Genomic DNA, 270,713 nt, shown 5'->3' on the forward strand with positions numbered 1-270,713 from the left:
CTAGATTTTACTAGATTTTTTTTCCATATGATTTTCATTCAGTACCAACCTTCAAACGATACGTGTCAAAATTTGACAGCAATCGGACAATTAGTTCGGGAGTTATATCGATTTGAGTGAAGCTACTTTTGTTATTGTTGAAAAGATGGAAAAAAAAGAATTTCGTGTGTTAATAAAGTATTGCTTTTTGAAAGGAAAAAATACAGTTGAAGCCAAAGTGTGGCTTGATAAAGAGTTTCCGGGGTCTGCACCAGGAAAATCAACCATCATTGATTGGTATGCTAAGTTTAAACGTGGTGAAATGAGCACTGAAGACGGTGAACGCAGTGGACGCCCAAAAGAGGCTGTTACCGACGAAAACATCAAAAAAATCCATAGAATGATTTTGAATGACCGTAAAATGAAGTTGAGCGAGATAGCAGACATTGTAAAGATATCAAAGGAACGTGTACATCATATCATTCGCGAATATTTGGGCATGCGAAAGCTCTGTGCAAAGTGGGTGCCGCGCGAGCTCACAATCGATCAAAAACAACAACGAGTTGATGATTCGGAGCAGTGTTTGGAGATGTTTAAGCGCAATAAAGCCGAATTTTTCCGTCGATATGTGACAATGGATGAAACATGGCTCCATCACTACACTCCAGAGTCCAATCGTCAATCATCTGAATGGACAGCAAGCGACGAACCCAATCCAAAGCGTGGAAAAACGCAACAGTCGGCTGGAAAGGTTATGGCGTCTGTTTTTTGGGATGCGCATGGAATAATATTCATCGACTATCTCCAGAAGGGACAGACAATCAACAGCGACTATTACATTGCTTTATTGGAGCGGTTGAAAGCCGAAATCGCAAAGAAACGGCCGCATTTGAAGAGGAAAAAAGTGCTGTTCCACCAAGACAATGCACCATGTCACAAGTCTGGAAAAACGATGGCTAAAATTTATGAATTGGGCTACGAATTGCTTCCTCATCCACCGTATTCTCCAGATCTGGCCCCCAGCGACTATTTCCTGTTTGCGGACCTTAAAAGAATGCTCGCTGGCAAGAAATTTAAGACCGATGATGAAGTGATTGCTGAAACTGAGGCCTATTTTGAGGATAAACCGAAAGAGTACTACAAAAGTGGCATCGAAAAGTTGGAAAATCGCTATAATCGCTGTATCGCCCTCGAAGGCAACTATGTTGAATAATAAAATTGAATTTTGCAAAAAAAAAATTTTTTACTATGGTAAACCGGGGACTTTTCATCCGACCTGTTATCACGAGGGACCGCACAACTTGTTGATGGAGCCACGAAAATTCGGAATTCTTCCAGTCTTTGGGATCTTTGCTCTTCTTTCGTTTGTAGACGTGTCCATTGATGGACATTCTCAAGAACTCGCCCATCAGCAAACGATGTCATTGATGTGTCCCAATCGCAGAACGATTTCGGTACTTCTTCCTCGAAAATCCCATCAGAATATTTTGCAATCGCAAGTGCAAATGAGACTGTCTGTTAACGCAGCGATATGGTCAGAATAAGTTAAGGGATTCCCTGGAAAAAAAATCCCTTCATCTTGCACCGCTAAAATTCCCCTGAAGAAAAACTATGAAAAGCTTTTTTGCGTGGGTGATTAATCATACAACTGCCACACAAGGGATATATTGTAGGTAGTTTTTTCTTAATTTTAAGATGCTATTATATTAAAGCCCTTTTCAGCCCAAGTATGATATTTCTTAATGATATAACTGTTTAATAAAATGTCTGTAATGTTATGGCCAAATAAAACGGAATTAAAATTTCATTGTTAGCGAAAAACCTAAGGGAGAGACTTATAATTCGCTTGGTCAATAAACTAAGAATACGAGCAAATGGTAATATAGTCAAATCCCATACACAAAACCCGTATAACCGCCATATGTTTACGAGAAAGTCCCGCAACGGGGGGAGAACACCCTTACGTAGTGCTTACGTTTTTGAACGTACGAGAGGAGCGGCACCAGTGCCGCTTAACATTTACGATATGGGGATAACAGACCGATGTTATGTTAAGGAGAGAGCTCTGAAGTTGGAGAGCTGTAGTACCAACACCAACACCACCACCACCATCACCACCACCCCACACCGAAGCACCAACACACACCCCACTTCGTGTCCATTTCACCTCGTATATCGCAACGGTGAACCGTTACACCGTTATATTATGCTGGTGGTGGCTGCTCACACACACACACCCTCGCAGCGCTCTCTCGCTCTCTCCGGCTAGCTGCGTCCTCTTCGCTCTCCGTAGACCCGTAGAGCCCGTAGAACCCCGTGGAACCCGAAATGCTCAGTTCGCATCCGACGGATACGAGGACGTCGGACGATGCTGCGAAAGTCGGAACGCTGAGTTCTGGCTCTAGATTCTGAATTCAGTTGCGTTATACGTCGCGACGGCAGCACACGCGTCGCTCCCCCACAGAGAAAGTCTGGGAAGTGTTCAGTCGAGTCCCGCAGAGAACGCATATAGCACAGAGATCTGAGGCATCAGCCGAGCCGAGGAATAAAAACAAACGCGACACTCGCAGCGCTAAACAGAAAAAGTGTTACCCATGTTCCAAAGATAAAAACCCAAGGCCCTTGCCCAAATGGCCGTCACACGTGTGTGCTCTATAAGAAATACGTAGCTAAACCCAGAAGAACCCACGCAAGTCCAAGCCAAAACCCAAAACCTCACAGAAAACTATCCGAAAGGCGAGGCAAAGTGTTACAACAAGCATTCCAAATGTTGTCCTGTCTGGCGCCGTCGTCTTCACGTTTCGGCCAAGAGGATACCATCATTCAGCAGAGCATGCCATCCACCGCCTTCACCATGCAGTGTAAGTGATCCCCGGTCGACCCGACCAGACCAGACAGATCTTCCCGTGACTCACCGGAACCACTCGGTTCATTATCAGCTAGGCGGATGCAATTGAACTCGGTTCAGTCTGGGTGGTGGTGTGTGTGTGTGAGTGCCCCATTGATTTGCGCGCCAAGACGCGGGAACCCCGATTCAAGATCCCAGATTCGAGATCCAAGTGCAAGCTTAGCAGTTTCCCAGAAAGTCGGCCATCTTGAGCGCGTTCGGTATGTGTGGTCCTACCTCAGGGGAACAAAAAGAAAAGAAACTGTAGAAAAACAAAAACGTAAAAAACGAGTAAGGATCGCAGCAGGTCTCGAATTACAAACTCCTACGCGGTGAACGAGCTCCGATTCTCGAAAGGAGAGCGGACCCAACAAAGTTTGCCCGATCAGCACTCCGAAAAAATGTGACCACCTCGGTAGTAACTGATATTAAATGTCAACTGTTTACTCAGATTTAGATTGAATACAATATATTAGGGTCTTTAAAATAAAAATACACCCCTAGAGTCATTTGTTTATTTGCATTAAAAAAACTGATACAGGTTATTCCCAACCTTATTACGTTCTACAGACTTATAAGTCAACCAATCGATCTTGGGTAATAGCGCAGTATTTTCCCTGCATTCTATACGTGGCCACCTCTCCTTTCCTCCTATTTGCCAACCAATTGCAGCCACATCTCAATTTGATTTGTTGGCACCGCCGAAACAGCACCGCCGCCTTGGCCGTAATCTCCACCCACTCGAGCAGACAGGTAGCTACCCCTAACGCGTAAAACCGCATGCGCAGGCGAGCAGGTAGCAGGTATTCTAGCCACCTTCGGGGGTCTCACCTCCATTGAGGAACCTGTTTGTGGCCATATTGCTGGTCAGCACTCAAAACAGTGTTTATCGAGTGTAAACAAAGCATAAAACTGTCAGTGGGCAGAGCTCATCGGTTTAAATGGAAGGTGCGAAAGACTAGAAATTAATTGAAAGTGGAAAGTGGGGAAAAATACTGGGGGATTGGGGATTGGGATGGCGCAAGATTTTGGAGGGGGGAACGCCCACGTCTGCCGCGGAACGCTCCACTCTCCGACTGACAATTGATAAGCCAGCTAAAGAGACGGATTAATTGCACATGTTCGGCAGGAGCGGAGGCAACACCGCAGCCATAAATTATAATTTATGGCTATTTAAGCAGCTCTGCCGCTGCCGCTGCCTCTGTGGGCGGAACTAAAAGCCCTCGAACAAGATAGTTCGGCTAATCGATCAGACGCTCGAGGAGCACAGGTTGGCCCACATACTTCGCAGATACAAATGTATCTATATAGCCCGGGTTGTGCTTCTTTTCCCTGGCCAACTTTTGATGGCGCTGGGCAGCTGCGACTGCGATGGATATTAATCGCCGGCTACATACGAAATTCTGTTCTCTCGGCTTTTTGGAAAAGCAGGGAAAACGCCGGGCAACTTGTACCAATTTCCCGGCTGCTCGGCGTGTGTTGTGTCGCGTTTCGAAACGGCTCCAAAACGCCATAAATCAAACATTTCGCCCTGGCGAAAACCTGTCGCCCGTTATCACCTACGGTTACGCCCCCTTATAGTCGTATGTGTTTCGGATGTATTTATCTTTAGACTCGCGGCCACTAAATCAGCGCTAATTTCCACCCATCAGAGCTGTTTAGAATTTAATTTCGCCTGGCACTATCTATCTATCTATCTGACTTTCGCATCTTGATTGGAGTCCTTGGGATGTGTGCTATTCCCCTGGAACAGGAACAGGATTTCCCCTGGCTAATTAATCATTTTGGGCCCTGTCAGTGGATGTCAGTTTTATATGCTGGTGCTGTCGGTGCTGCCATTTATAACTCCTGGCTCATCCTGCACCTCTCACCGCCGACAGGACTTTCCCTGCGCCAGCTGGTAATCGAAATTAAACAAACTTGGCCCCAAACTATCTGGCAACTGGCATGCAAAGATGATTAATTTCGGCCGATGCCTATCTCAAGTGGAGTTGCCTGGTTTTCCCCAAAAATAAACACGTTTCGCTCGGACTTCGCCTTTAAATTGCAATCGAGAAACCGGGGAAAAAAAAGATTTGCCTCGGCAAACACAAAAAGACAATAAATCAATGAGGGGAAAGTCCTCTTTGATATCCTGCTGCAGATTCCCTTTATTCCATGTTCAACCTGCCGCAGCTTTGGGCAAATTATTTGCCACATTCTACTTTTATTTCGCATTTTGCCCAAAAAGTAAATTGTTTGCCAATATTTTTTGCTGCTCGCTTTTTGCTGCTGCTGCTGGTGCTGTGTGCACACAATTGAAACAAAGATAACTTTGAAACAGTTGTAAAGTGAAAATTGCACGGAATGCGCCCGCCTCCTTGTGAATATTTTTTATTTTCTTATTTATTTAATGCCCGCCGCGCACCACGAGACAACAATTCCCGTGCTACCCCCGAAAAAAGTGCCAAAAAATCGGCGCAAACAAAGGGGTGCAGCCAGCCCCCTAAACCCCCCTCCATTGCCAGAAAAAAGGTGTTGCCAAAGGGCAGGCAAATGCAGCGCCAAAAAGGAGGCTCTAAAAAGCGGACTGGGCCTCAGCAGGCACAATTTAACATGTAAACGATTTTGGTTAACGGGTAACGAAAAGCGGCATTGGGAAAAACTGGAAGCTGGAGTGAAAAGCCAGGGAAAAGGGCCAACGAGGCACTGCCACTTCCCCTCTGATTGGCGTTCAATTGCAATAAATTTCGCACAATTGCACAATAATTGTTAAAAGTTTTAAATAAACAAAAATAGTCAACAGCTCTATTGTGGTGGCGGCAGCAGAAAAAGTTTCAATTGCATTCGATGGGCTTTATTTCGGACTTTTTCACCGAGCCCTTCGACGATGGAGTGCAAAATTTATACCGAACACAGGGCGAAGTGAATATCAATTAGCCGAGTTAAGCTTAACTTTGGTTATATATTCTGAATTAATGAAGTAGTTTCGGTTGAAATTGTAACTGTAATATTTGGATTTTTTAAAACTAAGGTATTAATTACGAGCATTGCTGATTAAAATTCCACGAAAATAATAAAAACACTTCCGCAGAAAAAGTTTTCAAAATTGTTCCATCAGTGAGACATTTTTTATGGTTTTTGGAAAATTACGCTATTAAATTAATTTGTTTCCAAATAAGTTTCTTAAACTGTTTGTTGTAAAAGCATTTAAATAACGCCAAAGAAATAGAACGAAATTTAAATATCCATGGCTTTTTCCAAGAAAACAAATCGAAAATTTAATTGCAAGTATCGTGCGGATTGCTGGGCGTCTTTTCCGCATTTTCCCCACTTTGAACACCTCTCGGCATCGCGGCACCTCGGCATATTTCCCTAATTGCATTCTGCTCGCCAACGCATCGCATCGCAACTCCAATTTGAAACCGAAGAACGCCCACGAACCCGACATCACACGCGTTTCTGCATATTTTTTCAAGGTAAATTGCAGAAATAGTTTGCCGTTCCCCGGGACACATATGTTTTCCCTGCCCTCCAGATACACCTCCTATAGGCATATATGTATGTATATTGGGTAGGGAACAAAAGGACAGGGACAGGGACACGAACACGGACACGGCTCGCTTGGCTATTAAAATTTCACACTCAGCAAAGCAAAATGCTACAAATAAAATAAACGTGGCAGCAGCTTCAACTAGCAACTAGCAACCAGCAACCAGAAAGCAGCAACGTGCAGCATGCAACATGCAGCAGGCAGCACGCAGCATCAGCTTGCTGAACAAACAAATAAAGAAAAGGGCAGAAAGGAGAAGTCTATTTATAGGAAATCGTCTGGCTCCGAATCTGCACCTTTGCAGTTGCCACTTGAAGGGGCACCTTTGTGCCTATTCGGAAAGTGGAGAGTAGACCAGGGCAAAGGTGCTGCACAGCGAGAAACGGGGGATACCCTTCTTATTTATTTCCCTGTCATAACTCCTCTTTTGATTTGTATTCTAATTTTCAAAGTAGTTGTTTTACTAATTGTCCGCAGTGCAGGAGTCTCTAGGTAGGAAAGACCCCTGAAGAGCATTCCAAATTTAGAGCGATTATCGGGACAACTCCATATGCGGCTCATATGGAAACCGATTGCCACTTGAGATCGGACCCTGCGTAGAATTCCGAACTCCGAATGCCGAATTCGAGCGCGGCTTTCCAAAACATTTGCACGTCTGTAATGCGAGCGGTTGAAAACAATCGAGCCGAGCCCCAAGCCCAAAGCCCCAAGCCTTCCCACAGGTTTTCGCTTACAAATTAATTGCGACCGTCTGATAGTGTCGTTTTTCGTTTTCAACTGGCAATTAGCTAGCTCGCTACTAAGTGTTTTTGCACTCGCTCATTTGCAGCCAGTTCTCGATGGGAATTTACACCATAAATATGCTAACCACGTTCATTGACTGCAAATGAGTGCAGGCCCCGGAGGTCTGTTTATAATTAAGTGCTAAAATTTATGTTTATTTGCATTAAATATCATCGAGCGGACCCCACTCCCCCTCCCCCTCCCCCACCCCCTCGAATCGCCAGCAGGCGCCACCTGTCGTCCATTTGTCTGCAACTGCGTCAGCAATCGGCAAACAATTTTTCCGGCCCGAGGAATTTTCCTCACCTGACGGGCAGCGGCGAAAATTGTCGTGACAATCGGCTGTCAGTGAAATATTAAAAAACACTTTGGCCGCTGACAGGGGGAAAAACTGAGGAAAGTCAGGTGGAAAACATACGAAAGGCGCATAAATTATACGCTGAAAATGTAGAATTCTCGAGAGCGGGAAAGCGGCCAAAGATAAATAAATAAATTTGCATTAGCCGGGCTTAGTCGAAATATGTCTGGCCAATAAAAGTTGGCAATAAAAAAAGCACATAAAATTAGTGGGTGTATCTTGGTATTCTACTCTATGCTGCAGATACAAATGTATCTTTTCTCGGTTATTTTGCCATTGATTTACGCCGCCTGCCCATCCGCGTATTATTTATAATATTCGCCCCGCCCCTCCCCGCCGCCCACATCCGCCCTATTTCGAATTATTTTTTGGGTGCGCGTGTTTTCCACCGCACAGGTGAACCGAAGGCAGAAACAACAGCAAACACTTGACATCGTTCCAGAAGATTTCCCCCGGCAGCTGGCTGCAATTCCAACTAGTCGAGATTTTGATCGCTGGCAGTTGGTTTGTTTTTAGCGAACGTGTGGTCATCCATAAATCCGAAAATTATAGTGGCCCAATCAACATTTTGGCAACTGAGTAGGAGATTTCATAAGGTCTATATTTTTTAACTTTCAGGGAACATTTCAATTTGTATTTATTGTGTGCTTAGAGGAGAACTTCATTTTACGTCTTTCAGATCAGTATTTCTCGTGAAATTTTCAAGGCTTTCAAGCCAATATTTGCAGCTCCTAGCCAATTTATTTCATAGATTAAAAATACCTTCTCCTTTGAACAATTCAAGTGTGTCCCCCGATTCTTGCGCCCCACACCTAACACACTATCAATCAACTTCAATTGGTTCGCGTTAAGCGCAAAATAGTTGAAAGCCCGCGGGAGAACTGAAATGGACAGAACCGAACTGAACCGAACTGAAAGATGAGACCAAACCTATAAAAACACACAAAAAACGCTCGAGTTGCGCCGAACCAAATACAAGAAATTCCTTTTCATTTCATTTGGTTTCGTTTCGTTTCGGCTGCGCATAAATTGAAATTAATTTGCGGGACACTTTCAATATTTCAATACCGTTACGGCGGCCGAATGAAATAAAAGTGTAAAAGCGATTGCGTTAATAATTCCTCACTCGAGTCGAGTCCACTCGAGTCGGCTATGAAGAATTGATTGGGCTAAATGAGCTGGTGACACACTTGTTGCGCTTCACGTTTTTCCCCACGAGCGGAGCGTTTTCCTTTGGAGCACATTATGTTGATGAAACAAAACGAAGGGCTATAAAAAAGTGTTGTCGTTTTACAACTTTCAATAAAAACGTCATTAGGCAGGCCGGGCGAAATAAATTCTCGGACTCGAAATTATGAACTCTGCGAGCTGTTAACCGAACATATAACATATAGATATAGATATAGCCACGTATCTACGTGTGCCAGCTGTCGTCCTATAATGGCTTTTAATGGCTTCTTAAGTGATAAGGTGGGAGGAATCGCCTTCGCCTTCGCCTGTAATTCCCTTCTGATCGGAGCCCGCATCGAAATCAATTAAGATTGCAACTATCGAAAGTGAAAACGTGCAATGAACTTTCGTAGATTGCGCTTGATTGAACCGACAGCCCTCAGATACAGTTACAGATACAGATACAAATACTTGTGGCAGAAAGGTGGCAGTGAAACAGGGTTCATTCATTCCACGCCCGTATGCGAGTATCTAAGTATCTGGGTATCTGGGCATCTGAGTATCTTCTGTCTTCGTCTGCCGCCAGTTAATTGGCTTAAATTAAGGTAGCGATCGAATGGCAGCGAGAACAAAGACTCGCTTTGTTGGGCACTCGGCAAGAAAAACAAGCAGAAAGCCGCGAACAGAAACTCCATTTTGTGAGTGGTCGAGTTCCACCTTCTCAGATACAGATACAAAGTTTCAGAGCAGAAGCGAGAGCGAGAGGGCAGTCGAGTGACCCTCGGGGAACAAAGCAATCTTCTGGGGCCTCTTCCCTCTCTCTCTTCTCTCCATCGTCCGTCTCTTTCTTCCCCGCCATGGTTGAACGCTTTTTCCAACTGATTAAGTCAACTCTTCTCCCTCAAGTGTGCGTGTGTTCTTTAATTCTTCCACTTCTCCACTTCTGGTTCTCCAGTCTTCTGCGGGTTCTTCTTCTGTTCTTCTGTTTTCTTTTCCCCCAGATTCTCTGGCGGATCGAAAGAAACCATGAGATCATCGCCTCTCCGAATTTCAGCCTTGCGTGAAGGCCTGCGAAGTTGATTTGCCACGAAATTAAGTCGATCCACCAGTTCTTTCCAACAGAGAGCCCAAAATTCCAATCACAATTTTAAAGATGTCGTTTAGTTTTATCAGCTTCATTTCAAAATGAAAAGAAGGCACCCTAAAACAGAATTTCCTTCTGTTAGATCACATTTTAGATCTGATCAATATTATCTAAATCTATATTTGAATTTCATCATAAAACCCCAATGTTTCTCTGAGTGTTCTCGGCACCACACTCCATATTCCTCATTCGGCTTTCGAGTTCCCTTCCATATTTTATGGTTCTTAAACGATCTGGCAGTTAATTTGTTTTCTTTCCCCTCTTCTCCTCTCGCTCCACAGTTCCCTCGCTGGCCTCCACTTTGCTCCACCACAACCAGTCCCCGAAGCACAGCAATCCGGGATCCAGCGGGATCCAGGATGCCCACCCCAACCAGCCAGGTGCCGCCGCAGATGCCTTCCTGGTCAAGTGCACCCAGTGCCACAAGCGATTCCCGGAGTTTCAGGTGAGTGTATGGGTATTTACCACAAATCAAATTAGAAAAACCCCATAACTAAAAAACAATGCAATAAAATTGAAAGAATAACCTTTGAAAGACCCCTTATCAGTAGAAGTTCTTAAATGATTCTCCATTCCGGAATTTCAGAAACTTTTGTCGCTTTGTAAGAACGTGTTATTCCTAATGTTCTTCTTTAATTTATCAGTAAAATAAATGTTCCAAATTTTATGACACTTCATTCAGGAATTTCCATTTTTTTGGCTGATTACATAGCTCACACATTTTGCAACGCCTAAAAACATACATATTATACTTTGTGCGAAAGATAAGTGAGTTTTTGTTAATAAAGCTGAAATTACTCATCAATTTAAGTACAGTGTTTTGAGATTAGGAATACAAATAACCTTCATTTCATTTCAAAGATAATTCAAACTATAAATTCAAATAATAAATGTAATGGGTTTTCCTGATTTAATTCCAATTTAGTCCTTGAGCGAGCACGTCGCCAGTGAGCATCCCCACGACAAGCTGAACTGTGGAGCTGCCCAGCCGGAAAGCGACGCCGAGGACGAGCAGAGCAACCTGAGCGGCAGCAGCAGGCGGTACTCCAAGTCGCCGGGCACCACCTCCACCAACAACAACAACAACAGCAGCAGCAACACGAATGCCAGCCAGTCGAACAACAACAACAACAACAGCGAACTGGCCAAGAACCACAACAACACGAACGCGAACAAAATGTCGCCGCTGTGCTCGCCGGGATCGCTGACCCCCGGCGACCTGTTCGCCCAGCTGCCACACCCACCGCACCCGATGCCCGCCCACCTGCACGCCCAGCTGATGGCCGCCGCCGCCGCCTCGCTGGCCATGCAGTCCGCCCGGTCCGCCGGCTCGCCGAGCCAGCAGCAGCAGCTGCAGCAGCAACAACTGCAGCAGCAGCACCAGCAACTGCAGCAGCAGCAGCAGCAAATGCAGCAGCAGCAGATGGCGCTGCAGCTGCTGCCGCCGCAACTGCCAGGCAGCAACAGCAGCGTGGGCAGCAACTCCGCCTACGACCTCGACCTGAGTGCCCCGCGCTCCACCTCGAGTCCGGGCTCCACCACCGGGGAGCTGAGTGGCGCCTACCCCTGCATGCAGTGCACCGCCTCCTTCGCCTCCCGCGAGCAGCTCGAGCAGCACGAGCAGCTCCACTCGCCCTGCGGCCAGGCAGCGGTGCCCAACGTCTCCCAGGTGAGTTTACTGTACCTAATACCTATTTAAGAACTCCAAAAATCATTTCCCTTATTTGGTTTCCAAAGATTAAGGGGTATTTGTGGAAAAACCAACACGAACTTGTTTTTACAAAAGTGGATATCAACACTTGTTATTAATGTTTCCCAGAAATACTTTAAATATAACATTTTCGAGGGAGATAATACAATCCAAAACAGTCACCGCTTCCTAAAATAATCCAATCCACTTTGGGACCCCTGGCATCAATGACTAAACCTGAATAATTCCCAGATAGGACTCGCATTCCTGGAAGCGCTGATAAGCAGAGTTGCTGGTTCTCCTCGCTCGCTTCTCTCGGATTCTTACGTGTCGCGGTTCGTGGCTCGTTACTCATGCATAATCAGAGTCCCAACTCGGGATTCTGAGGAGGGGGGATCGGTGGTTTACCAAGGGGGCACTTGATCTTTGAGCACCCTACGGCGCACAATGCGTGGGCTTTGTTCACTGCTAACGGGAAATGAGCCAAGCGATAACGGGAGTGCGGTGCCAAGCACAGCATCCAATCCAATCCGATTCCGAACCATCCGATCCCCACCGACAAACCGACAAACCTTATTTCCTGTTAACAAACCGTGCAAAAGCACGCAAGCTAAGCCACCAAGTAGATACATTTCCAATTGAGATTTAGATTTAGCTACCAAAGTTTTCAAGATCCCGTCGATCAAAGAGTTACATGATTTATTTCCGTACTTCTACTGTACTTCCAAGGAAACCTTGTAAGAAACGAGTCTTGTTATTATCGCCCACCGCCTGCCTGCATCCGACTCTGTTTTATCGGTCTGTGGCAACAGCAAAAACAACAGCAGCAAACTACGATAAGAGGCATAAAAATAAAACGTAGGCGTTCCCAGAACTAAAGGAAAAAATAGTAAAACGAAAATTCCCCAATGACGCGACGGAGAAAAACAATTGGGGGTGTTATCAGGAGGGGCACATAAAAAATAAAAAGTGAGCCGAGGAATATGGGGGAGCCTGTCAGTCACACGCTCATAACTCCCAATTGTGCAGTTGTTGTTGTTGTCGTTTCTCCTTTTCTAAGGCCTGCCCCGTGATAAGGCATTAAAATGGATGTTGCTACAGGCAAGTAGACCTGATAACACCTAACCACACCACCCCGCCCACTTGTTTTTCTTCTGGCCTCCGCTTTCCTTGTCCTTCGTCGCCATCTTTGCCACACACACATATACTCGAATGAGCTGTAAAAAGAAAACCAGGCCTGTTTCATACGTCACACACGCGATAAGGAGAAAGTAGAGGAGGATCAGGGGTCACAGGAACGAGGGGGGAAGAGCAATCCAGCCCAGGTTCACCTTGGAGCTACCCAGCGGCTATTAAAGCCACATAAATTATAATTTTGTTGCACTCCCCCAATACAGGGAACTCTCCCCATCCGAAACTTTTCCCCTACCCCAATGGTCATAAATTCATATGGCTAGTTTGTTGTTGTTTTTCGTGTATGGTGTTGTGTTTTTTCTCTGTTTTTTTGGGGCGCATCTTTTACCTTCCCTTTATGAGAGCACAAGTGAAATGAAAAAGTTTGACACCACCCCGAAAAAACGAGATGAGATTTCTGATATTTTGATGGAACAGTGAAACAAAATTATCTGAGAAAATATATATTTTATTTTGTAGAAATGTGTAAATTTTAGTAAATATTTTTATACTTTTCTAGCTGAATTATATAGGTTTATGTAGAATTTGCTTGTCTATATTAAGCACTTATTTTTTCCCGCGCTTTTGGCCACTGTAGTTTTCCGCTTTCCCAACTTGTTTTCCACTTTTTCTGGACTACTGCGAGTTATTAATATTTACCTAAGCTGCGATGATTGCCTGCCCGGCAAAAAGCTAATAAAGTTGGCAGAGTCTACAGCTGAAGAGCAGGTTTATGAGTTGCAACTCCGGTTTATACCTTTTCCCACCCCAGCCACTTTAGTTGGATATAATTTACGGCTCCGTTAATGACATTTAAACATTTAAACACATGCGAAAAGGCCAAAACGGCTACAGCCACATTGACACATGGCCAAAATGCAAACTACACGAACAAACCAATTATAATTGATGTGGCACATTGCATTTATTTAATATTGTTGGCCATTGGCTTTTACACGTGTTCGCCGTATTAAATTATTATGTGTGAAAACAATTAATTATGCGGCAAACAAAAACGGTGCCAGAAATAACAATAATGCCGCCGTTCAGTGAGACAAATGGCTCATTATGGAAATCAGGCTGTCGACTCACAAAAGTAGGCAACCGAACGCTTTTCCCCGCCTTTTATTGGAAAGGCATTCAATTGGCGGGCAGCGGGGTAGGTGGGGGTATCAATCCAACATTGTTGATGCAACACTTTTAACATTTGTTGTTAAGGTCAACATCATTAACCGGGGAACGAGTCAAAAGGGGCAGACGGTCGAGCAAATGGCAGGCCATAAATTATGGGAAAAAAACGCACAGAGGTCCTGGCCAACTTTCAGCAGAAAAAGTGCAGCAATTAAATATTTGCTTAACTGCAAACGCACATGGCTGCAACTTTTTGGCCACAACTCATTTGGTGGGTTGGCTTTCGGCTTTTCCGCTTTTCCGCTTCCGGTTTGCCACCTTTTTGGCCGCCGCAAAATGGGGCAGGGAGCAGACAATTCAAATTGAAAAATTATATGCACTTTAGGTGTAGTCCTGCGAGTCCTGCGAGTCCACATATCCACATTGGGTCGTCGTCTTTTCGGCGCCGCTTGACGAACCGAGCGAGTGAAAAATTAATAGCAATTTATTTATCCCAACCCCTTCGTGTGTCTGTCTGCCCTCTTTTAAACGTATTTTTATGTTTTTCTGCGGACACTATAAGGTCAAAGGTGACGGGTTGCGGGTCTTTACGGCTGTTAAAAGTTTCAAAATTATTCGCAATTAAAGCAAACAAATTGAAAAACTTTTTCAACCCAACAATTTATAGCCAGCGTGTAAATATTTTTTAAATATTGTAATCAGTTGAACAAAGAGCGATTATTGGATTACAGAAGTAGACACCGTAATTAAAAGTTATTGTCGGTGACAGAGAAATAGTTCTCTTAATGACTATAATTAGGCTCAATATTGGGACTGCTGCTTATCCACTTCAGAATTTGAAAAGAAAACCGCTGTCCCAAGATCATTTTTTATGGTGCCCATTATCTTTCCCCTAAAAACATCATCAGCATCATCATCATTGGGAGTTCCTGTTTCCTTCAGGATATTCCCTTCTAGATTTCCCCCAGCTTTACACCTGCGTTTTTCCACATGTCAGACGCTCGACTACAATTTAAACTTCTCGTTCATGTTCTTTCCTTTCTTTCATTTTTAAGTTACTCCTGAGATTTATATCAACTTTCACCGTGAGGGCCATAAATTATGTGGCTCCGCTTGTGGCGCAGTTTCTCACATGGAAATTCCTCAGACGAATTTCCCCCACGACTTTTCAGTTTTCCTCGCTGCAAGTCCCGTGGGTTTTTTCACTTGTGACGTTTATTGTGCGGTTGTTACTTGATACGTTTAATGAGAAATGCTCTCCTCCGAAGGGAGAAAGGGAATTGGAAAGTTGGGGAAAGCGGAGGGGGAATGCAAGGTATCATCGCTCTGGAGCACTTGACATTTCACTGGCCAGTCTGATTGTGAGAAGAGATTGCACTTGAAGATGACTCCTGAGAAAAGTTGCCACGGAAGTTTAAGATTGCAGTTGTAAATGGTTCAAATGGAAATTCTCAAGCAGGAATGAACAACTAAGGAGACTGCCAATAGAAGTGTTTTAAGTCGAATAAAACTATCGCTAGTTGAAATTCTCAGAACGAAATAGATTGCAAGCTTGTTAGCTAAAAAGAAGGTAATTCCTGTTAAGAGCAAAACATCATGACATAATGATTATTCCAGCTAAAAGCGAAAAGATCACTTCTTCGAAAATTATAATTGCAAAAAGAACTCCAGGCACACAGAAAAAAAAATTGTAAAATAGAATAAAGCACGACAGCTGGAATGGACAAAAATCATATTTTTCCTCGACACGTTTCTTTAATTTCCCAAGACGCTCTGGCTTTTATCAAAAGTGATAAATTTAATTTATACCGCGGCGTCGCCTAATTTATGTTTTCCTAATACGCAACTAATTTCGCAGGTCTCTCGACGGCGGGAAAATTCAGGGCATCATCATTGAGAAAATCGTTTTATTTATAAACAATTAAATTTGATTTGTCGCTGCGTTGGCGAATGAAAATCGAAAACGAAACAGAAACAGAAACAAGATTCGAGCAAAATTTTTCCCGCGGTCTCCGATGAACTCGCGATGATTTATGGAAAATTAATAATTTTAAATCCCGTAAAATGGTTGTCGTCTGCACAAAGCGAGTGAAACGGGCATAAACCATTGGGAAATGCAGCAGCGAAGTGACCGCAATGGCTAAAAGTATTTCCCTGTTAACGCGCGTGTTAATCAATTTCCCAATGGAATTAATGCAGAGATGATCGCGCCGAGGAAAGTTAATGAACCCGCCCAGCAGTACGTAATACACTCATTGTTCTAGCTCAGAGACATTAATTAACCGATCCGGAGTCCGGGCTCCACCTCCGGATTATCAGGACTTTCGTTCCCGGGCAGATAACCCCGGCACCTTTTCGATTCCACGAGGTACTACAATTAGTTCTCTCTCCGCGTTTCCTCTGAAGTCTGAATTCTGAAATCTGTAATGTGAAATCAGAAATCTGAAATCTGAAAGGTACGTCAATGGCCCGAGTGGGGATTCATTCATTTGAAATCTCTAATCAGCGGTCCGCGTACTTCTCAGTACTATTTTCCTGTGCCCCAGCAGCTGCCCGGCGATAAGCGAAGAATTGGGTCGCGTATTTCGCGGCAAAGCAGTTAGAGATCAGACTTTATTATGTTCGTCGTATTTTCCACTCCCGTGCCCCCCTTTCGTTTCATCTTTTTGCGCTAAACATTTCTTTGTGGCGTCGTTAATATTTTTTTTTTTTTTTCGCCTGACCTCAAAAAGAATCCCATAGAATAAAACAAAAACAGAAGCAGAAACTTTGAGCTTGTCGCTTGTTGTTATTTTTGTTTACGCATTTCGTCAGGCGACAGGTGCGCTTCTATATCTATTGGATACTATATAGACAGTCTGTGTGGACAAACCGCAGACAGTGCCGCTCGAAAGTGTACGCCCCGAAGAAATCTCTACTGTGAAATAGCATAGAAGTATAGAAATCACTATGATCTGCATTTCAAATGACTTTTCTTCGCGATGCATACTTTTTTGAGACCCACTGTACCCATACACAGTATTCCCCCACCTCGACATCGTTTGGTATTTTGTCAACATTGTTTGCTTGCCTTTGGGGTTGACACTTTGAAAGCCCACCGATCTCCCTTTGGTCGATCATCTTTTACGGCCAATTATGCGCGCTATTATGGCCAAATTCCCATGTCACTCACTGCATAAAGCATTTTCGGCCACCAATCCTGAAATACGTTCACAAATTAGCCCGCTGTCTGCGACAAGACATTATCTCGCGGGCTTGTCGTTTGATTTGTCTATTGGTGGGGCGTACCACTTTCCCGGGTCCAAAAGCAGGCGCCCACCTACGTCGCGTTATAATTATAGCCAAAGGCTTGTCGACTGCAATTAACCGGGCTGAAATGCAACCGCTGGACCATCCGCACATGCTGCCCAGTACAATTAGACTTGACGAGCGCTTTGAAGACTTCAAGATTTGCACTGTGTGTGGTCGCTAGTTTCCGGTTCGATTTCGATTTCGGGCGTTTTCCCTGATAAGTCCGCTGATAGGCGGACAGCCTCCCGCTGGCTTTCTGAATATCTGCGGTATTATATTTACTTTAGCACTCACCTGATTGAGGTTATCTCCAAAGGGAAAACAGATAGAGTGGGGTTAGTAATTGTCTTCGCTCGCTAATCCGCATCCCGTTCGAGTTCGCGACCCTGATCTGTTTTGTTTACGAGCACACGCGCCTCTTCTGAATCGATTGAGTAGCAGATAGTGCTTATCAGCTCTCAAATACCCCGAATATTTATGGAACTTCGGAGAATTTGAGGTGAACAATGAAATGGCAGGGATTTTACTGCAGAATAAGTAACTAATCAATAGGTCTTAAGCATTATACTTTATCTGAAATTGAAGTTTGATCTACAATTTTTGTACATATTTACCAAACCAAATGAATTTTTTTGCGTGCACTTTGTTCCTCCTCTTACATTTAGAAATTCAGAAGAAATTTAATTAATTAAGCAACATGTGGTAGCGAAGGGGACGAGCGGGATGGGCGTAGAACGCACGTGTGCGTGGCTTATCGACCATAATGCCACGGAGGTTAGACTGTACCTTGAACACTCGAGTGGTTTTGGCTTCCATTTCCATGTGCGCGGCGATTCGCTTAGTGGAATCAATCAATTTTCAACTTTGGCTCGAGTGGCTCCCCTGAAATACACTTGAGTCATGCACACAGTCCGTCCGTCCGCCACTCCCCCCTCCGTCCGGCCGTCCGCCCCACCGAGCGTCCGTCTGCCGATCCATAAGTCCATCAGTTAACCCCGGGGGCGGGCGTCTTCGTGGGGCTTTGTTAAAGGTAGCTTCAATTGGCATTTCCGCCCATCGCAAATATAATAATAACAAACTGTAACAACAAAGCGCATAAGATGAATCCGGCTGACGCATCGCAAATGGAACTTACCTTTTGTAAACGTGTGCACTCTATACATAAAGTATCTGTGAAAAGTATCTGTGTGAGTGGTGCGGTATCTGGCGAATCTCACGGCTGCCATTTTCATTTCCATTTCGTTTGCGCTGCGCCTCGCTTTACATTTAATTGATAACGCCGACGACAACAAAGCGCGTTCATTGTGAGCTGCGGTTTAATGTCCGCTCTGGGAGGTGTGTACGGTGAAGACTCGAAAGTAGTGACTTGCCGAGATCGTTATCCAAACGGGTGCTTCAGTCATTGAATGTATCGCAGATATTGGGATAAGCACAAGGAAAAGCTGAAAAATACGCAAATAAATAAGCATCTGTAAATCGAGTTATCACTGTACCGTTTCTAGGTTCTGTGGTTCTACGGTTTCTAGGTAGGCGTATTGCGGTTTACAACCGAACAACCTGATTAAGTGAGTGCGTTAGAAAGAGATGGAGATGCCCCGACTCCATGTGGAGATAACGGGTTTTCAATTGCGCCTGTGTGCGGGTGAATGTGTTAGTGTATCTGTGTGAGAGTGAACCAACAGGTGGCCATTATACATTTATCGCACTCATTCACCTGGCAAACAAATGGCCGCTTGAAAATGGTGTTCTCTTGTTTTGGGTACGCGGTTCGGGGAGTGACGTCACAGGTAACGAAACAAACGGAAACGGAAATTGTTATTGATGTCGAAACAAAAAACGAAATGAGGAAAAGCATTTTCCGTTTGTTTTTACCAGCAGCAGACCAAACAAATTAGAAGGCCCAGCGCCATAAATGTATTATTTTTCCCCAACACGCTAAAAACAATAAACACCGTGTCACGTTAACGAAAAAACTAATTACAATACATAATAATAGTTTTTTGAGTGATCTCATCTCGAGTGGGTAAATTGGTTGTGCGTTGATCATACGTAATGACTAATGTTCATGTTAATTGGGGCTCATGAGTAACAGTAACCCCAAATTGTGAGTCAATGTCCAAAGAAGTATTATAAAAGTATCTCAAAGATTCCACCGAACGCAAATATAGCTTTATTAATTGCGATAACGATCTGAAATGTCGTGAACTTTGCAACAATAACAACTGGAAAATGCTGGAAGCGAAGGTGAAACAGCAATAAATGGAAAGTTCAACGGCTGAACAGTAAACAGCAGCACACACACACAGTCGATAGAAAAAGGGGCGGAGGGAAAGCCAATTGTGGGATGGGACGAACAACACGTGTTGCCATCTGTCCGCCAAAGTACCGCAAATCTTTCAACGCAGCCGCTAAGTGGAAAAGTGAAAGACGGGAAAGCGGGAAGACGGGAGGCTGGGAAAAGCGGCGCTGCACTTTCGTTTTCATTTCCATTTCCACCTTTGAACAACAACAATAAAAGCGCCTGCATTTGATGCGTCCAATTTGTTGCCAAACAAATCAAAGCACAAACAAAAACGCCCCCCGAAAATTTGATTAGCATCAGCTGTTGAAACATTTGGATGTGATGCGCCCCGTTGCATTTTGTTGTTTACTTTGGGCCGTTTTTGTTGATTTGGTTTTTGTGTCGCAATTTTCCAATTGAAGTTTAATTTTTTATTGGAAGGCAGCACAGCTGAGCGCAGCTTGCTCTCGCTCTTTCTCTCTCTCTTTTGTCTCCCTGTGAGGTCACTTATTGTCTGCTCCACTCACCTTTTTCGTTGTTGTTTTCGAGTGACAATCCACCTTCACTGGATGTCCCGCCATCTCTTTCGCGCCCTCCGCGTTCTTTTTTCGCCCTCTTTTTCATTTCATTCTTCGCGTTTTATCGTGCTGTGCGCGTTTCGCTCTTTTTTACATTTAATTGTAGTTTTTAATTGAATATTCTGCGTATTTTAGTTTGGAACCGCTTGCACAATTCTTTATATTTTCCAAATATCACAAAATATCACTTTTACGGTTCGGAACACACAACAAAAAAAAGAAACAAAAAATGGCTCATTTGGGGCGGTTGCTTTTGATTTGGCCCGCTTTGTGGCCGCTTTGCTCGCCTTGAAACAAATTAGAAAGCCATTAAATTTAAAACAAATAAATACGCGTGTTGTTTTAAACAGTTTTTATTACCTGTGCGTTGGTGTTTGGTTTTTATTTTTTTTTTTTTCGATTCGCGCGCCCCGAATATCCACAACAACTAAAACAACAATGTCGGCCGCCGCGCTTCTCATCTCTTCTTCTTCCTCATTGGAAAAGGTAACGCGGGAAAGAAAAGATCGTAGAATGAGAAAATCGAAGGAGGGGGCAGCAAAAGCTGTAAAAGTAGAGATGGTTGTGTTAAATTCGATACTATCGTTCTGAGGGATCACAAAACTTCTAGATATAGGAAAAAATCCTTAAAGTACTTTGAAATAGATCCCTTCTTTTTAATCAATCTTTTATTATCATTGTCAGCAATTGCGAATTTACAAAATCCTTCATTATCAATTTCAGACCTGCCGGATTTGCCACAAGGCATTCGCGAATGTCTACCGCCTGCAGAGGCACATGATCAGCCACGACGAGAGCGCGCTCCTGCGGAAGTTCAAGTGCAAGGAGTGCGACAAGGCCTTCAAGTTCAAGCACCACCTCAAGGAGCACGTGAGGATCCATTCCGGCGAGAAACCCTTCGGCTGCGACAACTGCGGCAAGCGGTTCTCGCACTCGGGCAGCTTCTCCTCCCACATGACCTCCAAGAAGTGCATCAGCATGGGCCTCAAGCTGAACAACAACCGCGCTCTGCTGAAGAGGCTGGAGAAGAGTCCCGGCTCCGGGTCGGCGGGATCCCGCCGGTCGCCCTCGGATCTCGGAAAGGGAAAAGGGCTGCCGGTTCAGCCCTCGCTGTCCGGACTGCCCAACCCGATGATCTACTTCGCCAGCGACGCCCAGAACCAAGCTGGAAACGCGGGCCCCGCTCCGTTCCCGCCCTTTAACCCCACGAACTACATGAACGCGGCCCTCCTGGCCTTCCCCAACTCCTTCATGGTCGCAGCTGGCCTCGATCCCCGGGTGCATCCCTACAGCATCCAGCGGCTGCTGCACCTCTCGGCCGCCGGCCAGCAGCAGCGGGAGGAGGAGCGGGAGCGGGAGCAGCAGCAGGAGGACGAGGAGACCCCCGACGAGCCCAAGCTGGTGATGGATATCGACGAGCCCGAGGCCAAGGAGCGGGTTCCCACGCCGCCGCCCGCGGAGGAGGCCACGCCCATCAAGCGGGAGGAGAGCAGGGAGGCCTCGCCTGCCCCAGAGGGCTACCCCGCATCCCCTCCAGCGATCAAGCAGGAGCAGGAACCCCTTCCTGCCGTCGAGGAGCCCGAGATCTCCGTCGAAGAGCCACCGCAGGCGGAGCAGCCCGCCGATCTGCGCTGCAGCCGCTGCTCCAAGCAGTTCAACCACCGCACGGAGCTGGTGCAGCACGAGAAGGTCCTCTGCGGCCTGATCAAGGATGAGCTGGAGCAGTACTTCCAGCACCAGCAGCAGGCGAACTCCTTCGTGCTGCCCTCCGCCAGCGAGGAAGACGAGGAGGACGAGGAGATGGAGGAGGAGCCGCGCCAGGAGAGCGGCGAGCGGAAGGTGCGGGTGCGGACGGCCATCAACGAGGAGCAGCAGCAGCAGCTGAAGCAGCACTACTCCCTCAACTCGCGGCCCAGTCGCGACGAGTTCCGGATGATCGCCACCCGGCTGCAGCTGGACCCGCGGGTCGTCCAGGTCTGGTTCCAGAACAACCGCTCCAGGGAGCGCAAGATGCAGAGCTTCCAGAGCAGCCAGAGCAACCCAGCGATGGGTGCCAACGAAGCAAGCAACACCTCTCTGACCCGCGAGGATCAGCCGCTGGACTTGTCCGTGAAGAGGGATCCCCTGACACCGAAAAGTGAGAGCTCGCCGCCCTACATTGCTCCACCGACGGGCGAGACCCTCAATCCCGAGGCCATCAACCTGAGCAGGAAGTTCTCCACCTCGGCGTCCATGTCCCCAGCCTCGATTTCGCCCTCCTCCGCGGCGGCCTTGTACTTCGGAGCTGCCCCGCCGCCCTCGCCGCCCAACAGCCAGCTGGAGGCCACTCCCCGCGGCGGCCAGGCCTTCCCGGGCATGCCCTACATGCTGCCCATGCCGCTGCCCATGGAGGCGCTGTTCAAGATGCGCCCCGGCGGGGAGTACGCCCCCAACCCGCTGATGAACAGTATTAAGCTGCCCGACTACCGCGGCACCAGCCTGAGCCCCGGCGGCTCCGAGAAGCGCTCCTGGCGGGACGACGACTCGCGCATCTCGCACGAGGACGACTTCGTCGGAGGCGGCGGCCTGATGCCCCCGAAGCCCCGCCGGGGAAAGGCGGAGACCCACGGCCACGCCGGCGATCCCGACCTGCCCTACGTGTGCGACCAGTGCGAAAAGGCGTTCGCCAAGCAGAGTTCGCTGGCGCGCCACAAATACGAGCATTCCGGTGAGTAAACTTAGATTTATAGAGTGGCATAAACCCTTGCTAATCCTTGCATTCCCCCTCTGTCAACAGGTCAGCGACCCTACCAGTGCATGGACTGCCCGAAGGCCTTCAAGCACAAGCACCACCTCACGGAGCACAAGCGGCTGCACAGCGGCGAGAAGCCCTTCCAGTGCTCCAAGTGCCTGAAGCGCTTCTCGCACTCCGGCAGCTACAGCCAGCACATGAACCACCGGTACTCCTACTGCAAGCCCTACAGGGAATAGGTAAGCGACACCTCAGTGCCGCCCACCTGCCAACCGGGAGCCGCCGTTCCCTCCCAGCCGCCGCCGGCGATGGCCAGCAGCCGGGGTCGCCGGCGAGTCCAGGCTCCGGCGGGGAATCCGCCCTATCCGCCGCCGCACCACCAGCATCTCCAGCATCCCCACCACCCGCATCTGGCGGCCATGGCTGCCTTCCAGCAGCAGCAGCACCACAGGCTCTCCTGGAGCGGAGCTGGGGTGATGCTACCGCCACCTCCTAACCAGCAGCCACATCGCCTGCCGGCCCCCCATCCGCCGCCACTGCTCCCCGGATCCGGATTCGGGCAGTTCCACCACCACGCGGGGCTGCTGCCGCCTCCGCCGCCGCCCCCGCCGCAGACCACGCCCACGTCAGCGCCCGCCTTCGACTTCTTCAACGCCAAAATGTTTCCAAACTAAGGAGCAAAGCCAGCACCTACGGGCTGTACTTAAAGAACAGACGAACAGAAAATCTCAATTGTGCAGGAACACACAGACCCCCAGGAAATGCACTTTAGACAGAGTCAGAGAAAGTAGGAGAAAGTCAGAAAGAGAGAGAGAGATATTTTTTATAGCCATATAACCAGGAGACGGAAAGCCGCAGTCGAAAACCTTTCGTTTGAGCGAATTTATTATTTTTACAATGTTGAAACCAAGCACTTTGTTTTAGTATTTTATCATTTACCATTTATTTTACCGCCTAAGTTCGAGCGGAGGCCAAACATTTTAGCTTGGGCCGCCTCGTTGAAGATATCGTTTTATCCATTATCTATTTTTTTATGCATTAATGTTCGGTTTTTAGATTTTAGTTTTTAGTTTTAGGAGCTGGAGATACCAGTACCAAGTGCTGCAGAATACTCAGAACGCGAAACGCTAACGAATCGTTAAGAGCGCCACTCCTAAGCGGAATAAGTGTATATTTTCTACGATTATGTATTGGCCTAAGTTGTACTTTTAGGCTTAGTTCTAGGCTAAGCGATTCGAGCCACGCAGACTCGCTCGAACGGAATTTTCCACCCACAACCTCCGGACCAAAGCAGAAAGGTAACTCCATGAAATCGAATACAGACAATACACCTTACCGAAAACAACCAGATACAAAAGTATTAAGCAGCGAAACTGTATTAAAGCCTCCACATCGTAGAGTCCACGCCCACACCGCCCCCATTTCGTATGTAGTTTATGTTTAAATGGAAAACCCACCGCTTTCCGCGCGTTTCACTCCGAAGCTCAAGCTCTTACTTAAGGAGAAGTCCCCTCGAAAGTCTCCCTCGAACTTCGCTTTAAGTTCCCGATCCGAATTCCCCTTCCCAAAATCGCGAAGTGAGCACAAAACACCTACAAGATCATTCCATTTGGCCAGAGCCGCGCCCAAGGAAGGTGCAACTCATGCATTTAAGGCCTCCGGCTGCCGCTTGCCACTCGACAACCCACTAAATCTAAACTAAATCTAGTGCTAAACTAACCTAAACTAATATCTAATACATACGAAGCGATAACAAACACTTAATTTGGCCTTATTAAAGATTATTTAATGATTAAACACGTTTCAGAATATTCAAAAAGAAAAACTAGCATGTAAAAAGAAAGAAAACCTTTGGAAAAGTCTCGCGAAAAATCCATTAGCAAAATTCCATGTGCGTATTAAATGTAAAAACAAAAAGGAAAACCAAAGCCCTATTAACTATCGAAATGTTTGCCATGACAATAAATTTATGACTAAATAATTGATAATGCTTTCGATTCCTGCGCTATCCCAAGAGAAAAACAAAAAGAACGAAGTAAACTTTCAATTATAATCGTTTTTTACTCAGCCACAAACTATAATTAGTTAAAAAATGAACAAGGTTTCCAGAACAACGAACATTTCTTTTTGATGTTTAACTTGTCCAAGGAATTTTCGCCATGATTTTCTTGCTTTTCCAACACACAAAAAAAGAGCAAAACAACTCACAAAAAAATGCATTTAATACTTAATTAATTTTTTATATATTTGTATTTTTAACGAGGAGGAGGAGAGATCGTCCGGTCGATCACGAGTATATATGTGTAAATACATATATTTTTTGTAAATTATTTCGCAAGAAGAAAAGCTAGAGAATCCAAAACCAAACAAACGCAAACTGTTATACTCGATTTGAAATTCTTCAGATTTCAAGTACAGCCAGCACACGTTAGCATAAATTTAACAATAATTACTATTACAACCGTAAATACTTAGCCTAGTTAAAAGAAAAACCCTTAACAACAACAGAATGTTAACTTAAACACTAAACACACTTATTTTTAAGCGCAAATACTATGTGGTTTGTGATGGATATTTGCACTCTAGGGCCTTATATGAAATACATTACACTACACAACACTCACGTACATAAACATAAACAATTGTTAGTTATTTAAATGCGATGCGATACACACTTAATTGGAGACTCCATCTTTTGTATTGTCCTTAGATCCCCAACTCTCTGTTAAAGTTGTTCACCTCACTCTACTATATGTGTAAATATGCGGAGCAGGAGCAGTATCTCGTATTATTTGTTTTATTTCTTTGTCCAACAATAGCGATCCTTAAGTTAAGTACCTCGTTGAAACGGCATCAAATGTTCATTTATTGCTCGACAAAACACCAAAAATACCGCTAAAAACATCCGAAACAAGTAACCGAAAACATTGGAGATGAATGAGAACGATTCAAGTAACTTATATTTCAAATATTACGCATAAATGTATTTTAATCAAAGTAAGCCAACGATTCAAAGGATAAAAACGCATTCATATAAATGAATAAAACATTTTTGTCTTGATAAATTTACAAAACAATTATTATAATTATTAAATTTACAATGTGAAAATAATAAAAAAAAATTATTAAAATTTAAACGGAAGATATTTTTTATGGGAGGGGAGTAGGGAATCCGATTGAAGTATTTCTAAGATGAAAGTATCAACCTATGGAAGCGGTGTTCAGTTTGCTCAAGTTATGGCCACCGAATCTTAAAAATTTGCAACATGAATTGTTATTCAAAGATTTTAAAAATCTTGCCGTTATAATCAGTGTGGCTGTGCAACAATCTAGTGCGAAGACCACTGGTGGAAAAGTCCTGAAACATCGATATATTGTTATCGAACTCAATTTCCTGTAACGTCGAGGCGCGCTTTTTGAATTCGGAAAAGATTTTCGGCAAGTACGAAGTTTTTAAAAAATATTATTTATAAATTTAAAAAACAATAAGTGGATATATATAGTAGGTAAGCTTAATACCAACAAAAAACCAAATAGGAAAACACGTATATTATTTTTCTTTTTCATTTATTAATTTGCTTTAGTAAACTAATTGGCCAAGGCACACAGAGTTTGTTTGTATTTCCCTTTAATAAGCTCGATCTCTTCTAACATTTAAAATAAGTTCAATTTATATATATGTAGATAGATATATATATTCATAATAAAAACACACGCACATTCAAACTGAAGCTAATTAAATAGAAAAACAAATTGTTTCCTGTTTAGCAATTTCCAACGAACCTACGACAAACAAAAAAATGTATGTACTTTGCTTATTTGTTATTAATTAAACTAGATTACGGTTAGCGGTGTCTATAAACTAAAAAACATCTTAGGGCGCTACACAACTTTAGCATAAATTAAAATTAACGCGTTCTTTACAATATTACATTAAAAGATTACAATTTTCTCAGCTCCTGCTCCTATAGTTTTTGTGTTTTCCGTTCGCTCTCAGAAATAAAAGGACATTCATGTATATCGAAAAGTATTTATAGGCCAGATCGACGCACGGAATAACACAATTTTCAAGAGGGATTTCATCTGTCCAGAAATATCAACAGACACCTGAGACATTGACCCATGGAGTTGCCGTGTCTCGCATTTTCTGTGGGGCTAAACAATTTGATTTGGCGTTCAACAAGTTGGTCTAACATTTATATACTTTTACATCGGTTATGCCTAGGATTTGTTCTTATTTGGGGTGGACACACATTTGGGTAAGGACACCTCGAAGAGCAGTAACAGATGGGTTGGGTGAAGAGACACAGACAGTGGTTTCCGATCTCCTAGATTAGATTTAGATTAGGCTTATAAGACCCGCTTATATCGCTGCCGTGCGACTCTTGGTCTCCGATCCTCCGACCCAGCGCACCTCCCAATCTGAATCTGAGTTCCGAGTGGGAAGTGCTGACATGGCGCGGATTCAACCAGCCTGCTGAATTCGAATCCGGCCGTGGATCGGAGGAGGAAGTGGAAGAGGCAGAGGGCTTGGGTAAATTCGCGTTCTCGTCTCGTTTTCAATGCATTTTGTTCTGCTTTGAGCACCAGAAATGTTCGATTTTCCAGTTGGTCCCCTCGTTTTCTAACGTTTTAAATATTTATGGTTACAGTGTTTGCTTCGGAGTGGTGAGGAAGGCCCTGACTCGCTCTTCTGTTTCATCTAATCCGATTCGCTTTAAATTTATTCAGTTCATGCCCGCGGGCATTTGTATATGTATACTTGTATATTATGTGTAGTTGCCTTCGCTACTTTCTCCTAAAGTGTATATAGTATGTATAGTTTCTATAGTCACGCACTCTTTACAAGACCCACTTGACCGTTCTCTCCCCTTTGTGACTATTTGACTACAATGTTTTGGGGGTGGGATGTTTCGCCGGATACGGATACGGATACGCAGATGCTCCTCAGACGTAAACCGGCGCCTGGTCGTCCGTCATGTCCGGCGGCTGTTTGTCGTCGAAGAATCTCCTGAAGGTAAATTCGAAGAATCCGTGGAAGGGCCGGTCGTTCAGGTCGATGTCGTCGCCGCTGCTCATGTTGGAGTCGTTCGAACGCAGCTTGTCCGGGTCCACGGGGTCGAAGTTGGACGTGTCGGTCGGGTGCTTGATCTCCGGTATGTACGGAGCCTTCTGCTTCCGCATGTCCGCGAAGTCGATGCCCTTGAAGAAGTCGTGGCCCTTCACCTCGTCCACGCTCTTGCCCAGCCGCTTGTCCGCCGCCGCGCAGAGCCTCCTTATCAGATCCGCGGCCTCCCTTGATAACTCCGCCTGCGGCGGTATGTGCAGCGTCTTCTCCCAGTTGATGACCTGCAGGAAGATCGGAATTAGCCCTTCAGCATCGCTTTCGGTTGCACTGCTCACCTTCTGCTGCGTTTCCAGCGGACTGTTGGCGAGGAAGGGCGGCTGCCCCACCAGCATCTCGTAGAGGATGACCCCGACGCTCCAGTAGTCGCACAGCTGCGTGTAGCCACTCCGCTCCAGGACCTCGGGCGCAATGTAGTTCGGGGTGCCCACCAGGGAGTGGGCCAGGACTCTTTGGTGATCGCGCATCCGCCGCCTGCGAGTTCGACATACTTTTATTAATCCCCGCTTCTTGTATTAATTAAGTGTACGAAACTCACCGCTCCAGAACCGTGGGTCTGGGCCCGTTCTCCGAGTATTCCTCCCAGGGCTCCATCGAGTCCTGTCGCGAGTGGTTGCCTGTTAACAAAAGGTTTTAATAGAGCTTATTTAAGTAGGATTATCAGTTGGTCTCACCATTCTCCTGGTAGTACTTCGAGTTGTGGGTCCATCGGAAGCCCGTGCACAGGCCGAAATCGGTGAGTTTGATGTGTCCGTCTCTGTCGATGAGTATGTTGTCAGGCTTGATGTCTCTGCGGAGGAAGTGGATATAGATTAGAAGGGATTACTGATTGTCTTGAGTGCTCCTCGGGATGCTCAAGTACCTGTGAATGAAGCCCATCTTGTGGACGCTGTCCACTGCGCAGGTGACCTCGGCAATGTAGAACCTGGCCAGTTCCTCCTCGAAGATGCCCTGTTTGATGAGCAGCGACATCAGATCGCCACCTGCAGGGAAACGAAACTGGTTAGCAATTCCACTTGGTGGAGATTCTTTGTGGATTACCCACCCGGTATGTAGTCCATCACGAAGTACAGGTTGTCCTTGTCCTGGAAGCTGTAGTAGAGCTTCACCACCCAGTTGTTGTCCGCCTCCGCGAGGATGTCTCGCTCGGCCTTCACGTGCGCCACCTGGTTCCGCTTGAGGACGTCGGCCTTCCGCAGGGTCTTCATCGCGTACAGGTGGTTGGAGGTGTCGATCTTCCGGACGAGGGTCACCTCCCCGAAGGCGCCCACCCCGATGGGCTTCAGCTTGATGAACATGCTCTTGTCCATCTTGGCGCGCTTCAGCCGGATGTAGTTGCTCTCCTTCTGGTTGAGCATCTTGCGCATCTCGATCTGGGTCTGGTCGGGCAGGCCCACCTTCAGCATCTCCTTCTCCAGCTGGTTCTTGCGGTAGGTGCGCTGGCGGTAGGACTTGATCACGTTCTCGATGTGCTGCTCCATGAAGAACTTGAAGGCCTGCGGCGAGTACTGCCGGATGCGGAACTCCTTGCGCTCGTCCTCCTTCTCCTGCGAGATCTTCTTCCGCTCCGGGATCGGCGAGGCGTGCTTGATCTTCTTGCAGCTGGTCGACGAGGAGGCCGTCGTGCTGGTGGACCCGTTGCTGCCCCCGGAGCTGTTCGCTCCCGTGCTGGAGGCGTTGTTGTTGTTGTATTTGGCAGGCGGTATGGGCGGCGTGGTGGCCAGGTTGCTGTTGCTGATCTGAATGTTGTTGTTGTTGCAGCTGCCGGGCGACTTCGCCTCGCTGTTGCCGCTGCTGTTGTTGTTGCTGTTGCTCTGGTAAGGCGGTGGCGGTGGCAGTTGTCTGCTGGGGTTCCCGTTGGTCAGCTTCTGCTGCTCCCGTTCCCGCTGCTCCCTTTCCCGCTGAGCCTGCGCCTGGAGCACCCGCAACGCCTGCAGTTGCTGCTGCTGCTGGAGGTGCTGCTGCTGCTGCTGTTGCTGCTGCGCCGCCGCCGCCGCCTGCTGCTGCTGCACCTGCTGCTGTTGTTGCTGCTGCTGCTGCTGCACCACCGTGGCCGCCTTGGCCTGCATGCTCTTGGCGTAGGAGGGCGGCTCCAGGCAGGTGGCCTTGCTGTTCAGCCCCACCAGTGGCGGCGTCGTGGGCGTCGGCGGCTTGGACTGCTGGTGCTGGTGGTGCTGCTGCTGCTGCGCCGCCGCCTGCTGCTGCTGCTGCACCACCGCCGCGGACTTCTGGGGGTACGAGGGCGGGGCGGCCAGGACGTGGACCGGCGAGTTGCTGGCCGAGGCGCTCGAGGGCGACTGGGGAGCCACCGCGGTCTGGAGCACCGGCTTCTGCACCTGCGTGCTCTTCACGCTCTGCATGATGATGGGCTGCTGGCTCCTGGCCTGGTAGACCCGCGGCTGCGGCTTCGCCAGCGGCGCGGGGGGCAAGGACACGGTGATGGGACTCGGCGACCCCGCCGAGGTGGCCGAGTAGATCCCGCTGCTGGGCGACTTCCGGTATTCCGACTGCTGCGACTGCGTGGGCGACTGCCGCGACTGCATGGAGGCCGTGTAACTGGGCGGTGGCGGGGGCGGGGCTCCTCCGGCGGCCGACGGAATCAGGTAGGGAGGCGGCGGCTCCACCACCGACCCACTGCCCCCGCCGGGGTACAGGTTCAGGGACTTGAGCTGCTGCGTCAGCTGCTGCTGCTGCGTCTTCAGTCCGTTCTGCGATATTACGGGAGAGTTGCCCCGCTGCGTGGGCGGGGCTATCGCCGGCGGGCGGCTGTTCAGGGCCGGCGAGCGGCGCTTCACGTACGCCTGGCTGGTGGGCGGCACGGGCGGCGGGGGCGTGGCCGCGCTGGAGGCGGTGGGGTTGCGAGGCGGTGGCGCGGGGGGCGCCACCTCGCTAAAGCCGCTCGGGGAGGGGGAGAAGCCGCCGTTTCCGCCGGGGTTGCCGCCCGGCCTCGAACTCGGCTGGTGGGTGTGATGGGAGTGGGGGCTGTCCGAGCGGGAGCTCCCGGCCCCGGAGTCCAGGGCCGGACTGCAGCGCAGGTAGTGACTGCTCGCCGTGTCCCGCTCGATGCTCGGCTTCCGCATCAGTTTGTTCGGCATCAGCGCCGTTATCATCTTTGGCACACGTCCCACTCCCACGCCCACTCCAACGCCCACACCCACGCCCACTCCGGGCACGGATATGGACCCGGATCCGGGTTGACCTACGATGGCGGGGGGCGGAGGGATGACCACGTCCGGCGAAGGAGACGCCGAGGGCGGCGGCTCCATCGGAGGCTTTGCATGGTGGTAATCCGGAGTGGGGGCATCGCTGCGTCCATTGGTCGCCGTGTATCGCAGAGGTGTGTAATTCTGCAACGGATTGGGAAGAAAGTTGTTATTGGGTCCCAATTTAATAAACAAATTAAAGTTTATTATGATATACATAAATATTATAGTTTTAAATATATTATAATTCGAATATCATTACATAGCCCCCTTTCAACTGCTTCTATATATGTATGTATGTATTAAGCCGATATGATCGGCATTCCTGCACTGAAAGAAAATGCCAGCTGTTTGCTGCATGTTCCTGTGTTTGTGAAGGTGTGATTGTATCAAGAACTAAACAAAAGACGGACATACAAAAAACAAAAGCAAACCACGACGAAAAGCGAATTCGAGGCTAAAACAAAAGACTGAAGAAATGAGGCGGCCAAAGCAACGAAATAAAATTCTTGCCATCGTCGTGAAATTCCTAAAAGTCAAGCGCAGCCAACAAGAGCGAGCGAGATAGAGCGAGTGAAAGAGTGGGGGCGAATGGGGGGCAGGAACGAAGGGGAAGGGGAAGCAGAAGAGCCGGCTGCCAGATGCGCTCCAAAACACAAAAACAAATACACTTGCACCGAAGGTTGCCCTTGCTTCGCTCTCACTCGCACTCATACGTGTGTCTCCTTGTTCTTTGCGTTTCTCTTTCACTCGATGTCAGCTACCCGTTTTACGCGTTCTTTTGATGCCTCCCCTTCTCCACCGTTACCCCTCCCCCCACCTACAATCTTTTGCCCTTTTGTGACTGATCCTCGATTTTATGACTTTGAATGCCCCACTCTCTTCGCTCTCTTTCCTTTAGAGATGACAACGTGACGGAAATCTGTTAACGATATACATACTACCCAAGATTGATTTGATCAAACTTGAAATTCAACAACCCTTGCAATTCAAAGGCGTTAACCCCAAATTCTGATTAATTATAAAGTGCAATACTTGAGCAATAAAAAACAATTGGTAAATCATTTAGCTTGTAATTCCATGCAATTAAAATATGTAAATTATTTCAGACCTGATTTATTTTTGTTTAACAAGACTTTATGTAATGGATTTACAGTTTCCCCTCTTTCCCTGTTATTAACAAATTAATATAAAAAGGCAAGATAAATCAAAAACAACATTTCGGTTCAATATATTTAGTATGACATGTTTTTTTATTACCATTGTGGGGAATTTCACCCATACAAAATGTCGCGGGCATTTTAATGGGCATCAAATTAAATCCAAGGACGCGAACCAAACGAAACCCGACAAAGACCCCCAGCAGACTGTGCGTCGCTCTTCGAGGGGGTCTTCGAGTCCCCCGGTTCCCGGTCACCATTCTTGCCCCGCAATCTTACACGAAAGCCAATTTACGGCAAATTAGCGAAAGCCAATGGGCCCACTAAATCAGCAAGTGCAGCAAGACCAAGAAAAAAGTGTCGCCCCCGCAAATTGGCATTGCTAAATTTTCAAATAAAATAAATTGGATTTACCGGGGAGCTTACGCCGAATCGGGGGATACGAAATGTAGAATTTCCGAAACACTTTCGCTAATCCACTTAAGCTTCTTTGCTTTGCGGTCGTTAATGCAATTTGCAAAGCGCTTGAGCTGAAGGCAAGGTCAAATAAGTTTGTGGATAAAACAAGAACGGATAATAAAATGTAAGATACTATCTATGTATTTATTCTTTGACCTTGCAACCCTATCACCTGGGATCTTTATATGAGGTAAGGAATTCAAGGTGCAATGAGAGAAATTCAAATGTATCGCAATTGGGTAAGTGACAACTGAATTCATCAAAATGTAAAATTCTTGGCAACAGGCAGATATTGTAAAAATGTGGGTACAAAGAAAACCGTAAGGGGGAAAAACATTATTTATCTATTCATTTTTAAGATGTAACTTTTTAAATGAAAGATGCATAAATAGAGCTAACTAACATAGTATAAATTCGAAATCAATCACTGTATTAATTTGTTCTCTTTTTTTGGGAGGCCGGTATTGGGCTCTGGGGATATCTCGCACCGATCAGACCAAAGAAGCACTATAGCTACATATATAGGCAAACATTCTGCCGCACGCCGACTTCTGTTTGTGTTTGTGCTTGTGCTTGTGGGGCGGTTGTGCGTGTGTCTGTTTGTCTTTTGTTATTATTAGAGGCAACACACATTCTTTTTTCGGCGATTGCTGCTGCTGATATATGTTGGATACGGCCGTACTATATATGATATAGACACACACTCGCATATATTTAGGTAAAAATTCCTCAGAAAAATAGCTAAAGCACTGAGCGCGAGAATAAAGAAAATCGAGCGAAAGCAATCCACTGACAGGTTCAACAAATTTTTCGCACGAAAATCGCGCAAATTAGTTTGAAAATTGCACCCCAAGGAATCCCATTCGCCGAAATGAAATGTGTCCCACAAAAAACTTTTCCCAACAGCATAACAGTTGCAACGAAAAGTGTTTGGAGTAGTTTAAATACTTTTAGAAATCTAAATCTCGAGCTTAAAATCTAAATAGGTTTATCCAATCCATTCGTAATGGATCGTTACTAACTGAAGGCGCACTTTTTGCACCAACTGTGTCCACACTTACTATAAATAGCTGAATTCACACCAGATCTAAAAATGGTATTACATGTGGTCATATGGGGATAGACCCTGAATCGGTATTGTCAAAGCTTGAAACTCCCCTCCTACAAATCGATTGCTTCGTTTTGTTTACTAATTTATTTATGGATTATTTTAATTTTTATTGTAATGGCATTTGGCTCACTGTTAAATGCGTTGGCGTCGCGGCTTGTTTATTCGGCTTTATTTCGGATTTATATTTATTATCAGCGTCTGTTATTTTAATTAATTTCTCTGCATGCCCGAGTCTCGCCATTGGAGGTTATTGATATGGATATTTATAGCAGAAGCAGTATGAATTTTCAATAAGGGGTTTCGATGGTAGCAAACCTGCTAAAACGCCGCCAAAAAAGAAGGTATTACAGTGAATAATAATAGACTTTCAAATACCCATCACGGTACTGTTTTATAATTACGGAGAGATAAGAAAAATTTCATGAACATTTTCACGAAAGATTGTAATAAATATATCCTCTTCTTTAATCTTTTTGTGTGTTTTCCTTTTTTTCTAAAATTCCAATTTTTAGAGGGTATCAAAACGATGGGTATCTGATCCGAAAGGAAATCACTTGTGTGGGCGTGAACATGGCCGCCGAAAGTGTTGATCGGGCCGTGCATAAATTTCGAATTTATTTATCGTCTATCGTTTATCGCTCTGACATGCACTGCCCACAGATTTCGGAGCATATGAGCCATATATGAGCAGATTATGGGTTTCTGGTATTTAGCGCTCGGCATGACCAATTAGCCGGGCCATTGTGCTCCGGGCGTAGGCCGAGGAGCCAGGCGAAAGTTGGCCAAAACCGAAAACCAAAAACCGAATACCGAAAACCGCGACCGAATCCCAAGTCCGAAGTCGAAGTCTCTGTGCCAATGCCAATGGCACAGCAATTGCAGCATTAAATTAGCCTGTCCAAACTGGCCGCAGTCATAACAATTAGCCAGCTCCAAAGCATATATTTTATGGCCAAAACCTGAGCACGCCCATCGCCTGGATTAAGAGAAATCTCCTCCCTCCTCCCAGATCCCTCCTCTCAGATCCCAGATCCCCTGAAGCTGTGGAATTTCTTTTGCTGATCCTCTGAGGAGCCAGGAACATAATTTACAGTCGCAGCAAACAGTAGCTGGCAAGTGGAGGTCGTAAAACTTTGAATTGATGACCCGTCAGATAATATTTAAGAATCTTTATGTCCTCCTCCTCTCTGAAAACTCCTTTCCGCAGCTCTTTCGCATATTTGTTAAGACCCGTCTCGGAACTTTAGGCATTCGAGCGATCAAAATCTTTAATATTGGCTTGCAAAAGAAACGCTGACATGGGAGCAGTCATCGAAATGGGTTAGTCATCAAAAGTTGGCAGTTATAGGATGCGGTGAGTTATTGAAAAGATTCATACTTTCAGAGATCATCTAACTATCCATAAACAAGTCATTTAAGTGAGCACTCTCCTAAGGCGTTCTTACTTTCTTAATGGAGTTGCTTTTTGATGGGCCATTAGGCTCAGAAATAGAGGTATCTTTATACTGCCAGACAACTCTAAAAGTGAACCAATCTAAGACGGGCCTTACACTAATGTTAAGCGCAGTATTCGAACTCCTGTTTGGCTAATTGTGAAGATAGTGCTCAAATCTTTGGCCTTTCGTGCAAGAGCAACTCGACCATTAGTCATTTACCGCTGCTCAGCAATCTTTGGGGAATTTTAGGCATCCATTGAAATCAATAGCAGCCCACTCAACAATTGGGTCGGAATATATATTCCGATCTGATCGGCTGAGTTCAGAGTGTGACGTCAATGCCAAGAATCCAGGGCGATCGCGTGTATACGCACACTTTTGTACTCTTACTTTGCTCTCTGTTCATGCACAGAAAGAAAAAGGTGCACATTTGTCAAAGTTTTCAAAGAACCACAGAGAAATAAGTTTACCAATCTTGACATTTATTTAAACTGAGATTATCAATCTAAAATATGTTGTGTATTTTTTTCTAGCTGTGTAGCCTATTTTCTGTCCCTCTTCCGCTGGACACTCTGTCTGCCAGCCCGTCGCCACCCACCCACCCACTCGGAGGCAGAAGGTCAATTGCATTTCGCTTGCCAGTTCATTAATTTCGCCTCTTCACACACAGTCTCAGTCTCTGGGATAAATATAGCCCACTTTTTGCTCTCTCGCTCTTTTCGGCTCTGCCAGTCTAATTGCAAACTCCTGCTGCTGCGGTTGCCACAGCTGACCAACAAGTGAACCACCACCCACCCACCGAACCACCCACCCCCTGACCTTGTTTAAACTGGCGCGCGCAGGTGAAAAATGTAAGGCTCGTGCCAGTTTCTAAAATAATAAATGACCTTATTCTGGGATCCCCTTTTCCCAGAAAAGTTTGGTCGCTTAGTAAAGTTTGTTAGGTTTTTCTCAACCATTTTTCATGTAATGAAAATCTGAGTATGGTATCAAAAAGGTCCAAATATATACTTATTATATATTTAAATATAACCAAATCAAGAGCATTTACCCATTCAGCTCTTCTGGTTAGCCACACTTTCCATGTCTCCCCTTTAAAATCACCCACGCTCCATAAATATATCGTTTTCGATGTTGGCGCTTTAGTGGCTTGCATTTTATCTGGTTGTTAGTTTTTTATTAGTTGTCGTGTCTTTTCCTTTTGTGTCTTGGTTGTCGCATCATTTGTCGACCGGCTATAAAAACCTGTGATAAGCGCTCTTAATGGCATAACTTCCACGAGAGCCAAGACGATCCTAAACAGAATGAGCCGTGGCTAAGCCCAGCTTAACTAAGACGAGTTGAGTGGCATGGAGCTAAACGGTTTATTGAAATTCTTCAAGCCTGTTCTACAGTCGAATTAACCATTTCGAGTGAGTCAGAGGTGGAAATTCTTCGATCTACGATTTAAGTTACGAGTTTTGGGGAAAACAAAGAGGAGTTGGGACTGATGGGGAAGCAAACCTCTTTCCAAAAACAGGTGGTTCTTAAAAATAACTGCTTAAAGAGAATGTATTTATAGTTTTCAATCGTACCTGATTATTCCTACTGTTATTTTGTACTGTGAATCGGTTTAGGTCCTGCTTGATGCTCTCGAGGGCTTTCTCCGTGTATTTATCATTGGGGCGACCGCCCCTTTTTTCGCCCGCTGGATGCATAATGCTGCTGCTTCGCCCTGTGATATTTAGCACTCATATCACAGAAAGATGCTCGACCGCCACTTCACAGACACACACACGCACGGCGCACACACACGCACACACACTGGGGCACATCGGCGGCCAGGGGTTCGATTTAAATGAATATTTCTGGGGCTTCGCCTTTCTTGTTATTATTATTTAATTTGATGTTTCGTATAAAAAACACGTAAATTGATAGATTATACCGCAGCGATTTGTGATCTGTTGGTTGGTTGGTTTTCTGTTTTGTTGGACTTCGTATTGTCGTATTTCCTCGGCAGGCACTTTTTGCATTTGATTATTTGGGGGGAGACTTTATAATGAACTACTTAGTCGCGGGCATGCGAAGGTTTACGATGCTTTATTATCTCGATCTTGATATTGTTGCTCTCAATAAAGATAAATGTGTTTGCACTGCTCTTTCTCGCTGTGTAGGCTTCTGCTTTTGTTTGTCGTCGGATTATTTATCACTCGCGCCGGGAATTCTTCCACCACTTCACATTTGCATTATAACAAAAACTTCTCTCGCCGCCCAGCATTCAACATTCATTTTGCATGTAAATATTTCTGCTCACATTTTAGTCTTTTTCCGATTTGTTCGTATTCTCCGTACTCCTCTGCTTTATCACAGATTCTGCGCTGGCCGCAGACACAATTCAAATTCGAAAATAGTTGGCAGATCCGAATAAAGTCCCAGGCGATGAATGAATTTCATTTGAATATCTGAATATCAAAATATTAGTTGATTTTTAATTTGATTTGATTCTCGGCCACACGGAATTTTAATTGATCCTACGCACGATTCGAAGGCGGCCAACTCGGAGCTGAAAATATACGGAACGATGGGGAGAATTGGATGAGAAAATTGATCAAACGAAAATTGTCACACGCTATGCGAAAACGAGGTTTCTGTGACCCATTCATTAGGAATCAACTCAGTGGGTTTTAGGTTCATTCGCACTGAATTTAATTGGACTTAACTACACAAGGAGTATCTTAACAGATTAAGTTCTAATTTAATTTAAAGAAACTTTAAACAAATCAATAATAAATATTCCTAGTTACACATGGGAAATTCATCATTATTTTTCCCCCATTTAGTTGCAATCGTGAACGGCGTTACCCAAAAATCACCCGAGAAAGGCGCTAAAGTCATGCAAAAGAAAGCACTTCCTCCACAAGTGGCGATGGTCATTACGAACAATGAGTGTGGATTTTCCGTCAGCCTTAAGACCCCGTAATTCAGTGACTCACGTCGCCGGCATTCAAATGGGCCGACAACCCATCAGATAGTGCTGGAAATTCGGACTTTTGACAGTCGAAATAGCTACGATTTTTACTGGAAAGCAAATAAGGCAAATTTACTCGACAGGGAAGAGTTTTTGAAACACAGCACTGAAGTATTTCAGTTTTCAGTCATATGCATCTTCACTGATATGATAATTATGCTCTTATGTCATGTTTTGGGTTCGGGGGAACTGTTTAAAATAAAAATCCCCGCACCAAAAGGCAGCAATGAAAACACAAACCCATTTTTATGGCCAACCATTAAGTTCACACTATATAGAGGGGATCGGGGGGCGGAGGGAGTGGCGTGCGCACCTGACTATGAAATAGCCATCGATATGTAAACAAACACGGAATTTCGCCGAATTTGTGCCAAGTGCAAATGAGGAAGGAAACGCACGAACACAAAATCACGGGTTGTTGATCGAAGTCGAGAATACCCTGCACTACTGGCGGATGAATAATCACAGTTTGCACTTAAATTAATTTCGAATTTCACTGAGAAACTGTTTGCTAATTGGTGAATAATAGTGCAAAATAATTGTTCATATGGGAGTCATTTGATATAGGAATCAAAACCTTTCCCAGACGGTTGACTATTTATTTGTTTAAATAAAAACCAGCAGATGACGCTCCTTCCGAGGAATTTTTCTTTTCAATTTTGTTGTCATTATATAGCAACACTGCAAGAGTAAAATACATTTATTTGGCAATTTAAGTGACCTTTAGAAGATCATTGCTTCTCTATCAATGACTCCATTAACAACCGATTTCGCCATTTGTTCATAAAGTAGGAACACTAGCGAATTCCAAATAGCGAATTCCAGCTCCCGCCACTCGCATACATATATCCAGAGATAATAAACCATAGACATCTGTCAACATCCAAACACGACTCTGTGCCTTGATCTGCAAACAGCATTTTGATTGCCCTGTAAATTCACTCGAACATAAAGGCAGCAGCAGCGAAACAGCACCGCAAAATATGAGTTTTAATTATTCTGTTGACAAAAGTTGTTTTCTTTACTTTAATTCTATTCGCTTTGCCAAGGAATGTGAATTCTGCTGGCTTTGTGTACACGAGACATAGATGATAACAGGCCGGGGAACATATAGATCTTGGGTGGGTAAACATCTCGGGCCCCACGCGCCAAATCCGAGTGTCAACAGAGATCGGCCCTGGCGGATATGTAGCCTCCCGCAATATTTTTGTTTTGGTGCCAAGTTGGGAAATTTTCGCATTCCACGCATACCTCATGGTATTTTTGCGCAAATAAACACGAGTGTGTTCGTATCCAATAACTAATTAACAATCCAAACAACTAACTCGCTTGCAATCCAATATCTTCTTCCATCCCGCTCCCACTCTCCTGAATTTTTTGATTTTGATGCGTTATTAAGCGGCTACGCTATTGGAATTTTTAATTGTTTAATTGCGACCAAAGTTGTGCCTCCACATAAAAGACAGACTGCCGCCTCATATCTAAAGCCATCTAAATGACTATTATTTTTCTTTATTTTCGCCAGCGCTTAGGCAGAATTTTGTATTTAGCATTAATTGAGACATTTTATTAGCAATTATTCGACTTGGAACATTCGGATTGTACTTTTCCGGGATATAAGGTTGCCTTTGGACAATATACAAGGGAATAGGAAGCTTTCTTTCTCACAATCCCATCTATCTCAGGAATTAGCTTACCTACTTTAAAATATTTATTTTTAAGAACAATTAGTTTCGCAAACTAGCGTTTAGTATTTACTTTGTCATGATTCTGTTGACTTTGACACTTGCAAGGAGGTGTTTACATCCCTGAGACTTACACTGTGTAAGCACAGTCTAACTAAAATACTATCTAGGTTCTAAGAGATTATCCATAAACCAAACACCTCCTTAAACAAATAAATTAAGTATACGTAACACCCTACTTCTCAGATTAAGATGCGAAACGAAAATATTGCAGCGGGCACTTGCTATGTGCAGTATAGTCTTGTTACTCGGTCTTACCCAATATCCGATGTCTAGTTTTCACTAAACAGAGCATGTTACTATATGAAAGACCAGAGATCCAGAAATCCCGAGCCAATTACGAGGTTCCCGAAAGAGAGCGATCGACAGAATGGCAGGGGAGAAAAGGGGGGTCGAGGCGGCGAGAGAGCCGAAACACGCTGCAGGGGGCAAACACTCGCATTCACACACACACACGCAAGCAAAGAAGTGTGCGACGCGTCAGGGCAGAAGATAAAAATAGTATTAGTTGCTGATTATTATTGCAAAAATGCGCATTCCACAGCAAAGGAGGAGAGAGAGGAGCGCAAGAGGCGGGAAAAGGGGGAGGCAGCAGGCGGAAAAAAGGGGGCGGGATGGCGGCTGCTGTGTTGTTGCTTTGCTCTTGCTCTCTCTGTTTTCGTTTCGTTTTCCCTTTTTCATCCACTCTCACACAAACACACACATAGAGGTGTGTTACAAAATGTGTGCGGAAAGGGGGTGGGACAGGGGGCGCAGAGGGGATCGAAGCAAGCAAGAAAAACGAGCTAAATTGCATTTTCGTCGTCGACGTCGCTCGACTTGCATTGCATTGCCCAGTGGCGGAGATGGGGGCGGGGAAAATTCCATGGGGTTACAAGGGTTTTAAGAGGGTCGATCCCTTTAAGTCGGTAATCAAGCCAGCCAGCATCTTTATATGTAACTTGTTACAAATATTTTATTGAGAATCAGAGGGACATAATCGTTAATAATAAAACCCTCTAACCTTTTTCGAATTGTACTGGGAATAATTGGTAAGGATTTGCAAAAGCTCCCAACTCTGTCTATTTAAGCCCTCTTCTTGCAGGGCATCCTTTAATTCGCCCCAATCCTATCTACTAACCTTCCTCTTTCTTTTCTTGTTTTATCGTTCATTTACTTTTAAAAGCGAACAACAACAGCAAAAACGGCCCACTGTATTGGTATTTATTGCCCTGCTCTCTGACTTTTGTGCGTGTATGTGTGTATCTGTGTGTTTTGTGGAATGCACACGATCAACGCCAATGGAACCTCACCTGTTCCATTCTGCCGCAGTCGCAGTCGACGTCGGCAGCGTCAAGAGTACAGAGCAGCAGCAGCAACAAACCCAGCAGAAAAAACAACAACACTCACATAATCCACTGCGAATTGCATGCTGGAATGTGAATGGAATCTCAACAATTTTCCAGCGTCGCTGACGATGACGCCGCTGTTTGCTGGTTTTAACAAAACAGAAAAAAAAACTATTGCAACAACAACAATAGTAGTAGCAGCCACAGCAACAACATTTTGCACGTTTGGGAGGAGTTTTGTGGAGTTTTTTTTTTGCCAGATTGGTCAAGCTTTTTTGCTTGCAACTTGCGGGCTTGCTTGGTTTTTACGACCATTCGATGGAATTAATTCGGTACTTTGAATGGGTTTTAGTTAATATTAAAACAAGGTTTTCCGAATATTACGATTGTACATTGTATCTAAAAACATTTTCAAATTGGGGCACAGACATTTTTTGGGTAAACGACCAGCCAAGTTGCAATTAAGGCTGTGAATTTTGACTGACATGCCGATACGCTGTCTTCACAAAAGGAGGAGGAGTTCATCAAGCCACAGCCGCCCCCTTTTGTTTCTTGCTTTTGTCTTGCGCTTTTGGCGCAGCATAAACAAGCTGCCTGAGAAATTATTGTCGCACTGACATTGAAGTGGCGGCGCTGCCTCTAATTACATATTACAATGGGTTGCACTGCAGTTACTTGTGCCACATTTTGAATCTTTCGTATTTTCATTTACTTTGTTGCTTTACATTCGTATGTAAATCGGAGGCAGCTGCTGCCCACGGTTGCATTAACACTGCGGATATTGTCACATATATTGTCTTGATTTTGGCTCAGCTACAGTGGGTACTACTTGGAGTGAGATTGAAAAGGACTTGTGGGTCTAAGATCTTTTTAGTTGAGTGTATAACCTCTTTTTTTTTGCTATTACTAAACATGACATCAAAAAATACATCAAATTGGAAATATACAAATTCGGAATATGCTTATTATGTGTAGTTCCTATTAGTTGTGATTTGCTGCTGCGGGGCTTGTTGGAAACGTGTAGCAAAAACCCAAAGGAATTTCAATTAACACTGGAATTAAGTTAAATATTATTTGAGATTAATAGTTTTTCACAGACACTCTGCAGGAGAGAGATGGAAGACAGAAGAATTTAATCCGATTTGTGTAGCAATCTCTGGCTCTCTCTTTCTCTCCCCTACATACAAACACACACATGCATCCGAATAGACTCCACGAGAGAGCGAGAGCGAAATATGTAAATACAGCCTGTTGCATTTGTGTGTGTATTTCGCATTTCGTTTTTCAGGCTCTTTTCCGCACATTTTTTGATTGCTTTTTGTGCGTTTTTCCGTGCAGTTTTCCTCGCTTTTCCACACAGACAATTGGAAACGCACACAATCGCATTTAAAGCAACCACACAATCTTATTTTCACACGCACTGGCTCACACACACACACGTTGGAAAGATATTGCATTTTCTTTTCGGACTGGAAGATACGCAAATTCCAGCTGCAAACGTTGCATTTTCACCACGCATTTTCCACATTTACCTTCGATCCTTCGCATTATCCACGCTTTTCACGTTTTCCACCCAATTTTCTTGCTTTTCGCCTCTTTGTTCTCGCCTTTTTCGCGTTTCCCACTCACGGCACTTATTGCTTTTTTCTTTTTCTCCTCCTTTCCTCTTCTTTCTTGTTGACAAATTGGCGATATCTTATTAAAGGTTCACTCGCGTTCTTTGATTTCCACGTTTCCCGACTATTAAATCGCGTTTCCGGGCGTTTTTGATGCGTTTAGCCTGAATTTAGTAAAAATTAATTCGTGGTTTGTTGCTGCCGTCGTGCTAGGTATGTTCAGTTATCGATAGACCGACATCGATAAAGGAGTCAATAGGGATGTGTCCTACACAGTCTGGCAGCACAGTTAATAATCGATATATATCGATGAGAATGTCTTGAAAACAAAAAATAACTCAATCGAACAAACAATAAATTATCTAGTTAAATATTTTTGCTTAATTATAAGTAGAATCATGTAGAACAAAAAATTTTAGTGCGTTGAGAGTCCACCTGTTGGTCCTCAGCGCCGCCTCACACCAGTTCTCTGATTAGCACATATCATAGACTCAAACTAACTTTGAACTGTTTAATTAAATTCAATTTCATTAACAAAAGAGAAAATAGTAACTGTAATAATTTAAAGCTGTATATTTAATTTTAATTTTTCCATTTTATTTTGATATTGTTATATCAAAAATTAATATCGTTTTCCCGCTCTCTTATTCAAAATGTCGATAGCAATTGCTCACGTCTGCGTTTATAGTGAGCACCACCGATACGTTATCGAATCTGCATGATTTTCTTCGGTTTTCCTAAAGTTGTTTCTCGGTCTTTTTGCAATTTTGTAAATATGTCGAAAAGCGCTCTGGTTATTCTGGCTCCCGGGGCCGAGGAAATGGAATTCATCATAGCTGCCGACGTTTTGAGGCGTGCAGGGGTACGTTCTATACTTCAGCCGATAAATCACTCTTCACCCACTATATGCTATATGTTCTGGTAGATCAAGGTCACCGTGGCCGGATTGAACGATGCGGAGCCGGTGAAATGCTCCCGGGACGTGCAAATTCTCCCGGACACCTCGCTCTCCAAAGTATCCTCCGACAAGTTCGATGTGGTGGTTCTGCCTGGCGGACTGGGCGGCTCCAATGCCATGGGAGAGTCCTCGCTGGTGGGGGACATCCTGAAGAGCCAGGAATCCGGCGGCGGACTCATCGCCGCCATTTGCGCGGCTCCCACGGTTTTGGCCAAGCACGGAATCGCCTCTGGAAAGTCCCTTACCTCATATCCCTCAATGAAGCCGCAGCTCGTCGACAAATACAGGTTTTTATTTTGGGATTCCTAATTTAAATTGTACAATTAATTAATTAATGCATTTTCTTTTAGCTATGTGGATGATAAGAACGTGGTTCAGGACGGGAATCTGATCACCAGTCGAGGCCCTGGAACCGCTTACGAGTTTGCCCTCAAGATCGCCGAGGAGTTGGCAGGAAAACCCAAAGTCCAGGAGGTCGCCAAGGGCCTCCTTGTTGCCTATAATTGAATGAAGACAAGGAATCCGAGACTCTCGGTTGTAATTTATTAAAGTTATATTGATCTATACCATTGATGTAATCAAGGACTGCATTAAAATAGTGAAACGCATCATATGGTTTAAAAAGTGGGCAATATGTTAACTACAAAGTTTAGAATGTTTTTAATTATAAACCGTTACCTTTCGTGTTAAAGACGAAATTGAGAGATCTCGTTAGTAGGAATGAGTCCCCGATAAATAAGGACTGCTTTAGGACAAAACGCGTTAGTAAATTATTAGAGCACTGCTTGCCGAATGGCTATGAGCATATAGCTAGCACTGAACGTCAGAACTGATAGTTCTGGCTCAGAAAAATGATATGCATTAATACAAAACATCGATACTATCGTTTGTGAGACCAATGTTTTGGTGTTCTTCAGTCTCAACGTTCGTTGGCTGAGAATTCATCATTTAACTATTAAGAAAACGTACTTCTGTTAAGCATTTTAGTGAAATATCTGTTCCCAGCTTGGAGAAAGCTCTTTTAACGAGCTATTCTCTGGCGGCCTAGCTAAATCTGGCTACCAAATAGCTAGTTGTACATCACCGCATACGATAGTAATACAATACAACAAGCTAAAATGGCAACACTGCCGTGGACAGCCACCGATACAAAACACTCAGCTGAACGTACTCTCGTGGGTCGGCGTTTTCGCGTTTTCGCTCCGCTGCCGATTTGAGTCCGATTTAGGCCCGATTTACTGGCTAAAAACGCATTTAATTAACAAAAATCAAGTAGTTATACGCGCTACGAAAATGTTTTGCTGTCCAAAAGGAAAACCGTTACAAAGTGCCGAAAATCAATAGCAAAGCAAAGTAAATAAAAGTGCATACGAATGAGTGTGGGAAACGAAATGCAAGTGCGTGCCAACAAATAAGAAATAAGAAGCCAAAAGGAAGCGAAGGAAGATAAGAAGTAAAAAGTGCAACGGATAAAGAGAAAAAGAGCTCCAACAAATAAAAAGAAAAATTCGGTGCGGCTTTTCTACGTGACGCGAAATTAAAAGTGCTCTCTCTTTCTCCTTCTTAGTCTCTCCCCCTCTCTTTCCCACTCGCTCTTTGTTGAAATTTAGCTGCGAACAGGGTCAAAATAAAAAAACACGTCGAAGAAATACTTGTGTATATAAATTCTAGGTAATTCCTACCTTCCGTTTTTTGCGGTTAACGCGCGTGATTCATAAACTCGTATTTAAGTAACAAAAAAGATAAAGAAATTCTGCCGTGCATTGAACCTGCTGAAAACGCTGGGCCCAAGTAATCAGCCAACATGGATAACAGTAAGTTTTCGTTCCTGCAGGCTGCAGTTATTATACCCTTAAAAAAGCTACTAGGAATATTGGGTGAATGTTGACAGAGTGGAAAACTTTAACTGTGTGTTCATTTACAAAATACACTTCCTATTTGATGTGGTATTAATTTATAGTGGTCTGATATTTTATCAAATCCAATTAATTTTACAACCAAAAATATTCCCAGAGTATTTTAATATTCTACTTCCCGAACTCCAATTCCTTTCTCGTTTGTTGTTTTTGTATTTTTCCTAGTTTTTCGGGGTGGGTCCGCCTATTTTTGCCGTCTGCCTTTTGCTCACCATTTTCGCATTTTGTGCGCCCGAAAAACTTCTTTTTGTTATTGTTGTTTTTTCGGGGTGGGTGTGTCTTCTTAACCCAAGGACACTCGGGGTTTTCTTTTGTTTTTCTTTCTGACTTGAATAAAATCCTTTGGCTGACTAACGGTTTGGTAAAGCCATGGTTGTTTTTCACACTTAACGTCCACAACTTTTACAGCAATAAACCAAATGTTGGTAACAAACAAATATAGTAAAGGTTAAAAGAAAAAACAAAGGAAACAAGGAAACCGGTTTTAGAGGCAGGCCGATGAAAAGGTCTTTTAAATGAGAATTTTTGCGTTTTGATGATTTCATGTTGCCATCAATTTAACACTCTCTGCCCCTTTGGGTTAACGTCAACCCCCCTCCCTCACCGCCTTAACCCCTTGAAAACTTTTCAAATTCACAATGGGAACTGGAGAACAAACGTTCTGCGATGCAAATTAGTGGAAATTTTCTCTCTTTCTGGTCAGTTAAAAACCTATGGTTCAGCGAGAAGTCCCATAAAATTATTGCGGTTTTTCACATTTTAATTAACTCTTTTGAAAACCCTACTCCATAGAGGAACTCTATGACCTTTTACTTATTATTTTTAGTATCAAAAATTTGTAAAAACATAGAAAAGGCAAACCTTTATTTTGTTACTTTTTTTGTTTTTTAATATATGTATGTTTACATTCCATTTTTGTTCTAATTTTTCCAAGATCAGCTGTTGTGTTCGATTGTTGTTCGATTTTCCCTTTAAACAGTTCAAAGCTGACCCTTTTCTGACCCGTTGGCTACTGTTCAGTGCTCCGTGGAGAGATAATCCGGGATCGATAGGAACTACTACTGAGGAGAGGCTTCTATGGAGGACAATATTAATAAATCTTAATGTGCGTTTCAACCTTGTTATGGCTTCTTTGTGGAGACCCAAGATTGAGCAGCTCTCGTCTTTGTGTCTCGGTTTTTCCCCGATGTTGCCGGCTGATAATGGAAGCTGATTGAAAGACCCGCCCATTATCCCCCTCCCTATCCTTCAAAACTTGCACCGCACCCGCAGCTGTTTTACTGATGATTTCTTTTGATGAACAGTTTCCATGGACAGACAATGGAAAAGGCCAGCTCTCTATATACATTTACTCGTATTCCGAGCTACATTTGCATCCCAAACAAAGCTGCTTTCTTCCGCTTGTTTAAGTGATTTCGACTGGCGTTTATGTAACGCCAACACAAAACAGGCAACAATGGCAATCAATGGTCAACACAAACGATTCGCCAAATGAAAACATTTTATCAGATTTCCCATTCGCCACATTTCGCTTTGGTTTTTATCTTATCATATGCATATCTGAGGGGTTCCAGCACTCCTTGAGCCAAAGCTTTCCTGACAATTTAATAAATTGCTCTTACCACGCCTGGATTTTGCCGGAATTGACTGCGGCGTGGGCTGCGAAAGGGCTAATGAAGAACTTGGGAGCCACGCCCTCAGATGGGCCATTGCCATTAGCCGCTTCTTATAAAACTCTTTCTCTGCCTATTTCCCCATGTTCGCTGAAGTTATGAGAGCTGATGGATCGCTCCATGAGTCACTTTGAATTCGCTGAATTGGCCACGACAGTCGCGAATTGGGGGCATGAGTTCGTCGGAGGGGGAATACTCTATCCACAACAGGAGTGACTCATTGATAAGGTGTACATTTAATACACTTTAATTTTAATAAGAAACGGTGGTCCATAATCTCCGATACACTTTTAGTTCCCAAATAATTTTTGTAAACATACATATCCCTTAAATAACTCCTGAGTTTTAATAGAGATAGCTTCAAAATCTTGTCACTTCCCTTTGAGATGATGATATTTAATACTCAGAAAAATAATTGCCGGATATGCCCTGGCAAGAGTGTGGATGTACAATGTAGAAACGGCAGAAACATTAAATTTTGTTTTCAATTATTCTCCGTTTGCATTTCGTCGCCGGCGAAGCGAACAGACCGCTTTATTGATATGCAAATAATTTACTTTTCGCAGCTTGTTTTTGTTTTTATTTTTCGCTGGTCGAGTGCATTCAACAGTTGTGACTTGGTGATTCAGACTCGAATTCGAATGGCAAATTGTGTTTTAGCTGGCTTTTTGGCCTGTGCGCCTATCTTATCGCAACTCCTCAGACTTGTTCTGCCCTCGCTTATCACAAAAGGGAGGGGAATAAATAGAGAATTAGAGATATGAGCTCTCCCGCTCGTTCTGCGATATATGTTTCCGTCCCTGACTAAGAATTCCTTAAAAATGTATGTCAAGTTTGTCCAGTGTTTGTTCTCCGATCGAGAAATCTGCCTCAATTAGTTTGGGTCTCTTTTCGTTTATCTTTATGATTTTATAGAAATATGCGGGTCCGTCATCGGGTAAACTATATAGCATTCCATATCAATGAACTGATAAGACCCGCATGTACTTCAAGGCCTCGGATCTAATGACACTTCGAGTGGATCAAGTGCAGTGGATTCCCGAGAATTCTGGGGCTCTTATGTTTACTTCTGGCATGCGTAAAGTTTAATTGTTAAGTTGGCTTCGAGTCATGAAGAACCAATGCGTTTCAGTGATGCAATCAGCGGAGAAACAAGTCTTGTTGAATTGTAATGGAAATATAAATAACAGACATTATTCCCAGATATTTAAATGGATTTCTTAGAGTCTTGACCTCCAGCCGCTCAATTTTCCCCTACCACCAACCGTTTAATTTGGCTAATGCACAACTCATCAGCTGCAATTGCTGATGGATGGATGGCTGACTGCTCCTCAACACTTTCCATCGTAAACTCTGCGGAGTAAGCAGCGATCGCTTCAACATATTGCCACACAAATCACATGGGCGGAGGGGGAAAACGCTGAAAAGGAGGAGGAGGCGGAGGGGGGTTCAGGCTTTTCAATTGAAACCTGCGTTTGGTCAGCTTTTCCATGCTTCGCTTGCCCTCGTCTTCACTGCCGCATTTGCAATTGAAATGGAAATACATTCAAGTGATGGTCAAGGGTGAAGTGATTTTTCGCATTAGAAGGTTTACACATGGAACAAAAATTAAAACAAGTTTGAAGGAATGGATTTTAATGTGCTTATCCAAATATGTTCGAACTAGGGTATTCTCCCTAACTACTTCTATAATATATTCCATAAAATCTGTTCTTCTATTCACTGGTTACTTAGCAGTTTTCCTAAACATATCTTGAAATTTTGCCAGTGTTTTCAAATGGTCACGCGTGGCAATGACGACACCCACGGCCATGACTTAATCGAACCCGAATGTTAATGCCACTCTTTGTTTATCGCCCACGGGTCTCCACCCCATCGATAAGGGTCGTCCCCCCTGACTTATCACTACGGTTTATGTCCTCCGATAGCAATGATTCACAAAATGTCAGTTTGAAGGGAGTTAAGTGCATGTGTGCCTCATAATTACCCAGTTGCTCCCGGCTTTCTCTGTGGTTATTTGTCTGCGATTCGGCCCAATTAAATCCAATTGAAGTGCAGCTCATTTGGCGACAAACGAATTAGTTTAGTGCCTGTGTTTTCACACGCAATGTGCGGCCTTGAACTTGAGCAATTGCCTTTACTTGAGGGCCAGCGAAAGCTCATAAGTCAAGGTCACCTGGGTGGGTTTTCCGTTTCATGAAGGATGTGTGTGTTTCCAACCGAAAGCGTAGAGAAGAGAGAAATTGACTTCTGCCTCCTGGGGACAGCATTTTTGTCGCTTTCTCGTGTGCTCTGGAATTGATTTTGAAGCTCAGGGCTGACCTGAATTTAAAGCGATTATAATGAGGGTTGGCAAATAGCCTGATGCCTTTTCAAGTTGGCAGCAGCTGCTGAGAGTTGTGCTTCCTTATGTTCAGTCATGTTCCCAATGAGTTGAATTGAAGAAGTAAATTTAATATTTAAGAAACAACCCTTTTGAAAAGTTTACCAATTCAATAACTATTGATTTTGAACATAAGTATTGACTTTTTCTCTTCTCTTCTGCCCTCATAAAACTATTTTCCAATCAATATCCAGGGCTTCTGTGCCTGCGTTGCAGCACTTAAAAACCCACGTTGCTGGCCCAAATAAAACAAATAAAAGTTTTAACCGGGTCACGCCAGTTTCCAGTTGGAAGCCCGCCCAAAAAAAAAAAGGCAGTCAGACAGGTCAGCTCCATTAACTCACTATATCTGCACCGAACCGACCGACGCAGTACTCACTTATGCATGTGGATAACCCCTTCTTCTTCTTCTCCTTTGGCTTCTCCCCCCAAAACCTCGGGGACTTGCATATTTAAGAGTCGAACTCACGCAAAGGCAATTTACCGTTTACGGTTCATGGCGTCTCCCCCAACGCCAACATCGCACCATTTGGAATCACTACACTGAGAGAAAATGTTTTCTTAAACACGTGGATTTAATGGTACAAACTAAATCTGAACTGTGTCTTAGGGTTCTCTACTTGTTGAAAATAATAAACAAATTGTATAAGCTAACGAAAAGTGTATCTGCCTTCTTCTCTCTGTATCACACCAACTAAAAGCAATGAAAAGTGTAAAAACCAAAAAAAGAGAAGACAAACCAAGCAAAACCGAAATTCAAAGGCAGCCCGAACCGATAGTTAAACCAATTAGCATGTTCTTGTTTGCTCACCCCAAAAGGGGAGGCGCAGGGGTGGTGTTGGCAGGGGGTGGAGGTGTTTCTTGGAGGTGTTTGCTTTGAACGGAACTTGGGAACTCTGGTCGCACCCTTGGCCACCAACACTTGGAGGCAGCTGCTCACCTGGACCGGTTGCAGGTTATATTATGCGGAGCTTGCCCGTTCCGGTAATCTTTCCGATGCATCAGTTGAACTTTATGAAAAGGGGAGAATGTGGATAAGAGGGGAAGAAAATTTACTCAGCTCAAAATGACTTTATTTGTTTACGATGCTAGTTTTGGAGGGTACTCCCGGGTTTGAAAGATGTTTACGCAATTTATAACGCACTTTATTGGAAGGTTTTTAAAGTTGATGGCAACTTAGAAATACCGACCTTAACACATAATTTGTTTTTTCAATAAAAATGTATAGGGTATCTTTATTGTAGTATTTTCATCGGTTTGGAAGACTCCTCACACCTTAACCTGTTTTCGCGCCATATTTTTAACTATCCAGTAACCGATTTGCATATCTTTATGGCGGACATGATGTGCAGTTTGACATTGGGGGAAGCTGACTTCACAACAAAACCCGATATCGCGCTGATCGCAGATGCGACGAGGCTGCAAGGCAAACAGAAATACCCAAACACCCACAAGTCCATAACAACCAACACGCCCTCTGGCGGCGGCGGTTGGCGACTGCGGCTGTCATGCGATTTTCTCCGCTTTTGACACATTTACACATTTGGTTTTCCCATTCGGCGCTCGGCTCTTTCATCAGGCTTTTCACACGAGTCTGCTGCGCGTTTCCTCGCTTTCCACCACTTGGCGCCCGATTTTCACCATTTGCTGTACACAGAAAAACATTTTGTTGGGACTTCTTTGTGTTTTAAAAATAATTTTCATAAAGATTATCTTTTGATATATCAATCATTAAGAATGTGTAATCACATGATTTTCCTTTAGAACTCTGGTGTTTTTTATTCCTCCATGTTTTTCTTCCTGTGTGGCTTTTCCAGACTCCGCTCATTTCGCAGCTGCATTCCGCCCATTCTGGGCCCTCTTTCGACACTCTCCTCCATTCTTTCCACTCATTCAGCGCGCTTTGCGGTCGGCTGTTATTGTTATTCAAGCGTACCCAGCATACGAGTATATGAGCGAAAAACAAAGAGGAAAGCGGCAGCAAATCGCCGAGGAGGAAGATGAAAAAGTTTGAAAACAAAAACCGCATTAAAGGTTCATTTGGCTGTCGCTTTGTTTGCCTTTTTACAGTCGCGTAGGTTAAACAGTGTGGCTGAGGCACTCGGATACTTGGCCATTCAGATACTCAGATACAAAGATACGAGCGGGCCAGTCAGTCGGCTGCCGTTGGCCTAGATACAAATTGGCTCTTGGTGGCGATGCTACCGTGACACGAGATGTTCTCGAAAATATATTAATTAATCCTTTTTGGACAATAAAGTGATTAACTTATATACTTACTTATCCGGTGGAGACATTCTTCAATAAACCTTGTTTGTTGTTAGTAAATTATATTTGTGTTGAAAAGATCCTACCGCCAATTTGATACATATTTCCCGACTGCCATCCGCAGCTGCCTTTTCCAGGTTTTCTTTAAAGACTTTGATGGTTCCGTCCGTCTGTCAGTCTGTTTGTTGCTATTGCGTTGCGTTAGCTCTTGCTGCAGCACTTTTGCCACTTCATCGCCGGATCTCGATCTCAGACGGGCTCTTTGGGAACTGGAACTGAAACTGCCGCAATTGCGAGTTTAACTGGAGCTGCGACCAAAGTGAAATTATTATTATGCGCTCTTGACGAAACATCGTTGCTTTTCGATTGGCAGCCACTTCAACGCCGGTGGCCCCCATTTCCCCCAAGCCTCCTGTCATTAAAAGAAATGTTAAGAGCTAAATCGAAATGAGCGGAAAATGGAAAGCACTTCGTGACGCTTTAATGCCGTCAAGAGATCAGCTTCAATGGCTGATTTTACACCCATTATTTAATGGGTTTGCTAACGAATGACAATTTCAAATTGTTCTTCACACACTCGTTATCCAGTTCTGATGAGTTGGTATTAGAGTTCCCCCCTTAACCGACCTATATAAAACTAAAATCGAACTAAATTTTAACGACATCACGTAGCCTCGGAATTTATTATTTTGTTGTTTGTTTCTGGCCCTCTTTGTTTGCATTGGTTCTTCGCCTAAGCCAATAAGTGTTTCCAATGCATTTACGTTTCCTCAAGAGGCTTCCTCGTTATATTTCTTATTGAACAGAATGCTTCACATACCCGAGTATTTCGGTGTTTGTTAGGGTGTCCATCACTCTCACGAGACATACAAAATTGGACACGCCATCCAAGCACACGAAAAAACAAGAAATAAATAAAACTGAGTCAATAATGCGGGGGCAGCAACCTCCAAAGCCAAATAAGTTGTGGCTATTTAAATTTATAATTTACATTTTTCAAGCAATCACCTTGTGCGACTCGGAAAAATATAGTTTACAATGCCGGTTTTTAATAAAATGTCAGTCAGCCAAGAGTGTGAGTCATGACAAATTGGGTTTTGCTTGGGATGCTAATGGTAAAGTGTGCTTATGGAATCACTATAAATAAAGAAAATTTGATATTTAAGCTAGTGTCGGTGTACTCTCCGTTTCCTCTGTTTATGAGATAAGTAAGGAATTGAATTTGCCTCATGGAGCGACACTAGATGACTCCATTCGAGCTGAGATATTAGTGATGGTCCGGGAACAATCAGATACGCTGTAGTACCAAGTACTTGGTGACCCATATAGTGCGACAGATTGTTTGATTGATGGATAGATTCAGAGGCCCAAGCACGATCCGTGATTTGTCGTCGCCCACGACAGAAATTGTTATTCCCGTTCCGTACATGGAGTGTCATGTAACTTTTACTTTTTCAGCGGCATCGGCGAACCAAAAACCAAAAACGGGAAAAGCAAAAGACAAATGTCACGTTTTAAAGGGGGTTGGACATAAACACATATAGATGGGTATTATAGTAGGTTAAGCGTTGCGCAACTCGATACAATTGTAAATATTTTCACAAACATGTCATGTTTGTATGTCATAATTGGGTAACTCAGTTTGCGATTCACTTTACCCAGGGGAATGATGAATTCTAAGAATTTCTCAACCACAACAACAATATATTGCAGTAGGTTCAGGTTCTTTATTTGTCTTGAGAAACATTTGGATTAATAATATGTATTGTTAGTTTTTGTATTTAACAGACTTTACTTATTTCTTATTTACTTTCAGTCTGTGCAATAGTCGAATACGAGTATGCGGCCAAGGAGCCCGACGAGCTGGATCTCCAGAAAGGTGCCATCATCCATCGGATCAAGCAGATGCCCGGCGGCTGGTGGCAGGGCACCCTGAAGTCCTCCGGAGTCACAGGCATGTTCCCGGACAACTTTGTCCGGGTGCTCGAGTCCGGCATCAGCAGCAATGGAAACGGAACCACAGGCAGTGGGGACCACCTCGACGAGGGAACAGCTGTCCAACTGAGGTTCGTCCACTTGGCCCACTTTAATGACGCAATATCTGAATTTCCATTCTGTCCGCCTTCTCCGGGTTTCAGGGACAAATCCGCGACATCGAACCGCCGCTGCAAAGTCATCTATAGTTACACACAAGTCAACGACGACGAACTTACGCTGGCTGTGGGTGATGTCATTGAATTCCTAGGGGAGGTGCGTATACGCAGGGTCACTTGGGTTGGGGCTGTGGGCTTGCTACCCCCATTTAACCTATTGGGCCAATAGAAATTGAAATTCGCTGTACACTGAGGGAAGTGAAAGAACGCTTTTGTACTGAGTAATAATTTTTAAATGAAGATGCCTCATGAATAACAAAATCCTTTTGAATAACACAATTTTCTTATGATGATTATATTTATTATTCGCTTTAAAACTGTTTAAAGAAATCAACTTCCGCAGAACGTTCTACGTTTCTCTCAGTGTAGAGCACTCGCTTTCAGTCTGTTCATTTCACTCAATGCTCTTCCACTCTGTTTTCTCATTTAGGTCGAGGAAGGCTGGTGGCGCGGTCGTCTGCGCAGCAAAGTCGGCGTCTTCCCATCGAATTTCGTGCAACATATCGAACCGTCGCCCATTTTGGCCTCCAAACGGCCGCCGACAATCGGCGCCACTGTGACCACGTCGTCGCTGACGTCCAAGGCGGCGAATGTGGCCAGTGTGGCCAATGTGGCAGCCACATCCACGTCCACAACATCCGGAGGAGGAAGCACCGCCTCCGCAGCAAAGCAGGCGACCAAGAGCAGAGCGGTTGCAGCAGGAACTGCGGCTCCAGCGGAAACAGCGGCCATAGGATCGGGATTGGGATCGGGATTGGGATTGGGAGCTGGAGCAACGGGATCGGCAGGACCTGCGGGTCCTTCGGCAGTGCCCATGCTGCCACCGAAGCCCCAGCGGGAGTACTGCCGGGTGGAGTTCCCCTACGCCCCGCAGAACGACGACGAGCTGGAGCTCCGGGTGGATGACATAATCACAGTGATCACCACGGAACTGCCCGACAAAGGCTGGTGGAAAGGAGAAATCCGCGGCAAGGTGGGCGTTTTCCCCGACAACTTTGTCAAAATGCTGGCACCCTCGGAAGGTGAGTTTTCTCCCGGCGTTTTCACCCGCCGCTTTTCTCTCCATCATCGCATCTCGCATTTTTGATTTCGGTCTGTCAAGTTTGTTGTCATCCAAAGTCTCCACCTCCCATCAATGCATTTTCCCCCTCTTAATTGGAGGCAATTTTCCAAACGCATCGTCTGCAGAGCTGCAAGTCGTTAGACTTCCAAACGACTGACTGTCGTGATCCAAAGTCAATAAACGTTTGTTTGGTAATTGAATTAATTAAAAGAAAAGACACAAAAGCCACAAAGCCACTCCCTCCCCGTTTCCCCCGTCGCTGCATATCTCTTGGATCGTTAGTTTTCATCGTCTGTGCGAAATTTGTAGATGACTTAATTGCCGCTGGCGCATGTGAATCAGATAACTTTTATCGCCGATGCGTAATGGATTTTTATTTAACTAGGGATTTGTGTACGGGAGATTCATAGGCGGAAAGTGAGTTGACTATTTAATGGTTGATTTTAGAGGGAGTTGACAAGGTTTTTAACGAGCCTTTCAAATTGTAAACAAGGATAGGCATTTTTTATGACGAAGACGTAGTTTAAGATAGGGAAACTACATGAATGTATCTTCCAATAAAATGCTTGAAAAATCTAGCATAGCATAGTATAGTTTATTGCAAATATAAAAAAATAACACAGATATTAGTTAATGGACTTTCTTAAATCAAAAACGGACATGTATGTAGCTTCATACTATGCTTAAATAACAAAAGACAGTAGCTAATGGGATCAAATTAGAGGTAGACAAAGACTTATCAATTTGATGGCTAGTTTTCCCAATTAATCGCTGGCACCTCAGATACTTCACATCCATAACACGCACCTCACGCTCCATGCAGTTTCAATTAAACCATTCAAATATGTTTCGGTTAAACCATGTCTTCATTTCGTTTCCCAGTTTTTTATGACTTGCTTTTTGGTTTCTTGGCTTTTTAGTGGGAAATTATTATTACTTTTCTATCTACCTGTGTCTCTTGTGTTATGAATCCACTCACTATTTTGTATTTTACGACTCCATGTTGTTGCTCTTTCTCTTTGTAATTTTCCTCAACACTTTTCTCTTCCTCTACTTCCCTTTTCTTCTAACTGAACTTCTCTTTCCACTGCGATTTTCTGCGATTTTTCGGTGTTTAATAATGAATACTACTGCCAAACACTACGAACACAAAACACTGCCAATGCACACAAAAACTGTATGAAAACAGTGCGAAACGCAGCAGCTCCACCGCTGCCACGCCCACGAACCCGTGCTAGAAGCGGAATCGGAATCGGTGGCGGAATCGGTGCCGGATCCGGGTCCGGAGTTGAACCCGGAGACGTAGAGGGGGTCCGTATTCCTCGGCGGACGCAGCGCGGCGGCTCTTTCGAGTTCTTGGGCGCGCGTATGGCCAGCTTTATCACCACGATTTGTATGTAAACGAGTTTTTCCAGTGAGCAGCAGCAGCAGCCACAGTGAACCACCCCCTCCCCCCTTTCCCGCTCCCCCTGCCCCTCCTAAATGTTCCTCTGGGCTCTTGACTTTTCTAGTTTTTCTTATGTTTTTTGGCCAATTTTCATTTTCCTTTCTCTGTCGGCTTTGTTGGTGCCTCCTTGAGGCGCTTTGATATGAAATGGAAAATTGTTCAGCTCTGAACGCCCCTCTTCCTGTTGCTGCTCCTCTTTCTTTGCCCATAATTTCTGTGATTTATATTTTGCTTAGTTTGCGCACTCAGTTTAACTAGAAGACAGTATAGTAATGGTAACGGATTTGTTTGAGTTGAAGGAGCTGCTTCCACATAAACAAAAAAGATACAAAACATATAACATGTACTGAATAGTATTCTTATATTTATATAATTTATATATTCCAACTTGTTTGCTAGAGTAACTAATATATTCCGCAATATACTTTTCTTGTTTTGGCCTCTCCTCTGTTAATCACCAGTGCTTTGGTTTATTTATTTGGATTTCCTTGGCACTCGCAATGCCAGAGGGTCTGCGTCCAGACGCGTAGGCGTGGCAGGATGGGCGGTTCTTAAAGGCTGGAGGCGAAGCACATTCAAATAAAACCTCTTTTTTACGATCGCTTTTTTCTTTTCAATTTTCGTTGCATGTATGAATATTTGTTTGAGCGCCAACGAGTTGACATTTGCATGGGTGACCGAAAACTTGTTTGTTTTGTTTGCCCGCTTTGTTTGCGAAAAAAGAGTTTTCTCCGCATTGTTCAAACACTTGGCAATTTGTTGTTTGGAAAAGTTGAAATATTACACCTAATTAACACAAATTATTTCGCAGCATACTTTGCGGTCGCCAGTGGAATTCCATGTGGGGCTGGAATTGCGTTTTGCTAAATTTATGCTTGGCATTTAATTTTGCTTTGGCTTTTTGTTTTTGTCAACGTCGCGTTTTTTCCAACCACCTTCGACACTTGAGCAGCAGCAACATCATTAAAATAAACAACAGTTGGCCGTAACTGGTTTTGTGCTACGTTTTGGTTTTACGTGGCTCTTTTGCGGTCGGCAGCTCTTCCTTCTCTCTTTCGGCCGAAAGTCTCTTTGATCATCAGGGGCGATCATCATGATCATCATGATCATTTTCATTAGCGGCGATTACTCGGGACTCCCCCCTTCTAAGGGGCCAAGCCCCTTTTGTTTTAGTTTATCAACAAAGTTGCCAGAGAGCCGAGAGCCGAACGAAAACATAAACCCATTTCGCTCTCAACATTTCGTTTCGTACCTTTGCCAGCGTTTTTGTTTACCTTTTTAGCCAAGTCAGTTCGCTTTGATTTCTTGACCATTTACGTTATTGAAATATTTTTGTCGGCGCGTCGAAAAAAAAAAAAACCGAAGTAATTTTCTTTGCTTTTTTGTGGTGCGTGTGTTACCGTTCTTGCGGCTTTCTTTATTACTTATTTCTGCCCGACTGTCTGCAATTGCATTCGTCATATTTTTTGTGCCACATGGCAAAATAAGTTTTCTCAGATCGATTCAAAAGGGGAAAAACTGTTTGGGCGCGCTTTTCTAATTATGGTTTGTGTGTCAGTCAGGTGTAAATTAATGATTATAAATTGCTGCGTGTCTCGGATTCAAAGTCATCATTAAGTCGCGTTCGTTGCTTAAGTCTTTCGTTTTTCAGTGCAAAAGTGTGTGTGCTAATGCGTTTGCACTCGTGTGTGTGTGATCTGCCGTTGGCCACAAATCCAAAAGAAAAAACAACGGCCATCATCATAATAATGACAATCACCCAACGCTCAATTACTCAATGCTTAAAAATATCAAATTCGCGCTGCTCTTTTTTATTTTATTACGAATTTCATTTCGGCTTGGCATATTTTCTGCGCGGCTTTGTCATTAAAGCCAGTGAAAGTCGTTGGGCTGAGCGCTTTTCTTTTCAGTCAGCATTATTAGAAATTTGACCATAACAAAGCCAATTCTTTGCTCGCTTACCATTCCTCCTCATCCATTTTTCGGGTAGATCGGTTTGTCCGTGGGAATCGTAAGATTGATGGGGTGTGTCTAAATTTGGGCACACTTGGGGTTTAAATTTAAAATAAATTCGAGCCGCATCGAGAGGCTGATATACTGCAAATGACATCACCAGAACAACTTGGATTATAATTAGACATGATTGCTTCGTTGAGTCTTTATTGGTTATTTGCTTTGACTTCGCACTGCAAAGCAAAATTATTATTATTTTTGAACCTGAAAACCAATTTGTAAATAATATTGTTTGCTTGATATTAGCTTTGATTATTTAAAGTATTTGTTTGTAAACTCTGAAAACATATTAGCTAAACCCACTTTCGTTTGTCTTTATCATAGAGCACCAAAAAACAAGTAGTAAATAAATAAGTAGTTTTGTTAAATATCATTTCAAGTTTTAAAGGGCATTTCCAGTTCGTTGCCTGATCTTAGATTGCTGTTTCCTGTTGGCCATTGCCATTTCTTTGGCTCTGCGCCTGACCTTTACACATTTTAAGTTGGTTACTCAATAGTTTTCGTTGGCTTTTAGTTTTGCTTTGATTTGGCTTTTGTCATCACAGCCATTTATTGGCGTTTATTTATGCCCGTCGCCTGTCGTTTGCAGCTTGCCGTTCAGCGTTCAGCGTTCGCTGTTTGTTATTTTAGCCCGCTTTGATCCGCTCCTACGCCTCAGATTCAGCTACAAACTTGAGTTCGGTTTGTGTTTCTGTTGTTCGAGTATTTCCCTCAGCGTTTCCACATTAGTTTTATTGACATTTGGCAACAAGTTTTCGGCACGAAACCAGTTTCGAGTTGTTTCTGTGCTCAGCTGTTCTGAGCCGGGATGGTTAGTCACGGACTGCCTCATCTTGAATGCGGATTACGGAATTGCAGTGGGTATCGGATAAAAGATACAAATAAATAATAATATACAGCATTTCTCATGAGAAAATCAATAAGTTAACAAACCAGTTAACCAGTTTTTGTTCGATTTGTAGCTTTTAACCGATCTCTACTGTTGGTAAACGGAGCTGAATGTTTGCATGTCAGTTTGCAGGTGCTAATTGTGTCCACCGTCTCTAATATCGGACTCTGTTTACCCATTTTCCAGTTGCCCCGATCAACGAGCCGCCGACCTCCACGCAGACCCAAGCGCAGAGGAAGATCAGCAGCACCGCCAGCACCACCAGCCACATGACCACAACGAACTCGAGCAACTCCAGCACCACCTCGGTGACAACGCAGCAGCAGAAGGAGCAGGTCGGGGGGCGCGGGCGGGGGCAGTTCCTCCACCACCTCGAAGGTGTACATCAAGAAGACCGGCAGCAGCAGCAACAGCACCACCAGCAGCACCACCACAGCCTCCTCCTCGGCGGGTCGCAAGGAGAGCTTCGGGTCGCGCGACTCCCTGAATGACATCCTGAGCGAGACGGGTCTGCCCACCGGCAATGTGGCCGCCCAGCGGAAGTCCCTGGAGAACAAGAACCTCGATCTGACCAAGCCGCCCGGCGTGGGAGCCTCTGTGTCCGTGAGCCAGCAGAGGAGCAGCGCCTCCAGTGCCACCGTCTCCTCGGTCACCACCACATCCACGGGACTGGCCTCCTCGGCGGTGAGCAAGTCCATGGAGAACATGGACGAGAAGGTCAAGTCGCCCCCGCCGCCGGTGCTCAGCAAGAAGCCGAGTGTGCCGCTCAAGAAGACTCCCACAGGCGGAGTGCCAGTAGCTGGTGAGTACTGTACAGCAGAGCAAGGCGATACTGAAGGCTTCTGTGTTCTCAGAAATCGAGTCAAATGGAAGACTAATTCCTCCCTTTTTACCCACAGGTAATCTTCTGGGCGGCAAGAAAAAGAATCCGGAGGGCAAACTCACCACTGCCGTTTCCCACGACCTGGCGGACGGTCTCACCGCCAGTAAGATGCTGACGGGTGCTAATCAGCTGCCAGAATCCGGAGCAGCCGGCAACGTGGTGATCCGAAGAGCGGCCACCATCGCCGTGGAGGACACAGACTTCGACCGCGTGGAGCGGGCCTCGATCCTCACGGACATGCGGCAGGGAAGAGTCAAGGCGCCGAAGAGGCGTCCGCCCTCGGCGGCCATAAACGTGCTGGGAGAGAGCAACAACAACTCCGTGTACGTGAACGGCAGCGGAATGGGCGGAGGAAGCGCCAGTGAACTGAGCGAAGATGGAGGCGCCGGGGGAAAGACTTCCGATGACAACTCGACGGGCGAGGAGCCACAGCTGGCCAAGCCGAAGCCCCGCGAGTGGGAGAAGAAGAAGGCGCCCTGGATGGAGGAGCTGAAGGCCTCGCAGGTCACCCGGAAGAAGACCTCGCCCAGTGTGGAGCCCCGAGGCGCTTCGGTGGCCGAGAGGACCTCCAAGCTGTTCGCCGCGGAGCAGGCAATCAGCAGCAGTAGTAGCAGTACCACAACGAAAGTGCAATCCTCGGCGGTCACTTCGTCCATAATTGTGGACAGCGCGAGCAGCAGTTCGGTGACCACCAGCAGCCGGACCTCAACCACCACCAACGATGCCATCATGTCCCGCAGCCTGACGGCCGCGAAGACCACAGCCGCCAGCAGCGACGAGGAAACGAAGGCCACGCGGCCGAACAGCCTGGCCATTCGAAATCAACGAAGTGTTTCGCCCCTAGTTAAGTCAGCCAATGCCAGCAGTTCGCAGTCGCAGGAGGAGAAGCCCTCGCACCAACTGAACAACCACCAGGACGCCAGCTCCTCGCGGGTGGCCCAACTGGAGCAGCGGGTGGACAAGCTGGAGGGCCTCGTTCTGAACCAACAGCGAACCATCGAGGAGCTGGTAAATGCCCTGAAATCCGAGGCCGAACGCGTCAAGGTTTTAAGAAGCGAACTGGACAAATACGCGCAGTGCGTGACGCAAGTTTGAGCCTAGTTAGAGTCGCCTTTTAGCTAGCTTTTGAGTCCTTGATTTTTAGCGTGTGCTGAACTCTACAATTACAATTGCAATTCCCAGGCCTGAAACGTAGAACGTAGTAGAGTAGACCCAGACCGAACCCAAGACAATCCCAAATATCTGTACTCTGTGTTCTGTACTTATACACCAGAATGATCTTTCCAAACTGCTAGCGATCATCGTTTTTGCATGCCAAAACCGTTTTGCTTTCGCTAATTACTTTGTATCCCCCTGTATATCTGCTAATTTCGATAAGTATTTTTTATACACTCGTACATTCCGAGAAGCTAAGGAGTGATTTCTTTTAGCGGCTTTCGATTGCGATTTGTTTTGTTTATACGATTTACGATTATTTTTTAAAGATGTATTAAAGTTATGAGTAAAGTGTACTATAAACTATATACTAAACGAGAGAGAAACATACAAAAGTTCGATGGAGTTGATGGATGATGCCTAAAACTTAAGCAATACCAATAAATAATGCAAATAAACACTACACTGTTTCTGAATGTTTTTTATTTCCTTGTTTCGATGTGATTTTGTTTTCCTAATTTTCCAAACGACTGATATAGATAGATAGCGAATAGAGAATCCACATATCTTAGCCCGGATAATAAACTAACCTTTTTGATACAATCTCTCTTTCAAAACAGCAAGCAAACGCGTCGCGGGAAGTTCGACAATTGGATGTTCTAATCGATCTGCGGACTTCGCCGTCAGATCAAAAGATTAAGCTTACTCGTAATCTGCTAGAGATTTTGACCCTCACCCGCCTGTACAGAATAATCAATTTTCTTTTGTGATAAGCCTCAGCATTACTCGCTATTTGTAGTCTAATCGAATCAATCTGCGTAGCTAGCGACCCGCCACTCCCGATTGTTAGCAAATATATTGTGGTTTACTTTCCAATATCGCATTTTGTACCGCTTAAAATGTAAATACTATTGTAAATGAATATGGGATATTAAATAAACATTTCATAATTAGTAAAACATGTCGTAAATGCTGTCTGGTTGTTAGACTTTGAAAATGGTTGCCTTGAACATGTTTTCGCTTCATATTTCATAGTTCGATACTTCTTTATTAGCTTTCATCGGTAAAATTATATTTATATTTTTCTTAATTTTTTTAAGGACCAAAACATTTTAAAAATTTTGAAGCATTCGGCGATTTGCATTAAAAAGTTTTGACTTCTTGAACCCATAGCTTGGTAATTTGTGCTCCGATTCTAAAGAATGATACCTCTAAGAGTTCCTAGTCTCATCGTCTAGCTATTTCAATCTTTCCGTTTAACTTCAGTCACTTTTTTGACCCATATACATATATGTTGGATATTTCCAAGTTTTCGGTTTTTTCTATCTTCAAGCCATGGCTTAAGTGGCAGCACTGACTACAATTTTTTTCTTTGGGTGGTTTGTGTATTGACTAACAGCAAACGTTACTTGTGTAAAAAAAATGTAAAAACGAGATAAGCTCTGGACATCTTACATTTTTTAGTAAACAAAATACAACATTAGTTTAATAACTTGAATAAAATAAGAGAAAAAATATACATTTTTTAAAAAAATTTAGGAGACCTAATTATTTTTGAAGAATGAAATATTTGTTTTTGTTGTATAACAACGGAACAAATGGGAACGTTGTTCAAATCTTGTTTAAACGTTTGTTTTGGTGTGTGGCTTTAAAGCTTTTCTCATAACAAGCCACTAGTGCTAATCTTTTAAACGAGAGAACAACTTTCGGGCGCAAATTGTTTGCTGGTTGGTTTTTGTTTGTTGGGAGCTGTGTTTGCCGTTTGTTCTGCAAATCGCGATACTTTTCTGCTAAACCTGGGCTTTTGCTTTTGCCTTTCGTGTTTTCGCCTTGGCACTTGGCTGCGTTCTGTGAATGTGGCTAAGACTTGGGGCTCGAGCCGAGTCGAGTTGGCCGCTCTCGGAGCTTTCAGCCTGGCTTCTGGGGCGACTTATCAGTTTCTGATCGCTGTGGGAATTCAGTTAATTGTGGACGCTGTAGCGAAACGGACGCAAAGCGCGGCGCTCGAGAGACTTTCCGAGGTTTTTCCTATATCTCAGCACTACGTGTTTCTGGTCGTGAAAGTATCTTTTCAGTTAGGCAGTACTGCTGCAGTGGCCCCACCCTTCTTGCCTCCATTCCTCAGGCCCCAGAAAAGAGCCGTTGCCAGTCAAAACTACGAGCAACACAGCTGAAAACCTATTTAAGGACCGTTCCAAAAATCCAGGATTTATCAAAGACCTCTTTCGACCAAGTCAGTTAAATAAAGTGTTTTCAGAGTGTGTGTTTCTGTGGGTGTGCAGTGTGTGTTTCTATCGTGTTCGCTTATCCATTAAAAATAATTGAGCCGAAACAAAAACAAAGTATATAAATATATAAAAAAAAAACTTTTGAAAGAGCCATAAACAAATCGCAGTCTACGAAATCCGTTCAAAGCTCGCGCGCCAATATTGCTCCAATTTAAGAAAACGGCTTAGCAACAATTGCATTGAACAGCTAAAACTGAAACAACAACAAACACGTAAATATAGAAAGCTTAACAATCAAATTCAACAACAACGACAACGAGGGATTAAAAGCCAGTAACAACTATAAATGTGGTGGGTGCATTATTGGTAAGCTCGGCGGGTTAGGTAAAAAAAGTAACGGTTAATAATATGCCACACGGGGAGAAAACTATAAAATCATTTTAAATTATTTGATATTTTGAACTGAAAAACTATTTATTAATTTCTATATGCTTTAAAAATCAATTGTTGAAATGTTGTTGAACTAATTATTCATTAAGTTTGAATGTGTTTTAGTTTTTATTTTAAAAATTTCTGACTGTGCAGGAATATAAACACAAAGTGTATATATAGACTGCTTTGCAGCCAAACGGCTAAAATTGGCCAAAACCAAAGCGTTTTTATACGCAAACGCGTTTCTTATGTTTTTAGCATTTTCCTCCCCCTGTTGAAAATTTTTTGCTGGTCGCTTTCCGTTTGTTTTGCAGTTAAGTCGGCTCGTTGCTGCTGGGTTTTAATTTTGTTACAGTTTTTTCTGCATTTTTGTATGTTTCTTGTGGGCTGCCTTGCTCAACGTGCGGACTCAGTTATTGTTTTTGCTTTTGTTTTCGTTTTGGCCACAAAGTGGATTTGTTTTCGTGGACTGTGGACTGTGGAGTGCAGAGGGCGGAGGGCGGGCCAGATCGGGCGATATGTCGGCCAGGCGCTTCAAGGTCACGGATGAAAGTGTATCGGTGTGAGTCAGTCAATCGGCATTCGAGTGCATTAGTGTTTGCTGGATAGTGAATAGTCCGAATGGGTGAATGAAAAGTAATCGTTTCTTTTGTGCGGATCGTATTCCCGATTTTTGATGGACAGGCGTGGACTAAAGCCATTAATTTGTTTTGCAGGCAGATTCATGCCTCTCGTTCCCGCGATCGACAAACGAGACTTTAATGGCCGGCATATCTCATTATTTTTAGACGCCCTGCTTATTTCGAACCGTAATAATTAACGGTTGCTTGTAATTGAGCGTTGATTTACTGACCCACTGTCCAGCTGGCATTCAAATCCGAAATCCGAATTCCGAAAAAAACCTAAATCGCCGTGGAGTGAATTAATATCAGATTTGTCAGATTGAAAGTCCGTTGCCAGCTGAATGCCAAGGAAAAGCTTCAATATCCATCCAAGGGCAGTAATTGTGTGCAAACGGACTGTGAAGGAAAATTTATGGTAGCAATTTAGCAGCATAAATTACGGTCTTATTTTCAGTGGGCTTAGTACTGAAATAATAAGACAAAGCTTATAATCCAATTAGAATTCAATTAATAGGATCATAATTGGGTGCAGAACACGTTCGATCGCCAACCACGTTGGTAGCCTAACTGATTTAAATTAAAGTGCATTAGATAAATGACTTGTTTAACGGCAGCATGCAGTATAGCGTTTAGTTTTGATTAATTTTATGGCCACATTATCTAAACAGTCACTCAATCTTATAATACGGGTAATTGAAATTAAGTTCAGGTTCCAGCAATATCACTTATATTTTCTAATGTTATGTTATTTTAGAAAATGTGAGATGAGTCTTTAAACATATTGCCTACTTAACATAAATTGCAGGCGACTAGTTAATGACTCAATCAACAGCGGACAAGTATTTATGTTTTATTTGCAATAACCGAACGAAGCAATTTCAGCTCGCCATTATCTAAACACTCCTGTCTTTACTCTTAATCTTTGTAGCCGATGTTCGACCCTTAATCAATCAAAGAGTCGTATCGACGAAGTCTATAATCTCGAGACCCCCACATTCTAAGCCGGATTGCAAAAGTGAGCAGCCACTGGAAGCGTTGCCAAACCGTTCAACATTTTTTAAACAAAATAATTATTAAACGTAATTGCACCGCAAAACTGCCTGAAGTAGCAGTTGCCGAGCTCTGGCCAAAACAATTAAGGCTACAAAAAGTTAAATTAACAAATTATATGCTCGCTAAAAAAACAAAACCAGAGGTAAACGCGCTGACAAAACGCCCCGAAGTCTCGCGACCTGCGAAAGATAAACAAACTGGTTGGGATTGCACTATTTAGCCAGTGTTTCAGTCTTGGCCGCAAAAATGCGATGACAAATGGCCGAAGAGCGGACAGTGCAATAAACTCTTAGAAATTCCATGGAAACATAAACACAAACGAGAAAACGCTCCAATTAGAGCTCACTCGAATGTGTTTTGCGACTTTGACAGAGTTTTGGTTTTGCGCTGGCTTTGTGATTGCTTTTTTTATATCCTTGAAGAGGGAAGTTTCACTGGGGTAAACAGGGTTTTTATTCACAATAAACGTACGTTTCCGTTTTCCTTGCAGAAATATTAATTGAATCTGGGGCTAGATTCGACTCGTATTTCATTCTTCTGTCGTTATTTGGCTGTTGATAACATAACGCATACGACGTGTGGCCTCTCCCTTCTTTTGCCTTCGGCTTTGAGGCTGTCCGTCCCTCAACTCCGCTCAACTGAACTCGAATCAACTCGACCACACTTCGATTGTTAATGAATTGCAGTCGTCGTGCGACATTTTCTGAGACTTGGTATGAGAATGCGAATGTTTGACAATTTGTCACAGGGTCCAACACTTGTCTCGTCCCCGTCTGAATCTGAATCTGAGTCCGAATCGGAATCTGAATCAGAATCTGGCTCTGAATCGGAATCTACTTTGTATCGGAGTGAATTGCGGGTGCGGACCACGTTTGTCCATTTGTTACACATTTTATTTCGCCTTTTTGTTTGTTTTGTGTCATTTGAGTGACCATGCATTGTGTGTGTACTTAGTGGCAATTTATTTGCCATTACCTTTTGCCCGCAGTGTTCACTTCTGGTTTTAAATCAAGTTTATTAACCGGAATCTGTCAGTCGGCCATTGTCCACGGTTCCCTCCTCGCCGATCTGCCAGCTCCCTGGCCGCGTTTTCAGGGCGTATCCATAACTATCGATTAGCATTCTAATTTATATACTAACTGCCGGGAGTGCGAGCGCGGCACAAATTTAGTAACGCCAATGGGCATTCACGAGTTCTGAGTGCGAATGCGAGTGTGATTATTCCATTTCGATTTCAAGACCAAGTTGCGGTTGCTGCACTACCAATAAAGGAGTTCAATAATTGCTAGATGGTCTTGAAGAATTAATCTGTGCAGAATAATAATACGACTCAGAACTTATAAGTAATACAATTTATTTTCTAATAAATCCCACCAAATATGATGAAATTAACTCATATAACCCATAAACTTGTTCTTCTTATTTACAAGAAAATACTTACAAGCGTTTGTTCATTTATATTTTCTGCACATAACTCGAAAGAGTATAAATCGCATAATGGTTTTCCTCGCAGATGTTTTGGCCTTAACCCAAGTAGTCGTCGGAGATATACTTGTTCTCAGCAAAAGCTACAACTAGAGCATGTTCCGATTCCAATTCCTTTGACAATTATGGGTGCAGCTTGGTAGTTATAGACTTACAGTAATTTAGAGACGCTTAACTGCGGATAATAAATGTGTGAACAAAACGGAGGACGTCAGACTTTTACTTTCCTATTGACTTTACAAATATCTGAAAAGGCCAAAGAACTTACAGAAAAACCTAATGATGCTCATCAAGAACCCAACAAGACACCAGAAAAGAGAATAAAAGAAATTGAAATGACGTCAGACGGAGCTAAGAAAAGAGCAGAATAGAATAAAATACAATAAATGCCGGCTTCGAATGGGAGGTTCTGGCATTTCCATATGACTTTGGCTAATTAATGACCCCTCGCTTAGCCAAGAACGAAACTTTCGTTTTTAATGAGATGCCTGCTCGCCTGCTTGCCATAAACATATTTGTTTTCCCCGCAGAATTCCTTAGTAATTAAACGCTGTCTGTTAAAAATACAGAAAACAAATCAAGAGAGGGCCATGAGTAATTATATGGCCGGTGAAGAAGGCTTGATAAGAATTAGAACTGGTTTTCGGCTGCGTCTCTTTCTTTCCCTCGGCTTTTGTCTACTAGATGATGGTTTTTATTGCCGCAAAATATGATTTTTTGCCTGGCTCGCTTTATGGATTTGACTTTGGCTGAAGTTTAATTACATGGTCTCCGAGTGGCGGAAATGCCTGAGAACGGTTAATTAAATTATGCCTGGCCAAATCGAACCCATCATTGTGGATATTCAGCCATCGATTGCTGCAATTCCAGCTAAATCTTCCACCGACTTCAATGGCATGCCAATTGCTAACAACAAAAAGCTATCAAAATACCTTGCCATTAATTATAAATATGTTGAAATTGCAACAGTCGACTGAGCATCTGTCTCGGTTTTGGGCTTGGCTCTTGGCTCTCTGCTTCTTTTGTGGCCAGACTCTGCAACTTGTTGGCCGCTTCTTGAAATGCTGGTTGTTAGTGGCTGTTACCAACCTGTTGCCAATACAAGTTCAATGATTCTTCTACACCCAAAAAAAAACAGAAGCGATAGGCCCTTAACTGAAGTTGAACTTTGTAAACCATTTTTATTATAGTTAAAGGGTCGTAATATTATTCAAACATACTTTTTTATTTCGTTTGATCGTCTTGTAGAATGTTACAAGAAATAAATAAAAAATTAAAAACTTTTTTGGGTGTACTTCGTTAACTGCGGAATCCGTCGAGACTCTTAAAATTTGCTGCTAGTGACTCCGACTCTCAACAATTTCTGGTGTGAAATGCACCTTGACATTTGGCGTGGATTTTTCCCATGGCTTATCGGTCGAACGTAATGAATTTGTTTTCTGATCGCAATTTTGTATGAGCTTGCCAAATATTTATAATGGGAGACAGAGGGTAATATATTTGAAGCACTAATTCCACGTCTTGTATTCCCTAATTGCAGCCATTAACCAAATCCCGAGCGACAGTGGCCAAAATGATCGCAGAGCAGCTGCCAAAATGACCAAGTGAATCACTGAGGAGCCTCAGAGAGCGAACCCCATTAAGCACTGAGAACAAAAGAGCAATAAAACGCTTGATTAACAGGTGGACAGGTGGACTAAATCGAAAGCGGAATGGCACACTTTTGCTGGCTCCTCAAACTCGGATTTCTGCTGCTGGTGAGTGTCGCATTAAGGTGCAGATTGCCCGAAGTTGTATTTAATTTACCAACAGGTGCTCATAGAATTCCAGGGAAATCACGGAGCTTTTGGCCAAAGACAAGCTTAAGTTCAAGGTTTTTGTTTGGCCATTTAAGCCTCCAAACTAAACTAGTTTACAATCTATTTTAAGCACTTCTAAAAGCAATTGAGTTTCCGTTTTGGTTGGAATGTAGTTGTTTAATACTTTGGGCCGCACAATACCTATTCAAACCGAATCAAAGCCTTTCTAGAGCAATATATACATTTTTCTTTCGCAACGGCTGAAAGAAATCAATCAGCGTTCCCTGATCTTCAACCTGGAAAGTTTATGTTTCTTCCATACGGTTTTGAGTTTACAGTCGAACAAAATAGATTTTAATGGCACCGCTCTAGCCGCAATAAAACTTTAAAGCACAATTGAGACTTCATCTTTATGGGCACCATTTCCCAGGCACAAAAATGCAGTTGCCAAATGCATTCACAGGCGGGGTGCTCCATCAACTTGGCCAATGCGTTTTGAAAAATGGTTTAATGGCGCGATCGCACTCCATTTGTTTGCCGACTTCGGCTTTATTGGCCCAAATCATCCATAATTGTGCTGGCTGGCTGGCGAATGCATTTGGAATTAATTTTGCCACACACTCGTGTTTGTGTCTGGCCGGCACTTTATTGACTGCTCATTAGACAGACCGAGTTGATTGTGAGTAATGTGGAGTGCAGTAAGGCAAACTGAAGCCGAGTAAACTAAATAATTGCACGCGATTTAACTTCTGCTGGTTAGCTGCTATACTTAGAAAAACAAACCGCAATTAAACACTGAAGAAATATTAAACAATTTGTATTCCTACGAAATCAAGTTTTATGTATTCTTTAAATACAATTTGTTCTAAGCAAAAACTTTGAATGATATAATATTTTATTATTGATTTTGTATTAATTAGAAACGCTTTTCTGTATCTTTAATTTTTGAAGAGTGTTTATGTGCAACTGACTTTTGGGCTGCCTCTGTTTTTGGCTCTGACTTTTGCTCTGCTCTTGGCTGAAACTCTGACTCTGTCTTTTGGCCATTCAATGGCGATGACGACGGCAATTTGCAAATTATTCGCAGGGGCAGGGAGTGGTTGGCGGGGAGCTCCGCCAGTGGTGCAACTACATTCTAAACTCGGATATTCTCTCGATTATGAGCCATTATTAACCCACCGATGCACATCCGAGGCTTTGCTTTTCGTCAAGTAAACGGTCTAGTTTATGGATTTAGGCAACACCCAAATGTTCTGGGGCCAGCATGGGTTAATTCCCACACGAATCTGCATTCGGCTTATGTCTCTGCCGTGTAATTAATAAATGTGTGCTATTGTGCCGCAGCCCAAGTTGATAGCTGCAATTTGGAGCGACTTGAAAGCGAATTCGAGTCCGATTCTGATTTCGAGCCTGCCCCAAAGTTGTGGCATTGAGCACGGCCCTAATGTGGGCTGCACTTGGCTGGAAGATCGATAGCTCGATAAGTACACTTCTGAAAATGAAGTTGTGGCAGCAATAGAAATTAAATAAGTAATTGCACCGATGTTATTTTAATAGGGAAGGAAAAATCAAACTATGAACTAAGGCTTTCCGAACCTAAATAACTTTTTTTATATGATTTTTCTCCAAGTGTAAAAAGCACCGCTGGCGTTGGCTTGTAATATTGTGCACACAATGTGTTCCACAGCTGACGACAGCGGGTGGTGGCCAGCGAATGTCCGACGTCTGCTACCAGAGATTAGACTTTGGCCGAACAGTTTAGGCTGGGTTTATGGGGAAAATGGACCGCTGACACATTCACTTGGCCACCGACTGTTTCGGCGGTTGCATTAGGTTGCATTGCGGTGGCTGCTCCCTGGCAACCGCCCACTTCTAGCACAAAAAGCCCGCGGACACCACTCGAAATGTGCAGAAATGTGCAGAAATGCCAGAAAGGGGGGTTACATGACTTTTTCCGCATTCGATACCGCGGTTCGTGGCCTGAGTCACTGGCCCCTCTCCATCGCCAAATCCTGTTTACGGAGGCCCCATATCAATCATCGTACTTCCGAAATTTGCATAACGCAAACATGAATTCAATCTGTCAACTCGTGGCGTTTGTTTAGTGTCAAGCGTAAAAACTGAAATCACGATGATTGTGGCTAATTAAAGCATCGGCATCGGGTATCGAGTATCGAGCACTGAGTATCGAGTGGCAGCATCAGCGGCACTTGAAAGCCAATCGAGTGGGCCAGGCGATCTTAATGAAAAGAGAGCTCATTAAGGCGTGATTATTGCTTAATTGTTCGCTGTCTATTCACGCGCACACAAGGCGGATACGTGATATTCTGAAAGTTACCTTTTTTGACACTTCCGCTAAGTTGACAGCCGTGAAAATTGTCGCCAATCGCCAATAGCCAATCGCCAATAGCCACAATCGAATGATAAATCGTCGCGTACACCCCGCAAAGTGCAAAAGAATGTCGGAGCAGGATTAGCCAATTCCAAACGCAGGTAGCCGCTGTCGCCTGATAAATCAATCAAGATTAATTGTTGCTTATCATTTGGGCTGGTTGAAGGAACCCATTACCCGATTCATTCATTAAACTGGAGCACGTCACTGGCCAGGGGTTTTAAATAACCCCACAATGGAAAGGAATGCTCATTGTCTAATCGGACTCGTTATTTTTAGAACGTTTCGCTTTGTCTTAGGCCGAAACCAAATAGTCCAACGGCCCTTCTGTAATTGTCACTCGAATGGCTCGCTGGGCCGCTGATTTGGTGTCAATGCTAACTGTCGCTTTTCCATTCAACGCCTGCGGTCGCCGGTTACTTCTGCAATTTTAGACATAAAAGGCAAGGCGACCCGTTGTTGGATGACTAACCGATCTAGTGATATAGTATAGTAACTGGTTGGTCAGCCACTCCGCTGGGTTGGTAACTTTAGCACATGTGCGAAGGTGTTCGCTCAAATCTGCTCTAGAAAATGCTCGGCGACAGGCGCCCACTGCACTGCCGGATGTTGTTATTGTTCTTGCTCAGGGGGATATAAACACACATTAAATAGATAAAAAAAAAAAAAACAGACTAAAAAAAAACCAACGTGTAGAAACAGCTTGAATAATTATGCTATTATGTTCGCCGCAGCGATCGGTTTCCATTAATATTTGATTCAATTTTCGCCATTTTTCATTGTTTTCAATTTGCGCCTTTCCAATTCGCGTCAATGGATCAAGAGTGTTGGCTAGTAAATTATCTGCCTGGTTGCAATTAGCAATGCTAATGCTAGTGCCGACCGATAAATATCCATAAATATGTTTTATTGGCTCCATTTGATCGGCGGGGCATTTGGCAGGGCAAGTTCGTGCCCTAAGTCTTTTGTTTCTGCGGTGGGTGTGTGGCGCTGATAACTATTTATGACCGATCTCTGGCCATGAATTTGCACTGGGGTGCTATGGACAGTGATATGGACCTAGATTACAAGCTAATAAAACAGTTTAATGGTCGGTTAAATTTGAATTGTTTTGCATTGAAAGGCAATATCCGAAGTGGTGTCCGTTACATAAAATAAATCAAAGTGGCATTATGATATTGCATTTGTAATGACATGCTTGTATCTGGAAAACATTAACCTCAAATTGAGATATATTTTATAAAATTTTCAATTTTCGGATGGTCGCAAGTAACAATATCTGAACTTCTAGAACCAATATTTTTTCAAGTTTTTATATACAAAAATTCTGAAACATTTTCTGTTCTCATAAATTATAAAAGAATGACTGACTAAAGCTCACTCACCGGAATGTGAACATTAGTCACCGAGAAGGACATTCCCAAAATGCAATTTGATACCTACAAAACTTGTCCTTAAGCAGGAAAGTGGCTTCCTGAAAGCAAAACAGGTTGATGGGCCGCGAGATGAGTCGTTGAAAGGCATGCAAAACGGTCGGAACATACATAAATATCCGACTGACGCGGAGTGACAGATTGACCGGCAGCGTTTAAGTAATGTTTCCATTTTCCACTCGAGCGGAGCGGGTTCCACTTGTCCGTTGGGCAATCCATAATCCACGGCTCAAACTGTTTGTTCGATCGGTGTTTTCGCTACCTTACGCCACCCACTTGATCACTTGCAGCGCGGTTAATTATGCCGCATTCGCCACTCGACTAGGGAGCAACATGCACCACTTCAAACGGAGCACCGCAGCATTCCTGCGATGTCTTAATAGACTCGCCGCATTACTATTCAAATGCCATCGAGTCGAGGTCCAGATCGAAGTCGGCCGTTGCATGACATATGCATATTTGCCCGCGACATGAAGACATATCTCGGCCCAAGTGGATCGTCGAATGTCGATCGATCCGAATGATATTTTAATTACGCAAATTTATAAATAGATCGCTGAGATAAGCTCTAAATGCGATCACCCCGATTGCATGTGCTTACAGTCAGAGAAAAACTTCACTGAATCATACCATTCTGCTGTGTATGTTGTTTTGTATTTCCCAGTGCTGATGCTCTCATCTCCGAGGCGGTGCAATAAATCTGACTCAAGGGAAATGTCGAGCATAACTAACACTCCTTCTTCTCTGGCATTTCAGATGTTGGCGGGCTGTCGCACCCGCCCCGCCCCCTTCCCGAGCCGCCCACAGAGTGAGCTCATAGCGGGCAACGAGTTCCTCAAGCTGTTCCTCGACCACGACGACCAGCAGAGGAGCCTCCACAGCGGCGAGCAGGACTTCGAGGGCAGAGCGGGGTCCCCGTCCCCGTCCACGTCCCCCGATCCCCGCCAGCGAGCAGCGGCAGGGAGAAGCCTGGACCTCGGGAGGAACCGCTTCAGGAACTCCCTCAGTTCCGGGAACAGCCAGGATGAGCAGCCATCCGACTCGAAGCAGGTGGCCAAACTGGTGACCTCGGGCAGCAAGATAGTCTTCCTGGAGGATGCCCCCAGTGCAGGAAAGAGGAAGCCCGGCAGCGACGAGGTCAAGGTGGTGGCCGTGAGTGTCAGTTCCTCCAGCAAGCGAGGTCCTCCGCGGATCAGTTCCACGGGTTCCACGGGAGGCGGTTCGGATTTCGTGAACCGTTCCCACAAAAGTGAGCTTTCCATCGAGGAAACGGAGCCCAGATTGGGGGGAGGGGATTCCATGGACGCCGAGGGGGATTCCCTGAACAGTGCCTCCAACATCCAGAGCGTCCTGGCTGCTCCCTCATTGGCCGCCTCCTCCTCCCGTTCCTTCCTGAAAAACCAAAGCGAGGTCGCCGAAGAGGATGGAGTGGGAACTGCAGCTGGAGCAGGCCTGCCCTTCCAAACGGTGATCTACCACGACTCCAAGCAGGGCAGGGGACCCCAGTCGAGGTCCATATCCTACAGCTCCATTTCGCAGAACGTGGACGACCTGCAGGCCTGGCAGCAGTCGAGGAGCGGCATCCTGGCGGAGGCCCAGAGGAACGTGAGCGAGAGCCTGAAGCACGGCCACTCCTCGGAGCCAGCCAAGTTCTACTCAGTGCCCTCCAAGATGTACAGCGTTCCCAGCAAGTTCTACTCGGAGCCTGCGAAGGTCTACTCGGAGCCAGCCAAGATGTACGGCCAGCCGGAGAAGGTCTACTCGGAGCCCTCGAAGGTCTACGGGCAGCCCTCGAAGTTCTACTCGGAGCCCGCCAAGGTCTACTCGCAGCCTTCGAAGGTTTACGGGGAGCCGGCCAAGACCTACTGGCCGCAGACCCTGACCACCACGGCAGCTCCACCGCCGGGAAGCACCAGTGCTCCTGCCGCCACCACCAGCAGCACCACCGAGAAGCCGCTGGCTCCCACCACCTTCACCCCGCTGAGATCGAGACCGCGACCTGCGATCGTCTCTCGCATCGCCTTTGGCGAGGCCCAGAGCACGAGCACCACCACAGCAGCACCACCGAGTGGCACGGCGGCAACGTCGAGCAGCACGGCTGCACCACTGGCCAGCAGGGCCACCACAGTGAAGCCTCCCGGCAGCAGCACCAGGCCGACCACTTGGCAGCACCACTACCACGGCTACAACCACCAGCAACAGCAGCAGCAACAGCAGCAACATCAGCAGCAACAACCAGCTCATCCAACGCGCAGAGTACTCTTTAATTTGGATAAATTGCCCTATGATTTATTGAATGCACCGCAGCCGTATCCACTGGAGCCAATTTTATCGAAGCACTCAAGTCCGAGCCACTACCACCAGCAACATCAGCAGCAGCAACACGAACCGCAGCAGCAGCAACAACATCAAAGTCCGTGCTGGGAGCAACAACGTCAGCATTCATCACCGCCGCATCAACATTCTAATCAAAATGCCAAAGGATTGCCCAACAGAGGTGAGTCCGAGTTGCAGTTCGGATCCGAATCTGGTTAAACAAATTACACTGTGCAGCAGGGCGAGTGTTGCAATTGCATAAATTAAGCAGATCAGTTCGCGAACCTCTCAAGTTTAATCGCATATCATTTATTGCGACCTGTTATGATGGAAGACAATGTTTCAATTCAGCAAAGGTGACTTAGTAATTGCGGCTCTTGTATCGATCAGTTTTGTGAGGCCATCAAACTTAATCATATATCATTTCCTCCCACAGAGAGGAAGGTTCTTGAAGACTCAATTTATTTTTCACACTCTTCTTCGTAGCTGTTGCACAGTGTAGTTATGACAGACAGCGACAACGCACGGGTCCAACCACTTGAACCCCGACCAACTAATCTTGAACTTATCAAACATCATCTCTCGTTGCATCTCCCCTGCAGATCTAGTCAAGTGTGTTTCCAAATTCGCACACCAACATGGAGCGGCGGCATCGGCGGCGGACCCATCAGCGCCGTCATCTTCGGGGTCAGGCGGTGGCTACTCGTACAGCTCCAGCTCGAGCTCCACCAGCTCCTCGTCCTCCTCCTCATCCTCCTCCGCAGGTTCGTCTGTGCCGAAGCAGCCACATCTGCACCAGCAGCAGCATCAGCAAGCCCAAAAGCAGCACTTCACCACCGAGCGCCCCGAGCTCTATACTCCGACCTCAGAGCAGAATTACGAAATTGAGGAGTCCGTTAGTGTTATGACGAACGGACGGGCCCACGGACCGCAGGGCGGTGCAGGTGGTGCCAGTGGGGCGGGGAGTGCAGTGGGGCAGGCCACAACACCAGCCAGTCCAGCTCAAGCACAAGCACAAGCGCAGGCGAGCACCACCGCCAGCGGTCGTGGCATCAACAGAGGACGTGGCTCGGTGGTGTACAATGCAAATGCCAACGATTACTCGGACGACGAGGGGGAAGCGGGGGAGGCGGGGGATGGGGGGTCGGAGGGGCCAGAGTCCCCCGACGACGAAGACAAAGTCGCCTACGTGGTCGAGGGACGCAACTACCGAAAGTACCGGGTCGAGGAGAAGACCGACGACGGCTTCATCGTCGGCGAGTACGGAGTGGTGGACCACAACGATGGGAACCTCTGGGGAGTGCGTTACACCGCCGACTCCACCATCAACCGCAGTCTGATTCAGAAGGCGTTGCTCACGTTTCTCAAGCTCAAGTAGGGGCCAACTGGCCGGCCCCACTCGGAAAAACACTCGAGATGAAGTTGGGAAGCCCGCCAGTGCGCAGGAAAATCATTGGAAAACACAGGGAAACAGAATCAGATTGTAGGCATGTCGATATTACAGATAGAAGAGATTTGGGGAATTGTGAGAAAATAAATTAGAAGATTGAACCCTAAGCTGAAGCTTATACATCAGTTTGGTTAACCTAATCTTTTAGAAAATAACAAAATAAATTTACAAGCTTGATATAAATCATTATAGTAAATCATTGGTCTTTAGTACGAGAAGATCTTGTGATTTCCAACTCAAAGACTTAAAGCAGTTAGAATCTGTTTAAGCATGAACCCAACTGAAATTAGTATTTGCATTAACGAAAATCTGTAAAAGTTAAGAAGCAGACATTTTTTACAGAAAATAGCAAAATATTTGTTAAAAGTAATATAAAAAGCTCCATGATAATATTATCAATCCATATACTTTATAAGGCAGGAGATGAGGTCGAAATCCTGAAGAATACTCAAGAAGGCATCGTTGTTCTTAAGTTCAGATCGATGGTTTTTCCGAGTGTCCAAAGCATCCCGCACTTCCTCACCGAAGAGACAGCTGCAAAGGCATTCACATGTGATCCAAGTCGTATTTTAGTTAGCCTAGATAACCTAAGCCTAAACCTAGATAGACGAACCTAATAGAGGTAGCCCTAGCTTACAGCCACTAGTTGCGTTCCCACGAGATCAGTGTGTGTTAGTCAGTAAACGAATTTTGTTTAATGTTTAGTTAATGTTTTAATTAATTTATTGTAGTTGTTGGTATTGTAATTGTAACTGTAGCCGTAACTCTAACCTGAGCCTAATTTATTCCGAAGACCGACCGACCAGCACACTCGAAATTCCGCAGAACTAGCAACTTGCCATAAAATCCGAGCACCTACCAGCATTAAGAACACGCGAAACTATCCTAATTAGAGCACTAAGTGACTTGCGAAGTGAAATAAACTAAATTACACCGAGAGTAGATCGCAGTTGTGCCTCAATCATTAATCTCGCAGCGGGCGGGGGCGGATGTGATTGGGAACAGGTTGTCCTGGGGCTCTGCTCCTCCGATCCGCAGAGTAAATAGCCACTTAAAATTGATTAAAAACATGCAGCCCGCGGCGCGACGGAGGGAGTCGTTTTCCTGGACAATATCATTAAAATTTAATTGATATGAACAAGTGACAAAGCAGCAGCAGGACAGCTGACGCCAAGGAATCGCAGTTCAGATTGCACTGCCATTCACACTGGAAATAAATACTGGCTTAAGCGGATTATCGAGATGGATAATGTTGAACAATTCTACGCACCTTGAATCATCGATATTTTATTGCCCTTTAATAAAGCTAATTTTAAACACCGCTTAACAAAAATGAAAGTGTTTATTTTCTTAAGAACCCCTTCTTTTTTGCAGTACAGGGATCAGTAAGATAAGCAGTGACAAGAGCTCCTCTGTGTTGGGATAATGATAATGCCCTGGCATCTCGAGCCCGCTCGACTATCACTCTTCCGAGTGAAACGCGGAAGCTGCGAGATCGAGAAGAACTGGAATCGCGGATCCGAGATCGGGGACAAGGAACCTGTGACAAAGTCAAGGCGGCCGTTTAGGGCCTTTATAGAGCCACATTTGGCCAATTAAGAGCATCGTTTCCATAAACGTCCAGCGGTTGTTTACTGATCTGCCCCAAACCAAAAGAGCGCCATAAAAGCGGCACTCAACGGGAAGCCGAGTGGAGCTGCGATCCGATGCGAAGGTCGCTGAACGACCTTGCTTGCGGTCGCCTTCTTTCCACCTGGAATGCCTCCTCAAACGAGGCAGCTTCTTCGGCGTCTGCGTGCCGTCATTTGGCCGGTTTTATTGGCCCTCGGGGACTGGCTTTCCGACTGGAGAGTGGCCGGCAAAATTTCCACTAATGATTGCATGCGCCAGTGCCAGGTTGCAGTTGCAGTTTCGGATTCAGACTCAGTTTCGGATTCTGTTTCAGGCCAAGTCCAAGTCCCCCACCTGGATGCGCAGCTATTTTTAGATATGTAAGACAATCGGAGTTCGGGCTTTGGTATGCGGTCTTATCGCAAACCGGCAATCAGCCAAGTTCGAGTCCCCTGACTGCGATTCTGACCCGGCTGCATCGGCGACGCGATCTGCGTGAAGAAATACAGCACATGACCATAAAGATCTCCTGACCGATCCGAGCATCCGGCACCGGGGCTTAGAATACACTATTAAATCAGTTAACTATATTCTAATACATAAATACAAATGGAGAGCTTATAACTTAAAGTTATACAGGTAAATTAGTATATTCAATGTGAAGAAACATCCAGGGAAATGTATTTTTAGTTTCCTATTTTTAGTTTTAAAGCTTTAAGCAATTACAATACCCCTACCCAAGGGTAAGGAAAAAGAGAATGTGCCTGGCCAGTTGCAGATTTAATGCGAAATGCCAGAGAGGCAGAGACAAAAGTGCTGGGGATGGGGATGGGGATGGGGATTGGGATCGGATCGGATGGGATGGGTCTTGCAGCTATGGACGGGGACCCAGCCGTGCCCTTTCTGCGGTCAGCTGCCTGATGGACATCTTCCAAGGGGAGGACCAGATTGTCGAGGTGAAGAATGCGGTGGGGCAGGAACTGGTTATACCGTTGCGGACCGCTCCGCTTAAGTGCGGCAATTACGGGGCACAACAGTTCTCTTCGCCTTTGCCCGAGTGAAAGAACTTAACTGAAATAAAGCGTGATGAATGCCAAGCAAACACGCTGCCGCTCCATGGATGCACTGAAAAAGCTAGGGTATAAATTACTTATTTTACATTTTTTTTAATATTGTTTTGATATATATTTATTGCCTTTATTTTAAAATGCGGAAATAATTTCAGCAGTACATTTTTCGCAGTGCTTAATCCTCGGCTTCGGGGGCGTCGAATTGCGTGTCGACCATAAATTTGAAAACTACACGATCGCCAATCCTTATGACAGGTTGAACGCTGCCACGCCCCCGCCCCCAAGTCCTGGTTAGTTGCTTTTTAATGCGGAGGGCGTGGCGCCGAAATGGGCATTCTGACAGCTTTCGAGGAGGCTGTCCATTGGCTTCATTAAAGCCCCCAGTTTCGAAGAGCATCCGCGTCCAGCTTCCTTTTACTTTTGCCTTGAGCTGCTGGCAAATTGCTCCCCAATTGATCTTGCTTACAGGAATCCGTACTTTTGTCTAGCCCCAGAAAGTCCTGTTAATTATCTCGATCCCACGGAACCAGAGGATCGCTCCTTAATGAAGTCGCCCCCATGCAGGTGATCGGGTGAACAGGCATGTTTTCACAATTTACGATCCATTTTATTCAATATTCGAGTCGAGCGGGGTTCGCTGATCGATCGTGGTTCGGAAATTTATGACATGGCATTATAATTGACCGATTTGTCATTATAATTAGCGTGTACACGGCCCAGACACTGCAGATCGGGAACACTAATTTATGCATATTGCCGGATTATTTTTAGAGAGGATGTTTTGGTGGTTCAACACGAAACAATGTTGCATCGAACGGAAGGAATATGTAATGACGCGATTCGCAGTTTATCAAGTTGATATTAAAATATAAATATGCCATAAGTATACAAAATGAAATTATTTTAAAATACATTGTAGGAATGTTGTTACCAGTTTTTTACAACCAAATTAGTTTTTAAAGAGTCCTGATCTTAAGAAGCACTTATTTTAGTAACAGCATATTTTATGTGATTTATACACATCAATAACTTAAGTTATATATTATTAAACAATTACAAAAATTTTAAGCTTAAATGATTTTTGTTTATATGTACGTATTTTACATTACATTGACACACTCATACCTTTCTACATATATCTACATCTATCTACACTCTCATACCGTTTCTACATCCATCTACACGGCATGATTAAACACTCGTAGCAGTTCCTTGAATTATTGTGCCTAAAAGTATGCAATGTTTGGTGAGTGTGATTGTACAGTGAAAATGCAATAGGTGAAACCTAGTCAATGTAAGGCCTAAATTGTACTGAGACATACTAAAAGCGGAGATTTCTTAAAACTGAGTTTATAGCATTAATTAAACGCTTCGAAAACCGTTTTAAAAAGTAGAGGAATCTTCAGGTTCCTGGTAGTAACCTTATAAGTTATCAGAGTATTAAGGAATTCTTTTCAAAATAAGTAGTCCCTCCTTCTTTTTAGATCAATTGAATATGTTATGAATCAACGAAAAATACTTAGGCAGAAACAGGGCAAGCAAAACGCCCCCAAAAAAATGCAACACCGGAAAGGCTGATTAAAATTACCAAAAGTCATGAATCAAGCTGAGAAGTTAATTCAAAAACTCGAAAAAATACGGAAAAAGAGTGGCTCAAACACGGGTCAGATGTGCAAACAATGAAGAATGCAAATCATTGCACATGTCCTGCGAGTCCTGCATCCTGCAATCGATTTGGAGCACAACTAATTGTCCGTCGGCAATTAGCAGGAAAAGTATTCTGCACTCAACACTTTACTAATCTGCAAGTGTCAAGCGGCCGCAAATGATGGCGATGACAAAAGGAGTTGACAGGCAGGACATTCTGGGCAGGACAACAGCACGGCTGCGGGCTTGGGAGGGTTGAAGTGTGCGTTTCGGCTAAAAAATATCCGAGCCAGCCGCACCGGCAGCATCGACCTCGAAATTCCCCTGAATTGCAAGGGTTGCTTGTTGCCACACTCGAGAAAATATGGTCATAAATTCGTTTCATTTTGGTTATGTGATGGTTTTTAATTAAAATACGTCAAATTTTTAAGAAATGTTTAAAGTAATAAAAAACTCTCGATCTTTGTAAGGATATTTATCATCTATTGATTACTTTTCTGAAAACAAAAATGTTCTACCTTATTTCTGATTGTTTAGTTTAATGTCAGGTACACTTTTTCTAAGTGCACTGACTCAGACGCAAATTAAATTGTAGTCGTAGACGACAACAGGTCTCGAATGCGGAGCACACAAAAGATGGAACGTCGTGTACCTTTTCGCATAATGAAATTCAAGTACCGCTCGGTGCTCCTTTAACGTTTGATATCAAAGGACATTCGATCGGGCATGCAACATGCGCTCATTGTCCCGCCGTTGTTGTCAGTTCTCTTAAGCGTTTCTCGTATTTATGCCAAAGATTACATGTTGATCTCGCATATCTTTCATCTTGACGGACTGGGTTCCTTTATTCGAGCTCTGATCCTGGAATCCTGTGCGTGCTTCCCACGTCGCTGACATTCGATACTCGTTGGCAGGCGAAATCAAAATGCCGTCAGTCAGAAGCCCAGTCATGATCTTGCATTAATTTGTATACAAATGGAGAAAATTAAATTAAACTATTCTTTTTGACTGGAATATACCTATTATTCGATTTAACGTAGGGTAAAACTTTCATATGATAATAAAAGGACACACTTTGTTCAACTTTCTCAAAACTTTCACATTAATTCATTGACAAGGAGACACTATCTATCTTTCGTGGAAATCTCTTGACGATGACAACTCACCCGCTTCTCTGGTAGTTCATTGTGGCTCATATCAGCAGCTCCAAGTCCACCTCATAAAGATTCCATCCAATCGATAAGCCCTGCCCAGAATTGCCCCTTTTCAGCTACCTCCAGTTAGCGATTTGATGAGGGTTTCCATTGATTTCCCTGCTCCTGGATAGATAATTTCCCGATTGAAACAAAAGCATATTGCGCATGCTAGATTGATCGCCCACTTGTTCGAAACCCTAAAAAAAAGGCCAAAGAAATTGAAATCCTTTCATTCACATTCCGCTGTTTTTTGGCTACCCCTTTTTCAGTTCAATTCGCAGAATAAAGTTGTTGAAGAATCGCTATTTATTCAAACCCTATTCTCCCTTTTATACCCATATTTTTGGGGAAAATATAAAATTTAAAATTTCCCGCATGACTGGTGAGCCATTTTTTCGGTCTTGTTATAAAATCTTAGCGCATCAGGTGCCATCACGTGCATTGTGCGTAATAATAGCTCCTTAATTCTTCATTCAATTTCAATCAGCCATGGATCCTTGAGTGGAAGCTTACATCTCTCTTCCCACGGATAACAAAAAAACGTTTGTTATTTGATGATGACTAAAAGGCCAAAGGTGGAAGGTTAACGATCTTCCAGTTTCAGAGCAACGAACTCGCATAATTACAATGGAATTTATGAACTAGGGGAGATAGTATTAAAATAGAGTTCAAAAAGGGAACCAATAAATTCATAATAATAATAATTAATAAGTGCCTTAAAAATATATTTGCTGCTATTAACATTTTCCTAAATATTTACATGCAGGAAATATATTTAAGGACAACTTTTACTTCAATTTCTTTGCAGTAACCATTTCCTGTTTATTGAAATAGATATTTTTAAGACCTTAGACATAATCTAATCAAAGAGAGTTACCGCTTCAAATGCCACTATCTGCGCATATCTAGGACTCTTGCCGAATACTTTTAGCCGGAAAAGTGGGACAAGTTCGGTAAGACGTCGAAGATTGCTTATCGTGTGCCGGGAAAGTGAAAACATAAACACATTTTGCCGTAGATTTTTGCAGAAAATGTGTAAAATTTCTCAGCATATCGGAAAACGAAATCGGAAACTTTTGCCAACAGTTCTTCGGGCGTGAGAATTGTAACGCAAAGTACAAAGCCCCAGATCCCGAAATCGAATAATCTGCGTATGACATAATCTTCGGGGCTTATAGATGCAAACGAGACGTGGCCTGGTTTTCGGCTCTGAACGTCTTCCCAAAAACAAAAGGCCAGCAGCGAACAGGACATCCTACTTAACAGCAAAGAGCCGGGTTCAATTGTAAAAAAGGCAAACAAAAAGTCCTTAAGTTATGTTGGCTGGCAAATGTTGAGCGCGAAACAAAGAGGCTCCTCTCTCAGAATCACAAAAGGACCTCAAATTCAGTCTCGAACTGAGGCAATGCCACTTATGCAAGGTCCAACTAGTACACGGAGAAAAAAGCTCAAGTATTAAAAGTGACAAGGAAAAGTAAACTATGACTCTAGCTCTTTTCTAAGTTTCGAATGAGGAACATAAGATTATCATATTTAAGAACTAAACTGCGCCACAATTCCATACAAAATTTCTCCCTGTGCAGGACACAACAATCAAAACTGAATTGGAAATGGAAGCAGCGACTTCATCACTTGTTTCCTCTCGCTCTCCTGTTGCATAAATAATCTCGGGGGCATTCAACAGTTTGAAACCGGAGAAGTTGGCGGAGAGCCTCGCATCGAATATCGGGTAGTAGTCGGCCGAATCTTGGAGGTGTGTCCCATTGTCCTGGCCGCGTTTCCGTGGCAGATTCGAATATGAAACCCATCGGGACTCCACCGCTCTGCGCTCTGAAGATTTGATTTTGCACGTGCAGGTCTGGGAACCTCGGAACCCAGGAGATCTGGTTGTCAAACCCGACAAAAGTTGCTCAACTTTCTGCCTGCATCTCCTCCCGACTTGCGCAATTCTTTCCAAGGATATTCGAGCACTTTAATTTCATGTTTGGGATTGTTCGCATGATTTCTCAAGATCAGATTGCTTATCTGTGTCCCTGCCCCTGATTCAATTTGTCGGCCGTGTAATTATTGCGCTTTTCCTAGGCTGTTTGTCCTCTTTAGGGTCTAATAGTCCACTTCCTGCCCTCGGGGATCTTGGGGTTCCATTTGCACTTCAGTTTGACGTGATTTGCGAGTCGCTTCCTGTGGATCTCGTTCCCGGGAAGGGATATTCGGAGTTATCTCCTCCTCCCCTGTCTGTTTGCACTTTTCTCGTTGGGTTTGACATGCTTTTTGCTTTTATGAACTTTGCCGTCTCGCTCCGGCGGATGTTGTTGGCAAAGGATTCCACTTCCGCACTTTCTGGGTGCATTTGCATATTATGAGCGCCAAAACCTCTGATTGTTGTCTTCTTGGCGCCAAAAGGGGTAATTGATGGTTGTCATCCGAGGATTTGGTTACAGTTTAGGGAAGAGCCCGCCAAAAGTGATCGCTATGCGTTGAATTCAATATCCACGGGTACGTGGTTTTCTGTTTACCTATTTTTGAGAAACTTTGCATCCTTTACTTTTTCTGATCAGTTGTAGCAGACATGTGTAAAACTTAACCGACACTTTCGGTGCACCAGATAGCGAGAGGCCATAAAACGGGAACAAAACGCTCGCCTAATGACATTTTGGGTCTTTCCCATCAAAAGTCTGGCGCGATTCATAATGACCAGAGCGCAGGGTCAGATGCAACACGTACATAGAAATAACCGAGGAATATGGTAGGCCATCCCTTCAAGACTTCTCTGCTCAATGAATTCGGAGCGTCGGTGGCAACTTTTGGGCCATAAAACGGAGCGGCGGGAATTTTCCACCTCGGCATGCAAATGAAGCGAATTTCCCAACTCCTCTCAACCCTTTCCCTTGGTTCGAGGAGCCATTAGCCGTGTGGCGTCTCAGCCTATTCTTTCGTCCCGTCGAGCAATTCATAAAACGCAGCGAAAGTGGCATAAAAATCGAAGCCATCCCAAACAGGAGCTACCTGCATTCTTCGAAGACAAAAAGGTGCTAACTCGTCATTAAGGGAATAATCGCTACCTATTCCCTAACTCCGTAAAAACCCTTTCGCTTTCGCTTTCAGTGCCGAAAGAACTTCGCTAAAAAGTCGTAAAATTTCCGCCGATTTTTATTCATTTTTTGTTTATTGGCGACCTTGAATGGCCGAAGGGTTGGCGGTGGGCTGTTACCTGATTTAGGTATGAGCTATGGACGGCAATATCCCGACCTGCCGCTGACTGCTGTTTCAATTCTTGTGGTGGATTTAGCGCTAATCCCCCGGATTAGCGACTCGCCGGCGTCCCGAGTTCATTAAGTAAGGGAGCTAATAGCTGCTCTCAATGGAGGAAAGGGAAATTACTCAGCCACCGAACTTCCTAAAGTCGTATATTCCTCAGCTTCAACTAGATGAATGATTTTTATTGCCTCAATCAAAGAAAGTTAGGCTGCGAATAATTGAATGATTTTGCTTAAACCTAAACTTAAATTTGTATTTTGTAAGCAAAATAAAATATAACTTTGCAGTTTCAGCTTGATTAAGCCTTTTCGAATTATGAAAACCAGTCAAAACGTGGGAAGATCTGACAGATGCAGCCTCTTCATCTGCATATTCATGAGTTCCCACAATTAAGTGTCTCCCACTCATCGAATGGTCAGCCAATGTCAAAGAATTGATATGTCATCGTCATCTGGTTCAGTAGAGCATCCTCCCCCCGAGGTCTGGCTAATGATCGGAATAGCAGGACACGCAAGCGAATTCCCATGCAGCCCACCTGAGCTGCAGGGTTCCAACCAACCACCCCCTACAAAGCAGCATCATCGCGAGGGGTTGACGAGTCCAATTAGAACGCAGTGCAACCCCCGGCGAGTGTTGATATCATGTCAAGCATTTTATTGATCAAGTTACGCATCCGTAATACGAATCGAAATATAATTGCTCTTTTCAAGTGTCTGTCATATATCAAATGAGTTGCATTTGCATCTCCGCCCTTCTGCCCTCTGCCTTCCAGTTCTGCGAGGACTGTTCCCACGTTCGAGCTCCTGGATCAGGATCATATGGCCTCGGGCGATGGTGCGTAATCGCACCAGACTGACGGGATCTTGCTTAACATTATTAAGTACGCGGCTGAGGCCAGGACCTCTGCACAATGTCCTTCTTTCGAACTCGCTGATCCCGAGTGCGAAGTGAAAAGCTTGATCTAGCAGCATCCCGATCTGCGTGCCTATTTCAGGCCAGTAATCCGTAATCTGCTTAAGCGGCGAGCTTAGTCCAGAAATCGGTGGGTCCTTCGGCAGGACTTGGCTGGTCCGCGAAGATTAGAGGCACTGGCCACTTGAATCCTGAAGGCTGAAGGCTCTCAAAAGGCAACCAATAATCTGGCTTACCAGAGGGAGCTGCTCTCTCTATCCGGCGTGCTCCCGCTTTAAGATAGGTCTTAGTGGAACTATCCTTGTAATCGTTTGATTTTTTAATACACACAATACTGCAAAATATTAGTAGTCAGAAATAATTTTCAACTTATTTTATTTCTGTCAAGCTGAACTCACTGTTTCATCATATAAGGAGTTAGAATGTTACAAGACATAATTAATGTAATTTGAAATATGAATTGGATTGTCAAGGGGTTCAGGGTAGTTTATATTACAGAGTCTTATTTTTAACCATAAGTAGCTATGACCTTAAATTTTTTATACAGTTTTGAATAAGTTCAAGAGTACGTTATTATAATAAATGCTGACGAAAGCAGCATACAACTATATTAGTTGTACACTTTAAATATAAAATAATGCGTCTTACAACTGAATACACAAACAATTATAATTTGAAGTTCTTAGCAAGCCATAGAAACCCAATTTGAGATCTGGTTTTTCAATTTGATATCTATCAAATCTGTAATTTTTCGTTCCCCCAAAACATTCATTCGCTTGCATCATAAGAACCTAATTACTGAATGGAAAACAATCAATAGTGCGCGCTGCTCAACCCCTGCTGGCATCGCCACTCGAAGGACTCGCCGTGGAAAACTAGAGGCGAACCCACAGGTACTTCACACAAATCACAAAGCGGCAATAATGGCAGCGCCATAAAACTCGGCCATGGATGCGGAGGGATATGGATGGGATGGAGGTCCCCGCCGCTGTCTTCATTAACAACTGTCGCACAGGACGAGCAGGACTCTCTCCGCGGAGAGAGGGTAGAATGGGACTCCGGAGAGCAGGTAGCGAGTCCTGCGGAAAAGGCAATAAAACCCAGCAGTTGAGAATGAGCGACGGCTGCTGCGCTCCTTGCTCAATGAATTTTTCGCAATGGCAGCCTGCCGCAGGATCGAAGGATTCTGCGGGCGAGAGCGAGAGAGGGCGAGCGGGAGAGCGTTAGAAGCAACCCTCAGCCGAGGTTTCGACCAATGAACGCGGCCTTCCGCTACCTAAGGGTGATCGCCTGCTCGATGAATGGATTTCGGCCGGGAGGACTATTAAAACGCCGCCGGTCCTCAGAGCAGACAACACAACCCATCGTGATCTCAGCGAGTCCACTTCGGAGTAACCAAGGATATATCGAATATATCACAAACGCCGCAGTCGAAACCACAACCGAAACCCGTACAAAACCAGAGACATTCGTGCTTAGTGCCAAGTGCCAAGTGAAACCAAATTTGTGCAAGCCCCAAAGTTTTCAAAAATCGCCAAGATTACGCCCCACATCGGTATGCAGTCTTCGGAGGGTTCGCCAGATATGATGGATCAGAAGTACAACAGCGTGCGCCTCTCGCCAGCGGCATCAAGTAAGTATATCTAAAAAAAGAAAATAAAATGGAGAGAGTAAAGGAAATGATGTTCCTGACTTGAAAACTTTAAGAAACCCTTTACTTACGAAAACTTTTCCCTTGCTTTTCCAGGCCGCATCTTGTACCACGTGCCCTGCAAGGTCTGCAGAGACCACAGCTCCGGCAAACACTACGGCATCTACGCCTGCGACGGCTGCGCCGGATTCTTCAAGCGGAGCATCCGCCGCTCCCGGCAGTACGTGTGCAAGTCCCAGAAGCAGGGCCTCTGCGTGGTGGACAAGACCCACAGGAACCAGTGCCGCGCCTGCAGGCTGAGGAAGTGCTTCGAGGTGGGCATGAACAAGGACGCAGTGCAGCACGAGCGGGGCCCCAGGAACTCCACCCTGCGGCGCCACATGGCCATGTACAAGGACGCCATGATGGGAGCCGGCGAGATGCCGCAGATTCCCGCCGAGATCCTGATGAACACGGCTGCCCTGACAGGCTTTCCCGGAGTGCCGATGCCCATGCCTGGCCTTCCGCAGCGACCCCATCATCCTGGCCACCTGGCCGGCTTCCAGCCTCCGCCTTCAGCCGCCGCCGTGCTGGATCTGTCCGTTCCGAGGGTGCCGCACCACCCGGTGCACCAGGGCCACCACGGCTTCTTCTCGCCCACCGCCGCCTACATGAACGCCCTGGCCACCCGCGCCCTGCCCCCCACTCCCCCGCTGATGGCCGCCGAGCACATCAAGGAGACCGCCGCGGAGCACCTGTTCAAAAACGTGAACTGGATCAAGAGCGTGCGCGCCTTCACCGAGCTGCCGATGCCCGACCAGCTGCTGCTGCTGGAGGAGTCCTGGAAGGAGTTCTTCATCCTGGCCATGGCCCAGTACCTCATGCCCATGAACTTCGCCCAGCTGCTGTTCGTGTACGAGTCGGAGAACGCCAACCGCGAGATCATGGGCATGGTGACCCGCGAGGTGCACGCCTTCCAGGACGTGCTCAACCAGCTGTGCCACCTGAACATCGACAGCACCGAGTACGAGTGCCTGCGGGCCATCTCGCTCTTCCGCAAGTCCCCGCCGGCGGCCAGCTCCACGGAGGACCTGGCCAACAGCTCCATCCTCACGGGCAGCGGCAGCCCCAACTCCTCGGCCTCGGCGGAGTCGAAGGGCCTGCTGGAGTCCGGAAAGGTGGCGGCCATGCACAACGACGCCCGGAGTGCGCTGCACAACTATATCCAGCGGACGCACCCCTCGCAGCCCCTGCGCTTCCAGACGCTCCTGGGCGTGGTGCACCTGATGCACAAGGTGTCCAGCTTCACCATCGAGGAGCTCTTCTTCCGCAAGACCATCGGCGACATCACCATCGTGCGGCTCATCTCGGACATGTACAGCCAGCGCAAGATCTGAGCAGCCGTAGGATATAGCATCGCCGCACTCGAAGTGCCTTCCAAGTGCTGGGAACTGTGATAATCTCGGAAGAAGCGCCTTGGACAATACTCAATCAGTGACCGCTCGCTCATCTCCAGGAGTCGAGCCCTAAAGAACACGAATACCTTATCCGATCCGAAAGCGATCCTCGCTAGAGTCTTCTAGACCATCCAGATGTGTTTCAACTGCATTCGCACAAGTTTCAACTTTGCCTGTTACATTCGTAGCCTAGTTATAAACGATTTAGTCATAAGTGCATATCACTAGCTTTAAGATTAAAAAAATAAACCTAAAGGTTTTTCAAACGAACATTTACTTGATTTTTTTGGGAGTGGGAAAGTTTTGGGATGATTGGATACAACTTATAAATCGACTCTTTATCAACAAAGAGTCATAATGGGACTTCAAAAAATTATTATAAACATGAACTAGAAAATATAGTTTCGTTAAACGTCGAATTAAAAACAAATTTTAATTATGTTTTTAGTTTTGTTATTTTCTGAGTTTGTCTTTCATCAGCAAGGGATCACACCAAAAAGGATTAAATCGGCTGAAAATGAAAGAGCGTCTTAATTTTTTACTCAGACTACGATTTGTTTGCAATTACCGCTCGCAGCTGAAAGTGTTATTCCAAACATGGAATCACGAGATTACAACTGAATTATCATACTTTTTTATGGCCATTTCGTGAGGCTTTTCGTGTCTTTGGAGTCGTCTGAGGAGACCGCACAGCCCGCCCAGTTAATCAGAAATGAATTATGCAAATACGGGAACAAAGAAACGTTGGATCGCAGAAGGAACCGTGAAAAATTAGCATAGTTTTTCCGCATGAGCAGCCCAAAGTCGGGATTATTTTGGGAACCTCGACGGATTGCAATGGCCGCCCCAGATTTGATATCCTTTCTCTCGCCCCGAATTCGAAAAGTTAAAAAGCAAAATTCACTTTTGTGACTTTGTCGAGCGGCGTTGGATCGGTGGACTGCTGCCAGGGACCGGGGATCGTTCTCCCGGAGGGACAATTGAATCCTTTCACAATAGCCAACCGACGTGCAGCCGGAGCCAAATGAGTTTTCGTTGGCGAAGGCTGAACAAACAGTTGCCAAATTGTTCGAATTGCGTTGGCCAAAGTAAACAGAGATGAGTACATTCCACTGACACACATCCTCCTCGACGAGGATGTGCAAAAACCTACCCTAACCTACCCGAGAGTCCGCAGTCCAGAGCCCAGAGCCCAATTCCCAATTCCAGTCCAACCACGGCACCCAGAACATCCTGCGGGGATTGGCATTGGGATTGGGATTGGGAATTAAGCATGCTTCGTTGGTGCTGCCATTTCGACTTTCGGCAAGGACCTTGTGTGCCGGGTTCCCGGTTCACTCGGATGCTGTTGAACCCGGGGTAACAAATTGTGATATTTCTATTTCCCCGCGCCGCTGAGCCCTTTTAAGTCCTAATGGCCCTTTATTATCTGCCTTTAGACTTTTAATAGACTCAGGCACCAGGCACCAGGACAGGAACACATAGCAGCAGCAGCACCCAGGTTCTTTCACTGGATGTGTGCTGGCCTAATCCTCATCATTCTGTCATCAGTGACGTTTTCTGCACATTGTTGTTTCGCCATTGTTCGCTTCTTCATTTGCAGTTTCTCTTGTGTTTTTTGCACTCTCGGCGAGCAAAGGATTTTCGCTTTTTTCACTTCTTGATTTCTATAATGTCCTCGGACGAGGGACCATCTTTGATTTTGCCTCGAAAGTAACTCTTTAAGTTTGTAAAAAAGAAACCATTTATAACCACACTTTATATAGTTTTATTAATAATTTAGTTTTTAAATTACTTTTTAGATAAATGTAAAAATATTTTATTTTACACATGCATCATAAAATAACAGAAATCTTGATCTTTATAGAAACTCTCCAATAGAGTCAAATTGTAATCTGCTTTCGCAGTATTCCCCTCACAGATTTAACTACTTACGATCCATCTGAAGATCGAAACCGACTTGGACTAGGACTTGGACTATCTCAGGGACTAACTTGTGCCTCAGCTGAACTGCTTTAAATCCGCGAGCTTTACCTGGCGAAAAGAGGTGGGAACTGGCTCATCTGGGCCAAATCTCAAGTGGCCGCAGGAGTCTTAATTCCGGGGAAATTCGGAACAAGTAAGCGGGAAGCTGGGGATTTCGTGTGGCCCGTTTAATTCATAGATTTTCGTTGATTAAGTAATCCCGCGAGGGCTCAATGGAGGCGACGGTGTCCCGATCCCGATTAGCGCAGTTCGCGTAAGCGGCTGTCCCGATTCCGCACCCAAGGGCAGGTGTGGGTTAACCGGTAACAGGTTAAGGGTTTCGCAAGCTTAACCAACACAGGACTTCTCCCGCTCTCGCTTTCGCTCCCTTTCCCTCTCGCTCTCACTCTGATCCTTATCCAGGCGCAATTACCTAGCGAAACAAAAATATGAGTATGCAAATAGATTTTAATGGGCAGGATTACCCTTTTGCTAAATGCCCAAATCCTGGCCGGGCGGTCCGCTCGCCGCAGCTCCTTTGTTTTCAAATGTAATGAGAATGTCTCTAAGCCAAAATATTAAACATCCGTTTGAGCCTGGCCAGCAGATACACCTCGCAAATCCGGCTTCCGATTGTCCTGGTTGTGTGTACCTGAAGTCAGGACGTCTCTCATTCCTTCTGCGGCAAGCAAAAGTCAAAGCGGCAGCCCGGGCGGCGTTGTTTTTGTAAATTGAGTAGCTCGATTTATCGCCAGATCAATTTCCTATATCTGCCGCCCAGATAAGCGGGTATGCAGTCGTTTCTGTGGCTTACGCACTGCCAACTAAGCCTGCTTTTGGGCCTGGTTCTGGTCTGAGCCGTACTTAGTTCCCCTAAGTTCTGCTTAACTTACTTTAGTGGGCAAATGGCAAATATTCGGCGGAAAATTCTACGGAATTCTTTGTATTTGCATACACATCCGTGGCGGCATTGTCTTTGACGCTTAGTCGCATAATTTGTCAGACAAAACGGTCAGAGGGAAAAGGGGCAATGCACAGAGAGAAACTAAAATATTACTTATATTATGTACTTTTTTTTATATTGTTATTCCGGTACACTGAAATATCTGCGACTTTTAAGATTCATCGAATTGAATACATAGAGCAAAGCAGCTGCTTTTTAGGGGGAGAGGATGCCTTAGATCAGCAGAGTGATCAATGCTATCCTAAGCGATTAGGACAAGGACATCACGTTGCAGGATCATCGAGGCGTGGCCTCATCCAAGTACTTTTTGCACTGGTCCCTCCATTGTATCTGCCCCTTTTTTATGCCTCTAAGTACTTGATGCCCGAGTCTAAGTCCCTGGAAATCTGTGCACATCCTTTTGATTGTTGCCATCTGAGAGCGGGACAATAGCCGTGGTTTCTGCGACGAGTGGACCTCCTGGAGGTGAGAAAATATTAAGGGCAAATCCGCTGAGCCGCCGAGCCGCCGAGTCGCCGAACAATGTCCTTAAAAAATCTCGAGAGCAACTTGCGTTTAACCTCAAGAAAGTAGCAATTGCCCGCATTATTTCGATGATCGAGGGGTTCTTTTGTTCCGCGATAGAGTTCACTGGAAACTGCGTTTACATCGTACATGTCGACGGACTAACAAGTGTCATACGATCTGCGACAGTTTTTTTTTTATCGATCGGAGGGCCGCAGTTCAAGGACTTGCAATCAAAAGCTGGACCACCGCGAATGCTGCATCTTGTGTGTTCCTTCTGGGTCTTAAATTAATAGGGGTTCGTTCTCTGAGAAACTTTCGCTGCAGCCGAATTGACGGCGGATCTGTCTAAAGTATTTCGAAGTCGGAAGTGGTGGAAGCTGCATCTGCGGACGGAGTTTCGCCTCCGGGCGGAATCATTGCGCAGCCTGCTAATTGAATTTGTTGCCTTTTCATTTAATGTTTTCTTTGCATAACAAAGCAGACCGCTCGATGGCCTCCGGCTCTTCGAAAACCGATTGCGTAGATAGTTTTCGACGGGGTTGTACCTTTCCTGGAAAAATGGCGGCCAACCAGCATTTAAAGGCGTTGCGTATCATTTAATTAAGCTGTCGCACGAAGCTCTCCCACCTTTGTGTTTCCCGGCTGGAAAAGTTCGAAACTTTTCAACTTCCGGTCAAGAAAGCAGGTGGCGGTCATCAGGTGCATCCCCGGAATGAAGCCATTACTGAGGGGTCACGCGATGTCCCCCGGCTAACGGCTAACGGTCCTGGGAACTTATGAACTCTTCGGGCTCGGAGTCGACCAGCCACGGTGAAAAGTGAAAAGCCGTCGCGTCATCCTAGGCGATGGGAGGCCATATGTCATCATAACGAGGCCCGAGTTCCGATCAACCCTGAGTGGGCCACTGAACTAACTAAAACGGTAAGCATGCACCGGAATAAAAATTAATAGTCCTTAATGCAATCAAAAATTAAAGAGAAAACATATAAATGAGTATCCAAATATGTTTACTTAGTTTGAGATAAAAGTAAAACGAATTTTTCAAAAAACCTGACATAAATTTGAGTTATATTTAGGGAACATTGGGCTTTTCTTATAATTTACCTTCTGTCTCGGGTTTTGTAAAAAATCGTTACATTTTTCACCACTTTTCGCTGTTATTGCTCTCAAGAGCACCGCTCGAACCTTCGAGGTTCGATTCGCAGTGTAACCGAGGGTCCAACAACCCTGCCCTCGCATTCCGCAACAGTTCGACGAGAGCTCGGCAAATATTGAAACAGCTCGCAGGAAGGACCTGGGGGAAGGGACGGGGAGAAGGACTTGCCACTTGAGAAATGTAACAAATCGACTTTGACAAAGCTCGGCATCAGCCTCAAAAACTCGACCTCAGCCTCAAAAACTCGACCTCGATCTGGGAAAACGCGAATTCAGCAAACAGAAACTGTCGCTTTCGGTTCTCGATTCGGTTTTGAGTTGTCGGTGGTTCTGGGCCCTTGGAAAGTTGTGAAGTGGCCACTTAACACTCGAAATCGGGAACGAGCTTGCTACACGTCACTCACACCAGCGCCTCATTAGAGTTCGCTCCCAGGATGCGAGGATGTTTGTGCAGGATGCGTGGAGCGCCTAAAACAAAAGGGGTAGTTAACCATTCCGAATCGCCAGCAAACTGCAACAAGGAGCAAGTTCCAGTTCGAAGCTGAATCGGGATATTGGCAAACCAATTTTCGAGGGCTTTTGTTTCGCTGAACGACGCGAGTAAGCCACAAAGGATCAACAATGCTCGAGAATTATTTGTAGGACCAGCAAAGCCACTCGAGTTGGCCGTGGAGTGTTGGACCCGTCGATTGTAAATTAATTTTCTACCAAGCCAACTACTTTGTCGTGTAAAATTTATTCGAAAAAACAATGAAGAGGCGGTGTGGGGAAATTAAGCTTATGATACTCTTTTTTTTTTAGGAAATACAGGGTAACAAAATTATAATTGTAAGGCAAAACTTGAAAGAGGTATGGTTATAGGCTTAAAGTACAGGATAAGGAAGTATAAAAAATCTATACAAAAAATCAGAAAGTAATGAAATATTTTGTCAACTTATGTGCAAATTAATGAAACCCTCAGAAAGGGCATTAATATTTGGGCGACAATGATCGAGTGGCAGCCCAAATATTGTTTTTTTGTCCACATTTTTATCGCCAGCTGTCGACGGCAACAGCAACAGAATCAACTTCAATTTCGCCTCAATCTACTGATTTTTCGCTTTTTATCGAAGCCATTTTGTCAAATAAAGGGGATTTAGCCACTAATCCGAAAATGGGACAAGTCCGGGCCACAAAAAATAGAGGCAGAGGGCGACGCGCTGTATCTGCGGCTGCCTAACGAGCCTGCCGCCCAATTGGTGTCGATCAAAAAACAGAAAGAACCCAAATGAGGCACAAAGCAGGGCGCGTGATTTCTGACATCGCAATTGACAACCGAGCGGAACAACAGCTGCTGAGCGAGGGAGATGCCGCAACGCTTTCGATTTGCTGCAGGATTAGCGAGGAGGAGCGGCCGATGGCACATCCACGTTTAAGCGCTTACATGGGAACTAATTTCTGAAGGGCCCTCGAACACTTCCAGCAATATTTGCATCATCTGCGGCGAGCGGCTGGCGACGGTGACAACCCGCTGCGGGGATTAGCACAAACGCAAACATGGCGACAGTCAAACCAGCCGAGTCCAAAAAAGTATCTGACGGATACGCGAGCTGTGACTGACTCGTCGTGGCTTGTCAGCTTCATATAGTTACATTGGTTTGAGAAGGCCTAAAAATGATAAAAAGAATTTATAAAGGAACAGAGTACTTACTAAAACCTACTAGTTTATCTGAAAGAGATATTAAGGTTAGGTTAAAATAACCTTAAGGTTTTGTTAATAGAAACGACACCACAGGTGGCTTACAAGGAGGTATCTTATATTTTGGGTGTATTTTTCCATCTTCGTCCCACTGTGCGCTGGGTGTTTCTGGGCTGCGCGTGCTGCCTTCTCTGAGCGGCTTAAAAAACGCCGGCCGGACTCTGTTTACCGTGCGGATCACACTTGAGGGCCTTCTCCGCTGATAAAACGGTTAAGTCCGCGTTCTCGAAAGCGCCGGTCCATGACATATTTTCGAGGGGAAACCAGCTCGCGGGGGCTGGCAATTATAATGTGAGAATGTCACGTGAACAGCGGCAATATCCCGATGTCCTACACCAGAGGGTACGGCATATCCTTCATTCCTGTAAATACATAATAAAAGAAGGGTGTCCGATCATTCGGCAGAGCTGGAACCACTTTCTGTGCGCTGGCCTGTTCAATTTTAATGAGACAAGGAGCGAGGATGAGCAATGAACTGTTGGCCAAACTGCAACTGTTTCAACTGGTTGTGTCATAAGACTAGTTTTTCGAGGGGTGGTTCGGCCAACCCCGCCCCATCTGAACCCAAACTCATTTGCACCCCGCGATTTGTTCGCCGGCTATGTAAATTGTCACATTATTGTCATAATTCTCAGCCCTGGGAAATGGAAAAGCCATCAGCAGGAAAACGCCTATGACATAATTTGTGCTTTGTTGTGGTTAATTGTCCTGCTCACATCCACGAGGCGTGAGCGTATGTGTGAGATTAGTCTTGAAAGGACAATAATGAACTAGAGTGGTGCAAAACATTATGGCTACCATGGATTAATATTCATAAAAATTGAGATAGGTTCAAATTAAGTCATAGAGCTTCCTTCCGACATTCGCAAGATACAGATTTCATTTCGACAAGTTTAGAAAACATCTTAATCCAGTTAAACGCACATAAAATGGGATATTTTCTTAGCAAAAACATGGTAGTTTTTAAAGAAAATAAACACAGGCTTATTTGTACTTCAAGTACCGCCTAAAAAATTCGACGAAGAGCACCTTTCATTACACTTCGCCCCTATCGATGTTGAGCATCTTGAGTAACCGTCCGAGCCAATTAACTCGACGCCAATGATCTGTGAAATCGCGCAACGCAGAAGCCGCCGCCCGAAATCCAGATCCCGATGCAGATCCACAGGATCCAGGAGAGCTCCGATCATCTGGGCGGATTCCTCGCTTTGGTCTCTGACCGAGACCCGGAATAATTGAAACCAATTAGCTTGGAAAAACCTTTTAATTGTGTGTTCAATGCCGGGCTTAAGTAAATATTTTCATAGGCGCAGGACAATGCGAGGATGTGAGAACATGGCAATGACCAAAATAATCCCGCTCTGCAGAAGGATATTGTAATGCATTTTACCAGCGAAAGCGGTGAAAGGAAATTGCCAAATAATTGCCAGGAAAAAAGCAAGACAAAGGATCCGGCGAAGAAAAGGAATGGAATCAAGACAAAAAATCAACCGCAGGCATTGTCCGCGGAAGAAAGAAACTGAAATCCTGGTACTCTCTTTCTTTTTGCCAACTGTCGATGGCTGTCAAAACTCGTGGGTTGCTGGATACATTGTTGCAAAATATTGCACAGGCACAGGAAATATTACGGGGGCTCTATTCTCGTTGATTTATTTACTTTTTGATTTTCAGCGTCTTGGACAGCAGTTAATTGGCCCGTTGTTGTGTCAGTCAGGCTAAGGATCAGCGGAAAAATAAACAAATTTACATCGGAGATTTACGGACTCGGAATTGCGACAGTTTCACGTAATCAGGAAATGATTAGCTATGGGAATTTTCCAACTGATAGGCACAGAGTTTCTTATTCTTTGTTGAAGTTTTTTCTGTGTGCAAATAAAATTCCAAATAGTTTGTGTGTAATTAGCCAACTATTCGAAATGTTTCGGTTTCCAAACTCGCTGCTAATTCTACTTTAAACGAACCCAATGAGCTGATCCGCTCTACATGCTACTTAATTTTGTGATTGGCATATCATTACCGCATGCCGATTTCAACTTCGAATTTGGCTTGGTACACTAAGCGAAATGATTGATAAATGATTAAAATACCTTTTAAGACATTTAAGTTAGCATATATTTAAAATCGCAGAAGCAATAAGTTAAATCAATCAAGAATATTAAATCTTTTGAATAATAAATCATTATTAATTATTGATTTATTCTCAAGCTTTTCAAACCTCTTTTTTCAGTGGCCGTGCTTTGGATTGTCTTGAACACTCCGCAACAAAGGGGTAACAAAAACAAAGTATTAACAAAAGGCAGCAACAAACGGTAGGCTAATTAAGCACTTTGAGCCGCCGCCGCAGACGTGGCCAACATCTAATCACCTGTGAAAAGTGGCCGAAACACTCGACTTGAGTGGCTCGGAGTCGAGTTGAGTGGAGGTGAGGTCCAAATATCCAAATATCGAATCGATTACAAGTGAGCCCGTCAAGTGGACGTATTTTCGATAATAATTTAGTGCCGTGTCATGAGAGCGGAACTCGCCTGTTTGCCAGTTTGTTTTTTATTTGAGGCTGTGTTTGTTTATTGGCTGTCAAATTCTTGCACTTTGACGTCTGACATTGTCCCACAAACAGCGCACAATCAACCGGAATTCAGAGCCCCTTTTCCAGGGGATTGTTCGAGCGGTTCCGATTTGTCTATATGTCGCCGCTGCCATTGCAATTAATCGTTCACTTGTTTGCATGTCACACCGAAATACCACTAAAAATAAACCCCATCTGATGTGACATTGAAAACGCGATTATGCATGGAAATCATAAATTGGTTAATAGCGTTTTGTCAGCGCCGGTAATTAATGTGTAATGTGCGTTGAGTCATGAATCATTTTCGCCAATGAATAGATGTCAACATGGCTCTAATTGTCTCGTTTATCGGTTGACCTTCCTTGCAATCAAATCACGTAGCTGCCGTTCGCATGATAATCAAATTTCGCAGATTTTTCTTGGGCTTCAGATAAGTCTGTTTGCAGAGTGGAAACTTTTGAATAATGGTGGTGCTCCCTCTCCCCAAAAAGAGATCAGTAAGCTCTTGCTCTGGTCTCCCAGGCAATTAATATTTTCTGGGTTCAATGCACCGATTCCTTTGACAAGGTCAGCAATTTGGGTGGCTGCGAAACAACTTTCGAAAAACTGCAGTTACTGCAACTGGGCAGTGGCATGCCACACTCCAAGGACAAGGGCACAGGAAGGAGAAAATCACATCTCACGACGTTCGCACAATGGAAACGATCAAGAAGATTTCAGTCAGACAACTTGAAACTGATTTGAGTAGAGTTCATTCATTTAATTAGGCAATATCTATATAAGTTTATTTTATATTGCAACTAAGTTGGCCTGTTCTCTCAGTGCATGGCTTTCCGCTTCCTTTTCCACCTCACAGATCACTGACGTCACTCCCCAGTTGATTTGCATTTTCGCACACTGCGCAGACGCGTGGACCCAAAAGCGGGCCCCCGAAATGCGGAAGTCTGCGGGTGCAGTGCGAAAACCGCTACGCATGCGAAAAACCCGTTTTCCACCGCCCCGCCCCCTTCGTCCCCCACATAAAAAACACGCAATGACCTTGATATTGCCAACGGGCAATGCGTATGTGTGCGTGTGGGGAAACTGGTCCAGTGGCGCTGTAAACGCTATAAACCACGTTAGTTATGCGACACTTAAACGGCTTAAATGGCAACTGACAACTGATTTCTGGGTAAGGCTAAGCCGGAGGAAAAGTCAAACGGTAAGCGAAACCTCGGCCAGGAAAACACGAATGCGATGAGAAATTTCAGCAGATGCGCAATTAGCGAGCACTTACACGGGCGTTGGGAAAATACATATATCGAGTTACACATTCATAAAGGATAGCAGATTGTAAATCGGATTTGGATCGGCAGAACTTAAGCGGAATGCACAGAAAGATATCTGTATAAACTATGTTGAAAATATGATTTTATTTGTTATTGAATGAATTCAAAAAATGTAAAGATGGTGCATCAAAGTTTGAAAATATGAAAGTGCACTAAATTTTGCACATACATACTATAATTTCCCAAAGAATTATCTCGATTTTTGTATTTAATAAAGAGTAGTAAGGATTTCAGATGGATATGATATATTTTTCACTGTGCATTGGGAGTTGTCTTGCTGACTTTTGACGAGTGTGCAGGGTCATCATCCATGAGTCAGCTATCAAATCACCATCTCCTTCTTTCGCTCTCTCTTTGGCTGCAGGAATTAATAGATCGTATTTCCCAACAAGTTTAGCGAGTTTCGGTTTTGACTTCTGATGGAAATGGAGATGTGTAGCTGATGATGGACCGATAAGCATTTAGCATTAAATTTTTGTTAACCTTCCGCGCGGAGTTGACTCGCTCGATTTCGGAAAACGCTCGACTGCATCTTGAATTACAAATAATCGCAATTGTCTGCCCAGATCTCCCTGCCGTTTCGCTTTGTTCGGGTGGTAGTTTCCCAGCCAGGAACTCTGACTCAGACTGATACTCAGACTTTGGGTTCGGAATAGCAGCTGAAATAATTGAGAGACAACGCGGAATTAAGGCAGCAGGGAGTGGAAACGCTCTGCTTTGCATGCATCCCCCTCCCCGAGGGCTCAACCCTCATTATCTGCTCGCCGATTGTGATTAACTCGGCCAAAGTGAAGCCCTGACAAATAAAACGCTGAATGGGACGCTCCCTCTCTCTCTGGCTGAAGGATTCGACGGCGCAATCAAAACAGAATAACAACAAAATCAACCTCCTGGTACAACTCCCTCCCCAATAAATCCTGGGTGGCAGTATCGTCGCATCAGGCAAACGCCTCGGAATCGGAATGGAAATCAAAAAGGCAGCAGCAGAGAGGCCAACGGAAGAAGGACGCTTTCGGAGTACAGTGGAACCAATGCATAGCTTCCGTTTTTGAAGATTATACAATTTATTTTATAGAATATCAAAGATAATTTATCTACCTATTATTGTGTGTAAAAAAACAAAAATATAAACAGAATAACTTGTATGAATTTTGTCTGTAGAAAAGTGGAGGGTGCAACTTATCAGATTAATCACTCATATAACTCAAAAAGTAATAAACTTAAACCGAAGCTATATGAGTTCCTTTCTCCGAGTGATCACTGTATCTGGACCGTTTCAACCCTCCGGTGGGCACACCCTCAAGCTAATCCGGCCATGCGCAACTGCTCAACTGCTCGGCTCGCCTTGGCTCGGCTCGCCTTGGATCGGCTGCTCTTGCCATGGCGTTCAGACGTACGTGGCTATATGGCCGCTGCTCCGTTCCGTTGCTGTTGTTGTTTGTCAACTGATTTAATTTCCGCCTCCCTTTTACCGCTCGCTGATTACCGCCTCCCACTGCGAGAGGGCGTTCCATGTTTTTGGCCACACAAACAAAGCGATGACGATGACGATGGCGACTTGCAAAAGGGCAAGTATGCCGGCGGTGTAAATGAGAGTGTTGCTACTCGAGATCTGCGACCACATGCGGCTGCTTTGTTGCCAGAGTGTGCCGGCGTGTGGAAATGGCTCATTAAAATATGGAAAACCGATTTGCATACCTAAATGCTCTTATTCTGCTTACTGATCTGTGCCTGCTGGGAAAACTCTTGTTGCAAGCGGAGAAAATATATATGAAAGGATCTTCTTCTATTCCCTACCTTTTCTCCCTCACAAACTAAAGGTTTTGGGTTCAGACTTTGATCAAATTTCATAATCTCCAGCAGCTACGTATGCCGATCCGCTTGTATCGTTACCAATCATAAATAATGCCAAAAGTTCTCTGCAAGCATGATGCAAAGGGGCGTGGGAGTGGGCGTGGAGCGTGTGGGTGGCAGCCAACTGCTGGCCATAAACAAGCCCAAACAATGCCAGACATTTCAAACACAATAAATAATTGAAGCCAGCGCGGAGTCAACAAGTCAAACACATTGCAGAAACCCTGGCGATTGTTGCCAAGCGCTGTGCCACACCACAAAGTCCAGCTCTTAGTTCGATCTAGATATAAATCAACTTGGCCATGCACATGCAGAGTGCAGAATGCAAATCCAGCTAAAAGCCACACAACAGATGTATAGTAAAAACTGTTGAAGAGGGGAAGGAAAACCACGCTCATTTGACGAGTTTTCTGAACTCGGTTCGGCTTTCAGTCCGTCACAATCGACAGTTGCCTGGGAAAACGAAACAATAAGCTGCAGCTAAAAGTTAATAAATATTTTAGCCAGCAGTAAATATCTTCCCATTAAAGACGTTTTTATTGCCGCTTTGAACATATTTTAATTAGGACCTACAAACCACCACTTAAGGCAATTGTTGCTTAACTGACTTACCATTTTCCAAATTATTAGCATTGTATAATAAACACTAATCCATTACTAATAAACTCTGGGAGATTAAAAAATATGGGAGTCCTTCGAGAGCGCTATCTGGTTTTGCCTGAAACCAAATTAAACTATTGCCACGAGAATTGCATCATTCACAGCGAAGCCAATTGATAATTCCAGGCTATCTATGCGAGTGTCTCCCCCCGCGGATGAGGATACCTGTGGGCCTGTGGGTCGGAGCTGGAAAACTTTTGAAATAATTAAAAAATAGTTTCGTCTTGGGCTTGGGCCTGCTGCAGCCAGAAACGGGGGAACCGAGTGCATATCGCATATATACGTGTGTATATAGAAAGCAAAAGTTGGCGCTCCAAGCGAAAGAGATCGAAACTGGTAAAACGACTTGGCAACACGACCGCGATACCAATACTCGGCCAAAAGTTGACTTATTGGAGCACTTAGCTCGGTTCTTGTTATTGTTACGCCGTCTTGGCCGACTTGTTGTTGCCGCTAATAGTACCAACACAATTACATGGGCTGGAGTGCCTAGGCGGAGTCGATCGGCGATCCAAGGTTCCCGCTCGGACTATAAAAAGCTTGGGCGGCGCCGTTGCGGAAGGCAGTTGTTAGCGTTAACTCCACAAATCCGTTGCCGTCGGTCCATTTTTTTGAGAAACCGACTTGTAAGCGTAAAGGCGCGTGTGAATCCCCTCGAAAATAAGAGAAAATTGTGTGCAGTTTACGCTTGACAAGGATATTCCAAATTCGCAATACCAAAATGCTCAGATTTGTGAGTTGTGTTCAGTTCGAGGGTGTTCCTTAAAGCTCAAAATAAAATGTTAATGAATGCCATTAAAATATTGATTAATATTAATTAAAAAGAAAAGTGACAGTTAAAAGCTTCTGCATTTTTTGGGTTTTTGCTAAGGACACTTTCTAAGTCGAATCACTAAGCTTGTGGATTGTAATCAGTTGTGAATTCCCAACAGCTTGCCCTGACCACCTTGGTGGCATTGGCCTCCAGCCAGCACTACCACCAGGACCCCAAGACGGCGGCCATTATCAGCGAGCAGCGCTATCTCTCGGGAGACGGCAAGTTCGGGGCTGCCTACGAGCAGGAGGACGGCATCAACTTCAAGGAGGAGACCGATGCGGACGGCACCCGCCACGGCAGCTACAGCTACCTGGATCCCACGGGCCAGAGGCGCACCATCTCCTACACAGCCGGCAAGAACGGGTAAGCCTAGCTGGGGATCCTGCTTGAGTTGGAAGTAACTCTTTTGCTTTGCTCCGAATAGGTTCCAGGCATCCGGAGACCACCTGCCGCAGGCTCCCCCTGCCCCACCGCAGCCCGTGCCCACGGCGGGATACCAGCCGCAGCAGCAGTACCAGCCGCAGCAGTACCAGGCGCCCGCTCCCCAGCCGCAGTCCTCGTTCCGCAGCAACGACTACGGGGACGACGGGTCGTACGACCCCCGCTACAACGACCCCTCCTTCGGCCAGAACCAGCAGAGCTACCAGCAGCCCGCCCCCCAGCCCCAGTACCGCCCCGCCCCGCAGCCCGCCTACAACCCGCAGCCCGTGCAGCCGCAGCCGCAGTACCAGCCGCAGCCGCAGCAGTACCAGCAGCCGCAGCAGGCGTACTACCCCACCACCACCCCCAACCCGCACCGCTTCTCGCCGCCCGGAAAGCTCTCCCTGAACCGCACGCCCGACGGCTTCACCTACTCCTTCAACAAGGTCTAATTCCCATCGCCCCAAGCATCTTCTTCATTGGGGAACCCTCCCCCAACCCAACTTCTCCCCCTGTCACATCTAGATTCTCTTCTCCCCTTGACTCCATCAAAACTCTTGTGTGATATGTTTAAGAGCAAGCTGTAACTTTGTATCGTACTTCCTATATGCGTACTGTTTGTTTGTATTTATAATCCGACACAGAGAAAATTAAGCCGCGTTACCCGATCGGAGTAATGTCAGTTGAAATTTTAAATATAATGAAAAATCAAGGAATGCCTTTGCCTGTTTTCTCTGTGCTTTCCCCGCAAACTCCCATCTTCCATCTAATTTAACGAGAAGCGAAGCGAATAAACTTCGAAGTGTTGACACAGTTTCCAATTCAATTAGAATCTGTTGCAGTTTGGGCCTTGGGACGTGTGAGCAATTTGTAACCTAGATGTGTAAGAGCAATATACGAAGGAATACGAAACCAAGTTTGTGTCCTGCAGTCTTTTGATTTTCGGCCAGTGGCTTTTTTAATTCGATTCCTCGCAGATTTATCTAAACACCTCGGGCGGTGAACGCCCACTAAATGCTGCATTACACAACCGACTTTCATACATGCAAAACGGGTTTCAGTTTCAGTTGGTCTGCGTCCGTTACGATTCTATGTGGCGAACAAGGAAAGACCTCAAACGGGTTTCGCCTATTTGACAGTAATCTTGGCCAATTGTGCAAAAATTCCAATGAAAATGAAATCAGCTCGTGTTGAGCCGGAAAACCATGTGCAGGTGGGGGTGGAGTACTTTCGGGCGGGGATCGCGGATCGGGGGGAGTAAATCAATTGCCAATGCTATTTTAATCCGTCAGGCTCCAGTTAAGTTGGTGCAACTTAATTACATCCAAATATTTTGCTCAGTTTAATGCTCCATCGAACGCAAGACGAGCTAATTGTCCGCTTCCTCTCGACTGCAAGCTTATTCTTTTAATAACAAAGTATTAAAGCATTAATATTTTATTTATTATAATAGTAATTCATTTTAAAATCTCGTAGCCAATGCTTAGTAAATTCATATTTTTACCCTCCGTACTTTTCACATCCACCGGTTGGCATTCTTTTTCACCACCAACAGCGGTTACATTAACAATATTAGCAACACTTTTCAGAGCTTGGCTTTCAAGGTCAGTTTTGTTGTGGACTCGAGGGTCCGGCTCAGAGTTTGGCTTGAGCTTAGCCCGCTTTGGGGTCTGGCTTCTGTTGAAATTGCTCAGTCAATTAAGAAAATCAATTTGGTTGTGTTTCTCGCCGCTTATTGTTTTTATGATTTCTTCTCCGCGTGCCTTTGTGCACCCACTTTTGCGGCAATCGCAATCCGTTTCGATTGGCTTGCTCAATCGCGGATTTTGCGAAATAGGTAAAAGCCAAGAATTCGCCTGGGATCGCAACAGGTGTCATATGGGTGTGTTGGTTCTATTGGCTTTTTATAAGGCTATTTTTATGAATTCACTTCGCTCATGATTGACGGGGTTATTTTTAAAGTGGCAAACGTCGCCAGATTTCGTCGCGAGATCCGAGCTCCATTTACGGTCTGTTTGGATAAGGCGAGCCCAGCTTTCAATTAAATGGATGAGTAATTAATAAATTTAATTAAACGGGCAGATCAGCATTTGAAAACATGATTAAGTTTAAAGGCAGTTGGTAATTGGATAAAGGAATTTAATGTTTATTTGGGAGTCCAAAAATGGGGTACATTGAATCCAGTCGCGTGACGAAATCTCTTCATCAGACAACAAAGTGATTAGCTGATACTCGAACCAGTAGTATCTACACTCTCTACAGAAGCGGTAGAGCGCGCCACTGTGCAATGTATTGAAATACAAGGAAATGAATTTATGTAACGTACTTCTTATAATTTAATTTCAATTCAATTTCAAAACGCTGTTTTGAATATCGTATCTTAGAAGGCACTAAAATATTTCCATGTGGTTGCCATATGCTTCATAAAACTTGCTAGAAAAAATGAAAAGCCAAGCATAAAGTAAATGGTCTTTTATTATTTACAGCTCTACTGTAGAGTACGCCTAACCTACGCACTTAAACTAGTAATAATTAAGGACTAAGTGATCCCGCTCCCCCCTCTCCCCTCACACGTTGATGACCAGTGCTGTGGAGCGGTACTTCCGCTTGGGCTTGATGATGCTCTTGGGCGGCCGGCTGAGATCTCCGCTCGGGGGACGTCGCCTTGAGCGGGATCCCTTCGGGGGCGGCGGAGGCGGGTGCTCGATGTACTTGCTCCGCAGGTGACCCGGGCCGGAGAAGCTGGGCGGGTAGGCCTCGAAGTCCTCGAGCTCGAGGTCCGGCCGCGACTCGCGCTCCTGTTCCTGGGCCTGCGCCTTGAAGAACTTCTGCAGCTTGGGGTTGTTCAGCAGCTGAACCTTGATGGCCTCGTCTAGCAGCTTCTGCTGGTCCTCCAGGTACGCCTCGATCTGCTTCTTGGAGGCCACGTTCTTGTAGCGGTCGTGGCTCTTGGCCCTCGGCACCGGGACCACGTCGTAGTCGTCGTGCTCTGGTTCGTAGACACTATAGGAGTTGCTGCTGGAAGCCACGGTTGCCTTCGGAGGAGGCACCAGGTGGAAGGGATCGGCCTCCGCCTCGTACTGCACCGGATTCCACTTCGAGCGCTTGGGAGGCGGACCTACGTCCTCGGCGGATCCAATGTGAGCATCGGAGGAGCCGTAGCCGGTGGCCTTGTGGAGATCGGACCCGTAGCCCGTGGCCTTGTAGGGAATGGCGGTCACGTACTGCGGCTGCTTCTGGTATCCCGAGTGGCCGGGCTTCTTGGGCACTGTGATCGGGTGCTGGACGCGGATCTGGGTGCCGATGGTGTACTCCCGGCTGTCCTGCACCGAGGACTCCGCGGAGTACTCAGCTGAGTTGTAGCGCTCGCCGGAGTAGTCTTCCTCCTCTTGCTGAAGGCGGAGTTTCACAACAGAGTTTAAATTAGCAACTAATAAATTTATAATCCTCCGTTTTCGGATTGGAAACTCACCGATCCGTAGGGCCTGTAGTGGCTCTTCTTGGGGTACTTCTTGCTCACGTGCCGGTGCTTGCTCTCGTTCGTCTGCAGGTCCGCTCGCAGGTATCCAGCAGGTCCCAGTCTCACGGGTCCTGGCAGGGATCCCGATCCGTGGCCAGATCCCGGAGCCACTGCACTGAAGTAGCTCCTCCGGTAGTAGGACCTCGGAGGTCTCAGTCCAGAAGTGGCCGAAGCCAGCACCATCGCAGCAGCCAAGAACTGTGGGGTTAGTATCCGTGTTAGGCTAATCGAAGGTTTTCAAATCCTCTCGCGTTGCTTACGTTCCAGTAGAGCTTCATCTCGAGTGGGCTGATTCCACGGGGCTTGTGACTTGTGAAAACTCTCTTCGGTATCAACGGTATCAACCACCAGCGTGGCCCCAACGAAACTGAAAGTTCGGCCAACGGACGCAACAGTTTTATGCCAGCTTCCTCGAACCTGCCGCAACATGTTTCGCAATGGCCATCGCAATTGAAACCTGCCAGGTGAGCCAGTTGCTGTTCAGCAGACTGCAGATCGAAATCTCCGCTTCACGCATGGACTTGCTACTCACAGCGTGGAGCAAAAAAGAGTTTGCCGCTCACAAGCTGAGATATCATTTGCATTTCCACTAGGAAATGGAGCGCCAACCCATCCGACGGGCAGGGGGCATAAATAAAATGTTTCTTTATGTCTGCAATTACTCATAACGATGGCCATTTGCTACTTTGAGGTTGTAACTGCGGAGGGGTTTCGATTTGGTCTGTGACTTAATAGGAAAGCAGGCGAATTAGATGCACAAAGTGTACCACAATAACGTTAATAGGCGAAGATTGACGGTACTTATGAGCCGTGTCATTCGACCTGAAACTTATTACTGGGTAGCTGAAAAGGGACTGTAAAATATAACATATTTGCAACTCATTTATAGGGTATACAAATGTGATACGTGATTAATGTCAAACAAACAATAATATTGTACTGAAATACCATTAAGATTATCAGATCTCTTTCCAAAGCATAATATTTATATTATTCTTTGAGAGTTAGTTGCACATATTTTTCCAAGTGCACTTGTGGGTCTGCCGGCACGAGCCACACACCCACTAAAAAAGCAGACGAGCCACCTTATCGACTCATTTGAATCAGTTTTTCTGCAAACGGGTTTCCACGTTTGTTGGCCCGCCGATCGGTTACCCAATAAATGCTGCGATTTTCTTGCCTCCTCTTTTGGCCCGAAGTTCAGGTTCAGCCAGGGCCAAAACGAGCCAGGAAATGTTAGCCAGGTGGCTCGGCTCTGTGGCCTTTTTGCCGGCACGCTTGGACTACTTTCTATCGGCCAGGATGCGCGATCGAAATGCGGAAGATATACTCGAACGCTATGCTCGTATGTTCGAACATGAGCGGAGGCAGTTTGTCTTGTCCCGAAGCTGGTGGAAGTGGAAGTGGACAAGAAATGGCAGTGAATATGGACAGGCACTTGCGTAACATTTCACCGCGCTTCATTTGCACAATTATTTTGCACGCCAATCCTGTCGCTGGATTTTCAAATTGAGTTCCCATGGCAGCCGCAGATTGCCGGCAATCAAAGCGATGCCTTGATTAAATCCCCGGCTAATGCCGCCTTGATTGAAGCCCGGTGTACGATGCATAATTGCTGCTCCGGCGGCAATTTGTCGGCTGGACAATGGGTGGCAATTCCACTCCCCGTTTGCAAGACAAGGTCAAGCTCAAGTTCAACACGCGTGACAATTGCTGCAACAATTGCTTCAGCTTCAGCTTCGCGAACATCCCGCTTCCTTGTGAACAGACTGGAAAAGCCGACCAGCCAACTGGCCAAGCAGAGATTTAAACTTGCACTTGGACTTAAACTTGACTCCGACTGGGAGCTGGTCGAGTTTCCGCTGGCCGGTAACAATGCCGCCAAAATGGTTTTTGCTTTCTGCCCAAGCGGCTGAAAGTTTTGTGAAAGGAGCATGGGGCAGGGACCTGCGAATGGAAATAAAATGGGCATGGCCAGGTGAGCAGCCCAGAGCAATGACTTGATTGCCCAGTCCGGCAAATTGCCGGGAATTCAAATGAACCGATAAAAAGCGCCACGAAAGGGTGCCTCGAATTACATTAGATCGGGTTATTAATGTTCCGATCGGCCGATTCGCCTCGTGATTGCATCTAGCTTGAGTGCACGCCAATTTAATGTTATTCACAACAGTTTCAAATTGATTACGAGCCAATCAATTGAAATGAGGCCTGAAAAGGTGTATACTTAGTGTGCACAGGATTTTTGGCTACATTCGAAAATTTGTTCACTAATGGATAGTTTTGTTGTGAGACAAATGGTGTTACATTCACGTAAAAGTTTATCCCCATAAATACACTTTTGGAGTTCCCCTTCAGGTGAAATGGCTCTGAAGTATATGTTTCAAATCTTTATTAGTTTATCCTCTAGTTTTGTACGTCTATAAGTTTAGGAAATGTAAATGTTAAAAAAACTTCGGCTAGCCGTATAAGTTGATGTGCCTATAATAAGTTTGGGGCTTAATTGAATGCCTCCCAATTTGAAATTCATTTGGTTATGTATCAGTTTATTAGCATATCTCTACTATTATTATTATAGATTATTCTGCGTTGGCTTCAAAAGCTAAATTAATACATGATCGGGGTGCACAACAACAGCAATGCCCACAAATTAGTCAAGATCAAGGTTTGTTTATGTGTGTATATCCAACCGCACGGCAATAACAAAAGCCGACTCATTCAGTCGCATGTGGGTGAAGTCAGAGTTGAGCAGATGATCGTAAAAGTAGTGCCGTGCCTCGAAAAGTGGCTGCTGCCTATCTAAGTTGATGTTATTGCTTCAGTTGCTGTTTTTGTTGCTGCTTCACTGCAGTCGGTGTTTTTTAAGCTGTTGCTTTCAATTAGCATTGCAAGTTGTAACTGTCGACTTTTCTACACAGGGAAAAAAGCTTTACCAAGAGTGATTCACAGAGTCGTCTGAGTATTTTTAACCTTTTCAACAAGTTTTTACTATTTTTGGCCAGGAACTATTTTTAAGGCATCTGCATTTGTGTACTGCAATTTTTGAATGCTACTTTCTTAAACAACCTTTTCCGATATTTAGCCATTATTATTTACAAAGATAGTTGGGCACTAATATTGACTCAATTTCTCCCCGTGTAGCTGCACCAAGAAAGCCCCGCGAACTGGAGCGCTCAGTCCGGCAGACCCACGCTGATTCTCTGCCCGGCGGAGCTGCGCCGCGCCTGCGCAGTCGACTGCGACGCCTGGCCGCCCACCATGAGAGCGTCGCCGCTGAAGCAGAGGCTGCTGCGCAGGTGTTTTCGGGGGTCAGAAGCCACAGGGGCGTCTTCATCGACCATCTGAATGGCTCGAGCCACTGGGCTTTCCGGCAATTTCGGGGAGATTTTCCTAGCGCTGGCGTGGGTCTGATAATTATTGTTATTATTTAATGGCTTGGCCCGACTAGTTTCCATAACTGAATGCTGCTGCTGGCGCTGATGTTGCTGCTGGCTGTGGTGTTGCTGCTGCGGATGTTGTTGCTGTTGCTGCTGGCGACTTCCTGTCGGCATTTTTGGCTGCTGGCGAGGGCGAATCTCGAACTCGGGCTCCTCGCGATCGTCATAGTAGGCGTACTCGTCGGCCTCCTCGTTGTAGGTCACGTGTTTCTTGGGCAAGCCAGGACTTCTGGTAAGCTGCAATCTCCTCACCCGGTTCTCCAGGTAGTCGAAGCTGTCTTGGTCCTGCGGCGTTTGCTTGAGGATCTTTCTGGGCAGCGGCAGTGGGCGGGGTCGTCGCCACTCGGGGCTGTCATTCAGGGGTTTCTTGGTGACCTTGGGTTCCAGTTCCACACTGAAACTGCGCACGTTTCTTTTCACCTGCAACTTTGGACTATTCTTGGTATTCAGCTCCACTTCTCGTTTGTCGTTGAAGTCCATCTGGGGCTTCCTCACATTATTTTGGGGAGCATTATCCGCTTCATTAACATAGTCGTAGAACTGGATTTTGGAGGTGTAAGCCTGCTGGCGACGATTGGAGGTGTCCTCAACCTTGGAGTCCAACTCCTGGGGTCGGACTTCAGTGAGCTTTGGGGTCAGTTCCCTGCGCTGCCCTCTTCCCAGAGGAGGTCTAGTGCTCGGCTTGGACTGCAGATTGTCATAGAACTGAATGGAAGAGCTGGCGAATTCCTTGTGGAACATCCGCCTTGTGTCCACTTCACTGGGGGAATCCGGAACAGATGTAATCCTCTCCACAGGTTTTTCCAGCTGCTGGCTGTTCCTCCTCTTCACTCGGCTCTCCACGGCGGAGTCCGCTCGGGAATCATCCGGCCAGTAGAAGTGGGATTCCTGGCGGTTGCACACCTTCACCGCCTGGCGCTCCACCATTTTGGGCGGCAGACCCGTGTAGAACTTTCCGTTCAGCATGGTCACTCAATCCGCGCAAGATTGGTGGTCAAATCGACTGATCGGCGACTGATCCGAAAACCGACTGACACAAAAAGAATCCGGCGGAGGCTGGGAGCAGTAAAGTGGCAGAGATGTTGGCGTCGCCGTGAGCGTTGTCATTAGTCGTAGGCGTTCGCTTTCGAGTTCGAGTTTGCTCAGGTGAGCCAGACTAATTTGCGATTCTTGCGAAAAACAACATGAAAAGTGGATAAAAACTTCGGGTTTTAGTTTTCCAACTTTTAAATACTCTTTCCTTACTCTTCAACTATTTCGAAAGAACGCTTCAGACGAACGTTGGCTTAATTTAAGTCATTTGAAAACAAATGTTTTTTGGGTACAGATTGGTTTGATTTTAAAACAAAGAAAATAATTTAATTACTTTTTGGAGATAGTGCATCGCAGGACCCCTAAAAAATCCAAATACCCCTTCTTGAGTCTTGTCGAATGCCTTGTATTATTAACAACAAACGCAAACAGCATTCGAGGCAGAAATTTATTTGCTGCCAGTGCAGCGTTGACGTTGGCCGCGACGTCGACTGCGCAGCGACTGCGACGAGTTTCCATCTAAGGTCAAATCGGCGGCATTTTTCACTTTTGGAACGAAAAGTTGATTTTCGTGAGCTCAGCGTTGACCAAATGTTTTGGTTTTTACTTCGCTTTTGGCCCGTCTGTTTGGACCAAAAAGCGAGAATGCCGCCAAAGTTGGCCAACCAAGAATAATAAACGACAACAGCTGCCAATTATTGGGTGCTTTAATGGCTTCAATTCGTAACTTTTGGCCACAAGTGAGTGTCACTTGAATGATGCTCAGTATGGCTGACACTGCGTATACGTAATGTTACAAGGATTTAAATCCGATAGGAGTTCATTATTCAGCTTGAGTCGCAATCAAAGAACATTCTATAACTTGTACAACGCAAAAGTGTATTGTGGGGGAAAATAATTATAAATCTAATTTATAAACCCAAAATACTTTATTCTTTAATCAATACGTCGTATGAAACATTTTACCATCATTTTACCTTCAATCCCCTGATTAAAAGCTCGCTTGATTTTATTTAATTAAATTAAATTTATTTTCGCTTGATCTTTACATGGTTTGCCATTGGAATCGAGTGGGGAGATGTGAGGAGCTTTGCTGATGGGCACTACTACTGCTACTTTTGTTTTTCTTTCGTTTCGTTTTCATTTTCATTTTCATTTGCTTTTCTTTGGTTCGCCACCCAAGTTGCGCTTAGTCGAAGACGTAAGGGGAGTACGTAATTAGCTTAATGTACAAACAACGCCATAGAAACACATACAATATCATACACGCTCGGTCGGAGAACGGGTCTATGGGGATGCTACTGGTGGAGGGCTTGAGAACTGCATCGAAATGGTATATATATATCTCAGTGTGGTGGCTGCCTTACGGTTATGATGGGTACTCTATGCTCTGCGGGGGGATATGTTAGGTCGCTTATCCTACGTTTGATTTCGAGCTGACTGCTGACTGCTGACTGCTGACACGGGGATCTAAGCTGCATTATCTGACATTTACAAACTTGCTTTTCTTTTGCGGGGTAGTGTTTTAAACATATACTTAGGTTCGCTCTTGGCTGCTTAAGACTCTATTTACAATTTGTATTTATAGCTGGCAGGCAGTGGGCCTTTCTCCTCGGCCTGGCTTACTGCTGCTGCTGCTGCGGCGGCTGTTGCTGCTGTTGCGGCTGCTGCTGCTGCGGCTGCTGGGGCAGCAACTGCATCGGCGACATTACTATTATGTTGGTGGCTCCGCCGGCGGAGTGGCCGTACTCCAGAGGCTTCTGCATCGCCTCCACATCCAGATCCGGGGCCCTGGTGATCACGCAGTACTGGTTGCCGTTGTACGTGACGATCGGCATGCCGTGTTGCATGTTGCTGGCGTGCTCGCTCAACTGCGCCTGCATGTAGGTGGCGGCCGTCGGCGAGTTGGCAATGATGTGCGACACCGGCACCGACACCTGCATTTTCGGGGAGAGGGGTAAACGGAAGGGTAACAGAATACAGAATGCGGAATTTGTGAGTTGTCTACGGTTTGGTGTTCAATGTTGCTGTTGGCTGTTGGTGTTGCTGTGGTTTCAGTTCATATTTTGGTCTTGTTAATAGGTAGTTACTTCTTGGCTTTGGTTGTTGCCGTTGTGGTTGTTGCTACTACTATTGTTATTGTACATAGGCGCACTGGTCTGTTGCTGCTGTTGCTGTTGCTGCTGTTGTTGCTGCTGTTGCTGTTGCTGCTGCTGCTGCTGCAGATGTTGCTGGTGTTTTCTGGCTGCCTTCTTTCCGTGGGCCACATGTTGCTGCTGCTGCTGCTGGTGCTGCTGCTGTTGGGGATGTGGCTGCTGCTGGTGGCTGGCATTGAGTATCATCTGGTTTTGAATGATTATCTTCTGCTTGCGTGCGTGGGCCTCCATTTGTATTTGGTTTTGATTGGAATCCATTTGGTAGTTGCGATTGTTGTTGCTGTTGCTGCTGCTGGTCTTAGCAATGACTCCTGCCGCCGCCGCTGCTGCTGGTTTTGTGGTTTCTGCGACTAGCCGTTCCGGCTGTCAATACTATATTCAAAGGAAATGAAAAGAGGAAAGTTAGATCCGTTTCGCAATCAGGTAACTATCTCTCCTGGGCTTCACTGCCGCCAGGAGTGTCTACCGACATCTTCTCACCTCCAGATGACTCTTGGCGTGAATGGACCACTCGTCCCGACTCGAGAACATCCTGCCGCAGAGCTCGCAGGTCCAGGAGAGCTGCTGCTGGTGGTGCGGAATGATGATTCCGGGGATCGCCGCCGGCGCTCCTTGAGCGGATTGCACGATTATGTTTTGGGCGGCCACCTGGACCGCCTGCTGTTGCAGCTGCAGCTCCAGGCTCTGCTTGTTATCCTCCGGCGGCGGGTCGGGCTGCTCCTTCTTCTTTACCATGTTGTTCAGCCGCTTCCCGAGGGGCGCAATGTTCGTGGGGGTCACGTGCTTGAACTTGTTCATGTGGATCACCAGCTTGTCCCGCCTTGCGAACGCCTTGTTGCACACCTGGAAAGGCGATCGGAAAGGGGGGATTAGAGATTGAGGGGGCGAAGGGGTGTCGGGGCTCGAGGGCAGCTTATACTTCACAAATATAGGGCTTCTCGCCGGTGTGGATGCGCATGTGGATGGTCAGCTTGTCCTTGCGGGCGAGTCCTTTGCCACAAACAGTGCACTCGAACGCCTTGTTGGTGGCTGAAACGGAAGGGTTTTCGATTATCAATATACGGTATAGGATATTATCAATATATAGTACGAGGCAGAGCTGCCCAGCAGTACTCACACTTTGAGGGATTCGTCTTGCGCACCCCCGAGGAGGCTTGCTGCACCTGTTGCAGGGCCTTGAGTCGACTGGCGGGGTGCATCGAACCCCCCTCGACGTAGGGCTCTGTGAAGGGGATCAGGTTCGGCTTGGGGATGTTGTAGGTCAGCTGCTCGGCCGCCGACCAGGTGCCCAGGCTCTGGAGCACCCGCACTCCCCCCTCGAAGCCCATCCCGTCGTCCGGAACTGTGAAGGTGCTCTCGCCCGCCGCCGCTGCCGCCACGCTGGAGGAACTGATCTGCGGCACCTTGATGGTCGCCGCGTAGTGCTGCTGCTGCTGTTGCTGCTGCTGCTGCTGTTGCTGCTGTTGCTGCTGCTGCTGCTGCTGCTGCATGTTGCCGTTGTTCTGGCTATTGTTGTTGTTGTTGGTCGTGGGAGAGTTCTGCTGCTGCGACGTCTGCTGCTGCTTGAACTGGATGGCCGCCTGGGCCATCTGCTGCTGCACCGCCATGTGCGCCTCGAGATATGCGTTCTTCTGGGCCACCGTCATCTTGTCCATGTTAACGGCGCCGATCTGGGGGGAGGGTATCACATATTTAAATAAACTATCCAAACGTATCCAAATAAAATATTATTTATAATGAAAATATAAATTAGTATTGAAAGCTTGCTCTCAGTTGTTGAAATTCCTAATGGATTTCCTTTGTTAATAACAATCAAAACACATTCTACGGATCTCATCGGCCTGCAAGGGTATTCCAGTAACCGTTACTTTCTTCGTGGGACTTTCGTCCCAATGCCATTCCGTTCCCGGAACCCCATCAGTGCCACCCCTAACAAACGAACGCTGGAACTGTAAATTGTGGGGGAGTGTGCGACTGTGCGAGTGTTGCGAAATTTTGCCGGCGTCAACGTCGACTGCGGCAGAGGCAGAGGCAGAAGCAGAGGCGCCTGCCACCCCCTCGCGGAAAAGCACTCGACTCCATTCGATTCGACTCGGCCTGCCCTTGCGCAAAAATTTGTGACTTGAGCTTTTCCCAGCCCAACATTTGATTCACCACCCCCTTGTGGTTGTGTGTGTATGCCGGCCGCTTCTTCCTCTTCCGATTCTTCGGGCTTCCTCTTCTGCTTCTTCAGCTTTTTTGCTCCGTGGTTTGAGGCTTTTCCGTGTCTGCCCGGATTTATTTTTAAGCGCGCTATAATTTAGGCACCACTTTTGAGTGTGGCTCTTTCCCACCATATTTTCTGGGCACTGCACTGTATCACTAAGCTATTTTTAGTTGTTTGTACGCCGTTTCTTGCCACTTTTTAGCACTTCCTTAACCCACCACCGCCCCCTTTCTTTTGCTGGCCGTTGACATTTTCGCCCGCAGTTTTCACTGCCAGTTGGTGGGGCTTTTCTTGTGTTTTCCGCGATTTATTCCGTTCTCGCTGCGTTTTCCGCTTACCACACTTGAAAATCAATACGAAAATGGTCTCCGCTTTTCCGATTTTCCGCTTTTCCTCGACGCGAATTCGGTGGAAATGCTGAGCCGCCAAGGATTCGCCGTCGTCTACTTCCCAGCGCCTATTGTTTGTGTATGTATTGCGAAACCGAGACCGATTCACTTCTCTGCCACTTTTTAGACTCGACGTCGACGCAAAAGCTCCGCCGCCCCACACCCCCGAAACGTATTATTATTTTGAGTAATTATTTGTTATTTTTGGAAGGACGCAGGACGCGGCGCAGGATGCGAGCAGAGCAGACAGATACCGACTGTCGATTTGCCTTTGCTTTTTGGCCAGCAAAAAGCGGAAGCGGTACGTACGGACGCAGGCGAAAAGCGTTGCATACCGCACGGCGAGATTTGGGCAGAGCTTTCGCGCTCTTCCACCCGCCACCCATTCCACTCCCGCTGTTCCGGTGGTGGTTGCTGGGCACGGTGGAACGGTCCGGCATTGAAACACACACCCGCAATTACAAAAACAACGGCTTCACCAGCAACTTTTCGCCATCTCAATTGCTGAGGTGGCTAAAAGGACACCGTGGTATGAGTACTAGCTGAAATTTCCCTAGAATTCCAAAAGCCGGATAGACTAAAATGATTGAAGTTCTATCTTATGTTCTGGTTTAGAAACTGATTTTAGTTTTTAGTTACTTATCTTTAGTAAGTGATCAATAGATTTCAAAATATGTATGTTTCTGCAGATTAAAAAAACATTTAAGGAACGATAAATTGATTGTAAATTTTCGAGCTTATGTATGCATAAACATATGTCTTTAATTATTGGCTCCCTGTAGTAGTGCAGGGAGTAATGGATTTCTGAGCCCTGTTTACCCTTCTCAATAAAACTAAATCAAATACGTCGATAAAATTCCAATTTGCCGCAATTAGTGCAAGCAAAGTCCATTGTAATCCCTATAATTGGGTTAATTGCGGCCGTATTGCAACGCACTTTGCATTGCGAAAAAGTATGCCACATGCAACGCACACTCCTGCACCGAAAGTTGGCCCATAAATTAAATTTGGATTCATTGTTGTTCTATTTTCTGCGTTTTTTATCGGACACTTGAAAGGGGCGAAAAACTTTGCCTGCGATTTGCAATGTTGCTGGCGGGAAAAGCTGTTGCTGCTGTGGCTGTTGCTCCCGTGGATGTTGCTGCTGTGTTCGCTGCACTTTCCGGGGGCAACAAAAACTGCAGGACCATCCTCCCGAATTCTGCGAGTGCGCAATTGCCGTGTGAAGGTGTAGGAAAAATTGCGCGCATTTAAGGTCATTTTTTCTATGTTCCGACAAACAAATGAACGGGCAACAGGTGTACTAGAGAGCTGAACTTATTCCTCGGGTTCCGCGGGGGAGCTTCCTCTGCCGCAGGAGCTTCTGGAGCCGAAGGAGGGGCTTCGGCAGCAGGGGGAACCTCATCTGGAGCCGGAGCAGCTTCTCCTGGTTCTCCGTCAGCGGTTTCACCCACATCCGATTCCTCGTCGTGAGCTGCTGGCGGAGGAGCATCGTGGATACTCTTGTCCGACTCCACGTCCGAGCCACCTGCCTCTCCGACGTGCTCCTCCTCCAGGTCGAAGGCGTGGCCCTCCTTGGACTCCTGCTCCTCCTCCTCCGGCTGCACCTCCTCGTAGACCACCACTTCCTTCCACAGGATCTCCTCGTCCACACAAACCTCTTCCGCGTCGTGGGGCTCCACTCGCTTGTTGAGATCCAGTTCCGAGATGCCAGACTCGGTCCTGTCGAATCCTCCGCAGGTGACACACGAGGACGAGGACAGCAGCATCGAGGAGTGGGGCGAGGTGGTGGACAGGGGTGAGCTGGTGCTCTCGGATTTCTTGGTACGCGGCTGCACAGCCCTTGCACTTGGCTTCGGGGCATAGGTCATGGCGGTTTGCTGCGACTTGTCCTGGATGCCCACATCCGGTCGCTGCTGACATTGGTTGCTGACCTGCGGCATCTTCGGGTTGCTGCGCACCAAATAGTCGGACACGCGAACCTTCCAGTTCTCCTGGCTGCAATCAATGTTCTGCATGATATCGTAGATCTCCTCGAGCAGAGGCTTCAGCATGGGACGAGTACAGAAGTTGTTGTGGTCGAACATCTCATGCGGCTCATGGATATCTGGGGGAACCATTTATGGATTACAAAAAGAAACTGCATCATGATTCTGGAAGGGAATATGAGGTCGAAATTTAATTTCTATACTACTCACAATTGGGAAAAATAAAGTTTATCTCACGGGCCACGCTGCGGCTGTTCTTGGTAACATGGATATTGCGCTCCAGGTCCGATGAGCAACCACTGAAAAGCCAATCTTTACTACCAGGAAGACATCGAGCAATCCCAGAGGAGACTTACAAGTAGCAGATCATTACGTTGAGCAGCTCCTGCACGGCGTTCTCTTTGGTGACTATGAATGCCTCCGAGACGCCCTTCGACAGCAGAATGACCTCCAGCATGAAGCCCTTTTCGTCGGCATAGTCAGCATAGAACTCGGCAGCTGACTCCGGGGAAAAGGCGATCCTGCGATTCCCCTGAAGCTGGAACCCCTCAGCCAGCAACTTCAAAAGGATCGGACGTCGATTTTGCAGATAGTCCGGCTTGAGGATCAACAGCGAGTTCTCAAACATATTGGATAACAAAAATGTATTCACGTCCAAGGAGAGTGGAAAATTTCAATAAGGTGCTAGTTTGTTCGTTTATGTTTCTTTATGATTTATAAGATCAATGTTCGTATTTTACACAGTTTTCTTTGACATCTTAAACTACACACACTGCTCAGCTGACTTTGGACTTGGGGATATCGTTACAAAGTTAGAGGCTTGTGGATTTCGCTAATTTGTATACTGAAAGTACTTTTTGTTACTGCTTAGTGTAAGTTTTAGTTAAGTTTTTTTATAAAATCAGTTTCATCACAAATTCTCCTAACAAATTTAGAGCCAAACCGGGGAACGAAAACGAAAGTAAGTAATTGTGTCTCATTTACAGTAAATCGTAATAGAATGTAAACAGATATATGTAAAGGTATATTCATATATAAAGCGTGGGATCGGCTCCCTCCTCCGTCTCCTAATTCTTATCCTTCTGCTAATCCTTCTTCTCCTCGTCGTTTTGCACATCACAACGCTCATCACACAAAGCGGCTGCTTTAGGCTGTTGGAGATAATGCGGCTTAAACGTCTTTTTCTTGATATGTTAGCGGACTTAGTTTACCTGAAATCCTGGCAAAGGCCAGCGAAGACTTCTCGTTATCGAAGCACTTGCCAATTTCGGCGCAGACATGCGACTGATCCACATAGGGTCGCTTGGCCAGGTTCTTAATGCTGTTGCCGTAGATGGAGATCATCTCAGAGCACTACGGATGATAAGAAAGTACTGCTTGAGGTGTTTAGATTAATATAAATCAATCTTACAATTTTGTAGTACTTGGCGGGCAAGTTCTCGCACCCCACGGATGTCATCTGCAAGGCGGTGATGTCCTTTTCCGGGTCCTTTTCTCCGCGCAGGAAGGGCAGCAGAGCCTGCGTCACTCCATGGCACACTCCGCACTCGACAACCTCATCGGTGACGGCCACGCTGAAGCAGAGCTGCAGTTTCTGGCACACCTCCTTGGGCGGCACATCGCTTATCAACTTGAGGACTGCGTCGGCATAGCCTTGTACGAAGGAATCGCACTGTTTGCGGACGGTTTGTGGCAAGCGTTGGCAAATTGACTCAATCGCACGCTTAATATCGTCTTGCTCGGTCTTGTTTTTCAGATCGGCCTCCAGCTTAGTCATAATGAACTCGCAAAGGACGCAGGTTGGCGGCTCCTTAATGCTGGACAGCTTGTTGTTTCCTTGGGGCAGGGCAATCACATCGTACTTCAAAGCCTCGTCCACTTCAACTAGTTTAAAGCAGATGATATTGAGTTATGGTGCATTCTTGAGCTTTTATCACGTGTATACTTACGATCATCCGAATCAACCAGAACACACATTCCCAACTCCACGCAGATCAGCTTGGGATCCATCTCCTTGAGCAGCAGGTCGGCGATCTTGTCGCCGTACTTGTCGATAACCTTGTGACACTTTCCGGCCAGCGGCTTCTTCATCTTGTCGCAGGACTCCTCCAGGATCTGCTTAATGCTGTCCTTGGTGGGGTGCTTGCCCATGCGCTTTTCCAGGGTCTTGACCAGCTCCTCGCAAATCAGGCAGTTGGGGGCGGCACTGAATCCCTCGTCAAAGGCGAGTTGGGGAGGCAGCTCATACAGGGAGTCGATGTCGTTGGAGCTGATCTCCTCGCTGCTCGACTTGTCCTCGCCATCGACATCGTCCTCCAAACTAATGCCCAGGTCTGCGAGAGCATTCGTGGACTTGGGGCAGAGTTTCAGTTGGACGCAGATCTCCTGGGGCTTGAAGTCCGTGATCAGCATGTCGATCAGTTCGTTGGAATAGGTTTTTACGAAGTCCACGCACTCGTCCTTCAGCTTTTCGGGCAGATGGTCGCACAGGCCTTCCAGGACCTTTTTGATGTTGCTCTTGGACTTGTCGTCGCGGATCTTCATCTGGGCCTGCTCGACGGCGAAGAGGCACAGCGGGCAGGTGGGCGAGTCCTGTTCGTCGCTGGATGGCTTGGGGTGGAACACTTCGACGTCGTCCCTCTTGGGCAGATTCTTTGGGCACATCTGCATGATGGGGCACACATCTCGGGGGTTTAGTCCCTGGATAAGCAGAGCGATCACTGCATCGCCATACATTTCCACAAAGTTCCGGCATTGACCGGCGACTCCCGAAGGCAATTTCCCGCAGACGCTCTCCACGGTGTGTTTGATCTGATCATCGGTGGCCGGAGTGGCCAGGGTCTCCTGGATGAAGTGAAGAAGGTACTCGCAGATGGTGCACAGCTCTCCATGCTCCACCAACGCTCCCGGATTGGCTGCACCCATAAGGTGGTCAATGGGCAGCTGCATGTCGAGGATCTCCTGCTGGCTGAACTTGGGCTCACTGGCGCCCAGCTGCTTCCTCTCGTGCTTCTCTAGTTTCTCGATGGTAATCTTCACCTGGGCGGGCTCAATAAGAGGCAGCAGCGGCATGATGGGGGTATCCTTGATCGAGGAGGAGTTCTTCTGGCAGATGCCAATCATGCAGCAGGCTCCATTGGCGTCCAGTTTGTTGACGAGGGTTTCATAGATCACGTGGTAGTACTGGTCCACGATGCTGAGGCACTCGTCCTTGAATCCGCGCGACTGCTTGCAGAATCCCTCCATGACCTGCTTGAACTCGGTTTCCGTGGTGTTGGCCACCAGGACATCGCGCAGGTGCTTCACCAGCTGTTCGCACAGCTCGCAGGGAATATCATCACCAGCGTCCAGGGCGACCAGAGCTTCCTGTGGCTGCTTATCCTCCTCGTGCTGGTGATATCTGGAGGCACACACTCCGGACACATGGCACACGGCGTCTGTGGTCAGGTGCTTGCTCACATGGTCGTAGATGTCATTGAAGTAGGTGAGCACAATGTTGGCGCATGCGTCCGAGAAGCTGGATAGCGATCTGCACATATGGAGCATAGTTTCCACCATGTCGTCGCGATCGGTGGCCGCGAACTTGGAGTGCATCATGCGCGAAAGCAGGTTGCAGTTGCCGCAGGAGAGCTGGTTGGGCTGCAGCGTCAGCTCGGCTTCCTCGGAGCTCTCGTCCTCGTCTGTGGCAGTTCCGTCGAGGGCAGACTGCATTCCCTTCATCATCATTTCGTCGATGCGCGCACTGTTGCAAAGTCCAGCCACGGAACAAACTTGCTGGGGGTTGAGAGAAAAATCAGGTAGAATTATAAAGGGAATCTCCCTCATATATTGTCAAAACTCACGTCCGGGTTCATTTGGGAAGCCAAAGCCTCCACCAACTCGGGCAGGAAGTCATCGGCCACCTTGATGCACTCCTTCTGGACCGACTTAATGGGAATCAGCACCTTGCAGGATCCCTCAAAGACCTCCTTTAACTCTTCCTCGGTCTCGTTGCTCTTCAGTTGATCGCGGGCCTGGGTTACCATATCCTTGCATATCTTGCAAATGGAGTCCGTGTCCACGGGCACCTGTTGGGTCTCCCATACAGTTTGGATGCAATGGCGGGTGGCTCGGCATTCCTTGGAGTTGCTGCGGAGAAGAAAGGTAGTTAGTTTGCTATCGAAGCGTAAGGAATTTCCCCTTAACTATAAACTTATATGTGTAATAATCAAAAGTCATAGAGTAAGCTGATCTTGCAGAATGTCGCCGCTTGGATCGAATGACCCGCATTCATAATCATGTGACGAACTGGAAACCGACGAGTCAGCAACGACCAGAGTCCACTAAAAAGGGAGAAGCCATTGGAAATGATTCCTATTCTTTTCTTTTGGAACGCACCCGCAGCTTACATGATTATGTTGCATCGGATTGGATTTACGAGCAGGAAATGAGTAATCATAAGCAACTTTATCACAGTATAATAAATATTTTGTAAGTTTTTTCGATATTAGTATGTTATTATTATAGAAAAAATTTACCCACTCTTGTGTGCATTAACTAAAAGCTTTTAAAATCGCAAGCAATTTTCGTGCCCTAATGGAGAGAAATCCCTGTATTTATTCAATATTCAACGTGAAAAGTGCTAATTTCTATTAACATCAAAATATGTCTGTGCTGGAATCATTAGGAGTACCAAACAAAGTGTCTAGAAAGCAAAAAACAGCAATGATAAGCACGGAAATATACAATACATATAAACGGTATATCTGAACGTATCCACATACATATATATTTATATTCTTCACTGCGCAGCCAGTCTTATATATTGTTTTTTTAAAATTCAGTAATGGCGACGTTTTTAATTTTTGTGGCTCTGCAATTTTTGCCGTTAATTGACAAACAAAGAAACAGTTAAGAACCAGAACATGCGGATTTTCCTCGGCGTTTAAAAATAAATCAATCAATAAACAAAGGAATTACGACCAGCGATAAGCAGTGCGTGCTTAACAAATGTTTTCTTTGGCCTATGTATTGTTTTTATTTCTCAAGTTGTTTGTTAATTTGTAAGAAACAAATCAGTAGTAAAATAAATGTCATACTGTGATAGCATTTTGGTTTATTTAAATTTAAATTGTAGTATGAGTAAGCGCATTTCAGTTATAAGAAAATAGTTTAGTAATTTTAATTGAGGTTCTTCGTTTTGATTCAGAAGCTCTGCTTTTGGATACTTCCCTGTGGCTATCATATGGCTACGGGATTAGTCAGAATCTGTTGATAAGAAACAATTGTTGCCGCTTACAACACATTTTGCGGTGATATATAAACCAATCATGCGCTCCATTTGGCGCTGAGCGCGGAAAAGGGAAAGGGAGGCGTTTCAGAATGACTGCGAAACGATCTGCAGTTTTAGGATTACTCATGCCCATAACCAGGTTGATTAAGTTTTCCCCCAACGAGCGATTAACTTTGTTCAGCACTCAAAAAGGTTGTCTGCCGTCTGTTAATTTGATTTACAACGAAGCCGAAAACAAAGCGAATTCGGAAATACGAGAAGTGTAAAAAGAGAACATTACGAAAAATACACCCGGAGAGAAATAGTTTTATAATACCGATAAAGAATATTCAAATACGTCAATCTTCTATATTCAAAATGAGATCAGGGTTGTTTTTCTCGCAGTATAGCACTTAAGCAGAGGGCGCAAATAGAGCGTCGCTAGTGTTAAGTTGGCAATAACAGGGGTTATCGGAGAATAGAGCTATGTATATGGAGCACAGTCCGATTCGATTCGCGATTCGAGTGATAGTCTTATCGGCAGAAGAGAAAACAAAGAACACTCAGGGCAAACAATGAACAAATGAGACAGAGAAATAGCGACAGATATCGAGAGGGGTTAAAAGGGGTTAGCGGTTGTTTTGTTGTTGTTGTTTTTCTCAGCCCCTTCGAGAACTTTTCTTTGGGGCGTTCGATGACCAAGCGTTTTATCCGGTTCTCCGCCTTTCCACCCACTTCTTGCACTCACCTAAAGTTTCCGCACCAATACGAAGGTCCCCAGGTGCATTTACTGGATCCCAGCAGTTTTTGATCGCCTCCGATGGGCGTGGCTGCGGCAAAGAAGCCTGCAAAAGCAATGCCAAACAAAGAGCGAAAAGTGAGGACCAGAGTGCACAGTTTGAATACGCAATAAGCTATGACTAAACTATTTAGTGCCTCCACCGAATTCGCACTCACCGAAGGCACAGCAAAGCGCCAGAACGGCCAAAAGGCCAGCTCTCTCCATGTTTCCGGTTTAACTGTTTACTGGTTAAAAGTCGGGGGAGTTAGTTCCTCTATTTGCGATTTGGGTTTGTATCTGGACGTCGATTTGAAATGCAATTTGCAACGAAGTCGAGTAAGTTTTTTATTTGTCTACAGTGTGACCGCAGCGCATATGCGGAATAACACTTATGGCGTGACAATGGCACACCATGTTTGACGCATTGGTGGCTGGTCACACCAAGCTGGCGCAATTTGTAATTCAAAATTTTATAGGTGGACAAAATTTTACATTACCAATAAACTGTTCTAGGTTTGTACTGATATTTCTATGTACTTTTAGACGCAACGTTTGAATTTTACACTGTTAAGCCAAGATAATGTAAAAACTGTATGGAGCTAAACTCTGATAACATTATAGCAAGGAACCAATCCACTGTTGTGTTAGCGTTGACACGAACATGACCTGTTAATAACATAACTACTATCCTACTTATAAATGGTTGCGCTATGAAGTGCAATTGTGGGTCATTAATAAGAAACCAAAAAAATAAACACATATAAAATTTGTCAAAAAAGTGACTGAAGCTAAATGATGAAAAAAATATTTGGAGGATGGGCCAACAAAACTGATAAAAGTATCCACCTTTGGAATCGGAGTTCAGATGGCCAAGTTCAAGTCACTATTCTGCAAGGAACCGAAAGCTTGGAAATATCCAACATTGTAATGGGTTAAAAAAGTACTTGAAGATATGGAAAATGTTGAATGCAAATTGCTAGAGGATTGAGTTATAAACTGTTAGAGTTATTAATCATTGAAATCGGAGTGCAGATGGCCAAGTTATGGGCTCAAGCAGTAATACCTTTGGCCCAAGTTGAGACGATAAGAACGATAAGAACCGCAGATGTATTTTTACTTCAAAAAGTAAAATAGTGTCATTGTAGGCTCAAATTAAATAATTACCATAAATATTTCTCACCCCAAGTAGGTAATGCAGAGGGAAATTACTGCTCTTAGACTCGCAACAATTCATTAAATCACTCATTCGCTGGCCAAGTAAAACCTTCGCAACGCGCAAATGCCTCAAAACGTATTTATAATCGATTGCAATCCGCAGATATAATTACGTATTGCCGCGGCAAAACTATGACAATAACCATCAGCGGTGTTCTTGAACTTAGCGCGGTTATTAATACGCCCCCTTTTGCTCAGCCCCATCGCTTAACCCCCTTTGCCCCACTGCTCGACTCCAACTAGTAGGCACATGATTAAGTCGTCGAGAAGCTGGGCAAGTTCTATTGTAATTGCGGGTTAATTGATGCGAGCCTGCCCAGATGTAAAGTTTGTAAGCGTTAGGGAAATGCATCCCTCTCGTAATTGCTGGCAAACACATTGTTTTTTTATGCCTATCGGCGAGTAAATCTCGGATCGGGGTGCGTATCAAGCTCAGTGTGAGAACCATCTTGAAGATACATTCGAAAAGAATGCCAGACACATTCTCACAGCGATTGAAAGTCGAGGTCACCTGGTGGCCGTAAGTCGGTGGTTTGGAGAACGAAATGCCAAATGCAAGCGCCGATCGGGCCAATACGGCCATAACATAGCTATATCTGTGTCAAAACCAACGATTTGGCTGTTCAGGGGCTTAGAAGGAAACCTGAAACTGGTCGTGTTGACCGTGGATTGCAACGCCTGGCGTGCATTTCGGTTCTTCGACGGAGATTAACCCTCCTCAAGTATCCATCAAAAATATATAAAAAAAACCCCGTGGAACATTTTTCTATTTAAGAAAAACATATTACCTCTGTACAATTTAAAATACTGTTATTCTTACCCGTGGTTTTTTTATTTTTCATTTTAACAAACAGTGGGTTAACTTTAACTAGACACTGCACTTGACCATTGACAGTGAAGTCTGGCAGCGAGACTGATATTAAGGCAATTAAGCAGACCGCCAAAGAACAATCAAGTTCAACTGTGAAGGGGAAATTTTAAGCAATTAACGCGCTTATAAGTAAGAACCGTAAATCATTTGACTAACTTTTAATTTCAGAGTTGTTAAGAGGTTGTTGTTTTGTATTTTATAATTGTTTTAAAGATATATAAATCTCTTTTAATTTGAGGTTGCATAAAGACAGCTAATAATGCTTTTGTAAAGTATAAACTCTTTTGAGAAAACAGCCCGAAAAGAATTAAGTTCATCCATGAAAGTGAAAAGACCGGTATTTCTCACGCTAGTGGATAAAATCAAGGGGCAGAGGCAGGAAATATTGCGTGACCCGCGGAGAGATTGCTTACCAAGTGTTACCTACTGTAATTGCCGCGATTGCAGAGTGCGTCACATAAGGCCCGTCTAATGGCTAATTGTTTTATGGCCCCTCCAGCTGACCTCTTGGGCAATTTCCCTTCCCATGAAATTGGCCGAAACTCCAGTTACTTCGAAGCAGTCTGTCTTAGAGTCTGGCTGCCAACTATCTGCTCACTATCCGGAAATGAACTTGACCTTATCGAGGGACTTAGAGACCGCTAGCCAAAGCTCAATGCGAGTTAATCAATTCAGCAACAACTGCTTGCCATAATTTGTGAGTCAAATGCTGGGGCTAATGGCAATAAACGAACGGAACACCGCACCAATAGCGAAGGCAAGCAGAAAGAGCCGAAGTTATAGTTAAGATCTACAACTCTTTTATTGCTAAGTTTTTGGCGAAGGCTTCTCGACTTCTTCTTCCGCACGTAATCCGTCTAGCACCGCCGGTATCCAGATCAAGTTCAAGTATAGAAGATACACACTGATAGAAGAGGTAACCCGACTAGAAGCATTGAAACTTCAGATATCATGGATGGTGCTAGCTTTGACCCATTGAACTGCTTTGTGAGAAACTAACCGCATGCTTCGCTTATTGGAAGTCAAACACGTTTGGCACGCTTATTTCTATATTAAACGAAGTGAATGAACACTTCGAAAGCAAAAATGTCAACAGCCATTAACCCCCACTTATATGTAAATAAGGAAAAAAATCTTTAAAATTTATAATTTCATGTTATAATTGTTTGTTCCTTATCTTTACGAAAAATATTCTTTTGGCTTTACGTGTTTTCCCAAAAAGGTTTAAAAAAGTATTGTTACATTATTATTACACGATTTACATTTTACAGTAGCAACCAAATCTTTGATAACAGCTTTATTTTCTGGTTTTCCTGCTCCATTTAAAACCCGGCTAAGCAGGAAGATGAATGAACACTCGTCGTCTTGTGCCCTTGATCTTGAAAACGCTCGAGGTAGACGACGGCTGGCCCTCCGCATAAAGTCATTCACGAAGCTCACCGCTTATTAGCACAGACATGCGAGATGCTCGGATATCGGATTTTGATCCACTGCAAATCAGCCATGGATCAACTGCACGTAGGCATATTACCATATACAAGATAAAACTCCACGAGAAAACCGAAGACCAAAACAAAACAAAGAAGACCACCACAACAACTACTGGCCGAAGCAGAAGGGGAAGCCCGGGTACTTCAGATTTTATGAGCGCTGTTCTCTGTGCTCGCTCTAATCTGCTGTGGAATTGCATGTCTATTTAAAGTAAACAGAAATACGCAGAATTAGACGATAAAATTGTTAAATGAAAACAGAAGTGGTTTTGAGCAGTGACTTGGCACTTTGGGCAATCCGCTTTTTCCCCGCGAAGCTGTTAATTCTTCTTTAATTAAAGAGCGAGTCGCTCGGTGGTTTCTTCCACTTCCTAGATTTATTTTCTGGCTCGCAACCACTCGATTTCCTAGATACAAAGAGGCGATTGTAATGATCGATCGATTTGCCATAGATCTTCGTTACAAAAAGGTTTCCATGTGGTCCCTGACCTTTCGGCCGACCTCTTAGGCGTGTGGCTTGTTATGCAAAAGAACTTTCAGAATCCGCAGGTCCGGTTTTATAATTTATTTCACGTGCTAAAATAAACTTTTTGATTTCTGGGATTATGTCACAGATCTCTGGAGTGGCTAGGAGCCCCTATAAAAATTGGTCTTCAGTTATGCATCAGTAATACAAGGTTCTGTGGCTTATAAAAGAACAGGTTCTATGCCTTAATAACAAAAAAAAAAAACAGAAACCCCAAACGCAGACGGAGAAACAATGTTAATTTTGTTAACTAAGAACCCAAAACGAGTTACGCTGGTTCCACTTCGATCCGATCATCATCAATAAGAACGGGCTCGAGTTCGCTTATAAGGTTGACGGGGACGAGAAAACTTCCTCCTAACCTTGAGTTACATTTAACATGCGGCAGACAATTAGATTTAGATCTCAATCTATCGCTAATTGTCCCAGAATCTTCTGACGGAGGCTGCGTTAATGAGTAACTTCGATTTCGATTTCGATTTCTGAACCCCTCGAATTAAACGCTCCCATTGTGAAGTGACTACTAGCGGACATGACAGTGCGGCTTAGCTCGTTTTAATTGCACTCTTATAACTTGCAGTTAATGGCCGATCATAGAATCGAGCGGCGTTATCCCAGTTTCAACCTCACCGCCACATGATAGCCAAGGCCACACGGCTATCTAATCCCATAGTTTTCAATAGACTTAAAAAAGGGTTGACACGTAGACGCCCATCTTAATGGAATTCAGGTGGAGATCTTTTGGCTTGAAGTTTGCCATTCAGGCACAAGGGCACAAGTTATAGCGCTGAATGGAAGTTATGCCGAGTAATAACTGACGAAGTCAAATTACTCTTGAGCAGCTTAAAATATTATTCGAAGAATTATTGAAGACTTGACGATGAGCTACAGGGATCAATGTATATTTTTGTTCTAAAAAGCCTGTACTTATTTTTTAAGCGAAATAAATGGTTCAAGTTCAACCTGATAAGCGTTTAAAGACAGACACTTATTTGCATCGAAACCTGTTAAAAACATTTATACCCAAAAACAGGTACGATAAAATAACACATTTCCCTTGTCGCTTTGAAAAGTGCTTTCTACCGACCTGACAGGCCTTAAATTGGAATTGGAATACCCTCAAATGGATCGAAAAGTACGCAAACGTCACACGTGAAATCGAAATCTCGACTGCAGCTCTGTCGATTTGTAGGTCCCACAAACAGTCGAAAAGCCCAGTCATCTAGGCAACAATGCGACTGCAAGTCGGTTGTTTTGGCCACCTTTTGCCTCGTCTTTGTATCCGTTTCTATCGCTGCTACCAACACCGACACAGCCGGCTAAGAGATCGAGATACTCACGAATACTGGCGCAGATACACAGCTTCAGATACAAATGCGAAACAAAGCTGAGTTCGCGAGACGAGAGCTCGAAACCCGAAACGCTTGGCCCGAAATTTTTAGCACTTCTTTTTAAATTTTTGTGCAATCTCGGATTTTCGGTTAGTTGTCTATTGGAGTTCGCAGCGTTTGAGTCGCCAGTTAGCCGGGTCCGGTTCGAATCTCCGTGCGATCAGGATACTGTATTATAGTATAGAAAGTGAATCGTGCAACATCAAGAACTGAAAGACAAATAGATCTGTGGAGACTCTGTGAAGATGTCCTCGAAAGTGGTTACCTCCCTAATGGCCGAAAGCATTTTGCTTTCCAAAGCGGCCCAAGTGATTTCGGGCTACTCTCCGATTACGGTTTTCCTGGTGGGGTCCATCGTGATATTCCTGGTGGTCTACAACAAGCGGAGAGCCCGGCTGGTGAAGCACATCGAGAAGATCCCGGGACCAGCGGCCATGCCCTTCCTGGGCAACGCCATCGAAATGAACGTGGATCACGACGGTGAGTTCTCGGCCCAAATCGTAGGTCCGAAATTCTCGCCTCTCCCCACCTTGTGGGTGCTCCAGTTAGTGGTATTGACCCTGACTCACTGGCGGCTCTCTGATTGCCAGGGCAAACAGTCGTCGAGCAGGTGCTAATTCCTACGATCAGCTCCCAACGAGGCGTCCATCGAATCCCAGTAGCAATCGCAATACGAGCTCAAGCCCTAGTGTTATTGAACTTTACTTTCCGAACTTCACTTTCGTTGCGGAAGATTGTGGGCCACAGTTTTTGGCCAAGTTCGTGGTCTCATAAAAGCGAACTGCTAATTGATTAATAGAACTGCCTTCGTCAAACTTTTCGAAATGCAAAAACCTGTTCGAAATTAGATTGCAATTCGCAGGTGATTTATGCATTTTCTGTTTGCCTTTTGTTGTCCGTCCGGCGAAACACATAATTTAATTAACAAATTTTGTATTTGTTTGCGATACGCCACATCGTCGGTAAGCAAAACGTGAAAAAGTCGGCGACCAATTGAGCATGCAGCGCTGGCATAATTCTAATGAATTATAATTACGGGAAAGTTCGGAAGGAGGCAACAACCTTTAGAGATTAATTTGGCAGATGATAAAATAACTCAAAATTGCTTTGCTTGATTATAAAACAACCCTAAAACACACAAATTATTGCCTGAATTAGGGCTGATCGCGATGTCAGACCGGATCTGCGGACTTTCACCCGCAAATAGCGATTTGACTCGGTAATTCACACGCAATTTACACGAATTTGTTTTCCGATCTCGCAAACAATTACCGAATATGAAGAACTGGCGCCGAAACAGCAGCCAGAAGCCGCTCACAAATCACTCACATAACAAGCTCGACAAAAACACTCGAAGAGTGATAAAAATAGCCATAAACTGCGAACAGACTTGGCTCAGACCTGAGGCCCAGAAATAAAAGAAAAAAGGCAAGCGGACTTGATCTTGACACTGAATGGCAGAATATCCATCATAATTGGGCCCGGCGTGGCGATTCTCAATCGATCGGGGTCTGATTAATTCGCATTCCGCCGATCCGGCGTTTGGCAACCCTCCTCTCCGAAAACAAAGCAAATTAACATAAATTTAAATGCGGAAGCGCGAGATGCGAGATACCAATTCGGCTTTGGCTCTTGGCCATTGCAGCGGAATCGTGTAGGAAATAGATTTGATAAAACGTAAGAAATATTGCTACTCACTCGATCGATGGGTGCTAAAGCCCAATGGATTCAATTCGTTTCCGTTTCGTGTTCTTTGTCCTCGTCTTTCCGATCAAAAGGCCCAAATCAAGTTTGGAGGTTTATTTCGAGGGTTCTGAAATCACCTCATCTGGTTTAATTATCATTTACACCGGCAGGGGTTTCGTTGGGCAATCAAAACATATACAAGCTGCTTTTAATAGCTCAAGAAGAACCTTTGAAACCAGTTCTATCAGGCAGAGAAATGCCTCGCTAATTCGTAAAAACTCCGTCCGAATTTTACTGTAGCGTTTTAAGGTCGCCGGCTAATCAAAAGACTGGCTCAAGAATATTTCTGCCAAGGCGATCCAGCAACTTGCATATAATTTATGGACCGATTAGCAGCCACTGGCTTTTATTAATTCTTTTTATAATTTAATTTAAGAACGAATCTCGAAATGACTGGATGTTTGCCTGCGCAATTACGAGGCTTTTGTTAAATGCTAAAAACTCAAAATGAAAATGAAATATGATGTTGCAGCAAATGGCTGAAGGTCAGCAGTTCTTAATCGTATATTTTTCCAAGACACTTCGGTCTGTTGAAGAGGCAGCTTGGCAACATTTGGAGTGGAGCGATGTGGAGTGTTGCCAAGGCTCAAACGGGTTTCCAGTTCTGACTATTTAGAGTTCTATTGCCAACCAGCCGGGGTCACGGTTTCTTTTATTGCTTGTGGGTGTTTTTGGGGGTTTCTTAGCTTGATTCGGTGGCACGATATGGTAACTGCTTTTTAATATGCACTACCAATGTCAGACAAATTGTGCCAGGCAGAAATTATTTCGAGTTCCCAACGAAAATTACAAGTGTCTAGGTGTACAAATATGCCTTGCGTAAACAAAGAGGTTTATTTTCAAGAGTGATGCAACCTTTTCAATTTTTAATTACACATTTATTAAATTTAATCTGAAAACTATCTTAAACAGGGAGTCTACCGCTAATCGCGCGTGCACATTTGTTTTTGTAAATACACGTGAAATTCAGGGGTGTGTCGCTTAGACTTAGGTCAGGTTCGCAAACTATTTTTCACTTTCAATATTTGATCAGAGATGAGCTAGGCCGGAATAAATTTCCATGTTTAAAGTAAGCCAACAAATACAATTGTGGAATAATTATTGTACGTACACCTGCCAAAATTACACTTGTTAATAACCTGGCTTTACACCACGCATCACTCGTGACTGACAGGCGACTGCAAAGTGTACGACATACTAGCGAAATGGTTGTGAAGGGACCCATGGACCGGCGAAAGAGACCGCTGAAAACCGCTTTGTTTTGGCCAGTGCGAAATCCGCTGGTCAACCTCCGACTTCCGATGGAAGATGGCAGAGCGGTCCGAAGTGGAACTCGCCCGAAAAATGCCCCACCTGAGAAATGGTCGCGAAACAGCGATTCGCTTTTCGGGTGGTGGGGTTACATAAAATCATTATTAGAGATTGCTGACTGGCCGCGCGTCGCTGTTTGCGTTGTGTGTTTCATCTTTTAATTAATGCAACACATATGAGCCGCGACACATAAACACGGACACCTTATGCGACTGTGTTTACATGGTTTTATCTATGAGTAACGGTCGGCTCTGTTTTGGGTGAGAAAAGCCCCGGCTTATTAACTGGGCCACAAAGAAAGTAATTGCGGCGACCTTCGTGGGATGGAAGAAGGGCAGTAGCAAATCGAAAATGTAATTACAGTGACGATTACAAATCGTACGCATAAAGTTGTAGAAGAAATATAAATTAAATAATATAGGAAGAAGTAACATAATAATTGAAAGCTACATTGCTTTCTATACGAATCAAAATAAACAACATAACTGGTGACGTCAATCGTTCTCCCCCACCATGTTCGATCAAACCGTCTAAACTGGTTTTGGCCAACTCCTATTATCTTTGCAGAGCTCTTTAACCGCGTCATCGGCATGCAAAAGCTGTGGGGCACGCGCATTGGAATCAACCGAGTCTGGCAGGGAACCGCTCCCCGAGTGCTCCTCTTCGAGCCCGAGACTGTGGAGGTGAGTTTATCTTAGGAGGCAGCCCCCCACAAGAACCAACCCCTTTCGAAACTCTCCTTGCAGCCCATACTGAACAGCCAGAAGTTTGTGAACAAGAGCCACGACTACGACTACCTGCATCCCTGGTTGGGCGAGGGTCTGCTAACCAGCACCGACCGCAAGTGGCACTCCCGCAGGAAGGTGAGTTGCACAATAACTGAGAAGGGAAATGACTTAATTCTGGTTATCATTTTGAATGCCAGATCCTGACGCCCGCCTTCCACTTCAAAATCCTGGACGACTTCATCGACGTCTTCAACGAGCAGAGCGCAGTCTTGGCCAGAAAATTGGCCGTCGAGGTGGGCAGCGAGGCGTTCAACCTATTTCCCTACGTCACGCTCTGCACCTTGGACATTGTTTGCGGTGAGTGTCAATGCCTCCCGAGATCGGCTCCGTTGTCCAGATCGGGTGACATTATTCGTGGCTAATTGCGTACGTCACTCTGTTCACAGAAACCGCCATGGGTCGCAGAATTTATGCCCAGAGCAACAGCGAGTCGGAGTACGTGAAGGCGGTCTACGGGTAAGATTGCACCTACTTATTATAGATTAAACTGAGATGCGAAGTTTGCATGTTGAAGATTTATAAATTCAAGAAAAATGGATCGACTCTTACTTTCCGCCACACACAAAATTGAAAGCGGAGAAGTATTGGGTCATTCAATTTCTAATCGCTTATGAGCATTTAAGCAGTTCAATTTTCATCTATTCGGGCACTAAGTGAAAGAGATTTATTGATATGGTTTCAATTACAGTTATAAGTGCCACAAACAATACATATTGAATCGAAATTGGCCAAAATTGTTATTAGCTATTCAAAGTCATTTCCTCTTCTCTTTGTATACAAATAGATTCAATTATAGTTTGATCAAAATTGTGTTGCCAATTCCAATTCGTGCCACGCAAATGATTAAAAACGTTTTTCTAATATTTATTAAACTATTGGTAATCTAGACCAAAGTTTTTCTTTTCTTATTAGCTTGGTACTAATTTATAAAAAACCATTTATGTGTGACTTGGTATAAGTATTATTACAATAGCTAATATAAAGCCTTTGTATCTTGGAGATCAAGCAATCTTAATCGTAAGCTTAGCAAACGTATAGTTGTTGTTGGTTATTCTCGAAAGCCCAAAAATATGTTACCTTTTGTGAGTTAGTTGATTCGGCAAAAGAGTTTTTTCCCAGCATACTTTGAGGAAGTGGTGTAGTTGGTCGACAACCAATAAGTTTTTCTTGCTTTCAATTATGGCTAAAACACTGGCTCGTTTCCGACTGTCTGCACTAATAAAATATATCATAATTCCCGGCGACCACTGGGAATAATAACATCACTAGCACACGCAACTCTTTCTCATTGGCGAAGAGTTATCAGCATTGTGGCAGCAGTTTAATATCGAGAGCTGTCAGAACAGCTGTCAGGGAACGAGACACCCTTTAGATACACATGTCCTTCCACCTCCTGAGCCCATTTCCCCCCGATTACCCTCCCTACGCCCTGTGCGTGAGCCAGTGGGTGGCGGAGTGCATCCAGGCGCAAAATATGCGAGATTAAGATGTCAATGGGATGCTCGAAGTGCTCCCAAGCTGATAACAGACAGCATCGACCCACACTTCCACTCCGCCACGCCTCATAGAACACACCCAGTGAACAGTTGACTAACTTTCAATTTCGGTGCTAATAACTTCATAGATACACAATAAGTTGGACCAAGCGATGAACGTAAATATTACATATTTACGTAGATATTGAGGCAGTGTAAAAACAAATGTGGTTCTACTATTCCTATTTATAAATACTACAATAAAATTTTAAAATTCAGATACTAGATAAAAATGACGAGTTAGTGAAGCGTACTATAACTATTACTTTATTATCCGCAGCATCGGTTCGATTGTGCAGAGTCGCCAGGCGAAAATCTGGCTGCAGAGCGATCTCATTTTCCGCCTGACTGCGGACTACAAGCTCCACCAGAGCTACATAAACACCCTGCATGGCTTCTCCAACATGGTGATCCGGGAGCGCAAGGCCGAGCTGGCCGCTCTCCAGGAGAACAACAACAACAACAACAACAGTGCCCCAGACGCCTACGATGACCTGGGCAAGAAGAAGCGCCTGGCCTTCCTGGACCTGCTGATCGATGCCTCCAAGGAGGGAACTGTTTTGTCAAATGTAGGCTTTGTGCCACTTGGGTTTTCGCTGTGAAACAAAACTAACTTCGTGCTTGCCATTTGCAGGAGGACATCCGCGAGGAGGTGGACACCTTCATGTTCGAGGGCCACGACACCACCTCCGCAGCCATTTCCTGGACCCTCTTCCTGCTGGGCTGCCATCCCGAGTACCAGGAGCAAGTGGTCGAGGAGCTCGACTCGATCTTCGGCGACGACAAGGAGACCCCGGCCACCATGAAGAACCTGCTGGACATGCGATACCTGGAGTGCTGCATCAAGGACTCGCTGCGCCTCTTTCCCAGTGTTCCCATGATGGCGAGGATGGTGGGCGAGGACGTGAACATCGGTGAGTGGTTCTCTCTTCTTTCGGAAAGTTCGTATCTGAGTTTCTTTCCAACTGTTCACTCAGGTGGAAAAATAGTGCCCGCCGGAACCCAGGCAATCATCATGACCTACGCCCTGCACCGCAACCCGCGCGTTTTCCCCAAGCCGGAGCAGTTCAACCCGGACAACTTCCTGCCGGAGAACTGCGCCGGACGCCACCCCTTCGCCTACATCCCCTTCAGTGCCGGACCGCGCAACTGCATCGGCCAGAAGTTCGCCATTCTGGAGGAGAAGGCCGTGATCTCGACCGTGCTGCGGAAGTACAAGATCGAGGCCGTCGATCGCCGGGAAGATCTCACTCTTCTGGGGGAACTTATCCTGCGGCCCAAGGACGGCCTGCGAGTCAAGATCACTCCGCGGGATTGAGGAATACGGAAGTCCCCATTCGCTTCGATCCAAAGTGCACTGTATATAGAACTAGAGTTAACCGGATACCTTAGGACTTAGAATAAGTTAATGTTAGACTTTTTTAACCGAGCTTAAAAATAAAACTCACTGATTAATTCCATATACTCTCAAAGGTGAAAAATATTAGGTTTATCTGCTGGTTTCGACAAATTGGTCGATAAGATCTAACAAATGGTTTAAAAGGTAATTCAGTTTAAAGTTGGCTCATGTTGAAATTACAATTATGGTTCATGTTGGAGAGCTTTTTAGGTATGTATTTACGTATTATTTCTAAATCATAACTCCGTTTGGTTTTATACTTCTCAACGAGAGGGTGTTTAATTTATTTAATATTTTTTGGTACCATAAGTAGATTTCAAGAAAGAGTAATGTAGACGTCTACCTCCGCTCGAAGTATACCGTAAGCCAACCATTTTGAATGGAAAAGGTATTTTCCCTCGGGAAAAGGCAAAACTTTTGTGAACTGGGTGTTGACAATGTCGGCAGTAAGCTTGTCCACAATGATATCGTGCTAAAGTAAATTATTATTTAAAAAAATAATAAGTATTAGTTTATCTCCGATATGAACTCCAAATTGCTTACATCGTATGGGCACGTGTGATTCATATTGGAATGGTCCCGGAAGATGCCATGAAAATATCCAAAAACAGGGTTTATCTTTTGACTTTTAAGAAACTTACAGGCATCGACAGTAATATTGTACAAGAATGGCTTGTACCCATTCAATCTTTTGAGCAACTGAATTTTTACCTAAAAATTAAGATCAGTAAGTGCTTTCAAGTATGTAATTTTTACCCATACCGTAACTTTTGTAACAGGAATCTTATACAGTTTCACCTTAAGAGATAGGTACTTATAAGTCCGATTCACGGATTTCAGTCGACAATACTCAAAGTCGCTAAAATTCTGATCAACGGATGTGCACTTTACGTTTGTAAACTCAACGACAGGAGTGATCTGTAATGATGGTTTGTAATTTTAAAGCTTTCGGTTTGCAACTCTGGCTTACTTTTTCCACTAAACAAAGGGCCGCAGCACACCAAATTATATAGGGGAATGTTGTCAGGGTTGGACCGTTGTCAGGCTTGGGCCATCTCAATATTTCGAATATTCGTTCTAGTACCTTCTGTTTGTGGGTGTGAAGAAACTTCTATCGGTCACTCGAAACTTTCCACGTGACTACTTATTTCGAGATTTCATTTTTCTACGTGTCGTTGTTCTTTGAAAAAAAGTGCTCGAAAAAGTTTTTTTAACCTGGCCGAAAAGGTGGAATAACACAAGATTACAACATGTCATCCGCAAAGTGAACATAAAAATACGTTATATAGTTGTTATATTACAAAATACTAAGATATAGTTTCATTGATAGATATAGGTTGGCTATATCATACCATAATAGATTAATACCGCATGTCGTCAGGGTTGGGCCACTTGTGTAGTCAGGCTTGGCCCATCATAATTTTTACATTTTATTCGTGTATTTTCGATTTTTGTTGTAATATTTAAGTTTTTTGTAGCAAAAATATGCAAAATAAATTAAATAGATATCCTTAAAAAAATATTTCGATGGATTGAAAGAAGATGAATCATTTTTATCTTTTTCTTTAGTGTTTCTCGCTACAAACGAAAAAACAACTCTGAATAATTTGATATTGAATGTAAAATCCCAAATAATTAAATAAATGAACAAAATAATGTCAGATTTACCTAAATTCAATTTTATTCCACCACGTTACGATATTGTCAACGATTTTCTGAAGGTGGCCCAACCCTGACTACATGGCCCAACGCTGACTACATTTTTTTTTTTTTTTCAAACGCCTATAACTTTTTTTGTTTTTGTTTTTTTATTCTCTATTTTTGGTGAACACTTTCTCTTGCTTGTACCTTTCCAAAAATGTATAAACTTATTCTGAATTGTCATTCGTTCAGAACTTATGGACATAGGTCAAAATATGGCCCAACCCTGACAACATTCCCCTACTTCAACGACATTGTAGAAACTTTATTTTATTTGGAATATTTAAGTATTGAATTCGCCGTGTAGACTTAAGTTTGCAGTAGGAGAGGCTAACTTTATTTTAAACTTGTTTCAATCGCATTTCTTTTGCAACTGCCAATAGTTCGTGATACATCCATTAATATTAGCTTTTCAAATAAGCACATAAAATTATCTTTACATTACCAATGATTATTAAGCAATTACGCACATGAATTCATTTTAGGTAAGCAACATTCAGTTTTGGAATAGGCTTTATAAGCAATTAAGTTCAGCGAATGGCAATACATTTTTAAAACTCAGTTTGTCATTAAAACATAATAATTCGATTTGGGAGATAATGTGGTGTTTAAGTAAAATGAATTTGCGTTTTTAAAATGAAATTTTTTAATCGAAATTGTGGACTTACTTTCAAATAAAATATTTTTAACTTGTAATATATATTTTTTATTTATATTAATGTTTAATGTTTCAACGATTGGACAGCCAGGGAATATCAACAAATGGCGCCATTTATCTGTGCCCATTTTCCTACATCCATTTGTGACCATTTATGTGAGTGCCTGTGCTCTTTTTCCTAGTTTCCAACATTTTTGTATCACTTTTTGCAAAACGGAGCGGCGCCAGAGCTTAGAGGTAACTTAAGTGGGCTAACAGTTTGTAATGCACAAATAAATGCGTCGGACAAACAAATGGGTGGTGCGGTGGTCGCCATTGGTAGTATACTCGTATGTATATCTAAATGGATATAACGCGCATATTTCCCGGTTCGCCGTTAGATAACTCGAATCGGAGCAGATAGCTGGCTAGATAGATATACAGATAGCTAGATCGATAACCGGCGGTGATAAGAACTAAGAACTCGGAGAGTGGCGACGGGGCCAATGACGACTCCTCCGCGGAAACGGGCAAACAATCAATTAGAATGGCAAAATCTTCACAAATGCAATAAAAATCCGCGGAGCGCAAAGGGCTTAAAAAGTAATTCCCGAGCTGGAAAGTTGTGGCCAAGAAAGGGTGATCACCGCCAGGCGAAAACGAGCGGAGAAGTGGCCCTGAAATCATGACGATTCCTATCAACGTCTGCTGGAAACTCACCCACTTACGAGTCGTGGCAATAAATCGATTGCCACTGCAACTGCACTTTATATATGGGTTTATGCATTTACAATACCGGCGATTATTGTTTGCTTTAGTTTACGGCCGGACTTTAAAACCAATCGATCACAGCTGGTCGAGTTATGTGTGTCATGTGAACGGAAGTTTCTGCAGCAACTTTCCCGACAACTTTTTGGCGTATCCTTACAAAGCATATGCTTTGCCATTCGGGCCCTCGAGTAATTATGCGTACTCCCCGTGTTCCCCGACTCTCCGGATGTCACTTAACCGGATTGCGCCTGCGACATCAAAACAAATTGCACTCCCTCGTGGATAGCACACAAATCTGATTAGAAAAACATTTACAAACGCAAATCGCAAGTTAGCAACGACGTTATCCCGAAGGGGAAAGGGGGATGGGGAAGGGGGAAGGGGGAAGGGAAAACCCACCCTGACATAATTTGATGTGTGAACTTTGGCCGACGCAGAACGCTCCGGGATGGGTCTAATTTGATTGACGTCAACGCGCCCGGAAATTGTGGGAAAAAGGGAAAACCAATGCACTGACAAAAATGCAAATTACCCTTTGGCTTACCTCTGAATTGATGTTCTAAAATAAAATCATAAACTTGAAAGGAACCGTTTCTTAAAATATTTAAAGAATAAGGTGTAGATTTAGCATGGTTGGATTTGTTTTTGAGGACTAGTATATCTTTCTTTGAGTGTGGGTTAAGATAGAGTTTCCCAACGAACCACAAGTGGCAGAGGACTCTATCCGCTCTGCTGGCAGGTAGTATCCGGGCCGAGTCCTGTTCCTGTTCCTTCTGCGAGTCCGTGTCCTGGCCAATGGAAATGATATCCAAACAAACTCAATTTGGTTTGCTGCCAGGGCCTTTGATAGATTAGCAGACAAAGCGAAAGAGGCGCGACTGCAGCGACACGTGACCACCAGTTTGGGCGGAGGTGGGTGCTCGTGGGATGGGTGGAGGCTGGTGGTGCAAGGACACCGGCAGCCCGAATCCGAGTTCCGTTCGGGAGGGCATACAAAATTGATTTGGTTGTAGCACAAGCAAAATATTTGCCAAGGGCTGGCAGCCATTAAACAGCTGCTGCTGTTGCTGAAATTCGGAAACCCCGGCTCCCTATTTTCCTCCAAGGACACGTGCCGAGTGGTGATGGGCTGTGCACTTGCCAACGCCGCTGTCACGTGCCACAGGCGGCAAATTAAACAAGGCGCAACATGGGAAGCAAAAGTTTAACAATGCAGAAAATTGAAAAACAATCAAAAACCCGGCCGCAGAAAGAGAGGAGGCCAGTGAAAGTTAAGTGCTGGCATGCATCCGAGAATACAGGACACCGGGTTTGGGTTTCCCGGATAGAGGAAGCAGGATCCGGGATACAGTCTCCTGTTTGCTCGGAGCGCGCGTTTCGTTTCGTCTCACTTTATTTGGCCATAATTAGCTTAATGCGCGCAACAAACAAACCGGAAAAGTCCGGGGTGTTTGGAGAGCGGAAGCGGAAGGGGAAGTGTCCGTGTTGCCGTCCAAGGAGAACCGGCATGCATGTCCTTGCCTGGCATTTGGCCAGGCCAACGGCAATGGCAAAGCAAACAAATGTCCCAGCAACGTGAACCGAAAGCAGTCCACAGAGTGCCAAAAAAAGTGAGTATATTTAAGTTGACAGGTCGGATGTCGTAATACTCTATTAAGCTCGAAAAGGTTAGATATTTTTTTAAAATTCCTTAATAAGTTGTTAAGGTAGGCAGTATAAATTCCGCTATAAATTCTTTTTTTTGACATTAGGAATAGTAATTAATATATTTTACTTAGTTTACTTTTGCATACTGGAGTTACAAATTATAATGTTTTATCTTCAAATTCCAGAAGAGTACTCTTTACCCATTGAATTTCTTTTGTTTCTGTGGATCTCGTTCCAAGTCAATCGCTAAGTTGATACGCTTCGAGGGAGAAAAATTGTCGGAAAAACGGAAACAAGGCAAACAGAATGCACGGAAAAAATTAAAATCATTAATCCCCTTAAAAGGTTCTTAATCTGCGGCTGCTGCTGCTGAATTTTGTTGCTTCATTTGCCGTCGCCGTTGAGTTCGCCAGCCATTCAGTTCGTCACTGCTGCATTACTCATTCGCAGCGTTGCCAAGTTGGGTTCCCCGGGTGGTGGCCCATTCTTCCCAATAGTTTCTTCTGGTTTTTTTTTTGCTATAAATATTCCTTCGCTGTCAATGAAGTGTCCGTTGGCTGTCAACGCCCGGCGACACCGTCATATGACTCTGAGTCAGCCGGCAATCAGCTGCCAAAATGATTAGTCCTCCGGTTAGGTGAGATTATGTTCGATCTTCGGCGAACCAATGACCCTGGCCAGTGGGAGCCACATGCAACAGTTGTTGATTGCAACCGCGAGTCGTCGGCCACCGCGATCGTAAATTGAGCAAACATTTGGGGCTGTGCTGCTCTTCTGTTGATTGCGTGCAATTGCATTGCAAGTTTTATGGCGCTCTCCAGGGCCCACTATACTCGAATACGTATATACAGATATTCGCATGTAGTCGGACCATTTCGAGTACGAGACGAGGGCAAACAGTTCGCTTTATGACTGGCAAACCTCCGCCGAGTGGCAATGCAAAAACTGGCGCAATCAGCAAAATGTAAATAATTTCACCGCGACCCGAAACAGCACAGAAAACAGCAGGCAACAGAGCGTCTGAAAGGTGGCAAAACAAAAGGCAAACCTGACGCAAATAAAATAATAAATTTTATACAAAATTGACAAGCCGGCTTAGCCCCAGTCCCAGTAACTGATAGCCGGCCACTTTCGATGGATCGGGTTTCGGGAACCTGGGAGGCAAGGCGATAGGCAATTCACGGACAGCACTGCAACGGTCAATAAAGACCAAACAATTAACAATAAACAGTGCACAGTTCAGAGCCAAAACAGTAGCCGATTGGCTTACTTGGGAGCAGTAAAAGCAAAGCGTTTAATTGCGTAATTAAGGACAGTCGAATGCTGCCTTCCGAATTTGCCGATCAGCTGGAAACGGGTTGTTGCATTAACATAATTTGATCTTCTATTAATATTTTAATTATAATAAATGATCCACAAAATTAGATTTCCTCTCCGGTGCGAAATATTTGATAGAACATACTTTCCACCCGATTCTCATGAAATCTAATTAATTTCCCCACCCGAAATTATGACAAGGGAGGTAAGGCGATGCGGTTTGGGTTTCACCCCAGCCAGTTGGCGAAATCAGAATGAAAACAAAAGGAAAACTTATGTTCCGCTTCAACCTACAATTGCACCTCCCACCCACCACGCAGTCAAAGAAAAACAGAGCTCTAAAAAAAGAAAACAAAAATAAAACAACAGGGAATTTAAATTGAAATTATTTATTTTTGCATTTTGAAAGCGTTTGCGCGTGTCAAGGATTTCTCACGCGCACCAGTCAGCCAACAAAACGATGACAAACCCCTGCCACAGAGTACGAGTACAATTTTGTCATCCGGCAGCCACCCCTCGGTTTCATCTTCCCCATCCTTCGGCAGGAGCACCGCGCGCCTTTGCTTTTATAATTTGAAAATATAAAAATAACAAAGTGCTCGAGCGTATTCAAATGTCAGAGTCTCGCGGAATCCTCCACTCCTTTCTTCGCAGGGAATCGCTAAAAGTTCTATTTGGATTGGGGCCGCGGGGCTTCGCGCAAGTCCTTGTAATCAGTCACCAAATAAAACAAGGATATTATAAGCCCTATATTTTATTTTAAAAGAATACCCATTGCTTATGGACTCATTTTGTAACCCTTTTGGGTCAAGGTCTAACGGTCATTGGCGCCCTGAGAACTTCTTCGAATCTTTTTTCAGTGGGGATTATCACCTCCAATTGTGTAAACAAGATAGCCCACAATCCGACGCAACAGCTGATCCACAATGCCAACACATCGCTGCACATTGAGGTGGGTTCGAAATCGTGGGATACCAACCCCCTGCCTTCCCTGAAACCCCGCCAGGCTCAGTAGTTAACCCAAGACATCATCTTTTAATCCTTGAGCACACACCCAAAAACTCTGGACGAAGCGCTGCCGTGGGAATGCCGAGGGACCCGGCACCTGCCTGTCCAGAAATATGGAATATGCAATATGGTAAATACCTCCCGAGTGTGATGGATAAATCTGTAATCACACATTCTTACCGCCCGCTACATCAACGTCGGAACTTCGTCGGGGAAGCCGCCGTTTTGATCCGCTGGCTTACGCAGTTGAACCACCGGACTAAGGCAGTCCAATAATTTTCACGTTCCCCACGCAGCGGGGAAATGAGTCGGACATATGGCAGCGGAATAAGAATCGACGGAGGTGGAGTGCACTTCGAAAAATATTTGACAGTGTTTATTGTAAAAAATATATCAACTATGTTATTTTAAAACAGATTTCCTGCACAACAACACCAATTTATTATTAAAGCTACTAGCAATTTATTTATCTAATTATTGCACATGCCAAATCATTGTTAATCACTCAAAAATTATAAAGAATACCATCATGTCACTAAGGACCCCAATAAATACCAAGCATACACATCTGATAAATACATTAAATTCCTCAGTGCAGACGTAGGATCGCTAAGACCATGCGACAGTCACATCGAAGTCTACTGGTGAATATGTGGGGAACAGTCAGCCGACCGGTACTCCCACTCTCACTCCCGCTGTCAGCCACTCCCACTGCCACCCACCTACCACCGCCCACCACCCACCGGCCCCGCTTACTGCGAGTGCGGCTGCTGTCTTTCGGCTGCTATAAATCATAAGCAAACATTTTGATATTGTAATCCCCATTTTAATCCGTGCGCATAAAAAGCCAAAAATCAAACTTTTCGACATGGGCGGCGGTGTCTGTGATGTGCCTTCTGCATTTGCTTTGTTAGTTTTTCTCGCTCGTTCGTTTCGTGTTTTTGCTCGTTTCCCCAAAAAAATTGATGGATTACCTTGGCCCCCCGATCCCGCCCCCAGAAGCCAGGTGATAAGAATTCTTCAGCCTCAGCTTGTCGGTTTTGTTTTGCTGCTGATGATGTGGCAACTGTTGCTTTTGTTGGCCGCCTTGATTTATTAATTAATTATGTGCGGACGGAAACTGCGTCATCACGCATTGGGGTATCGATAACATGGCTAATAGGACGCGATAACTTCGATTCGGCGGCAGAGATCATTTATCGTCGGCCCTTTTTATGCGGTGCGGCGGCAACAGTTAAAAGAGCCGTTGGTGGTGCCACCCACCACCCATCTCCCACCACCTGAAAAGCTCAGGGTCCACCATGTTTGATGTGGAATTTCGGGTGGTTGGTTGGTGTTCTATTTCGATGGGAGGCTCCATCGCCGAGGATCCCAGATGTCTTTGAAGTCGTTCCGCCAAAAGGTTGAGCAATGGAAACTAGGTAAAGCACTAGGTTAGTGGATTTTTGGTGTCCAGGACTTAATTTTAATCTACGGTGGTGTAAGGTAAAAAAAAGAATATTAAAAAAAATTTTTTTGATATCTCCCAGGAATAAATCAAAGTAAAAGTTTATTGTTACTTTCGGAAAGCCTATGTTCTTTAATCTCGATGTAAGTCTTAGGTATAATTTTAGCAATTAAATTAATTTCACTAAATACAGCGTGATAAAACCGGCCCAAGTTTAAGCATTCACTATTTCCCATTACAGTTATTGCCATTATCTGATTGATGTCTGTCTATTCGGAGACATTTGCACCCTTAATTGATTCTGTCTAGCTTATTATCTCTCACCCCTCAGCATCTTTCCGGGCCAGTTTGTTCAGCCCAGCAAATAATTACCATTCCGAACAGCTGATTTTCCTTTCAAAGTCCCAATTTTCGTCCCAAAAACCCAAGGAAGTGCAACAGTCCGAAGGGGAAGGCGCTTCACTCTCTTAGTCTCGTCCTGGGGAAATTGCGTAGCCGACCTGTGCGCATGTAACATATAGCGGATGTAGAGGCTACGCCCCCTGACTTTTGGAAGGCCATAAGGAGGCGTGGCCAACGAGCAGCGAGTGCCAAGTGAAACAAACCAATCGAAAGGGAGCGAATAATCAGCGAGTTTTCGACGAGTGGCTGAAGATAAGCGCGCAGGGAGGGAAATGGAAAATAGTCAGGGCAAAATGTGCGTGAGTCTTCCGCTCCTGTTTTCCACTCCTGTTTTCCGTGCTCCGCTTTTCCGCTCCTTTTTCCACGTGCCATGCATAAATCGGCCAGCAATCGATGTACCTTGTGCCCAGGAGGAGTTCGGAACAGATGTCATCATATTTCTACAGGTTCTGAAATTATGCGGCTCCTTCGGCGTCGCTTAATTTGTTTTCCCTTCCCCCGGAAGTTTCCCTGATTTTTTCGCCCAGCTTCCCTCTGCTTTTCCTTTTTTCCGACGTGTGCCTGCGACTTGGTTACAAGTACTTTACGGTAATGGAGGATTTTCGCTTGAGCATCCTCTAACAGAAATTAATTTAAATCGATATGCGACCAGAGTGGCGCTGTCTACGTGGCCATGGGTGTGCGATGGAGGGGAGGGAGGGGGCTGTTCGGTTGTGTGTGGCATCCTGGCCTTTATTAATTAGCATCGTAATTTATTTTGGCGGTTTGATTGAGCTGTAGGTGGCTGCAACCTATCGCATGACGATGGGAGTAGTCCGCGTATCTTTGGCATTTCGAATGACAACAAGGACATGCCACGCAAACTAATACACCAAACAAACATACAACGCACATTTTTTGAGGATGGGATCCCCTGCCAGGAGTGCACAGGAAAAAATCCACTAAATTATGAAATGAAGGTTGAAATGGTTTCAAAAATCACTCTTGACTCCTGAATTCAAAATCTTATAATTCTAGCAACATTAAGTTTGAATTATAAGTGCAGAATATGGGAATGATTGTATAAATGTTTCGAATCAACCCTCTTGCTTCCTAATTTTTCGCTTAGTGTGCGTGTGTTTGTATAGTTTATTGACTGCTTGAAGGGAAGTGCTTTCCATAGAGAAACGGAGAGATTTCTCGCTAAGGAATGTAAGACTGGCCGCAAATCCTGAAAATTGACTTCGTCCTCAAGGACAGCGGGGGGTGGTGGGGGTGAACAGGAAAGGGAAATCAATGCCGCCATTTTGCGAAAGAGTTGCCAGGGAATCCGCTCGCTACCCGCGTGGTTTTCCACCATCATCATAAGGCATACAAAATTAGTTCAGTCGGCTGGGGATTTCGTGAGCTGGGAAATGGGCAGTGAAATGGGATGTGGATGTGGATGTGGATGCGAATGGGGATGTGGAAATGGGAAAGCGACCCGCGTCTTTGTTGCTGCTGGTGTTGCTGTTGTTGTCGCATCTCCCTACGCACCATCGTATTTCATTTCGTCATGTTTCGGGATTAGGCCGGATTAGTTTGGCGACTGAGCAATGGCTCCGAAATGCTCTGAACTTTTCAACTGCGCTGCCTGTGAACTTTTCGGTAGTTGCTTAAAAAAAGAAAAGTGGGGAAGCGGAAAATGTGACGACGCGAATGTGTGTGGATGTAAATGTGAAAGGGGGAGCCGCATTTCTCCGGATCTCTGACACTTTCGCGCGCCCTGGCATTTCAATTTCTTGAGGTGCGTGCGACTGCTCGAATGTTCGGCATTAAGTTTTCCTGTTGCCAGCATCAAAGGATGATGAGATTCCCTCTCCCTGAAATCCGACACTTAAGATCCCCCCAAATGGCAGACACACTCCCCGGCACGTAGTCCCCGTTGGAGAAAAGAATAACGCCATTTTCTTTCGGGTTCGCTAGATAACAGTAGATACCGCGAAAATCCTCCCCCTTTCGATATCGGAAAGTCGAAAGTCTAATTTCGGTTGCCCTTATAATTGAAATACGACCAGGTGAATTCCCACAGCTCTGCGACGGAAATAGCCAGCATGTCATCAATGTAAGGTTGCGGATTATACAGGGTACGAAGGACAGTGTGTAATTACGCCATCGGAAAGCGAAATTCCCAGGGGGCTGAAGAAACCCTTTGAACGGCGGGCAGTGAAAGTCAAAAAGTGCACCAGGTGGGAAACCCTTCAATCATGATATTGGGCTGTATTATCGTCATACAGGTGGGACTTGTGCCCTATTTTGAGTGGGTGGACCGTTGAAGTATCTCCTAACTTTGTGCCACATTTATGTAACTTTGGAAGTATTCGGTGAGTTCAAAGCGCATTCACCGCCGCAGCAACTTGAGGAGGTCTGAGGAACTGAAGTGGCCTTAGTATTTCGAGGGTCTCTGCTAAAGGAGATTACTAGTTGAAGTCCATTGGCAATCTGGGTTATGCCAGTCGCACGTTTTATGAAGCTCTATATAACGTAAGAAAAAATGTATCTAGTGGTTTCATAATAATTTCCTTTTTATTGTCTTCAAATGTTTAAAAATATTGTTTATAATTGATAAATGGCATTCATGTAACATACTTGAGTTGCAAACAAACAGTACTATTGAACCTTGTCTCATCACCTACCCCAATAGTTTATTAAAATTTTGAGGCGTTATTTCGCTCTGTGGCATACAATAAAGTCAGCTTCTTGAGATTTCTGGGGCTTATGAGATACAGCATACATGACCATTGGAAATTACCTCTGATTAGTTTCCTGGCACATCAGTGGCGGAATAAAAGGATATAAAGCTAGCATCATTTACATCCGTTGGCCTGCCTCCTGCAACATCCCCGACCCTCTTTTCCCCCTTTTCCCAGGCAACTCATTCCACCACTCGAGGCAGAAGATAAAGCTGCCGGGGAAGGCAGGCAAATGCGAAATAAAAACGAAAATTATGAACTGCACAAAAGCTGTTGTGAATTTTAATAAATTCTGCCTGCCGCTTGTTGTTTCTGTCTCCTTTGAAAGTATCTCTGTATCTGTGGCTCTGTTTCTGTTTCTGGCAGAGCGAACAAATCAAAAAGGGGGAAGTCCCTGGCAGCAGAAACGAACGCAAGGATACGTCAAAGGAGCAGTTATTTATTTATTTGCGAGGGGTTCGGGGGCGACCAGCAGGAACAACAATGGCGGGCTAACGCAGAATAATGGGATAACAAAACGCCCTTGACACCCAGTAAAAAGACAGCCAGCCCTCAAAAAGTGGGCAAAAGTAGCCTTATTATTATGAACACAGCACGTAGCAATTGTCCAGGGGCGGGGAGGGGACTTCCGAGGGGGGCGCCGCACACAAAGGACCTGGCCCAGAACCCAGTACACAGAACCCCGAATCCCGAAGACCCACAGAGTACAAATCAAACCCTCGAGAGCAGCCAAATAACAATGTACGGCTGAAGAGCGAGAGGGCGCCAGAGGGCGAGAGGGAGAGCACAGCAATGGCGCACTGCACACACTGGGGTGTGAGTGAGAGAGAGAGCGAGCTGCCCGACTTTGGGGGTGTGTCCACAAGACACTCGGGGCTGTCTCTCCTCTCTGTCGCACCGCCAAGAGCCAGCCAGCACTCGCTACTCGCCGCACGGCAGGCCGTCTCCCTCACACCCTCTCGCTTGAGGGAGCAAAAAGAGAGATAAGATAGCGGCCGACGTGCGGGGCTCTTGCGTTCGAATTCCGGGGTATTGCGTTCAGTAGCCGCGAGTTCTCGTCGCCAGCACCACGTTTACCGTTAGCACGGCCCACCCCGGACACCCCGAACAACCCGAACACCCCGAACAGACCGTGCACCTTGTGCACCCCAACCACCCAGGAGCACTCGCTACACACGACTACACGCATCCAACAGATACTTTTCCGAATTCGTTTTCAATCCAGCTACGTCCTGTTACGGATGCAGACGCGTCGCCTCCGTTGTGATACCAGAAGCACCAGGTCCAGAGCTGCCAGCACCAGAGGTCCGAGTGCCAGAGATACTTAGCCTAATTACGCCGCGGATTAAATTATTAAAACAAAAACACTTAGATCCGCCAGGGATTTGCCAATCAAATCGCGACGAATCAAAATCAGATCACGGAAAGTGCTTCGCGAGTGACTGTGCGCGTGTGTGTTTGATTGTGTCGCAGCGGCAGCGAGATTAAAAACATATCCCCGAGTTACTTAAAATTAATCACTAACATAATCACTGTGATTTCACTATTTGATCTGCCGACGTCAACACCGCGTGTGCGAAAACTGTTTACTGCTGCGGCTCCATTAAAAGCCGCTTCGCATTTGATTAGCAATCTGTTGCAACAACAGCATAAACCTATTACGATCCCCGAGATTTATAGCCGCTGCCCACGCGATATATCCGAAAGATTTTCGGAGATTTTCCCAGATCTCCGGCGGATTGAAATGCTAGCAATCTGATTTATTGACGACCCACGACATTTGCTCCCGCAGAAGAGCCATCAAAGTTCGCCTTTGATACTCCGGATCGACGGAGCCAGCGGAACCGACGGAAGTTCGTTCCCACCACCCAGTGGATTAACTTGAATTCCTCTCCCATCATTCAGAGGTGAGTTATAATTACAATTAGTTTGGTCCTATATACAAACTAAATAATGAAAAAGATGTTTGCATAAATTCGTAGTACAAAAAAGAAAAAAAAAAGAATTATGAAAAATATATTCAATCAAATTTGTTCTCAAATGGTATTTTTGGGTTAATCCTTTTAGTATTTGCTATTCGTTTTCAAACAAAGATTATAATAAATAACTTTTGAAAATTTGTGTATAATTTAAAATCTTATCATTTGATTTTTATAAAAATATTTGTTTAATAAACAATAGGGAATTGCAAGGAATTTAAGATATTTCCTTTTCTTAGGGTAAAGAAAAAGTCAGAACAAAGAAATCAAATAAAACAACATTTTAAAATACAGAACTTAGAACATTTTTTGCTGTTTAATTGAATCGGAAACAAACCAGCCGAAATGAAAACTAATCGTTAAGTGTTGGGTCATCGCAAACAGAAGTTTCCCAGTAAACACCTTCCTAGGAACTTAATCACTTCGTAATGACAATGTCAATTCGGCTGATGCTAAGGGAAACAGGCTAGCTTTCCATTTCGAGATCCCGCCAATAAACCGATTGTTGGCCAGCGAATTAAGTTTACTGGGCACTCTCACGCCGCGCATAAATCACGGCGGAGTGAGACCCGGATCCGGGATTGCTGCCATAAAAAGACATCTCGGCCGTTTTGTAAGGGGGGCCTGTGGGCTTCTGGCCCACAATTCTGCCAAAAAGCGGAGGAGACCCCGGCCAAGTGGCTCCGGCTCATTGACGTCACCTAAACAATTAAAATATGGCAAACAAGGCATGGAAAAAACCTAAGTACACAGTGCTGGGATCGCTGGGCAGCCGCTAAACTCGAATTAGAATAAAATAATAAAATTAAATAGAAATGAAAACATGTGGAAAGCCTTGGCAAAACATCGGAATCTTGCCACCTTCGCGACGAAGAGGCCGTAAACCCACGAGATCTGCGCGGCCATAAAGTGGCATAAAATAATTCTGGCATTCTTTGTCTTAGCGAATCATTATGTAAATAAATTCTCACTTTTGAAATAAAATGACGAGGCACAAAAGCAAGCGACGCACACACGAAATAGAGCGGAGAATATTCTTCGGTGGAAGGGAAACAATGGCTGGCACTTTGAACTGGCAACCGAATTATTTATTAGACGCTGCGGCAGATAATTTAGCCAGAAATTGAGACAACTGCGGCAAAGCAGAGCAAATAACAGTGTTATAAATACTCATCACGGCAATAAATGCAGAAACTTTTCATTTCAACGGCGGCTGACCCATCAAAGTGTGGCCCATAAATTGGCTTCAAGTGAAATTATGTTTATCATGACCGGCTGCCTATTATTGTTGTTGAACAACCGCAAATGGATTTAATATTACAGCCGCACTAATCCAGTGGGGATCAAGTGGAGATCAAGCGGCATTATCGGGCATGAATTATCAACGAAATCGAAAGTGACAACTCAAGCCGGAGCCTTCCAATTAAATTTAATTAAATTCACTTCAACTGCGAATTTATGTTGGCCGCTAGATTTATGAAATTCGTTCTCATTTCGCCTTTGAATGCCTTTAGTTTGTTGTGATTGAGATTAGATAACCATTTATTGCAACGTTTCGTTTCGTTTCGTTTCATTACGTTTCGTTAGCTTCGTTTGCTCAGATAGCGGCCCATACACGTATATATATGCCCGACTCTCCCGATATCGGGCCAAGGGGCCTAGGAACCTGGGGAGGTGTTGCCTCCCTTTTCGCTAATTGATTTACGACCGTTTATGGCTATTTTCGTGCTACTGTCACTGGCTGTTTTCGTTATTTTTAACGAATTTATTAGAAGCCCTGACACAGTTTATCGCCTAGTGCCTGTCAGTACTCTTTCCATGCTTTCAGCTTTCCAGCTTTCCCCAATTTCGGCTTGCCAAAATCGCTCAGTGTACGTGCAATAATAACAATAATAGCGGAGAAATGCTCGCAGAAATGTAAATATTTTACATCGATAAGGCCCTTATCACTGGGAGCCCCTCTTTGCCGCTCGGCAGTCTGCTGATAGCGGCGTAGGTGGTTCGGTGGTGCGGTCGTCAGCTCATGTGCCCCACCATCACCCCCCCTCGCACCCACCGGCCCCACAATTTACGACGCTCGGCGAACCAGTCCCGTTTTACCACTCCGATTGCCGGCGGCTCCAGCATCCGTGGTATTAACCCCTTGACGTGTTTGGTGTTAACTTGCCATTCGGCTGGTGTTTGGGTTAAGCTCCCTGTTTGCCTTCGCCGTCGAGGCGATAAAAAGCTCCACCAGTTGATTTGCCTACCAGGTAGCTAAACCGTAATTAAGTCTCGCTGGGAGTGAATTCGATAGGGGTAACTAACATAAAGTGCACTGCGATAAACTAACTTTAAAAGCTTGTGAGGTTTACACATGAAATTATGGGCATTATTTTATACATGTTTATGTTTAAAATATATTTATTTTTACTTTTAAAATAGAACTGAACTATAAATAGTGATACTCTAGACATTAAATATCTCGGTCTGAATTGCTATTTGTACTCGTACAAGTTGTAGGGTTCGTTTCATCTTTATTTCTCTAACAAATTCCCTTTCTGGTGTTCCAGCTTTTCGGGCTCTGGCAACGGCTGCATCTTGGATTTGCTCTCACCGCAGTTGGAAGATACCGGCCTCAAGACGACGACTTTCCTGCAGCACTTCAAGGACGTCGTCACGACGAAGTTCACGGGGAGGGACCACCACCTGCCGCCGCTGCACCCCGCCCACCCTGCGCACCCGGCGCACCAGCAGTCGGCGCTGCACCACCACCACCACCAGCAGCAGAGCTTCTCCACCATTTTTCCCACGTACCTCGGCATGGACCGCTCCTCCGCCGTCGGCGGTTGCGGCGGGGGCGGCGGCCTGGGCGTGGGCGTGGTCACCAGTTCGGCCACGGCCCTCGGACCGGGAGGCCTAACCAACGGTGGCGGGGGCGTGGTCAGCGGGGCGCTGAACGGACTGGAGGCCATGTCGGCCGAGTCCACCGGCCTGTGCCTGCAGGACCTCGTGAGCGCCGGGACGGCGAACGGAGCGGGATCAGCGGGGTCGGCGGAGAGCGCCACCACCACCAGCACGGCGCTCAGCAGCGGCAGCACCGGCAGCTCCACGGTGAACGGGGGCGGGAGCAGCGCCTCCGGAGCGGAGCACCTGCACAGCCACCACAGCCTGCACGACTCCAGCTCGTCGGTCAGCATCTCCCCCGCCATCTCGAGCCTGATGCCCATCAGCAGCCTGAGCCACTTGCACCACTCGGCGGCGGGGCAGGACCTGGTGGGCGGCTACTCGCAGCACCCGCACCACGCGGTGGTGCCGCCGCACACGCCCAAGCACGAGCCGCTCGAGAAACTCAGAAGTAAGTATCGAATAAAGGAGTGCGGGTTACGAAAGCCACCATTTTCGTGGTTTACATTCTTTGGAAAATGTTAAAATATTCATAGGAAGTGATTTGCATTCAGTGTTTAGTATTCGATTTCCATATTCTGAAATAATGCATCCAAAAGAAAACTTTATTTTTAAGACAAAGACTTTGCTTTTCCCGAATTCAGAACGACTGACAATTTCGTGGGCAATTTGTAGTGAAATTTGTGAGGGGCTTCTCACACATTGACAGCTAATTAGTGGGCCCATAACTCAGCCGGAATGATATACTCTGAGGTCCCCCTCCAAAGAGATCCCCTTCGATCGAAGCCATCAACAAGTGTCCACATTCTCATTGCTATTCATGGCGCCTCTGTGGGTCTCCGTTTTTTGTCTTGCCTCTGTCAGCGGCAGCTGTTGTCATTTCAATATGCGATTCGTTTTGGCCATCATTCACGCTCCGTGCCAAAAGCCCACTCCCCTGGCCACTTGTCGCTCCGCCCCTCCCCCTCCAGCCCCTCATGCATATTCATAATCATTGTGCAATCATTAGCGCATAATCGCCACAAAGCGTTTCAAAGGGAGCGGCCCGAAAAGGAGATGGGATGAGATACGAGTACGACTAAACAAATTTCAATTTTGTGCGCATGTCACGGCTAATTGAGCACCCTTCTGGCGTAGTGCCGAAGGCAACACTCCACCCTGCTCACTGTCGACTTCCCTTGGAGTTTCCCTTAGAAATCCGATATGTTCATCGCAGTCAAGTGTTTGTTGTTCCGATTGCTCTAATTGTTATGGGAATTTGGGCTCTTGGGAGGATGTTGTGCAGCCAAGTGAGCAATGCCACAGTTTCAAGTGCGCGATATGACAACCGAATTGGTTCTGGGGAAGATTTCTGGGAGGAGTCAGGGCAGTCCAGATGGACAGGGAACCTGTTGGGCGAAGCTACCACAAAATAACTAATACTTAATATTTTCTAAAATTAAATTTACGCTGCTAGGGAAGTTTTAATATAAATAAAAGCACGTAAGCTTAAAATAACTTTAATAAAAACATTTAATACCACGACAAGTAAAAGTTTAGTTCCTCGACGACGCGCACAAAATTTCCATTTGCATAAGAGATTTGTCTGCACTCGCCCAGAGATTTGTTGGCTGTCGCCCTGTCAACTCAACTCTGCCCCTTCGGGGTTAACAGCCCCGCCAACTTTGCACTTGTCTGCATCCCGGATTGCCGGGAAAGAGCCAACCTAACCGAACCTAGCCGAACCGAACTGAACGGAGGCGAACCCCTGGCCACAGATGTCCTGCCATTTATTTGCGTGCCAAAACAATTTAGCACAAAAATGGTGAGCATTTAAAATATGCACGACTGCAGTTATCCTTTGACACCCGTACAAACACGTAGATATTGGGAGCTGCAGGTGCGGGCCACGTTAACAGCTCGGAGCCACAAATTTCCACTCCTGTCCGCCTGTTTTCCCTCCCGCTTTCCCCCGCTTTCCCGCTTGTTGTCGTTATTGTTTACGCTCTTGTTTAAATAATGGCCACGCAACGTGATTCTGCTCCTGCTGCCGGCAGGATTTTCGTCAGACTCCGGAGCTGCAGTGCTGCAATCGGATTTTCAATTATTGGCCAATTTAATGGTCAGCCCCAAACCAACACAAATACGAACACCAACACCCACTCATACACAAACAATCCTCTCGTTTATAGATATTTATTTGTGTGCATTTATATGTGCGGCGGAGGTAATAATTTTTTACGATTGCACTTTTTTATGGGCCGTGTTCCACCTTTTAGTTTCGACTCTTTCGTTTTATTTTTGGTAGATCATTTTATGGCTTCGGTGCGTGTTTTTATTTCGCTGGCGGTGCTCAAAGGATTTCAAGTTCACGTTTTACACTAATTTAGACGGAGAGGAGACTTTTACTGTTAAACACATAACTCTTTAATATCTCGGGATTGTCGCCTAAATTATGTTGTCAGCAGCTGGGAGAAGCACCGACCTTGTCCCTTCGACTTTGTATTTCATATTTCACCATCGCGGCAATTAGGGAATTATCTCGGCTGTATCAGTGACTGTATCAACATATATCCACTGGCATCTATTTGCCCCGGGCAAACCAAACAACCCGAAACGAAACTGAAACCGAAACCGAAACCGAAACAGAACCAAATCAGAGCAGTTTACATTTCTTTTTTGGTTGCTCGGCAAATAATAGAATGTTGTTCTATTCCTATTTCTTTTTGTTTCTTTTTTTATTGCCAGCTAGTCCTTAGCTTGTTTGCCAAGTTGTTGCCACAGATACTACGAGTAGATGGAGAACTATTTGCCCATGACAATGTTTGTGGCTGATGCCGTTGATAAAATTATGAAATTACCAGCGTTTCAGTTCGGGTTTCTGGTGAAATCGTGCTGTTATCTGTTGTGTCTACACGGAGGTAATGCCCATCTTCCCGCTAAGTGTTAATGGCACGTGCAGCTAGCCCGGCTCTAAAAACACAGCGTAACAACATAAACAAAGGCCCCAGACGAAGTCCCCGTCTTGCCAGAAGTCCCGGGGATACACACCGTGTGGGGGCGGGGTCCTTCAGGACACCCGGCTGTGCTACTTTAAATTCCGCACCAACGCCCGTATTTGTCAGGCCTGCTCTTTATGAATATAAATACCTTTTATCGATTTTTTCTCGGCTGCGTGGCTCGCTCGCTTAAAGCCTTAAAGGATATCCTCCTGCGGGACTCAGCCAGTGCATTGCCCGCAAATCTCTGCGAAATTGCTCACATATGTCATTGGCTACTGGTGGAAACAGGGATCACACTCGAATTGGCCATGCAGGCACCCCGAGCTCCGTATAAATTGCACTTGCTGACCGCTCGGAATAATCAGCTCAGAACAGTGGTTTTTCGGACAACAAAAGAGATTAATTTCATCCAATGACTAGGCACTTTTGGCTGCATAATACATTTAAATTTAGTTATTGGTGTTACCTTTTTGTGTTTTCTTGCAACTCACCCGTGATTTTTTATTTACTTTATCAGAAAGTTTCGCACCACTGTGCGCTACTTACTGTAGATCTGAAACTACCGCAGAAGCTGCCATTTATCAATCCATCTGCACAGCTCTATCTCTGCGTTTCCTCTTCGCTGGCACTGATTTCGTTTATATAAATTATAATGTCATTATGGCAAGCAGCCACAGCCACAATCCAGAATCCACAACCCTCAATCACCATCCCCAATCCTCAACGCTCCCCACTTTCCTTGAAGCAATTACCTCGTTGCAGAAGTTCGTCGGGAAAACTTCATTCTCAGTCCGCTTTTCCGCCTCTTTTCTCATTATCCGGGCATCGTGCAATTTCGTAAAAATGTCGCATTAGAGATTATCTGAGGAAACAAACTTGTCCGGCGGACAGGACTGCTGGGTCCTTCGGTTTCGGTCCTTTGGCCGGTTTTTGTTGGCTGACCCAATGGCAGGAAGGAATTCGAGCTGACAGTCGGGCAAATTACTGGCCAAAGTCATTGCAGTGGAAAACTACAAGCCAAAAAGAAGGGGGAAATCTAGTCTGGACAGAAAAACACAGCCCTGCCCTTTTTTGGGGTCGTCTCCCCTTTGTCTTATCTGCAGTCCGAACTAATGAGTCCGGGTTTTTGGCCAGGACTCTCCGGCCATTTGGCCAGGGTTTCTGCTTTCTCTCTTTGCTCCCGGGACATGTCAATGTGATTTCCGAGATTTTATGCGGCTCTTCTCCGGTTGGTCAAGTGCCCGGAGCTCATTATGGGGCCATAACATATGGTCCGGGCCTTTGTCTCGGCCAAAGGATTAGTGCTGCGAGACATAAAAATTAACTCGCACGACCATTGCCTAATTTTCATGACTCCGAATTAGCCTAATTTGCAGCGAGGGTTGCTCGGGATCTCGGGATTTTTACGGCATATGGCCGCAATTTCCACGGACATCAACACCTCGCCAGCAAATGTGGCATGAAATTGGAAAATATTTCTATTTGCGGTGGAGGGAGCGCCGCAAGTGTTTAACCCTTTGCTGCCCAGCGAGTGGTTTACAATAAAAGCAAGTCCTAGTCCCGTTGCTGTTTCCGTTTCCATTTCCAATTCCAATCTCAATTCCAATCCCGAAACCGAAGCCCGAACCCAATCCCAATCTCAATCGCAATCCCAATCCCCTTTCAACTGTCACATTAATCGTTTGTTTTTGGCCACCAACTAAACGTTGCTTACGCTTGACATTTTCCTTCGCCCGTTTCCTCCCTTTTGCGGGGCATGTCCTTTGTTGGCTCGTCCTTTTATTTTGTTTTTGTTTGTTTTGGTCTGGTGAGGTTTCCTCCCGACTGCGAGGATTCCTCCTGACAGTCTCCGTCTGCGTCTCCGTCCCCGGTAATTTATTGCTCCGGCTGCCGTGTCGTGTGTCAAAAGTTTTTATGTGGAAATCTGTCTATGAATGAGGCGTATGTGTGCAGGATGCTTAGAGCCACACACAAAAAAAAAAATCCGAATCATTTTCGAATTTTTGTGCAGTTTCACCCGGGCAACCCTCGCTTGATTAATTGTGCCCGCCCCTCGGGGAGTGTTTGTCTTTGACTTTTGTTTAGGCCATCACAATAGTCGCCAAGTCAAACAGATTTACCACTGCTCATTTGTTTGCTTAGCGCCTAAATGCCACTGCAAAATGGCTGCGGAAAGTGGAAAGGGGAAAACCGAAATCCGAAGTTGAATTCGAAAAAGCGAAAGTGACGCCGACACTTGTTGTCACAGAACGCAGAACGCAGAGCACATAACACGGAAACTTTGACATGTGCAAAACGCTCTCGACAAACAACGCCCACCTCTATTGACACTTGCCACTCATCCGGATTCGATACCCACTCGAAAACCTTGAAAACAGTGTAAAACTCGGGCGACAACTGGCCGACAAATGTCACCGCCAGCTGACAGACGACGACAATTTTTCCGACCTGTCAGGCGGGAAAACAAAACACCAGCCAATGCGGGAAAATCAAACTCAAATTAGTCGCTGGCCAAAACGCTCGGGAAATATTTACACAGAATAAAATCGCCGTGCTACGTGATTTTTGCTGCGTTTTTTCGAATTCTCCGTGTTTTTTTCTGGGTTTGTGTTTTTAGAGCGTGTCGTTAGAAAAATATTTTTACGATACGAAGAACGGGCGATGACGACCCATTTAGCTCAGGTCGGAAATCAAATTTGGGATGGGAATGGGAATGGGAGCAGCGGCTATCTATTAAGATTCATTCAGCTGTGTCTTCAAAATCAAAGGTTGCAATGAGGCGTTCACTAAAAAATGAAAGTGGAAATTAGGATGCAGTGGAATTGGTGCGAGAAGCAACGTCTCATATAACAAATTCTGGAAGGGAACTATACAAAATTAGCATCTGAAGAACACAGTTTGACTAATAACGATTCAACTTAAATTGATTTAACACTTGTAAATCAGTCTTGACCAAGCAAACGTATTAAAGATAAACACCGAATCATTGTTTGTTTAGAATATGTTCCGCCCAGCCTCCAAGGCGCTCATAATAAAGCAATGAAATTTTAATTACCCCAAAACGCAGTCATTAGAGGCCATAAAAATACTCTTCACGGAGAAATTTGAATTTCGAACGGCATGTGGGGCTGTTGTCGTCGACATAAATTATGCAACTGGCAATAAACTAATTGAGCCATGGGCCACTTCCAAGGGGATGACATTTGTGACTCCTAGGGGTACCGAAGCCCCACTTCCCCTCCCCAAGAAGCAGCAGGCTAATTGTTTCGAATGTCGCCGCGGGGCTCCTTCACTTTAAAACCACATTAAGCGACAGCATGTGAGAAGGCCATAAATCAGCAGCGGTATGCAAAGGAAGTGGCCAGAATATTTAGGAGGAAGTCGGGACCCAGGGACCATATGGGTGCACACCTTGTTCTTCGCAGGAAAACCCCCAGAAATCAATTGCCACGGCCATAAATCTGTGACGAAATCGGCTCCGAGGGGAATCATGTCAATGGCTGACTAATTAATATCAAAATAGGCGTGACTAACTGCGGCAATTATTATGTGGCCGGGCGGCAAATTGCCTGACTCATTTGGCGCCGCAAGATTTATGGGCCAGGAGTCCACGGCGATTCCCGCGATTAACTTTCCCCATGGCAACCCTTTGAGCACGAACCAAGTAACGAGTAATCCTGCCCTTGGAAGCCATTAAGTTGGGCTCCTCCAGGAGCAATTCGCTTTTTAATCGGACTAACTAAGAGCCCATTGCAGGCTGCGGTGTCATAAATCCTTTTATGAGCTCCTTTACGGCTGCTTCTTTCTCGCCTAGCAAAGGCAACTTTCGCGTGGGAAGAATATCCTTAAGTCAAACCCCCTTTAGAATTTACGTACTCTAGTTGAAACATAAATTTTTTTGTAATTTTCTCTTGCCTGCGCTGGCTTGTTCTTTTCAGTTTGGGCCGAAACCGGCGATTTCCGTGATAGTCATAGCTCCATGACCGCCGTAGCAAATAGTTTGGATAGCACCCACCTGAACAACTTTCAGACGTCGTCCACATCCTCGCTGTCGAATCGGAGTCGGGACCGCAAAGATGGTGAGTAGGAGTTCTCCCCGTCCCACCCCAAAAATAGTGCTTCCAGCCGAATCCGTTATCGCCGGGGGCCCATCGATAAGGAACATAATTTATAATAATTTCGGAAAGCGTGGCCAACGATTCCACCTTTGTCGGCGAAATTTACTCGACCGGGTCCGTTTAGTTTTCGATTAGACTGCCTTTGATTTGCGACCTCACGACGACAGCCACGGAAAGCGAGAGAACGGAGCCGAACGCAATGATATTTCACATGGGGCAGTAATTTAGTTTATTTGATTAAGTTTGCGGCAGTTTCGGTTCTCTATTCTGTCTCGCTTTCCGGGCCCCACAGCCCACGGAACACAAAAAGCGCGCCGCATGATCGATGACATTCGGGAACATACATTAACTGGTTATAAATCTGTTTGCCGGCGGTCCGCCTTTGAACTTTTCGGGTGGTGGGTGGGTGGTGTTTGCTGGCGACGCCTGAAGGTTGCATGGCAATTAGTAACGGTGGCCTGATGACGCCGGAAGCCAGAGGCCGCCGAGCAAACTCAGACAGACGCCGCAACCAAACCGCTTAGCGACTGCAACTACTGAACAAACACTCCAGACAAGTTTCGGTTGCAAGGGTCCTTGCTTTCTATATCCAGATCCATACGAAGGAGTAATTAATTAGTTAAACTTATTTGATTTGTTCTCTTTCTCAGGCAACCGCAGTGTGAACGAGACCACGATCAAGACAGAGAACATATCAAGCTCGGGCCACGATGAGCCGATGACCACCAGTGGCGAAGAGCCCAAGAACGACAAAAAGAACAAGAGACAGCGCCGCCAGAGGACCCACTTCACCTCGCAGCAGCTCCAGGAGCTGGAGCACACATTCAGCCGGAACAGATACCCGGACATGTCCACCCGCGAGGAGATCGCTATGTGGACCAATCTTACAGAGGCTCGCGTCAGGGTAAGTTCACTTAATAGGGTATTAAAACTTATAATTAGGTGTAGAAATTAAGTTTTTTTTGTGACATAGCTATTGATATTTACTAAACGTTTGTGCCCCTTTCCCCGACTTTACACCAACATTACCGCGCTGATGCTCGAATTAATTGCCAGCCTCGCCGCAAATGGCAAACAAACGTGGGATCCGAGCGGTCCGGCCACATTATGCGGCCATTATAGTCCGGGCCCCAATTATATTACGGACCGCAGGAGTCGCGACCGCAATGCAGCCGCACGGACTCGTAAATATGTCGCCCGTTTGGCATTGGCTTAAACCCCCTTACGGCCAATACGACCAATAGGGCTCCCAAAAAGAAGGACCGATTTCCCTGCGCCACCCGGGGATTTATGGGCGGCATTCGTGGCAAGGAGGAGGGGGTGTGGCGGGGTGTTGCCATAAATTGGCGCAGCTAAAACTGCAGTTGGCAGCGTTTGCAGCATTTGCGGGCTTATCGAACGGCCGACCTCAACTGAACTGCAGCGAGTGGCGCGGAATCGGAGTGTTTGCTCAATATCCGTTCTATTGACACGGCCGGGGCATTTGTCCGTGTCCGAGATACAATGGGGTACTCTTCTATTTGGCTAGCGAGGTGGATGTGATCGAATGGCACTTGGTAACAGTGCAGCTTCTAGGTGGAACTTACCTACTGTTTATACAAGAGGTGAAAAGATCATGATATCATTTTATAGAACACTTGGCAGTTTCAAAATTTATTAAATTATATAAATATAGTACAACATTTAAATAACTGAGGTACCCATCCGTCTTCTTCGATAAACAATGCGTAATGTGGAAGAAGAACTAACAACGGGGAACGGAGTTGTAGAAGATATCTTGGCCGCACAACAGTTGTAATTGTTTGTAAACACGATAGTTAGTTGGACAAACAATTGGAGTTGTGGCGCCAAGCGGCAAATACTCTCCAGATATCGGAGGTATCTGTATCTGTACGCATATCTGCCTCTATTTCCATTACCATTTCCACTTCCATTTCCATGCGCCGTCAGGACGGAAAGACAGTCAGCAGACAGCGGGAGATATGATAGACAAATGATCGATGATCGCCGATCGCTGATGGTGATGGTGATGGCGATGTGATCGGGTTGGCGATCATTGTCATTGGACGTATGGCGACATCGGCGTGGCATTAATTGTACAGCTAGAAGTGGTTGAGCAGAGCCGATGGGAGCTATCGCCGAGGGCCATTAGCCGGCGAAGGGAGAACATCTGCGAGGAAGGCTTCATGGTGCTTCATGGTATTCCTATGCAAATTCGCCCGGCCTCTCGCATATGCCCGGAAAACCTGGCTATCTGGAACTCCCCCGTGCACTTGACAACATTTATAAAGAAATTAGCTGCGGCCCAGAGCGACGGGGGAGGGGGAAGGGAATGGTGCCAATCTAAACATGTGTTCCTCGCATAAAGCAGCTAAATGCATAAAATATTGATACAGTTTGTTTTATGGTCCATTATATGATATTGACAAAACGGTTGGCTCGGTTTCCGACTTTTCCACCCTCCGAAAATGCAAAACAATGCCCGGACTATTTGTCATCGCTCGCGAGGGTTGTTTAATGAATTAGAAAACCGCACACGAATTAATGATGATCGCGATCATGCCTTTGCGACTGTCTGAGGGGTGGCTCACATTTGACTTTGACTCCGGCTGCCCATTGTAATACGGAGGCAATAAAACTTATCAAATATACAAAAGGATTACTTGCCAGTGCAACTCCGGCCGGGATGGGCCGTATAAATCTGGCCGGGCTTTAAACTGTCAAAAAAGAGCAGCCCCTCTGAAGGGAGAGCTCTTTCTGCTCCTGTCTCCGTTTTTGCTGCTGTTTCTGTTTCTGTTTCTTGGGCCCTGATAGCTACTAATCCGGGGATTTACATGCGCCGGCAATTATGGCAATATGTTCGCCCCGTCTGTCCCATTGTCTCCGATTTCCATTCCCCGGTTTCCGTTCTCCACTCTCTTTCACTTTTTAATGTGTCAAATAGAACTCACTTTTTAATTCAATTACCAGCCAAGGACTGGCAAAAACAAGGCCCATAAAGGCATTTGTCGCTGCCCTCAATCGGGAACGGAACAGAGTTCGGGATTCAGGGGGTTGTATCGAGTATCGAGTGTTTTTTGTGAGCTCGCTTTATGGTCAGGTGTCGCCAATGGCCCGGAAATGGGAACAGCACTTGCCAATCGCTGAAAGTGTATAAAAAAGCCATTGGGAGCGGCCACAAAGGAGCCACAATATGCTGGGATGATTCGAATGGTTCAATGTAGTGGATAAGCTAAGGGGAAGGGTTTATTAACAGGCTGGGAAAACAAAGCAATTGTGACTTTTTTGTAAACTACAGAGTGAAAACTGTAGATAAAATAAATCTAGATTAATAGCTTGATTTTTTAGGGGTTAACTCTTGGATGTTTAAATATTGTGAGCTGGAAAGTAAAGTAAACTTATTTATGGGAAACCCTTGGCAATTAGGCTACCCATGTTTTCCTCAACCGTTTGACTTTATTTGTTTCTGTAGTAGCCGTGATTAGGCTACTTTTTGCTCACATATGTTCGTATATCTGCAGCTGTAGTCGAACATCGGACCATATACTCCGACTGGAGTATCGAAATAACATATATCTGTGTAGTCATTCAGTCAGTTGAGCACACAAAGAGACAGCGCTGCGTGGAGTAGTCCACGTATCGATGTTATCTGGTAATTTTCACTTGGGCACGGCTATCAGTCGCTAGAGAAGAACCCCGGAAATGGAGACCCCGTCCGCTTCTCACATTCGGCAAATAAAAAACGTATTTAGCTGCAATTTGCGGCCATCAATCATGAGAGCCCGCACAAAAAATGAGGCCCTAGCTTCTGCCACATGGCCACTTTTTGGCCACTCATATTTGACTTTGCTGCTTTTTTCGGATTTTTCCCGTCCACAATTTACCTGATGAAGCGTTGCGGGACTTGCCCGTCGAGTGCCATTGATGCTTTCATCAAAACCAATTAGAATTTTCCACAGGACCCTGCGCCGTTGAGTGGAAAATTGCGCTGTTTTTTGCACTCCCTCATATTTCACTTTTTCCCTTTGCGCAGAGTCGCCAGTTTTCACTTTTTTCTGCAGGCACATCAATTGGCCATCAGCGTTTTCCATTTTCCGTCTGCCTGGCTTTTCTTTATTTTTTGCTTTTGCGACTCCGGCAACTTGCTAAATGATACGTGAAAATGACAGCTGACGAGATCGATGACGTTAGTTTTGCATCCTTGATGATGCAGGAGATCCTTGAGCTCCTGATGGGCCCTAGATTGTGCTGTTGATGATGATGATGGTGATGGCGATGGCGATGGGGCTGAGCGATGTACCTTGACAAATTGACACATTGCCTCGGGGTAGGGATTTGATTTAGGTGCGGACTCTCCCTGGGAAACTGAAAAAACTCTCGCTTTCGCTACCAGCTCATGCGATTTCAATTAACTGCCGCGACTAATTAGATTACGGCAATTGCCGCTAAATTAGCTCTGCTGGCACGCGGCCATAGTTTTCCACTTGTTAGCGCAGCTCGGAACGTCTCAATTAGAGTTTTCCCAGGGAAAACCAACACTTTTTGCATAGATCAGCGCGTGTCGCACTTTAGTCACGGCTACTAGGGGAAAGGGGCAGGGGAGTTTCCACAACGCAGGACGCAGGATACATGGGATTTGGGCTCGGACGAGGGGTGCAGACCTGCATCGGCCATAAATCTGCAACCCCGCAAGCCGGAAACCGGCGACCGGCGCGTTGATTTAGGGACAATGTGGCAATGCGGCAACAAGCCATGAAATTCGAATTCGCAGCTTTAATTGCCCCGACTAAATTGCGGCTCTATCTGTGGGAACCTTGGGTGCGTAGGTCTTTCGAGTATCTTAAAGCCCGGCCAGAGAAGTTGAGAGCAAGAAACTCATCAAGATGCTGGCAACGTCTGCGCAGCTCTTTGTCATTTGTATCTGTATCTGGCACGAGTATCTTTGTCTGCCCCCGACATCCGTATCTGTGCAAACTTCAGCCATAAATTACAAAGTTGCCATTTTGTTTTTATCTCCTCGGGAGCGCTGCTCGCCTTTTTCCGTGCACTTTCTGTGCAAAATAATTTTGATTTATTCCTGCGCCCTCGCAACTTTTGCCCCACGCCCCCCACTTTTCGGTGGTGGCAAGCCGAGTTTATTTATATAAAGCTCTCCATTAAAGGCAGGCGGCTGGCTGCCTGGCAGTATTTATGTATATATTTGTATATTTATAATTACTGCACATGCGTATTGCGGGAGCGCTTTTGGGGGAGTTTTGCCGTTCGCCCTCGCAGATACATAAATTTTCGAGTAATAAATTATAAAAGAAAATGGCCGACAGTGCTGAGTAGAAGTTGGGCTTTAAGACTTTGAATCTGGCATTAAGACAATTCCCAGGTTAGAATTAGAATGAAGAGCACTTGTAACAGCTTTCTAAGACATTACATACTTATAAAATTTAATAAGTTTTAATAAGTATTTCTTGAATAACCAATTTACTTATTAACCTGTATTTTTTTTGCTTTTCCAGGTGTGGTTCAAGAACCGACGGGCCAAGTGGCGCAAGCGGGAGCGCAACGCGATGAACGCGGCGGTGGCGGCGGCGGACTTCAAGTCCGGCTTCGGGACGCAGTTCATGCAGCCGTTCGCGGACGACTCGCTGTACAGCTCGTACCCGTACAACAACTGGACGAAGGTGCCCTCGCCGTTGGGCACGAAGCCGTTCCCCTGGCCGGTGAACCCACTGGGCTCGATGGTGGCCGGCAACCACCACCAGAACTCGGTGAACTGCTTCAACACGGGCGCCAGCGGGGTGGCGGTGAGCATGAACAACGCCAGCATGCTGCCGGGCTCGATGGGCTCCTCCCTGAGCAACAGCTCCAACGTGGGCGCCGTGGGCGCCCCCTGTCCGTACACCACCCCCGCCAACCCGTACATGTACCGCTCGGCCGCCGAGCCCTGCATGAGCAGCAGCATGAGCTCGAGCATCGCCACGCTGCGGCTGAAGGCCAAGCAGCACGCCTCCGCCGGCTTCGGCAGCCCCTACTCCGCCCCCCTCGCCCGTCTCGCGATCCAACTCCGCCGGCCTCTCCGCCTGCCAGTACACCGGCGTGGGCGTCACGGACGTGGTCTGAGAAAACGCCCTGGGTGCGCTGCTCAACCAGCACCAGCACCACTTGCAGCACTTCTCGGGCGGATCGGTGGGCTCGGTGGGTTCGGTGGGCGGGGGGTGCCGAGCGGGATGCAGCAGCACGGCGGCAACATGCTGCAGCACAACAGCGGCTCCGGCGGCCTCCTGCTGGACCACTCCGACCTGGGCCTCGTCGGCGGCGGAGGAGGGGCCAACAGCCACCAGGACGAGGGCAACCACAGCCTGGAGGGCGGCAGCAAGTCCCCCCTGGAGGCGCCTCTGGCCAACAGCAGCGGCAACAACAACAACGACAACGACGACGAGGACGTCATCGATTGAAGACGCTGGCCCGAGCCGAACTAAAAGGCAGGCAGCCGCCTAGCCCTAAGCATTCATAATAATTTTAGATGTTTGCCTACTAAGGATAAATACCGTAAAGCTAAGGAGCGGAGATCCCTTCGGAGATGCAATTTTTTGAAGAACAATAACTACATTTACCAGCGGGTCACTCCGATTATTTGCATTGAGGTCACGAGTAGACGCCAACTACGTTCGATCGCCCCAAATCCAGAAATAAGTGTTTTTGTAAATAAAAGCAAATATCTAGTTGTAAGAAGCGGACCCTAACTAATCAAGCCAAATAGCCAGCCCAAAGAACATATAGCCACTCCTAGTTCCACCCTCAGTTCCCTCGTATATCGTATATATAAACCAGAAACGTATCAAGATTGCAGGCAGCGAGGCCGGCACTCTGGAGCCAAGCCAAGTCGAAAACTATATCAGAAGCAGAAGTAGCAGTTTTTAAGGAGTTGTCTAGTCGTATAGAGATCCGCATATGGCATATACTGTCTGTCTGTACGAGTGTGTGTGCAGTGTATATCCCCACTAAAGCGCCCCTATAAATATAAACTATTTAATAATTGTACACTTACATTACTAGTTATAGAAATTGAATCAAAAGAACAATAAAAATATGGAAAAAAACACCCACATGCACGTTGGCGTTGGCGAGTGAATTACGAGGGCAAATTGCGGTCAACCGCTGGGATAACGGATGGCTTTTCCCGCCGGAAGAGCGGAGTGGGAAATGGAAAAATTAAAAAATCAAATTGTAATTTACAGCCGCCGGGGGGTTAAGCGATATATGCCAATCGTTTGTTTTCCGGCGAACTTAATTCGAGGCAGCTTTTCGGGGGAGGAAAGTCGCCGCTTTCTGGGCGATGGGCCAGTGCTTAATTCCAAGGTGGACCTGGTGCAAAAAGATCCATCCATCAATTTATTCATTACAGCGAAATTATGTCGCATTTATATGCACCCCGCCGACCGCCGAAGTGACAACCCCCGGAAAATCACCGCACAATAAAAATAATAATAAAAGGACATCCGCGCGAGGGTTGCTTTCCCGGACCGGGCACCAAATTTGAATTTCATATGCTGCCCGGCTTGATTGAAGCCGGCTAATAAAGTGCCCGAAATGGGAAAACCGGGGGAGTAAGATTTCCCGCTGCGTTAAGCATCCATTTAGGGGGGAGGCGGGGGGCTAAACTGCGACCCGGCGACCGTTTGATTTATTTTATTCCCCTTTGCCCGCTGTTAATGTTTTAATAAGATTGATTTTATTGCCGCCTGTGCGCGTGGGTGGATTTCGCCTGCTGGGGAGTCAAAGGGTTAATAAGTTGCGCTCCAGCTGTTTTACGAACTCAGCGATTGTCTCTGCTAGGATGTCTTCCAAATTTGCTTTAGATCTGAGCATGTTTGCGAATTTAAGAGCGCTGTGTCCTATCTGCTGCATTTGCTGTATCGGCTTCCACACTCGCGTAATTAACTTTTCGGCGTAATTAATGCCGAGCCTAATTATTGTTAATCAAGCTCAGGCCGTCAACCGGCAGAGCAGCCGAAACGGGCCGCATAATGGATGAGCCGCAATTAAAATCAACTTCCTATATAAATGTTCGTGGGTGGGGGAAGCACAGAGATAATATCGTGAGTCACGCAAAACAAAAATTTTGAAATTGGTTAAAAAAAGAAAATTCATATGAACTCCCAATTTAAGAAGTCTTTTGAGTAAATAATAATGAATATGAACAAAAGATAAATATTTTATTGATTTTCTTTTTGGGTTTAATATTAGAAAGAAAATTATTATATTATATTTTCCCATAGTGCATACTCATCTTATATAGTACCATCCCATCTGAAGAGCTCTTTTCAAACTCCTCATCACTTGTTCGATAGCTCGCGCAAAAGAAGCGCCATCTTGGAGCAGTCTTAAGACACGACGCATGCTGTCAGCCATTATTTGCCTGCCCCACCCCCTGGGGTCCCACACCCCGTTTGGAGACCCCCCGCCTCCCTTCCCCGGACCAGTTCACATGTAAAGACAATCAGAGAACCAGTCGAGCAACCCGGCAAGTTGCGCTTCTCTTACTGGGGACCCGGTTCTTGGCTGATTCCCCATCATTTACTTTGTCAGTGTGCGGCAGCTTCATCATTATTATTGCGGCCCGCTTCTTTGTTTGCAACACACAAACCCGTCATCGTGATCATCGTCATCATCATGGTCTCCATCTTGGCTGCTGTATTTTTCCCTTAGGTACTTGTCTTTCTTAACTCATTGCGTTGGCAATAAATCTTCGACGCCTTATCTGCCAGGCACACAGTTTGGGTTCGGATTTACCCAGCCCCCCAGAAATCCCCACTAACTGACTTTCACTTGGCCATATGTCTTTTTGCTCGCACTGGAGGATCTATGGCACCTGCTTAGACAAAGGGTTTTCGGCTTAATGAGTCGCCGACAATTTAAATTTCGATTCTGAGCCGCCTTTACTGCAGCAGCTTTCGGGCCCATTAAAATGAGACTGAAATATTAACTGGGGAAATCTGAATAATTGGCAGCGTCCCTCAGCAAACAAACCCCGAAACGAAGATAATAGCATCGAATGCCCCATCTGCTAGTGGCCCCATTTATGGCCAAAACAAAATGATGCCCATAAAACTCGCTCATATTTGACTGGCCTTTATTTATTTATTTCAAATTTACTTGTTGGCCATTTTATGATGCCAAATTTTGACCTAAAAATCATAAAAATTGTAATCAAAATGTTTGCCCGGTTTATGGCCAACAAAAAGGAGGTCAGGCGAGGGCGGCTCTTGGTCAGGAGGAGAACGACGAATCGGCGAATTCTAATAACGTCTAAACGCGAGTCCGGCCAAGAAGAGGAAAGGCAGAAAGGAAGGGAAAGAGAAAGACAGAAGGCTCAGCGCTTATGGCTTTTTAATGGTGCCGTGTGTCGGTTTTGTGGCAAATAAAATGGCGCACATTAAAAGAGGCCAGAAGGAGCTGCCCCACCAATTGCAGCGAGACCTCTGGCCCTGCTCCATATTGGGGTCATGCATGGCAGCCCCGGGTAAATAAAAAATACATAAAAATATTTTACGAGGCCCCAGGCCCGGGAATAGAAGGAATAGACGGAGCCCGAGGAGCTGGAAATTACAGGATAGTCCACAGTCAACAGAACGGGCAGGATTGCAGTAAAATGGCGGCAAATAAAATTGACAATATTGTCATGCGCGCGATTTGATGCCACTGTGTGGGGCTCGGCAATCCTTGGACTTGGCAACAAAATGAGTAAATTTTAATTTACTAAAAAGGCATAAACAAAAGCAGGGGTTATTTAATGATGTCTTGTCCCTTTCGTTATTACAATTATTACTCAGTTCAATAACTAGTTTCAAATGGAAACAAACAATCATTTATATTCGATAGATTTCTTGCAAATAAAGTTTAATAATATATTTATCACAGCCCATAAATACCAAGTAGTAAACGCCTCTTTGGTTTTCTAAATCCACGCAGTTAATTCCCATTTAGTGTGTTTTGTCGCGAATCTTTATTTCGTTTTATCTGGAACACTAAATTTTTATAGAGTTCTCTTGGTGTTGTTAAATGTGAATAAGTTTGCCGACGGCAAAACGCTAAAAGATTTGCCCTTTATCAGTGTACCCCATTCGGAGTCCCCACCCCCTGGAAAAACCCCTCCCCCCCGCAAATCCTTGAGAGTGTGGAGCCAATGATTATTCCGGGTTTTGTCATTTCAATTCGCATTATCCTTTGCACTTATTTTACTACTTTGTGCGCTACTGCTTCTGTTTTTCCTCCCCGCCTTCCTTTTTCCAACTGTAACTGTAATTGTGGGCTGGTGTGGGTGAAAGGGAAACGGATGAGGGTGTGTTTGTGTAATGGCGGGTTGCGGGTGTCCTTCTCCCTCCCCCTTCCCTCCTCTTCCCCTTCTCCTTTCGCCTGTCGAGTAACTCGTATTGTCATTGTGCAAATAAAATATGTCACGAATCGCCCACTCCGCTCCTTGTGCTTTTGGGTCCACCCCAAAAAAACCGAAACACGCCCCCTGCTATGTGTGTGTATCTAACCTTTTGTGCCCATTGTAGTCCTTTGTACAGGACTCACACATTGAGAGCAAATGTTTTGGTTGCTTACGAGCATCAAGAAATGAGAATCGCTTTTATATAAACTTGCCTGAATGGCGATGGGCGGTTGATGTGGTTAAAAGGAGTCAGCCAGCCAGCCCTGATTCTACTTTCTGCACAATGAGAAAATATTACGAAACTTATTTCAGCTTGAATAGGGTTTTCAAAATATTTAAGTATTTGTTTACCTGAATAATGAAAGGACAGCCTTTTATTTTTGTACTTGGAGATAATTTGTTATTGATTTAAATACTTGTTCTTGATCTTGTAATATTGTATTCGCATAACTTTTACAGGGGATACAGTTTAATTGTCCCTGAATTTTTAGGCAGCCAAACTCTTTCGTTATCCCCTCCCTGAAATCCATTCAAACGCTTTTCACTTGACAAGCCAGCAAAATAAACAAACTACACAGAAAGCCAACGCCAAAGCCAAATCCAAATCCATGATTTCAGCTGCCAAATCCTTTTCAAAGCTGCAGCCAGGTGAAAAATAACGAAATATTGTATTTTTCATACATTTTTATCAAATATAAATACACACTAGTGTGTGTGTGTGGGTGTGCGAGTGGCTGAATCCGTGTTCGTGTGTGTGGGCCACCAACTACACAAGTTTATAAAAGACTCTCGACGGCCCTCTCCTTTTTGTCTTTGCGTTGAGTGCTTTTTGGCTAAATGCGAAATCGATTGGAAAACAATTTCCAATTTTTAAAGAATTATCGCCGCCATATTCGCGCATGCTGCACTAAATCACACATAAGCAACCTCTAAATCTGCTACCCAGGACCCCAGCACTCCCCAACACACACACACACACCCACACTCACACTCACATGTGCGATGAGGGGCAACCTTTTCGCAAAGCTTTTCCTTTTGGCTCGTTTATTTCCTTTTTATTTTCCCTTTCCCGGCTCCGGCAATATTTTCCATTTCATTTTCTGCGCGGTTGGCAGCGCGTTTAGCTTTGGCTGCATGCCTGGCTGACTTTCTGTTATACTAAACATATACATCTGCACATATATACTGAACAGCAGGGGATACAGATATAGTTTTTAACTAAAAATATAATTACTATGTATTGGTTTTATCCTTACTATCACTTCCCAGTATGTAGTTTTAAATTTTCGAAATTCTTTAAAAATATACTTAACTGAGTTGATACAACTTCATTCCCCGCTCCTTCTCACATGTCCTTGAGTGTACCCTTATGGGTGTTATCTCCACCGCAATAGCTACTGAGCTCCAAGAGGGCAGAGGGGCAATTGGGGGAGGCTAGGGGACTGGCAACGCAACCCGCAGCCATTTAGTTTTATGTGCCCCGTCGGTTGGGTTATTGCACCTTTGACTCGACTCCATCGCCATCTGAGTGCGAGCTCCACCTTCGACTGGAGTTGTCACCCCGAAGGGCCACAATGCCACAAAGCATTCCGCATGCCGCATGCGAGCCATTTGTTATTATCCGCTCCCGGCAAGTGTGGGCCCGAATCTCGGCCGCAAGTATTTCCTAATCAGGTTTTAACTACTAATAGGATTTCCGAGGTGGCGAATCGTAATTTACATGGCTTTGGCCGGGATACCCAAAGAATTGAATTGGAATCCAGAGCAAAGCTGCCGCTAATGTATTGCAGATTATGGTAAATCCCTCGGCTACTTCCCTTTCCCCCTTTCCCCCTTCTCCCGCTCCTTGTGCTCAAGGCCCTGGATGCTCACACGTGTCCTAGCACTGAGTGGATCCGATGGAGACTCCGCTCAGGTCCCTGAAGCGCCTGAATCTCTCGATTCTCTGCCGGCGAAGGCAGCGCCGCACCTCGAAGCCCACGTTGCACACCACCAGGCACAGCATCACGACGATGATAATCCCGGCGAAGATCAGCAGGAACCAGTGGAAGTAGCAGCTCATGGTCACGGGCCTCTTGAGCCAGGCGTTCCAGGACGCGGTGCACTCCTCCTGGACGCACCTCCCGCGGAGGTTCCTCACACACCCCTTGGCGCAGCATCCGTTCGGACTGAAGCGGCCACAGGACGTCAAGTCGGTCGAGGGATCGGAGCAGTTGGCCGACTCGTACTCCTCCGAGAATCCCAGGACGGGCGGAAGGATGAGCTGGACCAGAAGGAATCCCAGGGTGAAGAGATTGGCCAACATGTTGCACTCCTCTTTTGCGAGCCAATCACAGTGCGAAAGTCATGTCCTTCACTTTACAGATTTGGAACGTTTTTATTAAATGATATTTATTTATTACTGGCTTACTGGGTTCACAGATCTAGTATAAAGATACATGGAAAATAACTTGTATTAAAGAAATACACAATTCAAAATGTTGAGGAAGATGTCATTAATCAGAACTTTTTATTTTGCTCCCTACTATTCGTTGTTTCTGGCTTCCAGGACCACCTTGGCTCTCTCGGCCTCCTGTTTCTGCTCCTCAGTGTCCTCCTGTTCCTGCTCCTGCGGATCCTGCGGGGGAATATACTCCGGCGGATTGTTCTCCCGGGGATTTGGGATGAACGGAGCATGTGGCCAGACAGAGGGCTTCGCCTGCAGCAGCCAGAGCTCGTCGATCTGGCGTTGGAGGTACTGAGCTGCCTTCTGGTGACGACTGGCCATGAAGTAGGCGCATCCCAGCCAAACACAAGTGATTAGGACGACGCTGCAGAGGATCAGCACTTTGGTGGGAATGGGATCCAGGAAGGAGTTCGAGTGGAGGCTGGTGGGCTTGAATTGCTGGAAAGCCAGCGCTTCGCCGAGCAGCAAAAAGAAGAGAAAATACAAAGGCTGCATTCTCATCGCGCGGAATTTGTTGACTGAAGCTGGTTTTATCGGGGGTGCTGGATATATAGAGCCCCTTATCGCGACTTAAGTACGGGTATTTCCCAGAACATTTCCTTTGGGGCGCATGCCAACAATTTACTTGCTTGTTATCCCTAAAAATATTCAAATTTACATGCAAAACCAACACAAGTTCATGAGTTTTTCTATCTTTACTTAGATTTGTTCATTATTAATATAAAAAAAAACAAATTAAAAACTGAAATATTACAAACAATTTCAAAACATCAAAAGGCAATTGGAAAGTTGCGTTATCAACTAAGGGCAAACCAAAGTCGGCAAGAAATATTTTCAAGAGCCGTCCCATCGTCTTTATTACTTTCAGTTGATGATTGAATTCCGTAGGGCTTAATAATTGTGGCTGCGTTTCTGGGGGGAAGTGGGGGGAGGGCATCTGCGTCTTGATTAGAAGTGCCACATCAGCTCACAACTCACTCGAACTTGTTCAAAGAGACCGTAAACCAAATCGGCATAACAAAGTGATTCTAATGTAATTCGTGATTTTGCATAATTATAAAGTTAATAATTAAAATTGTTGCGTGCACAAAACCAAAATGAAAACATTAAAATTTAATGATGATTTCGGCAGTTCAGGTGCATTGCACAATGCATTCGGCATTACTGGGCGCTCTTCGGGGGGAGGCACATCGGCAAATAACTAATGCGTAAATATTAGCAAACACGCCCCACTCCCCCGTCGATTTCCCCATAAATTTGAGGCACATATGCAGTGCGTTTGTAATAAGCAATCAATTATTATTATTGAATTTCGGGCATGGCCAGGTGCAAAGGGGCGGTGGGCGTGGTTGGTGGGGCTTTCGCCTGGCAGCTGGTCAATGCCACTAATGCGTCTAATGAGAATTTAAGCACACTTCAACCCTCTCGGTCTTTGGCCCACCCCTCGGAATTTCGGAATTTTGCGTGGATTTGCACTGCACACAGAGCCCCAAGTACAGTTGTGCTCAGTCCAAATGCAAATGCAAATACAATTACATTTCGAGCCCATTTAGAGGCATTCTTGTTTGATTCTGATGCATTTTCCCGTTTTCTATTTGTGAATCGAACCTGCGAAAATCTGTGATTTTCTGGCTCCACGGATTGCAACATACATTAAGAGAGATATATTATAAAAAATGCTTTAACCGAAAAGTATTATAATAACACCAAACCAGTATTGTATATATTTTACAGACAAAAGTTCTCGTTAAAAGATTTACGATAGTAAACACATAGAGAACATTAGTTTTTCGCAAGCTTATTAAAAATCCTAACCCAATATTTTACCGAATATCCTTTCCTGTGTGTGGGTTTCCGGACTCCACAATGCCTCCCCGCCTAACTGGTATTCATGTGACCCTGCTAAACCGACATCGTTAATGATAATTTAATTATTGCACGGCATTTCGGGCTTTGCCGACTTACGCACTCCTGCGAACGAGAGCCTGCGGCCTGGCTAATTGCAGCAAATCTGCTTGGGGTCAGTTAGTCGTCCTTATTAACTGATAATTGCAATCACCTGGCTTTCCACCAGGTGGGCAGCGGAGCAGGAGAGCCAGTTGGGTGCATAAAACATAAAGCGGGCAAAGCCGCGAATATCGCCATTTACGAGCATTGCCAAGATACGAGGCACAAACAGTGACAGCTCAGAGTTGAGAGCGCGATAGGAACTTAACGCGCAAATGGATGCGGCACTGTAATAATAAAACAAAAGTGTCAGCCAAAGATATCGCAGGATATGCGCAATCCATATTGAAAATTGATTTCAATTTTTAATAGGCACCAGGCAGCGGCGGCGCTTTGATAAAAATGCCAGCACGCGGCAATCGCACAATCGCGGGCTTACTTTCAGAAAGATATATCCGGATCCGGATCCGGACTCCTGACGGGCGCTCTTGTTAAATATGGAAACAATATCGAAATGCCAACTGAAATCGGCTGAAACTTGCAAGTGAATGCCGAACGCGATATGAATATCTATATGGCTTCGCTGCCGCATTTATATTTGTTTTCGTAGCTGTCAAATCATATTTTAATCTGTTTTGATTGCTGACTTTTGTGCGAGGGATTTGGTACGACTGCAGCTGCCACAGCGGAAATGCAGCGGAAAATATTGCATTTTATTTTATTTATGCAAAAAAAGGCCAGGGAATTTATATGGAAAGCTCGTGCGCCCACCGCCCCCCGCCGCCCGATTTTGTCCGCATTTTCCGCTCGTGACTCCAGTTGCTGTGTGCGTTTTCCATTTGTTTCATTTGATGTGCCAGAGTTAAGCAGTAAAATCCACTTTTTACGAGTTGTCCCCGGATTCCTCTGCCGGCCACGCCCCCTCCAGCACTCCGCCTTTTTGGGAGCTTTGCGTTCTCATATGAGCGTAAGAAAAACCAGCAGCATTCGCTCGCTGAAATTTGTCAATAAAATATTTCGAGCTAGTGGTGGGCTAAGGAATATGTCAGCGCAAAGCAAGCAAGCATAGTTTAAGTCTTCAGATTGAAATTTACCCGACCATTACTCTGGGTCAGTGGATTCAATAAGTGTAACTTACCATCGCCATTCGTTGCTAATGTAAAATAATCAAGAGTATAAGCGAAATTTATTTATAAATTAAGGTGGTAAAGAAATATTTATAATTAGATAGTCAGCTTTAAATAGTTTTGTACTTAGATGGGTTGTATATCGCATCTCTAGCTCCAATTCTTCCCGTCCTGGGCTTTTCCCAACCGCCCTGCTCCGCGTGGCTTTGGCAGTGACTTAAATACACATAACCGTAGATGGCGGCAGTGGTCCTTGTCCTTTCCTCGTCCTTTTCCTTTCGCTCGCCCTTTTCCTGGCTAGATTGTCAACATATTAGCTTCAAATTGCTAAAGTTCTGCGACTTTTGCTGTTGCCTCATTTTCTCACGCACGCACAGCCACTAGTGCCCTCTCTTTCTGTTCCGTGTTGCCTCTCTTTCTGCGGCGCTGGCCCCGTCTCTTTCGCTCCGCCTGCGGGACCTCATTGTTTAATGTGGTGTTGCCAACTATTTTAGCCAAAAGCTCACACGGGTTGCGCGGCCGGGTGATTTGCTTGCTTAGCTTAACGTGGCCCGGAATTCCAGGGGCGAAGGGGGCTTGGGGGGTCTGGGGGGTCCGGCCGGATTCCGAGTCCGGCAGCCAACCATCCGGCTGTCCGCTCCCATCTCCGGCGGAATGCTTTCGCTTTTGGCGCTGAAGCGTTCGGTTGACATTCGTGAAATCTCTTAAAATCCCGAAGGTCGTTGCCAGGGATTTTCTCAGATTTTGCTAGATTTAAATGAATTAGTTGCTTTGGCCGGGCTGGCCGATTGATTTTCTGACCTTTTCGCTTTTTTCTGGCCCGCATAGCGGACTCTTCTCGAGGGTGAGTAGGCCAAACTGCAATTTGGCTTAAGAGCAATTGCAGCCATGACTCACCATTAGCTGCAGCTGACCCCAACCCCATAACTTGGCCCCCAAATGAGTACAAATGTGGTTCCCCGGCTGCAAAATGGTATGGATGAGGCCAAATTAGACGAGCGGGCAATGGAGAAAAATGTCCACTGCATTCCGCAAGTAATTAAAATATGAGAAAACAGCTCCAACTCCGGCTGCCCATAAAATATTCCGGAGTCAACAAAGGATGTGTCGCCTGCCTGCTCCTTGGTGGTCAGGCGGCGGGCTTAAAAAAGCATCAAATTTCATATTCAAAATGGCACTTTACATGTTCAGCATAATTTATAAATGCACGCAGCGCCAGAGGAAAGTATCAGCAGAGCCGGCTACAACAACAAACACGGAATGTGCTGCGGTGGCAATATTTTTGAAGCAACATTGTCGACACACCGAAAGGGGGAGGGGAATGGGAGGGGGAAGAAGAGGAAAGGGGGCGGGTCAGGAGCAGGACATCGATGGCAGCGATGCTGTTGTCACTCGGCGCTTTTCCAGCCGAAAGGTACCATAACTATGAGAAAGAACTTGTGAATGTTCCTTTGGAATAATATGTTCTTTGTTATTCAGTAAACTTTGCAAAAGAACTCAAAGAAAAAATATTTATCTCTAGAAAATATTTTAAAAATATATCTTTGACTCAGAGATACATTCGAGAGTAAAGTATTTCAGTTTCGTGGTCATAGTACTCATGGCCAGGTTATCCTGGTGTGGACGTTGCAAACAGCAAACATGCCGCAGTCCTGTTCCTGCCAACCACTCCTGCCTCTCTCCGCCTCTACCTCCCCCTCCCCCTTTACCCCTCCTCTCCCCCCCGTCTCCCCTGGCGTTCAACCCTTTGTCCAAGGTGTGTGATGATTTTAATGGCCCCGAGGAGGCAGGCGAGCAGCTCGGAGCGAGGCCAGGCCAACATGTTGAAAGGATTGCTGCGAGTTACGCCATGACCAGGCCTACACAGAGTCCTCCCCCCTCCCCTCCCCTCCTCGCTTCTCCTGGCAATCCTGGCCATGCTGGCCGTGTCCTGCCACAGTTGATTGGCTGTTATTTTGGGTGTTGACGCAGGCGGAGGAGGCCACTGTTGAAATTTGCATATCAAAAACGGGCAGGACATCGCCTCTCTCTGCCAGCTTATGTATGTGTATGTGTCTGTGTGTGTGTGTAATGTCCTTTTGCAGGATCTGGCTGTGCCAGCGGCTCTATGAATTTATGAACATAATATAAATTTATTTTTGCAAACTTTTCATGTTTTTGTTTGGGCCACCGAAATCTACATGCCACTCCCCCCGACCACCGACCACCGACTGCCGACCACCGCCCACCAGGACAACAAAGGGATTGTTGTGTCAGCTCGCATGTATGTGTGGGGATGTGCATCCTTTCTGCCTGTGTGTGGGTGTGTGTGTGTGGGCTGCATTCTGCTGTGCGCTTTCGAGCACGTTCCAAGTTTATTTATGCGTATGCAGAATACTTAATGAAAATTTAAATGTAAAAGTTACTCGTAGACTGCAGCCTCCGGGAAATGGAAAATGGGAAATTGGAGGCGTAATCGGTCAAGAGGAGCCACTGCACCTTGGGAGAACCCGAACACCTCGCCCATTCGAAATTCACAAACAGCGAGACATCGCCGTAAGCCCTGCCAGTTATGAATTCCCCAGCTGGAGATGCAGAAAAATATTTGAAATTAAATTGAAGCGAGCGCTATACTCGTACACACCTAAGCCAAAGCTGATCCCCCGAGTCCGGCTTCGAGCTGATTATGCTAATGCAATGCGACCGCAGGCCCTGGGAATTCCCTTACTCCTTTTAATGGAGCCGACCATTCGATTTAGATGCAAATTCATCACAAAGCCGGACCTAGAAAACAATAAAACTGACCAAAGCCGCAGTTAAACTCGGCAGACTCCGTTTAAATTAGATTTTTCCAGCCAAAGTTCCCAAAGCCGCCGCCCACTCCCAGATCCTTGTTCCTCCCGAAAAACATAACTCACAAATCCAATTGCCATAAATAAAAAGCCGGGCCAAAACTTTTGCTTGCACGAGCCGAGTAACTCCATCAAATGATGTACAAGTTAACACATTTGCTGAATAAATCTTGTTCAGAAAGTCTAAACGGCGCACGAACAATTCTCGCAAGTCGAGTTATTCAAAAATCGCTTCTAAATTGGCCACCCGCGTTACCCCCTTCAGTTTTTCCTCCGCTTGTTTTTGTTTGTTGTTCTGGCCGTGCAGCTTTCGATTGTGCACATTTATCTTGGGGCAGCTTATGCGAAAAGTTATGAAATATGTGCACGAGCGTGGCACAAATTGTCGAGGGCGAAAGAGTGGTTGGTCTGGTGTGTGGGACCAAAGGATAGAGGATAACGTGCGGAAATCTGCTCCTGGGTCCGCTCCTCCACTGTCCGCGATTGCACTTGACACTGGTCGCAGGATAATCGGGCTTGTCGAGGATGATTTCCAGATCCAGAGTGCCGAATAGCACAGATCCTTCCCCCAACGAATGTGTTGCCTGCGAAAACCCAATCCACTACCACCCCTGCGCATGTGTGTTGTAAAATTAAATAAAATAAAATTAAATGTATATAAAATTAGGTTAATGCCTTGGCAACAGCATCCGCAGAAGGAGAAGCGCCCGCTTCCTTATTTTATTGCTATGTAGATGAACCGACGCAGGGAGCAGAAGGGGAGCGGCAAGGAGTGGCGTCCCGGGGCAGGATGGACTTCCACGCACCCAGGCACATACGTACACTAACAAAAATACCCTTGAAACTAAATAAAAATGCAGGAAGGAAATGGAATATAATTTAAAAGAGCAAAACAAGAAGATTCTCCACTTTAAAACACATTTTATTTGGCTGCTTCCATCTGATATTAGATTTTGTACTCAATTAACTATACTATTTTTCGAAGTGCACTCTGCAGCGGAACTCCCCTGCCCCAGTGGCCGCAAAACAGGCGACTTAAACAGGACTTATGGTTATCTGCGCATTTTATGGATATTGCGCCCGGCCCGCTTTCCAATGTTTTTCTGCCACGGGGTGGCTGCTGCGAAATAAATGAAGTTGCTCACAGCCATATGTTTGCTAAATGCTGTATGTAAATGTCGCGAAGAAAGCACTTTAATTTCGGCAAACCAAACGGAGAGAGACGGAAGACGTTGCGCAAGGACATTCGAGGCATTAACTTAATGGCGCGAAGGATGGAAAGCGAAAGTTTCGGGGAGAGCGGAAAGTGGAAAATGCCTCGCTGAACTTGAGACAAATTAAGGAAAATCAACTGCAGTCGATGTCGGGAAATTATGAACTGCAGCGGGGGAAATGCCGGACGAAAATAAAACGCGCCCTGCTGCAGCGAGTTAAGCCTACTTAAGCCCGTGCTGCATGCTAGATACTGCATGCTGCATGTTGCACGTTGAATGCAGCACATGCAGCAGTTGCAGCTAAACATAAAACAGCTCCAGGCACGGGACACAAAACTCCGCTGCCGCTGCACATTTGTCGAGCTGGCTAAGCCCACTTAAGCCCTAAAAAACAGAGCGGACAAAGACGGAGACAGCCGGGGAAATCGGAAAAGCGCCCAGCCGACGCCTCTGCGCTTGTGGACTCTCTCCGTTCGATTTGACTTATGGGTTCGTTCGCTCCGATGTCCGCTATTAATAGCAGCGCCCTCGTAATCTGCCCATCATCTCCGGAGATGCTGATCAAGTGGAGTGGATTTCGCCGAGTGGCAGGTTCCGCCGCAAGATGACATGACGCCACTGGAGGAAAATCTGCAAATTAACTATATGTTTCAAATAAAAAATGAAGCTACTTTATTAATAGGTTCTGTCCCTTTGTTTTTCATAAATACCTAAAAACAAACCCATCTAAAATTAAAATACATTTCAAATCATTTTGAGCACACTTCTTTAGTTATTTTTTCCAGTGAAAGCCGCTGGCTCGATGAAAGTTATGAAGATTTCCCCTGTCCGATAATTGGCAGCAATTTCACGCCCCGCCAGCCCACTTGCCCTCGCTCAATTGTTTCATTTGAAATACGATCGCGCTGCCACAAATAGACGGCGGGAAATTCGAATTTCCCCGGCTTGCTCGCTGTTTTCAATTTTTGGGTGAAGTTGAGGCGTGACGTGGAGCAAATCGCGCCACGAGCTGCTTCATTACGTTGCTGAGTTGTTGGGTAATTAGGAGAGCAGGAAGCGATTGCTCGCCAGCCGGGGATTAGGGATATTCAAATGGGTTCTGTGCCGCTGGCAGGGATAACAAACAAACAAGAAATTAAATCGTGTCAATATTTTGTGCGTATTCTAGGCTGGAGACACGCTCCACCGAACGGAACGTGATGGAGAATCACGTCGCATGCCCGGAATATCTAAGTCCAAGTCCTGAGTCCTGTGTCCTGCGTCCTCAGTCCTGAATTCCAGTTAAAGATACTCCTGGAAGTGGAAGTGTATCTTTAAGCGGAGCTCGAGTGCCACCATTAAAATGCCATTGTGTGCGCCATTTTGCCAGAGTTCACCCCCATCGAACAACCCCCCTTTTTGTGGGGGTTGAGTGCCCCCTTTAATTATGATTCAGTGCACACAAAGTTTTGTTGCGTGCCGCTGCTCTGTTGCTGCTTCTGTTGTTGTTGTCGTTGTAGTTGTTGTTGTCGTTGTTGCTGTTGCTGCTTTGTGCTAACTTTTCAATTCCTAATTATAATTAGAGAATCGGTTGTGTTCATAAATATTAAAAAGGGTCCTTACGGCGCTGCTCTCCCTGTCCCTTTTGCTCTGGCTGCCAGCGACATTGCATGAATAATTAACTCAAGTCGTTTTGGGGAGGGGCTTTGGAGGGGTCCCCGAGCCCCATTTGCCGCCCCTGCCAAGCGCCATTTTGTTTTGCCAAGAGGAGTGCCATGTAACAACAGAAGGAGCAACAAAGGAGCGAGCGAACGAAAGGGGGAGAGGGAAGGGGGTTGGGAAGGGGTACAAAGGGAGGGAGGCTGGTGGGCCACGGCGACACGTCATGAATTTATGAATTTTTGCATTTTTAATGTAATTTGTGGGACGCAGCTTCCTTCGACGAGTCAAACAAGTTTCCTCTGTTGCACGGATCGAGGGCGAACACCAAAAATATATCTTACATTTTAAGTCGGGAAGACTATGGGTTTCTTAATTCTGATCTCTTTAAAAGGAATTGGTGAAATTACAGCTTGATTAATAGTTATTTGAATGTCTCCTAAACTATCATTTTGATAGTTTTGATAATGTGATTAAATTTTGATTCTACCAAAAAAAAACAACTAATTGTTATAAGAAAAGACAAATGTTAAAATATATTTAAAGACGTGTTTTATTTATTTACAAATTTAATCTAAGAGTTTTACTTGTTACCATTTTATAAAATATATTTTTTGAATCAGCAGTTAAACACAAAATTGCCAGATGAATGGAAAACAAAACGGTGCTCTACATAGCCAGGTTTTTTCGATGTTTCTCTTTTGGTCGAGGCCCTTGATTAAGGTTCGTGTCTCACATAACAACGCGCAGCGCCATCTATTTGTCGTTTATACACAACAAACTAGTAAAGTGCTCTTACCAAGGACACGAACCGTCTTATGTCTTATCTCTTCCTATCGATAGTTAAATTTTATTTCAAATTTAAATATTGTCTAGCCGTGCCCGTTTTTCCTTTTGAAAAGCATAAACAATTGTTAAGGAAAATTTATCGTGTACAAAATTGAACGACAGCAAGTATTTTCGACCCATAAAACACTATTTTTGGTAAAAAAAAAGTAGAAAAAACTGTCGAAATATGGAATGGTTTACCTTGTTGAGCTCGTTATTAAATTTAAAACAAACTGGCATTCAAAAAAAAAAATTAGATTTTTTGCAAATTTTGATGATGGTACCCCTTATAAAAAATGCAAAATATGAAAAAAAATTTTTTTCTGCAATCAACCGAAAAGTCAATTGGGTCGATAGCTTATGTCAATAGCTGCACAAAACAGTAAATTTCTCATTTATGGGATCATTTTTGGCCAAGATACCCCCTAAAACACTCTGAAAAGTACCGTTTTAGACACTAGATAATTATTTTGATATTCTGCTTATTATTTGGTTTGTTAGTTAAAATCATTTACTGGTGGTAAAAGCCGGATACGCTTCCAATTCAATATTTACCGATGCATTAGAATCCGAATCAGATAAGCTTTGACCAAGCGACTGAAACGTCAAATATGCAAAACGAATCGGATTTGGCATGCAATTGCGACCCCTCCTCTCCGCAGGATCCTTCGGCAGGATATCTGCTCGATGAGGGGATGTGTCTCGAATGCGGGAATGCAAAAACACCGAATTTAATGACACACCGAGCGGACGACCACATGAGACCCATAAACCAATAACCAAGAGCAACCAGAAAGTTAGCAAACACACAGGTGGCGAGGGCATTGAAATGTGGAGAGGGGGAAGAGGGGGTGTCCACTGGGTGGGGCATGCAGCTGGCAAACTGAAACTAAAGCTACACGGTGCAGCACACGCAGCTGCACACTCGACCAGATCAGGGTCATAATCCGGCGGCCAAAAAAAAGGGGCAGCACAATCAACTCCAACTGGGGGCCAGCGTTCCGTGAAACTGCCACTGAGTGGGTAGGATGCCAATTCGGATGTGGAATCGAGACCCGTCCTCGTCCTCGTTCTCGTCCTCGTCCTCGACAGGTGTATAGTTTTGCCGTTCACTGGCTTTGGGCCCTGCTGCTCGTGCCCCGGCCACGACCACAAATCGTACGCTAAAACCCATTTTGGCTTGACTCAGTGCCTTCGGGAGGGAGAGGGGGTCGAAGGGGGTATCTGTGGTATCTGCGGTCAGGAGCAGGGCTACAAATTAGATTTCAACGCAGCTTACAGTCTTCTCAGCTTCCTTTTCGCACTGCGTATGGGGAAACTCAAGGGGTATATTAGATTGGAGCAGAGCATAAAACTTAATTAAGTCAGCAACAATATGGGGGAAATTTTCTTGATTTTTATTGGTATTACATAGGTTTTAGATTTACCATAACCTACCCTATTTAGCAGTGACTTTAGCTCCAGTTTTTAGGCTGTGGAAATTAGAACATAACATAAAGGCTGAAGGGTATATCACTAGTCTGATTCCCCAATCTCCTGTACTCCTCCTGTCCTCCGCATCGTATTGGGCCACTCAAAGGACGAAAGGAAAAGGCAAAGACAGCAGTCCCCAAAAGTCCAGAGTGACACTGGCAGCGCAGCGCAGTTGAAACGTTTTAAAAGCATCTTCATCATAAATCCGTAAAATGAAAAACGATGCATGCCAGTCACATAGCCACACAGCCACACAGCCCTGCAAATGTGGAGCTGGTGGGGCACAAATTTAGTTACACATTTTGCTTGTTTGCTCTCTGCCACTCCGGTGGCAGCGGCAAAGTGATATTGTCCCCTGGTGGCTTAACTTGTCATGTGGCAAGGCAGGCAGGACCCTTCTGCATTTGGGGCAGCTCACTAACACAGTTACTGTGGAGTCCGAAGGAGTCGCAAGAGCCGAAGGAGCAGGCGGCCGCATTTTATGAATTATTCAAAATGATCATAATAAATTGCTGCAGCCTTTTACGGCAGCTGGGAGATGGCGACTCGCAGCTCGGAACTCGGAACTCCGATTGGGGCGCAAAGTGGCCACCCTTATCGGCTGCCTCACTTTTTTGTGGCCTGTGTGCACTTTTGGTTTAATGTTTTACCGTCTTTCGGCTCAGCCTGCTAGCATGCAACACAGTTTGGCCCGGTCAACTTTGGTTACTTTGCACCATGCACCTGGGGAAACACTATGCCAAGTGGTTTAAAATAAGAAAGGCTTCCTGGTACCAGGCCACAGCAAATGCATTATATAGAAAAATTAACAGAGCAATTACACCATTACAAAAGCAAAAGTAATTTATAAAGAGACGGAGCGTATTTGTTCCAGTGTAAAAGTTTTCATCTCGATTGGCGAGCTGGAAAAAACTTTGCTGCGCTGCCTGAAAAACCCTTGCAGTTTGCTTTTGCAACAGCAACTTTGTGTTTCGAGGGCAAGTCGGAAAATCGGACAAGGATCCAAGGGTAGAAGGGTCCAAGGAGAAGGTGAGCATCTTGGCAGGAAGTCAAACAGACACGACCGCTATTTGCGTAGTCCCAGAAGGAGCTGCTCTCGTCTGGCGAAGAGTGCCAAATGAATAATGCCAGTGGCCGGCTGAAATCTGCTAAAAGTTTCACTCATTAAGTCCTTGAACAATGGAAGAGCTCTCAAGTCCTCGTAGTTGTTGCCTGCTCCTTGAGAAAGCCGAACTTTGCCAACAGAATAAATCAATTCCTTAGCCCGCCTCAAAGCAAACCCTTCATCTCGTTGCCTGTTTATTTGCCTGCAAACTTCGGAGCTCGTGGTCGAATCACCTGCAGAAAGACGGAGTCGCTGGTCGGAGTGGCGCAAACGAACATTCGGCTGACGAGCGGAGGGAGGAACATGCACATTGATTGATTATCGACACAGTTTGGCACTCAAAACCGCTTCCAGCTCGAGCGGTGAGTGATGCCCGGACCTGGCCGTCTGGGGCAACTTGGCTAATGCCGTTTCGTCGATTTGGCGGGGGAAACCCGCAGGCAGTTGAGAGCGGCAAGTGCCACGGTTCGGCGAATGCAATCTCGACTCCATCTCCCATTCAGTTCCTGTTTCTGTTTCGCTTTCTGGCGCCCGATTTGGATCAGATTCCTTGCCTGCCGGCCAACTCGCTTCATCGCACTCCACTCAGAAAAAGGAAGTCCTTCCATAATACTTTAAACACTTAACAAGAAAATCATGTTACAGAAGGTAGCGTCGTAGTACCTTATTTCCAGTGGTTGATAGTCTACTGATATTTTCTAACTCATTTAGCTGGAAAGAACTTTCTGTCAGTGTAGGAATTTCCCCTTCCTTCAGTGGCTACGGCACTTGATGGCGGATGTTTGAGCACCGGTTCAATGCGCCATCCATTTGTCGTGGTCGCCAACGGAGCTCGTTGGTAAGCAATCGAAAAAATGAATGCCGACGCGTTGTGGTTTTCGCCCACTGCAGGGTGTGCTGGCCATTTTCGGGCTTGCTGGTCGGGGGTGGAACTCTTGAAAATCACTGCCAATTACTAGGCGAAAACAGCATTAACGGCGCACCGGGCGTATACGCAATGTGGCTTTGCACTTAAAGAGTAGTGCCTGTGGCCCACTGACCAGGTTTTCAATGCGGCTGTTGTCCTGCGGCCGTCTAGATACATGCCAGGATGCCGGATACAGTGGACAGGAAGTCCGGCTTCCTTGGAACGCCTAATTAGAGTCGATTAATGAGCCGGTTGGTTCGGACCATTGTTGCCACACTCACCGCAAGTTTCCATTGTGTACCGATTTCGACTAATTAGTTGCACACTGAGGTTCGCCCTGCGGCATTCAGCGGGAAGAGGGTCGCCCCACATGAAACAAACTGGATGTCCCTGGGCGTCCTTTGTGCGCACCTCCTGCTACCTTTTCCCCGCGGCACATTAAAAAATTAGTGTGTGGGCCTGGTCTTAAGAAATCAGAAGGGATTACATTGCGATTGAAGCCCGAAACCGCCGACAGCAACAGGTAGCCATTGAAATCCACAAAGGCCTGCCCCTTTTTGTTGCCAAACCAAATTAAAAGCAGATGAAATAACCTCCATCTGGTTAATACAGGCCGCAGACCCTTGCGACCGCCATTGTGACCGGCCACAAAGGAAACGACTCTCGGCCCAGGAACTCGATTAATGCAGGCGCCAAAAATTGGAAGCGCCTCCGGGGGCGGATGGCTCGGCAGGATTACGACCACGCCCACTGGGTGTGTGGCCAGTTCTGCAAATTGAAATTGCCAGCACGTCAAACCGAAATTAGATTGTGTCCTGGCCATTGTGAAAGGAATCTGCTTTAGGAGCAGATAATTTGCGGGGGATAATGCAGGCATTCTATCGGAAGGACTAGGCCAAACAAAAAACACTGGACTCGACTCTAAGGATTCTCTTTGTTCTCGATTGCACAGAAAAAAACATAAGCTGTTCAGAAACCTTACTTTTGGTATATGATTAAAGTTCTGCAAAACAAACATACATCTGTACTCTAGAGGCGAGTAAATCATGCTATTTTCCCCCAGAAAGAAAGGAAGTGAGCTCTTTTTTAAAAAGCTATTGCGCAAGTGATACACCCTTTTCGGCAGTGTCCTCTTACCTCGTTAACATGCCGCTCCGCCCGCCCCTTGAGGTGTCATTAGCATCCCTGATGGACGCATTATTCAGCAAACTCTATTAACATTTACGAACACTCGACGGAGGCGACGGTAAATGTTTAACGAAGTTTGCTTCGAAAAACTATAAAGCTCAATTAATAACAATTTGGCGAGCAAACTTTGTCCGATCCCGGGTTCATTGTTGGCGGGGCTGCAGCTGAGACCCGATGATTACGGCCACGTCTTCATCCGATGGAATTTAATGCCGACGTGGAGGTGACCAGCACTCCGCCGCAGCTGGCTCTACTTCGATTTACCTTTGTGTTTTATTAGGCCACTGGGAGCCATACGGCAAAAAAGTAAAAGCCATTTAAAAGCCAAACTTTGCCAGCCACTCCCAACATGTGGGCTCGTCCTTTGTGTCCCCGTCCCGCAAAAGTTTCAAGCGCGGCGCACACTTCCGCATTTATGGCGGATTCCGGGCTGCTGGACTTTTGTTTCGCCGGAGTCCTCGATGCATTAAGCCGCAAACACGGAAGGAGGAGGGTGTGGGGACGGAGCCTTAAGGACGACCATCCACCAGCAGCTCATTTCGGATTCCGCGGGTGTCTGTTCTCCGTTTTGCCGTTTTGCTGTTTTGCTGTTTTGCTGTTTGTTCTGCTCACAGTTTTCTAGTCAGAAGCATAACTCTGCACTCAAGTGCACTCCGGGGCCAGAAACCACGTTCCCCTCCGCCTCTTTTCACAACTTCCCAGGCACGTACTCCTACATTTCAATTACACCAGGCACCACGCCCAACTAAATCAATAATCAATACATTATTCCGCGCAATTAAGGCGCGAGAGTTGTTGTTGATGCATAATTACACAGTGTGCAATTGAAAAATGCATGAGGCTTAATTGATAAACAAATGCATACATAATTCGAGTGGAATAGCTTTTTTTTATTTTATCGGCATGATGGATCAATTAAAGACATTCGATACGTTCGGGGTGTGATGTGCATTTATGTTCAATTTGCGATAAAGTTGATTTGCGGTGTCTTTTACTTTTTCCGATTGAAAATTAGCGGATTTTAAATTATGTTACGGAAATTAAGTTAATTATTTTAATAGACCATGCACATGATTTCCGTGAATTCGAGAACAATAATAAATCACAACAGAATATATAGGATAATTTTATGGAAATGCACAGCTTTGTTTTATCAATTAGGTAATGAGGTAAATTGTTATCCGAGATCATTAAATCATATGAAGTGGTGACAGGATTAGGGTATCAGCCTAATCCACGCGAACTGATCATTTACCCGTCATTGGGGACTCGTACTTGCATTACTCGTAATTGAATTCGGCTTGCTTTGAATGCCCGCTGATGGGTCCAATCTAATTATTTGCCAGTATGTCCCCATCCCGACAACATAATCCGACGGATGGCCCTCTGTTTGCTCCTCCACTCCACTTCCCAAGCGAACCCCCAAATGCGACTAATAATGCAAAGGGCTGAGGGCACATTATACGCTGCGGCACTTTTTAAAATTGACTCGGGAGAAGCTGGAGCTCGCATCCTTTGTTGTTCGACCAGACAAATGCTTTTAGGAGCGGCACGAATTCCGCCCAAGGACATGCGTCCTTTCTTGGCCCAGCTACTTTCGGCCAGAAACCCAACAACAGCAGGGGAAAGTATGTCGCCAGAGGAAAAGTGAAAACTGGGGTGGGGAAAGTGGAAAGTGGAGAGCGGGAAAAACTTGTTTTGCTTGGCCAGAAGAGGGGCGTTCAGCATTCTCGCAAGTTGGCCACTTTCATGTGACAAGACAGACATTTCATTGCGGCAACATTGTTGCTTTTATTGTCCGTGTGCCGGACTGCGGACTACGGACCACGGACTACGGACTACAGAACTCCGGCCGGACACTTGCCAGCTGCGTGCCACAAAAGTTTGCGAGATATATTATTTCTGTGTGTCATTTCGGGCGGCGACAAAAGGCTGAAATAACTTGGAATGCATTAAAATAATTTAAGTACCATTTGGCCGGGGCTAAGTAAACACCTGCCGTTTGCAGGTCGAACAGCGGATACCGTCCACCCACGCCCCACTGACTTGGTGACTTGCCTTCGAGTCCCTCTGGATTCTAGGGCACAGCACTGCAAACATCACGTATACGCAACGTGTGCCAGCCAGGCGTACAAGTGCAGCCCTGTTTGAGTTGTGTGCGTTGTGCTGTAGTGTGTAGTGTGTGTGTGTGGTGTAGTGGGTAGTGGGGGATCCCAAAAGTTGTGCCCTCCGCCATTCAGAGGATGTCACGCCGTTGGACTGTTGACCTTTTTAAAGCAGCGCCGCCGCCTTCGCCTGCAATTTAGCAAACACTTCCGTTCGCCGATGTCCTTGCTGTCGCAGGCTGTCCTCCTGTCCTGCTGTCCTGCTTTTCTACCCACGCACAGTTGGCGGGCGCAATGTTTTCCGTGCCGCCCTCGAAGGCCTTTGCACAGCAGGATAAACTGGGGGAAAATGTGCACTGAACGAAGGAGCTTTGTAGTGGAATTGAAGGGAATCTGGAGGCGAAAGACGTTAGTGGAAAAGCAAGCTTAAACTAGTCAGGACTTTCTTGCTATAAATTTTAAATACGAGCTCGACGGCTTACCGATTGTTTCCCCCTCTGAAACATGTGCCCCCTGACTTCTTCCTGTGTAGTGATTCTGTGTTCAGTGATTCTCGGTCGAACTGCACTTCTCTCTCCATCAGAGGGCGTCACCTTTTCCCCGTCAGCTGCTCATGTGCCGCCGCTCGGAATTCCCGCTTTGTACCGGCACTCTGTTTCTCGGTCCGCCTGAAGTGCCGATTACTCATCAGGGATCGAAAAGCGGAAAGCGGGGTCAGAGGTGCGGGTAACTGAGTGACAAGCTCTCTGAGGCCCTGAACCGAATGGCTTGTCGAAGTCTGCTTCATTTCTAGTCGCATTCTGCGAGTCTGTTGTTCTGTTTCAACGCTTTTCTTACAAAGTAGCGAGGTTGCTGCATGTGCCGTTGCCCAGTTAAGTTGTTTCCGAAGTCCCGTCTGGAATTTGCATGTCTGTTCGTTGACATTTTTTCTTCCGAAGCTGCAGCTGCTGCGGCTCCTTTGTCAGCTCCTTATTTATGCATTTGTGCCTTTGTCCCACAACTGTATCTGTATCTATTGTCCGGTTTTTGCTGCGGTTGGTGGTTGGGGTTGTGGTGGCGCCGGCGAAAAAAGGGAGAGCTTCGGCTCGGATCCCCAGATTGCCAGCTCATTACAATGGAGGGCGACCACAGGAGCGGAATGCCGAAAAACAATTGCAAACGGAGCACATTAAGTGCAGTTCACGCTGGCCGGCTAATGAGCCCCACTTTTCCCACTTCTCCCGCTCTTCCGGCCCCACCTCCCGGCGCTTATCTAACTTTCCACATTTTCGCATTTATAATGCTAATTCAGCAAGTTGATTACATGGCCGTCCACTCGTCCAGGATGCCGGATTATAAAATACAACATTGTGCGGCGGAAATGGAACAAAAAGCTGCAGTCGAAAGTCCCGACCCAGATAGTTGTCCGCCCTCCATGGAAAACACTTTGCTTTAATGTGCATTCGGCGGCAATTATGAGCGCATCAGCAGACCGACGGGAGCACTTTTCGGCCAATCTTCTGCAGCTCGCCAGTGCGCCACTTGTAATTTGCATGGCGGACAGGCGAGTTCTATGTTCTGCGGCGAATGACCCTCGCCGGCTTTTATTTATGCTCTCCAGCGCACTTTTCACTGTTGCCGAGTAAAGTGCTGCACGGTGGCGGTTCTGAAAACCCGCATCGTTTTCTCTTTAAAACTTAATTTGATGTGTTGCAAACGCATAAAAAAATAGTTACTCTCTCTAATAAATTTCCTTTATAATGCGCTGTAAATAATAATTCAGGCATTAACAGCTTAAAAAATTGATATGTTCTTTAAGCTGATTATTCAATAAAAGCTTGCTAAATTGTATCTGGATACAATTTTCCAACTAGTTGAGCATTAGGCGATTAAAGCAGACAAGCTTACTTCATTGTTTCCCAAAATTGTGCGTTGATTTAACGCATGGATTAGTTGAAGCTTTTAAACTTACTTTCGCTGCCACAGTGCTTGAAACCTAAATTGGGGAATGTGATTTCAGGAACTCCTGCCAACTGTCCACTGTGAAATCTATGGCTGCCACATGGGTTTGGTGTGGATGTGGACGCTGTGTTCTTCACCCAGTTTGTTTGCATTTCAAATTTGGCGTGCTGCATAATTTACAATTTTGAATCCATCTGCGCAAACCCAGCTCCACAGGCTGCACACGTATTTAGCCATCGTCTAGTATTTTCGTTGGCCAAAACCAACTGCCAACTGATACATCGGCTGAATGCCACACATGCACAGCGGAAAAGAGCATTCGTTTTGAACTGATAAATTCGCAGCAAAATAGAATATACTACAATTAAAATTAATGGCTCTATAAATATTTACACATATCAAATAAATGGTAGCTGTAGAACGCTGTATAACTTTATTCTAAGCTATTTATGGTAGGACAGTTACAATATTTTGTTAACAATCAGATTCAGCAACACAGTCAAATTGTATAGAAATGAACTAATCTTTTTTTTCAGTGCTCCCACTCTGCTCCCCCTTGAAAACCTGAATTTTTCATGTTTAATTTCAGTTAGTGCCGCCTGTCGAAAACTGGAAACCTTTCGGCGCCGTCCAGAGCGGATGTGGGGGTTTTTGTTTGGCAATTGTTTGGAGTGTGTGTTTGACACACAAGCCGCCACACACGGACCTTTATTTGCCGTGGTCGTGTCAGCCCGACGCTTCTGTCAATTGGCCCGAAACTACTCTCCGTAGTCCCGCATTCGGTATGCCGTTGGTGATTCCGGCCAACTGCGCCTGCAACTGGCTAACTCCTCGCAGGAACATAATGGAAACTCCCCTAATTGGGCTTAAACTTTTCAACACCTCAACACTTTAACTAGTCCAATGTCGGTCCTCCTCGGCTCTTAATGAGAATCCAGCACTTAGCATATCATATTCGCCACACCAAAGTTTCAGGGGCGAAGAGTTTAAAACTTCTGGGCCACCGCATACGAATATTATTTTCTGCCGGTTTTCCCAGCGGAGCAGACACATGCCGAGTAAGAAGGAAACTAAGTCTGGAGTCCCGGCTCGAGTGGCATTGCCCAGCCATACGAGCCGTACGAAGACACCCATCTCACGCCCTCAGACAATATAAATAAGCAAGCATGAGTTGCCTTTAAGTGAAATTCAATAACGCATAAAATTCCAGGGCACAAAGACCTCGCTGCGGGCGAAGAACTCGTGGGAAAGTGGGGGGCTTTGGGGGATAGTTCCCCCAGAACGCCATAAAAATGCAGGGGAATTTTGCATATTACAAATCATTGTTCTCGAGTGCATGCACGATTAAAAAGTACGACGAATCATAAAAAACCGAAACGTTTATGATGTCAATTTGTAGATTTGCCATAAAATACACCACCCAATTTGCATTTAAAATCAATTGCTGATTGAATCTCATGGTGAATCAACTCTGGCGTCTTTTCTTTCTGTGTAGAGCTGACTCTCAAGTTGGCTACAAAACTGTTGAGTCAGCACATTGGAAGCCTTGTTTGAGTGCCAGGACTAACATGGCTAACTCGGTTATGAATTCCCATTTACTTTTGCATTAAATCCTGGCCAAATATGCAAAGCACATTTTCCAGCTGCAAAGTTAAAGGCGGGAAACCGAAGGCAAAATGGAAGCTTCACCCTCGATAAGTCAACAAGTCGTCGCTGTTTTTTGCTAAGACAAATTAAATTTACAAACAAATGGCGCACAGCACACAGAAGTTGTTCTGGCGAAAAAGTTAAGCATCGTGCATTTGCCAAAGCCCCGGGGTTTCCGCAGGAGCGGCAGCTACAACAACCACAGGATCCGAGGATCTGAAGAGGAGTTTCGGGAGCAACAAGCAAATGCCAGTTATTATTCTTGCCCCCGCCGAAATAATGCCGCTTTTTTCGGTTCGGGTTTGAGGTTTTTTTCGCATTATGCGAAAACTGTTGGGGGTGGGCCACTGTTCGGGGCGGTTCGCCTTTAAAAATGTTTCACTTAAGCAGGGAAGCTGCTCTCGAGCCCCAATAAAAACAAAATGTGTACACGACAAACAAACATAAAGTTAGGAGCTCGTTAAATTACGCCAAGGGGTAAAGATATGCGAACATGCTTTCACTTTTACAGCTGCCATCCGAGTCTGTGTGTACATCTGAATAATGTGGAGTTGTCAGAGAGATATATCCCCGCAACAGTTCCTCCGCGGTTCCGATATCCCTCCTAGTTGCGACCTCCTTCCCACTCGCAGATAGCTTGAGTGCGCCGCCAGCTATTCCCAAACATATATTTTATAATCCCGGCTGAAGTCGGCCAGAGCACGTGACGCCATAAAGTCAGTCGAACGCCGGAGCGACTTAGCTTAAGCCTGGCTTGCGGCATTTCCCAGTTCGAAGTCGGCGAGGAGCCCCGCCCCCTCCTGCTCCTATATCTCGGTTTGTGGATCCCCGCATTCGATTGGGTGAAGGGTCTGCCAAGGATTCAGTGGAGCGCAAATTGTTGGGGAAAACAGCGACGCGTTCGGGCGAAAAAGGCGCGAAAATCTGATTTGAGAACGGACCAAGCCGCAAAACCCGAAGCCAAAATTAGATATGTACATATATGTACGTCTGCGGAAGGAAAGGCAAGCTGAGTCGTGTAACCTTCGACCTGTAACCTCTTCGTATCTCAATTTAAGGCTGAAAGCTTCTTTAAAATGTGTAATATCTTGAAAATTAAGAGCAGTATGACTTGGTAATTTATTGAAATCAACGGCAACGAATCGGAGTGTAAGTAAGGAAAGATAATTTATGTGATGAGCAATCATTTACAGCAGCCGATAAATATAGCATATATAGCTCACTACATTTATTTTCCTTAAAGCTGCTTTCACGAAAACCAATTGCGAGCGATGTAGCAACTCGCGATGATTGATTGGACGGAAAAGTTCGGCGAGGGCAACTACATTCTATAAATAAGCGAAAGGGACGGAAAAGAAGCGATTGCAACATTCGTATTAATCGCTTTCCCTGAAAGAGAAAGTTTATCAATTTCGACAGAGACCGACAAAAAATGCTCATGCCAAGCGCGATATTAAAAAGTGCCCCAATTCATTTGTGAGTACATCTTTTTGCGGCGACATCAATAACCGATGAGCTGCCATAAATCCAGGGGCACTCGCTTTATCCGAGTCCTGCGGTAGCACGGCAACTACAACGATTTCAGCAACCCCACTTTCACCTGGTCACGCAATCTGCAAGGGCTGCGAGGAGCGGAAAGGTTGTCAAGGAACCACTTTAATTTCCTTGATATATGCCCGATGCGATAAGTTCCACCTGACAATGCGGGCGTATCTATTATTAAGATCTGCCATTCGGAAAGCCTTCTCAATGAGCAGAAACACATGCCGATGGCCGCAAAAGGAGAAACTAAGCCGCTCGGGGTCATTAACATAAAGAACTCGGCGGGCGGAGGATGCCCAGAACACACATTCCTACACCTACTTGCCCCAAAAAAAAGTAACGAGCCACAACCAGCAGAACCTCTCGAAAACGGAGAACGGAAAACGAAGAACGAAGAACCCGTGTCTGAAAAGATGCATAAATCATGGCGACCTGACTGGAGCCGAAAAAGGAAAGCGGGGATCACGATGTCAGCAAATGGCAAAACTGTCATTTTCTAAAGAATTTAATTGACAGTGGAAAGTCATAAATTATACGGCGTATCAAAGATGGGCCAGCAGCCCAGCAGGAAGCGTATCCTGCGGCATTAGCGCTAATTGTGGGGCGCCCGTGCCACTTGGCAAAACAAAGAAGTCCTGGGGAAACACGTGTGTGCCCGGGCGTGCGTGAAAGCAAAAACATTCCTATTTGGTTTGCTAATAAATTAATGATATACTCGTACTCGTATGGGCTCCGCCCCCGAAAATCTCGGCAGAGGACGATTCTGTGACAAACACTTTGGCGACACTCGCATGCGAGGCGATTTATAGCCCAAAGGACATTAATGGAAGGACCAGCAGCCGTGTGACGAATTCGGGATGTGTGCGCCACGACGAGGCGTCACTCGGACTGGCCCAAATAAAACGGCAGCGCGGCTCTGGCCCAATCATTTATCTTCCGGCCATTGTGGAAGTGCTTAGCCAACACTGCCAGATGTAAACACTCCACTGGATCAGGGGACCAGGCTGGCGAAAACCTTGAGACCGGTTTCCGGAAAAGGTTTAATGGGTAGAAGGCTGGCCGGCGATTAACGACAGCAAATACGGGAAAATGTATTTGCGGCATCATTAAAGCCATTGGTTAAATGATCAGCTCAATAGCACAGTAATGAAATTGTAAGCTCTTTTAACAACATAAATAGCTAAGGGATTATTAACTGCTAGTTATGTTATTTTTGTAAGACCCTTAGCAATGCACGTCAGCTGCCTAAATTGAAATTAAATTCCCTATTTTATCTCTTTTTGTTAGTTAGTTGCTAGTTGCTTCCGCGAAATTAAAGCCGCATGGAGAACCAAGCGAAGGCGGTGGCCCTGCGCACCTGGCGCCGCATCCTGGACCACCTCTCGCGGATCAAGGGATGCGAGATTCCGCAGAGGGAGACCAGCTGGTACCGCGGACTGACCCCGTCCCAGCTGGCGGCTGCGAGCAGCCTGTCCACCATCCTGCCGGACAACATGGACGAGAACACGGCCTCCGGGGTGGCGAAGCTGATCGGGCACATGGGCCTGCACCCGGCGCCCTCGTTGAAAACCCTCTGCCAGGCGATCCAGCTGAGCCGGGGCAACGACCTGGCCTTCCTCTGGTTCCTCATGGAGCTGTGCTACAAGACGCCCAACCACGGAGAGACCTACAGTGCCAACGAGCAGATCATCATGTCGGCCATCTTCCGCCTGGACCTCCTCCCCACTCTGAGGGAGCTGGACCGCTGGCTCCCCCTCCCCCACTCCTCGAAGGCGCACAGGGACAAGGCGGAGGCCCGGAGGAAAAGGAGCCAGGGGCTGAGGAAGGAGAGGGAGCGGGAGCGCCAGAAGGAGCAGGCCAGAAAGGCCAAGGTGTCCTCTCCGCTTTCGCCCTACTTCCAGGAGCACAACATCAGCGGAAGGCTGAGGAGCGAGCGAAGACTGCTCTCCGAGTATCCCAGCACCCCAGCGCTTCTCTTCGGAATGGAGGAGGAGCCCCCGAGTCCCAGTTGTGGACCCGCTGGTTCGGAAGCTATAACCTCAGCGAGGCCCATCGGATCGGAATGTCCATAGTGCTGCGGGAAATAAACAGCATTTTCGAGTCCTTCAAGGCAGCCTGTCTGCCTCCTCGCGAGGTGGAGTCCTTGTGCGCCCACCACCAGCACATCCGCGAGATGGAGAAGTCCTTGAAGGCGCAGATGGAGCTGATAAAGCGGCGGAAGTGCGAGGAGCTCGTCAACGCCAGCAATCGATTGCAGGAAAGAAAGCGGAAGCGAGTGATTCAGGAGCTGGAAGACATGAGTGCCTGCTACTTGAAGCGCTTCCAGGAGATGGCAGCCAGGGCCAGGTTGGCCTCCACCAGGAAACAGCTCTTTGGCGGCAGTTTCGCCAAGGCCTTCCCCCTTCTGCTACTCGAAAATTGGACAGAAGTGCGACGACTTCGAGGAGGAAAGATGTCAGACCTTCGAGGCGGACGCGCCACCAGAAAGGGATTCCGGCCAACATCACAGGAATTCAAGCAGGTGCAGTAGGTCCAGGACAAGGCTGGCCAGTGGAGCCCAGCGGAAGGTTAAGTCGAAGTCCAGGTCGAGATCTCGATCGAGGAGCAGATCCAAAACGAGGAGGAAGATGAAGAGAAGCACCACGGAAAAGTCTAAAGTTGTGGAGGAGAAGCCCCCTCGCAAAAAGGGGAAAGACGAATTCGAGGACATAGAAGTCAGGTTGTTGGAAGGAGACAAGCCCATCCTGCCAGGATGTCCCGACTTCAACCCGGAGATAATAGAGTGCGCCAAGTGTCACACCTTCGATCCCCGAAAGAGTGCGCCCGGAAAACAATCCATGGAGCACCGTCCCAGCAGCCTGATGCAGTTCCTCCGATTGTGCGGCTCTGAGAAGATTGAGATGGAGCGTTCTGTCCTCGAACAGGATACGAATCCCTCCCATTCTGCTCAGAGCCCCAAGCCGAGTGTCCAGCTCTTGGAACTGGGACCTCCGGGAGGCGGGGGCGTGAGGTTCAACTATCGCGAGCTGTTTGGCTCGATGCACAGGACTCATTTGGACGACGAGAGGAGCCGTCTGAAGGAGGCCTTTGTGCGGGCCATCGACGACGATGTCCAGTACCTCAGTGCTGCTTTGAATGGGGAGGAGGAGGGCTCCATAGACGCTCTGGTGGATCGGGCGGCCAAGCGGGTTTTCGCCGAGGATGTGAAGGCTTTTCACAAAGAGCTGCAGAAGTTGCAGAGCAGAAGGGCTGCAAAGGCCAGAACGGAGTCACGGCTAGACTTCGGCCAGGAGTTCTACGATCCCGATAACATCCCTCTGATGAGGGAGATGCTAAGATTGGGCCTCGAAAAGGTGGCTCAGGACAAGAGGTACGTGCTGCCCACCCTGCCCAACGTGCACTCACTTCCCTACCTCATCGAATGGATTCGACTCCGCTACGGAAAGCGGTACTCGCACAGGGAGAAGGAAAGGATCCTGGCTAAGGACAAGCTGGTCATGGACCAGATGACCTGGCTTATGCAGACCAGCCTGGTGAACATCCCGTCGCTCCCCTTTACGGACAACGTGAGGAACCTGGGCAAACTGAGGGAGGTGGCCAATAGACAGAGGGAACGGCACACCAACCACTTCCTGGAAGCCATGATGGAGGTGGAGAGGGTCTTCTACTCCGCCATGAAGCCCCAGTTCTGCCCAATGGGTACGGAGTCCACCTTTCTGGCCTACCTGCCCGCTCACTTCTTTGACCTGGGCTTCACCATCAAAAATCAGGGTGAAGAACAGGGAGTTTTCCATTAACCTCTACCTCTTGTTACTTAAAGAAGACTTCTCGGAATGTAGTTTTAATTAAGATATATGTGGCAGTACTTTTTTCTTTTTCTAGAAGGTATTTTAAGTACTCCAATGCTTGGGAGGATCTATATAAGTTTGGTTTAAATGCTTTAAAGATGTGGAGCGGCTCAACTCTGCCATTTTGCACCTGTACAGTGCACACTTGCTATGCATCGACGCATTTCCTGTTCCGCTGATGGTCGTGCAGTCGGGCAACATGTTTTCCCGGAGGGACTTGCAAATGGGCTGTTCAGAACGCACCTGTCCATAAACGTAAACCTGCATGTTTGCGGGTGAATTATTCAGGCCGCCCTGCCCTTTGGCCAACGGCGAATGACTTCGGGCCGGAATCTCCGCTTGGAACTCGGACTTCGAGCCTCTGAGTGCGACGGAGCGAATTGCGTTATCCTGCGTAAAGTCAGCTTATTAAAATATTAATTGAAAGTGGAAGCGCCGATAACTGACCAACAACAATGGCGGCAGTCCGTCCATTTTCCTGTCGTTTCCATCCCAATTTTCCGTGGCCGAAATGTAAACACGACGCTGCTTTATTGCCCTCATAATTATGGCTTAATGAAAGCGCCAGACACGGCCGAATAAACGGCGGCTGCTTCCTTAGCTCACCTGCTACCGAACGCTAACCAAAACACACAGGACACACGGAATTTGGGACGAGGGTTGTGGGATGTGGGCTCCCTCGTAAATGCGGGTGGTCTTTATAGCGGCAGATACAGAAACATCCGAATAACGCGTTAAAATGCCCGGAATTCTCCTCAGCGACTAGGGAACACACTTGGATACCAGCATATGTTGTTTGAGTGCCTTCGGCAAATTATGGGGGCTTAGATCTACGGAAGATAATCATAACTCTTAACTGCCTACATCAGCTAGCTTATCACAATTCCCCTTCAGTTGAATCACAAAGCACAGCCCATAGTCAGCATACCCTTTCCCCACAATTCCCTTTCCGTAACCATGCTAGATTGCGCATACGCTCAGTTAGCCAAAGGCCCACAAAAGCCACATTCTGCAAATGCCCTTCGTTTCGCCAGCGGAAGATGCTGCGCTCATTGTTTTACGAGCCATAAACATTAACAATTAGGCCGGGTACCCGAGCCGTTATGATTTTTACAGCCTGCTTTAATTAGAAAAACACATTAGCAGCGCTCCTAGACAGCTCGTCTCCGTCTCCGTCCATCCATCCATCAGTTCAGTTGCAGTGCTCGTTAACTCTCGTGCCGAAGGCGCAGAACGCGTAGTACCCGACGCCGGCGCCCAGCAGGACGGCCAGGCAGAGCCACACGTTGAAGGTCATGAAGACGAGCATCAGCAGGAAGGATATGAGGACCTGCAGGACGTGCAGCAAGGTCTGCAGCAGGTGCATCCTGGAGCACCAGGCCTTCAGCCGGATGCGCGGCTCTCCCGCGGTCTGGCCATCCTGCTGGACGTGGTGGTGGGTGGGCGGTGTCAGGATCATCGAGGACTGGTTGGGCGGAGACCCGTGTCCGTGTCCGTGCCCGTGTCCCGAGTGCTGGAGGGGCGGCATCGAGGGCGACCGCGGGCGGTAGGCGTAGATCTGCGTGCCGGACTGCTGGCTGCTCCTCCGGGGATACGTCGGCTGGTTGTAGTCGTAGTTGGCTTCCCTGTACCTCGGCGGGGGGTTGTACTCGCCCCTCCCTCCCTGCAGTCTCCGCCGGTTCCGCGCGAAGAGCCACTCCCTGAAGAACTTGAGGGCCTCGTAGAGCACGGCGACCAGGAAGATCAGCAGACAGGAAAGGGTGAGTGCCAGCACGGACTCGGTGCGCCAGAACTGGAACAGAATGGTCTCCGCATCGCCGGTGTGAAAGAACATGGACATGTGGTGCCCTCCTTCGTCTCCTCCTCCTTCTCCGTGATTTGCATGCTTATCCCCCGCGTGGTGGGAGTGGTGTGCCATCGCAGGGGAGTGGTGTCCCTCGTGGCCGGAGCTCGGAGGATCTGAGCCGGGGGAATCGTGGGAACTGTGGTGAACGTGACCCTCCGAAGCATCAGCTCCATGGTGATCCATGGGAAAACATCGGTGGAGATAAATGTAAGTTGTTAATTGTGTAGACTCGATCGACAATAAGGTAACAGCTTTCTAGGGGATTTCGACAAAGACTACGACCAGAGCAACTACTTCAAGGTAGGAAAGCATTTGTCATATAAAAATAAATTCCTTATTTCATTTTGTCATTTCATTGGTAATACGTAATTTTACATTTAAGATTTTTTTTTCTTTTTCCACAATTTATCAACCTCGTTGCCAGACATGAAACCCATGTCAAACTACCTCCGCTTTTCAGCGATTGTCTGTACATAGTGCCATGTTTGGACCGCGGCCTAATGCCAATTCGTGGATTCATTAGCATAAATGACAGGCGGACAGCACATGCCACGTGCCACGTGAAACGAAATCAATGCAGTTGCTGTCCGCTGTCCGCTGCTCGTTGTTTTCTGGGCAGGACAAGCGGGCAAATTTGCTGGCGCTAATGGAATCCATTTTTCACTCGCCGCGCGGATGAGACGAGCTGCACCGCAGTCCTCCGGCCCAACCGTGCATATTAATAAAGATTTAAGCGAGGCAACCGGCGAAATTAAGATCGTACACTGGGAGCGCGGCTCAAGCACTTGCGATTGCTCACGAGCTGGCCATTAGATGTTGTAATACCGGGTATTAATCATACGCCGCGTTAATTTATGGGCCAGCCGCTGATTGCCGAACAAGATTTTCAGCCAGACGTGCTGCAATCTTGGCCGCCTTTTCGGAGTGTACGTGGCGCTGAAAGGGATCCGAAGCGCCGTTCCTGCTGAAATGAAGCCAGTAGCTGTCGCCGGGAACGCCTCGCTGACCGCCCATTAATGCGGCTCCTTTGTGCAGGACCACATTAATCATTGCGAACGCTGCAGCAGCCATCGCAGCATGGCTCCCGAGTATTTTGGCCGCTTTCTGCTTTGTTTTTTGGCCCGCAAAAAACAAAGAAGCCGACGAGGCCGGCAACAAAGTGAGTCCCGTGGTGAATGCTTTGCTTTCCCATGGCTGCTCAAGCACTTCCGGCCGGCCTCACCAGCCTTAATTGTCGAGGCGGAAGGAAATCGAGAATGGCAAACTAGAATTGCTATACATTAAATACCCTGCAGAGCTGGAAGGGCGAAACCGAAATATTAATGCAATTACTTTGGAACAAGGTGGTTAATTAAAATAAAATGCCAGGCCTTTAAAGGGGGAATTTTTAGGGCTGATTGTGTTTTTATTTACAAAGAACTATCTAGAAAATTCCTAGTGAGACAAAAAGTATTTGAGCAGAGAAAGAATTTACTTTAAGTTCACGAGATGGAGATTATTATTGAGACACGGACGCGAGAAACTAAAATCGGGCTTAGCAAATCCTTTTGCGTTATCCAGTTAGGAGCTAATTCTGTCAGCTACCCTTTGCCCAGGCTGCAATGTCCATTGTGTGCAGTCCTCGGCTCCTCGGGAATGTAATTCCTTTTGATGCCCGACACGGCTTAAAGCTCCTTGAGGTCCTGGATCCTCCATTCCGTTCTTTATCAATTGTCTTGTAGAGCAAAGCGTTAATCATGCGGCATTTAACGAGACTAAAGCCGACTGCTCCCACGGGACCGAGATTTCCACGGTCAAAGTTTTGCTGCCCGTTCTCTACTTTCGATAAAGCGACAGCCATGAATTCCGAGAAGGAATGAAAAATGTTCGCTCGCTTTGTGTTTGTCTGTGTGTGTGGGTGAGTGTGCGTGGGTGCTTGGGAAACCCAAAAGAAAAGCGAGGCATTCCGAGCAGCCTTGCGTGTAATCGCGCTGCTAAGTCCATTTAATCAACTTAATTTTGTACAAATTCTCAGACATTTCGGGTCACTTTTCCCGTGCTTTCATCATTTCGGGCAAGTGACGCAATTCCCGCAGGGCGGCGTTTAATAAAACATTTTCCACAATTATAACAATCCGGGGAGAGCGGATTCCTATCGCGTCATGTTGAAATGGAGTTGTTAGCGCTCGCAATAATTTACATAATTTGTTTCGAATACACTTCGAACGAGTCAAGGGTGTGCGTGTTGCATACTTGTGGGCTGCCCTTGGCTCACCCGGCGGATACGCAATGTATGCCCAACGACGTCGGCAAGTTTTTGTGAAAGCCCGAACACGTGTTCTCAGCTTATTGTCACAGAAGTACGAAGAGTAAATAACGTTTGATTACACTTTGTATTTCGCTCCCCGAGCCATTTAATACCCGCACAAAATATTAAATTCCCATTTCGTCGAGATGCTGCTTTGATATTTATTAAATTTAACTTCCAACATCAGAGGGGCCACACCATCCCTCGAACCTCGAACCTCGAACCTCGACCGAAAGTCATTTGCTGAAACCGGAGCTCATTTCTTTTGGGCAAATACATTTGGAAATTTGTCGTATTACCTTGCAGCGCATTCGACATTTGGCTGCCGGGGAGGGTCATCGATTTTCGATTGCGATATCGAAACAAATCTAGCCACTTTGGCGGCCTTTCAAGCGGCAACCCGAAGCGCAAACTGGAGAGTGCCACTCACAGGAAATTGAGCTGAATTGGGGTTTTTCGCTACGTGCCTCGCTTTTATTGTTCCTCGGGATCGCCCAGAAAAGGGTCCTGTCTGTTGATTTATGTGGCGAGTGCTTGTTAACACTTCACAGCTACGAGCCCGACAACTGCAGGCATTTTCATAAGCGATTCCTCGCAGAGCCCTGCCAGCTCTCAAGGACATCGTGCCGGCCCTCGTGACGTTTCGAGATGTTTCATAAACGTCGCATTAGTGTCACGTAACTGCTAATAGAAAAAGTGCTCGTAAAACTGCAGACTTTACTGCTGCTACACGATAAATATTTCGCTCCCCAACTGCAGCGCAATTCCACTGCACTCGTCAGCACTTTTTTCACTCTGGAATTTTTTGAGTGCCGAACGCAGCTATTTGGATACGGCAATCCGCTTAACCAAAAGGCAAAGCGCACCCAAAACACAATCCCCTTCCACATCCGAGGCGGATGGCGGAAAGCGGAAGGCTGAAGAAGGCGTGGCCTTGTACTCGGCGTGTGTCCTTTTTTCGGCTGGCTCATAAAGTGGCATCCTAGCATGTAGTCTGTGCTCTGTATTCTGTGTGCCGAGGAGCGGGCGAGAATCATCATTTATCAGCAGGCAGCCAGGAGCTCAAAATGCACGGAAAACTAAGTCTGCGATTCAAATTGGAAGGGCTCTTTCTTCCGCACAAGAAGAGAAAAGGTCCAATCATTAAAAAAGAAGAAGTAAAACCAAATTGTTACTATTAATAAAGTTGTATTCCATTTCTTTAACTCTGTGATATGAATTAGTTCCATCTAGTTTTATTTCCACTTCCCCAAGCATTCTGTCTGTTTCTCTCTCTGTGGAATCCCTGAAAACACACCAGGATCTGTCAAATTTGGGCGCAGCTTTTTGCGAGTGTGAAACTGATTCTGCTGGCGCCGTCAGATCCGCTTCACTTTGTCATTGTCATACCCTTTTCGAGCTCCTTTCTACGGTTCTGTTTCCGGAATCTCGACTGCTTAGGATACCCGCCTTGTTTATGGCCAACAAAAAGTGGGGCGAGGAATGCGCAGATATTTGCATACAGCATCGCACTTTTCGAGGGCTTCCGCCGCAGATGTTTGTAGGTTTGGTGGTGTTTCGCCTTTTGGTAGAGCGCCATGTTCCCCTTTCCCCGCCTCGCTTTTCACTTTTCACTTCCGTTTCCGTGCGTTTTGCACGTTCACCCAACTTGTCATTCGCAATGAGCTGAACGCGAATGCACTCGATGGGCGACTGGCTTGCAGCTGCTTTTCTATGTTTTTTGGCCGCCAGTCTGTTAAATTGCGCATTCAGTTGACATTCAGCTGCACGGGCTGCCAGCAGCTGCTGCAACTCGCATTTGTTGGATTTGAATCCAGTTCTGATTTCGCCCGCTTGCGCTGCTTTGAAAAGTTAAACCTGTCGCTTTTCATAAAAAGCATTTCAGCTGCTAAAAAATACAATTCCAGGAAGACTCGTAGCTGAAATGCAAGGAAAAATACTATACATGGAGGCAGTTTCTCGCTTTTTCCGCGAAAAGATGGAAATACTTACTGAGATCCTTTTCCCCAAGCAACACAATACATTAAATGACAAACACCAGTTAATTACATTGATACGGTTGCCTTTTATTTGATGCCTTAATTTCCGCATGCTTTTTCGGGAAAACAGTTGAAATGCAGTTTGCAGTTTTGTAAGCTTCACTTGGAAAGTGTTTTAGTTGTTATTTGTTTGTTTTTCTCAATTACTTGCTTTAGTTTTTAATCATAATATTGATGTTTGTTTTTGTAATGAACTCTAGTTCAGTTTGCGTAAATTATCTGCGCTTAGTTTGTCATGCTCGCTTGCCCTTGTTTGTTTTTCATTTTCAATTTCATTTTAATTTTCATTATCCGCTTTCCATTTTCCATTTACCATTTACCATTTTCGATTTCGATTTCATGGGTGTGGGGTGAATGCGTGTGGGTTATGTAAATAGTTTGATAGCTTATCTCATCAAGTTACGAATAGCTCAGTTTCCATCGTTTGTTGGTTGGTTGGTTGGTTGCGAATATCATAATGCACTTCTCGCAGTGCTACATACATATACAATAAAAACATGCACACTTAGTTGACTATATCTATATGTATAGGTATGTGTGTATTACGTCTGATGCAGCTTCGATCTAAACATAAAAGTAATGCTTAATGTTTGGTATCACAGAGAGGCGTGACTTTTCATACAAAATACAACGAAAGACTAATGCAGAAAGTTACAAAATACAATTTAGTTCTCTTCTCACTTGAGCCGCAGTTTGAGCCGCACAGTGTGTATACATACATATAGGCTACCTTCCCACATATTCATATACATATATAGTATACTCGTATATTATAGACAGAGCCGCAGATGGCTGGGTATTTACAGTGGATAGCTTCTTGCACGAACATAATAAATCTAGGTTAATCAGTAGGCTTAACTTGGCTGCAGTCTGCAGTTTGTAAATTTAATTTTTGGCTTAGTTTGAGTATCGCAAATCAACTAACTACGCTGGCATTTTTCTTTTTTTTTTTTTGGGTGGGTCAGGGAAATGGGATTGGATTGGTGGACTTTTGCGGGGTATCAATAGATTCGATAACGATTGTGTCTCATATCCGGTGCTGATTGTTTTCGAAACATAAAAGGAACCGTAGAAACCTGTCACAGTTACAACCGTGTCTGTGTGTGTGTGTGTTTGGTTTGTGAGTGTGTGTTTGTGTGTGTGTGGGGTGGACCACACCGATTGCTTAGTTCTACATTTAAAATTACAACAACAAGTTACATTTAGAGGAGTCGTCTACACTTCGCACTTTAATGCGAATGTCAGGGGTGCACATATACAGAGATACGCACTACTAACACTACTACATACAAATATCCATGTGTGTGTGTGTGCTGGGGTGGCCGGGGAGCAAGCTTCCTTCTCCGGCAATACAATGTATAAAAGTACTCCCTTGGGAAAACTATCTCAAGTTCTAATGGAGCAAAGAGTTCAACTTATAAAACAATTCTGAAGTTGGGCACTGCCAAAAGTGTTCAGAAAATAACTATCCCCTCGCACAGTGTTTAGATATCTAGACCGCCACCCCAGCACGTATACTTAGGTGAGTGTGTGTCGAGCAGAGAGGTCGCCTCCTTCCCCCGGAAGCCTCGAGGAGATCCTTCGACGGCAGACAGCTCAGATTCGCTTGGCTGGAAAGACTCGCTCGCCCTGGGAGGAGTCCTGCGCCTAGAGGAAGCTCTCCCTGGCGCCGTGCCGCTCGTCGCCCAGCATCACCCGCTGCGAGGGCGGCTCGCCGTACTGGTCCTGGTAGTAGTTCTCCCGCATCATGGTGTTCAGGCTGGAGCAGCGGAAGTAGAGGATCTCCTGGAAGGGCTTGCGGAAGTCCCGGTTGAGGGTGGCGTAGATGATGGGGTTCAGCAGGGAGTTGGCGTAGCCCAGCCAGAGGAAGAGCGAGGAGAGCGAGGCGGGCACGTGCATCGTCTCGAAGGGCCGGATGAGGGCCAGGATGAAGAAGGGCAGCCAGCAGACGGTGAAGGCCGACATGATGATGCCCAGCGTGGTGGAGGCCTTCTTCTCCTTGGCCAGCTGGAAGCGCAGCTTCTTGTGGTGCGGCGAGCCCAGCAGCCCCGTCGATCCGCTCACCCCGCCCCCGCTGCCGTGGCCCGCGAGCACTCCGCCCCCGCTGCTCAGGCCGCCGCAGGTGGAGTAGGTGAGCGAGGTGTTGCCCACGCTGCTGTGCCGCTGGCCGTTCCCCGAGCTGCCCAGCTCCGTGTGCCCGAGGGCGGGCGCCTGCGGGGCGGAGGGGGAGCCGGTGCCGTTGAGCGCCTGCTGGAGGTGCGTCTGCGCCCGCTTCTCCTCCAGGACGATGCGGCGCGCCGCCCGGAAGATTTGGTAGTAGACGAACAGCATCACCGAGAGCGGGATGTAGAAGGAGCCCAGCGTGGCGTAGATCTGATATGCGAAGTTCTGGCACACCGTGCAGATGGGCTGCCCCTCCTCGTCCTCGTGCTCGTTGCCCAGGATCAGCAGCGGCGGCAGTGAGATGCAGGCGGCCGCCAGCCAGACCACGCCCACGCAGAGCATCATGCGGCGCGGCGTCCGCTTGACCCCGTACTCCAGCGGCTTCGTGATGGCCAGGTAGCGGTCCACCGAGATGGCGCACAGGTTCAGGATCGAGGCCGTGCAGCAGAGCACGTCGAAGGAGACCCAGATGTCGCAGAGCAGCGGCCCGAAGTTCCACTTCTCAAGCACCTCGTAGAGCAGGGCCATCGGCATCACCAGCAGGGCCACGCACAGGTCGGAGAGGGCCAGCGAGACGAGCAGGTAGTTGCAGGGCCGCCGCAGCTTGCGCACCATGCAGACCGCGATGCAGACCAGCACGTTGCCCACCACGGTGCCCAGGATCACGATCAGCAGCACGATGCTCACGAAGATCGAGGTCAGCGGCGGCAGCACGAACTCCCCGGCGGCGAGCTCCTCCAGCAGGAGCGGCGTGTCCGAGAGGGGCACCAGCGTCGTGTTCCCGTCCCCCAGGCTGCTGCTCGTGATGCCCTGGTACGAGACGACGGCCACGGGGCTGCTGTTCGCGGAGGAGAGGCCCGCGGAGACGGAGGCCACGGCGCCCAGGAAGGCGCTGCTGCTGTTGAAGTCCTGCGCGGCGGGGGGCTCCGTCCCGCCCTCCTCGGGCGGAGCGGGGAAGGAGGCGGGGGCGGGAGCGGGGCCAGGAGCGGGAGCGGTGGCCCTGCCCGCCGCATAGGCGATCCAGCTGCTGAGGAACAGGACGAACAGGGTCAGCGTGGCGGTGGAGATCAGTTTCTGGTGGCGGTTCCGCTGGAGGCGGTGGCGGTGGCGGGGGCGGGGGCAGTCCTGCCCGGACCCGGCCATCAGTCTTCAGTGGCTGCGGCGGGCTAACGCGGCGTATGAGCAACCCAGTGCCGACCTGCTGCCCAGCATTGCGGCTTCGTAGCCCCGCGGCATCATTGCGAACTCGCCACCGCGCCGAGATTCACTGCGCCGCTCTCGCCATTAATCATAATTTCAATAAAAGCAAGCCTCTTATTAGTTTCGCCCCGGGTCCGCCGCTGATTACTAATTTATGTGGGGCGTATGCTTAATAAAAGCGCTGCCTGCGGCCGCCAGTTGATGTGGTCATTGACTTTTATGCCCTGTACTGCGGGTATCTCTTCCAGCAAATCTCAGCGGCTTGTGGACTGTGTGATTGTCGCCGGGCTGCAAGAAAAGGAAGGAGAAATTCATTACTCAGCTGGTTTATAAAGTGCAAATGGCAGCGACTTAAAGTCTGAATTTAAATTCGCATAAATTCATGGGCCCGGGGCCACCTCTCTTTTCCCTCACGCTTTCTTCATCACTTTCTTCATCGCTTTCTCCGTCGCTTTCTCACAAAGCTCACAAAGAACTCAGCTCACGCACATGTCGCCCTAATGATGGTCCCAGTTGTTACCAGTTCAGGGAAAATTTAAAAGAACGAATCAACGAGGAAAAAAGGAAAATAAAAGAGAAACAACCGCGAACGTTTCTTGCCCCGCCGGCCATCGTCAGATGGTTTGGGTGCTGCTAAGAATTTTCCCCGCTTTCCCAGCCTCGCGGTTAATCATCAGAGCCCGCCGCTCGGCGTCTCTTTGTATTAATTTTCATACTTCCTTTGATTATTGAATCGCTGGCTCGCTGCCTGACCCGAACCGCAGGCCACGCCCCCTTCCCCCCACCGTTTCCGCCCACAAGCACTTGACGCTCTTCGGAAAGCGAAACAAATAAACAAAGGGCAGCTAAAAGGCGGTGGCGCCTACGCCATTGTTGCGGCCTTTTCGTTCGGCAGCTTCCGTTTGGCATTTTTATTTATTTCGCCCTCGTCCTCGGAACTCCTCCGGCTTCCTGCCTTTGTGGTCAGTCGGGGGAAGGGAGGACGAGGTCCAAGAGCCGCGCACAGAAATACAATTTATACATTTCGCCCTAATTGAATTCCATTGCGAAGCGCTTGAAGGTGTCGTCGAACTCGGCTTCGCAGTTGGGAGGCGCTTTAAAAAGGCGTTTGCGAGGCCCGCTCTCATGTGTCTCGCTTAACGATTTATTGAAGGCGGCCAAGTGGCAATTGAGGCTCGAAAATCGGGGAATTGGGGCGGGGCAAGGCGTCTAGACGGCCAGACGATGCCACACCTGTGCGACAGGTGTGAGCCCTCTCGACACTCAAAAATCAGGGAAAACTTAAGCAACATTACGCAGGAGCCCAGCATCATTATGAAACTATTCTCGAAGGAAACGAACTTTAAACCTTTGGGGAGCATGGAATCTTGGCCTGAATAACAAGTAGATGTGGAAGTCAAAAATAATTATCTAAAAATGAACGTCAGAATTCTTTGTTGCTTTTACATTTTGTTCATTATTTGTGATTAAATAAGTTAAATAATATAAAAAGTATCCCTTTTCTTGTGGTCTCAAAAATTCATTAGAAGGGGACTAAAAGTATGCAATCAATGTTTGCCGGAAATGTCCTCTGAAGTTTAAAATTAACAGGAAAAGTCGCTGTTTGAAAAGCAGAGAAGCCCAACAATCTATTCGATTGAATTCATATATAAAAATGGCGGAATCGAAGTCATCATTTTCATAGCAAACTTTTCATAGCCATTCTAATTATGAATCATTGGCAAATATCTCTCTGAATCATTCTGTTATTATTCCCACGAAACTACCCAGTTTATTTTAATCATTGCAAATAGTTGCCAAATTCGAATTGAAAACAAACTTGAATCGGCTCGAACAACAACGAGGAATCATGCACACGAAAAATTGTCAAACCAATCGGTCGGCTATAATAATAAATCACAATGCAAAACGTGGCAGTGTGTGCGACTGAGCCTCGGAAAATTCATTTCTGCTGGGAAATTGTGTGGCAATTTGAATTTGGAAACGCGCACGAGTTCGCTCGGTGATTGCGGGGCTGCCTGTTTGTGCAAATGCACTCGAATTTATTTGTTATTGGCGGGTGGCTGCGCTCGAGCGACTTTCGGTGTTAATTATGCTAATCAAGGGGACAAGATGGCCCCAATTATTTGGTCAGCAAACAGCAAACAGCGAGTCGTAAGCCGCTCTAAGCCCCGGCCGGTCGAAAAGGCGGAGCTGCGACTCCTGTCCGGATGAATTCTCCTGGCAACAGGACATAAATAATGTAATTTAATTATGAATCGTTCGGGGGCGCGATGGCTGCCGATTTGGCAGCTCGGGCTTACAGAAAGCTCCTCCGGGTTGGCAGTGGCCTTATTTGTACTATTGCCAAAGCCGACAGGGGCGTAAATATTCATAGGTTTTAATATTTATGTCCTTCGTCCTGCCCGGCAACTTTCCCCACTTCCAGCTGCCCTTCTGCCCCGTCTCCGGCTTTCCTCCTGCGAGCTGGGAACTTTTCAAATATTTGGCAGTTTCTCTGGCTTCTGCGGCAGCGTCTTGAGGTTTCCCGCAGTCGCTCGACTCTGCTGGCAGGCCCCTCGGCTCCCCAGTCTCAGCTGGCAGCCAGTTGCTAAACAAGTGTAGTTTTAGTTGGCCAACTGCTCCACTCCACTTTGTTGGGGGTGGCAAATAGTTTACTGCGGAGATTCCCATTTAGATTTATGCCAACCCCTTCCGCCTTATTAAGTTCTGCTCGGGATTTGCCGGCTCGCCTTTCAGTTAACACAAAATATATTTTACGGCCGCGCTGACGCTTGCAAATCCTTAGTTTTCACTACCCCAAATAAGCTCATCCAGGGAAAGAGATAAAAGCTGGATGCGCATAAAGTGCTTTTTAAAATCAGCGAGCGTAAACTTAATTTCTGCAGATATCGCAAGCAATTGTTTCAAGCAGCTCGCTCGAGAATCCCCCACAGCGGCCACTCGAGGAGTGGAAAGCCAAAAGCGAATGCGATGCAGTTGATGGTTGCAGTTTATGGTCTGCTGCCCCGCCCCCAGACCCCGTCCTACATCCCCCTGCCCTTGGCCCCTTTGGCCCCCGCTTTTTAAGAACCTCTCTCGGCGGCGGCACTGTGGCGCATTAAGAAATACTTTCGTTCGCTTTTTACCACACAGACAGCATTTTAAAGCCAAGCAGATTTGTGGCTGCACAGCGAAAGTCACGAAAGTGGCTCACTGGTGAATTGAGTCAGCCAAAAGACGCCAAAATAAATCCCCAAAAAGAAAAATACGGAGGAAACCTCAGAAGATAAAATCAGAGGGACTCACAGGCTTACTTGCAGTACATATTCGCAAATTCACTTTAATAAGTATCATGTTATAAGCAATTCACTTACAGATAAGACCCTTTCTGTTAAAAAGCCATTTCAAAAAGGTAAGTCATCAATCCCTATTATTGATTCTGAATCACTTGAAAAGGAGCGTTCGGGTAGAGTGCTGTTTTGTAATTATGTATTCCTCATTTGTAACCTCGGGAGATTAAAATCCGTGCACTTTTCCCACCGTATATGGGCTCATTCCATATGCTCGCCAGTGCTTTTCAATTACAAAGTCATAAAATTTGATTTCTCATGCCGGGGCTTTGGCTCCACATTCAATTTTTGGCTCGTCCCTGCTTATTTATGACCCACTCGCATGCGTTATCCTTGCAGCACTCGCCGTCTCCATCTCCAAGTGGCCGATGTAATTTCAACCTGACACATCACACGAGGGACACGTCTCGAGAGCTCACGAAATTGCTGTAAATGGATGCGAGTTAAAAAGCCGGCAATTTTAAATTGCCTCTGTCGACATCGGCGCCCCTTTTTTGGGGGTCCTTGGCGGGGAGGAAGAAGGGGGCTTCCGGGGGCGAATTCTTGCGCACTTGATGTTTATGTGTCAAGCTGCTGTAGGTTTACATTGCCTTACGCTTTTTTCACCCGGCGTTGGCATGGTTGTAAATAATGAATGCGTTGATTTCGAATCATATATTTATGCTAGCGCGCTTACACCGACCAACAAAGCGCGGGAAACAGTTGGGATGGAAAATCTGTAATAATCCAGACGAGTTTCCCTGAAAACTGTTTCAACCAAAGCTATGCGCCTCTTGAATCGTTTCTGGTTTCTATTTTCATTTTTGTTCTGCTTAAGAGCAGTCTACGAATTTCTGACGAAAAGGCTCCAATCCCTTAAATGTGTGTGTACGGAAAGTCAAGGTCGGAGTCGGAAAATCATGAGAGCGAGTGGAAAGTGCGAGCGGCTCATTGTTTGCCATTAATTTTGTTCGGGAGTGTCGAACAACAGTTCGTGTGAAATGCCTGGCATATGTAGGCATTTGGGGATGTGTGTGTTTATTTATTTGTGTGCATAATAAAATTGTGCACAAAACATGTGTAGAAACGAGAGGGAGAACAAAAACATTTGCTTATCTCCAGGAATTCGCATCATCCCCGTCCTTTTTTTTGTTCCTGCTCTGACATTTTCACTGGTGTTTCATTTTTGATAATGTTTTTGCATTTAAAGTTTACGTGGGCGTATGAGTGATATGATTTGCATACGAGGGAGCGCCGCTGCGTGTGCGATGTAATAAAGCACTGAGTTTTACATAAATTGCGGGTACGGCCTGTCTCGGTTCGTCTTCCTTCCGTTTCCTGTTCGAAAACAACACGAACCATTTCCACACAGGCATTTGCATATTTTCGGTGCTGCGCCTTATAGTCTTTTGTTATTTTCATTTGATTATTTATGGCGGCCATATGAAGCCCCGAAAAAAACATCGATGATTCGCCGCCAAGGAATTTATGCTCCCTACATAAATGCCCGTTTTGTCAAGTCAAACATTTGTTGTTGGCGCTTTATAGCTCATTCTGTTGTTGTCGGTTGTTTTTTCGCACAATTTATTGGTTTTAAAATTATTTCTCCGGCGCGCTGTGACATCATCATAAAAAGTGTCATTTCGCATTTATTTACGGAAATTTTTCCCAGAGAATGTGTCTCCTTTGTCCTTTTCCATTTTCCATTGTCCTTCTGCCCCCTTTTGCACTTTGTAGGCGGGGCTGCCCAGCTGCTAATTGTTGGCAAATTTCCAACCTGTTCACGTGCTTTCAATCAAAGTAATGGCTCACCACCAGGCCAATCGCTATTGATTTGGTTTTTCGCCCGGCTCTCGGAAGAGTCCATTTAATCCCGGGTTTCAGACACAAGGCAAAGGACATCTGATGCTGATGCTGATGCTGATGCTTTTCTCTAACACAATCTAATCCGACTGGGGGAAAGTGCAGCAGCTGCATCGCAACAAAGTGCATCGCTGGCCCAGCAATTTTCCACTCAATATACTTGTGCTGACTTTTATGAGAATGCCGGACAAACGTGGTATGCCTTAGTATCATCCAGGGAGTGAGTCGTAAAATCTTTTTATATGGCTGCCGGATAACTTTGTCTCTTAGCTGCCACTAATTGAATTGTTTTCCAAGGGCCGAGAGCTCTCTTTAGGATGCATTCTCTGCCCTGCAATAATGCCGAAATTAAATTCCTTGCCAGGTTAAGTATATGCAGGGGGCATTAAAGCATAAAACTATGGAAGGCGCTGGAGAAGACCATCGAACAACGTGCTTTGCTTTCTCTCTTCAGATATATTTCTCCTAAGTTGGTACATAAGCTTTAAGACTCACCTATACTCTGACTCCCTTTCCTTGGATTAGAATTCAGCGGACGTCTTCAACACGTTTCTGCAATGAACGAGATAAGTGATGAGGTGTGTGTAAGTAATTAAAGAACCTTAACACATAATGGGAGTTAAGCGTGTATTAAGAGATGGCGTTGGTGGCGCCACCTCAGCGAGGAGGTGTCAGGTGCTCCATCAAATCCCGAGAAACGACGCAGGACTCGCTATAGAACTTCCCGCGACAGCCCCACCAACTCACCCTTTAACCACGCGAGATTTTGTTTTTATGTAAATATAATAAGCCGCTGTCTGCTCGCTCTGCGCTTGTCTGTGTGAGTGCGAGTGTGAGTGTGTGTGCTCGTGTGTGTGCCTTTGCGAGTGTCTGCCAGAGACGGCATCAATCATACGCCATGTTGTGCTGCGCTGAACGGTGGCTAAACAGGCGGAAACGCTAAAGCGCGCTCGCTCACACAAATCCACGCAGGCGGGTAGCGAAATTGAAAATTTATCGTCTAGAACACACGCACACTAAACCACAACATGAACAGCGGGCGCTAACAAGAAATTGTCAGCAACAAATTTAGCCGGCGACAGCAACAGCAACAGCAACATCAACAGCAAAAGCAGGAGCAGCAGCAACATCGCAACAGCAACACTTCGCCGCACAGCAGCAACATCAACCTGCCATTCCATGAACCTTCAACTAAGTTGAGCTGTTGCATGCGCTTCATCAACGTCATGCTTAGCCGCATTTGAGACATTGTAGGCATTGCATTTGCAACACAGTGCAGCAGCGCAGGGCAGATATTGCGATGGAGAGGGGAAAGGGCGCTCCAAGGGACCAGATATGGGTGGTGAGCTTACACCCCATAAAAATTCCAGACATGCAGCCACTGGGACCTCAATCACTTCGTACGCTGCGACTTTGTTTGCTCAACTCTGCATTTAGATGAACTCGCACGGCGAACAAAGTATCTGCATTGCACATGTAGAAAGAAAAAGTGTTTAAACCAAATAGTTTCGATTACACATGTTCAGTAGAAAAATATAAGGAAGTTTTTTAAAGATAATTTAGAAAATGCTGTATGTGGTGTAAATTCAAAACCAGATCTCCACAATGCCAAGTGTGAATGGGAAAAAACATAGTGGAGCTAGGAGAGCCCTACAAAAAAGTGGGGAAAGGAAGGGCCAGTCAGGCAGAGCGACATGTGTGTGTGTTTTTCTGACACTGGATAAAGATAATCAACTTCAGTCATCAGGCGAAATGCGGCGTGGCGGCAACAGCTCGACAGTTTTTAATTGAGTTTACGCTCCGTGAGCTGCGTTATGAAAGTGTGTGTGCTGGCGTTGCATGTGTGTTCTTGCACAGAAAGAAATGAGCAGGAACTACGAGTAAATAATATATTCAAGGAGACTATTAGAGCTTAAAACGAGCTAAGCTTATTACGAATCTCAGAAACTTGGTGCATAATGGAGTGGATTCTTAAAAGATGTTACCTTGCTTTATTTTTTTCAATGTTCTTGTGGGATAGCGCATTATTTGCACTCAGCTGGAAATTACTCGCTTTGCGGTTCTTGCACCTACGCTTGTCGTTCTCTCATGCAGTCATATATAGTACGCTGTTTGCCGAGCTACTGCCAAGATTTTTAATTAAGTTAATGAAGTGCATCGTGTGGTTTTTGGCCACATTCGAAAACACTGCAAAGGAGTCGCGTTTCCGCACGCTTATGCAGACTCCTTTTAATAAGGACATTAGGGGAAATCCGCCCCTCTCAACGCAGTGCATTTATTTACCGTTGGCCACATAAAAGCAATAAAGGATTCGCGGCTACACTGCAAGGATAAAATTGCGCAGATCTCAAGGGCACGAGGGTAAAAAATGAAGCGAAGCTCCAAAACTTCCGGTTGCTGGCGAAAGTAAACATTTAATATTTATGACGCTGCACAAAAAATGCAATCAAAAACGTGAGAAAAGTTTCTATTGCATATTTATGTGCGCAGTGAGCGGAAAGCGCATCAAAGAGGAAAAAAGCTACGAAAATATGACAGAAAATTCTGAGCTGGCTTTTTAATGCTCTTACTGGGAATTAAAACAAGCTTATTATACTACCAGTTGGCTTCTTTACATTCCTCGCTGAGATTTCTCATGAAATATGTTGTTCAATTGAGGAAACAGCTAGACATTTACGTATAGAAATAATGCTCAGGTTATGAAGAGTCCTAAATCATTATGTGGTAGAGAATATTTCCCAATAGTTCTTTTGGTCTTTGTTCGGTTGTTATTCATAAAATGTAATATTTTACAGCCAATTGCACTTCCTTAGAATTCATTTTTTATAAGTTTCTTTGAGAGCTGACCACAAAACCCATTGCAATCAATCCAACTGCACATAATTACAAACCCTTTAATGGAGCGCAGTTTCCCTCTCGAATGCAGGGCACAATAGACCCGAGCTCAGTATGAAATGTAATGAATATAAAAGTGTTGCCAGCAATGGAGGTCGGGTTTTCGGGGTGCGGGGAGGGGCACAAAGCTTTGGAGAACGCTGCACCGAAATGGTTTTCAATTTAGTTAATTTATGGCGCGCATTGTTGGCTCTGGATCGCACTGGCACACAATGGGCATATTTATAGCCGTTTTATTTTCCCATTTCAATGCAATTACCCCGGCCGACTCCCGCCCAACCGAAATATATGCTTATAAATGGTGTGTTTTGAATGCTCCGAGGGGGACAGCTTTCAATGAGACGGCGGAAAAAGTGCTGAGCCAAGAAAGCGAGCCCGCACTCCCCGGGAAATGTAATTCTGCGGCTGTCCATTGTGCGAACCAGCTGTCCGAACAGCAGCACTTATTCAGTTGAGAGCCCAGCTCGCCCAAGGATCTGGCAGGCCGTAAATTCCGGCCCGCCAGGTTGGAGCACATTAGAACACATGTCGGGATGCCGGGATGTCGGGATGTCGGAGTTGCGGATGTCGGGAGGGATGCTCTTCTCCAGCGCCTGTTAAGTGCAAAGTTTTAACGCTGGTTAGCAGCTGCTAATTAGCATAAAGTTGGCTCAACTTTCCCGCCACTCTAGCACACATTCACTGGGAAAAAAAGCTGCTCTTGCAGGAATTATTTACTAACTGGACTCCGAGCTAATATTCAAACAATTATAAAGGGGGAGGATGGTACAACATCTTGATTCAAAATCCTCTATCTTTTGCATTTTAAGGAGCATTTACAGAGCGAGTCATTTCTCAAATCTAAATTTTATCCAGTGTTTCAGCAGACAAGAGCGGGTCCATTTATTCCGCTTTTTGACAGCGTCACTTGCCTTAGTCCCCGTGACGCTGCAGGATCCACTCGCCTCCTCCAGCCCCTCCCGTTCGTCCCGCACTTCCTTCTCCTTGTTTTCGTCCTGCCCGTCCTTTTCCGGGCCATTCCTCATTTCTCCCCGGTGGCGCCGGCTTTCGCTGTCGTCTTTTGTTTAGCTTGAAGCACGTCTCGCTCATCTCTTTGATAAATATTAGTTTAATTCTTTTTCAGGCTGCTGCCAAGTATCTGGGAAATGGGTACTGGGGACTGGAAACTGGGAACTGGGAACTGGGACTTCAAGGCTGCCGCTTCAGCCTCTTTAGTGGCTCGTTTTCTTATTTCATACAATTATTCGGTTTCTTTTTCCGCACTTTATTGCCCTGGCGCATTTTGTGTCCTTTGTTTGGCATTTCATTTTGCCCGCCTGGCTAAGTGAAAAATGTAAATATTTTCCTTTGATTGAAATTCGAGAATCGAAAATTGCAGATGGCCGAATAAACTGCTGGTAACTCGATCAGCTTTGTGTGAATAATTGATTGCAGACGCGTAGCTCTTGAAGTTCTGATTCGTTTGGATCTAGTATAATATACCTAAAGTATTTAACTGAAGCTTTTCCTTCTCGGTGTTTCTTAAACAAAAATACTTGCTGAAAAAGTATCGGCCGCTTGAAATTGACATTTTTCGCATACATCCCAAAAGGAAAGAAAGCCCCGAGCAAAAACTGCTGCCAACTTAATTCGATGCCGGGTGGCTGAAATCCGACCAAATCTCCTGAATCTATTAGGCGGCCTGCAATTTGGCCCATTCAGGAAGAATCTTTCCATTCAACGGCTTCGCAATCAATGGCAGCTGGTTGGCTTCTCTTTGGCTCTTTGCTTTTGCCAAAAACTGGAAATTGGCAAGTGGGACAGCCTCGGTGCATTTTGGATTCCGTTTTCGGTTCATTGAGGGAAAACGCTGCGTCTGCGATTCATTCACGAGATACTTGTACGCGCACAGATACTTTCCCGCTTTTTCCTGTGACAAGCCGCTTGACATTTGCCAGACCTTTCGAGGCCGACGGACACGTTTCTGGCATACGATATGCCCAGATTTTCCCTGCCCCCCCTTGCTTTGAGCGGAATTATGATTTGACGACAGAGCGCTGTGACGTTTAAATTGAATTTTCGATTTTTAGCATGTTTATTTCCCATCTGACTTTGTCCAAACTTTTCTGCAAAGAAGACTCTATATTTAGCCCGAAAGCGAGCAAACAAAACCAAAGACGAGGAATTTCCGCTGACAGTGATGTATGTATATGTCTTTGAAGGTTGGGGGAGGGGGAACATTTCACGGGGGCAGAAGCGACAGGTGCGAATGTCGCTGCTGGGTCGAGCAATTTGTCGGGAAAGTTCAGCGCTTGTCAGCGGTCCGCAAACTTTTCCCACTTGTCACGCTGACCCTTCCGCTTGACTCGAGAGTAAGCGGATGAAAAGCTAGAACAACTCTCAAGTTTATGTAAAATGTCCGTTGATGAGTTTCATAAAATATGACAAATTTAAAGTGCATCATTTGGAAAGGGAAACACATGCATCTGCTTACTTTTAATTTACCACTTACAAATATTTTTTAAATGTAATGCCGCTTAATGGGTTTTCCCGCATTTTCCGAGCAGCCCGTTTAATTGGGGGCCCGACATTTAAAGCAACATTTACTCGCCCGGGGCAGTTTGCCATAAAAATGCAAACAGAAGCCGGAGAAGCAACAGATGCCACCCCAAGGAGTGCTCCCGAAACAGAGGCAAACGGACACTTGTTGCGGCACCAAAGGATGCGGCGGAAGGAGGAAAGGATGCAGTAGGACGTCTCCTGCCTGTTGCAACTGCTCCGAGCATCCGGAGTCCGAGGTCCGAGATCCGAGGTCCGAGTCCAAGGATAAACCAGTGAGGAGCCGGGCCACCCAAGGCCCCAAGCCAACAGTCGGGCGATGGAGGAAGGAAGAAATTTACAATTTAAACGCTTCAAAATTGATTCTGAGGGCCGACAGAAGCTGCAATCCCGGTTTGGCACGCTGATTGAAGCGGAAAATTGAGGGGAACATTTCAAAAAGATTTGAAATAGCTCTTATTTCTTAAAAGAGTAAACACGTTTTGATTATGTTAATTACCACTAAATTGGTATTCACCCAAGAAGTAAGAACCTTTGAGTTTCCTCGCCTTCTGTCAGCCTGAAGAAGTTACAAGTTTTCTGGAAATGCAACTTCGATTAAGTTGGGAACTTTCAGTTGTTAAACCTCAAATATTACACAGAGAAATAAAGAGTGCAAGATGTGAATATAGCAGCTATATTAATGTTACAATATTTCCTAGTACAGTTGTCTTAAATTGGTTTGATTGCGTGAACTTGCATATTCTAGAAAATTTTACACCATCATTATATTATTATTATTTAATGCAACTGTACAAAGCTGGAACCTCGCTTTACGAGTCCGCATTTTCCTCGGTGCAGCGAAGCTCTCACCGTTGTAAAAATAGGTTTTTACTACTTTATGCAAACTTGTCACCAAGCGAACTCTTTGCTTCGCTCCCTCCGCTTTCTCCAAAGACAACAAGTGGCTCCTGGCTTGGCAGGGGAATTTAATTAAAAAGTTTTTATGCGTTCCACCAGAACAGCAGAGGCAACAACAAAAGTGCTGGTTTGTCAACGACGGGCAACAACAATGCTTTATTTTATCGTAGACTTTTGCGCCTATTTTCTGAGAGGTTTTCCTCTGTTTTCGCCCTTCCCCAAAAAAATGTCCTTGTTGGCCGCATAGTTGCAGCTGAAAAAAACTTTGTTGCTTTTTTAGTGGCATGTAAATTTGTAAATTCATATTTATGCGAGGCCCAAGCTGAAATAGTTTACCCAAAGAAGCTGAAATGATGCAGCAATTTGCGGAAAGTTATGCGCTGTCACTTTCAGAAGCAAAATGGTTGGCGGCGAAAGCAAAATTGTTGCACATTTGGAGCACATAAAATTTTGTAGAAGCCTCATCAAATGTTGACAGCGCTGGCAGCTGGGGATCATTTCATATTCTCTTCCCTTTAAAAGCAAATTGCTTTAATATTCCAGGAAGAAAATTTCTTACTTTTTTTTACAATGTTACTAACCTCCTTCCAAAAAATATTAACAATTATCAGCCCGTGAAAAATCAATTCACACACGATGTCCAGTTTAAATCTGAATAAATTATTTTTGTATCCTATCAAACGATTTATGATTAATGCGAGCAACGGGAATTGATATTAAATTGGCTGGCAATGTTTACTAAGTTAAACAGTTGACTGATGTCTGATATTTGCATAATCCACATGAATTGCTGTCATTGAAAAACAGAACAAGGCTCTAGTCCGCTAGCCACAACCCAATTGAATTACTAACGCTTTGCGTTCAAGGGCCAATTAGCCGAGGTTGCCGCTTTTCGTTGCAAGCAAAGTACTCGTGGACTTGTCCGGAATTGTCTTGGCCAGAAGGGATTCCTCAAAGCCGGCTTACTTTGGTGGGAAGTGCATTTGCGGTTGAGTTTTCCACTAATTTTCGCAGAAGAAAGGCCAGCAATTTCCCCTGGATTCGCTCGACTGGTCGAAGCGGAAGTGGGCGCTAATTGAAGCGCTCTCCTCGTCCTTGTGGACAAGTTGAAAACATTGTATCTGGAAGAGAGTCATTCAAGTCCCCGGGAACTGTCTGGCACAATTTCTTTTTGTTCAATCCAATCGCATTACCGCAAATTATGTCACGTATTAGCGCAGTGAGAAACTTTGCAAGAGCAGAACTTCCATCAAGTAATCGAACTACGCTCCGGTTAAGTTTTGGATTCGGGTTCGCATCAGTGGCGCAAAAGTTTTTAATGTCAGCACTAAACACCCGCTCTGCACTTTCCAGAGGACATTGCCGCAGGATTAGGGCGATGGAGACATATCCATGCATGCGCCGGCGAATCGCCAATCAACATCATCGTCAACAACGACGGCGACCATAACCGCAGCCATCACAAATGCCATTAGAGAGGCGAGTGGGTTCGGTCCTCAACGAGGACCCCGCACCCCCGCACCCCCGCACCCCTTCACTTCCCACAAAAACCTCGCCCCTCGACCCCGCCCAGTCGCCAACAACAATGCCCTGGTGGCACTAGTAGCAACCAAGCCCTCTCGGAAAAACCGACCCGGCAGCTCAACTAACGCATCGTAAATTGAGATTTCTATTTATTGTCGACGACCACAGCTACGGCAGACTGAAAGAAAAGCGGAGGCGTTTCATATTTGAATAAGTATCTGTTCTTTATGGAAAATATATTTAATGGTTCAACCAATAAAATAAAACTGTATTTTACAATATACATCGTTTTTTACTATCCGTTTTAAATATTTAATAAATCTCAGTAATTAGAGTCCGTTTAAGTCCACAAGTTTATGCCGTAGATTTGCGGGTTCAGCTCAGTTGTGTTGGATTTGGCTCGGTTTTATGCAGTCCAGTCACCCACATTCACATCCACTTGCCATTTGCCATAAAATATCAGCAAGTTGACGCGGTCTGCCGACTTTATAAAGTCGCTTAAGCATTTTTAATGGACTTTTAAGTTTGCTTTTATTGTTTCATTCGCATTGCTTTTATGCTGTCCTTCACTTCATACTCGTGGATGCATTTATATACGCTGGGGTGTACTTAATTCGTCCACTGCAAGAAAGCATTTCTAGATAATGTATTTTCATGTATTTTTCTTTTTTAAAGCAAGATTACGGTATTTTATATAATTTTCACTTAAATTTGGGAGAGCGCGAGCGAAAGAGAAGATTAGAGTGTGGCTCGTTGCTCGAGCAGTGGCTTTGCTCCCTCGCACTCTCATAAGATAACTGCATGATCTCCGTTTCCGTTTCCTGTTGTTTAAGTATTAGTGGTATTTAACAGGAACTATTACCATTATTAAATATATGTTTTAAGACCATATTTTTAAGGGGATTTATTCAGAAAAATAAGTTTCATTTTAACCGATAAATATTTAATCATTTTTCGAGTTCGGTTGAGTTATTTATTCAAATTTTAATTTAATTTTATTCACTTTTGCATAATAAATTATTTAAAAGGGAAACATGTAAGTGAATTAGCACATGTTTAGAACTAATAAATATTTATAAGTTATGAGCTTCATTTTATATTGCATAGCAAATATTGTTCGATATGTAACTTTCATTAAATGAAGCCCTTACCCTTAACACGTTATTATTTAATTTAAATAAAGGGAAATCCTCCCTCGGGGCATACTTAACTAAACTGTGATTAACTGAATAAATATTTGCACTGCAATCAGCCGAATTTCGGTAATCAGAAGTAAATAAATTCGGGAATGGCTTTAGACTTTCCCCCATTTTCCTTCAGGCGATGAGAGCAGGGCAAATACTGAATTTCCTTTTCTATTAATACATATTTGATCTACTTATTTCAATCAATGTTCTGTCAACTACTCTTTGGATGTACCCCGCGTCCTGGGAGGCTAAACAAACTGTCAATCATAGAGAAAATCCTGCGGGGGAAATGTCTTGGGGCGCCGGCTTTATTATGGAAATTAAATTGATATTTAAGTGACACATTGTGGCGGCGGCAGGGTGAGCAGCATAAATTTCGGCTGACGGCAAATTGTTCGCCCATACGCCCATTGTTAAGATGAAATTAAATTTTTATGGGCTTAAACCGGGCTCAGTTGTTGGACTTGTGTACCACCCTCCCCCACAATGGGCTCCACCATCTAATGAAGCAGCTGGCAGCTCTGTGTGTGTGCGGTCAGCTTATGGTTTTTTGGCCTGGCGTTTTGGTATTTTGACCTTTCGGCCGCCTCCTGCCTGTGAGGTTTAATTAATATGCAAATGGACAAGAGCAGGCAAAGGAGTTGGCTGGGCCGCCAGCAAGTTTAAATTTAGTTCGCCCTTCTTTAATGAACTCTGAGCGCCCAAAGGCTGTGTTTCTGAAATATTTATTGGACCGCAACTTGGTCCACATGCCGAAATGACCAACTTTTGAAGCCTCCGGCCGTCGAAGCCATTCTGCTGGCCTTCTGCATATTCATAGGGGTTCATGGCCGCCATTTGCAATTCGAATGCAGTACATTTCCGGTTTTCGGAAATGCATTTCCGCTTCCGCCGGCCGCTCGTGCAGCCTTTGCCACAGTTTGCTGCACATCAATTTGATATTTGACAGGACCGCTCAAAACTAATGCACTTACTGGCCATTCAACCAATTTGGTTACACGATTTTGATGCAATTTGTTGCATTGCACGCCCCACTGGCCGACCACTTGTGAAATTGATTTGATTTTTATTAGCATTTTATGTGATTTGCGAAGTGTGTCCATGGAGCGAGCTTGCCCGGAGAATCGAATTAAACACGTTCAGGTCGGTCGGCCAGCGGCAAGGTACAGTGCACACACACTTTGTGCGGCCAGCTGGTGCGCTGATGGAGCGGCCATTCCTCATTGTTTGCCCGCAGCAGGTTTTCCTGGCTCCTCCTCTTCCTTCCTACGGGGACCACGCCCCCTGCACACACAAGCCGCCACTGACCACCATAAAGCACACTGGGAGAAACTATCGTTCGTTCATTTAATGGTTGAGGTAATAAAAAAAGCAACAAATTAAAATAAGTGGATGAGATAATGGCAAATCTGGAATGATATGAAAATAAATATTGTGTTTTAATTAATTGAGATTGGAAGAGGAGTATTTCTCTCGGTTCAGGCAGCACAATAAAGCGTTAAAACACGGCTGACTCGCAGTCGAATGCGTGTTTGCCATATCAAATTTCACACTTTTCCGCTCCCCCACTTTTTCCCGGCTTCCTCGGGCGGGTAAACTGGGGAAAGCAGCAATGGAAAACAGAGGATTCAGCGGCAACAAAAAGAGGCAATCATCGGAGCGGTTTTTGCTGTTGCACTCGTCACCTGCCAATGCAACAGCAAATCCATCTGCCTCGCATTGTGTGCGGGATTTTTGTTGCATCGCTCTTAATGTGTTTTCCCGCTTTTTGCGATCCACATTTCACATCAGATATGGTTGATGTTGCTTCTTGGTAATGACAGAAACAAATGATATTGTCAGTAATTTAGCAAATGGAGAAATTTAGCTTTGGGGGTATGTTGTGAAATGCAAAAAAAAAATTTGTTAAAGCCTTCAACTTTAAGGTAAATAAATTCATGAAGTCTGTAAGAGAAGCTTTGAAAATTAAAGTTGAGACCCGAATCCAGTTTAACCGTTATGGTGTCACTAGTTTCCAATTCAAAGCCGCCTAATTGGACGTAATTATGGCCTGACCCAACTACCATGGCAGATCCAACTGCATTCGACCCATGTCACTATCCAAACTAACATCCCCGTTCGCTTTTCACTGACCACAGCGGGGGTCCTTGCTGCCAGGACCAGCCTTTTGGCCTGGATATGTCAGATAAACGAAAGTCGGGCACGAGCAGGAGTTCAAGAGAGAGTGAGCCGGCGAGTTCTGAGCACATAATAAATATTTATTAGGCCCGCTGCCGCTTGCCAAAAATTTAATTTGTTTTCATTAAGCCAGACAAACCATTTAAGCCAGCTGCAAAAACACAGTTGAGCTTTCTTGAAAGAAATTTGGTTTTTAACTGAATGAATAAAATGAAGAGGATTGCTTGAAGACTTTAAAGACCTTATAAAAATTGATTTTTAATTGTATCTTTAAGTGGATATGAACAAAATAATATTAAGAAGTTTACCCACTAACAGATAATAGATCTTGAGACCGATTATCAAATTAAAAATTCCAAGTTTTTAATGTTCTAGTTAGGCAGGCTTGACTGTTGAAACGCTACCCATCTCCCAGGGAGTTTGGTGATGGAAAAATATGCTTGAAATTAAAAAGGGTATTCTCTCTGGGGTCCTCAATGTCAACGTCGTCGCCTTGACGTGGCCAAAAATATTTTGCTGGCTTAATTGTGCGCGCAAGCCAAGCAGATAAAAAGCGAAATGAAAAAGTTTGTGACCCACCGAAAAAAGTGGAAAAACGCGAAACAAAAGCGGGGAGAAAAGCGCGTTCAACGCTGAAATCGGAGGGGCAGGCGCTTTTGGGGGGGTGGCGAAGTAACATAACAAAACAAAATTAAAGTAAATATGCGCCCGGGTCCACAGACAAAGTAGAAAGGCAAACAAAGCCCAGATCCTGACAAGGGGTCGAGCGACAGGAGAGACAAGGATGTCGGTAAACAAAATCACAATTAACTGAGAATGACGAAAAATAACAGCGCCAAAGGAGCAGCGAGCATGTGACAATGGAGCCGCTTTAAAGTGGTAAAAAGGGGGCCGCTCAAGGACGAAGGACCTGTCATAAAGCATTTTAATTGCGCACCCACATCGCCCGGAATTGATTAAACGTTCTGAAGTCTATTCAATTCGGGACCAAGGAAAGAAAGGATATTTAATGATTGAAAAAGGGTTTTGTTTTATAGGCGTAGATTATTGCGAATCTGGCATGCGGCCATTAAACTCCTCCTTGTCTTTGTTATTAAACAATTAGTGGATGAAAGAATCAGGGTAGTACGCATAACATTTTTAACAAACTTTTCGAATGATCATTATAATTTAAATTATTGACTGTCAAATGATTTCTTATGGTCTAAATGTTGTACTGACGATGACAACGTCGCACCGCATCGTTGAACTCCCTGCACACGTTGAGATCTTGATTCTCCTCGGTGCACTTGAGGAACTGCCTCATTTCCTTGGCGCAAGGTCCCTCCTCGACTAGTTCGCTGTGCCGGTGCGGATCCCCACGTCCTTTGAACAATCCTGTTATCCCCGCGCCAATCGCGTGTCCCACTGCCGATCCTGCTGCCACGCCCGCTGCGTGAGCAGCCACATCCTGAAAGGGGACTTTTGAGCTGCGAATGGTGGGCAGCGCCGCCTGGGAGCAACCTTCGGTGCTCGATTTGGTAGAAGCGCTCCTTGGTCTGCGGGGCATCTCTCCTTGCAACTTATGGGTTTACCTGTTGTTTAATTCAAGGGGAAGCGGAATTTCGAATACCAAATGAGTAACTGAGGCACAGAAATGGGGTCCATATTAATCCGGCCTACTCAGAGGAATATATTTTCAGCTTAGCTTGCTACTTTATTGCACTGCCAGCCAGCTAATTGCCAAGTGCATGCCGCAGCGCCACCTGGCGGGCAAGTCCCTGCAGCAAGGACGAAAAAATTCTAATTCTAATTTGTTTTCCCTTTCGCCTTTGCGCTTGCTTTTCCCATTTCCCGCACTAATTACGAGCACATAATGAATTTGTCGGCAAACGCGAAAGGTATGAAAGCAAAACAAATACTGAACTCCAGCGGCTTCCCTTTGAAAATTTCCCAGAGGTCGGGGTTAATTTGGAGGGACTTTAAGCCTTTATAGAACAAAGTATTAACAAGGGATCCCACAAACAAATAGAAATCGGTTGAAGCTTACAAAAATAGTAAAACAGCGATGTTTATTAGCTAGTGAGTCCACATGGGAAACCGACACAGAGTGCTTCCAAAGCCAAGTCCATACATTCAGAAGTTCAACAAAGCCACTCAGTTTTCTTTTAATGAGTGCAACGGAAATGCTTTAATTGGCTGAGAGCATGCGAAAGTTGGGTTGACTTTTTGACATGCGGGGGGAAATCGAAAACCCAGCGGCAATTAGCCGAACTGCCAAAAGTTTGGGTCTAATTCGAATTAGGCTCTGCCCCATATGCTCAATTTTGGCAGCGAGTTCATGTTTCAAACGGAATATTTCATTAAATTATTGCCAACCGCAGCAGAGAAAAGCCAAACAGACCCTGCTGCAAATGCCGCTTGATTGATGCTGTTTTTAGAGTGAACAGGGGGAAATTCCCCTCCCATCTGAGACCATGTTAATCAGCAGTATACAATTTCCACTCGCTCTGTTATGAATATTTAAGCAAATTATACTTTCCCGCTGAAAATTTCCCAACTGCCTGCCATGTGAATAAATGTGACAGCAGCTGATGCCACTCTTTGCCGCAAAAGAGAACAGTTTTTGAAATGCTAATTTTATTTTGTTTATTGTTTTGGCTACAACCTAATTGGCCCACCCCTCGACTGGGTCCCAGCAAATGTCTAAAATCAATCAACATCAATAATGTTTCGGCAAGCAAGATCGATGGCCCACAGCTTCTGGATGAGACGGGTGGCTGTATTCCTGTCGAAAGCTGCCCGCATAGCGCCAATTACTTTGCCTTCCCAAGGACTTTGTCGATACCCTCCCAAGGGGTACTGGTAAGGAAGATGTAAGCGGGAGAACTTTATTGCTTTGACTGCGAACTTCAGCTTATTAAGCTGGTGTTTTGTTAACCAGCAATTGCGTTTATATTGAGCTAACGTCAGGTTATCTATTTTAGGGTTTGGGTTCGAAATTTGGGTTCGAAATATATTTTTAGGTGGAAATGCCAGTCGATGAGAAATTGTCTTACGAGCTCATCGAGGTATTACATTCCATTTCTTGAGCAGTGTTTATCATGTTATGGCAAAAAAACTTGTTATTTTGGGGTCGAAATGTGGATGGAATGATTTTGCCAGAAACACCAATTTTTACCATCCTTTTTAGCTGTAACTCGCCCAACCCAAGCTATCCATCGAGGTAACTCCCACCTGAATCAGAAAAATTCGATTTTTCGTCAAATTGCATTTTTTGTAAGAGGAAACAATGTATTTTTTTTTTCAAATTTGGGCTCAAAAAAAATTTTTTGGTGGATATGCCAGTCGATGGGGAATTGTATTACGAATTCAACGAGGTATCACATTTTTTCTTTGAGTGAGTTTTTCTTTAGTTATGGCAAAAAAGCCGACTTCTGGAATCAAAAAATGGTTTTGTGGAGGAAAAAACTGCATTACGAAATAGAACTTATGTAAATTCTCCGACATTACGAATTTTGCTTTCCCACTGATAATGGTATGTTTTTTCTCAAATTTCAAAGGTATATTTGTGTGATCTTTTGCATTTAACGGTCTGTTCCTCGGGGTTCGTGATCTCAGACGTTGTATCGCCGGCGGCACTGCTGCATCGCCTCGTTGAATTCCTGGCAAGCCGAGAGGTCCTTGCCGTGCTGCTCGGTGCACTTGAGGAACTGCCTCAGCTCGAAGGCACAAGGACCGTCCTCCACGAGTTGCAGTGGCCTCGGAGCGGAGGACCCCTCCTGCGGCTGTTGCGTCTTCTCCTGGGGCGCAGCTGTCTGCCCGCGGCCCTGGAACATCCCGGTGAGTCCTGCGCCCACAGCGTGCCCCACGGCGGATCCTGCTGCCACGCCCGCAGCTGTGGTGGCCATGTCCTTGAACCGCTCCCCTGTGCTAGGGCCCTTAGCCTCGGCAGCGGGAGTGGTAGAGGCTGCCGGAGGCGCTGTTGCGGGATGGGACTCCTTCGGCTGCTGCACCGCCGGCAGGTCCTTGCTGCTTCCCCGAGACGGCTTGGCGGCAAAATTGTGGCTGCTGCGACTGCTTTGCCGGCGCACCGATCCTCCCGATCGACTCTCGGATTTTTGACGAGGCATATCCTTTAGAATCGCAGAACAGCAAGCAAAAAGAGAGGAGATGGGTTGTGTGACTTGCTTTCGCCTAGAAAACAGAATTTTGAATGGCAGTTGCCCGCTTTGACCGTTTCGAAGTCGAAAGGGGCGTGGCCAACTAAAAAATTCTCTTTACTTTTTAAGATTTAACAAAAATTCAAAGTCTAAATTAAATTCACGATAGTTTTTACTTCAAGATGGCCGTCTCAAGAGAACAACCAGTTTACAAAAGCAAACAACAATAACTCTAATTAAATGTAAGTTTTCCATACATACGTATATACACCATTTATCTGGTGTTTCTCTACTGCTGACAGGCACTGTCGCCCGCCAGCAGCTGCGTAACAGTTCGTCCGCAAAGTTATCGCACACTTGCGGATCTGTTGACAAGTGCGAGAGATATGCGGATTTCATTTGCATTTACGATGCTTCTGTGGGCTGTTTTTCATACACCCATCTGCTGTTTGCTGATCCCAGACAGCAAAACTGGCACGCTTTCAATTTGGATCTGCATTTGAGTGTCTGGATGGGCGCGAGTTTGCATAGCTGTGCTGATTGCACTTTGTGCAAATGGGGCGTCGACGGCCGCAGTGCGTATGATTAATGTGGGAGGGAAATGTAGCAGGGAAAAGCAGCTAATTTTTGGCGCTCATTTGCATTTCTGGCAACATAATGCTGGCTCGCAAGTGCCTCCCAAGTGCCTCCCATTACAACCACCTCCGATATCTGCGGATAAACACTCGAAAGCCCCAATTACTTGGGCCATTTTCATCAAAACTGTCTGGCTCTTTGAAAAACACAATTAAAGTCGGCACTCGCACACTCACACAGGACCATTCATAACTGCTCGGAAAATCGGGGGAGTCTCAAAGCCAGAATAGCGAATGGCCAACATTTCAAATGCGGTAAATTACAGTTAACGATTTTGTAGCACAGCAATTTGCCTTATCTCTAGATGTCTATCTGCGGTTTGTAAATGTATTTCCACGTAGTTGCCCCGAACACCGATTGTTTTGCATGTCAGCCGGTCGGTACTGTCCGAACTACCAAGCCACCTTTCTGGTCATTGGCCAGAGCTAAGCCAGACCTATTGTGGCCAGCACATTACACTGGCAAACAGTAGGGTAAATGAAGACAAACTATGGATATAAATATAAAAGACAGATAAGTTCTATTAGAACTGTATTTATTTCTCCAATGTAATTAAAGTATAAATTGTTATAGTTTTTTGTATAACCAAGGGAATAAAACCTGTCATTGGAAAGGCTAGTCCGCCTTTGCTCTCAGTCAATTCCAGTTTAGTGTCTCATAGTCCTTAGTTTCCCCAATTACTATTACTATTTCACTCCACTTTCCCCCAGTGTGTGTTTGCGGCTAACAAATGTAGGGACGCCGCCATAAAGGTGTTGAAATAACTGCTGCAGCGTTGAACTCGCCTCCTTTGTTTGCCTTTCGTCGGCGGCGGTTCTTGGCTCGATTGTTACGGCGTTTTATGGTTATTGTGTCGGGGGCGCAATGCAAATTGCCGCCACATAATTATGTCGCAGTCGAGGGGAATATATACACTGTGCATGTATGGAAGAGGCAGGCCGCTATTCCCGAGCGGACTTGCAGACAACAATGGGAAAATCAGTGCGACTTTGGGGCTCCAGGCGTCAAAGTTTCGCCATTGAACGGAAAGTTGTGGTTTTCGCACACCTGGACAAGCGAAACTTTTCCATGTCTAATTAAAAGGCGACAGAAACAGTTCCAGCAAACTTATTTATATAAAAACTCGCTTTGGCCCGGCAATCAAATAATAGAAATGAGAACTTTTAATTTGCCAACGCCCTGACAACTCACGCAACGAAAGCACGAAAAGTCCTCGGGGATCGACGAGTAAAAGCAAAGTTGCTCAGACTATTACCTCAGTTAAATCAGTTACTAATTGCATTGTCCTGGCGATAAGAAAGCAATTTCATTTCACCAGCGTTGCGACAATCAATGGGGGTAGAAATGGAAATGTTTTTACTTGGTTTACCGTGACGATTCAAAAACGAAATTCAAAAATTATTTGCTTAATTACACACAAAACTACACAACACTTTATTAAATGAATTCACTTAATTTAGGACAAATGGATACAAATTATTTTTACAGCAGAGAACTTTTCAGCTAAAGTGCTGCACTTTCTTCTTGATTTTCCTGGTTAAAGAAGGGTATTTTCCACAGACTACTCCATTTGGCTTTCGTCAAGTGTCAGCCTGCAGTTCCTGCTACTTGACTAATGATCGCGTGCCAATGCAGTGGCAATCTGCCACTACAACGGTGCAACTTGACGCACGTACTTCCCGGGGGAAAGGCAAACAAATGAATTTAGATTTCAGAGGGCTGGCCCTATAAAAAATGGCCCCGGAGGTCAACATTTTGCTGCCATTTTTTAAGCTTAACCAACGGGACCCTTGATTGTAATATAGGTTCCATTTGCTTATTAGCGCCCCAAAAACTTAAGCTGGAAATTAATGACTGCACTTTCGAGAGGCGGAGATGCAAAGGCTTCATTGTTTGGGCTTCGCAACTTGATAATATGCAGATTAAATTTTCGCGGACTCTTTTCTGCCGAGTTTTCCACTTTTCCACTTTTCCGTTTTATGAAGAGGGCGGCGCAAAAGTTTCAATGCTTAAGCAGCCGCAAAAGAAGTTTTTAATAAAAATAAATCATGCGCACACTCGACTGCCGGCGAGGAACTTGCCAGGGCTTTCAGGACCAGACTTATCGCACGGGAATAAGCCAAGTCGGGCTCCCTTATGCTGCACAGCCACGCAAGGCGGCCCCGAATTTATGGACTTGCTCCAGTTGACATTCGATATAAATCAGGTCGCTGCAATTAGGGAGCGGGCCAAATTGGGCCGGATCACGAGAGACAGTTGGCCCAGAACTATCGCTTAGGGGATATCCCGCCCCCTTTCGAAAAACCGCCCCCAAGGGCTTTCAGTAGACAAATCCTTGCACATGGAGTGCCACTGGCCACAGGTGTTTATTTAATTAATTTACATAAATCACCTGCGCTCAAAACGCACAAACACACTGCCCTTGCATTTAATAACTAATTAATTTTAAATCAGCTTATTGACCCAACAAGGCCGGGCTAAAAACTGTTTACACTAATTAAACGGCAGAGCTGCAGAGCAATTAAATAGAGTTAAGCCCTGTTTATGTTGCGGTGCGCATACTAGGCGTATGCGCAATGTTGACGGTGAACTTGGTAAAGCCAGATAATTATGCAAATGAAAACGTCTGCTCCAGGAACTCTACTCAAACACGCTTAAAGAGTTTCTGGAATTTTGCGAACGCCTAACTAATTGCCAAACGTCAACTACGAATTCCTCATTCGATTGTCTGCAGAAGTTTTGCAGAAAACAAATTGCGCCCCGCAAATAAATAATGCATGGTAAAGGCAAACAACGGAACATGCAAATAATGGGGCTTTTGCTACCTGGCAAATCACTTTGAGTTATTGTACTTAGCCCTCAGTGTGGCCCGGCAAAGCAGAATAAATATTTTAAGGCCCTGCACCGTCCCACCTGCAAAAGGTGTCTAACAGCCACGCACCTTGGCCGATGATTGATATGGCGCTTTGGGGCGGGAAACGAACGGGGGGGACTATTCCCCTCCAAACACAGAAACCGTCGGGTGTCAAAGTTTTTGTGCGCGCTTAGCGCATTTGATGAATTGTTAAAAGAAATCGCGCGTATGTGTAAACATTGGGTCTAGAAATTCGGGGGCTGGAATCGCTATGTGCGATTCGTATATAGTATATATTGTCCCCCGTCTGTGTGGGAATCAAGTGTGGTACCAGCTATAAGGAAAAAACCTCGAAAAGCTTTTGAAGCCGCCGACGAGCAAATGGCGGAAGCCCAAACAGCTGCTGATGATGATGGCGGTAGCTGTCGGTAAACAGAAAAGAAATGAGTTGGGGAAATGTCGGTGCTCCTGAAGTGCTGACTGGTTAATACCCTTCGTCGGAGCGCCCTTGACAACGAAGATAAAACTAGCCGTGAGTGTGGCAAGGAACCTTGAAGGTCAATCTTATAGTGGGAAATCTTGGCCAACAAAGAGTTGAGGTAAAAGAATTTACACAAATGTTAAGTTTTATTAGGAAAAAAAGCTAAAATAAATATTCAAATTAATGCTGTGTTTCTTTTGGCCCTGACAACATCCGAAACTAGAAATATGTTGAGCCAACGTGAATCATTTTAAATTTCTTGTGAATGGTACCTGGGAAAAATGTAGAGGTAGTTCTCAGAATGAGTCAATGTCCAGACATTTGAATGCTAATGAAGCTAAAATTAGCAGTAAATGTTTATTTACTTTGTCTTAGTCATTGCATTATTCCTTTAATGTTAGGGTATTCCGCCCATTCCGATTCCGAGAAGGAAAACTTTCTGCAGGCTCTTCACTTTTAATCTGTCTTAGAGCAACTAATACACACACGAACCCGAACAAATATATGCATATGTGAGCTGTCATTCCCCCTGCAGAAGAATCCCCAGGATTCCTCGTATTTACTTGGATCCTGCGTGGGCACCTAATCCTTGTCAGAGAAGCCACATTCCGTCTGCCGGTGGCAGGGGGATGGAATATGGGAAATGGAACGACACTATACACAGCAAATCATCAATCACATGCTCTGGTGATTCATTGATAAGCTTTCCCCCCGGAGGACGCGGCATGAGGTCCTCGTGGCCATCATGTTAATAATGCCGCAAGATGTTGGCCAGCCATTAGCCTTCGCCATTAGGCCTCATATTTTCCCTTTTCCCGGGCAATTAATTTAAAGAGCTTTAAACACAGCAGCGCAAACAACAATAAAAGCCCCGAAATGAAACGTGCAGAATGGTGCTTTTGTTTATTTTGATTTTTTTAAAAATCAATTTTGAACTTGCTGTTTATTTTTGATGTGGTTATCCGGCCAGCAGCCATTGGCGTGTAAACAAATCGGGCTCTTTTTCCGCAGATGCCACGAACAGACAGGCTCTGCTTTTTGTGTGCTCCGAGAAATAAATATAAAAACTATATAAAGGCAAATATTCATGCGGAAAACACAAATACAATGCCACGAACCTGTGTGCTTTGCGCCATTAGTGTCACAAGTGTAATTGTTTTTTAATCGCATTGATAGCGCGCTGCCAGCAGCAAATTCCACACACGAAATTATTTCGAGTGTGTGCTAAAACCACTCGAAAAGCGCCAAGAGCTTTGAAAGTGACCCAAAAAAAACAAAAACCCACCGAGAGTGCTCATGTGCAAGTGGGTGTGCGTTAATGCTCATAAACAAACAAAGACAAAGGAAAGTGGGTGTCGCGGGCGGAAGTGGAAAGCATTCGACTTAAGCTGTCTACTCACACACGGAAACTAAACCGAAACTAAAATGCTGCACACCAAAATGGCGATAAAAAATTTACATAATGGCTGAGGAAAACATAAAAGCGAAATATAGTAGTGCAAACGCGCAACTGAGAAGGGCGCACAAGTGAAAACAAGGAAAGCGGCAAGTGACACTCGAAGCGGAAAAGCCACCGGAAGTGACCAAAGCCAAGGGTTAAGGGTTAAGCCGGCTCGGGACTGTTAATGGAAATCGGGAACTCCATTAGGTGATATCTCATAAAGACCTGTTCTTTATGAGTTAGTGTTACTGCTGAAGAGATATTCATTTATATGTCTTTATTTACAATGAGTTCTGAATTGAGTTAAAGACTACTGCAACTGGGGCAGCCGGGAAATCCGTTTGAAATCGAAGAAGCTCCTAATGGCTCCACTTTGCACTGCTCTGCTAATGGCGCCTCCACTTAGTTGTCCTGGCTTTTGTGCTCAAGACAAGGACTGCTGCAAAGTGCATTATATCAGTTTTGCCCGGGGCCGCCAGCAGGGCTTAAACATCCCTCCATACCCTGTGCATATATAGAGCCCCATGTAGAGGGCGGCTCCAGCAGCCCGGAGCCCGGAGCTGGATTTTAATAAGCAGGAGGACGAGGAGCGGCTGAACACGACGACCATCAGTGTAAAACGTGCCACAAGCACCACAATGTAAGATTTGATAAAAAGCCATAAAAAGCAGAGCTGGCAAAACTTAAGGCCAAGACCATAAAATAATAATGAAGTCAATTTCAATGATGTTGCTGTGGCCAAAACAACAAAGCTTAACTCGATCCACCCCTGACCTCGGCAACTGTTTTCGTTATGTTGTTGATATTGTTGTTATTGCTGCTTTGGACAGCAAAGGGCAGCTGGGAAAAACAAACAAAGCCTCACGTCACATCATTTCCTGCAGCGATTTTCGTGTCTTTCCTTTGACGTTCCCTTAAAAATTTCCTCTTTTTATGGCAATTAGCTTATGATTTTCATTGTTATTGTCGACACAAACCAGCCGCCCACTCCCGCCGATAGTTTATTTAATGGCACACGTATGTAATTCATGTGGCCGAAAGTAAACAACTTTGTCGTTAAATGGGTAATGGACTAGCTATCTGGCGAGGGGGAAGCGTCGAAAAGTTCTCTGGAAGTATTGCCTAAGCTGTTGTTTCCCTGGCTGGCTCTCCCAGGAATTTGCAGCGGACTCGGAAAACTTTTGCGAACCCACTTAGAACTTGACCACTTAAAAGTTGCCAGAATGCATAATGCCCTTTAAAAACCCCTGCCCTAAAAAAGACCTGATGTCTCCCAAGAGATCCCCCGATTGGCTCCTGGGACAACGACCTGCCGCCCATTAACAAGTGCCTTGTAGCGTTCAGCTACAACAACTAATTCGCAGCTAATCCGGGAGCAGTTTCCGCTCTAATTGGGCCGAAATGGAAAGTGGCAAGGAAAAGGGAAAGCCGCGCTGCTCTTTTGCACACCTTTCGGCCAAATCAAAACACATCCTTGAGTGCCTAAGCGTGTTAGTGTCAAGCGGCTTATCTATTATCATTTCGTTGAATTTTGAATGGGCTGGGTGAGAGCAAAGTAAACCTTTGTCTGTCGCTCGTCTGGGGCTTCATTACGCTTGATTTCTCGTGCCCCGGCACAAGCACACACATCCACCCAACCGAGCACGGCAAAACAGCTCTTTGTTCGTCCCGCGTCCTTCGTCCTTGGGGAAGCTCTTCGGCTTCCTCGCCCGGCGTTATAATGCCTTGGTTCAGGACGAAGTCATACGAGTGCTGCACTGCTCAAAACACCGCCTCAAAAACATATAAATACCATAGTTTCCCGGCTGTATTAACTTTTCATCACAGGTTTACAACAACGAAGTTGAGTTTAAGGAAACCTTTTAAAGCTCTTCGTTGTGATTATTGATTTTTGCGAGTGCAAGCTCCCAAACAATGGGGTCTGCAAGGCGGTCTCTCGTCACTTGTTCCACCTGTAAGTGCAAAGACTGACATTCGAGCAGCGTGCCGACGACAGGATGCGGTCACAGGATGCGAGCAGGACGACAAGGACTGGGAGCTGCAGCCGAGTGACCAACCCAATGACTGACACCACTGCAAACACCCGGGGGGCCGGGAAAAGGGTCCTGGGTAAACAGAACCGGCCACATAATGAACTGACTGCCGGGACGTGTCCTGTCCACCTGCCCACTCCCCTTTTCCAGCCAGCCGAGCCCCACCTGTTGACGGAAGGTCCTTCGCCAGGCGCACAAAAGCGAGCAACACTTTGTACATTTACCAAGTTTATGCAATTTACACAAGCCCGTCAACAGTCACACGTCTCGTTGGATTCCCCTTTCACTTCCCACTCCCCCCATTTCCACTTTTCACTTTCCACCTCCCTCCGCCCAGCGTTTTCCGTTTTCCATTTTTAGACCCTTTAAGCCATTTAAATGCCCTACTTCCCGGCCCCACCCAGCCGTCCTGCTGCCTTTATGCACACACTGTGCTGACCGCAAGCGTTTCGGTCTGAATAATTGACCAACAGACAAAAGCAGAAAAAACACGAAAATATATACAAAAAGCGGGACCACAGCAAAGCGAGCTGGACAAGGACGGCAAAAAACAAATGAATAAACAAAATTTATGAAGCGCAACCACAGAGTTAAGCGATGTCCAGCTCGTGATTTAAACTTGGTCAGCGGAGTGGAGCGGGGTGAGCAAAAGTCCTTCCATATATCACTGGTGAGCATTGCGAAGGTCCTAAATACGAGGTAACCGGAGCCCTACGTCCCATATAGACACATCAAATTTGTCCAGCAAGGCGGAAGAGGAATTTGGTTAGCACCTCAGGACCACAATGTTCATAACAAAGTGAATGTGCTAGGAGAATGCCGTTTCCCCTGACAACATTTCCTGCTCATATCGTTCGTGAGTATTCAAAATTAATTAGGGTTTGCGCTGAATTTTTTGAGGCGTAAATGTCGTCTTTGGGTGACCGAATAGTACCGTTTTCATTAAAATCTGTAACACAAAAATTTTAAAACATTTCTCATTCCAAGGAACTTTTTCAGAAACGAAATCCACTAAGTAAATTCAATTTGGGCGCCACAAGATGACAAAAGCAACCAAGACTAACAATGAAATCTACGAAGTGAGTTGGCAAAAGAAATAAATAAATTCGAGCGCTTCCAGTAGACACGAAATCATCAAATTTGTCCATCAAGGTGAACAAATATAGCAGGTGAACATATTTCTGTCTCATATTCGGACAGTTGATAGCAAATGCTTCGCCGAGAGAAGCTCTGCGAGGCACGTAACTAATTTATTTATGTATTTCTTAGTCGCCGCATTCACACAAAGGACCCTCGACTGCCACTTTTTCCATGTCCTGGCCACAGGCACATTAGCCGCAACGGATGTTGGCCTTTTCATGCTCAGTTGGGCACAAAGGAGCGGGGTCTTTGCCAGGCAAGAAATGTTTTTGGGGCAAACAAGTGGGCAGTCGTCGGCTGACCGGCCGAAAGAGAAACGTCAATAAATTCATATGAAGTTATCTCTTCCAGACAGCTTAATGCGTTTTTTTATGGCCTAATCTAGAGTCAAATTTCTCTGGCGCTGCGCTCCAGTGGAGCCAAGTCCCAGCGGCTCCGTAGTCAAATTCACGGACTCACCTCGTTCAATCTGCGAAGAAAAGGGGCAGAAAACAGGGGTAAGTGCGGGGCTCAATCATTGGATCACTCGAAAGTGGCAGGGGTATCTATGGCAACTATCCCGCATATGCTGACTGCTGCTGTCGGCCGTTTGATGAACCCAATAAAGCCGAACACGAAGTGCCACTCAGGCCCAAATGACAGCCGAAATGTTAAATAAAATTGAAGGGCCCCGGGCCCTCGGAAGTATCTTATATTGAATCCTGGCCGCCCAGGAGGGTGCTTCCCATAAAAAAGATTAACGCCGGGCGGAAAAGTGGGTCAGAGTGCCGTGTTTGACATGGAAGTTTTCCGTGGAGGAACTCCGTGTGCTTGCCTAGTCACCTGGCTCTAGGATGTTTATTTTAAGCCCCCCAATAACTGCCTGCGTCTCCTCTGCAATTGGATTGCATTTCGGCTGTTGCATTATTTATAGTGCTTCGTGCTTTATTTTTTATGCTCTGGCATACGTGATTTTGCATAAATTCCCGCCCTCCGCTGTTTTCCTTGTCTCCCTCTTTCGGCTTAGCTCCCTCTTTCCCCTCCCGATTTCCGATTTCCCTGCAGTTTTCCACTCCGGATTTGCATTCGCCGTCGTGCACATGGAAATCGCTTGGGCCCCGGATCCGGAGTTCTTTTGTTATTTATGCGTCGGCTGCCACGGCAGACAAAAATCCCTGGAATAAATGTACTGAAAACGAAAGGCGATAATAAATAAGAGGGAGCTCAATAAAGATTGAGCAGTACTTTTGGAGCGGAGCAATTAAAGGCCAACATCAACCCATTAAGCGCTTATGAGCATAATCTTTAAATGCCTTGGGTGCAGGAATGTAGAATGGGTTGCAGAAAAATTTGTACTTTATAAATCTGATATCTTAGTTTTCGCACTGGAAAAACTATAACACTTATTGTAGTTATCCATTCGGTTTCTATTTATAGGCTTTTAAACAGCTCTGATATAAAAAGCCTTGTCGTCAAGGCTTTGTTCTGCGAACAGCCAAAAACAATATCAACTGACATCTGAAATTTCTGCTTCTATTTTTACTTATCTTGTTTAATAATTCGCTCTATTTAACTACTTTATCATTGTTCCAACGGTTAATGAATGAATTCGGCGTGGTTTTCCGAACTGGATCCCATCAATATTAATAAGCCTTCATGTCCTTATCGATAGTCAGCTTGAATTGACCCGAAATAGTCCTGAGGTTAATGCACTCCTCGCTTGCGAGTTGCTTAAGATCACCTCTCCGGGCTTTTCAGGTGCGTTGAATTAGGGCACTAATCAGATTCGCACGGCAACGGAGGTGGGACAGGTTAGCCAGGTGTTGTGCCAACATTTGCAGGTGTTGGCCGGGTCAACTTGAATAACAAACGCCGGGCCTAAGCGCACGGGACAGACCCCCAGAAGAGGAGCGGGTAATGTGGGCGTGTCGGGGCTGTCTTCTGTGTTTATCAGCGCATAAATACTAAAGCAAATGTACTGTTAACTCGTATTTTCCACACAAAGTGTGAGTGGAAACAGGTGAAGCGGGAGTGTGTGCCCTGTTAACTCCACCAACCTCAGAAGGAGAGGCCCAACTTGAAGACAGGATAGTGAACTAGAGGAGAACCCTTGTTGCTAAAGCATTACGTAACCTTAAACGCGACCATAGGAAAGGTGAGACCTCCGCTGTACAGCTAACTGGGAAATTGTGTAAATAAACAGTATTAAATTTTCTGCTTGACGGCTAATAGAACGGCGGACGGACAAGCAGCCCCAGTTGCTGCCGCAGAGTATCGATTCCTTCGAAGGACTCCAACTCCCGAGGGCACAGGACCGCCAGATGATAGAGCTGAACTCAACTTCTAACTAAATTTACAACAACTTAAGCCATAAAAATTGAAACGATAGCCGTAAAAATAAGGCTACATTGATGGCCGCCTACACAGGGCAAACTTTTCTGAAAAAATTCAATTAAATTAGGGTTCTTTTATTCACACAAATGTTTAAACTTCTGGGTTCCAATTGATGACTATGAACATGTCTCAAATTGGACCGAGAATCATTGTTAAATAAATGAGTGCAGGGAAATAACTTATGTCCCCCGACTCAGAAAACTTAAATGTAAATTAAGCGCTGGTTTTTCCCTCTGTGCACCACCCACTCTTTCCCCCCTCCCCCTCTTCCACTTTCTACATATTTCCTTATTCCCAGCTTGCTATCTGCTACCCAGCAGCCGAACCATCAGGTGGGCGTCCTTGGAGAGAAGGAGGGGTTCGAAGGGGGCGTGGCATCTGCTGATGCTGCGTCTTGGTTGGGCGCCACTTAACGCCACTGACAGCCGGTCTCGTTCCCATTTCCCCGTTTTCTATCCCATGCAAAAGTTCGTTGGGGGCCGACCGTTTTCTTTTCCTTTCGCTTCCCACGTTGTTTTCCTTCGAGGAGCCCGGCGCTTGGGCAACTTTCACGACACGGAGTAGGCGAAAAAGTTTTCCCCTGCGTGGCTGCGAGGCTGCCACATGAGGCAGCATGAATCCCACTTTCTCAGACCCTCGTTCGCCAGGGACGTGTGGAGGATCTGGTTGCTGATGTGTGCCACTGTCTTAATTTGCACCCGATGCTCAAAAAAATCACCCAGTACAGAGGTCTCTGCAAGGTAAAGGCTGCTTGAATCGGAATCAGAAAAAGCCTATTGCCGAATCAGTTGAAGAAGTAACAAACTGACAGAAGTATTAAAGAGAATTAAATTTATCAACAGAAACTCATAAAACCACATAAGCTCCACATGTCTACGAGTTGAAAAAAGGGAGAGAAACAAGGCACCTTTTCTTTAAACTTCTAGATATATTAACCCCTAAATCAGTAGGCTTCAAGTTCTTCAGACTTATGTTGATATACTTCCTTTTAAAGAGGTATTTTCATTGATGCTCCCCTCTCATCACTTCGCACTGTGACACGCAAATTTAAACCAGGCCCGTCTTGTCCAATTTTTGCAGCCTGCTTTTCGGCGCACACTCACTCCGCCGGCACACACACTCATGCATACACAGAAGGGGAGAAGAGTTCTCACACACACCCACTTTAGCAGCCAGCTCTTCAGACACGCATATGCAAGGACTTAGTTTTAACCCGGGGCTATCAAATCTTGTAGCTGACATTTATGCGAGTCTAAGTTCTATTAACGTACTCCCCAGCACCCTCCCCACCCCCTCCTCTTCGCCTGAGTGTGTGTGCGGGTATCCTTAGCCATTCACCAGTGCAGGAGTGTGTGTGAGTGGGGCCGTGTGTGCGTGTTGACATTGATTGCGTGCGTGTTGCTGACAGTTGTCCGTACAAGCTTAATGGCAGTGCGATTTTAATTGAATAATATGCAGCCCCCGAACCGAAGCCCAATTCCCCACACTCGCATCGCAGGGAATCCGAAGTCCTTTCAGGACCCCTCCCTCGAGGACAAACAAAGACGATCCCGGCAAGTCGGAGTCGTCGGGGTCCTGTGCATATGACATGGCCGTGTTTACTTTGACTCAGGCTCAGACCCAGACTCAGACTCCCCGTGCTCCGCCCTGCCCTCTTGGCCCTTACTAGCCGTGTCCCTGCTGGCCAAGATTTAGTAGCGCCATAATTGTCAATGGGCCATTAGGACGATGTCCTCGCCCCCTGCGGTTCCGTCAATCACTCAGCCGTAAGCCTCAGAGATGGCCGCGTGATGGAAATTATTGTTATTACCTTGCCACACAGGATTAATTTGTCATTAATATGCTTCATTTCTTATTGCGGATTTATTCGGGGAGAACTTAGAATTATTGTGCAAACAAGTCTAAATATTCATATCATGACTTAATATATAAAGTCAATATTTCGGACAAAAATATGAAAATGTTATCGCACTCTCTTTGTTAATACTAATAGGTCTCCAGTTATTTTCTCCGTGTAAACACAAAGGGCGACCCCCACAGCCAATCACAACTTTCGCTCTGGTCACGCACTCATCTTTGATTCATCGATGGTTATGAAGTTCGCCAGAAAGCCGCTCATACTTTTATTGACATCGGAGGCAAACAAAGCGGAAGTCATCTCCATCCCGATTCCATTATGACTTTGCGGATGCGTGCGGGAATTATGCTCGCATGAAAAATCGATAGATTATTGTGTTTAATGTATACACAGCTCGTCTCGTATTATTATGAATTACTGCCGGACCAGCGACTCCGAGTTGACAGGTCATGCGTTAAAGTTGACTCCGATGCCGGACACAGGCATTCCAATTAAACCTGCAGACCTCCCCACAAATATTTGCGATGTTTGTGTTTCGGGAGCCATAAATTAAATTAGATTTCAATTAGGCGTTTGCCGCAAACAAATATCGGAGACAATTAGTTGCTGCATGTCTGCAGAATGTGTTGAATGCCGCAAATTAAAGGAAGGTGACGCCGAATCGAGGGTTTCGGAGGCCATAAAATTAATTTGAAGCAAAGTCCTTGGCAAACAGAGCAGAGAAGGGGCGCCTTTCACAAAAGACAGATGCAGTTTATGCGACTCCTCACGTTCGAAAGCATGAGCCAGCAGAAATGTCATTCGGATGGCAGCTCAAAATATGCAAAAATAAAATAAGAAAATCCAGGACGAGGGCAGGGGAAAACATGTAGAAAGAAATTGAAAACGGAAGGAAGCACAAAACGAAGAAAGCAGGAGCAAAAAACAAACAAGCGCATGACATGCAAAACAGGCAAACAAGCAACGAGGCCCGAGGCTCGGGGGGAAAACCTGGGTGGCTGGGCGGTAAAGTGGGTGGGCGGGGGTCACCACCCGGCGGGGAACAACTGAAAATGCGCGGATAAGCGAGGCGTGCTCACCGGAAGCAGGAGCACTGTACGGAGAAAAATGTCACCGAAATCGGGCATTTTTCGGTAGTTCAGAGAATCGACCCAAAATTAAGAAACAATATTTTATCCAGATCAATAACGAATCGGAACTCCAAAGTTGTGAAGAATACATATATTTTGTATTATTATTACTTCATTTTTGCACTGTGCATCTGCGAAAAAACAAGCAAAAGGACCGGTTACAAGGACCAATGTAGCAGTGGGGGAATGAAAGATACCGAGATAGACAGACACACACATAGCGAGACTTCAAAATGGGGGACTGACAAAAAACTGAGTAAAGTGCCCAACGTCGGAGCTTATACCCTCCTTCGAAATGGATACATGGACTCTTGGCTGGGAGACTACTCTTAGTCTGCTTAGCATAACTTAAACTTTTGAAATATTATCCCAGGATTTGTCCAACCCCGAGCGAACCATACGAGCTCATATCAATAAAGCGATTTATCACGAATTTTCAGAGATAGCAATAAGCTTGTGTGGAACGGGAGGGGGTATAAGATGCCCTTATTTATTGTTGCTGGAGAACCTTTAACAGCTCTTTATTCGTAGAATACTTCAGAGTTACACAGAATTTGAACTTGTAGCCACCGATGAGAGAGGTTCGTCGGAAGTTTGTAGTGAGTGCTCCAGACTGCTCTAAAACGTTTAAAGCCTCTGAAACCGGAGAAAACAAGCAGGTTCTTTTATTTCCCATCGATACCTTTGGCTCCCTCGAGCATTGAGCGCTGAATTGAGGCCAGGGAATTCGCCAGGTAATTTCATTGTGTGTTCGCGCTCCATTCAAACAGCACCGCGGAGCAATTAGACCCAGATTTGCAAACGGCATTGCGAATAACGCGCACGTAAAACTGCGCGAGTTCCTAAATAGCAGAAGGGCACCGCTGGGGCGCAGGACGTGGGGGCGTGGCTGAATGGGGCGGGTGGCAAGAGCACAATGTCGGAGTGGAGGCTCGCAACAAGGACATCAGCCGCGAGCTAAATGTCGTCGCAAGTGCGAGTGCAGCCGACCCAGCGGAGGAGCAAGTCGTTGGGCCAGGTGTTGTCCCCCGAGCTGCCCGTTTTTAGGAACCCGCCCGGCACGCGCCAATTGATGCGATGAATGCTCATAACGAGCTGCGGTGCACGGAGAAAAACCGAGGGCACCCTGGCTAGTTTCGAACTAATTGAAAACGTGATGAGATTCTCAACAGTGTGTTTTTATAGTTTTAATATTGGAGAGATCCCCATGACGTATTTTACAGAAAATGTTTTGAAGTGTGGCACTTTGTATCAACTCTTGATTTTTTCCTCTTGGTGCAGCAGGTGGCGAGTGCACCTCGGGCGAGGTGGCATGTTGCGCGGGGGCCGCTGAAACAATGCTGAAAATCAATAAAAACCATTAAAATGCAGCCAAGGCTGACGGCGCTGCGGAATGTGAAGTTCAAGCAGCAAGGCTGAGGATGGGGATCGTACTTTCTGGTTGCGTGCTTGGAGCCGGAGTTTCGCCCTCTATAAATAGAACCCAATGGCATAATTGGCGACGCCGCGGTTTTCCTGCCAAATCGATGACAAAACGCAGCCAGCAAGGTCGCCGCAAAAAATGGTGTTCAAAATTCAGGGCAGAAAATACATTAAATTTATGGCGTGGAGCTTGTCGAGCTGCATGAATTATGTGCGAGGAAACCTGACGACACACACGAATGCAAATCGGAAACTAAACTCGACGCAGATTTATGGGGTACACACATAGCAGGGGGAAAGCCACAGGAATGGCCGAGGAGTTTGCGGAAAGTGTTCCACAGAAAGTTACGAAATTTAAAATTTAAATTTCAATAAACGCCCAGTTTCACATTTTGGCATTTAACCACTTCCGAAAGGCCACGTTGGGAAACCTATCAAACTGACTTCCTGCGTATAAAATTTAATATTTTTGCCGCACATCGCAGAAAGAGTGCAAATCCGTGTTTGCATATTCGGAGTCGAGGCACTCGCACTGACCACAAAACGCATTCGATTAATAAATAAAGCCAATTTGCATACCCAAAGCTGGGATGTCGGCAAAAGTCCCATGTATCCGTATCTTTGGGCCACGGACCCATCAATCATGCAGTACGTTTGGCTATTTCACATGCATCAGCCACACTCGGATACACTTTAATATGCACAGACAATTTTCAGATAACCATTCCGCACAGACACACAACATTTATATTTATGTGGCCCCACCACCGAAAAAGTGGAGATATTTTTATTGAGCTGGCGCCTAAATTAATTGAAGAAATAAATATCGCAAATTTCGGCCACGCCGTGCATAAAGATTATGCTAGATTGATAAGGCCGATAACCGAAAGCCAATTGAACAGCCGAAAATTCCAGCCAGCTTTTCGACTGCAAGATACTATAATTTATTTGCTCTTTATCCTAGTTTAATTTCCAAACAAATTAGCCCGCGGGTGCATAGACTCGTTGCCCAGCTTATTAACCCCACCGAATTTTGGTTTTATTTATGTGCCAGACCTTTTACCGAAACACCAGTTGAAAAGCAGCTATGGCAAATTAGCAGAGAAAATGGAAATGATGCGCGAATGTAAACAATTTGTTATGGCCAAATAATGGCATCCATATCACTGTTTATGAGGGCGAATAAATATGTTCGCACTTTGTATTTATGCGCTTTAACCATTAAATGATCGAATGGGTTCCCTGACATTGGGTGTAAACAAAAGGCAAGCTGCAACACTTTTCGAATCAACGCTGATTGGTAATAGGGCTTGAATAAATCATTTATTTCTGCCACAAAGAGTCAAGTAATATCAATGATTATTTGCATGAAGTATTTATAAATAACTATTAATTTATTTGCAGAATTGTGCTGTTGACTTCAATTCAACCCGTTAGCAACGAAAAAATCGCTCTCGGCTTTTATTGTTCGCTATTCGCTGATATAATTCACACATTCTGCGCTGGGCGCAACCGATAAATAAGTAATTAAAGCGCCTAAATAAATAATTACGCCGACATTAGTGAGGCCTGTGGGCGTTGTCTGCATTCCGAGAGCAGCCAATCTGCAATATTATCCCCATTAACCATTACTCCAGTTTTGGATCAGAAGCGGAAAATATATTATACGGAAAGGTAATCGGGAGAAAAGAATTGCCTTTACCCTGGAAAATAATGTAGTCAACGATGCTTGCATAAATATATAGAGTATTTCTTTTACAATACTTTTCTTGCTATTTTGACTAGATTTTAAAACTTGTATAAATAAAAACCATTGATACCATTAGTACAGCGTTCAATGTGTTTGGTTTAGATCTACAACCAGCCATATAAACACAACCTATGAGCAACCAGCCCTAAGCACATTAGGAAATTTTGCACTTAAGGCCAAACAAATCACGAAGCCATTAATTTTTATTAACAAAATCTCGGCTGAGCAGTTCCGAAAGTCAAGAGCTAAGCGCCATGATTTGACCAGTGGAAAAAAGAACGACATGCAGACCTTTTGATAGGAAAAAGAAGCCAAATAAAAGCAAAGACTGCGAACACACAAATAGAAAAAGAACTCGGCCCGAAAATGTGGGCTTATCAGTAACGTAATTAACCAGCGATAAGGAGCAGCCACGCCCCCTTCAGCCCCCTGCTGCCCCTTATCCGCCGTTGTTGTTTTTGGGGAGCAATGAGTGGGACGAGCGATAAGCGCAGTCCTTCTTTTTCTCTGTGTAGCCCCATTGAGCATAGTTTATATCAATTTAGATTTGAATTTAATTTATTTACACAGCCGCATGTGTGAGCGGGGGTGTTTATTTTCGTGCTGGATGGTCAGCGGTGATAGAAGCGTTAGTCACCGAGGAGAGATGATAAGAGGTTCGTTTTGGGGGCTGCACTTCCATATTTCGGACCAAACAATAATTATTATTCTTTATGAGAAAGTCTATATCTAAGTCTTTTTTTTTTGTTAATCAGAAGGCGCTGGGAAAGTTTTATTTTCTGTTATTATTTTAAATTAAGACAGTAATTATGACCCAGTTTTAAACGTGATGGTGAAGATAAAAACTAGAGATAAAAGCTAAAAGTTTGTGGAGTGACGACAACAGTTTACGAGAACCTAAACTTTGAGTCACTAGTTGCTCGAGTAATGAAAACGAAAGTAGTCAAACACCACGATTTCTAGTCCATACAAGTGCCCCGGCCATCTGCTGATCGATTAAAGCAGTTCTCTGCGTGGCCCTTTAATTAACTGAGCCAATTAGTTGGGGTTGCATTAGCGCGGATTACGCATACGCCCAGTGCGCCAAACGGAATGGAGCCGCGCTCAATCGCATTGTTTCGCGAAATCTCGCAGCTGACACTCGCAGATACTGTGGCTATTTGAGGGAAGCAGCTGCAGCTTGACATTTTCCTGGTCTCATCCCATTGACTGTGGCATAACCATAACTGCAGCTTGTGTGCACAAGTGATCGGAGTTGGAAGAGCAAAGCTTTTAATTGCCTGCCGCGCCTGATTACCTTCTTGTTGGCAGTTTATAAAGCTAACAAATGGTATAAATATAGCCAAGTTTAACAACTTGCATGCCATATACTTCATCTGGCGCTTTAGCTCGCAGTGCTGCGTCTAATTGCATGCCAAAGTCGATTACAATTCAATTAGCACACGCCGCGAACTCTTCGCAGTTGTCTGGCTAACACACAATCAGGTAGTACAAGATGTCTACAATTACGTGCTCTGCCGGGACGAACGAAATCGGGTGGCTTGTATGCAATTAGCCATCAAGAGCGCAGTGGGCAAACACTCGCGGCTGTCTTGCCAGACATCACCGGTGATTAATGGGTCTGCGGGGCAAGCCCCATCACGATTGGCCGCCCATAATGCACCCTCGAGACAGGAGGACAAGGATCCACTCGAAGAAGCTCCAGGGTCTGCACTTAGCCCGAACATGTTTTCGGCTTCGGCCCGACCCTGCTAATGCCTAATCAAAACATAAACAATCCGGCCAGAAAGGTGGTCTGCAATTTAATTAATGAAAAGCCAAAACACTTGAGCATCTCCTCGGGTCGGAGGACGCTGCCCTGATTTATGCCGAATGACTTCTGTGACGTCGGGTTGGGTCCACTCGGCCCCAGTCAAGTGTGTACGATTTGGCTAATAAAAGACAATGTGTCTGACTCGAAGTTTCGACAGCCCCAGGCCGAGTCCTTGAGTCGAGCGGTTAACTATCAACAGGGATTGAGTTCGGTTTCGGAGTTCATCAATTTACGCAAAAGATATAATTTACCTACGAATTATTTAAGACAAATTTGGGTTCTATTACCGAGACATTATGGAACGATGTGGCTTCGCTCCGGTTATTCCACTTAACTTACTTTAATAGTGATTAGCTATCATTTTAGAGTGTAGCCAGCTTTCAACGAGTTGCTAATCTCGGCCGCCACTCACGTGTCCACCTCTAATCAATTTGTATATTCGTCAGAGGCCGCTTTCATGGCTTTAATTACTGGTCATTAATCATAATTGAAAAGAGAGGCGTGTTTTCGTTGCTTCGGCAGGCCAAAGTTCCCTGCTTCTGACCGCTGCGTATGCCGATTTCCCCGGGAAAACTTTTAAAAGCTGACTGGGCAAAGAGGGCCGAAGTGCCAACAGCAGGCCGCAGATGATCCAGTTGATTGGAGCCAGTCAAGGCTGCGATGAGCTGCGGGCTTAAATTCGCAATTATGTCGTTTTAATAAACAGAGACCCGTGGCCGTAATTGCCCAGATGCCGTGGAGAGTCCGGGGACTCTGTAACCGAAAGCCGTAACCGAGACCCGGAGGAAACTCAAGGCGCAGCGATTGAGCAGGACCATCAATAATGTGCGTGACACAATGTTGCCAAAGGCTCGGAGCGCCCACTGCGTATACGCAATGCGGCAGGAGATGGATGGCAGGATCAAATGGTATTTCGCAGCATGTTAAGTGGATTGTTTACGTCTCCGGAGCGTGTGTGTGTACTGTACTTCGAATGGGGCAGGGAGGCAGGTGGGGAGCAAACTTAATTGCAGGCATTAATTATGCGCAAAATTAAGATATATTGTGCACTGGAGTTAATGTTCGGTTATTACTGCTAACGGCCAGGCGCTGCAATTTGAATTAATTTTTCCGCATTCAGGCGGCTTAATTAGTTTTTTATGAATTGCAGCACACAGCCGATTATGTGTCAATACTGAATTCTATAGCCTGTTGTTCGCCCCGGTTTCTCTGGCACGCTGCACAGTAAAATGAAGTCAGTAATTAATCTTCTTTCAACAGACCGCAGGCTGGGCACCAAAGTTGGTTTTAATGAAATTATTGCCAACTGGTGCACTGACCTGAAAGCCTTTCCAGGTCCCGGCTTTTCGATCCCATCCAATCTGGGCTGCCGGCATTTTGAATACATTAATGCATGCGAATTGCACGGAGCTAATTACGTTTTTAATTATTGTGCGGCTTAAGGGTAACAAATCCAACGTTGCCTTTTCATTTTAATGCAAACATATGCGTGGCATTAAATAGGTTAAGGGATTTTGACAACAGCCAATGATTAAGCACAAATGAGATGGGAAAATAATTCAATAACCGGTTTAACGGATAAATGGTAAAGCACGTCTGCGTACATTTAAAATTGCTAAACCAATTTATAAAACATCTGATCTCAGATTAAAATTTATCCTGCGGCCGAACAACAGAACATTTGTACTCGAAAATTAGTAAACTTCGCTACCCCCTTAAATTGATTATAGTTTACGGCAAATTGAAATGGAAATTGCTCCAATCTGCCAAGGAAAAGCCAGGATATCTGCCAACCCAAGCTGCTTCTCAATTATTGTTTCGCATTATTTATTTATGCCGTTTTTCAAATGCGTTCTGGCTGCAAACTGTTGCACCGCCATTGTTGCAGTCCGCTCATCTGGCAAATAAATGCAATTTGATGAATCAAAGGACGCCAGTTCCCAGGGAAGAGGGTGAGCAGGGGGAAATTGAATTCTCATTGTGTGGCGAGGCCCGGGGCTTTGTGAAATTGACTTTCAAGTTGAGATTTCGCTTGGGTAAATCTGGTATCATAAATCAACAGGGCCAAATTGGGTCGGCAAGGGGATAATCAGGAAAAGGCTCTTTCGCCCGCTCCTCTTTAAATTTGACTTATCACGGACTGCAAATCCTTGAGATTTCTCATTAGCCGTGGCAACTAATTAACATAAGTAATTTGCTTAATGGCCACTCAAAGGCAGACTCCTCAAACTTCCACTCCAGTGAAAATACCTGGAAGCCATGCTCGTTTATCAGGGCTGCAGAAGAGGAAGGTACAAACAAATAGCAGCAACAAACGGAAAAGCCCCGAACAAACAGAAAACACATGCAGCCGGAAAATCCCAGGCTTACATGATGGATTTCCCAATAGCGGGCATGAACTAATATTTTGTAAATAAAAAGCTAGCGGCCGCCTCGTCTTCTTTTCGCTGTTTTTGTTTCGGTGGCTGATAGCGTTTGGGGACGGAAATTAAATTTGGCCACGTTAATTGCCTCGATTAGAACTTTTCGGCCATTACGATAAGCGTGGGCAGCAGCCGCGCAGACAATGGAAGAGCGACTAGCCCGGCTGACCTGTCTTTAGTTCCTCGGCCGGAGAATTATTAATTAATTAAAAGCTTGTTAGGGTGTCGCTTTGGCCAGACTCGGCGTATGCGCAATGTTGGCTAGGACAAACAACGGGGAACGGAGAGCGGAGGAACTGACGCAATGTGCAAAACAATAGTTTACTTTATATTTCCGCCGTGCCTGCTGGCATTTTGAGACCCATTGTTGCGGGTTGTCGCCTTTGATTTGAGCGTTCCGCTTGTTTTGCAGCAGCAGCCACCCCGGCGTATGAGCAATATTCCGGGCAGACAATGCAGTGAATGCAGAAAACTGTCGACCGTATTACGCACACGCCCCATTGTGCCGGCCATTCTTCCTCGAGAGTCAACTTACAATAGATGAAAGAGCAGCAGCTCCGGCAGTCGGAAAGTGTGTCACTCAGACATCCCCGCCTTAATGCTTTAAGCTGGCCAACACGTGTGCCCACGTGGCCGTGACTCACTTTAAGTGACGGCCTGTAATTAGTGTAAGTGCCCGCCCAAATTGTCCCGCCATCTTTTGGCAGCACTCTCGTTTCACTTTTCATGTTCAAGGATGCGCGCGGCAGTTGTTGCAACAGCTAAGAATATTTTAAACAATCGCCAGGGCTGCTGGCGACTTAGGGATACCTTGTGCGTTCGTTTTCCCCCTCGGAAGTCCAAAAATATTTTGTTTGGATGCTTGACAAGTATTATTCTTTTGCATTTCCTTGATTTTCGGCATTGGGTAGTAATGGGTGTTTTTTCTTTCTGAATAGTAAGTACAAAAGTTACAAACTCTCACTTCGGCACACCCTTATGATGGGTACTCGAGCTCTTCCTAAAAACTTGGCCCAGTCGACGGCTCCCCCAAAGCCAGACCAGAGCCACTGGTATGCTGAGTTTTATTTGGTTTCGGGCAATTAAGCTTGTTGTTCTGCAGTTAAGTGTAAATTTATACACAAAAGCCGCACCCGCACGTCGGGTGCACATCTGTCCGGAGGTAATTTGGCCAACTTTTAAGACAAAGCTGCTGCATTCGTCCCGAAGCGATGCCAAATCGGCAGCACCTGCGACACGGCACATGCCTCACAAGCCCGTAACCTAACTGAATTATCAAATCAAGCGGTTGTGACTTTGTAATTTGATTAGCTATGCCGGCTGAAGTGCTTGTGCATATCAGTAGCAGTAGCAGTAGCTCGAGGGCCCTCGAAAGGGAGCAGTGTATTCCCACAGAGCGCTGACGGGAAAACTACTGTGTACGTCACTTAGTGCAAGTGGCACCTATTTATTTCCCCTTGCTCTAGGTCAATCAGCCGTAATGCCCCAAGACGCGCTGGGTAATCCAATTAATGCCTGCCTGCCATAAATCTATATTTAAATCTCCGACAAACACTGGCGATAACACAGATCGTCGGCAGATCGGCGTTGAGGTGCCAAACAAAAGACGCGGGGTAAACAAATCCAGAACAATATTGGACTAGAGACTTACACTGGGTCATCGACTCCCCGCACTCTCACTTTTGCTGGGGATTGGGTGGATCGAATCTGCTTTCTTCTCGAAGTCGTTTGCATAAATTGTGACCTCACAAAGTCGTCGAACAGGTGGCAAGTGTCGTACAAATTACTTTAATAATAGCGCTGGCGTTGGGAAATATCTAAAAGAAAACTGCACTGGTTTGTCCAAGATTTTTGGATGTTGTTTCGACTTTCGGCCTATGTATTTATTCTAAGCACTTTTCCATTCAAACTTATGTAGACACACGCAAAGATTTGCCGATATTTATTTTTGTTTTGCACACACTAATAGCATTGAATTTTTCATTTATTTCAAGTAGCACAAGCAGACATAATTTTTCCTTATTTCTGTGGGTATTTTCATTTGAATAATTCCTGAATATGTTTTCACTTATTTATTTTGATTTCAAGTGGTTTGAATTTTTTGAATTCTGTGCCTAATTTTCCTCGTTCTTCTTGTGGTAGTTGCAATAGAACTTGAACATATCAGCACTTTCTTGTTTGCTTAGCCTTTTAATGGTTTAAGTTATTTGAATTCTGCGGGAGGCTGTCAGGAATTCAGGAGCCGAATTGCGTACAAACTGCGGAGCCCGACGATTGATTTCGACCCGTCCGTCCGCCTTTTCGGTAAAAGTTTAACTGGAAACGCGACCGCCGACCTCCGAGCAGCGAGTGCCGAGCGGCTCGCAGAGAGCCTCGTACCTGTGCGGCCTTAACAGTGGTCGGTTTATCCGATTGCTGCACGGCATAACAGCGCGCTCTCTCTCTCACGCACACAGCTGCGCGCCGTTATCAGCGGCCATTCTTTATCACTGTGTCAGTGGGACGCTCTGACTCTCACTCTCCCTCTCTCTCTGCTTTGCAGGGCGGGGAAATTCAGCTGGGAAACGAGAGAGCGCCCTCTGTTAGCAGCGGGGAAAATCTCGGCCAGAGAACTCTGCTCTGGAAAATCGCATGCGAGAGCCCAACTTCGCTTGGGAACATCGGGAAAGCGGAATACAGAATACTGAGGGGAAAAATCAAGAAAGTTAAGCTATTAAATATTGGCAGTAGCTGTAGCAATAGTCAAATATTTGCCATATCGCACTGACAGCTTGCATGCTGTTTGCTAAAAATTTTTACCTTTATTTACAAATAATTAACTCACTTCGTTTAAACACCTGCCGTTTGAGAACTACATTTACACACCTAACTCAGTCGTAAAAAAGTGTATCTACCTCACCATAACTTAATTATATTGGAAATTAACTACTAATCTATAAGTTTTCCATGTGAAAGGAAAGCTGGGAACTTACATCTTGATGTTGTTGTCGTGCTACAAAAACAAAATCAGTAAGTATCTCTAGGCCAATATGCCCATTTACAATGTGTTAGCGACTGGGTCATAAATAAATATTAGCCAACTACCTTGCTTACAAAAGTCAATTTGAGTGAATAATTAACTCATTGTTAAATGTAGTTTTCAATATTGGCAGACGCTTGTGTGCATATTTAAGCATTTTATTTATGCAGTTATGTTTATGTTAGTTTTATGTTACTTTTATAAAAATCAATTACCCTGATTTTTTAAAAATTCAAAAATGGCGCTCAGCTGGTATGTTATAGATTCAGCTAGGGGAAGTCTGCATAGATGAGAGAGAGAAAGCCCACCTATTTAACAGTGGAAAACTGCACTTCACCAGTTCTGCACATTCCCTCCACAAAACTAACAGAACAACAATATGCGGTTGAGCCATATACTTCGCATGAAATCCGCATTGAACTAATCCAAATGTATTTCAGCTGCAACAATAATCGACGTTTAACTGTGGTATCGAGTATGTTCCGATATGTTCCGCTCGAGCAATCATCATAAGAGAATCCTAACATATTTACGGGCAAGATAATAATCAGTAATCCAAACAAAATAAATTAAAGCTTTATAAGCTAACATTTGCTGTCGGTCAGCCGGAGAACATAAATCGAGGCGAGAGCCCCCAGCTAACCGAAATAAAATGGCAAAAATTATTATTATCTAAACAATGGGGAGCTCATATGCCATCGCTCAAAAGCACTTTGCCACTGAGATTGTGAGGGGGCCGAAGGGGCTGCAGCACCCCACTTGCCCCTTTACCTTCCCCACTGCTGCACACTCTTGTTTTGGGCTTTCAAATTGAAAAACATGAAAAGAAATATTTCCAATCAATTGCCAAGGGAAAACGAAAAAATTCACAAACAGAACAGAACAGAACAGACAAAAAGCCCCCACACACAGAGAAGAAAGCAACAAGAAGCATGTTGTTCATTCATTAAATACAAAAATTCATTAAACAGAGGGGCTATCAGAAATATTACTACAGCAATCCAAACGAAAGTGACCTGGTGTCTGACTGGTGTTAAAAGAGAAAAAGGTTGTTTACTTTCGAACAGAAACAACAACGAAAACAACGTAAAAACACCGGGCTAACAAGTTTTCGCAGTGCGATAAAATATGTTTTTTTAATGCAGGTCCGTGTTCAATAAAAGTGCCACAAATCCAAATAGAACCATCTGCAGAATACACGAAAACCTCTGTTTCCGGTCTCGACTATTCGCTACCAGATACGGTGAAAATGAGGATGAACAAATTATAAGGTCTAATATCCCCGTTTGGCAAATACTCAGTGACATGTTAAAATTGCACTGGGTTCATAAAAAAAATGCTTTAAGTCTTGCAGCAACAAGAAAATGTTATTGATAGAAATTAAGAAACATAAAAAATGGGATACAGTCAACGCTTTGGTACTTTAAATATAATTTAACGGCCTATTAAGACAATTCTTTAAAGAAATATAAGTTCCCAACCCACGAAACAAAAAAAATGTTGCTGACCTTACATATCATTGAACCTTTGGGAAAGCGAACTCCACGGAGCCGAATGAGAAATGTTGAAGTGAATTTATTGTTCAGCTAATAGCTGATGACTGCCAGATATTTCGCATTCAGAGTGCCCTAGGAAAAGTGTCGAGTAATTTGTGGGAATGGTCGGAGCAAAGTGTGCGATAAGTATGGGTTTCTGACCGCATTTATCACTTCTTGGCTCTTTGGCTTTTTTCAACGAGTTGATAATGCCACGCCAATCGTATAAGTTACTGGCCATTGGTTGTCAGTCGAGCTGCCATTCCCTTTTCACCTGCTTTACATTTCCCGACTCCCAATTATTATGAAACAATGATTGATTTGATGAAGAAAATCAGGGAAATCAGGAATCGATGCCGAGGCGGAAGGACTGACAGATAGAGACAAAACAAATTCGCAACTCAACTGGAAAAGAATCATAAATAAAATATGCGCGCCAAGCAAACACATCAGCCAGCTGCCCTTTCGAGTCCCAATCGGAATTTCAGGGCGGAGCAAGTGGGCGGCCTGTTGAGGAGAATCCAATTTGATTTATGATAAATACAGCATGATTTATGCCCTTTGTCCAGGGCCTAAGCCACCGATACGCATCAGTTCAGCTGGAGACCGCAAAATCATCGCATTTCGCCGAGCGTTTTTCAATTTTCCATTTCGCTAAAACTCCTTCGAATTTCCATTCAAGATGCCCAGCAGATGGTTGGTAGCATCAATTTAATGAAATTGGTTTGTGAATACAAATAAAAAGATTCCTGTTTAAAAATTAGTTTACAACTTTTGAATATCGAATTTATTCACATTTAAAATAATGGTATACTAAACCATCATGGTTTGACAGGGCTTTCAGCAGAAAATAATACAAAACTACATTTATAGGGCATCAAACATTCGAACCCACGCCACTTGCGAGCATTGTAACCGAGGACTTTGTATTCAATTCATTGTTGATTCGTTTCAATTCGTTTCTTTTTCGTGCATATAAATTGGCTGCGTCATGAGTTTAAAATTTCGTTGCATACTTTTGCGGGCTTGAGTTTGCTGGTGTATTTGCATTCTGGTTTGCTATTTGTCGTTTGTTTGAAGCTAACTTATTTAGTTGCAGAAGTGTGCGAACAAATATGAAGGTAAGCTTATTCGACGCAAAACAAGCAAAGTGCCTTCTTGATTTCTAAATGGTAAATGTGCTGGCAGGCTGGCAATGGTTTTAATAATCGCTGCCAGAACTTTTGGCGCCTCTAAACCGCTAATGGAGCTCAAATTTATGCACGTATTTATGGCTTATGGATTCCGCCAACGCAGTTGAAAGTATTTCCAAACCAATTTAATGTTTACCTGCCTCGCAGTCTGCAAACTATTTGGGAGTCACGCACTAGGCAATCTGAAAGTAAAACAGAAACAAAATTCAATTAACTTCTTCCTTCGAGCCGGGCCCAAAAGAGGGATATAGAATGCGGGAGAAAGGCGGCTTATAAATAGGTTCGGGCCCTGGCAGTGGCTTAAAAATCCCTAATCCTCACCCTTATCACATCCCTCATTTCGTCCTAATTAAATGGACATTTCGACAGCTTGACATGTGTGAGCGTGTACATTTCCGTGCGTGACTTAATACGTTCCCCAACGGTTTTAATTCGGTTGAAACTGAGGGTCGCATCAAACTGACAATGTTAATTGAAACTGCGGACAAAAAAGGAACTCGAAAAAACCTGGAAACCCTAAAAACAGTGCGTTGCAAACGCAAAAAGCTGACGGGTAATAAAAGCGCGCTCCGACATTACGTATACGCAACGTGTAACGCAGGAGACGCGAAAATAAAACTTTATTGCTAATTTATTTGATTAAATTTCACGCCGCCGCTGCTGTCATCTCGAATGTATTTTTTGTTACACTTGTTTTGTTTGGCTGCCGACGGGATCTTTGACATTTGCTGACACCGGGATTCAAGCCCAGATTTCCTGCCAATTGATAAGAAAAACATTCGGGCGACTGATTATCAGGCGGCCGAGATCAAAGCAGGTGCTCCCCTTAAAGACTTAAGCTCAAGCCAGCCTGCTGCTGACCTGTCATCAAAGCAATTCAATTTGAGATTCGACAGACAACGCGGCGTATGATTAACATTTGGTGCGCCGCTCAAAAGTATGCAAAAGCAGAAATGCAAATGCCGAGCACACGGAGACAATAAATGAAAAATAAATGAACGGAATGCATAAATAAGAAGCGTAAAAAGGCAAGTGCCAAGTGTAGAAGGTATTATGGCACCCTCACACACATGCGGAGGACAATTAAAGCAGGTGAACGGAACAGAATAGGAGAGAAAGCGGGGGGCAGTGAATGGGAGTAACTCGAAGCCAGGTAGCAGGGCTAAAACCATTGCGAATTTCCGCAACGCTGACATTTCCATTTAAATGCGTTACACACTCGCACTTTTGAGAAACGCGCGAGGGAAATGGAAATGGGGCGGTGAAAGGAATAATGTCCTTAATTTGAATGACGCTTTTTATGCTCTCAACATTCATTTGGCTGCCTTTGCAATTTCGCCGCCCACCGTAAAAAACTTTCACCGAGGGAGGGTAAACTTGGCGTCGAGCGGCACGTGGTTATATCCAGCAAATCTAGTTTCCCGCAGAGTTTTGGAATTCCTTCATGGCCAAGCGCACCTCGTGGGCTTGCTACAAATAGCGCAGGTCGGGAAATTGCGAATCCAACAAAAATATATAAATACCACATGGAGGGAAAATCAAACTAATCACATTGGTCAGTGGCTGCACTAAGAAAAACTAGGTACACTAAACTACTAACTAATAATACGGTTTAATAAATACCTTGCACAAATCTCAAATAATGAACATATTGTCCAAATACTTGGAGGTTGTGGTGTACAAAAGTATATTATGAAAATTGGTTTCAATTCCACCCTGACACGTTTTTTGACTGCTCCGATTCGCATACCATTGAACCGCAAGAAAAATCACCAGGCAATGAAACACTTTGCCACGGCTAATGCGCAGCCCTCGACGATTTTATCGCCGCCAGTATATAACAAATATCCTGGCAATAAAAAACTGTAACTAAACAGGCAAAGAAAAACACAAATTGCAGCGACCACGGCACAGATTGAATTTCCACGCATCAATAGCTTCAGTGGCAGAAAAGCAGCGGCCATAATAGACCTCGTCAAAATGGCCAACGGCATTAGTGTGCGTGTTTTTGCGCATGTGTTGGTGTGGGGTGTGAGAATGTGTGCGTGGGCGATAGGCAAATCGAATTGACATAAATTGACGGTATTTATGGCCGTACGGAAAAGCTGGCCTTAACTCCCTGCGCTTCAACGATTGCCCGGCAAATAATTTAATGCCTGAATTTGCATGCGCAAATTGGCCAAATTAAATTCACAAAATACGTAAAATACAAAGCTTTCTTCTGGGCCTTAGCCAGGGTTTTCCCTACAAAATAAAACCCATTGTCTGGAGTTTGAAGACCTTTACTCACGTGTTCGGTTGTCATGCTCGTTTTCCCCTAATCAGCAACTCAATTAGCCTGCAAAATGCTAACCAGTCTCGTTCGAAAGAAGTTGCCTCTATGAGGTTTCCACACGAACCAAACAATCCGAGTGCTCAAACAACACTTCAAGATAATTGAGTGAGTAAAATCTACATGATTGCAAGTAGGAGCATAATTTTTGGGCTTTATTATTTGTTAGCCAAGAGAAAAAGCCAGTATCAAGAAATATGACACTCACATAAGAACAGATGTCTCTAGGTGGCAAGAATTCCCCCAGCCCTTATCACCAGAAAATGTTCCACAAGCACAAGCGATAAAATTCCAATCCAGATTTTGTGTTCCGAGCTCCCATCAGCTAAGGATCGCCCCATTGGCCAAGAACTAAAACGAAGTGGGGATAAAGCGCTGGCAGGATGATAATCCGCCAGTCAATTAAGCGGCGATGAATGCAAGATGCATTAGTGGGATAAAAGTGTTCAAAGACTGTCCATAATCAATATTAATTAAGTGACCTTTACAGTGAACAGCGTGCCTTAATTAAAAGATACCCGAGGGGTTGGAACATGGATAGAAAATTAAACCGACACACAAATCGAATTGCTGTACTACATGGCAAATCAATTCGAATGCAATAAATAGTCGTTTGTATTTACTTGCCAATAAAACATGCAAATGGAAGTGGAAATGGAAGTGGCAATGGCAGTAGTTTGTAGGGGACGTGTTAACCCAGAAAGCAGGGGAGCAAAATGGGCTGCCAAGTGACAAACCGGACTCCTTAGCCCATTCCAGCTGTAATGTTTGATTACATTGTGGCTGATGCTCAATGTTTGCTCAATGGATTCGACTTGGAACCTAAATCCAGGTGAAATCTTCAATTTTGCTTCTTGTGTGTGCATTGCGCTTTTGCAGCACTGTGCAAATAATAAAGGCCTCGTCTTGAAATTGCATTCAAGGAACCTCCGCCAATATTTGTCTAGCTTTAGTGGAACCCGAACTTTTTGCCCAAATCAAACTACGTTTTTAATTAGTTCTGCAACGAAAGGTCGACCCACCTAACTAAATATTTACAAAAATTTGACTTGAGGTCCCAAACCAAAACTTTCCCTCAGAAGTTTTTTTGCGAACACATGTCCGAGTGGTTGTTAATTAAGTATACGCACTGAGGCCTACCCAATTTAGCATTCGCTTAGTTTCTGCTGACCTTGCATAATTTGCCAGACGCTTTTTTGGCTTTCTGGCCGCTCGTCCAGTAAACATTTTAAGTTAGAGCTGGCGAAGCACTGCCGCCTCGCTCCATATGCAAATTACATCTAAAAGGAATTTTTATGTGTACTCAGTCGGATGCGAGGGGTTTTCCTATTTAAATATGCACCATTCGCTTGCTCCCTTGTTTTTTGTACTTAATTGGAATTCTAGATAATTTTAACAAGTGTGAAGTAGTCCAAACACAAAGTGCTACTAAATAAATAGGCACTTTATTAGAGGAAAAGTTGGTTTTTCTTTATGGGAAACATTTGGTTAAAAAATGTCCTTAAATTAAGTCATAAACATGAAAGTATTAAGCATTTTCTAGTTTCTTAGATACCAATGCTTGGTTTGAGTTTTGAGTAATTAAAGTGAAAATTATATTTTATGAAAGCCTTTGCTAGTTCAATGAAAGGATGCCCACCATTTAAATGAAAACAATTGGTCTGGCGCTCACAAACTTTTCAATTTTGAGGGGGCAGCTGTCAGGGGTAAGTCGAACATCTAAACAAGTTTGAAACAAAACGAAACAAGTGCTCTAATTAATCTTGAAGTATTTATAACTTTTGTTTCTCCAGTTTGAAAAACAATTGTAAATAATTAATGCACCATTATACTCAATTACCGAAAAACCTGCATACAAAATGCCCAAAGGAGTGAAACCAAAGCCAAAGTTTTACAAGTTGCAGCTGTTGAAGGAACTTTTTCGGCCGGAAAAGAAGAGGGTCTCTGAGTTAAAACTAAACTTATTCGGAATTTAAGCATTTACTCGTGCTGCGGTCGGTGAAACATAGAAGTGGCATTAGACACAAGCCCACGATAAGTTGTACAAACTTTGTATTTAAGTTTTAAAGGCCTCTCAGTGAATGGGGTCAAACAGGTGAAAAAAGACCGAAAGCTAATGCTCTGGATACATTCCGGCATTTGACTAATGTTTTTTATTCTTTTCTTCTTAGTTCAGATATAGTTATGTTCTGGTTTTTAAGTAGAATAATATTCGTTCTATTTGTGAGCGTTTCCTTCCTTAATCCTGTTAAGCTTTTTTCCCCGTTTCACACCAAACATTTTGAGCTGAAACATTCGCCGGACAAGACAAAATGCAAATGCCTTAAGTTACAATTTGGTGTGGCACCGCGGGCGGGGGCAATCAACTACAATTTGCATTATTGCAGCTCCGCGCGGATGCCGCCAACTGAGCTGCCCCAAAAGCCCCAAGGCTAACCGCAAATTCTTGCAACAGCAGCAACCACACTTGCAACAACAATTGCAGCAACAATAACAGAGGGCGGGCACAACTATGCGACTCATTCCCGAAGACATTGTATAAACAACAATTTTAGCGGATATTAAAAACAATGTTGCTTTCTCGCTGGGCTTCCTCCTATTTCAGCTTTTGCTGGAAAAATGGGAAAGGGAAAGGCGGGAAAACGCGAGCTAACAGCACCCCTGACTTTCCGGCAACGTCAAATTTCAAGTCGTGTTTTGTCATTTCCATTCAACTGTCTGCGGCTGTTTTGTTCGTTTTGTTTGGCTTCTGGTTCTGGCCCTGTTGTTGTTCACTTCAATTCAATTCTCCATTGAACGGCGGCCGGATATCCGCTTGTCGCACTTAAACACTGTCAGTCCGCCAAATGTCGTCGGACTGCGGAAGTGCCGCTGCCTCGGACTCGCTTCGGTCTAAATTAGGCCTTTGAAGCCCAGTCGCCACTTCTCCATTCGAGTTGATTAAAATTTCATCGGCACCACATTTCACTAATGCGTCAGCGGTGTCAAAAGGGTTGGAGTTTGGAAACTTTCGCAAGTCGAATCAGTGGGTGCTGAACCCATTCATTCATCGAGGCTCGTAAAGGCTGATGCTGAGAATTGAATTTTTCCTTTCAGTTTAGTTTTGGTTTTTAAAAAGTGAGAACTAAATTAATGAAAATGGCTTGTTTGTTTGCTTTGCGATAAAAGGTTTTTGATCACTCAAACATGCGCCAATTAATTCTGAATGTTCGCCAACAAGGAGGACAACAACAATTAGGTGTGAATGCGAATACATTAGCAGCACAATCAAGCCAATCGCCCAGCTGGTTAATTAAATGCTATTAGCTTGAATTTAAATGGCAAAGGGCGTTGGGAGTTCACAGAGATTTGTCTAAATTTAAGACCGTACCGATGACGAAATTGGGGCAATTATCTAGCAACTGGATCGCAGATTCAGGTGCTTTGCAGCTCTAATTGGCACGTGTTATCGCGTGTCTGCGCCCTTCGGTTATCTCCGGCTAATCAAAGGCCAACATCCCCGCACTTTGCCGTTGTGCGGTGTCAGTGACACTTGGCCAAGTCGAGTCAAGTGAAGTCAAGTCAAGTCGAACGTGGCCCAAACGTTTGTCTATCATTAACTGCTCGGCAATTTGTGCAATTCGGCCGTACAACGCCTGTCACTCGCACGCACATCCCCAATGCGCTTTTAAGTGGGCCGGCATGGCTTAATCAACTTACGACTAAACAAAAGCCCATATAAATTATTTAATTAATCCTCTGGGCTTCGCCGGGAATGTGCCCAAGTGTGCGTGCGGGCAATCAATGTCATAAACGCACACATGTAGGTGTGAAACAGTCTGCCATGATTGTGATTTCCAATTAATTTTTGTTGCCTACTTCCAGGGATTCCTTTGGACTTCGAGGCTTTCGTGGGTTTGGGGGTTAACTTTGGGCTGATGGGTTGCGAAAGTTGAGCGGGGTTATCGCAGGTTAAGCACACCACTTTCGCAAAAATGAAGAAGAGTTTATTGGGAGTTGAGTGAGCAAGAAAAGTATTAATGTTATTTTACCGATGCAATTTCAAATTTGAGCTACTGGTGTATTGAATTAAGTAAAAACATGATGGTTCGTAATCCCCAATGGCACACCTGTTTTCCCCCATTTTCTTAAAATATACTCAGGATAAACCAGATATTTAGGACACATAAATATTCATCGCCTGGCCAACGGCATGGGCCTTACCGAATTGGGCAAAGTTCTTTCGGTTAGGAACTAACAGAAATATCATTGTCTGCCCCCTTAAAGTCCCCAAAAGTTGCAGCAACAATACATCTGCAGACAATCCAAGTTCATGCCGACACGCACTAAATCTTTGCTTTCATGTCGGCGTTTTTGTTTGTAAGCGGGCGAAAACTAACCCTTCTGCCAGGCCAAGTTTTCCCACACAAGCACACACAGACACAGGAAAAGAGCCGAAAAACCTATACTGTAGTGGATATAAATCCCTGCCACATGCCTTTATGCAAAGTTTGGATTAAGTTTTGGCGAGCGAGGAGGTCGACTGGCAAGGTCCCGGGCCTTCGAAGGACCAAGGACCGCCTGCTTCTGCATGACTGCCCAAATTTGTAAACAATCAGAAAATGTGTCAACTTATTTTTTCAGCCAGAGCGGGGAGCAGGAGAAACAACAATGGCAACACAATCTGATGCCTGATGCCTTAAGTAAATACATAGTTTGAAATTTGTTTTGTGTGCTGTCGCCAGTTGGAAAATTCAGTTAAGCCGCTTACTGAAATTCCTGCTAACAATAATAGCATCATAATAGGAAGCGATTTCAACTTTTGAACGCTAAACGCATTTAAATTGCACAGGAACAACAAGTTCGCTCGCCCGAATTTGCATAAGTTCCAACGCTTTTGAAGGTTGGCCAGATGCTCTTTGGCCAATTGTAGTTGGCAGAGCGTAAAATGAACTCCCAGTGCAGCTTTCAATCGGAAGGCAGAGACACACATGCAGGCAATTGATATTGATCCCTTTAGCAGGACAATTGTGGGGCGAATAAATTGGATTTTGTATTCTTTGACAGACCGATTTGTCTTTTGTCTGATAACATTTAATTTGGCCAACGTCGGTTAACTTTCTCCAGACAAAAGCTTTCCGAATCGATTGACCAGGCGGACACGAGCAAACAATTAGTAAACCAATGCCACCGATACCGCTCCCATTTCAAAGCCATTTAAATCAATCGATCGGCAACACTTTTCCTCCTCGCAAACAGCCGACTCGAATCCATGACAGCCACAACAATGGCGAAATTATTGCGGGTAATCATATCTGGTTTCCATCTGCATATCTCCGCAACAAAGGCTCTTTAAACAGCATTATTCCGCTCGTTTGTCTAACAAGCAGATGGGCGGAAATGTTTGGGTGAGTTTATGCGGACGGAAAAACGAATATGTGAAAGAGTTGATCAAAAATAATGCAATTATTTAGGGTGCATATGCATAATCCTCCCATTATACTGAAAAAGTTTTCACGTTACTCTAAAAGTGTGCCACTTACCTACAAGGGATCAAACGCCCTACACTAAATTCAAGTTGAAAGTGACCTCTAAGCTCATTTTATTGCACAGACCATGCTGACTAAACTTGTGCGAGTTTCCGAAAAGTTGCTCTACTTCATGATATTGCACTGGCATAAACTTTGGAGCCTCATTCAGGATGTGATGCTATAAATAAACTGCCAAATGTGTAAAGTTGCTCCACTCCAAATGGCAAACAGAAGGGGTCGGTTTGTGGATGTGTTTGTCATCGTTAGAAGCAGCAATGCGGCAAGCGATACCGTTGTACTCGCATCAGGAGCACGTGTGCCAGGACGACCCCCACCCCGAAAGGAATCTCCCCTCGAACAGGACGAAATTTCCCCAGTGACTGACGGGCAAATTTCACATTTTGTGTCAAAATGCCGCTGCCAGGAGTCGCAGCAGCAATAACAGGACACATTCAATTGCGGCAACCGCAATACAGACACTCATTGAGTTGGGGTTTCCAAGGATGCGGCGGGGAATGTGCCGCTCCATCCGAAATATTTGTACCCATCACTGGGAACGAGGGCGTATTACTTATCACAAAGGAACAATGCTTACGCTTAATTACAAAGTCGTTAGACTCGCTTTGATTTATTCATTAAACCAAATCATTGAAATGAAAAAGGAACTTACAACCTAAAGTAAGGGAAGTGTAGGCCTTCTAAATCATTTTTTATCTGTTAAGAACCTCTTGACTAACGTAGACAGGTTAGGCAAACAACTTGTAGTTCATTTTATATACCCTCTAAAACATTACAGGGTAACTGTCAGTCGGTAGACCGTCCATCAGACTGCCAACATATTTTGCATATATTGGGAAACAATAAATTTAACAGTAAGAGCTCCGCTGCGTGGGTGTCACTCGGCTTGCGTGGATGTGAGCTCACGTCCGAGAGGAGCTGACCTTCGACACGGATGGGAAAAAGGAGGGAAATCCAAAGACAAAGGACCCAAATCGCCAGACTGTGACAGCTGCGGGGCTTGGATAACTTAAACGGGTTAAAAGGATATGTTTCTGGCTCGGGCTTCCCGTTCCCCCGTTTTCGATATAGAAAGCAGAAAGGAAAAGCTTATTAAACGCATGAGTTGCCGAAATTGAATTTTCTCTGACCGAGAAGAACTATGCGAAATCAGAATTGACTCCTTTCCCCGGGCAGCGATCCAAATCCAGAGGGATTTGTGGAAATAACTTCAAATGTCGACTTGGAAAACAATTTACAATTATAATGATAATCAATTTTACATTTAGCTGTTCTCCCTTTTGCATTGCAAATTGTTTCCTTCGTCAGGCAAAAGTTATGCCCAAGTATTTTAATGCGCGAACAGCGAAAAAAGTAAGACAACATTAGTGACTTGGCAGCAAAAAACTTTCTCCTCGACTAGCTTTCGCTTTCCTGCGAATCTAAGAGCAATTTTTTCATTAAAAAGCAGGCGCAAACTTTCGGCGCAAACAATTTTAATAAACATTCACAAAAATTTAATTATATGCATGGCCACTGATGATCGGAGGAAATAGAGCCATCCAGCGGCGCCGAGTAAACATGGCCAGATGGAAGGCGAAGATAACCCGCACAGGAAAACAGGAAGGACCTTTAACCCGGCTGCTAAGCCGAAATTTAATATCGGAAGGCAATGAGCCGGCGCGCAATAAAAGCCAAAACCCCGATGGGATTGCGACTGCCGAGTGGAAATGGCTGAGTGGGCCACGACTACTGGGCTCGGGGGTCAGAGGTCGGGCCTTGGGGCCATCGGCCCCTCATGTGCCGCATGGAAATGAAGACTCCGCGCCCCCGACTTCTTGTCTATTTCAGTGGCCCTTCGGTAGCAGCCAATAAAGTATTGTGTACTACCGTCAAGATACTGCTGCTGCACTGGAAAAAATCTTCTATAAAAAAAAAAGGGGAGGTAAGAGATGTACATACAAAAGATGTTTACAATATTTTACTAAGTTATGTTAGCGCCATTCATATTAATTCTTCTTTGATTTACCTACTATTAATTTACAATTCAATACATACATCTTACATATGCATCTTAATAAAAGAATTTTTAGTTATTTTTTTTATGTGAAATCTTTTAGAACTATGACTGCTTTGATGATATATTTCTCTCAGTGCACACTAGTCCGTGAGTCGATCGACAAGAAGTTGGCTGCGTGGGAGGGGAGACGGTGGAGTCGGTGGCGGTAAGCGTTCTGTTCAGTTCTGGGCTTTGTTACATAATAGGTGAAGTTTTATTGTCGAAAGCTATTAAACTTTTCCCATCAAAAGTGTACGATGTTGCCACATGGAAAAGGTGTAGAGCATTAAAGTTGCGCCAGTCGGAAAGTGGAAAAGCAGGCTGGGAATCGCAGAAGGAGAACTTCGCTAGTTTTGGGAATAACTCTGATGGTGATGATGATTTGGCTGGCCATAATAGACGTTTTTGTTTTGGCAAACAATTTACCCAATAACTATTGTATTGCAATCGTTGGTTATTATTAATTAGGTTTCCACATCATTGTATTGCTAGGCATCAAAAAGTAGTACCGATATAAATATTTAATTCGATCCTGCTTGCTGAAAACTATGTCCTTTTGTTTTGTGTTGAATTTGTGGCATCATCGGATGACAATAATATTTTAGCCACAACCCCCAGCCACAACATCGAGCCCAAGGGACCGAAAAACAATTGACTCTTTGCGTAGGGCAAGGGAAATCCTCCTTGTTTTCCGTTTTTGTTGCCGATTGTTGGCATTCCACTCCATCTTCGATTTGTGTTTTTCCTGCCATGCAGTCGGGGCACGCATTGCGCATAAAATAGCTGCCACAGAGGGATTTCGAGGGGTTCCAGAGGGGGCTTTCAGGGGGCTCGTGGCCCCCAGAAGCTCCACTTCATTTGGGCCAGTCGCTTCGGGTGCGGTTGATGTCTACATTTTCAGCATGTTGGTTAAGCACTCCTGCAAGTTTGCTTGTTTTTCCGGTTTTCCGGTCCCACCGCTTCCGCCATTATTTTTTGCCCGCTGAAATTGAAAAAGTTTATGAGCAATTTTAAAAGTGAGTTTCCGACTTAACCGGACGACCCGTCCACCGAGATTGTGTTAATTCGGATTTTGTGTCGAATGGTGCTAATGAATTGGCTCGTTTGCACTTGTGGTCGTCCCCAGCCCCCGAACTTTAACCTTTGACCACGCCCACAAGCACTTGAAATGCAATTAATCAGTGTACGAGGGAAGCAAAAAGTTTTTGGCCAAACACGAAACATGGGGCACACCGCAAAAGAAACCTCAAAGCCAACAATCATTTGCAAAATGCAAAGATGTGTCTTCCGAAATTAGAGTGGATACCATATAGTTTATTTTCAGTAATGTTATCATATCTATTTATTCTTTTTTATTATTATTTATTTTTTATGGATTTCATATTGTAATTTCCTACAGTGTAATGTTGTTCAACCTTCTTTTCGTTCAAAAAGAAATGGTAATAACTCATGTAAAATAAGTGTGTTTAAATTTAACATATTCGCAATTGCAAGCCGTTAAAGCTGGCTAGAGTGTTGAGTTCTAATTGCAGCTTGTAAGTGTGTTATGTTTCACCCTAATTCAAATTGTAAACAAGCACCATACCCGTGTATTTTGTGGCGCCTCCTCCCACGCACACGAGTGCGTTTTCGAGAAGGAAGAAGTAATGTTGATGCAATAACATGCAACTTTGACACCATCACAAGTGCAAAGGCCACCCAAAGGACTACCAGAGTGTGAGTGTGTGTGTGTGTGAGTGTGCGAGTTACATGCACTTACCGTTGATTTGTGCATCGACCGTAGGATCTCAGCCAGCTCAGAGGCACTTGCACGTCCTGCTTACCCCCACTTCACAGGACTTCACAGGACTCCACTCCTCTCAATTCCACTTCAGCTTACTTCAGCTGAGCGAAGCTAAGTTTCATTTGCAATTTTCATCTGCAGCTGTTGCACGAGTGTAGGGCGTACAGACCGAAAACACAGAAATATCTCATGGAAACAGGGAAAATGGAATTGGAAGAGCAACCTAAATTTGTAATTGGAGTGCGAGGAGTCTCCCATACTCTCACTGATAAGCTTCTAGAGGCAGAAAATTAACTTGTACGAATTCGTCTTGGATGATCACCACTCTTTTTTTTAGATATCTGCGGTGTTCGTGTCAAACTACTGGGTTTAAAGTGCACTGAATTAAATTGAAGTGTAGGGAAAATGCTGAATGGTCTTGAAGGCATAAACGCAAACATTACGTTTCTCGGGAAAGCGCAATACCCAAAGAGCCACTATCTCCTTGGCTTCAAGATGCAATAACGCTTGTTAGACGAACCACAGCTGCCGGCTGCCCATCCGAGCGATTCTTCCAGCTCTCCACCTGGGCAATGCAATTAGAATTAATAAATAAATATGATTTGCAAACTAATAGAAGACGCGAGACACACCACAGGAAAGCCAAGAGGTATGGCTATTAAATTTGCCGGAGCCAAGAAGTGGAAACGGAATTAATACAACGTCGTATTAAATTATTTTTAATGGGGGCGGCGAGCAGAGCTCAGCGGAAATTAAATCAAAATGCTGGGAACCACTCAGCAGCCCGAGGTCGGGGGTCGTAATCACTCGATATTTGCGCTTGTGGCCATCTTTTATGGGACATTAGGTACGGCAACCCAGGACCCAAAGGATTCCAGCCTTGACAGCTGGGCACAGCTCCATTTGTCCGATGTCCGAGCACTTGAACTTGGGCAGTGCGGTGGGTAATTATGACAACCGCAAACATCGGATTGCCACTCAAAAGACATTTACAGACCAGCAATGAAGGCGGTCCTAATGGCTAATTAATTGATGTGTTGACAGTCCGGAAACCACAGAAATGTATTTCCCAGGCGAGTGGATAATGACAAACAAACTACTTCTGAGTAAAACAATCACATTTTATTTTATTTAATTTGCTGCTTGCTATAAACAAATCCCAGTTAACAGGGTCCCTTGAGTAATTTGTACTCATTTAAAGTTACCTGGCATTTATTTTTATTTTTATCATATCATCTTCAGTTCCACCCCATAAATCATAATCAGCTAAGCTTTGCCACCTTGAAAAGGGAGTGGGAAAAAACCGGAAATGAGGAACGATAGAAATTATATTGCCTGTCAGGAAAAGCCAAGGACGAGCAGCGAAATCAATTAAATGCAATTTCCAAAGTCTCATCTCGTTCTCTCCTCCGCTTCTTAACTCCTCTTTTTACTGGCTTTTCCTCGTTTCCCTAAGCTTTAAGTTGTTATAATTTATGGCGTCTATAATTGCAGCAATTTGTGCGATGCTCCAGGTAGGCAACAGCCCCCTTTCCCCCCGCCCACCTGGACGTGCTCCTATTTGAGATGGGACTTATGTACAACATGCTAGATGTGACCCCTCGAACCATGCAATGATGCACAGAGAAAAATGAAGTGGGAGTTCGGGAGCGATTTTGTGTGATGTGCGGATGCATAGTATTTTAATTATTTCAAAACTTTTAAAAACCCGAACACTCAAAAAAGGTTGTCAAGTGCCTTATCTCAATCTTTATCCGATAAGTGCTCATGTATTTTCGCGGTGTGAAAATTGCTTTCCTCGCCTTCATCCATTTTTGTCGTCTCCGTTGCAGGCGAAATGTCAGCATCGTTCAGGACCTGATGCCCTATAACCCCCTCCCCCCTCCTCCCCTCCTCTCCACTCTCCGCTCCCCCTTGCTGCGGTCCTGGTTGCTGCTTGATTGCACTTTTAATTAACTTTTTTGCGAGCTTCACAGCTCCGAAGGATCCTGCTCCTGTTTCAGCTGCTGCCAATTGTCGGCACTTTGTGTTTTATACTTTAGCCTCGTCATTAACAAAGGCAAACAAGTCGCGCATGGGGCCATAAATAATGGCGTGTCGCCCGCCCCGCCCCCCGGGAAAATTATTTGTAGACAGTTTAAGCCGGATCCCGGCTTCCATCACCGTAATTCCGCCCGCCGGCCAATATGTTAATTCAATTCACCGCATTGTAATCAGCGCCAGCCAAAATGTTTACGGATTCCCCCAACTTTCCGGGCTCCAGATATTTTCCCGGCAGGTGAGTATTGGCAGTGCAGGCACGCGTAATGTTATGATTGGAAAATGAAAATCATTTACGTGGGCAACCAATTTGCAGCTCATATAAAGCAAATCTAGCGGCAAGCTGCGCGATGGGTTTGCCGGGCTCGCCGGGTTATCATGTGTGCAAATTAATGCCCCCAACGTGATGAGCATCCCCAATCGTGGAGATTGCCGGGGGGCCAACTGGTCAGATGGCTGCCAAAACGGGATAAATGATTGGTTGAGTGGATACGGAGTTTTGCTTTAATTCTTAAATTATTATTAGAGCGGGTGTTCATGAAATATTTAGAAGGTTAAGAGGTAAGAGATCATATTAAAATAGCAAGCAAGCGAATATTTGCCATCCAAAATTAGATATTAAACTTTATCCGTTTAAGTTAATAAAATAATGGAATCCCTGTAAATCCCCGTAGTCATCCACTTGGTTACTTTTCAATTAACTACATTTTTATAGACCTGCATTAACCCCCAATAAAGTTAAACACAAATTGGCCCCGAACAAAGAGCCAAAAGCCGGAGCTGGGCGAAATTGTATAAATGAAAACTAAATATTTACTTTGGGCCCTTGTTATTGCCGCCATCTGACAGCAAGAAAACAAAGAAAATTGAGAAAAAGGTTTTCCAGCAACAACAAACCAACGCTTATCTATGAGCGTTGAGCGCCCAAATAAGTAAGTCAATAAATCAATTCAATAAAAATTTGTGCTGCCTTTTTATATTTGAAGTTCAGGATCTGGTTTTTCCTCTCGACTTTTTTGTGGGCGCTTCTGTTTTTGGCAAATCCCAAGCAAACAAATGTGAGTAAAAAAAACTTTCGGCTCGGCAAATGTTTGGCAGTCAGCAGAGAAAACAATGACGAGGGAAATAGGGGCTAAGAATAGCGTCAAAAGGTTAAGAGGAAACGAAGGCTTGGGCCAGAAAGATACATAAACAATGATAACTGCAAAGTTTATCAATTTGTAAAATGGCAGCCGCAGACATGAAGACTTTTCCAGGGGAAAAGTGTGAGCTACATTTTT

The 270,713-nt window shown here is 45.4% G+C and overlaps 22 protein-coding genes and 1 long non-coding RNA gene across 26 annotated transcripts; 9 read left to right on the plus strand and 14 right to left on the minus strand.

Moving 5' to 3' along the window:
- Positions 1–2,323: 2,323 nt before the first annotated feature.
- Positions 2,324–24,709, plus strand: LOC108086824 (zinc finger protein 1). Of its 2 annotated transcripts, XM_017183869.2 has the most exons (5): positions 2,324–2,840; positions 10,135–10,298; positions 10,779–11,522; positions 20,721–22,704; positions 22,774–24,709. In XM_017183869.2, the coding sequence occupies exons 1-5, from the start codon at positions 2,747–2,749 to the stop codon at positions 22,965–22,967; spliced, it is 3,180 nt and encodes a 1,059-aa protein (XP_017039358.1). In that variant the 5' UTR covers positions 2,324–2,746; the 3' UTR covers positions 22,968–24,709. The 2 variants fall into 2 exon arrangements, with proteins under 2 accessions (XP_017039358.1, XP_017039359.1); XM_017183870.2 differs by lacking the exons at positions 2,324–2,840; positions 10,135–10,298; positions 10,779–11,522 and adding an exon at positions 20,004–20,483.
- Positions 17,688–20,059, minus strand: LOC108086825. Its single transcript, XR_001771146.1, has 3 exons — positions 19,947–20,059; positions 18,274–18,580; positions 17,688–18,216 (listed from the first exon to the last, which is right to left on the minus strand). It is a non-coding gene; the product is annotated as an uncharacterized LOC108086825 (long non-coding RNA).
- Positions 24,710–26,278: 1,569 nt separating the features above from the next.
- LOC108086837 (serine/threonine-protein kinase Warts) lies at positions 26,279–43,161 on the minus strand. The gene is made up of 8 exons (XM_017183885.2): positions 42,835–43,161; positions 36,797–37,764; positions 28,899–31,200; positions 28,716–28,836; positions 28,528–28,643; positions 28,392–28,470; positions 28,132–28,327; positions 26,279–28,077 (listed from the first exon to the last, which is right to left on the minus strand). Exons 2-8 carry the CDS (start codon positions 36,917–36,919, stop codon positions 27,676–27,678), a joined length of 3,339 nt encoding a protein of 1,112 aa, XP_017039374.1. The 5' UTR covers positions 36,920–37,764; positions 42,835–43,161; the 3' UTR covers positions 26,279–27,675.
- A 446-nt stretch (positions 43,162–43,607) lies between these two features.
- On the plus strand, positions 43,608–44,484 carry LOC108086838 (protein dj-1beta). The gene is made up of 3 exons (XM_017183886.2): positions 43,608–43,780; positions 43,844–44,163; positions 44,227–44,484. The coding sequence occupies exons 1-3, from the start codon at positions 43,637–43,639 to the stop codon at positions 44,381–44,383; spliced, it is 621 nt and encodes a 206-aa protein (XP_017039375.1). The 5' UTR covers positions 43,608–43,636; the 3' UTR covers positions 44,384–44,484.
- A 522-nt stretch (positions 44,485–45,006) lies between these two features.
- On the plus strand, positions 45,007–62,182 carry LOC108086840 (serine-rich adhesin for platelets). Its single transcript, XM_017183889.2, is given in 7 exon segments — positions 45,007–45,690; positions 53,933–54,182; positions 54,255–54,366; positions 54,700–55,291; positions 59,868–60,019; positions 60,021–60,483; positions 60,581–62,182. Coding segments are annotated over 7 exon segments (2,658 nt in total). The 5' UTR covers positions 45,007–45,680; the 3' UTR covers positions 61,660–62,182.
- Positions 62,183–63,706: 1,524 nt separating this feature from the next.
- Positions 63,707–77,869, plus strand: LOC108086872 (RNA polymerase II degradation factor 1). 2 transcript variants are annotated; one of them, XM_017183934.2, is made up of 4 exons: positions 63,707–64,313; positions 69,081–69,297; positions 73,921–75,661; positions 76,083–77,869. In XM_017183934.2, exons 2-4 carry the CDS (start codon positions 69,253–69,255, stop codon positions 76,856–76,858), a joined length of 2,562 nt encoding a protein of 853 aa, XP_017039423.1. In that variant the 5' UTR covers positions 63,707–64,313; positions 69,081–69,252; the 3' UTR covers positions 76,859–77,869. The 2 variants fall into 2 exon arrangements, with proteins under 2 accessions (XP_017039423.1, XP_017039424.1); XM_017183935.2 differs by having other exon boundaries at positions 63,707–64,298.
- A 9,773-nt stretch (positions 77,870–87,642) lies between these two features.
- On the plus strand, positions 87,643–89,949 carry LOC108086794 (protein tailless). The gene is made up of 2 exons (XM_017183833.2): positions 87,643–88,257; positions 88,372–89,949. Exons 1-2 carry the CDS (start codon positions 88,182–88,184, stop codon positions 89,649–89,651), a joined length of 1,356 nt encoding a protein of 451 aa, XP_017039322.1. The 5' UTR covers positions 87,643–88,181; the 3' UTR covers positions 89,652–89,949.
- A 13,069-nt stretch (positions 89,950–103,018) lies between these two features.
- Positions 103,019–104,401, plus strand: LOC108086790 (DNA translocase FtsK). Its single transcript, XM_017183830.2, has 3 exons — positions 103,019–103,181; positions 103,381–103,628; positions 103,690–104,401. The coding sequence occupies exons 1-3, from the start codon at positions 103,170–103,172 to the stop codon at positions 104,135–104,137; spliced, it is 708 nt and encodes a 235-aa protein (XP_017039319.1). The 5' UTR covers positions 103,019–103,169; the 3' UTR covers positions 104,138–104,401.
- A 1,851-nt stretch (positions 104,402–106,252) lies between these two features.
- LOC108086811 lies at positions 106,253–107,551 on the minus strand. Its single transcript, XM_017183850.1, has 3 exons — positions 107,466–107,551; positions 107,158–107,403; positions 106,253–107,077 (listed from the first exon to the last, which is right to left on the minus strand). Exons 1-3 carry the CDS (start codon positions 107,481–107,483, stop codon positions 106,253–106,255), a joined length of 1,089 nt encoding a protein of 362 aa, XP_017039339.1. The 5' UTR covers positions 107,484–107,551.
- Positions 107,552–109,579: 2,028 nt separating this feature from the next.
- On the minus strand, positions 109,580–111,655 carry LOC108086870 (myb-like protein AA). Its single transcript, XM_017183932.2, has one exon. It carries the CDS (start codon positions 111,603–111,605, stop codon positions 110,376–110,378), a length of 1,230 nt encoding a protein of 409 aa, XP_017039421.1. The 5' UTR covers positions 111,606–111,655; the 3' UTR covers positions 109,580–110,375.
- Positions 111,656–112,678: 1,023 nt separating this feature from the next.
- Positions 112,679–117,314, minus strand: LOC108086828 (mediator of RNA polymerase II transcription subunit 15). Of its 2 annotated transcripts, XM_017183874.1 has the most exons (6): positions 116,372–117,314; positions 114,945–115,497; positions 114,747–114,856; positions 114,308–114,670; positions 113,762–114,190; positions 112,679–113,608 (listed from the first exon to the last, which is right to left on the minus strand). In XM_017183874.1, exons 2-6 carry the CDS (start codon positions 115,480–115,482, stop codon positions 113,294–113,296), a joined length of 1,755 nt encoding a protein of 584 aa, XP_017039363.1. In that variant the 5' UTR covers positions 115,483–115,497; positions 116,372–117,314; the 3' UTR covers positions 112,679–113,293. The 2 variants fall into 2 exon arrangements, with proteins under 2 accessions (XP_017039363.1, XP_017039362.1); XM_017183873.1 differs by lacking the exon at positions 112,679–113,608 and having other exon boundaries at positions 114,085–114,199.
- A 109-nt stretch (positions 117,315–117,423) lies between these two features.
- On the minus strand, positions 117,424–119,053 carry LOC108086827. The gene is made up of 3 exons (XM_017183872.2): positions 118,767–119,053; positions 118,621–118,709; positions 117,424–118,529 (listed from the first exon to the last, which is right to left on the minus strand). Exons 1-3 carry the CDS (start codon positions 119,036–119,038, stop codon positions 117,688–117,690), a joined length of 1,203 nt encoding a protein of 400 aa, XP_017039361.1. The 5' UTR covers positions 119,039–119,053; the 3' UTR covers positions 117,424–117,687.
- Positions 119,054–119,087: 34 nt separating this feature from the next.
- LOC108086826 (prosaposin) lies at positions 119,088–124,812 on the minus strand. The gene is made up of 7 exons (XM_017183871.2): positions 124,619–124,812; positions 124,410–124,506; positions 122,253–122,538; positions 120,360–122,184; positions 119,822–120,294; positions 119,622–119,763; positions 119,088–119,561 (listed from the first exon to the last, which is right to left on the minus strand). Exons 1-7 carry the CDS (start codon positions 124,665–124,667, stop codon positions 119,557–119,559), a joined length of 2,877 nt encoding a protein of 958 aa, XP_017039360.1. The 5' UTR covers positions 124,668–124,812; the 3' UTR covers positions 119,088–119,556.
- Positions 124,813–130,034: 5,222 nt separating this feature from the next.
- Positions 130,035–136,779, plus strand: LOC108086789 (cytochrome P450 4c3). The gene is made up of 8 exons (XM_017183829.2): positions 130,035–130,415; positions 133,560–133,675; positions 133,739–133,855; positions 133,918–134,077; positions 134,167–134,236; positions 135,596–135,884; positions 135,950–136,229; positions 136,293–136,779. The coding sequence occupies exons 1-8, from the start codon at positions 130,181–130,183 to the stop codon at positions 136,631–136,633; spliced, it is 1,608 nt and encodes a 535-aa protein (XP_017039318.1). The 5' UTR covers positions 130,035–130,180; the 3' UTR covers positions 136,634–136,779.
- Positions 136,780–137,030: 251 nt separating this feature from the next.
- Positions 137,031–139,215, minus strand: LOC108086787. Its single transcript, XM_017183827.1, has 4 exons — positions 139,210–139,215; positions 137,477–137,632; positions 137,258–137,425; positions 137,031–137,186 (listed from the first exon to the last, which is right to left on the minus strand). Exons 1-4 carry the CDS (start codon positions 139,213–139,215, stop codon positions 137,031–137,033), a joined length of 486 nt encoding a protein of 161 aa, XP_017039316.1.
- A 10,192-nt stretch (positions 139,216–149,407) lies between these two features.
- On the plus strand, positions 149,408–167,419 carry LOC108086844 (pituitary homeobox homolog Ptx1). Its single transcript, XM_017183895.2, is given in 7 exon segments — positions 149,408–150,262; positions 152,887–153,671; positions 160,140–160,280; positions 160,970–161,223; positions 165,830–166,351; positions 166,353–166,502; positions 166,505–167,419. Coding segments are annotated over 6 exon segments (1,866 nt in total). The 5' UTR covers positions 149,408–150,262; positions 152,887–153,136; the 3' UTR covers positions 166,769–167,419.
- A 4,615-nt stretch (positions 167,420–172,034) lies between these two features.
- On the minus strand, positions 172,035–173,101 carry LOC108086791. Its single transcript, XM_017183831.1, has one exon. The coding sequence runs from the start codon at positions 173,054–173,056 to the stop codon at positions 172,631–172,633; it is 426 nt and encodes a 141-aa protein (XP_017039320.1). The 5' UTR covers positions 173,057–173,101; the 3' UTR covers positions 172,035–172,630.
- Positions 173,102–173,103: 2 nt separating this feature from the next.
- On the minus strand, positions 173,104–173,698 carry LOC108086786. The gene has a single exon (XM_017183826.1). It carries the CDS (start codon positions 173,696–173,698, stop codon positions 173,276–173,278), a length of 423 nt encoding a protein of 140 aa, XP_017039315.1. The 3' UTR covers positions 173,104–173,275.
- Positions 173,699–195,889: 22,191 nt separating this feature from the next.
- On the plus strand, positions 195,890–198,555 carry LOC108086866. Its single transcript, XM_017183928.2, is given in 3 exon segments — positions 195,890–196,685; positions 196,688–197,085; positions 197,087–198,555. Coding segments are annotated over 3 exon segments (2,472 nt in total). The 5' UTR covers positions 195,890–196,012; the 3' UTR covers positions 198,488–198,555.
- A 1,087-nt stretch (positions 198,556–199,642) lies between these two features.
- Positions 199,643–200,646, minus strand: LOC108086800 (CUF1-dependent copper transporter 1). Its single transcript, XM_017183841.1, has one exon. It carries the CDS (start codon positions 200,565–200,567, stop codon positions 199,731–199,733), a length of 837 nt encoding a protein of 278 aa, XP_017039330.1. The 5' UTR covers positions 200,568–200,646; the 3' UTR covers positions 199,643–199,730.
- A 4,070-nt stretch (positions 200,647–204,716) lies between these two features.
- On the minus strand, positions 204,717–252,300 carry LOC108086785 (5-hydroxytryptamine receptor 1). The gene is made up of 4 exons (XM_043209049.1): positions 251,617–252,300; positions 213,743–213,799; positions 207,849–208,361; positions 204,717–207,812 (listed from the first exon to the last, which is right to left on the minus strand). Exons 3-4 carry the CDS (start codon positions 208,014–208,016, stop codon positions 206,358–206,360), a joined length of 1,623 nt encoding a protein of 540 aa, XP_043064984.1. The 5' UTR covers positions 208,017–208,361; positions 213,743–213,799; positions 251,617–252,300; the 3' UTR covers positions 204,717–206,357.
- On the minus strand, positions 225,607–226,115 carry LOC108086846 (coiled-coil-helix-coiled-coil-helix domain-containing protein 10, mitochondrial). The gene has a single exon (XM_017183898.2). It carries the CDS (start codon positions 226,016–226,018, stop codon positions 225,674–225,676), a length of 345 nt encoding a protein of 114 aa, XP_017039387.1. The 5' UTR covers positions 226,019–226,115; the 3' UTR covers positions 225,607–225,673.
- On the minus strand, positions 227,720–228,696 carry LOC108086845 (coiled-coil-helix-coiled-coil-helix domain-containing protein 10, mitochondrial). Its single transcript, XM_017183897.2, has one exon. It carries the CDS (start codon positions 228,579–228,581, stop codon positions 228,066–228,068), a length of 516 nt encoding a protein of 171 aa, XP_017039386.1. The 5' UTR covers positions 228,582–228,696; the 3' UTR covers positions 227,720–228,065.
- Positions 252,301–270,713: the final 18,413 nt, after the last annotated feature.

The sequence above is a fragment of the Drosophila ficusphila genome, unplaced genomic scaffold, assembly GCF_018152265.1.
Source record: "Drosophila ficusphila isolate 14025-0441.05 unplaced genomic scaffold, ASM1815226v1 contig_791, whole genome shotgun sequence".
Classification (NCBI taxonomy): Eukaryota; Metazoa; Arthropoda; class Insecta; order Diptera; family Drosophilidae; genus Drosophila; species Drosophila ficusphila.

What these genes read in the sequence shown, in the direction of transcription:
- LOC108086826 (XM_017183871.2), bottom strand. Translation starts at nt 124,667, where the DNA reads ATGGAGAGAGCTGGCCTTTTGGCCGTTCTGGCGCTTTGCTGTGCCTTC. An exon ending in TATTGGTGCGGAAACTTTAG is followed by an intron (nt 122,539 to 124,409) that starts GTGAGTGCAAGA and finishes TCTTCTCCGCAG; the next exon opens with CAACTCCAAGGAATGCCGAG. An exon ending in TCTGGTTGATTCGGATGATC is followed by an intron (nt 120,295 to 120,359) that starts GTAAGTATACAC and finishes GCTTTAAACTAG; the next exon opens with TTGAAGTGGACGAGGCTTTG.
- LOC108086790 (XM_017183830.2), top strand. An exon ending in TACACAGCCGGCAAGAACGG is followed by an intron (nt 103,629 to 103,689) that starts GTAAGCCTAGCT and finishes TGCTCCGAATAG; the next exon opens with GTTCCAGGCATCCGGAGACC.
- LOC108086787 (XM_017183827.1), bottom strand. An exon ending in TTCCTGTTACAAAAGTTACG is followed by an intron (nt 137,426 to 137,476) that starts GTATGGGTAAAA and finishes CTTAATTTTTAG; the next exon opens with GTAAAAATTCAGTTGCTCAA. An exon ending in ATCACACGTGCCCATACGAT is followed by an intron (nt 137,187 to 137,257) that starts GTAAGCAATTTG and finishes AATTTACTTTAG; the next exon opens with CACGATATCATTGTGGACAA.
- LOC108086872 (XM_017183934.2), top strand. Translation starts at nt 69,253, where the DNA reads ATGGCACACTTTTGCTGGCTCCTCAAACTCGGATTTCTGCTGCTG. An exon ending in AACTCGGATTTCTGCTGCTG is followed by an intron (nt 69,298 to 73,920) that starts GTGAGTGTCGCA and finishes CTGGCATTTCAG; the next exon opens with ATGTTGGCGGGCTGTCGCAC. An exon ending in CAAAGGATTGCCCAACAGAG is followed by an intron (nt 75,662 to 76,082) that starts GTGAGTCCGAGT and finishes TCTCCCCTGCAG; the next exon opens with ATCTAGTCAAGTGTGTTTCC.
- LOC108086786 (XM_017183826.1), bottom strand. Translation starts at nt 173,698, where the DNA reads ATGAGAATGCAGCCTTTGTATTTTCTCTTCTTTTTGCTGCTCGGCGAA.
- LOC108086846 (XM_017183898.2), bottom strand. Translation starts at nt 226,018, where the DNA reads ATGCCCCGCAGACCAAGGAGCGCTTCTACCAAATCGAGCACCGAAGGT.
- LOC108086837 (XM_017183885.2), bottom strand. Translation starts at nt 36,919, where the DNA reads ATGCATCCAGCGGGCGAAAAAAGGGGCGGTCGCCCCAATGATAAATAC. An exon ending in AAGATGGGCTTCATTCACAG is followed by an intron (nt 28,644 to 28,715) that starts GTACTTGAGCAT and finishes CTTCCTCCGCAG; the next exon opens with AGACATCAAGCCTGACAACA. An exon ending in CGCTGGAAACGCAGCAGAAG is followed by an intron (nt 28,078 to 28,131) that starts GTGAGCAGTGCA and finishes ATCTTCCTGCAG; the next exon opens with GTCATCAACTGGGAGAAGAC.
- LOC108086824 (XM_017183869.2), top strand. Translation starts at nt 2,747, where the DNA reads ATGTTGTCCTGTCTGGCGCCGTCGTCTTCACGTTTCGGCCAAGAGGAT. An exon ending in CACCGCCTTCACCATGCAGT is followed by an intron (nt 2,841 to 10,134) that starts GTAAGTGATCCC and finishes CTCGCTCCACAG; the next exon opens with TTCCCTCGCTGGCCTCCACT. An exon ending in CCACAAATACGAGCATTCCG is followed by an intron (nt 22,705 to 22,773) that starts GTGAGTAAACTT and finishes CTCTGTCAACAG; the next exon opens with GTCAGCGACCCTACCAGTGC.
- LOC108086838 (XM_017183886.2), top strand. Translation starts at nt 43,637, where the DNA reads ATGATTTTCTTCGGTTTTCCTAAAGTTGTTTCTCGGTCTTTTTGCAAT. An exon ending in ACGTTTTGAGGCGTGCAGGG is followed by an intron (nt 43,781 to 43,843) that starts GTACGTTCTATA and finishes ATGTTCTGGTAG; the next exon opens with ATCAAGGTCACCGTGGCCGG. An exon ending in CAGCTCGTCGACAAATACAG is followed by an intron (nt 44,164 to 44,226) that starts GTTTTTATTTTG and finishes ATTTTCTTTTAG; the next exon opens with CTATGTGGATGATAAGAACG.
- LOC108086794 (XM_017183833.2), top strand. Translation starts at nt 88,182, where the DNA reads ATGCAGTCTTCGGAGGGTTCGCCAGATATGATGGATCAGAAGTACAAC. An exon ending in CCTCTCGCCAGCGGCATCAA is followed by an intron (nt 88,258 to 88,371) that starts GTAAGTATATCT and finishes TTGCTTTTCCAG; the next exon opens with GCCGCATCTTGTACCACGTG.
- LOC108086845 (XM_017183897.2), bottom strand. Translation starts at nt 228,581, where the DNA reads ATGCCTCGTCAAAAATCCGAGAGTCGATCGGGAGGATCGGTGCGCCGG.
- LOC108086785 (XM_043209049.1), bottom strand. Translation starts at nt 208,016, where the DNA reads ATGGCCGGGTCCGGGCAGGACTGCCCCCGCCCCCGCCACCGCCACCGC. An exon ending in CCGCTCCCGCTCCTGGCCCC is followed by an intron (nt 207,813 to 207,848) that starts GCTCCCGCCCCC and finishes GCTCCGCCCGAG; the next exon opens with GAGGGCGGGACGGAGCCCCC.
- LOC108086791 (XM_017183831.1), bottom strand. Translation starts at nt 173,056, where the DNA reads ATGTTGGCCAATCTCTTCACCCTGGGATTCCTTCTGGTCCAGCTCATC.
- LOC108086870 (XM_017183932.2), bottom strand. Translation starts at nt 111,605, where the DNA reads ATGCTGAACGGAAAGTTCTACACGGGTCTGCCGCCCAAAATGGTGGAG.
- LOC108086811 (XM_017183850.1), bottom strand. An exon ending in ACTACAGGCCCTACGGATCG is followed by an intron (nt 107,078 to 107,157) that starts GTGAGTTTCCAA and finishes CTCCGCCTTCAG; the next exon opens with CAAGAGGAGGAAGACTACTC.
- LOC108086800 (XM_017183841.1), bottom strand. Translation starts at nt 200,567, where the DNA reads ATGGATCACCATGGAGCTGATGCTTCGGAGGGTCACGTTCACCACAGT.
- LOC108086789 (XM_017183829.2), top strand. Translation starts at nt 130,181, where the DNA reads ATGTCCTCGAAAGTGGTTACCTCCCTAATGGCCGAAAGCATTTTGCTT. An exon ending in AATGAACGTGGATCACGACG is followed by an intron (nt 130,416 to 133,559) that starts GTGAGTTCTCGG and finishes TTATCTTTGCAG; the next exon opens with AGCTCTTTAACCGCGTCATC. An exon ending in GGGCGAGGACGTGAACATCG is followed by an intron (nt 136,230 to 136,292) that starts GTGAGTGGTTCT and finishes CTGTTCACTCAG; the next exon opens with GTGGAAAAATAGTGCCCGCC.
- LOC108086827 (XM_017183872.2), bottom strand. Translation starts at nt 119,038, where the DNA reads ATGTTTGAGAACTCGCTGTTGATCCTCAAGCCGGACTATCTGCAAAAT. An exon ending in AACGTAATGATCTGCTACTT is followed by an intron (nt 118,710 to 118,766) that starts GTAAGTCTCCTC and finishes TTGGCTTTTCAG; the next exon opens with TGGTTGCTCATCGGACCTGG. An exon ending in AAACTTTATTTTTCCCAATT is followed by an intron (nt 118,530 to 118,620) that starts GTGAGTAGTATA and finishes TGGTTCCCCCAG; the next exon opens with ATATCCATGAGCCGCATGAG.
- LOC108086828 (XM_017183874.1), bottom strand. Translation starts at nt 115,482, where the DNA reads ATGGACAAGATGACGGTGGCCCAGAAGAACGCATATCTCGAGGCGCAC. An exon ending in ACGCCAAGAGTCATCTGGAG is followed by an intron (nt 114,191 to 114,307) that starts GTGAGAAGATGT and finishes TAGTATTGACAG; the next exon opens with CCGGAACGGCTAGTCGCAGA. An exon ending in GCAACAACCAAAGCCAAGAA is followed by an intron (nt 113,609 to 113,761) that starts GTAACTACCTAT and finishes CCGAAAATGCAG; the next exon opens with GTGTCGGTGCCGGTGTCGCA.